General features: G+C 36.2%; 6 protein-coding genes and 3 long non-coding RNA genes across 12 annotated transcripts in view; 5 read left to right on the forward strand and 4 right to left on the reverse strand.

The window, feature by feature from the left end:
* Positions 1–4880: 4880 nt before the first annotated feature.
* On the reverse strand, positions 4881–53346 carry LOC127848235 (histone-lysine N-methyltransferase SETD1B-like). The gene is made up of 18 exons (XM_052380606.1): positions 53040–53346; positions 52789–52913; positions 40582–40677; positions 39727–39897; positions 39241–39340; positions 33219–35041; positions 32504–32746; positions 26589–26751; positions 25009–25095; positions 22380–22614; positions 21472–21500; positions 18425–18589; positions 17928–18101; positions 17375–17630; positions 16548–16662; positions 15779–15910; positions 12112–12369; positions 4881–10449 (listed from the first exon to the last, which is right to left on the reverse strand). Exons 1-18 carry the CDS (start codon positions 53044–53046, stop codon positions 10276–10278), a joined length of 4353 nt encoding a protein of 1450 aa, XP_052236566.1. The 5' UTR covers positions 53047–53346; the 3' UTR covers positions 4881–10275.
* Positions 17685–18609, reverse strand: LOC127848087 (uncharacterized). Its single transcript, XM_052380387.1, has 2 exons — positions 18417–18609; positions 17685–18108 (listed from the first exon to the last, which is right to left on the reverse strand). The coding sequence occupies exons 1-2, from the start codon at positions 18428–18430 to the stop codon at positions 17730–17732; spliced, it is 393 nt and encodes a 130-aa protein (XP_052236347.1). The 5' UTR covers positions 18431–18609; the 3' UTR covers positions 17685–17729.
* Positions 53347–53507: 161 nt separating the features above from the next.
* On the forward strand, positions 53508–131940 carry LOC127848104 (serine/arginine repetitive matrix protein 2-like). The gene is made up of 16 exons (XM_052380408.1): positions 53508–53672; positions 56380–56509; positions 65775–65916; positions 75583–75664; positions 79996–80093; positions 80692–80861; positions 81983–82058; positions 95263–95342; positions 99792–99941; positions 102188–102311; positions 105983–106150; positions 108248–108412; positions 112076–115840; positions 128886–128914; positions 129424–129482; positions 129958–131940. Exons 1-16 carry the CDS (start codon positions 53627–53629, stop codon positions 129978–129980), a joined length of 5307 nt encoding a protein of 1768 aa, XP_052236368.1. The 5' UTR covers positions 53508–53626; the 3' UTR covers positions 129981–131940.
* A 17708-nt stretch (positions 131941–149648) lies between these two features.
* LOC127848156 (uncharacterized) lies at positions 149649–152338 on the reverse strand. The gene is made up of 3 exons (XR_008034391.1): positions 151810–152338; positions 151256–151356; positions 149649–149751 (listed from the first exon to the last, which is right to left on the reverse strand). It is a non-coding gene; the product is annotated as an uncharacterized LOC127848156 (long non-coding RNA).
* Positions 152339–159315: 6977 nt separating this feature from the next.
* LOC127848131 (putative nuclease HARBI1) lies at positions 159316–163573 on the forward strand. The gene is made up of 4 exons (XM_052380433.1): positions 159316–161176; positions 161826–161969; positions 162472–162699; positions 163439–163573. Exons 1-4 carry the CDS (start codon positions 161028–161030, stop codon positions 163440–163442), a joined length of 525 nt encoding a protein of 174 aa, XP_052236393.1. The 5' UTR covers positions 159316–161027; the 3' UTR covers positions 163443–163573.
* LOC127848137 (uncharacterized) lies at positions 162789–174446 on the reverse strand. The gene is made up of 6 exons (XR_008034375.1): positions 173950–174446; positions 173057–173125; positions 167660–167760; positions 167431–167508; positions 164109–164189; positions 162789–163632 (listed from the first exon to the last, which is right to left on the reverse strand). It is a non-coding gene; the product is annotated as an uncharacterized LOC127848137 (long non-coding RNA).
* On the forward strand, positions 168893–174446 carry LOC127848143 (uncharacterized). Of its 3 annotated transcripts, none has more exons than XR_008034383.1 (3): positions 168893–171928; positions 172494–172539; positions 174319–174446. It is a non-coding gene; the product is annotated as an uncharacterized LOC127848143 (long non-coding RNA). The 3 variants fall into 3 exon arrangements; XR_008034384.1 differs by lacking the exon at positions 174319–174446 and having other exon boundaries at positions 168893–169621; positions 170619–171928; positions 172494–173324; XR_008034387.1 differs by lacking the exon at positions 174319–174446 and having other exon boundaries at positions 168893–169621; positions 170622–171928; positions 172494–173324.
* An 18733-nt stretch (positions 174447–193179) lies between these two features.
* On the forward strand, positions 193180–256765 carry LOC127848116 (MLX-interacting protein-like). Of its 2 annotated transcripts, XM_052380416.1 has the most exons (19): positions 193180–193695; positions 197407–197513; positions 197857–197930; positions 198965–199099; positions 201412–201607; positions 205333–205431; positions 206545–206600; positions 207748–208641; positions 214981–215101; positions 226371–226495; positions 229461–229560; positions 231886–232043; positions 233137–233232; positions 239326–239346; positions 241709–241796; positions 244619–244718; positions 245425–245548; positions 250717–250846; positions 252056–256765. In XM_052380416.1, exons 1-19 carry the CDS (start codon positions 193340–193342, stop codon positions 252184–252186), a joined length of 3111 nt encoding a protein of 1036 aa, XP_052236376.1. In that variant the 5' UTR covers positions 193180–193339; the 3' UTR covers positions 252187–256765. The 2 variants fall into 2 exon arrangements, with proteins under 2 accessions (XP_052236376.1, XP_052236382.1); XM_052380422.1 differs by lacking the exon at positions 239326–239346.
* Positions 256766–268506: 11741 nt separating this feature from the next.
* Positions 268507–288358, forward strand: part of LOC127848378 (uncharacterized) — a 31147-nt gene continuing 11295 nt past the window's right edge. The window contains exons 1-14 of the mRNA XM_052380847.1: positions 268507–268678; positions 269681–269874; positions 270394–270474; positions 271065–271187; positions 271824–271990; positions 272525–272773; positions 273120–273352; positions 274584–274845; positions 275737–275871; positions 276609–278075; positions 279159–280240; positions 283777–284095; positions 286740–286794; positions 287317–288358. The exon at positions 287317–288358 is cut by the window's right edge and continues 271 nt beyond it. Of these exons, the coding sequence (XP_052236807.1) occupies positions 268650–268678; positions 269681–269874; positions 270394–270474; positions 271065–271187; positions 271824–271990; positions 272525–272773; positions 273120–273352; positions 274584–274845; positions 275737–275871; positions 276609–278075; positions 279159–280240; positions 283777–284095; positions 286740–286794; positions 287317–288358 (5438 nt within the window). The 5' untranslated portion in view covers positions 268507–268649. The remainder of the gene's footprint in view (positions 268679–269680; positions 269875–270393; positions 270475–271064; positions 271188–271823; positions 271991–272524; positions 272774–273119; positions 273353–274583; positions 274846–275736; positions 275872–276608; positions 278076–279158; positions 280241–283776; positions 284096–286739; positions 286795–287316) is intronic.

Here is a 288358-nt window from a genome sequence, read left to right on the forward strand (position 1 = left end):
CTTCCAAGATGAGAAAACAAACATTAACGAAATAGTATAGTGTCACGATAAGAGGAAAATCTTTTAATTATCCAACCACAATGTTTGCCGTACTCGATCACGTCTGGAAATCGTTCCTGAACGCCTTGATATGCTGCCCTTATTTACAAGTTTGCTATTTTGAATTCAATTATGTAGAGAAAAGCATTGTTAGCTACTAATTACTATTATGTTGTTAGCACCCGTAAATACAAAAGATCGCCGCTATCTGTTGAGAACAAAAGAACGTTTCCCAGAAATATCAAATTTAACCCCGCTGTAGAAGCATCAACGAGATTACGAAAGAGATAATTATTGTTATATTTATTTGTTTTTTATATTCGGTTTAAGCGATTATGAAGTATTTTTGTTGTTGTCTATCGTATCCCTGAAGTTATTGTTGAACTCCTGTTGAACGCTTTATAAATTGAGAATTTAAACAAGCGTAACCTTATACTATTCCGTTGTTTTCCCGAATCTATTAATAGCCTCGGTTTGCGAATGACTACGTCATTAAGACGCAGCAGATAGTGGACTATTTAATCATTCAAAAATAATTTCTTCCGCGACACGTAAATACAAAAATTGTTTATTGATTCGTTTCTATATAAGCTTCGTTCAAAAATATTCCATTTAACACGATAATCACATAATATTTCCGTTTGTGAATGAATTAAGTTGGAGATCTCAAACCTCTTGCATAAATTATACAACTCCTTTTCGCGCGGAATACGGCAGGTGTGGCGGGTAGCAGGCTTTCCATAGATGAGCCGAACTGATTTGAAATTTTCAGTAACGGGGTAAATTTGACCTACTCTGACTCAAAATTAACCTTTATCCCCTGAAAGGTCACAGGGGCGGATCAATCCAAAATGACCCCGTGAAGGGGCTCGTATGGACCTGTAAATAAACTCTGAACAACACCAACAACAATTTTCAGTAACAACATAAGCTGTTCGCTACGCGAACAACTAACAAGGAACGAAATTGTCACAAAACCAGGTTTTCCATTTTAAAAAAGTCTGAAAAAGGGAGACAACTCAAACTGAACTGATTTTTCATAGTTACCACCTTGTTTTAAAATAAATCTATTTTTAGTTGTGGCGACCTTGACCTTTGAGATATTGACGTAATTCTTTTGTGCGACACACCGTCCAATGATGGTGAACAAATGTGCCAAATGATTTTAAAATATCACAATGAATGACATAGTTATAGCCAAGGCAAGCTCATTTATGGCCATTTTTGACCTTTGAACTCAAAGTGTGACCTTGGAGATATCGACGTAATTCTTTCGCGCGACACACCGTCTAATGATGGTGAACAAATGTGCAAAATGATTTTAAAATCTCACAATGAACGACAAAGTTATGGCCCGGACAAGCTTGTTCCCCCTGCCCGCCAGCCGACATTCGCCAATCTAATAACCATTTTTTTCCTTCGGAAAACCTGGTTAAAAATGGATTTTTACGCATTACAAGTAAAAATCTTCCCAATGCAAGATATCAAAGATGTTTACATTTGATTTTATACAAATACTGAGTACAGTCATATATCAAGAAACAAAATTTAACTGTGACAATTCTATAAAAATTAACGTTAAATAAGGGATGTTTTGTTTCAAGAAATGACTTTTTTCACAAATTGTTCTTCGGCTTTTGATATCACGAGATAAGCTTCTCAACATGTTTGGATGTTGTAAGATATGAATAGTTACAAATAGTTTCCATCAGAACAGCAATATGAGAAATTGTTATAATATATAAAAGTTGGTTGTAAAGAAGAAAATGATCTAGTAGAAATTTAACATTGGTCTTATTTGAAGGTACCAAACATCTGGTGATCAATCTCACAGTGTAAACAAGAGGGCCTGAAAGGCTCAAGTCCCTCACCTGAGATGACAAGATATTATTGGGACAAATTTTCTGGCCAAGTTTCATGAAGATTGGAAAACACATGTGGCCTTTAGAGTGTTAACAAGGTTTTACTATAGCCATATAAGGAAAAATGCCCCGCCCCTGGCAGCCATGTTTTCCAACCAACCAGCATCATTTTTAAGCTCGTCCAAGATATTAAATGGATGAATCTTCTGACCCACTTTCATGAAGATCGGACAATTAATGTGACCCTTAGAGTGTTAACAATATTTTACTATAGCCATATCAGGAAAAATGCCCCGCCCCTTGGAAGCCATGTTTTTCAAGCAAACATAAATATTTATTAACTCATATAAGATATAATTTAGACCAATCTTCTGACCAAATTTCATGAAGATTGGACAATAAATGTGGCTTCTAGAGTGTTAACAAGCAAATGTTTTGAATTGATATCCCCCGCTAATATGTCCCTGGAGACAAAAGTGTTATATTTGACTCAAAAAAGCATTTTTTCATGATACAAAGGGCCATGACTCCATTATTAACAGATGGTGTACAATGCCATTTGGCGTGCATCATCCTCTTATCCATATATATATACTCATACCAAGTTTCAATGAAATTGGCCAGAGCACTTTCAAGATATGGCTCCGGACACACAAAAAAAGCCTTTTTTTCAAGATACAAAGGGCCATAACTCTGTTATTAACAGGTTGTGTACAATGCCATTTGGCGTGCATCATCCTCTTATTCATATATATACATATACCAAGTTTCAATGTAATCCGTCAAAGCATTTCAAAGATATGGCTCTGGACGGACGGAAAGACGGAAGGACGGAAGGATGGACAACGCCAAAACAATATCCCTCCGCTGCTCCGCCCCTGGTGGCCATGCTTTTAAAGCAACCAAAACCATTTTCTTACTCATCCAAGATATCATGGGACAAATTTTCTGACAAAGTTTCCAGATGATCGGAACATAAATGTGACCTCTAGAGTGTTAACAAGGTTTAACTGTAACCATATAAGGAAAAATTCCCCCCCCCCCTGTGGTGGCCATATTTTTCAACCAACCGGCATCATTTTTGAACTCGTCCAAGATATTATTGGGATAAATCTTCTGACCGAGTTTCATGAAGATCCGACTACAAATGTGGCCTCTAGAGTTTTAACAAGATTTTACTATAGCCATATAAGGAAAAATGCCCCGCCCCTTGGCAGCCATGTTTTTCAAGCAAACGTAACCATTTTTGAACTCATCTAAGATATCAATAAGACAAATCTTCTGACCATATTTCATGAAGATCGGATAATAAATGTGGCCTCTTAGAGTGTTAACAAGGTTTCACTATAGCCATATAAGGAAAAATTCCCCGCCCCCTGGCGGCCATGTTTTTCAACCAACCAGCATCATTTTCGAACTCGTCCAAGATATTATTGGGATACATCTTCTGACCAAGTTTCATGAAGATTGGACAATAAATGTGGCCTCTAAAGTGTTAACAATATTTTACTATAGCCATAAAAGGAAAAATGCCCCACCCCTTGGCAGCCATGTTTTTCAAGCAAAGGTTTCCATTTTTGATCTCATCCAAGATATCATTGGGACAAATCTTCTGAGCATGTTTCATGAAGATTGGAAAATAAATGTGGCCTCTAGTGTTAACAAGGTTTTACTATAGTCATATAAGGAAAAATGCCCCGCCCCCTGGCGGCCATGTTTTTCAACCAACGGGCATCATTTTCGATCTCGTCCAAGATATTATTGGGAAGAATCTTCTGACCAAGTTTCATGAAGATCAGACAATAAATGTGGCCTCTAGTGTTAACAAGATTTTAATTTAGCCATATATAGACATATAAGGAAAAATGCCCTGCCCCTTGGCTGTTTTTTAAGCTAACGTAACCATTTTCGAACTCATCCAAGATATCATTGAGACCAATCTTCTGACCAAATTGCATGAAGATTGGACAATAAATGTGGCCTCCAGAGAGTTAACAAGGCAAATGTTGACGTCGCACAACGGACAAAAGGCGATCATAATAGTTACCATGAGCACATTGTGCTTAGGGGAGCTAAAAATTGGCACATGTTCAAATATAGTGGTAAACATACACACACAAGTGGAACAAGAGCTGTCTCCGTAGGATGACAAATGCCCCAGAAAAACGCTTTGATAGAAGTTATGAGCATTTTTCGAACCCTAAACGCAGATTTTGAAACCCAAACGCAGACCCCAAGTTCAAGGTCAAGGTCACAAGGGTCAACATTTGTGTGCGTATGGAAAGGCCTTGTCCATATACACATGCATACCAAATATGAAGCAACATCTGAAGCAACATAGAAGTTATGAGCATTTTTCGAAACCTAAACACAAAGTGTGACTGACAGACAGACGGATTATCAGACAGACTGATGGACAGTGCGATCACTATATGCCCTCCTTCGGGGGCATACAAATTATTACACCAGAACAAAGGTCAAGTTATTTGTTACTTGAATGCATATACAAAATCTATAGCAAAAGGATCTTTTTTAGGGACAAAAACTGCCATAACAACTTTCCTGTTCAACAGTTTTTGAGCCTATTAATTTTATTCTTTAAATGGGATAAATTATTGATAAATTGTTTTCGTTACAATCATCATCATCATCAAAAAATGTTCTGATCAATTTGCATGAAGATTGGACCATATATGTGACTTCTAGAGTGTTAACAAGGTTTTATCATAATCATTTAAGGAAAACTGCACCGTCCCTGGTGGCCATTTTTTTTTCTTAGAACTGGAATTATTTTCTAACACAGCACAGATATCATAAGAACAGATCTTCTGACCAAGTTTCATGAAGAATTGGACTATTAATGTGACTTCAAGATATTTAAAGAAGTTTTCCGAAAGCAATAAAAGCACGCTGTGCTCAGCTGAGCTAAAACCAAACAACTCTTGTATTCAAAAACAAAAAAACACACACAAGTCTTGGTAATTTACCCATTTTTATTTTTTTTGGTTTCATATTTTGTATTTATTTCATTTATAGATGTCCTTCAAAAAATTGAAGTATGAAACACAATTTCAACAATTCATTTAGCTTGTGGTACACACTTTTACTTAGCACATGGTGTAAAAATTTCATGATTTACATTTACATACATGATAAAAATGTACACATGAAAATAATATTCATACATGAAAAATACTAAAACCACAAAGGATTTTTTTAAACCCATATTTAAACAAGAGGGCCAAGATGGCCCTAGTTTGCTCACCTGAGAGGAGTCGGTTCATTCAATCTTTACCTAATGTCAAACTTGACCTAGATATTGTCCAAACAAACATCCTGGTCAAGTTTCATTATTATTTCATCTGCGAGTCATGATCAATGTACCTATGAAGTTTCATGATCCTAGGCATAAGCATTCTAGAGTTATCATCCGGAAACCATTTTACAAAGTTGAGTCACTGTGACCTTGACAGCCATTGTGTGAATACGTTTTTTGGCACTGTGACCTTGACCTTTGATCTAGTGACCTGATAATCAATAGGGGTCATCTGCGAGTCATGATCAATATACCTATGAAGTTTCATGAACCTAGGCATAAGCATTCTTGAGTTATCATCCAGAAACCATTTCACTATTTCAGGTCACCGTGACCTTGACCTAGTGACCTGAAAATCAATAAGGGTCATCTGCGAGTCATGATCAATGTACCTATGAAGTTTCATGATCCTTGGCATAAGGGCTCTTGAGTTATCATCCAGAAACCATCTGGTGGAGGGACGGACCGACATGAGCAAAACAACATACCACTTCTTTTTCGAAGGGGGGGGGGGGGGGGGGGGGCATAATTAGAAAACTGCCCCCCTCCCAGCAGCCATGTTATTCAACTGACCAGACCCATTTTTGAACTCAAACTTTCGTATCAAGGAAACAAATGTTCTGAGCAAATTTAATGAAAATTGGGCCAAGAATGTGACTTCTACTGTGTTCTCATGTTTTCACTATATACATATAGAGAAAAATGCCCCGCCCACTGGCGGCCATATTTTTTACCGATCCTGACCATTTTCAAACTCATCCGAGATATCAATAAAACCAATGTTTTGACCAACTTTCATGATGATTGGGCAAAAATTGTGACTTCTAGTGTTTACAAGGTTTTCTATAGCCAAATAAGGAAAACTGCCCCGCCCACTGGCGGCCATGTTTTTCAACGGATCAGAACCACTTTTGAACTCAACCAAGATATCATTAAGACAGACATTTTGACAAAGTTACATGAAGATTGGGCATGAAATGTGACTTCCACAGTGTTTACAAGGTTTTTCTTTTTTTTGACCTAGTGACCTAGTTTTTGACCCGGCACAACCCAGTTTTGAACTCAGCCGAGATTTCATTGGGACAAAGCTTCTGACCAAGTTTCATGAAGATGGGACAAGAAATGTGGCCTCTAGAATGTTTAGAAGCAAATGTTAACGGACAGACGGACGGACATACGACGGACAAAGACCGGACACAAAAGCTCACCTGAGCAATCAGGTGAGCTTAAAAAAAATTCAAGCTACAGAACATAATACATGTATTCCCAAGAATCTTCTCTCTTTTCAATTTACAAAGTCAATAATACATATTAATTTATGAGGATAAATGCTGTAAATTAAGTCTGAAGAATATTTGCTTGCAGATAGATATTACATCATCACCAATACCTGTTTCCTGCAATAAAACATTTCAAGTATATCAGGCATAACATTTTATGTATATATGTATTTGCATATATTTAAACTTCTTTATTATATTTCAATTTGCCCTAAACTTTTTTAACACTAAACCATAAAAAAATTATTCCAAAAAATATGGTTTTCCAATTGTCAATCCCAAAGTCATAGTAAAGCATAACTTTCTTAAACTGCAACAAGTTTTAACAAAGAACATTTCAACTCATTTGTTGTACATTTACTGGAATACATAAAATATATACAGCTTAAGTAACTAAAAACAAGTATTGAACGCTGTACATATACATGATTATACTGAAAATGAAAGTAAAAAATAATGCAAGACATTCATGCTCCAGTTACCTATTTTTTCATTATCAGTTCCTACAACTACACTTGACATTAATGTAAAATCAAATGAAAATTGTTGTAACTTCTACAGACTAAAATGACCATTGGTGTATTTTCATTGATGGTTTATATTTTACATTGGTGTGTTGTCATATTTAATTTTCAAAATTCACATGTACAAAACCATGTGTTCATACCATTAGAAGACATAAGTAACAAGGGCTGTTTGTAAAACATGCATGCCCCCATATGGGCTGTCAGTTGTAGTGGCAGCCATTGTGTGAATATGTTTTTTGTCACTGTGACCTTGACCTTTGACCTAGTGACCTGAAAATCAATAAGGGTCATCTGCGAGTCATGATCAATGTACCTATGAAGTTTAATGATCCTTGGCCTAATTATTATTGAGTTATCATCCGGAAACCATTTTACTATTTTGGGTCACCGTGACCTTTGACCTAGTGACCTCAAAATCAATAGGGGTCATCTGCTAGTCATGATCAATGTACCTATGAAGTTTCATGATCCTAGGCCTAAGCGTTCTTGAGTTATCATCCGGAAACCATTTTAATATTTCAGCTCACTGTGACCTTGACCTTTAACCTAGTGACCTGAAAATCAATAGGGGTCATCTGCCAGTCATGATCAATGTACCTGTGAAGTTTCATGATCCTAGGCCTAAGCGTTCTTGAGTTATCATCCAGAAACCATCTGGTGGACGGACATACGGACATACAGGCATACGGACGGACCGACATGAGCAAAACAATATACCCCCTCTTCTTCAAAGGGGGGCATAAATATAATTCAATTTTTGCACTTCTGAAACATATATTTGTATGCAAAATATGAACTACAGAAAACCAACTTCTTAGAAAACTGGGTTTAAAATTGTGTGTGTCTATGCTGTCCACACAGTGTAATAAGTGGCAACACTTTCAGACTGGATGGATTTTCTTTTAGAAGGGATTTCCGTTAAATTAAAAAACTTCATTAAAGACACATTAAAGGGACCACACTTTCCGCACATGCTTTAAGCCCAGTTTTCCCAGAATGCGGCTCAAGTGTACAAGAGTCTTATGAGGGGCTATAACTTTGTCTAGTGTGAACTATACCACATGTGGGCAGATGGCAGTATTGTTGGAATGCATATGGGCTGTGCTCCGTGAAAAAGGGGTTTTATGCAAGTAAGTAAAGTGTTGTCCCAGATTAGCCTGTGCAGTTTGCACAGGCTAATCAGGGACTACATTTTCCGCTTTTATAGAATTTTTCTTTTGAAGAAAGTCTCTTCTTAGCAAAAATCCCGTTTAGGTGGTGAGTGTTGTCCCTGATTACCCTGTGTGGACTGCACAGGCAAATCTGGGACAACACTCAACGTGCATGCATTAAACCCCATTTTCACAGAGCCCATATAGAAGAAAATATTTACATCTGCAAGTTTGAATGTCTATGTATTATGATTTAGGGAATACCAACAAAACTTCAGTAAGTAAAAACTATCGACATTAAAAATGGAAAGCAACACAATCAACTGCATGGTTGTTATGGTCTCAAATTTACAGGATAATGACCATCAGAAAAACACTGCATTGGAATTGCTGCCACAGGAATTGGTTTGAAATTTAATATACACATGTACTGTTTTGGAACAGCTGCCACAATAATTAGTTTGAAATTTAACATACTATTTGGGAACTTCTGACATGAAAATTGGGTTTAAAATTTAACATACAGGTACTGTTTTCAAACTGGTTTTAGGAGCTAGTAGCACTATATGCAGATTAACAAAAATGTCAAGCTTGGAACACTGTACAAATTAATGCATGATCTCTCTTTAAATAAATCCATTACTGAACAATGATGAGTGTATTTTTCTTCTGCAAAGGGAACAATAATAGTTAGGATTTAGGGAAGAGCAAACATATGGTCACTAACAGAGAAGTGACTGATTGTTTTCTTTCATAGCCAGGCATAATCAAATACATTTCTGACAATGTTCACTGAATACGGTCGTTTTAAAGAGTCCAGACAAACAATAACATTACAATTTCTGAATGGCTAAAGTTCATCAAATATTGTCAATCAGCCAACATTTTGCTGAATGCTGTTCTAATATACATGACTTGAACATTGTTTTATATTTGCGGACTAACAAATAAGCAGAGATAATGTACAGCTTCGATTCATGTAACCATATTTGTGCCTCGCTGATGCATGTATAAAAGTGTCGTCAACATTTATTTGGGCGACACTATACACATGTATAGTAATTTTGGTTAACACAAATCTTTTTAAAGCGAAAATACTGTTGCAACTTATAGAAGTTCATGTGTGTTCTGCACAGGCTAATCTGGGATGACACCTAATGCATTAAATCAATTTTCCCAGATTAAGGCAAATTTTTATTTATCTTTAATATGCATGATAATATTCTTAACAATGAAGTATTACCCACCAAAGCAGAACTTAATCGTGTAAATGTCTTGCCTTCTACACATCTACTTATGTGCAAAATCTATACCAAAACATGTGTATAAATAACATAAAAGCTTTAAATTAACACATAAATCTACTTGAGGTTGTGGTTTTCACACTGTAAACATCATAATACATAAAATCAATACAAACTTCTATCATCAACAATGTTATCTTTTTGCAATAAAAATGCATGCATTCTCCATACTTGAAACTTGCTACCCAATGGTTTAGTACACCAGCATTTTGAATGCCTTTGAAGAAATGATTCAATACATGTTAGCTGCATAAGTATGCAAGTCACTAAATGAAAGTCTTCAATTATTTTAAACCTATTTTTTTAGCTCGATGGCAATGTAATACTGTTATAATAATTAAGGACAAATTATTTAAGTAAGACCAGGATGTGTTGACCTGACATGGAAGTATCTTGGTGGCATTTCTAGCAAAATATTGTATACATGCTCAGGGTTGGTCAGGTAAGAGCCAATACTTGAACAACAAGCTTTGAACTTACAACGTTCTTAACCACTCTGGCTCAACCATAAATTAACGTGTGCCCCAGCTGTGGAATACATGCACATGAAAGATTACCTTGGTGTTCTAGATAGCGAGCATGAGCTCAGAAAGGGCAACCAGAGTTCTCGGTACATGTATATGCCTTTGATAAGTAACTAGCCCCAATTGGCCCAAGGCAGCACTTTAATGAGCCTGACCTTGGAATAGGTAACCCAAGTGCAAAAGCTGTAAAATACAGTCCTTTATTTGGCAAGCCAAGCTCAATTAAGTCGCAGGTAAGGATAAAGGCCCACAGAATAAGTCTGCAAGGCGCCCTAGTTGAGTGTCCCTCTACATGTTGATGCACCACACAGACACGGTATCTTCTCATCCTCTATGGGGAACTTGTAGTCATAAGTTATCTCCTCATTGACGTTAATGTCCCGTCGAGAATATATCACAATTTTCTTTTGGCCATCTACTGTGATCACCTTTGCATAACAGTTAGGCTGAAAAGTGAACATAATAATAATTATTCAAACTGGATAGAAAGTTATAATCTGATAATTTGAACAAATTTATTGTAGTTAACATAATCATAAAGAGCACAAAAAGTAGCCACAAACCTGAACAAAAAGAGTAAAATATAGTTCTCATTTCCAATGCAACATACAGTAAGAGTATAATTCTGAATCTGATGTTAATTTTAATTTATTTTATAGATGAGGTCATGTTTGTCTTTAGACAAAATTTGCTGTTCACATTTGATGCCCAAGTTTACTCATTTGTGAATCTGTTCCATGAAGATTCTCAGTTTGAATGAACCATGCCGATTTTAAGTGCCTCAAGATGATTAGGGTTACAACACAAATTTGCTAAAATAAATCTAAACAGACATAAACTATTTTTAAACAAGAGCTCTGCAGTCACAGACAGACACCATCCCTATACAGGGCCTAGACACAAGATTTTTTGCAACAAAACTGACCATAGGAGTTAATAAGTGTGACTGAGCCACTGAAATAAGTTTCTAGTTCAGTTGACACAGATTCGTGCACTTCTGTTAAATCATTGTAATAGTAAATTGTTTATGAATATCATAGTAATATGAAAAATGATGTCATGATGATCAAATAAAATAGATTAATCGTTGTTGGATGAGAAAATCAGCAATAATCAATTCTCTTTCCGGTATCATGCCGCTGATTTAGTAGATAATAATTGATACGACTGAAATTGTGATAAACTCACTCGACAGTCAGTGGTTAGCCAGTGTTCGTTTATTACACAGTTTAAAACACTTCTCTATGTTTATATTGTTTTACATATCACCTGTTTATTGTGATATAAAACCAATTCAACACTTATTGTCACAGTAACCTTGGCCTTGAACTTGTGACCTTACTTTTAATAGGAGTCATCTACTGTCCAAGGCCAATGGACATAAGACGTATCAAGCCAATCAGTCAATTTGTTGACAAGTTATTGATCGGAAATGATTTTCACTCTTATTGTGACAGTGACCTTTGACATAGTGACCTAAATTTCAATAAGGGTCATCTACTGTCCAAGGTCAATGCACATGGGAAGTATCAAGCCACTTCGTAAATCAGTTGACCAGTTATTGATGAGAAACAATTTCTCACTTAGTGTGACAGTAAACTTGACCTTTGACCTAGTGACCCCATATCAATAGGGGCCATATACTGTCCAACACCAATGTACATGGTAACTATCAGTCCATCTGTTCAAAAGTTAATGATCAAAAACAATTTTCACTCTTAGTATGACAAGTGACCCCAATTTCAAATAGGGGTCATATACTGGCAAAGGCCAATGCACATGGAAAGTATCAAGGCAATTGGTCAATCTGTTCAGAACTTATTGATCAGACACAAACAAGTCTACCGACAGACCAACAAACATCCAGCAAAACAAAACAACTTCTTCTTTGAAGGGGGGCAAAATAAATAATGTTCTATGTTCATCAAGGCTCAATCGGCAATAACCAATTAAGCCAATGGCTACAGATACGCTCATAAAAAACTATTTGCCTACATGTGTTCCATCATGTCATTTAATTATGAGACAGGAAAATAATACCCATTTTGAATAACGGCTAAATTATAAAGTTGATTTTTTTAGAAGTATTCATGTAAGCATGTACTTACATTGCAGCTATGGTTAATGAAGCGGGCAAGATTTCCGGTCTTAGTGGCGTCGATAATTGTCTCTCCGTCAACACGGAACATGTAGCTGCTGCCGATACCACTCGCCTCATACTGTTTTTCCCGAAGGTCTGCCATTGACTGACGCAGGCTCGTACCAACGTATTCAATCACCATCTCGTCCTGGGAGATAGGCTCCAACGCAAATAGGCCCCAGTCATGTATACCACTGCGACCAAACTTAAGCGCTTTCTTACGGAACTGAAATAAGTTTTTTTTTGGATGCACTATTACAGCTGACTTACACAAAGCAGTTTTAGTTTTATTCAAGACAATGGCTAAAAATAAAATTATCATTCTTCATGCATACATTTTTTTTTTAAATTTAATTAAAATTTATTATCAGGCATAAATAGGCCATTAATTAACAGAATAACTGTACTAGTCTTTAGTTACAAAATCATGAGACATTAATGTATCAGATGCTAAAGCATTAAACAATCAAGCAGAACACGAGTTACCTTCAATCATGTGTACTGAAACTGTTTCATTTCGTATGTTTTACGATTAAAACAGAATCCAAAACTTGTTTTTAAATTTTATGGTCTTAAATTGTTTTTTTTACAGAAAATTAAACATGTTCTGTAAACAAGAGGGCCATGATGGCCCTGAATCACTCACCAGAATAACCACATACAATCCCAACCCAGATTTTATCAAGATAAACATTCTGACCAAATTTCCTAAAGATTGGATGAAAACTGTGACCTCTATTGTCTACACATGGTTTTTCTAATATTTGACCTAGTGACCTAGTTTTTGACCCCAGGTGACCCAAATACAATCCCAACCCAGATTTCATCAAGATAAACATTCTGATCAAATTTTATAAAGATTGGATGAAAACTGAGACCTCTATTGTCTAAACAAGGTTTGTCTATTATTTGACCTAGTGACCTAGTTTTTTAACCCCAGATGACCAAAATACAATCCCAACCCAGATTTCATCAACACAAACATTCTGACCAAATTTCATAAAGATTGGATGAAAACTTTGACCTCTATTGTCTACACAAGGTTTTTCTATTATTTGACCTAGTGACCTAGTTTTTGACCCAAGATGACCCAAATACAATCCCAACCCAGATTTCATCAAGATAAACATTCTGACCAAATTTCATAAAGATTGGATGAAAACTGTGACCTCTATTGTCTACACAAAGTTTTTTTCTATTATTTGACCTAGTGACCTAGTTTTTGACCCAAAATGACCCAAATACAATCCAAACCCAGATTTCATCAAGATAAACATTCTGACCAAATTTCATAAAGATTGGACGAAAACTTTGACCTCTATTGCCTATACAAGGTATTTCTATTATTTTACCTAGTTTTTTACCTAGTGACCTAGTTTTTGACCCCAGATGACCCAAATACAATCCCAACCCAGATTTCATCAAGATAAACATTCTGACCAAATTCTATTAAGATTGGATGAAAACTGTGACCTTTACTCTCAACACAAACAAATTGTTGACGGTTTTTCTATTATTTGACCTAGTTTTTGAACTCAGATGACCCAAATACAATCCCAACCCAGATTTCATCACGATAAACATTCTGACCAAATTTCATAAAGATTGGATGAAAACTGCGACCTCTATTGTCTACACAAGGTTTTCCTATTATTTGACCTAGTTTTTGACCTAGTGACCTAGTTTTTGATCCCAGATGACCCAAATACAATCCCAACCCAGCTTTCATCAAGATAAACATTCTGAACAATTTCATAAAGATTGGATGAAAACTGCAATCTCTATTGTCTACACAATGTTTTCCTATTATTTGACCTAGGTTTTGACCTAATGACCTTGTTTTGACCCCAGATGACCCAAATACAATCCCAGCCAAGATTTTCATCAAGATAAAAATTCTGACCAAATTTCATAAAGATTGGATGAAAACTGTTACCCTCTATTGTCTACACAAGGTTTTTTCTATTATTTGACCTAGTTTTGAACTCAGATGACCCAAATACAATCCCAACCCAGATTTCATCAAGATAAACATTCTGACCAACTTTCATAAAGATTGGATGAAAACTGCGACCTCTATTGTCTACACAAGGTTTTCCTATTATTTGACCTAGTTTTTGACCTAGTTGACCTAGTTTTTGATCCCAGATGACCAAAATACAATCCCCAACCCAGATTTCATCAAGATAAACATTCTGAAACAAATTTCATAAAGATTGGATGAAAACTGCGACCTCTATTGTCTACACATGGTTTTCCTATTATTTGACCTAGTTTTTTGACCTAGTGACCTTGTTTTTGGCCCCAGATGACCCAAATACAATCCCAACCAAGATTTCATCAAGATAAAAATTCTGACCAAATTTCATAAAGATTGGATGAAAACTGTTACCTCTATTGTCTACACAAGGTTTTCTATTATTTGACCTAGTTTTTGACCCACAGATGACCCAAATACAATCCCAACCCAGATTTCATCAAGATAAAAAATTCTGACCAAATTTCATAAAGGTTGGATGAAAACTGTGACCTCTACTGTCTATACAAACAAATTGTTGACGGTTTTTCTATTATTTGACCTAGTGACCTAGTTTTTTGACCCCCAGATGACCCAAATACAATCCCAACCCAGATTGTATCAGATAAACATTTTGACCAAATTTCATAAAGATTGGATGAAAACAGCGACCTCTATTGTCTTCACAAGGTTTTTCTATTATTTGACCTATTATGTGACCTACTTTTTGACCCCAGATGCCCCAAATACAATCCCAACCCAGATTTCATCAAGATAAACATTCTGAACAAATTTCATAAAGATTGGATGAAAACTGTGACCTCTATTGTCTACACAGGTTTTCCTATTATTTGACCTAGTTTTTGACCTAGTGACCTTGTTTTTGGCCCCAGATGACCCAAATACAATCCAATAAGATTTCATCAAGATAAAAAATTCTGACCAAATTTCATAAAGATTGGATGAAAACTGTTACCTCTATTGTCTTAAACAAGGTTTTTTCTATATTTGACCTAGTTTTTGGACCCCAGATGACCCAAATACAATCCCAACCCAGATTTCATCAAGATAAAAATTCTGACCAAATTTTCATAAAGGTTGGATGAAAAACTGTGACCTCTACTGTCTATACAAACAAATTGTTGACGGCTTTTCTATTTTTGACCTAGTGACCTAGTTTTTGACCCCCAGATGACCCAAATACAATCCCAACCCAGATTGTATCAGATAAACATTTTGACCAAATTTCATAAAGATTGGATGAAAACAGCGACCTCTATGTCTACACAAGGTTTTTCTATTATTTGACCTATTATGTGACCAACTTTTTGACCCCAGAGCCCCAAATACAATCCCAACCCAGATTTCATAAAGTTAAACATTCTGGACTGAATTTCATAAAGATTGGTGATGAAAACTGTGACCTCTACTGTCTACACAAAACAAATTGTTGATGACGCACACACGCACGCACATATGGATGCCGGACATCACACGGTCACATTAGCTCACCATGTCACTTCGTGACAGGTGAGCTAAAATTTTATCTTCAAACAAAGCAATTTTATTCAAAGACCTTAACCCATTTATGGGACATACACAATTTCAGTTTTACTACCTTGAGTTGATTAAACTTGAAGAGATCACCAGAAAACTCAAATTCTGCCAACTGCACGTGCAGTCTACGATTTTCATGCCGCAAGTCCCTGACTGAGGACACTTGCTGCTTTGGCTTAGTGCCTGATTCCTCCTAAAATATAACACAAGTTTAATATAGTTGTCAAACAGTTCTAAAAAGTGAACATGGGTAAGTTATCAAGATTTATATATGATAACCGACTATAGTTATCATATACAACATTTAACAAATTTTGTATTATTAATTGAGAAAAACACCCTCAAAATAAAGATCAGGACAGGGGCTTATATTCACACCTGAAAGAAAAAAATATTGGTATCCAGATTTCTCTCTGCAAGTCTGGTAAATGCCCTGCAGACGTTTCTAAGTATTCATTTGAGGGAAATGCTATGCAGATGCCCCACCCCCATTTCAAGGATATAAAATATATTATTGAATTAGCTTCCTGGTATTATTAAGACAGACAATTTGAAGGAGTGAAAAGAGAGAAAAATGCTTTCATCAAAAAGCAGGAATCTGCTTTAACACACCCTTTCCCATCAGAAGCACATTGAAAATGGTTATATGCAACTAGCTCGCAGACAGTTAATGTCTTCTGCTTTGGCCGCTATAATAAGTCTTGGTTATTAACTTTAAAAAAATTGAATCTAGTAAGAAAGGTTCAAACTTAATAAGCTTATCTACCGGATCACAAATGTGTAACAGTGCCTATCTGAATAGTTAGGGGTTATAATTCCTGCAAGCATACATGCTTTGGCCCTCTCCACAGCTTTCTGTTGGTTGTAGGCGTGCTGGAGGTAGGAAGCTTTCTCTTCATGCTCAATTGTAGTACTCTGTGCGCGCACAATGAATTATGAGGCAACCTGAAACAGGGGAGACAATTACACAACCTGAAACAGGGAGACAATTAACCTGAAACTTTATTTAAAATTCTGCCAGGTCAACATATATAAGCTGTTATTCTTCTTAAGTTGCATTAATTACAAACAGTTCTTACATGTATTTGATACATTCAATTAACCCTGGCCCTATGACTACACACCCCCTTAACTTAAAGACACACAACTCAAAATACACACTGACCAATGAACATGCTTAAAATTAAGAGCGTTTATTTCATTTGGTAAATAGAATTAAGAAAAAATTTGTACATATGAACTTCGAAGTCGTAAGACCGGCTCTTTTGAAATGTTCCACTGCCGCAAATAAATTAAATTGACCTGACTGATAAATTACCTGTTCCTGTGTTTTGAGCTAGGCACTTCATGGTGGTCAATTTTCTACGTTTTCCTGCAAGGCACAGGGTCATCTAATATTAGTTAGAGGATGGTCCACCCATAAAATGTCATTCAACCAATAAACATGGGATCGCGTCGCGGACGACAAATGTTCACAATACTCGCTTCAAGAAACTAATGTCCTCAATGTCAACACCATCATTAATGTTATATTATAAAACACCTGTCTTTCTTCTTCATAAGTCCGAGATGAAAACTTCACTATCTCCTTAGGCTTTACAGGTTCTGAATAACAAACTAGCGAGTTCACGACTAACTTTATTCTCCTTTACTTTACCGCTGATTAGTGATATCCGCAAGAGCCTCCAAAGTATTCTTACGCTTTCGACCTTTTTTGACTTTTTCTGCAGATTTGGTGATCTCTTTTTGCTGCTCGACGGTTTTCTGCTCGATCTCCTGAATAAGTTTCTGAGTTTTCTCATACTCTCGAGTCCATTCTGCCAGCAAATTGGGAGGTGGCACTTGGCAGTAGTTGTGATCGATCCACACCAGACGGTGACCTTTGAGTTCATCATCGATTTCATTGTCCTCTTCTGCTGAAAGAGTTGCTGTAGAGTCTTGGTCATCCTCAACATTTGGCTCGCATAATAGGCATGCTCTGCTCTGACAAAAATGGAGGCCTGTTTTCCTCACTATCTTTGCGACGTCTGATCACAAGACACTTTTCTAGACTTATTTTTTTCTTCGAGTTCACGCAACGACAATGACGCAGCCTCCATAAGTAATGACAAACCACTCAACTCTGAAGGTCTCTGAATATTCGTTGGTCGCACAGGTTGTTTGGTCGTTTTCATCAGAGATGGCTTGCGTTTCTCTTGCACCTTCTCTACCTTGGTCATTCTGAGGCACAGATTTCTTTCTGCCACGTTTCTGAGGTTGTTTCGGTGTAGATTTTTCAATGGGTTGCGATGGTTGATCAGTCTCCATGCTGTCTTCATTAGATTGCACAGTTTCCACATCCACCGGAGTCTCTGATAGTCTGTCAGCAGGTTCTTTCCCACCACCTGAGCTCTGCAAAATATAAATATGCGTTCTAATGAATAAATCCATTTGAAGCAACAGACTTGCAACAACATTACAATTGTTATTTCCATATATAGAATTTTTAAATAGATGTATAAATTATGGAAAATGTTGTATACAGAATTATATTGAATTTGTCAACCATAACGGGTTAGATGGACAAATGACCCCCCCCCCCCACTTATACACCATACTTTTCCAGACCCACTTCAATTACCTTATGACGATAAATTAACCAAGGACACCTAATTTTAAATTCCATTTCCTTATGATGAAAGAATAACCAAAACATGTACTTTTCAACTTCCATTTTCCTCCTCCTCTGTTTGAGATCGCTCAGCCATGTCCTCAGCCTCTGACTGTGTGGTTACCTCCCCTGCATCTTTTTGGGCCTCCTCCTCTTCTGCCTCACTGGCTGAGGATGAAGACGTGGAGGAAGTCACCTTGACATCTTCTGACCTCACTGTCACTGAAATATGGTTAGTGATTGAATATAGCCTTATTCTGCAAAAACTGGGCTTAATGCATGTGTATTGGCATCCCAGAATAACCTGTGCAGTCTGCACAGGCTAATCAAGTACAAACACCCCCCTCCCTAAAACTGGATTTTCGTTAAGAAACTTTGCTTTAATGAAAAATTCTATAAAAGCACAAAGTGGCAAGCAGACTGTACAGGCTTTACTGAGATGGAACTTCAATGCATTAAGCCCAGTTTCCCAGACCTATCTTTCAATATTTCTAGTACTTTGGTTATTTCCCAGTTGTAATTGGTGATACTTGATATTTTATCTTACAGCCGTTAATACTTTTGTATAATTCTTCAAAATAAAGAATTGTATTTTATTTCAGTTTCAAAGAAATATAAATGTGTATCCCTGCTTCTTTAAAAAGGTGGTAGCCAAACATATTTCAAATTTACATACATTAATAGTGTCAAACAACAAAAGAGAAATGTGTTTTTTACTGCCAGTGGATTTCTTCAATATACCTAAGTTTTCGAAAGCTCTCAATTTTAGGACATGCTCCTTTTTTTGCCAAAATAGGTGTTTTTTTTTACACATTCTGAACATTCTGAACATACAATTTTCATAAATAATGAACGACTCTTCCTTAAAATGACAGTTTAATTCTATCACAAATAAAATCTGTTTGCGTTAATTTGTTGACACATTAAGCATGTGTTTTTACAACAGGATTTTGGTAACAAGGCTATTGTCAAGCAATATTGTCCCCTACCGACTCCACCATTGTCAGAAATTCCACCATTTTCAGATTAAAAAAAAAAATTTGGTTTGCCATAGCAACCACAATTTTTGACGTAGGAACGAAATGAAATGACGTGTATCATGTCCATATTGCCATCTATCCATGTTGCAAGTTTCATGAAAAAATATTAAGAAATTTTAAAGTTATCGCAGGATCCAGAAAACCACCATTTTCAGCTGTATTTCTAGTCTATTTGTTGCCATAGCAACCAGAATTTTCGACGTAGGAACAAAATGAAATGATGTGCATAATGTCCATATTGCCATCTATCCATGTTTAAGTTTCATGAAAAAATATTAAGAACTTAGAAAGTTTTGCAGGATCCAGAAAAGTGTGACGGACCGAGGACTGACGGACGGACTGACAGACGGAGCGCAAACCATAAGTCCCCTCCGGTTGAAACCGGTAAGGGACAATAATACCAGTGGACCCTTAACCGCATATATAAACAAGAATAGCCTTCAAGTAGCTAGCAGTCTGTTCAGGTTTTATTGCTGTTTGCTGCTCATCAGTATCTGAAGGTTGGAATTAAGCTTTTAAAGGGATCTTTTCACACTTTGGTTAAATTGACAAAATTGGAAAAAGTTGTTTCAGATTCGTAAGTTTCGTTTTAGTTATGATATTTGTGAGCTAGGTTGGCGCTAAGGAATAAATTAGTAGCCAAATTCAGCACTACGATCACGACCCCATTATAACCTTATTTGCTCAATGAACGACATAATCATTATCATGAATCTATAGGTATCAATAATGACTGTATTAAATTATCAATGAAGACACATTTAAATAAATTATTTGTTACGTGAAATCTAATTCATGTTTTTTTTAATTTCCATTTCATGCACTGGCATAAACGGTATACAATGTTAGAACTTTCAGATAATTGGGTGGGTCTTGCGTAACTCCTATCGCCCCCCCCCCCTTCTCCCAATTTTTGCCGTAGTCTGGTGCTTCTTGATTCTTGAAATACATTACTGCAAGTATTTTGAATTGACATATTTTTCCATAGTTGCAATATATAATTTATTTAAAGTACCGGTAGTTGCAATATATAATTATTCAAATGTACCGGTAAATTTTAAGTCTTAAATACTGCATGTACTGCTAGGCTATATTTAGTTACACTCGTCTGTTTTAAAAAAAAGCATGCTTTTGCATGCGTAGAACTTGGCATTGCAGACGACAAACAATATTTCGCGCTCTTTCTTATAACCGGTTCTACATGGCATACCGGTATTAATGCATAGTGAATAGTTATTATCACGTTTGTAGTAAAATAAATCAGTTCTACAAATAGCATGCACTGGATTTAATTTGTTACGCATCAAATTTTAACGTTTTTCACAACTACTCGCCGTAAGTAAATTTACCTGCTCACCAATTGCAATCAACTTCTCATATTTGATTGTTTACAGCGATGATGCCCAACTTTAATGCAGTTTTATAAAAAATATTAATGCTACAACTGTGATTGTAAATAAACCTGCGATAAATACTCTGTGACCGTTCAATCAAAAAAATAATCGTTAACTCCGCCTCCATAACCATTTCTAGCCGATTGTTATATCAGGAGGAAACAGTAATACTGAACATTAACCATGCTCTAATATAGCCATTATATGCATCTTTTGACGATTTTAAACCTAAAAATTATTAAAGCGTTGCAAACGCGAAACGATTGAATAATTTGGAGAGTTCTGTTTTTGTCGTTAATTTTGTGTGAAACTACGAAGATTGCTTATATAAGGTATAAAATACGTCAAAATGTGTACTTGCGGAATAGCTCATAGGCTAAAAGCGTTTTTTACTTCAGGACTCTGGCAGGACTCCAGGGCTCACTGGTTCGAAACCTGCTCCGGGCAATGTTCTTTTCCTTTTTTTAATTTTTTTCTTGATTTTTTTACTGGAGCTTTTATGATCCAATGTTTACATTTATCAATATAAAGCATTTAATGAATAAGTTAAAAAAATGCCAAATCTGTGAAAAGGCCCCTTTAAAACTTGAATCTAGTAAGAAAGATATTTAATAAAAATGTAACATTCTAAGGGACCACAAATGCCTTAAAATACGTTTCTAAGTGGTACAGGGTTTTAAAAGCGGTTTTGGGTAATAGCTAGGGAAAATAGACAACCTAATTGCAAATTGTAACATCGTAAATCAATAGCAATTTGATGAAAATTATTATCTTGAAAATTGCTTCACCTGTGTGCAGCTCCATGAGATACACACGCATGCCAAATATGAAGTTGCTATCTTCAATATTGCAAAAGTTATGGCAAATGTTTAAGTTTGACCAAACAAACAACGCAACAGACAGGGCAAAAACGATGTCCCCCACTATAGTGGCAGGGGACATAAAAATGTATGTATTTATTTGTTTTTGGAAACCTTCCATTGGGAATTTTTATAAACAAGGGCTGTTTGTAAAAAATGCATCCCCCCATATGGGCCGTCACTTGTAGTGGCAGCCATTGTGTGAATACGTTTTTTGTCACAGTGACCTTGACCTTTGACCTTGTGACCTGAAAATCAATAGGGGTCATCTGCCAGTCATGATCAATGTACCTATGAAGTTTTTATGATCCTAGGCCTAATTATTATTGAGTCATCATCAGGAAACCATTTTAATCTTTTAAGTCACTGTGACCTTGACCTTTGGCCTAGTGACCTGAAAATTGATAGGGGTCGTCTGCCAGTCATGATCAATGTACCTATGAAGTTTCATGATCCTAGGCCTAAGCGTTCTTGAGTTATCATCCGGAAACCATCTGGTGGACGGACCGACGGACTGACCGACTGACATGTGCAAAACAATATACCCCCTCTTCTTCGAAGGGGGGCATAAATATACATGTATACTTATTTTCTTGGGAATAAGTCCCCATACCAGACCCAAATTAGAAAGAAAGAAAAAAGTCTGAATTTGGTTACTCCCTTTTGTGGTCATATTTTCTGTATTTATTTACCAAACATAAAATGAAAAACAAAATACCTCTCCTTCCGTTTAGACTTGTTGGCCACCTTCATCTCCTTCTCGCTGCCTTCTTGGTCGGATGAAGATTCCCCGTCTGAACTGCCGACCTCCGCGTCAGACCCACTGCCACTCTCATCCTCATCATCTTCATCACTATCTTCCTCACTCGATGAGTCTCCTGACGACGATGACACAGCTGAGCTCTCCTCTTCACTTGAGTCACTTCCAGCATCACTAGACACTGCCTCTTCTTCTATATACAGAGAATAATGAATCCACATTATATTTTTGGGTTTTAAATGATTCACAAACATTTGAGTTCTCACTCCTGAGCTGCGTTCTCTGAAAACATGGCTTAACACATGTGCGTAAATTGTCATCCCATAATAGCCTGTGTCATGAGGTCCGCGCAGGCCAATCAAGGACAACACTTTCCACTTTCATGGAATATTTCATTAAAAAATGTCTCTTCTAAATGAAAATCTAGTTACAACGTAAAGTGTCATCCCTGATTAGCCTGTGTTGACTGAACAGGCTAATCTGAGACAACGCTTTATGACCATGCATTAAGACAAGTTTTTTTCAGAACCCGGCCCATTTTCAGCTAAAAAAATTCAGATATCAAATCAGCGTCATGGCTAAATATTTATTGAAACTTAAAAATATAACAAGAGGGCCTGAAAGGCCCAAAGTCGCTCACCTGAGATAACAAGATATTATTGGGACAAATCTTCTGACCAAGTTTCATGAAGATTGGAAAATAAATGTGGCCTCTAGAGTGTTAACAAGGTTTTACTATAGCCATATAAGGAAAAATGCCCCGCCCCCTGGCAGCCATGTTTTTCAACCAACCGGCATCATTTTTGAACTCGTCCAAGATATTATCGGGATGAATCTTCTAATTACAGGGTTTTTTTTATCTGATTTTGGGGAAAGGGCCTGGCCTTTTTTGAGGGGAAAAAAATCGCGCGAAACGCCAGATTTTGGGGAAAAAAATCACACGAAACGCGGGATTTTGGGGAAAATAAGGAAAGTCTTAAATAATCAATTAAGCATATTTTACTGTTTTTAAAACAAATTCAAGGAAACAGAAAATTTAATTATGCAATATTTTTCTTTTTTCTACACTGGATCAGGTTACCTTATATATTTAAAGGTTTAAAAAAAAAAAAAATATATATATATTTTTTTTTTTTTTTGGAGGGGAAAATGAAATCTAGGGGAAAATTTACCAGCTGAGGGGAACAAAAAATCGGAGGGGAAAGGGCCGATGATCGGCGGGTCACAAAGAAGGAAAAAAAAACTGGATTAAGTTTCATGAAGATCGGACAGAAAATGTGGCCTCTAGAGTTTTTACAAGATTTTACTATAGCCATATAAGGAAAATTGCCCCACCCCTTGGAAGCCATGTTTTTCAGCAAACATAATTATTTTCAAACTAATCCAAGATATCATTGAGACCAATCTTCTGACCAAATTTCATGAAGACTTGACAATAAATATGGCCTCTAGAGTTTTAACAAGGTTTTACTATAGCCATAAAAGGAAAAATGCCCCGCCCACTGGTGGGCATGTTTTTAAAGCAACCAAAACCATTTTCTAACTCATCCAAGATATCATTGGGACAAATCTTCTGACCAAGTTTCATGAAGATTGAACAATAAATGTGGTCTCTAGAGTGTTAACAATATTTTACTATAGCCATATATAGCCATATAAGGAAAAATGCCCCGCCCCTTGGCAGGCATGTTTTTCAAGCAAAGGTTACCATTTTTGAACTAATCCAAGATATCATTGGGACAAATCTTCTGAGCAAGTTTCATGAAGATCGGAAAATAAATGTGGCCTTTAGAGTGTTAACAAGGTTTTACTATAGCCTTTTATGGAAAAATGCCCCGCCCACTGGCGGCCATGTTTTTCAACCAACCAGCATCATTTTCATACTCATCCAAGATATTTTTGGGATGAATCTTCTGACAAAGTTTCATGAAGATCAGACAATAAATGTGGCCTCTAGAGTGTTAACAAGATTTTACTATAGCCATATAAGGAAAAATGCCCCGCCCCTTGGCAGCAATGTTTTTCAAGCAAACGTAACCATTTTCGAACTCATCCACGATATAAATGAGACCAATCTTCTGACCAAATTTCATGAAGATTGGACAATAAATGTGCCCTCTAGAGAGTTAACAAGGAAAATGTTGACGCCACACAATGCACAACAGACAAAAGGCCATCACAAAAGCTCACCATGAGCACGTTGTGCTCAGGTGAGCTAAAAATAATATAAATTAACATAAATTATAAAAATATAACTTGAAATTATGGAACAGATTATTATTAAGTACACAGGGCTTCCCTTGAAACTTTCTTAAGTTAAATTTTCCTTGATTTGGCTAAATTCTTTGCAATTTGGCCACTGTAGGGGTATCTGAAAAAAATGTAGCCATTTTGAAATTTTGTTAGCCAAAAAAGTAATTTTGTAGCCATTTGATAATTTAGGAAAATGGACACACTGAGAGAAATGGGGTAACACTTAATGAACCTTCATTTTTTTTGAAGTAGGCTAATAAAAACAGATCTGTTTGGCAAACTAAGCACCATATCACACACCATGTGGATGTTTCACAGATAATACCCCACCCACCTTCCGATTCTTCCTCTGAAGACCCACTGCTTTCACTGCTACTGAACACAGCCTTCTTCCTAGCCTTTGAACTGTCCTCATCTCGCTCTGCAAAAATTGTGTTCATTTAACCCTATACCACTTACATATGCATTTTCACGTATGTGTAGTCTTTTAGTCTCTTAAAAAGTTTCATTGAATTCAAGACCATTATTACAAGATTCAAGTTTTTAAAGCAAGATTATACGACTTTTTATATGTGTTAAATTGTAATATATTGATAAAATATGTTACAATAACACTAAATAGGCAAGAAAAATTATGCATTAAAGATAAATTTCATAAAATTCAGCAAAGACAAATTAGCTCCCCGAGCCGATTGTGACGAACATATTTTCCTACAATAACCGAAGCATTTGTCTTTTTATTAGGACCAGAGTTAGTGTTCGTGTGTCGTTTGAATATATATTGTTGCAGGAATTTAAAATGAACCGTTTAACTAAGTTTAGATTTACATTGTACATGAATGACATACATGCTGGCAAATTCGACTGTACAGCCGTTTTCGATTTCAGAATAAATATCTGGCTTATTTTGCATTTTTCTACACATGTTCTTCTGAACTTTTATTTAATTTTATATTGAAATATATAAATATTAAGTTTTTTACACATTTTACATAAATTTATTAATATTTGACAAAATCGTATAATCTCGCTTTAAGGCATTATCTCCAAAATTTAAATACTGTGTAGCAGTAAACAGCATTAAACCTGACCAGACTGATTTACTCACAGACTGTTCTGGTTTTATGCTGTTTGCACAAAGTCATTTTCACTTTGCTTCTAAGTGGGAAAGGTTTAAGTCAAAATTATTTGGAGATTGCGCTGTACTCTACTGTATTTCAGTCATCAGGGCAGTCAGTAAACCGACTCACACTTCTAATTGGTCAGCTGGTTAACAAGTATATGCACACACTTATGACAATAACTGACTATACTTGAATCAGAGGTAGGAAGTTATGATCCGCGTTTTGAGAAAACTGGGCATAATACATGTGACAGTGCGTGAAGTGTTGTCCCTGATTAGCCTGTGCAGTCTGCACAGGCTAATCAGGGACAACACTTTCCGCTTTTACAACATTTTTTCTTTTAAATCAAGTCTCTTCTTAGCAAAAATCAAATTTAGGCGAAAAGTGTACAAAATATCTATTTAAACTACTTGTATACATTTTACATAGCATTATCCAGCTTTCATTGAAGTTTTTATTTAATAAAATATACAACTACTACTACGCTTTTTGACTCCAGTTTCACATGGACATTAAATTCAAAATGTCTATTTAAACTACTTGTATACATTTTACATATCATTATCCAGCTTTCATTGAACAAAGTACCTGACACAGTGCGAGAGCCAAAATATGCTTTCAGACTTCCCAAGCTTATACACTGAACTGCACTTGCTTCAATGGAAATCTTTCATATTCCCTAAAAAACTTTAACTTCCCATAAAAGCCAGATTGTCCCACAAGGGTCAGAATATACAGTCAAGCTTTCCATGCTCTTAACTGAAAGCATTATCTGGTCTGCCTTTAGTACCTGACTCTTCCCTCTGACTCTCCTCTGTCTGACTTTCGCGTCCTTTCTGCTTCTCTTCTCGTTCCCGCCTCTTCTTCTCACGGCGTTCTTGGCGATCCTGCTCACGACGCGCTCGCCTCTCTTCTTTCTCTATCTCCTCTGGTGTCTTCTGAACCACTTTTTTCTGTAGAATCAATGAGACTTGATTGACATTTATTTTAGTTTGCATTTTTCCCCATTCAAATTTAAGTCATATTACAGCACTCAATAGCCCTCAATTAACCTATTTACACAATTCATGAGTTAACCTTTCCCAGCAAATATTCACATTTGACGTGTTTGTAGACTAGTCCCTTAAAAAATCATATTTATATTTAGAACTTTAGTACCAGATTCAAGTTTTAAAGGCATAATTTCTACCCAAAGGTACTAATAAGCAGAAAAATGCATCAAACCTGAATAGACTGTGATTTCCTGGAAGGATGTTCTAAGCTTATGCTGGTTGCATAAAGCAATTTTTCCTTTGCTTCTGACTGGGAAAGGGTAACTTAAATTTACTTTGCACACTTTCTGTGTTTTACGATTTACCAGCATTAATTGTGCATACTTATGTCAGTAACTGACAACAGCCCTAAGCAAGTCAAAGGTCGGGGGAGAATGGCTGTAGATTTAATTTCATGACCATTCACATCACAACTTTTGTGGCTTGGCCAGGAATCAAAGCCATGTTCCTCTAATTTGTAGTCAAGCACTACAAACTGAGCTAACCTGCCTACTTTAACTCTTTACCATAGCCATTTAAACTTTGCCTCTGAGTGGGAAAGGGTTAAACATCAAAGAATTATACAGGTTGGCATTTTAGCATATTTTGTTTAAATATGAAAAATACTAGAGTTGATCATAGCAGCGATCTATGCCATATGCACTAAAAATTCCTGCTTATGTTGAATTGTCCCAAAATGAATGCATTCTATAAGGAGTGTTAATAAGTTACTGTTATTGGTAAACAAAACTAGCCAAAAACATACTTTAACATGTCATCAAGATCCACTTATTACTCAGAAAACCTTAACAAGAGGGCCATGATGGCCCTGAATCACTCACCTGACTACCGTATACTTGCCCTTATAAAACACCCTGGCTTTTAAGACGCACCCCAACTTCGGACTTTATAATAGGTGGATTTAAGACTGACCCGCGTGTAAGACGCTGTCAAATTTTGCTGTTTTCATCGGCCGAAAAATGGCAGAATGTTAAAGAAAATCATCAATTAGTAAAACATTGAGAATTTTTAAAACTTGCACTGCATACAATTAGTAATTCACGCAAGTTTGAAAAATAAAACAATCAAACAACAAAGTAAATAATATTTGTTTATTTCATGATATATTAGTGGGTTTTAATTTATTTTCAAGTATTATTCATGCAATAAAGGTTATTTTCCTTTGACTTCCAGTCCCTAACCATTTTCTCGGTTACTTCAAATTCACGCTCGGTTGCACGATTCGAATGTGTTTTTGCATACTCGAGCACTTTCAACTTAAATGTCACATCATAAGAGTTACGTTTGTCTATCAACAATAGGTAAAGCCTACTTTCATAAAATTAGCCAATCGCGTGATAGAGTGATAGACTCTGAAGCGCAGATCGATATCGCGTGTCAAGAAGAAAGCCATATGCGGATAATTGCATGCGGTCGCTCTTTGCTCCTGCTGTTGTTGGCCCCTAATAAAAAAGGTGTCATCGGCATAAGGGGGTCGTCTGAATAAACGTGTTTATTTAACAATTGACAGTTGCAAACTGGTAACTAATTTCAGAGGATACCCTAATTGCCAATTATGTCTTAATTGACAATTAACGATGTCGAACAAAGACGATCAGGTGATACAAACTCGTCAAGTAGCACTTGTAATCTGCAGCGTGTTTTTATCTGCAGCGTGTTTATTTAACAATTGACAGTTTCAAACTGAGAATTGATTTTGCTGTTGTTTTAAGCATGTTGGCATCCTGTCACTGCTTACACACGTATACTATAATGGCCAATTTATATGACATTTAACGACGTCGCGCGCAGACAATCAGGTGATACAAACTTTTCAAGAATAATCACGGACAATATAACAAATAACAAAATTCAAATTAACTAGACATCATCTAGATACAACATCTGACCAAGTTTTGTAAAGATCTGATGAAAATAAATTGAACAAGGGCTGTTTGTAAAACATGCATGCCCCCCCATATAGGCTGTCAGTTGTAGTGGCAGCCATTGTGTGAATACATTTTTTGTCACTGTGACCTTAGTACATGTATATATAATTATTTCCAAACCAGTTTTCGCGCACAGAAAAACAAAAAACTGGTTGGCTTAAAGAAATTTTGGGACAGCACTAGCCCTGGTAGATAGACCCCACAACACCAGTACATAATATAATCCGCAAATGTGGTCCTAAACAGCATCCAAGAATGAGTCACTGTGACCTTGACCTTTGACCTAGTGACCTCAAAATCAATAGGGGTCATCTGCCAGTCATGATCAATGTACCTATGAAGTTTCATGATCCTAGGCGTAAGCCTTCTTGAGTTATCATCTGGAAACCATCTGGTGGACGGACGGAGACCCCAACACAACAGTCCATAATATAATCTGCAAATGTGGTCCTAAACTGCATCCAAGAACGAGTCACTGTGACCTTGACCTTTGACCTAGTGACCTCAAAATCAATAGGGGTCATCTGCCATGCATTATCAATGTACCTATGAAGTTTCATGATCCTAGGCGTAAGCGTTCCTGAGTTATCATCCTGAAACCATCTGGTGCACGGACCGACGGACTGACATATGCAAAACAATATACCCCCTCTTCTTCCAAGGGGGGCATGAAAATAATAGACAACAAAATCATTAACGATACATTTTATTACAAGTAAATCAGTAACTGAACATAGCGTTCCGATACATGGTACGGGCCAATACAGACTTTAGAGCAAATGCAAGTGTCCAACTTGGCTAGCGTAAGCCTAGTAAACTAGATATTTTGAAATTTTTTGTTTATTTTCACCAGTATCTCGCTTATAAGACGCGACCCCCACTGTAACTTATTAATTTGAGTCTTAAAAATGCGTCTTACAAGCGAAAGCATACGGTAACCTTGCTACACCAAATTAAATTCTATCAGACCCATATACAATTCAAAGCAAGATTTCATGAATTAATACATTCTGACAAAATTTTATTAAGACGTGATGAAAACTGTGACCTCTTTTATCTACACAAGGTTTTACTAGAATTGGCCAGGTGACCTAATTTTTGACCCCAGATGACCAATAAACGATCCAAAATCAGATATTATCAAGATAAACATTCTGACCATATTTCATTAAGATCAGATGAAAGCTATGACCTCTAGTGTCTACAAAAGGTTTTTCTATGATTTGACCTAGTGACCTAGTTTTTGACCCCAGATGACCCAAATACAATCCCAACCCAGATATCATCAAGATTAACATTCTGACCAAATTTCATAAAGATTGGATGAAAACTGTGACCTCTATTGTTTACACAAGTTGTTCTTTTAACTTTGACCTAGTGACCTACTTTTTTACCCTAGATGACCCAAATTCGATACCAACCCAGATTTTAACAAGACAAACATTCTGACTAAATTTCATAAAGATTGGATGAAAATTGTGACCTCTATTTTCCACACAAGGTTTTTCTATTAATTGACCTAGTCAACTAGTTTTTGACCCCAGATGACCCAAATACAATCCCAACCCAGATTTCATCAAGATAAACATTCTGACCCGATTTCATAACGATTGGATGAAAACTGTGACCTCTATTGTCTACACAAGGTTTTTCTATTATTTGACATAGTGACCTAGTTTTTGACCCCAGATGACCCAAATACAATCCCAACCCAGATTTCATCAAGATAAACATTCTGACTCAATTTCATAAAGATTGGATGAAAACTGTGACCTCTATTGTCTACACAAGGTTTTTCTATTATTTGACCTAGTGACTTAGTTTTTTGACCTAGTGACCTAATTTTTACCCCAGATGACCCAAATACAATCCCAACCCAGATTTCATCAAGATAAACATTCTGACCAAATTTCATAAAGATCGGATGAAAACTGTGACCTCTACTGTCTACACAAACAAAACAAACTTCGTGACAGGGGAGCTAAAAAACAAAAGCACACAAATAACAAATATGCTCATGATTTTGGCCTGTTATAGACAAGGTTGCACGCTTAATTGGTTGAATCAAACCTAATGCACTGAGCCATAAGGAAGTTAAATCACAAAACAGATCTTATAAGCCTTGTTCTGAGAAAACCGAGCTTAATGCACATGTGTCAAGTTTCGTCCCAGATTAGCCTGAGCAGTCCACATCAGGGACAACATTCTCCGCCTCTACTGTACTAATTGAAGGGATTTCCTTAAAATGCAAAATATCATCAAAGTGTTAAGTGTTAAGTCACACTTAAAGGGGGCCTTTTCACATTTTGGTAAATTGACAAAATTCAAAAAAGTTGTTTCAGATTCGCAAATTTTCGTTTTAGTTATGATACTTGTGAGGAAACAGTAATACTGAACATTTACAATGCTCTAAAATATCCATTATATGCATCTTTTGACAATTTGAAAACCTGAAAATTATAAAGTGTTGCAACGCCAGGGGTGTGATTGAGGCAAAGTCAGAGGGGAGGAAAATTCTGTCGACTGATTTTGACTACCCAAATGGCGCGCATAACCCAATGACAAACCTTAAAACAGATATTAAAATAAACAACTTCTTGAACACCATAACAATATTTCTTTAAAAAACCTGTTAAACTTCACATATAACATTCTAAGGATGCAAAGTAAACAGCATTAATTGTGATCAACTGTTAACTGAACAGCGTGACAAACATAATAAAGCAGAATATGCATATGAATCTGATTATACACAGATCCACTAACATATCAATCAAATCATGTTTGTCTATTTTCATGTTCGAACGATACTCTTCTAAATTGTTTTACTACCTGAGTTGACTGAACTCCAATTTGCAAACACTGGTTTCCGTGACACAAATTCACTGTGCACATTTCTAAACAAATTAAGTGTTGCTTGTATCTAAAACGTAGTCTTTTTGGTTGACAAACACATTTCATTATTTCTGTCAAACTATATGATGTCAGTCGTTAATTCGATTGCTATTTGTCGATTTAATAATCTTAAATTTCGCTTCACAACGGCGCCATTTGCAAGCAAATCAGCTTGGAAATACCAAACACATTTTTAGAAACAGATTTTAATTGGAAGATTGGGAAACGACAGCCAATTATATTGCTCGTTTTAAAAATGCTTAGGCAGAATCTACCAGTGTAAAATGCGGAGAGATTTCACGGCCCGCGGATATTTCGGTCCTGCTAATAAAATTCGTCCGCGGAATCGGTGGTAACCCCTCCCCCCCACATTTTTTTAATACAAATTTACGCGAATCTCAGAAGTGACCCCCGGAACAACCAGATCCGGGGAATTTCACGGAAAAATCACACCCCTGAACGCGAAACGATTGAATAATTTGGAAAGTTCTGTTCTTGTTGTTTTCTTTTGTGAAACTACGAGGAGTGCTTATATTATGAGCACGAATGGTCGAGTGGTCTAACAGGAGACTTTAACATCCAGGACTCCAGGGGTCAGTGTTTTGAGTCCAGTTGAATGTTACTTTTTTTCTGTTTTTAATTGTGTTATAGTTTTTTTTTTACTGGAGATTTTTAGGTCAAATGTTTACATTTATCAATATAAAGAATTTAATGACACACTTCAATACATGCCAAAAGCTGTGAAAAAGCCCCTTTAACGCTCACTCATTTATCCATGTTTTCCCATGAATGAGTTTCAAATAAATGCCCCATCCAGAAGGACCGTATACCTTAAATGATGGCAGCCGAGGCATTCCCGACCGGATACCCAAGAAGCCTCCCATACCGCCCATTGGCCCGGAGCCCATATTGCTGTTGACGTAGGTGGCAGCGATGTTGAACTCCCCCTCCTTGCTCCATGGGTGTCGCACACGGTCAGTCTGCGCAAAAAGGCCTTGGAGGGACGGGGTGACCTCTGTCGTGACCGCTGGTTTTTCCTCTGGCTTAAACTTTTCTACACTGGGCTTCTGAATCTGTTTCCGACATGTACACTTTTTATTAAAAGATGGTTACAGAAACAGAAGGTGGATCATGAAACTATTACCATATCTGATACAGAAGTGTTCACAGTCACAAAATAATAAATTACTGACCGTGTGTTTCCTCACAACTTTAGTAGTGGTGCAAGTACCAGTCAAATAGGAAAAAGTAAAGATGTCTTTAACACAATAAGACTTTATTAACTTAAAATACTTTTTTTTATCCGTATATGACTTCTACTTGTGGAATACTGGCACATATATAAGAAATTATGGGGATTTTTTTGCTATATTTTTTTCTAGATAATTTAGGATTATTTTTTTCAATTTGAATATTGGATTAAGTTCAAATTAAGTCAATATCCATTCGTACGTGAAACCACATTTTGATGACAAACATTTATCAAAATTATAATTAATTTATCAAAGCCATAACATTTTAAAGCAATAAGCCTCCCATACAGACCTTAGTTTTTTCTTCTTCCTTATCCCACCAAGACTCATAGCATTTGAAAGCTGATGCTTCCACCATCTTCTTACACAAGTCCTTGGTCATTATCTCCTTAAGTTCCTTCACAAAGTTTTCAAGAACATCACTGAATGTAACTTCGTGTTTATCAGCCTCTTCTTTCGGATCTACTGGCTGGTACATTTTGTTGTTAATATCATTATTAAACTGATTCACAAAATTCTGATTGAAATTCCCATTTGGAACATTATTCATGAAGCCAGGAGGCATACCTGTGTTAAATTTCCCGAGATCGTTTTGCTGTTGCCAGCTTGTAACTTGAGCATTAGAGTTTGGAAAGTCTGTGGGTAAAGGTGGTGGCAGTGACGTGTTAACAGCGTGGACCTCTATTGCACCAGGCTCACCCGCACTTCCAGTTGAATCAAGACTCATTCTATCATCGTCATCCGGAGACCCAACCGCTTGTGGAATGCCTTGGTTGTACAGAGAAATAGCTGCATCCATGGAAGAGTGATTTGGGGCCACCTGCTTTGCGAAGGGCGGTGTTTTTGGGACAGCAGGCTCCGGACTCTTGAAACCAGACAGGAGACTCTGAATTCGAGAATCCAGACTCATGCTGCGGGTATCTTCTTCCTCTACAGGAGCTAAGGCAGCCTGGATTAGTGTAGATGGCTGGACTGGTTCTAAAAGTACCTGTGGTGGTGGAATTATTAGGGTTGGTGGATTAGGAGGTTTCGGGGGCGGTGCAGCAAACATCTGTGTAGTGATAGGGGCCATAAGTTCTTCCTCTTGAGGGGGTGGGGGTGGGTACACAGCCGGTGTGTCTAGGGGAGTGTTACGAGCTGGTAGAGATCCCTCACTTTCACTGTAACTACGTCCATTGCTCCTTTCAGTTCTATTTCTATCTCTCTCTCTATCATTGTACCGGTTATTTTTTTGGTCTTTATTCCATTCCTCCCTATTACTTTTCCAGTCTCGTTGATTTCTGTCGCCTCGGTCCTCCCTACCACCATAGCGATCATTTCTCCATTCACTGTTTCTAGTTTTGTTATATTCATTGTCTTTGTTATTTCTATCTCTACTATTATAACTATTAAAGTTATCACGCTTGTTATAGCTATTATCCCTATTACCTGTATCCCTTTTGTTATTATAACTGTTTTTTCCTTCCCTACTATTAAAACTGTCTTTCCTATCCCGTCGGTTCTTTCCCCGTCTACCTTCATGATTTACATCAAAGTCATTCTGCTGCATATGATCGTGGGGCGTTTGCGGCGTTATTGGAGTTCTAGGAACACCGCTATCAAAACTATGTGGGGTATTCCCTATAGACGTCCCTGGGGTATTCCCATAACTGCTACCAACACTTGGTGTATTACCGAACCCATGATTCCTGGAGTTCCCTATTGCCCCAGCCCTTCTAGGATCATTGACTGGTGGACCCCCTGGTGGCGGGCCACCAAACCCAAACTGATTATTACTGCTATTAAAATGACCTGATCCAGGTGTAGTTATGTACCCTTGGTCAGAGTGATTAGTGCTGAAGCTATAGTCTGACGGTGTCTGTTCGAATGGAATCTGTGGTGGTTTAGAAAGGGGCAGGTTTAGCCCCAGGGGGTCAACAATGCCAGCATTGAACACTGGGGGAGGTGGCTGTGGGTGTAACGGAATGACAGGAGTCTCGTGATCAATATGGAGCGCCGATGAAATGTCTAGGGGAAGACCTGTTCGTGGATCAATCTTTGGCGATGGTGGCTTCATGGAAGTGACTTTCGGTTTGTCCTCAAGAAGGCTGTCAATGATTTTCTGCCTCTCAGTCCCTGCGAAAGAAATAAGCAATGAACTTAATGAATAATTCTTGGGAATTATTTGTTGAAGCATTATAATGTGTGACTTCATTATTTGTATGAGCCCCTAGCAATTCTTATTTTGCTAATGGCTCAGTTGGTCAGTATGGTATGGATTTCATTGAAAGGAAAACCAGTTACCAAGGGGGATGCAAAACAGTTTAAGGGGCCTTTTCACATTTGGGTAAATTGACAAAATTAAAAAAAATTGTTTCAGATTCACAAATTTTCATTTTAGGTATGATATTTGTGAGGAAACAGTAATACTGAACATTTACCATGCTCTAAAATAGCCATTATATGCATCTTTTGACGATTTAAAAACCCGAAAATTATAAAGTGTTGCAATGCGAAACGAATTAATAAGTTGGAGAGTTCTGTTGTTGTCGTTATATTTTGTGAAACAACCAGGATTGGTTATATGAAGTATAAAATACACCTGTCATTGTATCCGGAAGGATGGCCGAGTTGTCTAAGCGGGAGACTTAACTCCAGGACTCCAGGGGTCAGTGGTTCGAGCCCTGCTGAGGGTTACCTTTTTTCTTTTTTTAAATTTTATTCTTGATTTTTTTACTGGAGCTTTTTATATCCAATATAAACATTTATCAATATATAGCATTCAATGAAAAATTTCAAGACATGCCAAAATCTGTGAAAAGGCCCCATTAAAAGATGATGGTAAAATAAGTTTTTCTGTTTGAATGGGCAGTGATCATTTTTAATTCTACAAGTGAGCGAGGATGGTGCTCATGTGCTCACCTAAGCTAACTGTCCACCAATCGACCCTATTTGACCCAGATTTCAACAAGGCTTTCATATTGTCAAGATAAACATTCTAACCAAGTTTCATCAAGGTAAGTCATAAATATGCCCTTAAGACTGAAAGAAACATTCATGAGCAAAGTCGAAATGCCCCAGTTGTTTTTTCATTCATAGTGATACCCAGAAAATTGGTAAATACAAATGTCATATGTTGTTATGCTTCTTTCAAATTTATGAAATCATCAACTAAAAAATTAAAACTTTTATAGCTTTTTAATCTTTTATTACACTTCTATGTTTTGCTTCTGTTTTATTTCTAGTATGTTCTGGCTCATAAAAACTTATTTGTGGAAAGTAACACTTACCAAACCAGACAGGTTAGTAGTTTCAAACAAGAATGTTTTAAGATTATGAGAAAACAGCTTACCAAATAACTTTAACCTGCCTATAAAGTTAATATATAAACAAGAGCTGTCAGAGGACAGCGCGCTCAACGATTCAAGTGCATGACAGTATAACGTAAGCCATCATGTAGAGGGGGGTATAATGTGGGTTTGTGGTCATTTAATAGGTGATCTTTAAAAAAAAAAGAAAAAAAAAGAAAGAACAAAATTATTTTTTTTTTGGGGGGGGGAGGGGGATTCTGGGGTGGGGCATGGGGGATGGTTTGGGTGGAGTCCATTGTAGTATGTCAGGTAAGTGTTGTTTTGTCAAAGTATGAATCAAATGTGATCATAAATAAAAAAAGTTAAGGCAATTTAAGCACAATTTATTAATTTGACCTTGAGATTCAAGGGCATTCAAAGGTCAAGGTCAAATTCAACTTGCCAGGTACAGTACCATCATCATAGTAAGAAAGTATTTGAAGTTTGAAAGCAATAGCCTTGATACTGCAGAAGTAAAGTGGATCTAAACACAAAATTTAACAAAATATTCAAAGTTACTAAGACAAAAAAGGGCCATAATTCTGTTAAAAAGCCAACCAGAGTTAGTCAACTTGCCCTGTACAGTCCCCTTACAATAGATAGCAAGATTTTCAAGTCTGAAAGCAATAGCTATGATACTTTAGGAGTAAAATGGACCAAAACACAAAACTAAACCAAATGTTCAATTATCTAAGTATAAAAAGGGCCATAACTCTGTCCAAATGCTTGATACAGTTGTCTGCTCTTGTTTATAGATTGGGGTCATGTCGGTTAAGAAGTATGGAAAATATAAAAGCAATATGTCAAAGGACATTGGAAATATTTGGCTGGTACGCAGACTTAAATATTTGCACGCGCACACTCATGCAGACGCCGAGGTGATTAGGGTAGCTCAACTATATATAATTCATATATAATAGTCCAGCTAAAAAGTAAGTGAAAAATAGCCCCTAACTTCAACAAAATTTCAAACTACAGCTACCAAACTTAGCCTTAAGGGTCATTTTAACATGGGGAATACAAGTTTAAAGTGAATGAATTCCCTCAAGCCATTCCTGAAACAAGGGACAAAAATGTCACAAAACCAGGTTTTTTAATATAAAAAAAGTCTGATAGAGGGAGACAACTGCAACTAAAAATGTGCATTGCTACTGATTGTTAATCACAATTACCACCCTTGTTTCAAAATCAATCTGTTTTTCGACCCCATGACCTAGTTTCTGACCCGGCATAACCCATATTCGAACTTGACCTAGATACAACTTCTGACCAAGTTTTGTAAAGATCGGATGAAAACTATTTGAATTAGAGAGCCGACAACATGCTAAATGTTTAAAACGCACTCAGTGACCCCGTGACCTAGTTTTTAACCCGGCATTACCCATATTCGAACTTGCCCTAGATATTGTCTAGATACAACTTCTGACCAAGTTTCGTAAAGATTAGATGAAAACTATGTGAACATGAGAGCGGACAACATGCTCAATATTTAAAACGCACAAAGTTACCCTATGACCTAGTTTTTAACCCGGCATGACCCATATTCGAACTTGACCTAGATATTGTCTAGATACAACTTCTGACCAAGTTTCGTAAAGATTGGATGAACACTATTTGAATTAGAGAGCGGACAAGCTTGTTACGCACGCCCGCCAGCCAGCCCGCCCGCATTCGCCAATCTAATAACCAGTTCTTTCCTTTGGAAAAACCTGGTTAAAAATAGCTAAACGAAAATCAGCTTGGAGGAAACGCCAATGCTGGGGTATAAAAGTATCTAGCCTTTTATTTTAAAGAAAAATTTAGTTAAAAATACAATGAATGGCAAGCTTTTGTCAGATACTAAATATCTACTGAGCTGTAAGTCCTTTGCGGAACTGCAATTTAAAATATTGCTACTAGAACTTAATACAAATTCTCTGAGTCTTATGCAGCTGCATAAGTAAAGCATACGAGTTGCCTTCTGGGAAAAAGAGGCATATAAATAAGGAAAAGTGTCATCCCATATTAGCCTGCCCAATCTGCACAGGCTAATTATTGACAACATTTTCTACCTACATTGGATATTTCCTAAAAAGAGACTTCCTTAAAACAAATGTTATACACACCGGAAAGTACCGTCCCTGAAAGACATCTGCATACTGTACAGGCTTATCTGGGAAGACACTTGAGGCAAATGCATTTAACTCTTTCAGTGCGGGAACCGAATTTTGAAGGCCTTTGCAAACAGTTTGGATCCAGATGAGACGCCACAGAATGTGGCGTCTCATCTGGATCCAAACTGTTTGCTATTCTGATAGTATTCTTTGAAAAAAAATCAAAGACAAGGGACAAAATTGTCACAAAACCAGGTTTTCATTGTGAAAAAAAAATCTGATAAAGGGAGAAAACTCAAACTGAACTTTTGAAATGAACAAACAAAATTAACCCCCTTTGTAAGTTTGTTTAAAAAACAAATCTATTTTTAGTCGTGGTGACCTTGACATTGGAGATATTGACGTGTATCTTTCGTGCGACACACCATCCCATGATGGTGAACAAATGTGCCAAATGATTTTAAAATCTCACAATGAATGACATAGTTATGGCCAGGACAAGCTCATTTATGGCCATTTTTGACCTTTGAACTCAAAGTGTGACCTTGACCTTGGAGATATCGACGTAATTATTTCGCGCGACACACCGTCCAATGATGGTGAACAAATGTGCCAAATGATTTTAAAATCTGACAATGAACGACATAGTTATGGCCCGGACAAGCTTGTTCCGCCCGCCCGCCAGCCAGCCAGCCCGCCCGCATTCGCCAATCTAATAACCAGTTTTTTCCTTCGGAAAACCTGGTTAAAAATGCTAATTTTAGAAATTCAGCAGATGACATTTTAGCAGACGACAAATTTCCCAGCATGCAAATGGTTAACTCAGTTTTCCAAGAACGAGGCTCTGTCCAGTGTCATTCAAGTATTACTCTGACAATCACAACCTGCATACCTAGTTGGTCAACAAACACCTCCATAATGTTGCCCATTTTGGAAGTGTTATGCAGCTTGGCAGCACATGCCTTGGCAGCTTTGGAGCTTGTAAAAACAACCTAAAACATTTCAGAAACACACACTATATCCATAGTAGTAGGAGACGTAATTTATTCAATAATGTAGGGAAAGAGTTAAAATAAGAGGGTGTCATGCACTGCTTCTTTTTGTTTCCCTTTTGGCCAATAGAGGTTGGTAAAAAACAAAAAAGTGAAAATCTATTGCAATGTCATACATTTTAGCTTATATTCAATTACCAATCTAAAGAATATGCTTCAAAACAACAACTCATTTAAAAGTGTTAGTCAAAAAGATTTTGTACATTAATCAAAATGTAAGTCAATGTCACAAACTTGACAGGCTTTCCGCCCTGCCCCTTAGGAGCACCATCTCGTAACTTTTGTAATCCTTTATTCTTTAGTTTGAATAAAACTAGGAGACCAACCTTTCCGATGCCCATGTGTTTCTTGTTTTTGGGATTGTAATAAATTTTGGCCTCCTCCAACTTGCCAAACGGTTCGCACATTTTCTCTAGGAACTCTTTGTTGATGTTGTCATTGAGATTGATAAATGTCACTTCATTTGGGGGTGGAATACCTATGTAGTGTTCGTCAAACTGCAATGCAGAAGTATGACTGAAGATGGATTAAAAACTAAATTTTTATTTTCTTAACATCTTTTTTTCATGTTTGGCTTTGTTTCAAGGGCGCTATTAATTCCATTTGAACATGTTATTAATTAACCATGTATAGATTTATGACAGTTGAAGTCATAAACAGGAAATAATTATTATGAGGCAGAATTATTGTTCTCAATACATTTTAAGCGAAGCCTATGTAACTTATTTTGTTAACTAACAACAAACAATGCATTAGCATGTATTAAACTCAGTAAAAATCATTAGAATACCTGAGTAGTTTCATGGCTAATATCCTAATTAGCACCCCTCTGTATATACAGCTATCAATTTTTATAAAAACTGAAAATTTCCATTTTATATAGGCAGGTAAAACTCTTTTAGAAGTGTTAAAGGTTAAAATATCTAATGTTCCGCTCTGAGAAAACAGGGACTGGGCTTTATGTCTGTGTGTAAAGTGTCATCCCATTTTAGTCTAGTCAGTCAGCAAAGGCTAATCCCCGATGTAATTTTCCACTTTTATGGTATCTTTCTTTTAAAGAAAATCCCTTTTTAGCAAAAATCAATTTAAGGCAGACTGCATAGGCTAATGAGGGACATAACTTAACACACATACCTCAAGCCCAACATTCCAACAATGAGACTCTTAATATATTTGCTTACCTTAAATTTAGGAACTGGAAGGTCTGCAGGATATTTCTTTGACCAAAACCTCAAATATCTTGGCCTCGGGTCTTTGACTGATATCATGGTGTTGTCCTGGAAAAAGAAAACAACAAACAATCAGGTGATTTTGTGATAAATTATAATTGATTACATTTTTTAGCAATAATACTTGAACATATTTTAAAGGCACCCATCTCGTCTTCAGGCTTACTTTACTCAAATTAAATACATACATGTAGCAGAAGAAACTATGCATCATATACCTGTTTCATTACATCAACAAGACAAATATGGCCCAATCTGCGAACTGTAATGGCTAAGTTTATGGCAGATTAAAAATCAAAGTAGGAAATAATTAATTTAGGTGACCTGCAAGTCTTTATTGGTACCGTAGATTATTGTAGCAAATCTTTCTAGGGCACTTGAATTTTTATAAGTTCAAGCATATATTTAACAAGGGACAAAATTGTCACAAAACCAGGTTTTCATTGTGAAAAAAAAATCTGATAAAGGGAGAAAACTCAAACTGAACTTTTGAAATGAACAAACAAAATTAACCCCCTTTGTAAGTTTGTTTTTTAAAAAAAAATTTTTTTAGTCGTGGCGACCTTGACATTGGAGATATTGATGTGATTCTTTCGTGCGACACACCGTCCCATGATGGTGAACAAATGTGCCAAATGATTTTAAAATCTCACAATGAATGACATAGTTATGGCCAGGACAAGCTCATTTATGGCCATTTTTTACCTTTGAACTCAAAGTGTGACCTTGACCTTGGAGATATCGACGTAATTATTTCGCGCGACACACCGTCCAATGATGGTGAACAAATGTGCCAAATGATTTTAAAATCTGACAATGAACGACATAGTTATGGCCCGGACAAGCTTGTTCCGCCCGCCCGCCAGCCAGCCAGCCAGCCCGCCCGCATTCGCCAATCTAATAACCAGTTTTTTCCTTCGGAAAACCTGGTTAAAAATCAGTGAAAGAAACTTGTTACAGTAAGTTGCACAGACAGGCAACTTTCTTCTGTACATGTACTTTGGTCATAAGTTTAAAGACCCCAAAACCAAGTACACAACGGAAGTGTCTAATAAAAGTGATTTTTGTATCAAGTGTTCAAAAACAAAAAAAAATCCAGAAATGAAGGAAAGTTTTGTTCAATCATGTCAACATATACATATGTTGTCATAACCAGAGTATCTTTCTAGATTGAATCAGGTTAAATACAACATAGCGGTCAATCAATCATGCCATTTCTGTTTTCTCATTAATTCTGCCAGTGAGGTTATTATTTTGTAACATAAAAGGAATGCATTCCTGTAAAAAGTCAAGAAAGTTGGTAACAAACAAACAATTCAAACAGGGTCATCAGCCTGTGTCTTTTTAGTCAAATTAAGGATAGAAATCCAGACCAACTGACGAAAGCTCAAAACTAAGTGTTATTCCCAAATGACTGGCTAAAATTCCCATTTGAAGGATTTAAAACAAGAGCACCGCCTTGCGGGTGCAGACCGCTCATCTATTTTCTTTTTAAAGGTGAACGGACTCTCATTTTCAATCACAAAGGAGGGAGGGGTGGAGTGAAGAGGGGTGTATAGTGTGGGGGTGTGGACATTTATTATTTATTACATTATCTTCCAAAAATGCGAAAAAAATTGCAAAAAAAATCGGGGGGGGGGGGGGGGGGGGGGGGGGGGCGGGGGAAGGGGAATCTTGGGTGCGATGGTTGGACGGTATTTCAAACATAAAATAATAAAAATAAATATTTGTGTTTTTTAACCATTTCAACAAAAAAAAATTGGGGGGTGGGGGGGGTGAGGTGGGGGTATAGTGTGAGGGTGTGGTGGTAAAAAAAAAAAAATTGGGGGGGTGATTCGGGTTCGGAAAGGGGGGGTGGGGGGGATTCTTGGGTGCGATGGTTGGACGGTATTTCAAACATAAAATAATAAAAATAAATAGTTGTGTTTTTTAACCGTTAGAAAAAAAAATTGGGGGGGGGGGTGGGTATAGTGTGAGGGTGTGGTGGTCATTTGTGAGATGATCTTAAAAAAAAAAAAAAAAATAGGGGGGGGGGATTCGGGGGGGGGGGGGGGGGCACGGGGGATGGTTTGGGTGGAGTCTATTGTGGTATGTCAGGTAAGAGTAGTTTTGTCAAAGTATCAATCAAATCTAATCATAAATAAAGAAGTTATGGCAATTTTAGCAAAATTTAATAATTTGACCTTGAGAGTCAAGGTCATTCAAAGGTCAAGGTAAAATTCAACTTGCCAGGTAAAGTAACCTCATGATAGCATGAAAGTATTTGAAGTTTGAAAGCAACAGCCTTGATACTGTGAAATAAAGTGGACCTAAACACAAAACTTAACCAAATTTTCAATTTTCTAAGTATAAAAAGGGCACATTATTCTGTCAAAATGCCAGTCAGAGTTACATTACTTTGCCTGCTCAGTCCCCTTATGATAGTTAGTAAGTGTTGCAAGTATGAAAGCAATAGCTTTGATACTTAAGGAATAAAATGGACCTAAACACCAAACTTAACCAAAATTTTCAATTTTCTAAGTATAAAAAGGGCACATAATTCTGTCAGAATGAACGCCAGAGTTATCTAACTTTGCCTGCCCAGTCCCCTCATGATAGTAAGTAAGTGTACCAAGTTTGAATGCAATAGCATTGATACTTTCTGAAAAAAGTGGACCTAAACGCTAAACTTAACCAAAACTTTCAATTTTCTAAGTATAAAAAGGGCACATAATTCAGTCAAAATGCACGCCAGAGTTATTTAACTTTGCCTGCCCAGTCCCCTCATGATAGTAAGTAAGTGTACCAAGTTTGAATGCAATAGCATTGATACTTTCTGAGAAAAGTGGACCTAAACGCAAAACTTAACCGGACGCCGACGCCAAGGTGATGACAATTGCTCATAATTTTTTTTCAAAAAATAGATGAGCTAAAAATGAATTGAATTTATAAATACATCACAACTTTTAGTTCATATGCTTCTTCAGCTTGTTTACATTAAACTTACTTGAAACAAATAAGCTAGAATTTGATGACATCGTATTAAAATTATAATGAACAAGCAAATTCGTTGAATTGATATCTCCCGCAAATTTGCTTCTGGACACTCATACCAGGTTTCAATGAAATCCACCAAAGCACTTGCAAGAAATGGCTCCGGACACAAAAGTGGCATATTTTCAAGATACGAAGGACCATAACTCCGTTATTAACAGATGGTGTACAATGCCATTTGGCGTGCATCATCCTATAATCCATATATATACTCATGCCAAGTTTCAATGAAATCCGCCAAAGCACTTCCAAGATATGGCTCTGGACACAAAAGAGCCCGACAGACGGACGGTCGGAAGGACGGACAACGCCAAAACAATATCCCTTAGCCTATGGCGGGAATAACAAGTGATGTCTTTGTGACACACTATGTCCTCATATATTTGACCTTGAACTTTCACCACTCAAAATGTGCAGCTCCATGAGATACACATGCATGCCGAATGTGAAGTTGCTATCTTCAATATTGCAAAAGTTATGGCAAATGTTAAAGTTTGCAAAAACAAACAAACAAAAAAAACAACAGACAGGGCAAAAACAATACACGTATGTCCCCCACTATAGTGGTGGGGGGACATAAAAAGTCTGTTTTAAATGACAAATATAATTTTGGTCATTTGAGAATGCAACACGACCTTTCGTTTTTGGTAATTAATTAAATAACAAGGGCTGTTTGTAAAACATGCATGCCCCCCATATGGGCTGTCCGTTGTACTGGCAGCCATTGTGTGAATACAAGTTTGTCACTGTGACCTTGACCTTTGACCTAGTGACCTTGAAATCAATAGGGGTCATCTGCAAGTCACGATCAATGTACCTATGAAGTGTCATGATACTAGGCAAAAGCGTTCTTGAGTTATCATCCGAAAATCATTTTACTATTTCGGGTCACCGTGACCTTGACCTTTGACCTTGTGACCTCAAAATCAATAGGGGTCATCTGCGAGTCATGATCAATCTACCTATGAAGTTTCATGATCCTAGGCATATGCGTTCTTGAGTTATCATCCGAAAATCATTTTACTATTTCAGGTCACCGTGAACTTGACCTTTGACCTAGTGACCTCAAAATCAATGCGAGTCATGATCAATCTACCCATGAAGTTTCATGATCCTAGGCGTATGCGTTCTTGAGTTATCATCCGAAAATCATTTTACTATTTCAGGTCACCGTGATCTTGACCTTTGACCTAGTGACCTTAAAATCAATAGGGGTCATCTGCGAGTCATGATCAATCTACCTATGAAGTTTCATGATCCTAGGCGTATGCGTTCTTGAGTTATCATCCGGAAACCATTTTACTATTCCAGGTCACCGTGACCTTGACCTTTGACCTAGTGACCTCAAAATCAATAGGAGTCATCTGCGAGTCATGATCAATCTACCCATGAAGTTTCATGATCCTAGGCGTATGCGTTCTTGAGTTATCATCCGGAAACCATTTTACTATTTCGGGTCACCGTGACCTTGACCTTTGACCTAGTGACCTCAAAATCAATAGGGTTCATCTGCGAGTCATGATCAATGTACCTATGAAGTTTCATGATCCTAGCCCCAAGCGTTCTTGAGTTATCATCCGAAAACCACCTGGTGGACGGACCGACCGACCTACCGACCTACCGACATGAGCAAAGCAATATACCCCATCTTCTTCGAAGGGGGGCATAATAAGTTGTTTACATGATTTGTGTCAAAATAATAGCTTTGAATTTATTAAGCATGAAATGAACATTATTCACGAGGATAACAACAGAGGTTGCCATCAAAAGTCTCCTTAGTAACTCAGCTGCCACAATTTTTTCATGGAGTGGTACACCAAATGGGGATTATGTAACAAATTTTGAGTCCAGTGCATAGTTGTCAGATGTTGATTATAACAACATTTCATCTATTGCCGAGTCTATTGAGGCAAACCTGGGTCAGTCAGAGGCAGATTTTCTAAGGAACATGAGGCTAGGAGTCCCGATTTAGACAGTTGATACCATTAAGCATGGCTTCAGTTAAAGGAGTTTAGTATTAATACAAAGTGGATTTTGCAGGAAATTACACACCGATTTGATGTTAATATGCAAATTATTATGTATATATGTTTTATAAAGTTTTCAGCTTCATTTATAAATGCCCCAATTTGGATGAAAACGCCACTAATTTCCCTAGCACCAGCATCATTCCCAAAGTGGTGAGGAAAAAGGCAGCCAGATCATAACTTTGTTCATATTCCTTGTTTCTTTTTCATTTTAAACCAAAACACATGCTTACATATTTTTTTATCAGTTTCTGGAATAATACGGGACCTCATCAAATTTAATCGGAAATGTTTGAGGTCGATGTCTTTCGCATGGGTTGTGGTGAGTAAATGTTTCTGCTTGTTCTTTGCCGCCACTTTTTAATACCGGTACTTAACAAGGGACAAAATTGTCACAAAACCAGTTTTTTCAATGTGAAAAAAAAGTCTGATAAAGGAAGACAACTCAAACTGAACTGTCTATAATTAACCCCCTTTGTTTCAAAATAAATCTATTTTTAGTTGGGCAACCTTGACCTTGGAGATATTGACGTAATTCTTTGTGCGACACACCGTCCCATGATGGTGAACAAATATGTCAAATGATTTTAAAATCTCACAATGAATGACATAGTTATGACCAGGACAAGCTCATTTATGGCCCTTTTTTAGCCTTTGAACTTAAAGTGTGACCTTGGAGATATCAACGTAATTCTTTCACGCGACACACCGTCTAATGATGGTGAACACATGTGCCAAATGATTTTAAAATCTCACTATGAACGACAAAGTTACGCAGGTTTTAGTTTGGCCCAATTTTTTAGCCGAAATTCGGCTTTGTTCCCAATCCCAATACACTTTTTTCCCAAAATGTGGCAAAAAATTTCCAATTTCCAAAAAAAATAAAAAATTATTTATTTTTTAGAAAGAAGTGTCTAATGCGTATTTTATCTCAATTTTAGTTCAATTACATCTAAAAAAAGTATTATATGATTTTGTTCTTTTAATTTGAATGATTATAAAGAGTTATGTAAAATTTATTAGTTCCCTAATCAGTGGACTTTTCGTGTGGAAAAAAGGCTAATGAATTAATTTTCCCTATTTCATGAAATTGCCGTTAAAATTCCCAATTTCAAAGCCATGGGCTATCTTCCCAAAAAGTGGAAAAAACCCTGTTTAAGTTCCGCCCGCCCGCCGACATTCGCCAATCTAATAAACAGTTTTTTCCTTCAGAAAAACCTGGTTAAAAAAATTATGAGCAACAAACAAATATGGTGTCAATGGATGATCACACAGTTTGACAGCGTTCTTTACAAACACTCATGCAGATTAAATTAATTTTATGATGCATTTCTTTTATCATTGCACCAATCAACATTTAAATGAAAGGTTTTTAGTTAATTATTTAGTTAAAAGTAAAATGTGTGGTGATTGATAATTTATACAAAGCAGGGAGAGCCCTGGTAATACCACAAATGATTTTAATTTTACAACATGCTACATGTAGTTCTAAAACAAGCCAGGAATTTTCCGGGCGATTTTGGGAAAAATGCAAAGATGCGCCAAAAGTCAACTGATTTGAGAAAAAATAATTTAATACAACTATAATGATTAAAATAAGAAGAGAACAAGAGATGTGTTTGTCAGAAACACAATGCCCCCTATTGCGCTGCTTTGAAATAAAATTTCAATACATCATTTGGCAGGTTTAGAAATTATCTCCCTTTTAAATCTTATTACTTCCCTTGGATTGTATTTTATTACTTTTGACCCTGAAGGATGACCTTGACCTTTCACCACTCAAAATGTGCAGCTTCATGAGATACACATGCATGCCAAATATAAAGTTGCTATCTTCAATATTGCAAAAGTTATGGCCAATGTTAAAGTTTTCGGACGGACGCACAGACTGACGGACAGTTCAACTGCTATATGCCACCCTACCGGGGGCATAAAAATCATATAAATGAAAACAACTTGAATTAGACAGCGGACACTTAATACAGACCGACAAACAAGCTCACTCCTATATACCCCTCTAAACTTTGTGGGGGTATAATTATAGCTATATACAATGTTGATGTACAAATGCCATTGAAATAAAGTTGAGATATAACAATCATTTGACGAAATAAAAAAAAAGAAGCCTTATCGGGAATTTTCATCAAAGTTTGATTTTTTTTACCATTTTGTTTTTGAAATGGGTATGTTTAACAGACTATTAAATACCCCTGGAAGAGGCATGCAAGCATGCACAAGTGAGTTTGTTGTCAAATTATAATCTCACTTTCATTAATATTATTATTTTTAAAAATATTTGAATTTCTGCAAGATTAACATCCTCTCTAACTATATTTACCGTATTTGATCATTTACATGTATAGCACCCAGTTTTATTATTTGTTAGTTTCAAGTCTAAAGGGTTGATGCATGTTATACAGATACAATGTTATCCTGGCTGCTAACTTGAAAGCAGTAAGGGCTGTTGTCGGAACACTAAAAGCAGGTCATGGTAGTTTTTTTGCGAAATGTTTGATTAAAATATGTAAATAAAAGTCTTTGTCTTTTTTGTGAACATCTCCATTTACAGCTTACGTTGGACTGTTGTCCACATAAAGGATAGCTGGTAAAGGTAGGTTAGAACGAGGTCTGTTTTGTGTATAACAGCAGTTGTGAACGGGGACTTCTTGGCGTTATCCTGTTTGGTACAGATTTTGTGCACCTTCATTGCACACCACATTAATGCCTGTGTAGTGCAACAAGCAATATTCCGACTTGTCCAAAATAAAAAATGAACATTTTCACTTCAATACTGACAAACTAAAAATATAGTGCTATGCAACCCATGCTACTTATCATAATAACGCTTCCTTTTTTGAATACAAAATCAAGCTTCCTCTGTTGAATACAAAATTTAACTTTCCAATGAACAAGAATATTTGCTTGCGCAATAGTTAAATGGCAGCTTTTGCATTGTTTTTTTCATCATTTTGGAATTGGGGCCAGGTCCCTTTGGATTGGGAAAATTCACGGTGTTTGACTAAAATTGGGAAATTATAGCGTTGTTGTTGTTTTGCCTAAACAATGCTTTAAAATTGAAAAAATTTATGTAAGTGTTTTCAGTTTTATATGTACTAAGGTTGAACTTATATGGATGGGAGATAACAAAATATTGAGATCTAAAAAATTTTTTATATTTTTTGGGGAAACCTTCCATTGGGAATGTTTAACTCACATTTAAGATCAAGGGCTGTTTGTAAAACATGCATGCCCCCCGTATGGGTTGTCAGTTGTAGTGGCAGCCATTGTGTGAATACGTTTTTTGTCACTGTGACCTTGACCTTTGACCTAGTGACCTGAAAATCAATAGGGGTCATCTGCAAATCATGAACAATGTACCTATGAAGTTTCATGATCCTAGGCGTTAGCTTTCTTGAGTGATCATCCGGGAACCATTTTACTGTGTCAAGTCACCGTGACCTTTGACATAGTGAACTCAAAATCAATAGGGGTCATCTGCGAGTCATGATCAATGTACCTATGAAGTTTCATGATCTAAGGCGTAGGCGTTCCCGAGTTATCATCCAGAAACCATTTTACTGGTTCGAGTCACCGTGACCTTGACCTTTGACCTAATGACCTGAAAATCAATAGGGGTCATCTGTGAGTCATGATCAATGTACCTATGAAGTAACACTATCCTAGGCATAAGCGTTCTTGAGTAATCATCCGGAAACCATTTTACTGGTTCAATCACCGTGACCTTGACCTTTGACCTAGTGACCTTTGACCTAGTGACCTGAAAATCAATAGGGGTCATCTGCGAGTCATGATCAATGTACCTATGAAGTTTCGTTGTCCCAGACGTAAGCGTTCTTGAGTTATCATCCAGAAACCATTTTTCTGGTTCGAGTCACCGTGACCTTGACCTTTGACCTAATGACCTGAAAATCAATAGGGGTCATCTGTGAGTCATGATCAATGTACCTATGAAGTAACACTATCCTAGGCATAAGCGTTCTTGAGTAATCATCCGGAAACCATTTTACTGGTTCAATCACCGTGACCTTGACCTTTGACCTAGTGACCTGAAAATCAATAGGGGTCATCTGCGAGTCATGATCAATGTACCTATGAAGTTTCGTGTCCCAGACGTAAGCGTTCTTGAGTTATCATCCGGAAACCATTTTACTGCTTCGAGTCATCGTGACCTTGACCTTTGACCTAGTGACGTGAGAATCAATATGAATGAAGTTTCATGATCCTAGGCATAAGCGTTCTTGAGTAATCATCCGGAAACCATTTTCTGTGTCGAGTCACCGTGATCTTTGACCTAGTGACCTGAGAATCAATAGGGGTCATCTGGAATTCATGATCAATGTACCTATGAAGTTTCATGATCCTAAGCGCAAGTGTTCTTGAGTTATCATCCGGAAACCATTTTACTGGTTCGAGTCACCGTGACGTTGATCTCTGACCTAGTGACCTGAGAATCAAAAGGGGTCATCTGCTAGTCATGATCAATGTACCTATGAAGTTTCATGATCCTAGGCATAGGCGTTTTTTAGTTATCATCCGGACACTATTTATCTGTGTACAGTCACCGTGACCTTTGACCTAGTGATCTGAAAATCAATAGGGGTCATCTGCAATTCATGATTAATGTACCTATGAAGTTTCATGATCCTATGCACAAGCCTTCAGCGCCCTCACACTACTTTGGGGGAAGGGGTAAGCAGCCCTTAGGAGGGGGATTTTTTTGTAAATGGGGGAATTTTTATATATATAACAACAAGTTTAACAACTGTGTTTTACTGTTATAAACATATATTTCTATATATGGGAATATCTATAGGACAAAAGAGTGGATTTTAACTTAATCTATATAACAGTAATCTTATTTAAATGTGTGAAAGTAGGTAGGCTTTTTTTTCTTACCACAACACTTAATTGAATATTTAACTCAATGAGAATGTCATTATTTTCAGGTATCAGCAGTGTGAAATGCATGACGACATAGTACTAACTTTCAGATATAGTTCTTAACAAGATATTTGATCCAGATTGTCTTTAACTGTAAATTATTGTACAAATAAATATTCTTTGAAAACTAAAGACTGCATTTTGAAAAAAAGCATTTATTGACTAGAATAAATGTAAATGAAACAAAACATAAACAAAAATAACAGTTCTGAACGATTCAGACGCTTTCCGCAGTTGCGTAAATTTCGGACATAAAATTTGGATGCGGATTTTGTAACAGAAAAAGCTATTGTCTTTATCTGTAAATTACTGTTCAAATAAATATTCTTTAAAAACCAAAGACTGCATTTTGAATAAAGCATTTATTGATTAGAATAAATGTAAATGAAACAAAGCATTAACAAAAATAACAGTTCTGAACGATTCAGACGCTTTCCGCAGTTGCGTAAATTTCGTACATTAAATTCGGATGCGGATTTCATAACAGAAAAAACTTTGAGTCGGCGGTTAAAAAACAGGGTCGGTTGGGTAAACGGAAACAAGACTTCTTTTTTGTTAGCCTATATTGGACAAAGCGATATGACGGACCATGATATATTGGAGTCAATTTGCAACTGTAAATCTGCGATTTTTTGATTTTTTTTTACATTTTCTGAGGGGGGAAAAATCAGTTATTGGGGGAAAAAATATACTTTTCAGGTGGGGGACTGCAGGCGAAATTCGGCGGCAGATTTGATAGATTGAGGGCCCTGGCGTTCTTGAGTTATCATCCGGAAACCATTTTGCTGGTTCTAGGCACCATGACCTTGACCTTTGACCTAGTGACCTGAAAATCAATAGGGGTCATCTGCGAGTCATGATCAATGTACCTATGAAGTTTCATGATCCTGGGCGTAAGTGTTCTTTAGTCATCATTCGGAAACCATTAGGTGGACGAACGGACTTACCGACATGAGCAAAACAATATACCCCCATTTCTTCGAAGGGGGGCATAAAAATATATACTTATTTCTATATGGGGAATGGGGCTGATTACCAGACTTGATTTTGAATATAAAAAAAACACTGCTTTTCTTTAAGATTTGCTTGTTTTCTTGGCTTAAAATCTTTTTATCTTCATTTTGGTATTACAAACATGGATGCCCGCTATACATCGTATAATTTGGTAGTTTTCTTACACAAAATTAAAGTATCTGAATGATTAATCTTTAGTGATATGTTTGTTAACAATATTTAATACTACAATACATGAAAACAAGTGACAATTAAAATATTTATCTTTACCACTAAATACTAACATTCTTCCCTTATTTGACTCATGTATAAACCTCATATTTTTTTATAAAGATCAAAATGATACACCTCAAAACCTTTTTATTTTTGCACATTTAACAAAATGATTACAGCAATGAAAGTGTAATTTAAGTCTTAATTAACTGCTCTTAGTTCTCTTTTGCACTTGCGGACAACTAGATTATAAAATAACTGGCCCGGACCCAACTTTCACTTGCCAGGGGCAATAGGACAACTGTTAATGTTGAGCCCTGTATATAACACGATTAAATACTTTTAGTCATTTTTGTTCAGATGGACAGATGTAAGGACGAGAATTAAACCAACAGATAGGAAAGCAATATATGCTTCAAACCATCTAAAGATGCAGGGGCATGAAAACACCAGCCATGTGTCACAGAATATGATGAAAAAATGTCCTTAACTTTTGAAAACGAAACAAATTTCTTTTTGAACTTGTTGTTCCTAGTTGCTATTAAACTGTATCCTTTACTTCTATAAATTAGAAAGTGCTAATAGCTGTGTAAGTTATTACTGTTTACTTTTTAACTAATTACTGAAATGAGCTATGATCTTCAACACAATGAATTCCAGTGCACCTAAAAATAAGTGAGTTTAGAACTGTAACAAAACATGTCTTGCCTCCTCAAATTCAAGCAGAAAGAGTGAGACTAGTGGCTCATAAACATGCGATATTACCCACCCTCAATGTTTCAATCTAGTAAATGCCTATATCACAACAAACTGACGTTGGTAGTGTGTCCATGTAAAACTGAACATCAGGTTAACTAAGAGCAATGTGCCAGTGTAAATATGGATTGAAAAAATATATAAACTATTATACAGCAGGATCAACTCCATCAAATCTGTATATCTTCTGGCCGCCTCGATGGATCATCGGATCAATTATTAGCTTGTAGTTATGCTTCTTCTGTGAAGGATCCTGCTTCAGCAGTTCACCGTTAAGGCCTGAAGTAGAAAACCAAACACAGTATCTATCAGACACATGTTGTTAAACAAAAACAAGCGTACATAATCAAAGAAGCACTGAATAAAACGTGTTTCATAAAATCATATGTAAACAAAGTGACTTACCATCCATTTTTTGCTGATTTTTCGTTTAACTGTGAGACGAGACACCGGTTTTCCTATTTAGCCGGATATTTTAACAATTGAACTAATATTCTGTCAACATACAGGTGACAATCGTCAACCAGTTGAACAGTTAATTCAATATAAGAGCGTCGAATTTTGTGACCATTTTCCTGTGCAAACTAAATTTCATTGAGTCCCACAATGCATCTGTGACGCTGCAGAGCCATGAGAAGAACTCCTGCTTAGATGCGAATTTCATATTTTTAACATTAATAAAACTTATTGCCAATATCTTTAATGAAACAAATTTGCTATTTTACTATTATGTTGCAAGACTGTGAAAATACACCAAAGAATACAGCATATTTCTGCGTGTTTAATAAACTTAGCGGTAGCGATGTTTGACTATAAACGATTGGATAACATCGGGATTTCCCCAATATTTAAACCAATCAGATTTGGGTTCACAACAGTAAACATAGGTGAAAATGAATTGTGCACGTGCTTTTCTTATAGTTTAATTAATTTGTCATTTCATTTCCCGCCGAATGTCCAGAAAGTGAGCAAGCTGCAAGCAGTTAAGAAGAATGGCAAAGTCCTTTATAAAGAGTCTTAGTAAACACATCTTTGAAGGTATGTATTCACGGACAACACGTGAATATCAAGATTAACAGAACCTACTTATAGATTTTTTTCTAAACCTGAAAATTCAAAATTTGACAACAACACAGCAACTCTTCATCTAGACTTGCAGCAGAAAACCATGATACAGCCAACATCAATTAGCTAATATGTTTGGTATAACATAAAATACCAGTTCACTGACGACACTAGTCCATGCTAAAAAAACATGGAATTCCAAAGCCAACAGGACAGAAGCAAGATGAATCTACTTTCATGACTGTTAAAAGTGCCAGCCTTACCTTGTCATGACATTTTTACACCATCAAGAATTAAACGCAATGTTAAACCAACATTTTTCAGTGAGTTTCAAGCTTCCATCCAAGACGATCGAATAACTATACTAAGTGCATACATGCCAGAATTTGTCGGGTTCGAATCGGGACATTCCTGTCTATAATAACCGCAAGGGGAGTTAGAAAGTATAGATAGATAGATAGATGTCGGGACATTTGACCAAAAAGCTGGGACAACTAAAAGGCCTAATCATGCTACCTTTACTGAAGTCAGAAATCAGTTTTATTAATTAGAAAAACTGTAATGTGTTTACTGTTTCTTCGGGATATATACAATGGCAACAAACACCAGTGGTAATTTTTCAACATAAGGAATTTCCTTGGACTTTCCTAAGCAGTTTGATTAGATACTCAATTTCCACAATTTTTACTGAAATCAATGAATATTTACACTATTAATGATTTACAATTATTGTATTATTCGATGATGAATGTTTTATCACTCTACAAGTCAGTTTCATATGCCATGTGGGTCGACATGGGTTGACTTGGGTCGACTCTGGTGACTTGGGTCACCACGGGTGTCTTACACCTATAGCAACGAGTCTGCAGTGTCCCCTGTTTGCGTTTTGCAAGGAAGACAATCGGTCAGTGTAGTACAAGCGACACTAAGTAGCTTGACTCGGGCTGACCTACGAGACCTGACACTTATATTTCCGATGGAAACCTGTGACAGGGACTAGTATATGAGTCTTTAGGCTACCCAGCAAGCTATGGTATGTTATGTGCAAAGTTGCCTGGGTCACCCCCACTCAAAAGGCATACAAAGTCACAGAAATGTCCCTGGCTTAGGCTGACCTATTAAAGAGACCAAAAACATGCACTGTCTGTGACTTAAATTACCAAAGGAGACCTGTGACCCAGACTAATATAGGAGTCTCAAGCTTACCCAGCAAGCTATGGTATGTTATGCACAAAGTTGCCTGGGTCATCCCCACTCAAAAAGCCTCCAAAGTCACAGATACTTCCAATGGTATATGGTCTCTAATTACTGCAACGTATTAAACGTCGTGATCTGTTCAGCAAACGAACGCAGACTGCCTGCTCCCATAAGAGCAGCGCTTTATTTACTGATAGTTCACGTGACCTGCTTGCTAAAGACATCACTCTACTATTTCATTTTATGAAAACACAACCCTACAGTTTCAAACTATAATTGTAGAATACTTTGACTATATTCTGTAATACATATTGTGCGTCTTTATAACCGACTTGTATTATTAAATCATTAAATTAGGTACATGCAATTACAATGATAATTCCAAAATGCACGCGCTATTTGTGTGGAATTTACCGAAAAGTCAAATGCTGACACACAGGAAACGTACTTTTCGTTTTAATGTAAACACTAGGAATGAACTCGCAGAATAATGAACATTAAGGATTAAGTACCGGCCAAAAATCGTCACAAAACTTGCAATTTCTGGCCTTTATTGATGATAAATGTCATAAGAAATTCATGGACACAAACATTCTCCAGTGACTGTCAAGCTTCCATCCAAGACAATCAAATGAGTAACAATGCTTAGTGCATACATGCCAGAATTTGTCAGGTCCAAATTAGGATATTCTATAAAGATGTCAGGACATTTGACCAAAAAGCTGGGACAACTAAAAGATCAATCATGCCACCTTAACTGAAGTCAGTAATTTGTTTTACTAATTAGAAAAACTTAAAATTTCTGGCCTTTATTGATGATAAATGTCATGAAAATTTCATGAACACAAATGCTCTCCATTTTCTGGTAGTTAATGCACATGTGCACCAGGCAGTTGACTTCACAAAGTGAAATGTGGGGCATGCCTCTATTTGACATCCAATCAGGACAGAGGCACCAATTTAACATGTGTAAATTGTTTAACGCGCATCCAGCAGTTTTTTTTCAACCAATTCACAATTAACTCTAAATTTTGAAGATTGGTGCAATATTTACTACTTATTTTCTGAAAATCAGTGGAAAACTAAACTAAATGTATGTCAAACATCAATATTTATCGATCAGTTATCAATTTGTTTGATATACAAAATCTGTGTTTTGACAGGTTTTTCAGCCACAGGTGCTATAATACGCAGATTACAATATACCCATTCAGATTCACTGCAGTAAAATCAAGGCATATACTTAAAATAAAAAAAGTAAAATTCCTAAATTGTTGCATGTATTATATCTGCAAAATTACCCATGTTGAAATCTCCTCTCAATCAAAAGATTTTTTTTTTATGAATTGCCCAATTTTCTTTTTTTTCTTTTAATGGTCAGAAAAAGGCCTTTGAACACTCTGTAGAATGTAAGATACATGTAATAGAAACTACAATGGATCAATCTTGAATTTCGAAATTGTTATTATAAAATTTCTTCCAGAACTTAAAGGACCAGTGACTGCGGATGAGCTGAGGTCTTCCTTCAAGGAGGCCATTGAAACTTTGACCAAGAAAAAATTAAAGAATGAACTGGAAGAAAACTTTGACAGTTATCTTAATACAATTGAAAGGTTAGTGGTAAGAAATTTAGACTCTTAAAGGGAAAATGAGTGTGAAAACCATGCAAATGTTATCGTTCAAGTAAATACCTATCTTTTTTAATGTTGCTGTTTTCCCAATTGGGCTAAAAATCGCTTGTTTGTTGAATGTGACTTGTCATTTTGGATTTTTGCTCCATTGTAAATTGAATTATTTGAGGGCAGGGCCCTCGTTTTGCACTTTTTACCGTGGAATATTGGCGGCTTCCCCCATGAACAAAGTATACTTTTTTCCGCTTTTTCAGCTAAAATTATATTTTTTTACTTTTATACCCAGGTTGCCAGCTGGTATCGTGCTACTAACTTTTGATTTAAAGTATATTAATGTATATCACATTAAAATATTGCAATTATAGGTGTTGAATGGTTGGTGAAAAGATCTTCTAAAATTCCCCTTTTAGCCCAAAACGACGCGAAACTCCCCCTCATGCGAGATGTGGGTGGCTTCCCCTGGCGACAAGAGAGGGCCCTGGAGGGCCCATTCAAATGTTTGGGTGGGATCGTTTTGTGCATGGGGAATATTTTTTTTGCTCACCTGTCACGAAGTGACATGGTGAGCTTATGTGACCGTGAGATGTCAGGCGTCCGTTGTGTGTGCGTGCATGTGTCCGTCCGTCAACAATTTGCAGGTTTTTTTTTCCACTTTTTGGGAGGATAGCCCATGGCTTTGGAATTGGGAATTTTATCAGCATTTTCATGAAATTGGGAAAATAAATTAATTAGCCTTTTTTTCCACATGAAAAGTCCACTGATTAGGGAAATACTAAATTTGATATAACTCTTTATAATCACTTAAATTAAAATAACAAAATCATATAATACTTTGTTAGATGTAATTGAATTGAAATTGAGATAAAATACGCATTAGACTTCTTTAAAAAAAAAATAAAAAAAAAATGGGTTTTTTTTTTGGAAATTGGGAATTTTTTGCCACATTTTGGGAAAAAAGTATACTTTTTGGGATTGGGAACGTAGCCGAATTTCGGCTATAAAATCGGGCCCAAAAAAACCCTGATTTATTTGTGTAGACAGTAGAGGTCACACAGTGATTTTTTTTGCCAGAAATTACAGCCGATATTCGACTGCTTCCCAATTGCAAAAAATGACGTTTTTTCCCAAAAATGTGATTAAAAGTTCCCCAAAAAAGACAAAATTTTCCCAATAAAGCCAATAAGATTACAATGTAATTTAGCAATACTTTCGAACGAGTGCCGATCGAGCTTGCCGAATCGTCGCCGAACAACACCTGACTTGCGTATTGTTCGCGAATTTAGCCGAATACCATTTTACGTTGCTATCCACATCCCTCTCTATATTGCCGAGGATACAGATGATAGTCGATGTATCCCGATTGTAAACGCCTGTTTTTACACACGTCCATGATGGCGGCAAGCAGACGAGAAATTTGCGATGAGCGGCGAAAATGATAAATAACATTCAAATTAACAACGGATATCATATGGTTATTACGGAATAATTTAATGCGTGTGTCAATTAACGCAAGATACAACGTTTGAGATAAAAACAACAAATATTTATTACAAATCTTCACAGTGAATGTGCATCACGGAAATCAGTGTTGGGAAATTGGGAGTTAGGCTTCCGGTACTCACAAAGTTAATGCATTTAAGATGAGTATCGTTCGAAAATGGAAAGAGACAAACATGATATGATTTATATGTTAGTGGATCTGTGTAAAATCAGATTCATATGCATATTCTGCTTTATTATGTTTGTCACGCTTTACAGTTTACTGAAATAGCATTGAAGTGCAAGATGTTGAAAGGTAAAGAAATGAAATAAATTATTTTAACTCCATTTAATACATCATTGACATAGCAAGATTACTAAAGCGTTTTTTTTAATAAATATTTGTTAATGTTTTCACCATATGATATTTAATTTAAAAAAATACTGAATTAAACTCTTACTGTTAAAGAGGTTATGATTAAATGGTATATTTAAGAATCTATATAGATTATTGCAAGTTCAATATGAATGTGGAAGATTATTAACTTAACATTGTCTTAATTGTAAGAACACATTAAATTAGCACTTTATAATATAAAAATGCTGTCAAACATACTTTTATAATTTTAATTCTGTTCTTATAATCATATTTATAATGTTTCCCAATTTCATGGTTTATCGCGCTATTTTTCCCAATTTCATGGTTTATCGCGCTAATTTTCCCAATCCAAATGGCACAGGCTGTAACAAAAAAAATTTAAAAAAATCACTGTCACAGTTTTCATCCAATCTTTATGAAATTTGGTCAGAATGTTTATCTTGATGAAATCTGGGTTGGGATTGTATTTGGGTCAACTGGAGTCAAAAACTAGGTCACTAGGTCAAAAACTAGGTCACATAATATGTCAAATAATAGAAAAAACTTGTGTAGATAATAGAGGTCGCAGTTTTCATCCAATCTTTATGAAATTTGGTCAGAATGTTTATCTTGATGAAATCTGGGTTGGGATCGATTTGGGTCATCTGGGGTCAAAAACTAGGTCAAATCATTGAAAATTCATCAACAATTTGTTTGTGTAGACAGTAGAGGTCACAGTTTTCATCCAATGTTTATGAATTTTGGTCAGAATGTTTATCTTGATGAAATCTGGGTTAGGATTGTATTTGGGTAATCTGAGGTCAAAAACTAGGTCACTAGGTCACAAACTAGGTCAAATAATAGAAAAACCTTGTGTAGACAATAGAGGATGCAGTTTTCATCCAATCTTTATGAAATTTGGTCATAATGTTTGTCTTGATGAAATCTGGGTTGGGATTGTATTTGGGTCATCTGAGATCAAAAACTAGGTCACTAGGTCAAATAATAGAAAAAATGTCAACAATTTGTTTGTGTGGACAGTAGAGGTCACAGTTTTCATCCAATCTTTATGAAATTTGGTCAGAATGTTTATCTTGATGAAATCTGGGTTGGAATTGTATTTGGGTCATCTGGGGTCAAAAACTAGGTCACTAGGTCAAAAACTATGTCACTAGGTGAAATAATAGAAAAACCTTGTATAGACAATAGAGGTCGCAGTTTTCATCCAATCTTTATGAAATTTGGTCAGAATGTTTATCTTGATGAAATTGGGTTGGGATTGTATTTGGGTCATCTTGGGTCAAAAACTAGGTCACAAGGTTAAATAATAGAAAAACCTTGTGTAGACAATAGAGGTCACAGTTTTCATCAAATCCTCATGAAATTTGGTCAGAATGTTTGTTTTGATGAAATCTGGGTTGGGATTGTATTTGGGTCACCTGGGGTTAAAAACTAGGTCAATAGGTCAAATATTAGAAAAACCTTGTGTTGACAATAGAGGTCACAGTTTTCATCCATCCTTTATGAAATTTGGTCAGAATGTTTATCTTGATGAAAACTGGGTTGGGATTGTATTTGGTTAGTCAGGTGAGCGATTCAGGGCCATCATGGCCCTCTTGTTTCCTTTTATACCTATGTTGCCAGCTGGTATCGTGCTACTAACCTTTGATTTAAAGTATATTTATGTAAATCACATTAAAATATTGCAATTTTAGGTGTTGAATGGTTGGTGAAAAGATCTTCTAAAATTCCTCTTTTCTCCCAAAACGATGCGAAATTTTCCCTCATGAGGGATGTGGGTGGCTTCCCCTGAAGGCAAGAGAGGGCCCTGGAGGGCCCATTCAAATGTTGGGGGGGGGGGATTGTTTTTTGCATGGGGAAATATGAACTTGAAAAATACCATAATACAAAGGGGGGGAATTGTTTTGTGCATGGGAAATTATGAACTTGAAAAATATCATGATACAAATCCAAGACATCGTTCAAATGACAAAAATATGTCTTCAAAAGCATTTGAGCTCAAATGTATGGAACGCCATAAGATAAACCCGAGGGAAAGTACAATAAACGCACAACATAACATGATAAACACACAGCATACCATGACAAACACAGCATCCCATGACAAAAACCTAGCATACCATAACAAAACACAGCATACCATCACAAACACACAGCATACCATCACATACACACACCATACTATGGTAAGCATACAGTATACTATTATAAGCACATATTATATGATTTGAACCCACATCATTTCAATGAAACTCACAGCATACCTTCACAAAAACAGAGTGTAACACCACAAACTCACAGCATACCATCACAACACACACAGCATATCATCGCAAGCACTCAACATACCATCATAAACACACATCATACCATCACAAACACACACCATACTATGGCAAACACACAGCATACTATTATAAACACATATCATATGATTTAAACCCACATTTCAATGAAACCTTTGATATATCAATAGTTAACAGGAGACAGATAAGGCGTTCCATACATATGAACATAATTTTCTAATGGTGAGCTTTTGTCGTCATATTTTGCCGGTCGTGCATCATCATTCTAGATTAACCTAGTGAATATTTGTGAAACCACATCTTATGCTCGATCTGCAAGCAGGGCTTTTTTCATGATTGTGAAGCGTTGCTGGCAACCGCATTTTGTGAAAAATGGGTCGCAAACTGTTCAAAATTGTGAAAAAGTCGGGAAGTTTTCTAAAATTGTGAAAATTTGAGTTGCAAACTTCTTGAAATTGTGAAAATTTAGTCACAAACTTCGCAAATTTCCCAAAATTTTGAAAATAGGCCATTCTAATAGAAAAAAAAAGCCCTGGCATGAAACTTTGTCAGAACAAATTTCACAATCATCCCGCCCGACTTAAAGGATTGGTAATGTGTGGTCATTAATTAAGTTTCTAAGTGGAATTTATAAAAAGCCCTTGAGCATTCATGATGCTCAATATTCATTAAACTGGGTCTGTACAATGTTGTATTGATTAAGAGAGAGATATCATTATAGTCTATTGAAAAACATGGTTACTATGAGCCTGCAGGACAGTTACTGATGTGGCTATAGTTAAACCATTAAACGATCTAGATATCATGTCTATGGGCCAGTAATTATAAAAACTTGCTTAGAAACTAAAAAAAATTATGATGTTCAGTTTGGAGAGATAAAAATGATGGTGGTTTGTTAAAAGTGTTTTAGCTCACCTGATTGCTCAGGTGAGCTTTCAGGGGTTTTTTTACTAAGAAAGTGACGCCGATATTCGGCGTCTTCCCCTACCAGAATTGTTCCCCTTAAAATACAATTTCCCCCACCAAAAATATCATTTTTCACCAAAATATAATATTTTCTCTCAAAGAAATGTTTATTTTTCCTTGGGGCATTCGACAATTATCCAATTTGCACCATGTACAACGAATTCGCGCTCTCTCTTTCCAGACGAACACACAACATCTGGGAATCCCAGTTATTCTAAATATAGCTCTTAAATAACGTCATGTAAACTGGGCAACTAATCGTAATAATCATGTGACTATTTTACTGGATACCGGTCTTGCGCGAGAAGGGTGTTTCGTCAATTAATTACCGGAAACCAGTCGAATTTTCATCCGGGCTATGTGCAAGTCGAGGTATAAACGTGAAAACAGAAAAAAATGTCTCACAATTAGCGTTCTTACACAAACAAAATAAAACATTCGAACTCGGAAGATACTGAACGCATCAAGGCATTTTTTAAGAAAGAATCATCGAAAAACCGTTATAACCCAGCAGGATTCCGAGGTAATCAACATCGAACATTGTGAAAGTGAAAGTAGACAATCGGCAGCTGCCGCTCCTTTCCCTTCCAATACTGTAGCAAATCAAGATCGTCAACCCATTCATCATGAAATTGAAATCACAAAATTGACATCGTCCCCCGGCCCAAGTACAAAAATATAGTTGAAAACATTTCCAATTATTAGATCTACACCTGCAACTTTATTACGGACTTTGACTTTAATACCTGTTAAATGTGTTTAAGAACAAAAAGGACAGAGACAAGTCTCTTTTGATGAGTTATAGACATTGAAATGAACAGTTTTTATTTTTTCCCCTAATATCTCTCTTTCGCACTCTTTTTTTCCCCTTTCACCCAGCGTCCAGCGTCTTCCCCTTTCTCTAAAAAACCCCTGGCTTTTGTGACCAGTCTTTGTCCGTCATATGTCTGTCCGTCCGTCGTATGTCCGTATGTCCGTTAACATTTGCTTGTAAGCACTCTAGAGGCCACATTTCTTGTCCCATCTTCATGAAACTTGGTCAGAAGCTTTGTCCCAATGAAATCTCGGCCGAGTTTGAAGCTGGGTTGTTCCAGGTCAAAGACTAGGTCAAAAAAAAGAAAAACCTTGAAAGCACTATAGAAGTCACATTTCATGCCCAATCTTCATGTAACTTTGTCAAAATGTTTGTCTTAATGATATCTTGGTTGATTTCAATAGTGGTTTCGATCTGTTGAAAAACATGGCCGCCAGTGGGCGGGGCAGTTTTCCTTATTTTCGAAAATGGTCGAGATCGGTGAAAAAACATGGCCACAAGTGGGCGGGGCATTTTTCTCTTTTTGTAAATAGTGGTAGTTTTCCCTATTAGGCTATAGAGAAACCTTGTAAACGCTCTAGAAGTCACAATTTGTGCCCAATCATCATGAAAGTTGGTCAAAACATTGGTTTTATTGATATCTCGAACGAGTTTGAAAATGGTCGTGATCGGTGAAAAAACATGGCTGCCGGTGGGCGGGGCATATTTCTCTATATGTATATAGTGAAAACATGTGAACACAGTAGAAGAGGGGTATATTGTTCATGACTCGCAGATGACCTATTGATTTTCAGGTCACTAGGTCAAAGGTCAAGGTCACGATGCCCTGAAATAGTAAAATGGTTTCTGGATGATAACTCAAGAATGCTTATGCCTAGGATCATGAAACTTCATAGATACATTGATCATGACTCATAGATAACCCCTATTGATTTTCAGGTCACTAGGTCAAAGGTCAAGATCACGATGACCCGAAAAAGTAAAATGGTTTCGGGATGATAACTCAAGAACGCTTAGGCCTAGGATCATGAAACTTCATAGGTACATTGATCATAACTCGTAGATGACCCCTATTGATTTTCAGGTCACTAGGTCAAAGGTCAAGGTCTTGATGACCCGAAATAGTTAAATGGTTTCTGGATGACAACTCAAGAACGCTTTGGCCTTGGATCATGAAACTTCAAAGGTACATTGATCATGACTTGTAGATGACCGCTATTGATATTCAGGTCACTAGGTCAAAGGTTAAGGTCACGGTGACCCGAAATAGTAAAATGGTTTCCAGATGATAACTCAAGAACGCTTATGCCTAGGATCATGAAACTTCATAGGTACATTGATCATGACTCGAAGATGACCCCTAAGGATTTTCAGGTCACTAGGTCAAGGGTCAAGGTCACGGTGACCTGAAATAGTAAAATGGTTTCTGGATGATAACTCAAGAACACTTATGCCTAGGATCATGAAACTTCATAGGTGCAATAATCATGACTTGCATATGACCCCAGCGATTTTCCTCCTTCTTTATAAAGTACCGGTAAACGGTACTTTCCCAATCGAACGAAAATTCCCAAATTCCCAAAACGGTACTTTCCCAATCGAGCGAAAATTCCCAAATTCCCAATCGGCATCTGGAAAAATCCCAATCAGCGTCCGAATTTTTTCTCAAAACGATAGAAAGTTTCGTAAAAAAACCAACTTTCGGCGAGCGAACAAAGAAAATCGTATAGTTGTGTGTAACCACGCGCTCGATTAATTTCGGGTTTTATTATTCAGCGCATTCAATCAATAGAGTTGTTACTGTTTCCGGTTCTTTTGCCAGGCAGCCAGCGTACTGTTTTACGTCGGTTTGTAACCTTATCGTAGTTTGAAATGAGTCATAATAGCAAATATTATGCCAAAAAACCAATCGGAACCATCAATCACAGGACACATTGACAGCAATAATGATGCTGTGCAGGGAGGGATGCAAGCAACTGAGTGATGATTAAACATCAAAGATTGTTGAAATTTCACAAAAATGAAAGAGAGAGACATTGCTTTAAAAGAGATTAAAAACAACTAGTAATTGATTTGGTGTGTTCTTTATAATATTTTGTTATTTATATAAACTTTATAACTTAATGGTCATTAAGGCATGCCTGCAAATGATTATTTAAATGGGTATGTTCAATTAAGTATGAACTGTATGATGTATTCAATAAGACCCAAACTTCACGACGCGATTTTCCCAATTTCAGGATTTCACGACTCGATTTTTCCCAATTTTGAGGTTTTCACGACTCAATTTTTCCCAATCGGACCGGTACGGGTACTTTTCCCAATTGGACAAGGAAAATCGCTGGACCCCTATTGATTTTCAGGTCACTAGGTAAAAGGTCAAGGTCACGGTGACCTGAAATAGTAAAATGGTTTCTGGATGATAACTCAAGAAAGCTTATGCCTAGGTTCATGAAACTTCATAGGTATATTGATCATGACTCGCAGATGACCCTTATTGATTATCAAGTCAATAGGTCAAAGGTCAAGGTCACAGTGCCAAAAAACGTATTCACACAATGGCTGTCAAAGTCACGGTGACTCAACTTCAAAAAATGGTTTCCGGATGATAACTCAAGAATGCTTACGCCTAGGATCATGAAACTTCATAGGTACATTAATCATGACTCACAGATGAAATAATAATGAAACTTGACCAGGATGTTTGTCTGGACAATATCTAGGTCAAGTTTGACATTTGGTAAAGATTGAATGAACCGACTCCTCTCAGGTGAGCGAACTAGGGCCTTCTTGGCCCTCTTGTTTTTGTTAAAAATCAGGTCTGGTCTTCAGCTATATTCCTAATGGAAAAAAGTATAAATTTTTCTGAAATGTTACCTACTATTTCCCAATTTAAGTTTTCAATTTTTATGCCCCCGGATCGAATGATGGAGGGGTATATTGGTTTTTAGCCTGTCTGTCATTCTGTCCCAAAACATTAACCTTGGTCATTACTTTTGCAATATTGAAGATAGCAACTTGATATTTGGCATGCATGTGTATCTCATGGAGCTTCACATTTTGAGTGATGAAAGGTCAAGGTTATCCTTCAAGGTCAAAGGTCAAATATATGGCTTCAAAGCGGCGCAGTAGGGGGCATTGTTTTTCTGACAAACACATTTCTTGTTCGGAAACATTCAATTGGCAATTTGTTGGTCTGATTTGGGAAAAATATATACTTTTTTCCATTGGGAATGGGTCCCCATTACAGATCCAAATTTGAACGAAAAAAACACACTTGCTTCGATTGTTAAATTGTTGTAGGCTGGTGCTGGAGTTGTGCCACACTCAAGTGCCCGAGCCTGCAGTTAGTGTGGAAGACAGTCTAGAGGTGCTGACCCAGTCTGACCTTGACCTTGAGGCTAGAAAGGATGTCGCTGAACCGGGAAAGCAATATCATCACTTAGTAAGTATTGTGTTTTGTAAAAAAAACTGTCTTTAAGTCCAGTGAAGTTAAGTTAATAATAAAAAACGCCGTTGATTTAAAGTGCTCTGCAAAAGAGAATGGAATGAACAAAAATTATTTTATAATGTAAAAAACAATTGTTATTTTAGTCACAACTTAATTTGTATGTGCAATTATTTTCTGTGAATTATTATATTATTATATTATAGATACATGGTTAAAACAAAAGAAACTAGAAATGGCGCGGCAGAGGCCGACGCGTATCCCCACACCGCATGTTTGACCCAAGGGCGCCCCAGGGTTGGTAATGGGGCCATGCATAGTTGAGATTGACCGTATTGTCATAGAAGAAGTTCAGTATCAATTAGAAGTATATCGGTGTAGAAATGAAAAAATTATAGTGAAAGGCAATTTTGGGTGGGCGAGGCCTATGTGGGCGGAGTGCCCCAGGGTTGGTAATGGGGCCATGCATAGTTGAGATTGACCGTATTGTCATAAGAGAGGTTCAGTATCAATTTGAAGTAAAGTGGTGTAGAAATGAAGAAGTTAATGTAAAATAACCTGAAAAAATGAGTGAAAATCTCTTTCCCGGCCCTACCCCAACCCCCATAACTCAAAATTCCAAATAATGCACGGTCCCACATATGCTAATAGCTACCATATGTGTACGTTTCAAGGTTCTAGTGCTAATAGTGTAGGAGGAGATAGTGGCCAGGACGGACGGACAGACAGACAGACAGCGGAGATAACCACAATATCCCCACGCTTTTCAAAATTCGTGGGGATAAAAATTGTTTTTGATTATCCAAAATAAAAGTTAGATATTTTTTAATCCTGTTCTGCTTCATGATAAAATAAGTGATGGTACAGCCATATCATTCTTCATACCTTTATATGTAAATTAATACAAACACTAGAATAGTAATATATTTATTATTTCATTACACAAAATGAGGAACAGCATACAATTGGTGAAGTCATCAAATGCACTAAAGTTTACAATTAATAAGTATAGTATATATAGGATCTGGCATGAGTTGTCATATCGTGCCATATTTTATTAAACGAGTTCAGGAATTTTGTTAGTAAGCGAGCCTATGGCGAGTTTACTAATGAATTTCCTGGACGAGTTTAATAAAATATGGTATGATATGACAAGTGTCAGATCTTTTTTATCACATGCTTTAAATGAGCAAATTAAATAAATATTTACGCAAACATAATGATAAATCCCGAATGTTGTTTACATTTCGTTATGTCATTTGACGTTGCAATGTCATTTCAGCAAAATAACAAAATGCGATTGGTCAATAAAAGAAAACTAAGCCAATGAAAACGTTTAAAAATGTGTTACACATGTGTAATATAAAAAAATATGTAATGGTTATATTACATGGGAAACAGGGTATGGCATATGATAAATAGAGTATATGGAGTAGTTTAACCAAAGTATATTTTTTTTAAATGCCCTACTTTTCAAAACTAAGCGTGAAATGTGCCCTTTTTGGGGAAGCTCGCCTCTATTGTGAAAAGCTGGCTGGAGCACGTCAAGGTCACAATTTGAAATCAAAGGTAAAAAATGGCCATTAATTATCTTGTCCAGGCCATAACTATGTCATTCATTGTGAAAATTTAAAATTACTCCGTATGTTTGTTCACAATCATTGGACGGTGTGTCATGCGAAAGAATTATGTCAATATCTCCAAGGTCAAGGTCACACTTGGAATTCAAAGGTAAAAAATTGCCATAAATGATCTTGTCCGGGCCATAACTATGTCATTCATGTTGATATTTTAAAATTGTCGGTACATTTGTTCACAATACACTGTAACTCCAATATAGTGCGGTCCGTTATAACGCTGTGTCCAATATAACGCTGGAGGTGCTTGGATCCCGTTTTTTCTCCAACCTTCCATTTCTGATTCAAATCCATGTTATGCAACTACTTGTATTTTCAGAAAATTCAAAGAAGCCGGCGATCACAGCTTGATTGCTTTATCCGTTCGTTTAACTGATTTTAATCGATTAGAGGTTTAACGACACTCGACAGCTAATTGGTGTTAATCTGTTGTGTAATGTCAATAAAGGTGTGAAAACTGGCGAGTTCGTGTTTATTACATGTATTCCCTATCAGAGCGGTTGGTGCGCTAATTTCAATAAGGTAAGTGCAAGGGTAATTAAATTAAATCAAATTAAAATTAAATCAAATTAAAGTTATTTAAAACGATTACCTGTTTATGTTTTATATTTATCGTGTATTGTATTTTATTGTATAAACTATGGCTGTGTGTGTAATCGTTTATTTTATGCTATACAAGCTTGATACATAAAAAGATCTTTGTGTATGTTTAATGTTTCAGTACGTATACGAAAAGTAAATAAAAAAATCCTGACGATTTATTTACAAGCTAACGCAGTGTAATTGTTAACAGAGATTCACTTAAATTTTTGCCCGTTATCAGAAAGTCCACGGAAAGCACGTTTGTTACATGCTGCGTATGACACAATAAAACATTACTTTGTACATGTATCGTATTGCATTCAATCTAAATTTAAATTCGCTCGTCCAATGAAATATGTGTCCCATAATGCACTGTACTATTTTTCTGAAAAATGGCGTAGGCATATGAATTTGTTTACGAAATTCGTAAACATATTTCTTGTAATAAATGTTACACATTTTTTTTCGTAAGTGATGTTGTAATTATATTGGATTATAGGACAAATGTGCACATTAGAAAAGCGGTATATATACTGTTATCGTTCGATTCGATTTATATGCATGTATTTGCGGATGACAACACAGCATGACAATATAAATAAATAAGCTCAAAACTTATAACGCTGTCCGTTTATAACGCTGTTGCGTGGCTTGGACCCCGTCATCCGCGTTATATTGGAGTTACAGTGTAATTAGACCGTGTGTCATGGGATTACCATCATTAATGGGGGCTATATAGTGGTCACTTTGTCTATTGGTAGGTCTGTCCCAAAAGTTTGTCCGGAACATGACTATGTCATTAATCATTTGATTTTAAAATGACTTGATTCATTTGTTCACCATCATGGGACGGTGTGTCATGCGAAAGAAGTATGTTGATATCTCCAAGGTCAGGGTCACACTTTGAGTTCAAAGGTCAAAATACCCATACATGAGCTTGTCCGGGCCATAACTTTGTCATTTTTTGTGAGATTTTAAAATCATTTGGCACATTTGTTCACGGTCATTGAACAGTGTGTCATGCAATAAAAGTAGGTCAATATCTGCAACGTCAAGGTCACATGTTTGAATTCAAAGGTCAAAAATGGCCATAAATGATCTAGTCTGGGCAATAACTATGTCATTTATTGTGAGATTTTAAAATTACTAGGCACATTAGTTCACAATCATTGGACGGTGTGTCATGCGAAAGAATTACATCAATATCTCCAAGGTCACACTTCGAGTTCAAAGGTCATAAATGGTCATAAATGATCTTGTCCGGGCCATAACTATATCACTCATTGTGAGATTTTAAAATAACTGGGTACATTTGTTCACAATCATTGGACGAAGTGTCATGCGAAAGAATTACGTCGATATCTCCAAGGTCAAGGTCACACTTGGAGTTCAAAAGTAAAAAAATGGCCATAAATGAGCTTGTCCGTGCCATAAGTATGTCATTGATTGTGAGATTATAAAATGACTCTGTACATTATTTTTTTTCACAGTCATTGGATGGCGTGTCATGCAATAAAATTCAAGAGTTCAATGGTCAAAATGGCTATAAATGATAATGGCATAATAATTCTTAAAAATATCGCCATAAATTAGCTTCTCTTGTTTTGTGAAGACAGTATGCAAAATATTCTCTGTCAATGCAGATATGGGGGTATACGTCTTGTCTGTGACAAAGCTCTAGTTATATTCAATTATTTTTCCCCAAATTAGTGGACTTTAAGCGCAAGTTGCATGTTTTTCCCCAGAAATGTCTAGAAAGTAGTGTGTGTTAATATTTGTTGATGAAAAAAATCCCAATTAAAGGTCATTTTGTCAATAAAAAATTCCCAAATTTGCAATTTTATCATTAAAAAAAATCCCAATTTTCGCCAGCCTTTTTTTAGCTCACCTGATTGCTCAGGTGAGCTTTTGTGACCGGTCTTTGTCCGTTGTATGTCCGTCCGTCCGTCTGTTAATATTTGCTCGTAAACACTCTAGAGGCCACATTTCTTGTCCCATCTTCATGAAACTTGGTCAGAAGCTTTGTCCCAATGAAATCTCAGCCGAGTTCGAAACTGGGTTGTGCCAGGTCAATAACTAGGTCACTAGGTCAAAAAAAAGGAAAACCTTGTAAACACTGTAGAAGTCACATTTCATGCCCAATCTTCATTTTATTTTGTCAAAATGTTTGTCTTAATGATACCTTGGTTGAGTTTAAAAGTGGTTCCGATCTGTTGAAAAATATGGCTGCCAGTGGGCGGGGCAGTTTTTCTTATTTGGCTATAGAGAAACCTTGTAAACACTCTAGAAGTCACAATTTTTGTCCAATCATCATGAAAGTTGGTCAAAACATTGGTTCAATTGATGTCTCGGACGAGTTTGAAAATGGTCGAGATCGGTGAAAAAACATGGCCGCCAGTGGGCGGGGCATTTTTCTCTACATGTATGTAGTGGTAGTTTTCCCTATTTGGCTATAGAGAAACCTTGTAAACACTCTAGAAGTGCCCAATCATCATGAAAGTTGGTCAAAACATTGGTTTTATTAGCTCATCTATTTTTTGAAAAAAAATTATGAGCTATTGTCATCACCTTGGCGTCGGCGTCGGCGTCCGGTTAAGTTTTGCGTTTAGGTCCACTTTTCTCAGAAAGTATCAATGCTATTGCATTCAAACTTGGTACACTTACTTACTATCATGAGGGGACTGGGGAGGCAAAGTTAGATAACTCTGGCGTGCATTTTGACTGAATTATGTGCCCTTTTTATACTTAGAAAATTGAAAATTTTGGTTAAGTTTTGCGTTTAGGTCCACTTTTTTCAGAAAGTATCAATGCTATTGCATTCAAACTTGGTACACTTACTTACTATCATGAGGGGACTGGGCACGCAAAGTAAGATAACTCTGGCTTTCATTTTGACAGAATTATGTGCCCTTTTTATACTTAGAAAATTGAAAATTTTGGTTAAGTTTTGTGTTAAGGTCCATTTTATTCCTTAAGTATCAAAGCTATTGCTTTCATACTTGCAACACTTACTAACTACTGTAAGGGGACTGTGCAGGCAAAGTTATGTAACTCTGACTGGCATTTGGACGGAATTATGGGCCCTTTATACTTAGAAAATTGAAAGTTTGGTTAAGTTTTGTGTTTTGGTCCACTTTACCCCTAAAGTATCATAGATATTGCTATCATACTTGGAACACTCGCAAACTATCATAAGGGTACAGTAAAAGGACAAGTTGCATAACTCTGGATGTCATTTTTACGGAATTATGGCCCTTTTTTGACTTAGTAACTTTGAATATATGGTTAAATTTTGTGTTTCGATCCACTTTACTTCTTAAGTATCAAGGCTATTGCTTTCAAACTTCAAATACTTTCATGCTATCATGAGGTTACTGTACCTGGCAAGTTGAATTTTACCTTGACCTTTGAATGACCTTGACTCTCAAGGTCAAATTATTAAATTTCTCTAAAATTGCCATAACTTCTTTATTTATGATTAGATTTGATTGATACTTTGACAAAACTACTCTTACCTGACATACCACAATAGACTCCACCCAAACCATCGCCCGTGCCCCCCCCCCCCACAACCCCCCCCCCCTATTTTTTTTTTTTTTAAGATCATCTCACAAATGACCACCACACCCTCACACTATACTGCCCCCCCCACCCCACAACCTCCCCCAATTTTTTTTTTAAAACGGATGAAAAAACAAAACTATTTATTTTATTATTTAATTTTAAATAACAAAATACCGTCCAACCCAAAATCCCCCCCACCCCCCCCCCCCCACCCAATCCCCCCCCCCCCCCCCCAACCCCCCCACCCACCATCCCCCCCCCAAAACACCCCACCTAAACTTTTTTTTTTTTTTTTTTTTTAAGATCATCCACAAATTACACCACACCCCACACCATACCCCCCACCTCGCCCAACCCCCCCCCCCATTTTTTTTTATGAAACGGTTAAAAAACACAAATATTTATTTTTATTATTTATGTTTGAAATTCCGTCCAACCATCAACCAAAAAACCACCCCCCCCCCCACCCCCCCCCCCCCCCCCCCCCCCCCCCCCCCCCCCCCCCGATTTTTTTTTTCCTTTTTTTCGCATTTTTGGAAGAAAATGTAATAAATGTCCACACCCCCACACAATGCACCGCTCTTCACTCCACCCCTCCCTCCTTTGTGATTGAAAATGAGAGTCCCTTCACCTTTAAAAAGAAAATAGATGAGCGGTCTGCACCCGCAAGGCGGTGCTCTTGTTGATATCTGGGAAGAGTTTGAAAATGGTTGTGATCGGTGAAAAAACATGGCCGCCAGTGGGAGGGGCATTTTTCTCTATACACTGTAACTCCAATATAAAGCGCTCCGTTATAACGCTGAATCCAATATAACGCGGAGGGTGCTTGGATCCCATTTTTTCTCCAACCTTCCATTTTATTTCTGATTCAAATCCGTATAATGCAACTTCATGTATTTTCAGACAATTCAAAGATGGCGGCAATCACAGTTATGTTGATTGTTTTATTCAACCGTCCGTTGAACCGATTATAATCCCCTCGAGGTTAAACAACACCGACAGCTAATTGGTTTTAATCTGTTGTGTAATGTCAATAAAGGTGTGAAAAACTCGCGTGTCAGTGTTTATTACATGTATTCCTCATCAGAGCGGTTCAGTGCGATAATTTCCATAAGTTAAGTGCAAGCAGGATAGTTATACAATTCAAGTAATTCAAAACGATTGAAACATTCTTTCTTTGATATGGTTGCAGTTTGACTATATTAAATGAGCAGCTGTGAAATATACTGCCTACTGTATAAAACAACTTTTTCTTTCATTTTATTATCATTCTAGTATTATGTCATTTAATCTCTTTCAGTTCGTGTATAAGAAATTAAATAATGCAGACGATTTATTTACATGCGAACGCAGTGTACCGGCAATTGTTAACAGAGTTTCACTTTCATTTTCGCGCGGTATCAGAAAGTCCCCGGGAAACACGTTTTTTGCATGCGTATGACGCAATATAACAATTTTTTGTACATGAGTCGTATTGCATTCAATTTAAATTTAAAGTTGCTCGTCCAATGAAAGCTCTGCCCCATAATGCACTGTAATCTTAACACTTCTGAAAATGGCATATATGCGTACGGTTGTATTTACGAATTTCCTTGAACATATATCGTCATTAATGTTCAAGATTATTATTTTTAAGTGATGTTGCAATTTTATTGGATTATCAGATAAATGTGCACATAAGAAAAGCGGTATGTATACTGTTATCGATACGATTCGGTTTATATGCATGTATTTGCGTCAACACAGCATGGCAATATACATGACCTATATTATAGGCTATTCTATACCTGTTTTGTTTATAGCGCCCTGCAGTAAATGAGCTCAAAACCTATAACGCGGATCCGTTATAACGCTGTTTCGCGGCTTGGACCCCATTGACCGCGCTATATTGGAGTTACAGTGTATGTATTTAGTGAAAACATGTGAACACAGTAGAAGTCACATTTTTGGCCCAATTTTCATGAAATTTGCTCAGAACATTTGTTTCTTTGATGTGAGAGTTGAGTTCAAAAATGGTTCCGATCAGTTGAAATACGTGGCTGCTGGGAGGGGGGCAGTTTTCTCATTATGGCCCCCCCCCCCCCCTTTCGAAGAAGAGGGGGTGGGTATATTGTTTTGCTCATGTCGGTCTGTCTGTCCACCAGATGGTTTCCTGATGATAACTCAAGAGTGCTTATGCCAAGGAACATGAAACTTCATAGGTACATTAAACATGACTCGCAGATGACCCTTATTGATTTTCAGGTCACTAGGTCAAAGGTCAAGGTCACGATGACCCGAAATAGTACAATGGTTTCCGGATGATTACTCAAGAACACTTACGCCTAGGATCATGAAACTTCATAGATACATTGATCATGACTCGCAGATGACCCCTATTGATTTTCAGGTCACTAGGTCAAAGGTCAAGGTCACGGTGACCCAAAGCAGTAAAATGGTTTCTGGATGATAACTCAAGAACGCTTATGCCTAGGATCATGAAACTTCATAGAAACATTGATCAAAACTCGCAAATAACCCCTATTGATTTTCAGGTCACTATGCCAAAGGTCAAGGTCACGATGACCCGAAATAGTAAAATGGTTTCCGGATGATAATTCAAGAACGCTTCGGCCTAGGATCATGAAACTTCATAGGTACATTGATCATAACTCGTAGATGACCCCTATTGATTTTCAGGTCACTATGTCAAAGGTCAAGGTCATGACTTGAAACAGTAAAATGGTTTCCAGATGATAACTCAAGAACGCTTAGGCCTAGGATCATGAAACTTCATAGGTACATTGATCATGCCTCTTAGATAACCCCTATTGATTTTCAGGTCACTAGGTCAAAGGTCAAGGTCATGACGACCCGAAATAGAAAAATGGTTTTCAGATTATAACTCAAGAACACTTATGCCTAGTATCATGAAACTTCATAGGTACATTGATCCTGACTCGAAGATGACCCCTATTGATTTTCAGGTCACTTGGTCAAAGGTCAAGGTCACAGTGACCTGAAATAGTAAATTGGTTTCTGGATGATAACTCAAGAATGCTGATGCCTAGGATTAAGAAACTTCATAGGTACAATGATCATGACTTGCAGATGACCCCTATTGATTTTCAGGTCACTAGGTCAAAGGTCATGGTCACGGTGACCTGAAATAGTAAAATGGTTTCTGGATGATAACTCAAGAACACTTATGCCTAGGATCATGAACTTCATAGGTACATTGATTATGACTCGAAGATGACCCCTATTGATTTTCAGGCCACTGGGTCAAAGGTCAAGGTCACGGTGACCTGAAATAGTAAAATGGTTTCTGAATGATAACTCAAAAACGCTTATGCCTAGGATCATGAAACTTCATAGGTACAATGATCATGACTCGCAGATGACCTCTAAAGATTTTCAGGTCACTAGGTCAAAGGTCAAGGTCACGGTGACCTGAAATAGTAAAATGGTTTCTGGATAACTCAAGAACGCTTATGCCTAGGTTCATGAAACTTCATAGGTATATTAATTATGACTCGCTTATGACCCCTATTGATTATCAGGTCACTAGGTCAAAGGTCAAGGTCACAGTTCCAAAAAAGGTATTCACACAATGGCTGTCAAGGTCACGGTGACTCAACTTTGAAAAATGGTTTCCGGATGATAACTCAAGAATGCTTACGCTTAGGATCATGAAATTTCATAGGTACATTGATCATGACTCGCAGATGAAATAATGATTAAACTTGACCAGGATGTTTGTCTGGACAATATCTAGATCAAGTTTGACATTTGGTAAAGATTGAATGAACTGACTCCTCTCAGGTGAACGAACTAGGGCCATCTTGGCCCTCTTGTTTTGGAAATGGATTTGAAAAACCCTGACATTTAATGATTTCAGATATACAACCTTACTAAACCCATTGCACTTCCAAAGAAAGAAGTCATTGAAGCCCTCGGTACGGAAAAGCGATTGGTGATATGTAAGTGGATGACAATAAATACAGATGAGCATCGCTTTGTGAAAATGGGGCTTAATGCATGTAGACGTAGTGTTGGCCAAGATTAGCTGGCTGTGCAGAACTGCAGAGGCTAATTAAGGATTACACTTTCCACCTTAACTAGATCTAGATACTTGCATAGCAGAGACTTTCTTTTAATAAAAAATACATTAAAAGTGGAAAGTGTTGACCTGATAAGCCTTTGCAGACTGTGCAGGCTAATAATTGATGACATTTTACACTCATGAATTAAGCATGTTCGTCCCAGAGCTAGTTTTTTTGCATAATAAAAATACATTAAGACTTAGAAACAATTTTAATTCCAGTCCATTAACCTAAAAATAAAATTGAATATGTATATTACATAAATATTTTCTAAATGACCAATGACCACCCAAAATACAAAATTACTCGTTTAAATTTGACTAATAATACAGATATGTTATTATTAATTGAACTGTTTCTGTAAGGTTGTAGTGTGTGATGTAGCAGGTATATGCCTATTTGTTGTTAACAATTATAATTATTATTCATTATACATATGTTCACAAATAATTCTAATATTAGATCAAGGGTGTTGGAAGGATGTTGAAAACCATGTTTCTGTAAAGCATATAACATAAATATTTGATGAAGCTTGTTGATAAGTTTATTTTTCTATGTTCCAAGAAAGTGGGAGGGAGTGGATAGTTACCAAGTTGTCCGATTTCTTTTGATGCATCTGGGGCTAAACCTATTTCAGTGGAATATTTTGAGGCAGCTTCCCTAGTTAAACATCATAAAAGCAGTATCATGTTAAGATGGTTTTTGTGCCATATGCTTCAGCCACACTGTCTGATCAGAAGCTACACTGTCAGCCATAAAGTCACACAAGGTTTTGCCTGCTCATTAGCGGACAGCTTACAGTGATTTTATGCCCCTGGTAGGGTGGCATATAGCAGTTGAACTGTCCGTCAGTCAGTATGTCAGTCAGTCTGTCCGTCCGTCCGAAAACTTTAATATTTGCCACTACTTTTGCAATATTGATGATAGCAACTTCATATTTGGCATGCATGTGTATCTCATGGAGCAGCACATTTTAAGTGGTAAAATTTCAAGGTCAAGATAATCCTTTAAGGTCTAGGGTCGAAAATACAAATCTAAGGGAAGTAATAAGCTTTAATGGAGATAATTATCTGACCTGCCAAATTATTTATTTAAAAAAAAAAAAATCGAAGCTGTGCAGTAGGGGGCATTATGTTTCTGATAAACACATCATGGTAAAAGGTCAAGGTCATCCTTCAATGTCTAAGGTCGAAAATACAAATCCAAGGGAAGTAATAAGCTTTAGAGGGAGATAATTATTAATTATAACAATATGAAACCATACAACTGAAGCATAATCAAAATGACATTTTATGGTCAAGCCAAGCACACAATGATACTTTTGGGCATACAAGTTTCTTTGGTACTTTAAGGTTACCTGTGAATCTACAGTCACGGTAGTGGCTTATAATTTTTTGCTACTAAAAAAAGAGATTTTTAGAGACAATTATTTTCAAGGGAAGTAATTTAAATAATTATAAATCTCAGATATATTTCCTTACTAAGAATTTAAGTTCTTTTCATGGTTACTGTACAGATTTTGTTTTTTGTTTATTTATAACTTAAATGATTGATTTGTCAAAGGTTTTGTTTTAATGATATAACTATCATTTCTTATCTTAACTAATTTGTGATTGGTAGGTTTCGTTACTTACCTGTGTACTTACAGATTCATGATGAACTGTGGCTATGATCTTTTTGATAAACCTCAGGCCTTGGTAGTCAGCAATGTCTGACTTGGTCATTTTTTACTGTCTACAGACCCCGTCCCCCCCTCCCCTCTCCGCGGTAGGGTGGCATATAGCACTTGAACTGTCAGTCGTCGGTCCGAAAACTTTAACATTGGCCATAACTTTTGCAATATTGAAGATAGCAACTTGATATTTGGCATGCATGTGTATCTCATGAAGCTGCACATTTTTAGTGGTGAAAGGTCAAGGTCATCCTTTAATGTAAAAGGTAAAAACATAAAATCCAAGGGAAGTAATAAGCTTTAAATGGAGATGTTTCTATACCTGCCAAAGGATAAATATAAATTTTATTTCAAAGCGGCGCAGTGGGGGACATTGTGTTTCTGACGAACGCATCTCTTGTTGTTTATTTTTTCATGACAATTCCAAGTCCGGTAGGGGGACCCTTTCCAAATTGAAAAAAGTAAACATTTGTATATGCCCGTTTTTTCCGCCCGTTTTGAAAAAAACGGGACGTATTATAGTTTCACCCTTGGCGGGTGGGTGGTGGGCGGTGGCGTCCACAGCAGTGTCCGCTCTCTTATTCAAATAGTTTTCATCCGATCTTCACCAAAATTGGTCAGAAGTTGTAACTAGACAATATCTAGGTCAAGTTTGAATATGGGTCATGCCGGGTCAAAAACTAGGTCACGGGGTCACTAAGTGCATTTGAAGGATTAAGCATAGTGTCCGCTATCTTATTGAAGTAGTTTTCATCCGATCTTCACCAAATTTGGTCAGAAGTTGTGTCTAAATGATATCTAGGTCAAGGCTAAATATGGGTCATGCCGGCTCAAAAACTTGGCCACTAGGTCACTTAGTGCATTTTAAGCATTTAGCATTGTGTCCGCTCTCTAATTGAAATAGTTTTCATCCGATCTTCACCAAATATGGTCAGAAGTTTTATCTAGACAATATCTAGGTCAAGTTCATATAAGGGTCATGCCAGGTCAAAAAATAGGTCATGGGGTCACTTAGTGCATTTAAAGGATAAAGCATGGTGTCCGCTCTCTAATTAAATTAGTTTTCATCCGATCTTCACCAAATTTGGTCAGAAGTTGTGTCTAAATGATATCAAGGTAAAAGTCAAGTATAGGTCATGCCGGGGCAAAAACTAGGTCACTAGATCACTTAGTGCATTTCAAGCATTTAGCATGGTGTCCAAAACCTTCAAACGGGCGTATCTTGTGACATTTTGGCACTCCTATTTCCCAAATGAGACCGTACAATTCCCAATGAAGATTAAATAAAATATATTTTTTTAAAGTTTCATCATTTACTTCTTTTCATAACCTGCTCAAATAGTTTAATCTTAGTAAATATAATATTAAAATCACTTCTATTCACAATTTTAAAGTATTTGCAGTGGGTTTTTTCATTCAAAATCTGGTGATCTGCCCCATTCCCAATGGAAAAAAGGTATATTTGTTCCCAAATTGGAGCTAAAAATTCCTAATGGAAGATTAAAAAAAAAAAAAAAAAATTTTAGATCTCAATATTTTGTACATTTCCCTACATTAGTTCAACCTTAGTAAATATAATACTGAAAACACAAAGAAACCCAGCCCCATTCCCATTCCCAAAATATTGACAAAACACTGATTTGTAAGAAAAAAATCAACAGCACTAATTTCTAAATTTTAGTCAAAACAACGTGATTTTTCCGAATCCAGCCCAGCCCCATTCCCAAAATGATGAAAAAAACAACTGGCTTATCTTCTTACCAGCCTGTGCAGGATGGTCTGTAGCTGCACTGGCTGCATATCGCATAAGACCAATTTTGCATGATGATGGTCATTACCCTTTTGTCAGTTGTTAACGGTCATGGATTTCTCAAGCAGTTATCCCTGTTTCATTATTGTCCCCTAACAGTGAAACCAGATGGGACTTACGGTTTGCGCTCTGTCAGTGCCTCACACTTTTCTGGATCCTGCGATAACTTTAAAAGTTCTTCGTATTTTTTTTTCAGAAAACTTGAAACATGGATAGATGGCAATATTGAGATTATGCACGTCATTTCATTTTGTTCCTACATCAAAAATTCTGATTGCTATGGCAACAAAAAATAAATAAATAATATTCTGACAATGGTGGAGTTTCACCAGTAGGGGACCATATTGCTTGGCAATCTCTTGTTAACTTACTCATATCCTTTTTCCATGCCAACTATCAACCCATCCATCGATAAAGGCATTACCACGTAGCATCCATCAGTACCCCTGAAAGTTTTACTTTGAACCCCTCCTGCTCAGAAGCAAAGTTAAAATGACTTTTTGCAACTCCAATGAATACAGAACACACTGCCATTATCTTAGTGAGTTCAGGTTTTATGCTTTTTGCTGCTCATCAGTATCTTGGAGTTCGAAATAAAGACTTTAAAACTTGAACCTAGTAAGAAATTTCTTATATTTAATGAGATTTTAAAAGGATAACAAATGCATCAAAAAGCGTATCTGAAATGTAAAGGTTTAAAGGATTTGTTTACCTTTGTTGTGACAGACTGTGGATTCCTGAAGAATGCCTTGGACAAAAATGATGTATCCGATAAGAAAATTCAACATGTTGTGAAGCAACTAGCCACTGCTATGTACCGCAACGTAAGAGTAATTATTATTTTTGTTTTATATGATGGTTTCTGAATTGTGTCTTTGATTATTAGGCATTGAAATAAGCAGTTACCCCAAGGAGTTACCCCCCCCCCCCCCCCTTTGTTAAAAAATTGAGATTTAAGCAAGATAGGTTAAAAATTCTGTCGAAAGGCTTCCTTGCTTGTGCTTATTTCATTCTTTGGTTTAGAAATCTCCAACAGTAGTGTCGTGTGTTTTTTTAAAGTACATTGTTGGCATTTAAGATTTTACTATAAGCAAACATATCTTAGGTGTGTGTTACAATTTTATGATGTCTTAATCATATTACAATTCTTTTTTTACCAAATTTACGTATTAAAAACGCCTCATTACTTATCAATTAATTATCTCTTGTGTAAATTTTACCCACACTTAATAAGACCATTTAATTGTTGCTCAGTAACATTTGTATGCCCATATTGTTAAAGGACGATTAATAAATAAATTGCACGAAGACCTCACAAGCTTTCTATATATTTGTTGCAAGTCTGTTGACCTAGCAAAGGTCTATATCATAAGATTTTAATTTACTTTTCCTTAGTTTAATTTGCTCTTCATTTTGCATCAGGAAAGTCGAGAACAACCATCTAAAGGCTTTGACTGGCTGCCATTGATCAGTCTTCTTTGGGAGCTTACTATTGGAAGTAAACCATTGGCTGTTGTCCGACTCCTTAAGATGCTTTACATGAACTGTGAAAGTGATGTAAATAAGTGTTTGGAGAAGGCCACACCAAACAGGTTAGTAGTAATTTTGCCCCATAATTCCTGCTCTAAAAGTGTATTGATTCTTATGCCCCCGGATCAAATAATCAGGGGTATATTGTTTTTGGCCTGTCTGTCTTTCTGTCTGTCATTCTGTTGAAAACTTTAACCTTGGTTAAAGGTTTGCAATATTGAATATCTTTTGCAATATTGAAGATAGCAACTTGATAGTTGGCATGCATGTGTATCTCATGGAGCTGCACATTTTGAGTGGTGAAAGTTTAAGGTCATCCTTCAAGGTCAAAGGTCAAATATATGGCATCAAAGCGCCGTCTAAACTTTAACCTTGGTCATAACTTTGCAATATTGAAGATAGCAATTTTATATTTGACACGCATGTGTATCTCATGGAGCTGCACATTTTGAGTGATGGAAAGTCAAGGTCATCCTTGAAGGTCAAAGGTCAAATTTATGGCTTTAAGCAGCATTAGGGGGCATTGTGTTTCTTAAAAACACATCTCTTGTTTTTTTTCCTGAAATGACTTGAACATTCACCTCAATGTAAGTTTTATTGTGGTAAAAATGACTAAATTTTGACAAACATTGACAGAAGTGAAAGGCATTTTTGATATGTCCCTAGCTATTTTCAAGGTACATGGTCAAATAGCTTGTGAGCACTCTAGAAGCCACATGTACTATTTTCACCAGCATTTGGTAGAAATTTGCCCACATAACATCTCTGATAAGTTGGAGACCAGGTCATGTGGGTAAAAAGTGGGTCTTAATCACAATAAATAAAAGGCCTCTTTATACTCTTAAGGCCTGTTAATACTCTAGCGGCTACATTTATTGCCCAATCTTTATGAAACTTGATGAGAATATTTATCCCAATCCTGCACAAGTTTGATACAGAGTCACTGTGGGTCAAATGACAAGAAAGTCACATTTGTGAGATATGGTTTCGGTCCATTGAGAAAGATGACACCATAAAGCTAGGCAGTTTTCCTTATGTGGCTGTATTAAAACTATATGAATTCTCAACAAGTCATATTTTTGACCTGCATAGAAACTTGCTCAGAATATTTAACAATTGACATCTAGGATGTTTACTTTTGTTATTGCAACCTATTCCAGGTAATGGCTTATATGTTTTTCAGGGCAGGAAAGTTAAGTGAAGTATTGAAGAACATCATTAGTCGCTGCAGCTGCATGATCCGTGGTAAAAAAATGACGGTAAGGCCTAAAATAAAATAGTTTTTTGCAATTCAACTAGGGATATCAACGAATATTAAGATATAAAAATATATGGCTACAGGGTTACTATTCTAATAGTAATTCAATATCCCAACATACATATTAAAACACTACAAGAAACTATAGTCCTTGTTTATAAGCATACAAGTAAATGTCTTTAGTTCACATTTCTTGATCGAATCTAAACAGGCTTTAGGCCTCTGCAGACAGTCTCCACTCATACCCAATGGCAGTCTCCACCAAACATGGCAGGACCGCCGGACATGTTCTGTAAAGTTGTGTATGGTTCAGGCAGTCATTCTATTTTACAATGCCAATTGTCTGGTAAAGAAGTCGAAAACAAATGCGTTGGTTTGCCTGTTTTTTTTATGGCTCTGAAAGTTTTACGAGTTGTAAAAAATATTTGTGGAGATGGGTTTTGCTCGGATATATTGGTTACTCTCAGCTCTTATTTGGCTTTTATCTTGATAATTAGTTACTTTGCAGATTTGCATATTTTGGAATTGCTTTACATTGCGAAACTTTTCGGATTTGGATAACATTGCGATTAACGTTGTGGATGTGCTCACTATTGCTTATAATAATTTTGTGTTGACTGTGAGTTACTGAAAATTAGGAAGGCCATTTGGGCTAATCATTCCTGATTTATATTTTTTCTTTATTTTATGTTGTGGCTCAATTTCTCTTACTAAAATATTGTTCTTATTTAACATTTAACGTAGTCTATATCTCCAGGAAAGGAAAAGGAAAGAAATTATAACTTTGTTTTGCATTATTTGAAATTCATATACTAAAATAATGTTGGTAAAATTACAAAAAATACAAAAAACACAAAAAACGACTGCTAAATTACTAAATGTTGCATTTTTAGATCTTTACAATATACAATTTCTGTTGATTGCTACCATCAGCATTTGAATATATTAATGCAGCCTTTATTTACACGGTCACTTTCATATCTATTTCTAAGTGCCTGTGCATACAGTGTCATTATGTTTATACAGTAGACTCTGCCAATACCGGACTCTCTGAATACCAGAACTCTCCCGATTCCGGACGGTCGGGCCAGTCCCGTATTTTCTCCTATTTCTTTGTTAAAAAATGTTGAATAAACCGAACTCTCTGAAAACCGGGAACCAGACGGGTATCTCCGTAAATTTGGTAATTTTCAACGTAAAATACATTGAGATTACCGGACGGTCTAAATTCTCAAGATGCCCGAGGCGTGAAAATAACAATACCTAGTCAGCACAGCGAGTGCGGTGTCACACATTTTGCTCGCGCAATTATCGATAATCGGATTAAACATACCATAAAGGTGTCAAGTCGTTATCGCGCTATGGGAGTCCGATTAAGTAATGTTAAACAAACTGTGAATGTCTATAATAGACATGCAGTAACACCAAAAAGTGATTGACTCGATCGTTTTATTATTTATTTATTATCGCCTATGATAAAGGACTTTGTCCTCCGTATGCAGCGGTATGGACATGAAAAGGAGGGCGACTTCCTGGCAACGGCAGACACCCTCCTTAACATGGCAGAAAATAAGATCGTAAAGGAGAAATGTGCTTTCAAGCAGAGAGTGATCTTGGACTTTTTTGTGAAATCGTAAACTTCAAGAATTAGTAGGTTTTGAGATTATGAATATCTTAAAAAATAATTATGACGCTTTTTTTTGCTTGTGTGTATGTCTTATGAAATGAGGTACATGTATGTATTGAATAATAGATCGTGTATCTACAACAATCTTATTTGTGTCGTGACTCGCCTATATGACAAATGCCACGTACGTACATGTATAAAGCACCATGCTCACTTTGGGATTAATCAAAACAAGTCGGTATGGAATTGTTTTTGCTTTTAATCGATTAAAAACACATTTTTTAAGAATGCAATTAACATCATCAGTACCTGCGTACAGTTATCACATGGTACATGTAAATGTATATGGTTTGTTTTATTTTAATGTCATAAATACTGACCTGTTATCGTATGCTTGTACTTTCCAGGGGGAAATAACTCATCCGGAATTTTAACTGGGAATCCGCCACCTCAATACCGTAATACAGGCCAGGTTAAACATAGTGCAATGCAACCTAGCCAAAAATCGGTAACCAACCCTCAATATTCTTTCCGGATCAACCAGGTGTATACGTGTCGTTTACGGCTCTGAATTAAAATATTGTTTTTCACTTGGTTGATTGGGGTTTTGAATAGATAAATTGTGTTATTTATCTTTTTATTTCTCATTCGGATTAATTTGTGTGGATTTAATGGATTTTGTATCATTTGTAAAAGGTAAGCCATGCTTGTTTTTATCGAACAATGGTTTATTTCTACCATGCTGGGTGTTTTCAGGCGCGAACGACCACGTGCAAAACGTGCTCTTCTAATAGATTGCTAGAACGTGCAAAGCATGTTCTTCTTATGTGTTACGAGATCGTGCAAAGCGTGTTCTTCTATTGACAGATTGTTTATCATTTGCCATTGTGTGCAATAATGATTTTAACGTTCTGTATGACAATCTAATTGATCGTCATTTTATTTTTCATCTGTTTTGAATTAAACTTTTGTTTAATTTATGATCTACGGCAGTATTATTATAATTTTCATTATGGTCAAATAATGATTTTATGTGCCGTATGATAATCTGGTCTGTGACCAGTTTATGGTTGAATATGCTTTGCTCTTGTTTTTCATATATTCGACTACATGATGGTCGCAGAAACAAGAGTGGATAAATACCCGGTGACTTCGCAGATCATGGATGATAGTTGCAGTATCAGTCACCGGGTATCGGGCACGATCGCGACCGTACTATGCTAAGTCTCTTAGACAGTCGGTCAACATCAGACCATATGGCGACACCCGTCAGCCGGTCTTTGCCCGATGGCATTGGTCAAGGACATCGACCAATGCCGGACCATTTGGCATCCGCCATACGGTCATTATCCGGTGACAACACTGGTCATGATATGACCGGTACGTCACCGGGGACGTTGATCACGGACCATTGATCGACGTCTGACCGTCCGGTCCGGTCATTGATCACCGGTCCGGTCATGTCACCGGTCATGTCACCGGTCCGGTCCGGTCATTGATCACCGGTCATGTCACCGGTCCGGTCATGTCACCGGTCCGGTCATTGATCACCGCTCCGGTCACCGGTCAACAGTCATCAGTTAGGCATGCCACTGATAACACCAGTCACCGGTCAAGAAGAAGAACTCGGTCTTCTTCATTGAATTATTCTCCTATTCTTCGTTGAATACATCGTCTTCATCAAGGATTAGACATCGGACACGCTCTTCATCGTCGCGGCTCTCGTAAGCGATCACGTCGTCACTCACGGAGACGTTATTCTAGAAGATCTCGGTCTCATCGCAGCCGATCCACATCTCGGCCGATCCAGATCTCGACATCGCAGGAAACGAGGACGTCGTCAACCTTCACGTAGACATCAGCGGACTGCATTGAGCACCACTGGATAGTTATCGAACATACCTCTCCTTCATTGAGCAGTTCTCGGCGTTGATGCGCTCGTAAGCGATCATGTCAATGCTCACGGAGACAATATTGTAGAAGACAATATTTCCAGCGTAGCCGAACAATATTTCGGCATCGAAGTTATATGGATGTCGCCACTTCTCACGTAGGCGTTAATGAACCTACTGGTCATATCGACGTTCTCCATTTTATTCCTTTAGGAATATCATGTCTCCATTCCACGTGTGATGGTTCTTCTTATGGCATCCACACATGTTGCAGTCACCGAGCCGTAGTTGTATACGAACACTAGTTCGTTTAACATTCAGGCTTCAGGATAAGCTGTTCTTTTCTCCACTACGACTACAAGGACACTTATGCCTATTAATACTGATAATCTACCGTTGTTTTCCGGTTAACATTATCAGATGACTTCGTGGATGGTCATTCTTCTGCACCAGATATTTCCATTCTGACGCAGTTATATTATACCAGTCCCGATCACCGGACATCGGTCACCATTCATCGGTCATATCACCGATCACTGATCACCGGTCAGAATAAGTGATGTCTCATCGCCATCGGATTGGATTTTTTGGCATGATCTTCTTTTCCGAGCAGTGCTTGACATTGATAACAGACCATATGGATTCCACCATTTTTCGGTCTTTAACTGGTAACGTCACCGGTCATATTATGACTGGTCCGTTCACCGGGCTACAGTTACCGGTCATTGACCGGTCCGGTTCGGTCACCACTTACCAATTACCGGTATTCCACTGTGTTTTCATCGGTCAATTTTTAGTATCACGGGTATCGTCTACATTACATAGTTGTATACCCCTGGCTATGATTGTATTGAATACTATATTTTATGGATTCAACAATCTACATGACTTTTTATACGCCCGTATAAAATACGGGACGTATTATGTGAAACCCCTTGGCGGGCGGGCGGGCGGCGGGCGGAAGGCATCACTTTGTCCGGACTCTAATTCAAATTGTATTCATCCGATCTTCACCAAACTTGGTCAGCAGTTGCATCTAGTTGATATCTAGGCCAAGTTCGAATATGGGTCATGCCGGGTCAAAAACTAGGTCATAGGGTCAATAAGTGCATTTTCAAAGGGGCCACTTTGTCCGGACTCTATTTCAAATTGTATTCATCCGATCTTCACCAAACTTGGTCAGCAGTTGCATCTAGTTGATATATAGGCCAAGTTCGAATATGGGTCATGCCGGGTCAAAAACTAGGTCATAGGGTCAATTAGTGCATTTTCAACGGCGCCACTTTGTCCGGACTCTAATTCAAATTGTATTCATCCGATCTTCACCAAACTTGGTCAGTAGTTGCATCTAGTTGATATCTAGGTCAAGTCCGAATATGGGTCATGCTGGGTCAAAAACTAGGTCAAAGGGTCAATTAGTGCATTTTACTTTGTCCGGACTCTAATTCAAATTGTATAAATCTTATCTTCACCAAACTTGGTGGCATCCCAGTAGAAGAGTATTCTGTTCAGTCGCTAATGCATGTGTGTGAAGTGGCATCCCAGTAGAAGAGTATTCTGTTCAGTCGGCACATGTTTTGTGTGAAGTGGCATCCTAGTAGAAGAGTATTCTGTTCAGTCGCTAATGCATGTGTGTGAAGTGGCATCCCAGTAGAAGAGTATTCTGTTCAGTGGCTAATGCATGTGTGTGAAGTGGCATCCCAGTAGAAGAGTATTCTGTTCAGTCGCTAATGCATGTGTGTGAAGTGGCATCTCAGTAGAAGAGTATTCTGTTCAGTCGGCACATGTTGTGTGTGAAGTGGCATCCAAGTAGAAGAGTTTTCTGTTCAGTCGCTAATGCATGTGTGTGAAGTGTTATCCCAGTAGAAGAGCATTCTGTTCAGTCGCTAATGCATGTGTGTGAAGTGGCATCCCAGTAGAAGAGTATTCTGTTCAGTCTGCACATGTTGTGTGTGAAGTGGCATCCCAGTAGAAGAGTAATCTGTTCAGTCGGCACATGTTGTGTGTGAAGTGGCATCCCAGTAGAAGAGTATTCTGTTCAGTCGCTAATGCATGTGTGTGAAGTGGCATCCCAGTAGAAGAGTATTCTGTTCAGTCGGCACATGTTGTGTGTGAAAAGGCATCCCAGTAGAAGAGTATTCTGTTCAGTCGCTAATGCATGTGTGTGAAGTGGCATCCCAGTAGAAGAGTATTCTGTTCAGTCTCTAATGCATGTGTACAAAGTGGCATCCCAGTAGAAGAGTATTCTGTTCAGTTGGCACATGTTGTGTGTGAAGTGGTATCCCAGTAGAAGAGTATTCTGTTCAGTCGCTAATGCATGTGTGTGAAGTGGCATCCCAGTAGAAGAGTATTCTGTTCAGTCGCTAATGCATGTGTGTGAAGTGGCATCCCAGTAGAAGAGTATTCTGTTCAGTCTGCACATGTTGTGTGTGAAGTGGCATCCCAGTAGAAGAGTATTCTGTTCAGTTGGCACATGTTGTGTGTGAAGTGGCATCCCAGTAGAAGAGTATTCTGTTCAGTCGCTAATGCATGTGTGTGAAGTGGCATCCCAGTAGAAGAGTATTCTGTTCAGTCGCTAATGCATGTGTGTGAAGTGGCATCCCAGTAGAAGAGTATTCTGTTCAGTCGGCACATGTTTTGTGTGAAGTGGCATCCCAGTAGAAGAGTATTCTGTTCAGTCGCTAATGCATGTGTGTGAAGTGGCATCCCAGTAGAAGAGTATTCTGTTCAGTCGCTAATGCATGTGTGTGAAGTGGCATCCCGGTAGAAGAGTATTCTGTTCAGTCGGCACATGTTGTGTGTGAAGTGGCATCCCAGTAGAAGAATATTCTGTTCAGTCGCTAATGCATGTGTGTGAAGTGGCATCCCAGTAGAAGAGTATTCTGTTCAGTCGCTAATGCATGTGTGTGAAGTGGCTTCCCAGTAGAAGAGTATTCTGTTCAGTCGGCAAATGTTGTGTGTGAAGTGGCATCCCAGTAGAAGAGTATTCTGTTCAGTCGCTAATGCATGTGTGTAAAGTGGCATCCCAGTAGAAGAGTATTCTGTTCAGTCGCTAATGCATGTGTGTGAAGTGGCATCCCAGTAGAAGAGTATTCTGTTCAGTCGCTAATGCATGTGTGTGAAGTTGCATCCCAGTAGAAGAGTATTCTGTTCAGTCGCTAATGCATGTGTGTGAAGTGGCATCCCAGTAGAAGAGTATTCTGTTCAGTCGCTAATGTGTGTGTGTGAAGTGGTATCCCAGTAGAAGAGTATTCTGTTCAGTCGCTAATGTGTGTGTGTGAAGTGGCATCCCAGTAGAAGAGTATTCTGTTCAGTCGCTAATGCATTTGTGTGAAGTGGCATCCCAGTAGAAGAGTATTCTGTTCAGTCGCTAATGCATGTGTGTGAAGTGGCATCCCAGTAGAAGAGTATTCTGTTCAGTCGGCACATGTTGTGTGTGAAGTGGCATCCCAGTAGAAGAGTATTCTGTTCAGTCGCTCATGCATGTGTGTGAAGTGGCATCCCAGTAGAAGAGTATTCTGTTCAGTCGGCACATGTTAATCAGAGTTATCAATTTCTGCCTAGACTGGAATTTGTTTGAAGAGACTTTTCTTCAAGCAAAAAATTTTATAGAAAAGGACATTGCCTTCCCTGATAAGCCTGTGCAGTCTGCACGTACCAGAGAATCCTTTCCGGAAATGCATTAAGCCCTATTTTCCCAGCACGCAGCTCTAATGTGATTCCTGTAAGAGTTCAGATTTGTTATGTTTGTACAGGATATCATGTGATGAATGTGTAACTGAATATAAGACTAAATTGTCAGTGAAGGTAATCAAATTTTTCATTTAGTTTCCTGCAACAAGTCCTGTTAAATTATTATACTTCAGTTTGAAAAATTAGACCATATAATGTGAACACCAATCTGGTGGGCGAGACAGTATGGGTGCTTGGCATTATTTGTCAGAGCATATTTTTGTTCAGAATGGATGAATTGTAAAATAACTTTCCATAAGTGATACACATAAGGAGATACAGTGTCCAGAGTAAATGTGACAATCATCATTATGAAAATACTAGAATTGTGACACCTGAAGTGTTTCACAGGATGGAATGAGCAGGGAGATCGAATTAAATTAAGAACTGATCCTCTCTGTGCATATGATGATGGTCACCATAGTTGGCGCAGAGATTTTAATATGCATGTCACTATTTCAACGTATGTTATTTTAACATGTTTTTTTACAATAAAAATGTTGTATAATATTGATAGACTAAAAATTAAATCAAATAAAAAATAAATTATTGTATTACATGTAAGTTTAAACCTATTTAATTCAGCTTGATGAAACATTGAGCTTATTGAAACGCTAAACATCAATTGCAATTATGTGGCTAGGTGAGGATTTTTGACGTCCTATTTAGCTCTGACTTGTGTTATTGTCCCCTACCGGTTTCTCCAGAGGGGACTTATGGTTTACGCTCTGTGTGTCTGTCAGTCTGTCTGTCAGTCCGTCAGTCTGTCACACTTTTCTGGATCCTGCGATAACTTTGAAAGTTCTTCATATTTTTTCATGAAACTTGAAACGTGGATAGATTGCAATATGGGCATTATGCACGTCATTTCATTTTGTTCCTACGTAAAAAATTCTGGTTGCTATGGCAACAAATAAAATAATAAAAAATCAAAAAAATCTGACAATGGTGGAGCCAGTATGGGACATATATTGCTTTGCAATAGTCTTGTTGTTTATATTACATATTATCTTATTGTGTTTGTTCTTTAAAATGTATCACCAAACCAGCATTCCGTATTATTATTTTTATACCCCCGTTTTCAAAACAGGACGTATTATATGATCCCTTGGCAGGCGGCGGCGGTGGGCGGGCGACGGCCTCCACAGCAGTGTCCGCTCTCTAATTCCAATAGTTTCAATCCGATCTTCACCAAACTTGGTCAGAAGTTGTATCTAGACAATATCTAGGTCAAGTTTAAATATGGGTCATGCCGGGTCAAAAACTAGGTCATAGGGTCACTTAGTGCATTTCAAGGATTTAGCATGGTGTCTGCTCTCTAATTGAAGTAGTTTTCATCCGATCTTCACCAAATTTGGTCAGAAGTTGTGTCTAAATGATATCTAGGTCAAGTTTTAAAATATGGATCATGCCGGGTCAAAACCTAGGTCACGAGGTCACTTAGTGCAATTCAAGCATTTAGCATGGTGTCCGCTTTCTTATTGAAGTAGTTTTTATCCGCTCTTCACCAAATTTGGTCAGAAGTTGTGTCTAGATGATATGTAGGTCAAGTTCAAATATGGGTCATGCCGGGTCAAAAACTAGGACATGAGGTCACTTAGTGTATTTCAAGCATGGTGTCTGCTCTCTAATTGAAGTAGTTTTCATCCCATCTTCACCAAATTTGGTCAGAAGTTGTATCTAGATGATATATAGGTAAAGTTCAAATATGGGTCATGCTGGGTCAAATACTAGTAATATGTCACACAGTCACTTAGTGGGTTTAAAACAATCACCATTGTGTCTTTTAGCCTAGTCCATTAGTTGTCCAAAGCCTTCAAACGGGCGTATCTTGTGACAGTTTGGCACTCTTGTTGTGTTTTTCAATACTGATGTTCTACTGGCGACGGTTACCAAATCATGCTATATCTGTTATTTGTACTTCTATCTCAACCGGCTACATGCAGACTACTGGTCTTGCAGATAGATCGGCTGAAGTGGGCTCGGAGACTAGCATTGAGGTCGAACATTACTATTTGACCTCTATTAATTTATGTTCGAGACCCGAAGGATGAATTGTTTTAACCGCCTTTACCTGTCGGCTACAGACTTTGCAGTCAGTGTCACGGAACAGTTGGGACACATTAATGACGCTAGCAGGATTAGCAAGACGACATTTGTATCGACTTCTGCTTTTCTATTGCTCCTACGGCAGTGCATATTTTCAAGCTACTGGAATCAACAAGAGTTCTGATACATAGGATTGCCTATCAGATTGACCGCATAGCGACTACAGTCTTGTAGATGGCTTAGGACCTATTGAACTCAGATCTTAGATCCTAGGATCTGGAGGGACCTCATCTTAAAGTTATTCTTCTATTACACTTCTGGCCATAACAGGCCGTCTTCCTATAACTGGTCGTATTCCTTTCGGAATTCGTCCCGGTTAGAAGTCTTGAAGTAAATGGATTAATCAAGTCAGAATTTAAGACTTCCATGCATTCTACCGGCAAGCGTGGACCCGCTTAAGGTTACCCCTAGGGTTTTCACCTTTTTCTGCCATCACACCTCCGATTCCGGAGGTACCACTATCAATCATATTTCCGTACTTCGCAAATCGATGACTTCGCGACCTGTATTATCCAGGATTTTAAAGGCGCCTGTTATTGGTTCAAGAAGAGGCTATATTCTGTAGATAGGTCATAAACTTATAAGTGTTAAACACTGTCCTTTTGTACCAATTTTCAAGTGTGTTTGGAGTGGGAAAGTTGGCTTGCCGTTGTTTCTTTGCCCACCCATCCTTGACAAATGGTTCCGGTCACCGGTCGGTATTTACCGGTCCGGTCACCGGTCCTTCTGCTGAGACGTCTTTTCTTACGTCCGTTTCAGCTTTATTTTTAAGATAATTGTATTAATCTCGGGATTATTTAATGACACAGATTTCCATCTTTTTGTCATTATTTACCACTATTCAGTGGTGTCTAGACTAGAAGATTATCTTGGCAAGAATATAGTTTATTCTACCACAACCTTCCTTACATCTTATACAGATGTGAGCAGATAAGGTTATGGACGATCACATAGAACAACGTATCTTGAGTTTCTCAATTATGTGGTATCCTAACGAATATCACCTGCACATCTACATCTTGAAAAGCGAAAATTCTTTTTAGCTGTTTTTCATTTACAACACATTTTCACGATTCCTTTGTGATGGTTTCAACTATCACACATCGGTCGTGGTTTACTTACAGACACGGAGGTGATCATATTATCACTCCTTGTAACTGGAAATCAGGAACTTATTCGTTCTTTGCAAGAACAACAAATTTTCTCTATCGTCTTTCTCATACCAGTTCGTCTCAACGCCCTGTTGGACCTTTTGTCCTGCAGTTCTTTCTTTCGAATTATTTTTCCGTTGGGTTCAATAATGTAATTGCGCATGCGCGGCAGTGAAGTTGCAGACGAGTTGCATGGTGTACATAGTATATCAAAGAATGTTGTTTATCATCAAACGCTAGTTATTAGCGTTATGCGATCGTATATCGCAGTGTATACCGGTATGCTGAACAACGTCAACAATGCAGTTCACAGAAATCGATCCAGCAGGGTGTGCGATTGTTATACATTCGTCCATTGACATAAACTGGAATATCTTGCCTTCTTGGTGAGTTTTTGCAATAATTGAGTTTTTGCCATAATTTCATGAAATATACTTAATGAACCATGGGATTATGGTTCTACGACCTTTTAAGTCTCCTGTACAATTATTTTCAGGAAACTTTTTCACAGGTCAAATATCATATCTCACTGAGACATATTTTACTGATCCAAACATGTGCCACTTCATGTCTGGCCATTAATAACTTTTAGTTATCTCTACAGAAGAACGTTTTTCTGTTAGAGTTTCAATCCTTGTTACTTGTGCAAGGATAATTCCATCAGAACTGTATAAAGGTTCTATGGAAATTCATTTTTTACTGGGTAATTGAGAGCATAGTTATTACCTTAATCACTCTGCTAGATACATAGAGGTTTTTCTCATCTTTTTCTTGATGATAAGAAATTTGTTCTTTTCTTCATCAAAGGATAGAGATTATGCTTTCGTATACCTTGTTTTGTGTAAGTCATCGCAACTCTGTGCTGTCTTACCTATTTTGGAACTGATCCAAACTATGGAACGTCAACACTATGTTTTTCGTTCCTTTACCTTCTTAAGCGGTTTTGACTTGTGTAACATGTTGGGATGCTTAATGAGCTCCCTATGAACCTTTTTCATCAGGCTTATTAACAGTTCCAATATAATTTTAAGACGGTTTTCCTTCTTATTATGGCTTTTACCATACGGAGAAGTGAAATTCATGCTTTTTCTGTTGAATACGACCAATTCCAGTTGGATCTATTGTCGTTTTCACTTTGTTGTGTCAGCCAGGATTCCTTGCTTAATATCAAGTCCTCTATATGGCTTCTACCTTCAAGTTTCCAAGTTTTCTTAAACTGGTAGTCATGAAGATGAGGATAAACTTCTTTGGGCAATCAGGGCTTTGAAGTTCTATCTCAGCAGTGTTAGTCAGAAGTCCATTCGAGGTTCTCAAAGAAACTTTTCATTTCCCCAAAAAAGGGCTGCGGCTTCTATTTCTCGGGGTTAGACCTCGACTAAGGAAAGTTAATCTTATCCTATCTAAGGATTCATTCCTTTTTAGGATCTGACCGCATGAATTAAGAGCTCTGTCTGTTTTGTGGGCATATATTAATCACACCCCACTTTTTGACGTGCTCTAAGCTGTTTACTGGAGGAATCCGACCACCTTGTCATCTATTTATCTTCGTTTTCTGAAGTGCAACAATACAATTTGTATACGTTTGGGCTTGTTGTGGTTTCACTAACAGTAGTGTCTTCTTTACGACATAGACATATTACTCTGTCCGAGAAGTCATAATTAATACCGTTTTAACGAAGATTACTTGATATCATTAGCTGCTAACCCTGTTTATGGGTTCTACTGTGTTGGGAAAATATATACGAACCTTCCCACCGCAGCTGCAAAATCAGCATACGATAACAGGTCAGTATTTATGACATTAAAACAAATTTTTTAAATAAAATTCATTTTAATTATTAAATACTTACCTGTTATCGGTAAGTCCCACCTCCCACCCCGCTATTCGATTAATATTTTTGTATATATATTGAAAGAATATTGAGGGTTGGTGACCGATTTTTGGCTAGGTTGCATTGCACTATGTTTAACCTGGCCTGTATTACGGTATTGAGGTGGCGGATTCCCAGTTAAAATTTCGGATGAGTTATTTCCCCTTGGAAAGTATAAGCATACGATAACAGGTAAGTATTTAATAATTAAAATGAATTTTATTTAAAAAATTTGATTTTATGTGATTCTGTACACAATGTATACCATGTATATTTCGACAATATGAAAACTCTTGGTAAACCGGAACTCTCTGAAAACCGGACGATCAGGCCGGTCCCGAGACTGTCCGGTTTACAGAGAGTCTACTGTATATTAAATTATATCTGATGTTCAGTTGTTTTTGCCATTAAATAAGTGGGTAAAAGAGACATGACTTTAAACTTAAAAGTAAAGTGACATTGAACTGATGCGTAAAAACACTCCTCAAACCAAAGTATGGACGACAATCAGAACCTACTAAATTATTATAAGCTTACAGTCGATGTATACTTGTTGGATCATGCACAATATCATTATGTTCAAAAAGCTATACATTTATCAAATACATTTTTAGCTGGCCTTTTCACAAAATAGTCCAAGCTATTGTACATCCTCCAATGTCTGCTTTAAATCTCTGGTTAAGGTAAAGGTGTAAAATGTTTCTTCTACAGAAGTTCAATTGAATACTGCACAAGCTATTCTGGGACAATACTTGATCGACTTGCATTAAACCCCATTCTCCCAGAGCAAGGCTCTTTATAATGAGAATGTTTTATCTTACAGCCCTATCAGAATAGCCGATACTGTCACACTGTGGCTGCACTTTGTTCCTACTATGTGGACCTATGCTGTGTTTACTCCAGGTGAGTATTAGCAAACAAGGGTAACTTCTAGATTTCAAATTCTTTATTTTTAGCTCACCTGTCACGAAGTCATGCATAGTTGAGATTGACTGTATTGTCATAAAAGAGGTTCAGTATCAACTTGAAGTGAATCGGTGTAGAAATGAAGATATTATAGTAAAAGGAAATTTTGGGTGGGCGTGGCCTATGTGGGAGGGGCGCCCCAGGGTTGTTTATGGGGCCATGCATAGATGAGATTAATTGTATTGTCATAAGAGAGGTTCAGTATCAATTTGAAGTGAATCAGTGTAGAAATGAAGAAATTATAGTAAAAGGCAATTTTGGGTGGGCATGGCCTATTATGGGCGGGGCGCCCCAGGGTTGGTAATAGGGCCATGCATAGCTGAGATTGACCGTATTGTCATAAGAGAGGCTCAGTATCAATTTGAAGTGAATTGCTGTAGAAATGAAGAAATTATAGTAAAAGGCAATTTTGTGTGGGCTTGGCCTATGTGGCCGGGGCGCCCCAGGGTTGGTAATGGGGCCATGCATAGTTGAGATTGACCTAAGTGTCATAAGAGAGGCTCAGTATCAATTTGAAGTAAATCGGTGCAGAAATGGAGAAGTTAATGTAAAATAACATAAAAAAATGAGTGAAAATCTCTGACCCAGCCCCGCCCCAACCCCCATAACATAAAATACAATTTAACCTCTCTTGTTTTTCGTGTATCCCTTGAATTAAAATACACTGCTGTCGTTAAGGATAGTTTGGGAGTAAAAAAAAAAAATTAATTAATTATCCCCGTTCAATTCAATTCGGCAATCGGCAGTGATGTGTAATATTATCGCCATATAACTTATTAATTAATTATCACTCTTTAATTCAGATCGGTAAATATTTGGTAGAAAGATAAAAAGTGGAAATCCGGAGTGTTTTTTTTTAACTATTTTTCTCTTTGTTTCCATGAACAATTTGAAGCGCATATGGTAGCGGGCCAATCAACATTGAGTTCGCTATCGGGTAATATTGGGTCATTCATGCGCAGATAAAGGAATACACAGTTGATATTGTTGTCTGCCTACAATATAACGGCTGATGGCAAAAGTGGTATAAAAAATAAGTAAATGAAAAGAAGCTCTTTATAGAAAAAATAGACTTACAAATACACGTGCGGTGATACGGACGGTGCAGAAAAATCTTTACCAATTTCCTTTCATGAGGCAGAAGACTTGGAGCTTTTTTTTATAATTACCTTTCAGTTTGGTATATGTCTGAGTTCAATGTCAGAAAAAAAAAACTAAAAAAAAATAAAATCCCTACCTACCGACCCACCCAAATTTACCTGGGGTTATGCCAAACAAACAATGTTTAGCTCATCTATTTTTTGAAAAAAATTATGAGCTATTGTCATCACCTTTGCGTCTGCGTCGGTGCCGGTTAAGTTTTGCATTTAGGTCCACTTTTCTCAGAAAGTATCAATGCTATTGCATTCAAACTTGGTACACTTACTTACTATCATGAGGGGACTGGGCAGGCAAAGTTAGATAACTCTGGTGTGCATTTTGACAGAATTATGTGCCCTTTTTATACTTAGAAAATTGAAAATTTTGGTTAAGTTTTGTGTTTAGGTCCATTTTATTCCTTTAGTATCAAAGCTATTGCTTTCATACTTGCAACACTTACTAACTATCATAAGGGGACTGTGCAGGCAAAGTAATGTAACTCTGACTGGCATTTTGACAGAATTATGTGCCCTTTTTATACTTAGAAAATTGAAAATTTGGTTAAGTTTTGTGTTTAGGTCCACTTTATTCCTACAGTATCAAAGCTATTGCTTTCATACTTGCAACACTTATTAACTATCATAAAGGGACTGTGCAGGCAAAGTTATGTAACTCTGACTGGCATTTGGATGGAATTATGGGCCCTTTATACTTACAAAATTGAAAATTTGGTTAAGTTTTGTGTTTTGGTCCACTTTACCCCTAAAGTATCATAGATATTTATTTTATACTTGGAACACTCCCAAACTATCATAAGGGTACAGTAAAAGGACAAGTTGCATAACTCTGGTTGTCATTTTTACGGAATTATGGCCCTTTTTTGACTGTAACTTTGAATATATGGTTAAATTTTGTGTTTCGATCCACTTTACTTCTAAAGTATCAAGGCTATTGCTTTCAAACTTCAAATACTTTCATGCTATCATGAGGTTACTGTACCTGGCAAGTTGAATTTTACCTTGGCCTTTGAATGACCTTGACTCTCAAGGTCAAATTATTAAATTTTGCTAAAATTGCCATAACTTCTTTATTTATGATTAGATTTAATACTTTGACAAAACTACTCTTATACTCTTACCTGACATACCACAATAGACTCCACCCAAACCATCCCCATGTGCCCTCCCCCCTCTCCACTCCCCCTCCCCCCCTATTTTTTTTTATTTTTTTTTTAAGATCATCTCACAAATGACCACCACACCCTCACACTATACCCCCCCCCCCCCCCCCACCTCACCCCCCAATTTTTTTTAATTTTTTTTGAAACGGTTAAAAAACACAAATATTTATTTTTATTATTTTATGTTTGAAATACCGTCCAACCATCGCACCCAAAAATCCCCCCCCCCCCACAATCCACCCCCTCCCCCAAAAAAAATGTAGGCATTTTTTTCCGCATTTTTAACCAGGTTTTCCGAAGGAAAAAACTGGTTATTAGATTGGCGAATGCGGGCGGGCTGGCTGGCTGGCTGGCTGGCTGGCTGGCGGGTGGGCGGGCGGGCGGAACAAGCTTGTCCGGGCCATTACTATGTTGTTCATTGTCAGATTTTAAAATCATTTGGCACATTTGTTCACCATCATTGGACGGTGTGTCGCGCGAAATAATTACGTCGATATCTCCAAGGTCAAGGTCTCACTTTGAGTTCAAAGGTCAAAAATGGCCATAAATGAGCTTGTCCTGGCCATAACTATGTCATTCATTGTGAGATTTTAAAACCATTTGGCACATTTGTTCACCATCATGGGACGGTGTGTTGCACGAAAGAATCACGTCAATATCTCCAATGTCAAGGTCGCCATGACTAAAAATACATTTTTTTTAAAAACAAACTTACAAAGGGGGTTAATTTTGTTTGTTCATTTCAAAAGTTTAGTTTGAGTTTTCTCCCTTTATCAGATTTTTTTTTCACAATGAAAACCTGGTTTTGTGACAATTTTGTCCCTTGTTGGAAGATAATGTAATAAATGTCCACACCCCACACTATACACCCCTCTTCACTCTACCCCTCCCTCCTTTGTGATTGAAAATGAGAGTCCCTTCACCTTTTAAAAGAAAAAAGATGAGCGGTCTGCACCCACAAGGCGGTGCTCTTGTTTAAGGATGGCCTTACTTACTTCCGTCACACTTTTCCTACCGTTTCTCATAGCGCCTTCAATACTTAAGCAATCGCTTTCATATTTGGCATGTAGGTACCTTGCATGGACCTCTACCTTTTTATGAGGTTTGAGGTCACTGGGGTCAAGGTCAAGGTCACCAATGCTAAAAATAGACTTCATTCCGTCACACTTTTGTTACCGTTTCTCATAGCGCCTTCAATACTTTACCAATCGCTTTCATACTTGGCATGTAGGTACCTTGCATGGACCTCTACCTTTTGATGAGGTTTGAGGTCACTGGGGTCAAGGTCATCGAGGCTAATAATAGACTTTCTTCCGTCACACTTTTGCTACCGTTTCTCATAGCGCCTTCAATACTTTACCAATCGCTTTCATAATTGGCATGTAGGTTCCTCGCATGGACCTTTACCTTTTAATGAGATTTGAGGTCACTGGGATCAAGGTCAAGGTCACAGAGGATAATAATAGACTTCCTTCCGTCACACTTTTGCTACAGTTTCTCATAGCGCCTTCAATACTTTACCAATCGCTTTCATATTTGGCATGTAGGTACCTTTCATGGACCTCTACCTTTTGATGAGGTTTGAGGTCACTGGGTCAAGGTTACCGAGGCTAATAATAGATCTTTTAGGTGTTTATTAACACATACATTGACAAAGCGCATCATCGGGGAGCATCCATCAGTTTCACTGATATTCTTGTTTAAAACTATTTTGAAATGAAAGTGTCTCAAGTTTTTACAATTCTGAGAAGTTTGCAACTCATTTTTTTATAATTTAAAAAAACGTTTTGACATAATTGTTATCAATTCCAAAACGTGTATGACTCATTTTTTTCACAATTTTGAAAAGTTGCTACATGTACTCAATGTTTACAAATTAAGCTGGCCAAAAAAGCCTTTTCACAAAGAGGGTAAAAAAAGCCTTAATTGACTATTCAAGTTGCTCTGGACTATGTTCTTGATGCCCTTTACTATGTTCATGATGCCTTTGACTCTGTTCACTTCATCTTTGACTATGTTCACTATGCCATTGACTTTGTTCATAATGCCCTTGACTTTCTTCACAGCAAGGTGTTGAAGAAGAAGCAGTATGGTCGGGACGTGTGTGGCTTTGTGAGCTACGTATTGCGTGACTGGCCCCAACACCTGATCGAGGTGCCATTGCAGCTGTCCAAGATAGGGCCATCCACCAGAGCTGTTGTCCTGCCTCTAGCCATGTGAGTATACCCTTGAGGTCATATGAGAAGGATGAATGTTGGGCTTATACCTTCGGATTAATTTGGCCATAATGAGGTTCAACCATGTGTGACATTTTGAGGGTTGAACATTGTGTGTATCCTCTTGCATACACAGGATTACTTTTTAGTTGAAGGCTACATGTTTTATATTAGGGTTTTTCACCCTGCATATATAGGGACATAATGAGGGTTGAACCATTTGTGTATCCCCTTGTTGATGTCTCAAACTCAACGTATTGTCCTTTTTGACGATGCTGCGAAACAGCTCGTCTAAGTTATCAACCATGAACAAATTCTTCACAATGGCGACCTATGTAAAAGACCGAGCCAGTCCAATTGAGATTTTTCTAATCGGCATACCTCGCTGATTATCATTGATAAAGGTATAGGAAGCTCAGCTATAAATAGGACAGCAATTTCTGGGGAAAAGATTTAATAATAGTTTGAAAACCTTAATTTTAAATCTTTTTATATTCAATCCATTATATAATTATAGATCAATGAAACAACTATGCATTTTCTGTATTGTATTTGACATTTGTCGTGATTCAGTAAATACATTGCGAATTAAAACGTGTATAATCAACTTTCAACGCGATCATGAGTGTAAAGAAAACGAATTATTTCGAACCTGCCATTTGTAAACGTTATAGCGAATATGGTATATAAACAACATACGCTTTTATGCGTGCTTTCTCATTTTGCATATTTAATAAACTTTTCAAACAGAAATTACATAGCCATATCAGTGCACATACTATGTTTGATAATTCATTCGTTTGTTGGATATTGTTTGCTGTTTTAAACACATATTAGGTCATATCGCGGAGATTTAGTTAACCTTACCATGTGTTCATGGGCGAACTCACGTATTCAAGGGCTTATAGGACTATGTGCTCATACCTTCTTTCGGGAATCATCATGAAATTATTGCCTTACTTAACGAACAAACATGCCTAAGCTTATTGAATTAGAGAAAGAAAAAAAAAATCAAAAGAGAAAAATTATATGTTCATGCACATGGGCATGTGAAATCACGTCCGTACACATAGCATCATTAACTTAGGAAAGGAAACAACGAAATATAAAGTTTGGTATGATATACATGTGAAATTAAAGAGCATGGTGTAATTAAAGAGCATGTCAAGTTTTGAATTTATATGCTGAAACGAAATGTTATAACCCACAAACGTTTTACTGTAACAGAACGTTTTTTTTAAGATAAGTGGTACAGAAATTACACGTCGCATATCTTTTTAAAGATATTTCTTGTTATATTTGATCGAGAATGTAACCCGCCTCCCAGTTTCGCTGAATGGATCAAGTTCCCCACGGGTACTACTTCCCCGTACCCCCAATTTTTTTTTCATACCCTACATTTTTCGTACCCAAATTTTTGCTTGTAACCAAATCTTTTTTCGTACCTAACTTTTTTGGGGCATAATTTTTGTACCCAAAATTTTCGTACCATTGTTTTTCCTACCCAAAATTTTCGTACCCACATACACAATTGTGGTGATGTAGATAAACTTAAACAGATGCTTTTATATAAATCCTCTTCAAAAGCATCGTCACACCAGTACTGTCAGTACTTTGATTTTGTGTGTGTAGTCAATGTGATTTGAGTGATCCATTTCTTGTTTCTAGGAAATGTCGTTTAAACTAAACTAAATCTGCATTATTTTCTCTTGTTTCTAGTAAATGTCTTGGAAACTTCAACAACAGTGCAGGATTTCCTTGGTTGTTTGTAATAAATGTCTTGAAAACTCAAATGACTGTGAATTATTTCTTTATATTTTATGCTTTCCTGTGGTTTATAGAGAAATATCAGTGAATTAGAACTGATAATTTCACTGTTTCAAACAGTGAAAATTATCAGTGAAAATTATCGATAATTTTCACTGTTTACTGTGAAATGACGTAATTTTTTTAACGAAATGACGTCATTATCCCAGCGAAATTTTAGTTAAACTCTTCAATAATGCATATAAACTGTGAAAAAAAGCATAAAATAAAAAAAAAATGTTGGATTTGGTGGAATATTGATTTTAATTCACTCATGATCATAGAAAAAATATATTTTATCTCGTGGCTGCGCCACTCATGAAAATATTATTTTCTATGATCACTCTTGAATTAAAATCAATAATCCACCGAATCTAACAAATATCCTCTATGTTTCCAATAAATGTCTAAAAAAAAACTCTTTCCTTTCTTGTTTCTAGAAAATGTCTGGAATCCAAACCAAGTATGAACGATCATGAGCATTACCTGAAGTACCTGCTTCTTGCAAGAAAGCTCAATGAAAACATTGGTCAAGATGACGAGAGGTTACAAGAGTGCTGGATGGTATGTTCTAGAATGTAGTGTTGTGTGAAGGAAGTTGAATGTTAGCAACTATGATTTTTGCATGGTTTTATTCCAAAATAGCGGGGTAAATACTTTGGAAAAATGAAAGAAATTCTGTGGAACCCCAGAAATTCTTTTATATAAATATTACTGATTTTCATGATGGAGTTTTATATTTTATTTTTCAATTCAGGAAATGACATGTGTATGTATTTATTATTTATAAATTACAACAAATACTATTTATACAGTTTACTTTTCTAACTGAGCTGCATATTTTAAAACAAGGTGCTTGCAAATAGATCTTAATCCATAAAGATATTAGGGCCAAAAAAACCTTCGCAAGGTGCCTCTTTTTCTTCCCCTTAACCAAAGAGGCCCTCTTACCTGCAAAAATTTCTTAAAAATCATGCATTTTTCTCTAAATTTCCAATCTTCCTCAGTATTTTACAACTAATGACTGGAATTCAATGAAACGTTATGGGAAGCTTCACTACCAATAGAAGATGTGCATATTATCAGCCGGTTCTCGTCGGATGATTTTTCACAGAGTTATGGCCCTTTGAAATTTTCCATTGTACGTATAGTGCAATTCTTTTCCAAGCTATTTCTCTGCAACTTATTATGGGAATTCAATGAAACTTTATGGGAAGCTTCACTACCAACAGGAGATGTGCATATTATCAGCCGGTTATGGTCGGATGATTTTTCACAGGGTTATGGCCCTTTGAAATATTCTATAAAGTGTACATATTGTGATGTAACAAGTTAAATAATATATTAAATATTAGTATACAAAATATTATATGCATTAGAAAATTGTAAACAACAAAAATTCAATTGGCTTAAATTCCTACTATAAGCAATATCTTACATACAAAGAGACCCGCTAATTAATGAATTAGGGAATACATGCTTCAGAACGATATCAGATGACCAACACTGATGGTAATTATAAATAACGTCAAAACCGACCAGAATAACACACCAAATTAATTAATCATTGCTTATCACGTTAATTAAACATGTATGCGGTATGCAACCTGCAGATTGAATGTTGTATGATTTCATATAAATAGCGGACCAACTTCCGTATTTGTCTTTCACATATCATGTTACTTCGCTACATTTTAGCATGTATTTGTGCACAAGATCCCGTCGGAAATCGCCACGTCAGCATTGGGTGTTCCAATCTAAATTAATACACTGTTCGTCAGTAGAAAAAAGTTAGTTAGAGAGCAAGGGACGGCCGGTCAGTTCGGTCACACAAGTTATTATTGTCATGGGGCCAAAAGGCCATTACATTGAACTTACAGTTTAGATTATTTTGCGAACATTGGAAAACTTGTGTTGTGTTAATAAGCAGAAATAATTACAATGAAATCAGAAATGGACTTTGTCTACGTTTAAGTTTGTGTTATGGTACAATATAGTGCAATTCTTGTCCGGGCTATTTCTCCCCAACTACTGACTGGGATACAATGAAGCTTTATGGGAACCTTAACTACCTTGAGGAGATCCGCATGTTATTGGTGGGCTCTGGTTAGATGATTTGTTTAGAGAGTTATGGCCCTTTGAAAATTTTAAGTTGCTAAACCATCCATCGTATTATTTTGTCCAAAGTTATGCCCCTCAAGACGTTTCCTTTTATCTGAATATATAGTGCAATATTGTGACAAAAAAAAACTTTGGGGAGCACCACCCGTCTCCGACGGTTTCTTGTTTTCCTTCTTTCTAAAGTGCGGGAAAACTGCACTAATCCAATTATGAAAAAATTACAAATTTTCCAATTGCTGTCCAAAAAAATCCATTGGAAGGTTTCCCCCCCCAAAAAAGATTTTTTTATAGGAATAAAATGCAACATTTTGTAAGTTTCCAAATGCAGCTCTATGGCTTGAACCATAGTAAATTTAATATTGGCAGCTTGAAAACACTTAGTTATCAATTTTATAGTATTTGGGAGCAAGAAAATCAAATACACCTATTTCTCAATTTGAAACAAAATTTTCCCAATGTCAGGGGTTTTCGCGCATATTTTTAGTGTGAGCTTTAGCTCACTCTAATGTTACAGACCATATTTTGCAAATCCGTATTCTCCTAGCAGAGTTGTCATTCGTGCCTCAAATACATGTGAATGTGATGAACTGCTGTGTATTAGTACACTGCAGAGGGTTTTTATGACTAATAGTGTTTAACAGCTTGTAAAACAAGATTGGCCAGTCTGGTGTTTATCATTGAAATCTGTACATATTGGCTGCTTTCAGGGAAAATGTATAATGCATGTCAAATAAGATTAGCCTGTGCATACAAATTAGCCTGTGCAATGCGCTGGTACCGGTACTTTTTCCAATATGGCAAAAAAATCGCTGTACTCTGTTTGTTGGGTCAGTGTTTTTTTTATGCCCCCGGATCGAATGATCAGGGGTAAATTGTTTTTGGCCTGACTGTCTGTCTGTCTGTCATTGTATCTGTATGTATGTCCCAAAACTTTAACCTTGGTCATTACTTTTGCAATATTGAAGATAGCAACTTGATATTTGGCATAAATGTGTATCTCATCGAGCTGCACATTTTTAGTGGTGAAATTTCAGGGTCAAGGTCATCCTTCAAAGTGGCGCAGTAGGGGTGATTTTTTTTCACAAACACAGCTATTGTTTTGTTGAAAATCGAGGCCAGTATCTGACCCCATTCCCAATGGAAAGAGAATATATTTTTTACTCCAATGGGACCTATAAAAAAGTCCAAATGGAATTAATTTTTTCATAATCCCCGGTAGGGTGGCATTTGCATTTGAACTGTCTGTCCATCAGTCCGTCTGAAAACTTTAACATTGGCCATAACTTTTGCAATATTGAAGTAGCAACTTTATATTTAGCATGCAATTGCATGTATATCTCATGGAGCTGCACATTGTGTGTGGTGAAAGGTCAAGGTCATCTTTCAAGGTTAAAAGTAAAAAATACAATCCAAAGGAATTAATAAGCTTTAAAAGGAGATAATTTCTAAACCTGCCAAATGATATATTGAAATTTTATTTCAAAGGGGCGCAATAGTGTTTCTGACAAATACATCTCTTGTTAAGATCAATGTTTAGATAATCTCCCATCCAGCTCTCAAGTCTGTATTATATTAAATTATTTAATATTTAAAACACTTTCATTCTCATTTGTGAACAACAACACTAATTTCTCAATTTTGGTCAAAACACTGCGATTTTCCCAATCCAAAGAAACCCGGCCCCATTCCCAAAATTGTGGAAGAGAACACTGTGGTTGGTGGGTTGGTTTTTGTATAAAAAAATTTAGATTGAGGGGTCAACACCATGATGTCTGGATGTGAAAAACATTTTTTTCCCCTTTTATCTACAAGTTTCTGAGTAATTTGCCCTTTGAAAATTGCTGACAAAGCATATCAGTGTGAGGATGTTCAAGTCAGGTTTTTGACAATAATGGTTTTATTTGTTATCAGATGCTGTTTTTAAGTGTTTAAATCATGTAAACATAAAGACTTGTAAAATAAAGAGCCATACAATACTCAAAATTAACAAAGGTAAAAAATTCATTTCTCGGGATCATCTTTTGTATGCATACATTTCAATTTATTAATTTTATAACAAGCAAGGCACACTTTCATGGTTCCTGTCCTTCTTTTGATCTTAATGTTCCTTCTAGGAAGTAAAGAAGGTACCAGCTAGTCAACAATTCTTGTCCTGGCTGGAGGAACAGTGTCCGGACACAATGGGTCACCTGCCTAAAGAGGACAGGAAGTTCAAGGGATTGGCAGTCACTCATTTCCTGTTGGCTGATGCAGACGAAGAGTTGATCTCACTACTGTATCAAGTAGGTCTTGTTGTGTTTTCTTTCTAGATTTGTAATCCAATTGTATTAAACTGTTCCACATTGAGATAAGAATTTTTTGGTGTAGTTTATAAATTGTGTTTTGAAATATCAGTGATTAGTCCATGAATATAGAGATGTGAACTCAGCTGAGAACAGTTTGTTCAGAGATAATAAAGTATAACTTCTAAGTTCTTTAACTTGAGCATCAATAATTTGAAAACTTATCAAAAGGAATATTGATATCCTGTTATAACTGTTTTATTATCTGCATGATATAACATCCTTCAACTCCAGTATAAACAACTTGGGGACGTCTTTTTGTCTCTTATCATATGTGTCACTGATTTTTACCCACAATAAGTCTATGAATGTTATCACAACTCATGCAGTCATAACTGTGCTGGTTTTGACGGGTGCGAACAAACTAGAATATTCTTAAACAGAGCTCCAGATGTTTTGTGAAATTCTTAAATTACTACCAGATTTTCAAAAAGAATTCTTAACTCTGAAATTTTATTCTTAACGTTACTACTAAGTTTTGGAAAATAATTCTTATTTTTTCTAAATGACCTAAAAATAAATAATAATGGTTATTTTCATGCAAAAAAATCAAAATAAACATACTAGCAACTTTATTTATACGAGTTCAACAGTGTCTTTTCAGTATTATACAATTTTATTTTTCCAATACCTTCATATGCCCAAACTGTGTTTAGATTGCATGCCTTAGATGAATTTTTACATATTTCACATTTAAAACGGGTCTCCCCATCAATCTTTTCAACGATTAGCCACGGGACTTGTCCCTTCCACTCGTTCATTTTTTTTTGTGTGTTTAAGTTTGGACCCGTTGTGTCGCGTTTTTGTTTAGCTTTTTCGACTGTGTCGGCAACTGAACATACAACATCGTATAAGATCTTTTCTATAATGTCTTTCTTAACATTTAACTTCGGCTCACTTTGCCTACAATATGTTAAAAGCGTGTTTTTGGACGCTTTGCAGTTTTTAAGGACGCTCTCTGGGCGCCGCCATTGTTTTTTGACAGATAGACTGTATACGCCGCTTTTATTGGAAAAAATGCGCTTTGTTAAACAAACCCGATAACCATTCTATATAAGCACCGCAAAGATCTTTAATACGCGAAAAGAACTCAATAAAAATCGATACGAACCGATGTAAAAATAATATTCGTTACTTGATTTTGTAATTCTTAATGGTACGACAAGATTTAAAAATAAATACGTTACGGACTTGAAAATAATTCGTAATTATGAAAATACGACCCTTATCTGGAGATTTGTTAAAAATTGCAAGCTGTTTGGCAGTTTTTTCAGTTTTCAAACTGAAACAAATATTTTATGAAAAAAATCTAGATAGTTTATCAACTAAAGTAGTTCACTCATATTGCTTGGATAAAACCAAAGAAAACCTAATAATTGAATGATGTTTCTATTGTCAATCTTGTTTGTAACATGGAACAGACAGAATTTAAATGTTGTTGACGTATAATGAGGTATTGGACATGACATGTATGTACATGCATGTCAGGATTGATTTGAATGTTGAGAGATCTATATTTATACTCCTTGCAATACTGTAAGGGGCGGCTGCACTGGATTCACCAAGTTTGTCTGTCCATAGATGAGTCAAACTGGAATGCATTGTTCCTTATTAAATGCTGTTAAACATCTGCAAATTTCTTATCCTATAATTATTTTAAATTTTGCTCAAGTAATGTCTGTCATAAGTTAGAACTATGTTGACAAGTGCTCAGTTTCATGAACAGTTTTTGAGCTCAACTCAGAAGATGAAAGTTTCCACTCAGCTGAGAAATAGGAATATGAGTTTTCGCACAAACTAAAATCTCAGCCAATAAAATATTCCCACATTCCTGCTCAAACTCTGGGTTGAGTCAGACTCGGAACTAAAAGAACTTCAGTGAACACCATTGAGAATGATAGTCAAACTCATCTAAACAATTCAGAGGAAAAAAAAATAAACGAAATATTGACGATTTATTATCATGAAAATAGGCCCTGCCCTGGTTATCAGGAGTATTTAGTGGATGCTACAATTGTATTTGTTTGCTTTTTGCAGCTGTTGAGTGGTGCTGATCATCCACAGGATGATGATAATGGTGAAACTGAAGGCAATATAGAAGCATTGGAAGTCACAGAGGATGCTGACCTGGTACCTGCAAGTGAAGGTGTTCCAACAGAAAGCTTGTTCTTCATTGATAAAGCAGGCACCTCAGCAATGAAGGTACTGATGTGTTTTGTCATGATGTTGTTATAAGAAATGACACATGTTTAGGGATGGCTAAGATAGGCAACATTGGTATTGGACTATTTAGCCATGGATCATTGAAATACATGTATTTGAGCCTGGTTGTGGGAAAAGCGGGCTTCATGCTTGTCTCTATGACAGCACTTAACTGTTAAATTGTAGTTTTCATTCAAAGGAAGTCTTTTCTGTGCAAAAAAATCCAGTTCAGTTGGAAAGTTTATTGGGGACAGTTTACATGCATGCATAAAGCCAAGTTGTCCCAGAACAAGGCTCATTTGATTGATTAATATATGAACATTGTTCTGTGACAAAAATGGTTTAATGCATGTTTGTAAAGTGCCGCGGTCCCAGATTAGCTTGGGCAGTCTGACAGGCTAATCAGGGACGAAACTTTCCGCCTAAACTGGATTTTTGCAGAGACTGTCAATGAAAAATACCATAACGGCGGAAATTGTCGTCAAAATTGTCGTTTCTGATTAGCGTGTGCGGACTGCACAGGCTAATTTGGGATGACACTTTACGCACATGCATTAAACCCCTTTTTGACAGAGCAGGGCTCATTAATTTCAATACAATAGAAAGCAGGTTATGTGAAACAAGAGTTGTCACCATAGGATGACATATGCCCCCCGAAAAACGCTTTTTCAAAACCTTAACACAGATTTCGCAAAACCTAACTGCGGACCCCAAGTTCAAGGTCAAGGTCGAATGGGTCATAACTTGTGTGGGTATGGAAAGCCTTGTCAATATACACATGCATACCAAATATGAAAATTACATCTGAAGCGACATAAAAGTAATGACCATTGTTTTAAACCTAAACGCAAAGTGTGAGGGAAAGACAGACAGACAGACAGTGCGATCACTATATGCCCACCTTTGGGGGCATAAAAATTCAACACAACTCACCAACACCCACAGACAAACCAAGAATATTTTCCTTTCATAGTTAATTTTTGAATAAACATCTGGAAACAGTTTAGATGTATAGGATCATCAGAGAAAAGCAAAAGTTTATTTGATAGCTAGTATTTAATCAATCCATTTAGCGCAATGACTATTTGCTATAAGTTAACTTTGAGGCTTTGAGCTTTGACCTTTATTCAAATTGGACTGGATAATGCAATCTGAGCTGAATGCAAGTCTTCACAATGGGATTAGCAGTAACAATAAACTAACATCAAGATGACAAAAGGTTGAAAGATTGCTTTTGACACCCTATTTTGTCTAAAGAAGCACCTGTTACATGGACTATCGATAATGAGGGGCAGAAGAAAAACAACAACAATTAAGCCGTGCTTTAGAAAACTGGCTCAATGCATGTGTGTAAAGTGTTGTCTCAGATTGGCCCCAGGCAAATCATGAACAACACTTTCGTCCAGACTGGATTTTTAGCTCACCTGGGCAATGACCGGTCTTTGTCCGTCGTCCGTCCTTTCCGTCTGTCCGTGAAAACATGTAAACACTCTAGAAGTCACATTTTTGGCCTAATTTTCATGAAATTTTGTCAGAACTTTTGTTTCCTAGATACGTGAGTTAAGTATGAAAATGGTTCCGGTCCGTTGAAAAACATGGTTGCCAGGGGGACGGGGCAGTTTTCCATATATTTATATTGTAAAAAGGCTTGTAAACAATCATGAATTAAGGTCATGTAACATGTGAGACAACTCTTCTAAATATTGCATATAAGTTTACAGTAGTTACTCCCCTTTGATTATTAATGTTTTCATAAAAATACAGTGTAGTTGTTTGTATCATTTATGTGTTAATTGTTATTCGAGGTTGGATGTGTTTTTTAGCTCACCTGATTGCTCAGGTGAGCTTTTGTGACCGGTCTTTGTCCGTCGTCTGTCCACATTTGTAAACACTCTAGAGGCCACATTTATTGTCCGATCTGCATGAAACTTGGGTCAGAAGATTTGTCCCAATGATATCTTGATTGAGTTCGAAACTGGGTCATGCTGGGTCAAAAACTAGGTCACTAGGTCAAAAAAAAAAAGCTTGTAAACACTGTAGAAGTCACATTTAATGCCCAATCTTCATGAAACTTTGTCTAAATGTCTGTCTTAATGATATGTTGGTTGAGTTCAAAAGTGGTTTCGGACCGTTGAAAAACATGGCCGCCAGCGGGCGGGGCAGTTTTCCTTATATGGCTTAAGAGAATCCTTGTAAACACTCTAAAAGTCACAATTTTTGCCCAATCATCATGAAAGTTAATCAAAACATTGGTTTTATTGATATGTCTGACAAGTTCGAAAATGGTCCAGATCGGTGAAAAAACATGGCCACCAGTGGGCGGGGCATTTTTCTCTATATGTATATAGTGAAAACATGTGAACACTCTAGAAGTCACATTTTTGGCCCAATTTTCATGAAATTTGCTCAGATACGAGAGTTGAGTTGGAAAATGGTTCCAGTCAGTTGAATAACATGGCTGCCGGGGGGGGGGGGCAGTTTTCTTATATTTATATAGTAAAAAAAAAGCTTGTGAACACTCTAAAAGTCACATTTTTTGCCCAATCATCACAATCATCATGAAACTTGGTGAAAAGATTGGTTTTATATATATCTCAGATGAGTTTGCAAATGGTCCCGATGGGTCAATAAACATGGCTGCCAGGGGGGTGGGCAGTTTTCCTTATGTGACTATATAGAGAAAGCTTGTGATCGAACACTATAGAAGTCACATATTTTGCCTAATCATCGTGAAACTTAGTCAATACATTGGTTTTATTGATTTCTTGGACAAGTTGGAAAATGGCTCAGATCAGTGAAACACACTTTTTAGCTCACCTGGTTGCTCAGGTGAGGTTTTAGGATTGGTCTTTGTCCGCTGTCCGTCCGTCCACATTTGGTTTGTAAACACTCTAGCATTCACATATCTCGAGCATTCTTTATCAAAGTTGCTGAAATATCTCAGTCAAGTTTGATGATGAGCAAAATCACATAATTAATGCCATAATCATTGCCCTTAGATTGTCCAAATTTTCATTATATTATACAAAATCCTTGTAAGCAAAGTTTGATGTTTGGTAAGGGGGTCAACTCAAAATATAGGTCACCATTTCAAATCTTACAAAAACAAAAACACTCCTTACGCCAGAGTTTTGGTTCAATAATGATGAAACTTGACCAGGATGTTTGTCTGGTTAATATCTAGGTCAAGTTTGACATTAGGTAAAGATTGAATGAACCGACTCCTCCATCTTGGCCCTCTTGTTGTTTAGAAAGGACATCATTCAAATGAAAATTTTCCTACAAATTGAAAGTATGATCCTGGCTCCTCTGTGAGTGTATCTAATGCACATGCAGTATGTCCAGTTTTCCCAGAGCACGGCTAAAATATACTTGAATACGTTTATTGGAATATATGGATAATAAGGCAAGAAGTAAAAAAAGCAAATCCTGAATAGACAAGATTTTAGTTTATCAGAGACATCCATGAAAGCGTTGAGTATTGTCCTTGATAAGCCTGTGCAAACTGCACAGGCTTATCAGGGATGATGCTTAACACTTCTGCATTCAGTCCAGTTTTCCCAAAGTGCGGCTTAAATATATAGGACCTTGGTTTAATGAAAGGCAGTTATGTCGTCAGATTTCATTAGAGTTAATTATAATCCTTTTCATTATTAATTTCAGTCTGCAGGACCTTGTGTATCTCCCAAGAAGCCCATTGTATTGAAGTCCCTTGATGAGCTGGGAACACTCCTTGATGCTGGGGTTATAGGGGATGGTTCACAATCACCACAGACTTTTGTTCTAGATCCTCAACTCATTCAGGAAAGGGTTGGTGACCCAGAATCACAGAGGTTCTTCCAATCAGAAATTGTTTCAATAACTTCCATTGAATCTGTGGGCAGTAACCTAAAAGATGAGTTTGGAGAATTTTATGTCAGTGATGACCCAAGCAGTGAGATTGAAAGTGATGTTGAATGTCTGGAAGAAACCAAACGTGATAAGAAGCTGAATGGTGAGAATGATTCTGGTCTAATACATGAAGTGAAAGATCTGGTTCAACAAGGGAAAGAGATTCTTGAAAATTATGCTTTTGATGAGTCTGATATTAGAAATAGCTCTGCTGCTAGTTCTTTGACCCTGGAAGATCTTCATCAAGTTAAGAGTGTTGTGCACAAAGTAAGTCCAAAGAAAGAGAAGCAGGAAAGAAAAATGACCCCCCAAAAAAAGAAGCAGGAAAGAGAAATGAGCCCAAATAAAAAAGCAAGTCGGCTGAAAAATAAAAAAGGTCAAGAATCTGACAGTGAAAGTGTAGCCAGCAGCTCTGTCATTCTGTGTGATGACTCTGAAGATGACTTATGTCAACTTCAAGTGGAAGACAATGATCTACCAAGTGAATCTTTCCATGAGAACAGTGTTAAACACTCAGATGTGGAAAGAGTTGACACTCAATCTCCGAGTACAGTTAACCAGAGTATGACCGATGAAGAAACAAGTTCTAGAAGGTCACCTGGAAAAAAACCAGGATCAAGTGTAAGCCCATCTGTAAGAAGTACTTGCAAAGATGACATGGAAAGCTCCTTAGCTTCAACTTCATCTTATATCAGGAAATCTCCAAGAAAGGCGAAGAAATTGGACACAAGCTCTTCTTTAGCTGATACAACTGCTGATGCTACTGAGTTTGGTATTGCTTCTGAAACTGGGGATGAAACGTTTGTTGTCCTTGATATTGACTCAGAGTCCATGACTGAGGTAAATGAAACCCAAATGCTGAGTTCAACTGTTGCTGTTTCTCATAACAACTTATTAGATAAGGCAGATAAATATGAGGATAAACATGAAGATGATATCATTGAAGATACGCCAATAGCAAATGAAAAGGGAAGAGGACCTTGCAAAAGTGCCTTACCCAATCAAATATTACTGCAAGTGGGCACTAACAGAAATATTACAGTACAGTCTTCAGTACAGGAACTTCATGAGGACTATAATAGCACTGATGAAGTCTTTCAATCTCCTCGCTCTGCTAAGAAGATGCAAGTTCTTAAGTCTCCAAAACAAAACAAATCAGAGGAGAAGATTGGAAGAAAACCCAGCAAAGAGGAAAGTCAGCCAAAAGATGAAGCAAATCTGAGATCCGCATCTACAGAGGAAATATTTGAAATAGTTTGCGAGATAAAAGAAAAACTGAAATCTCCAAAACGGAAATCGGAATTGCATGGCGCATCGAAAGAGGAGTCTATGTTTACTGATGAGTCTATTGAATCTGTGAAAACAGATGAGGTGATGGACACGAAAAAAGTCAGTGAGGATGAGGAAAATGAAGAAGCAAGAAGAAAATCTGACAGAAAAACACCAAATAAAACAGGCAGTAAAACATTTGAGAACATGGACATTAAGAAATCAGAAAGTCAAACTCTAAAGAAGTTTGAAAGGAAAACCCCAAAGAAATCTGATAGCAAAAAGTCTGATAGTGACGCTGAAAAATCTGATGTCATAATTTCCAAAAAATGTGAAAGCAAAACACCCAATAAATCTGACAGCAAAACTCCCAACAAATCTGACAGAAAAACTCCCAACAAATCTGACAACAAAACTCCCCATAAATCTGAAAGCAAAACTCCCAACAGATCAGACAGCAAATCTCTCAACAAGTCTGACAGCAAAACTCCCAACAAATCAGACAGCAAATCTCTCAACAAGTCTGACAGCAAAACTCCCAACAAATCCCACAGCAAAACTTCTAGCATATCTGACAGCAAAACTCCCAACAAATCTTGCAGCAAAACTCCCAACAAATCTGACAGCAAAACTCCCAGCAAATCTGACAGCAAAACTTCAAAAACATCTGACTCGATTTCTCAAAGATCGGAAGTTCTGAAAGAGGAGAAGAACAAATCGTCTGAAAACAAGTTTTCTGAAAGCGATGAAGATTTTGTATTAGAGAAGACACATTCATCCAGAAAAACTAAGAACAATCTTTCTGAAAATTCTGCATCTGGAAGCTATTCCCCTGTGACATCTGTACGAAAAACACCTAGACAGTCAGACATTGATGTCCCTAAAACGGTGTCTGACAGAGAAACGCCGAGAAAATCTGATGCCAATTTAAATGAAAATACTACCACACAAGGGATATCAGAAATGGAGAATGCTTATTGTGACAAAAATGAAGATTCAATGAAAACAGATGAATTTGTAATGAAGAAAATAATTGTCAGTGATAAATCAAACACTTCCAATCATGAGAGTACACCAGTGAAGTCCAATAGCAAGGTTCAGGAAGTTGAATATGTGCCATCCAGTCAGAAGAAATTGAAAGGAATTCAAATAACAGAAGTAATTTCTGACTCAGATTCTGAACATGAATCCCTACCAGACTTGTCAAAGTATGTGAAATCCCCAACCACAAATTTAGGCAGTCCTCAGAAACATCCTCAAACTGAGATAACTCCTTCAAAAGTCATGTCTCCGGTAAGATCTCCAAAATTACAATCCCAGCGAACAGGTAAAGAGAAAATTTCTGATACAAACACAAAATTGGTTGCAAAGCGTGGAAAAGGAGATGAAGAGAAAATGAAAGAAGTTGAAGGTAAACACAAACAGATCGTTCCAGAAGAAGAAAAGGAATCCCCTCCAAAAAGGCCACGAAGAAGTTTAAGGCCAAAGGCAAAGGAATCAGATAATGAATCTGATGTGCAGACGGCTAGACAGCCATCATTTGCTAGGACAGACACAAAGCTAAAAGCTAAGTTAAGAGATAAGAATCAAAAGAAAACTGAGATTGCAGCAGAAATAGAATCTGAAACAACTGATCAGTCTGACTTAGAGGAAAAAGTCAAAGTGAGGACAGATGTACCAACTGCTAGACAGACACCAGTTGCTAGAACTGACACAAAGCTTACACCAGCAAAGTACAGAGGTAAGACACAAAAGAAATCTGAGACTGCAGCAGGAATAGAATCCGAAACAACTGATCAGTCTGACTTAGATGGAAAAGTCAAAGTAAGGACAGATGTGCCAACTGCGAGACAGACACCGGTCACTAGGAGTGACACAAAGCAAACACCAGCTAAATCAAGAGGTATGACTCCAAAGAAAACTGAGAGTGCTGTGGTGATAGAATCAGACACAACCGATCAGTCTGATATGGAGGGACAAGTCAGCACAAGAGTGAGCTCAAGACGCAGGTCAGTGGCTCCCACCAAAATGACGGCCATCAAAGAAAAGCCTTCAGAAGAAACCATTGTAGATGAAGTGGCACCTCTGCCAAGTATGAGCACCCCTGAAAGGCGTCCGGCAACAAGAAAGCTGTCAGCTTCCACGTCCAAGAAGATGGTTACTAAGGTTGAAGCTCTCCAAGGTACAAGGAAGAGGCGACTGTCAGGAGAGATGTCAGACCAGGCAAATTCTACAGATTCTGAAGTTTCTTTCCCCAAAGCAAAAAAGGTCAGTACTGTTTGACTGGAACTAGTGGATAGACATAAAAACATATATAATTACAAACAGACAGACATACATACATACTCTACATGGTATTTATTGTCCCCTACCGATGAAACTGGAGGTGACTTATGGTTTGCGATCTTTGTGTCGGTTTAGTCAGTCTGTCTGTCACACTTTTCTGGATCCTGGGATAAATTTAAAAGTTCTTCATATTTTTTAATGAAACTTGAAACATGGACAGATGGCGATACCAAGATTATGCACCTCATTTCATTTTGTTCCGTCAAGAATTGTGGTTGCTATGGCAAAAATAGACTAGAAATATTGCTGAAAATGGTGGATCCTGCGATAACTTTAATAAAAGTTCTTCATATTTGTTCATGACACTTGAAACCTGGATAGATTGCAGTATGGAGATTATGCACGTTGTTTTATTTGTTCCTACATCAAGAATTCTGGTTACTATGGCAACAAATAGACTAGAAATATTGCTGAAAACGGTGGAGTTTCACCGGTAGATACATGTACCATATTGCTGAACAATAGTCTTGTTATATATTTGTCACATAAGGTAAACTGAAGAAGCATAGTATTTTGTTCTTCATATTAGATGAAGCTTTTTGTATACAGCCCTCTTTCATAAATATTTTCTCATTCATGTATTTTTTATAATCTCAAGATTATTAATATTAAAACTAATCTACACATTTTGAGCTCGCCTAAGCACAAAGTGCTCATGGTGAGCTTTCACAATAACGTGTCGTCTGTCAGTGAGTGATGAAATCAATGTTTTTTTTCTTACCACTTCTCCTAAAGTGAATGGAAGATTTAAATGAAACTTCACAAAAATGATCTTTTTTATGCCCCCGGATTGAATGATCGGGGGTATATTGTTTTTGGCCTGTCTGTCATTCTGTCCCAAAACTTAAACCTTGGTTTAAGTTTGATAACTTTTGCAATATTGAAGATAGCAACTTCATATTTGGCATGCATGTGTATATCATAGAGCTGCACATTTGGAGTGTATAAAAGTCAAGGTCAAGGTCATCCTTCAAGGTCAAAGATCATTGTATTTTTCTTTCCTAAAACTTTAACCTTCGTTAATGTTTTGTCATAACTTTTTGAATATTGAAGATAGCATTTTGATATTTGGCATGCATGTGTATCTAATAAAGCTGCATATTTTGAGTGGTGAAAGGTCATGGTCATCCTTTAAGGTCAAAAAATACAATCCAAGGGAAGTAATAAGCTTTAAAAGGGAGATAACTTCTAAACCTGCTAAATGATATATTAAAAATTTATTTAAACTAGGGGCAATAGGGGGCATTGTGTTTCTGACATCTCTTGTTTATTAAAGTTCTGCAAAATCGTTCCTGACTATTGCATATGTGGGTCACTGGAGCTAAAACTAACATTAAAAACATCAGCAACAAAAATCTCCTTAACCAAAAAAATCAACATAAGTTTTAATATCATGAATACATACCTGCTATCCATAGCTGTACCTTTCAATTGGGTTAGCTTCTGCGGAAATCTTCAAGTGCCGGATTTCGGCCACCTATCTAACTGATAACAGATCAGGTTAAACATAGTACAATGTAACCTAACCGGAAATCAAGAACCGTAACTCATCTTACTTCTGGAGAATGCCGTGCAGTTTGCCATTTTTCATCGGCTCTGAAATTTTGTTGTTTTAATTATATTCTGCGTGGTATATGGGTTTGAAATTGATGAATTAGATAATTTATCGTTTCTGCTTCATTTTGTTATTATTTAATTGATTTTCGACACTTTGCCGGGTTTTTACATGTGCTCATGAATTGAGCATTTCGTTGCCTTTTTTTTCAACAAGTATTGACTTTATTGTACAGTATTTCTGCTTTGCTTTACTGTTTATTTCAATTATTTTGTTCAATTTAACTGTTCTCTTACATAGTTTTTTTTTTCTTTTGTGACTGGTCTTTGTCTGTCGTATGTCCGTCCGTAAACATTTGCTCGTAAACACTCTATAGGCCACATTTCTTGTCCCATCTTCATGAAACTTGGTCAGAAGCTTTGTCCGAATAAAATCTCGGCCGAGTTCGAAACTGGGTTGTGCAGGGTCAAAAACTAGGTCATTAGGTCAAAAAAAAGAAAAACCTTGTAAACACTGTAGAAGTCACATTTCATGCCCAATATTCATGTAACTTTGTCAAAATGTTTGTCTTAATGATATCTTGGTTGAGTTTAAAAGTGGTTCTCATCCGTTAAAAAACATGGCCGCCAGTGGGCGGGGCAGTTTTCCTTATTTGGCTATGGAGAAACCTTGTAAACACTCTAGAAGTCACAATTTTTTCCCAATTATCATGAAAATTGGTCAAAAAATTGGTTCAATTGATGTCTCGGACGAGTTCGAAAATGGTCGAGATCGGTGAAAAAACATGGCTGCCAGGGGGCGGGGCATTTTTCTCTATATGTATATAGTGGTAGTTTTCCCTATTTGGCTATAGAGAAACCTTGTAAACACTCTAGAAGTCACAATTTTTGCCAAATCATCATAAAAGTTGGTCAAAACATTGGTTATATTGATATCTCGGAAGAGTTTGAAAATGGTCTGGAATCGGTGAAAAAACATGGCCGCCAGTGGGCGGGGCATTTTTCTCTATATGTGAACACAGTAAAAGTCACATTTTTGGCCCAATTTTCATGAAATATACTCAGAACATTTGTTTCCTTGATACGAGAGTTGAGTTCACAAATGGTTCCGGTCAGTTGAATAACATGGCTGCTGGGAGGGGGGCAGTTTTCATTATGCCCCGCCTCCCCTTTCGAAAAAAACACAGGTACTTGAAAAAAAAATTGGTCCTTATATATATACAGTAGATTCCACTTAATTGATTATCGGATAATCGAATAATCGGTTAATTGAATAGAAATTGAAAACACCAAACCATTTGCATCTCTTCCCGTTGAAAAAACTCCACATATTCTGATAGCAAATATGGCGTATTTCCCAATGATGATCCCAATGATGACACTGATCAATATTTGTCATCAATTAATCAGATCTATGAACTGATATTTCAAACTCTTGGTGATGATTATTGCCCAAGACCTGCGGAGATGTCTACTAATTCGACGATCTCTATCACGGAAAAATTAGTTCGTACATTTGATCCCAACCGGCTTTCTAAGGCTACGTCTCGCCTTGATACACGCCTTCCTATTGGTTCTACTGTATTATCAGTTTTTCAGTCGTTGGAATCAGCTAATAAGACCATTCCAAAACGAGGAGAACTGTGGAAGGTGCCTATTTATCTGATCCTAAGCATAATGAACGTACTAGAAGCTACAAGCCTTCTGTACCAGATCCAACCTCCGAATTGGATTTTGCTAAATTGCCGGTTTAGGATCCTGACATCAATAAGCTGTTGCTTAATATGCCTACTTCAACGTCTGTTTCTGTTCCTTATTCAATGTTGGAACATTAGGAAGTGAGAGAAAGCAGATCTCTAGGTCTTACCAACCAGATAGATCTCATGCTAGCAACTTTTTTGCAGTTGGTGTGTGATTGGTCAGACTCGGTTCCTGAAGAACTTCGTGATTTGTTAATTTATCTTTCACGAACGACATTGTCTCTTTCACATAATGCTGCCTCTTCAATGTCGGATATGCTAAGGATTTGTAGAGATCGTATCCTTTCTTCTTAACCTAAAGATTTTCTATTAGAACCGGGTATGAATGCTCTCAGAACGGCACCTCTCATCAGGATTTCTTTTCGGTGGAAGGATACAAGAAGCAATTTCAGCGGACAAAGATGATCAACTTCATGCTTCTTTAGCTAGAAACAACTCTGGACAACGCGAAGGGGCCTTTTAGCGACCTGCTTCTAGACCAATGACAAATCCAGTAGTTAAGAAGGATAAGAGGAATAACCTTTTCTCTAAAAGGCCTTCCTTGAATCCTCGGTCAGTTACTAACAAACAGTCTTCATTTAACAGACCTTCTGTTTCTCAGAAATCTTCTGTTAAGAAACCTGGTAGGAAGAACAAGTCTCAGCCGGATAAGAGTTATTCCAGACCTTTAACCGGCAAGGGTCGACCGCCTGCTTATCAGCCCTAGGTACTTACCCTTTCTACCACCTTCTCCTCCGATGCCGGAAATACAAGTCGGGGCCAGACTTCTTCATTTTTCAAATCGTTGGCTTCGTATAACTTTGGACGCTTGGGTTCATTCGCTAGTTACAGAAGGCCTGACTTTTCCATTCGAAAACAGACCTCCACTTTCTCGCGTCCCTGTAGAGCTGGTATCTCCGCATCCACAGAGTCGATTCTCGGTCTCTTGGAAAAACAGGCGGTAGAAAGGGTAACAAAAATGGTTTCTGGAGACCAGTAATAGACTTAAAAGTTTTCAACACATATCTACTCAAACCAACTTTCAAGATGGAGACTCCTTCCTTCATAAGGAATTCCATCAAACCTCTTCACTGGGGGGTGTCCTTGGATCTGGAAGATGCATACTTCCATGTTCCTATACATCCCAACATCCCAACTACCGGAAGTACCTTCGTATTGCATTTCGAGGCCAGGTATACCAGTTCCGAGCGATGCCTTTTGGGTTGACAACAGCCCCTCTAGTCTTTACTAAGCTAATGGCTGCAGTAGGAGCACATCTCCGATATCACGGTTTTCTGCTTCTTCAGTACTTTGACGACTGGCTGTTACACCAGCTCGATTGTCAATTGCTTCTGCAACATCTGGAATTTACTTGGAAGGAACTGCTATCATTAGGGCTCCTTTTAAATGCAGACAAATCAGACCTCATTCCATCTCAAGATTTCACTTTTGTGGGAATGAGTGTCTCGTCAACGTATATCAGACCTTCTGGTGAAGGTCAATTGGGTTTTGTCCCAATCTCATATAATAGCTTAAGAGTTCCTATCTCTCAACGGTAACCTGAGCTCAGTAGCAGACTTTATGCAATTAGGACGTCTGTTCCTTCGTTCTCTTCAGCATTACCTCTCAGATTGTTGGAAATGGTCTCCAGACAATATGTTATTGCAGATTCCTAGTCTTCCGGAGTTAATACCACATCTTCAGTGGTGGGTAGACGAGGATACTCTCTTGGCAGGAGTGCCCCTTCTTCCTCTGCAACGGTCTTTGTATTTTATGACGGACGCGAGCAAGGAAGGGTGGGGTGCATCATCTGGAACCACTCAGTCTGACAGTTTCGGGGTTGTGGTCTCATCAGGAGTCACATCTGCATATCAACAATCTAGAAATGCGAGCGGTATTTCTAGCTGTATCTCATTTCCAGTCACATCTTTGAGGCTCTTGTGTGATGGTGTCAACAGACAACACATCAGTTGTGACTTACATTCAGGCACAGTGGGGAACACATTTTCACTCCCTGTATCTCGAAACCAAGGAATTACTTGTTATTTGCAAGACGCTCAACAATTTTCTTCTGGCCAAATATATTCCAGGTCGTCTCAACGCCCTGGCAGATGCGTTTTCTCGCAAACAACAATTACTTCCATCGGAGTGGACACTTCATCAGGAAGTGATCAATCAGATTTTTCTCATGTTCGGTTATCCTCTAGTCGACCTATTTGCAACCAGACACAATCACAGACTTCCTCTGTATGTGAGTCCGGTTTAGGATCCAGCAGCGTGGGCAGTAGACGGGCTTTCGTTCGATTGGTACCAACTGGACGCTTACGCTTATACCCCACCCATTCTGATTTCCCAAATATTGGCGAAAATCAGGGTGAGTTTGTGTAGCATACTCCTGATCGCCCCTTGGTGGCCCAGGAGATCGTAGTTCAAGATCTTCTCAGTCTCCTGTACGATTATCCCATGACACTTACTCACAGATCAGATCTTCTGTCTCAATGAGGCAGACTTCATTGGGATCAGCAATGTTCCACTTACACGTCTGGCCGTTATCAGGCAATCTCTGCAGAAGAAACGTTTTTCTGTCAGGGCTTCAAACCTCTTAGCTTCTGCAAGGATAAAATCCACCAGAGCAGTCTATGATGCTCGATGGAAACTCTTCTCTAATTGGTGTATTCGAGGGAAAATTGATCCCCTCAATCCCTCTGCTAGACGCATAACGGATTTTCTCATCGATCTTTTTGATGATAAGAAACTTTCTCTTAGCTCCATCAAAGGATATAGATCTATGATTTCGCATACATTGGCTTTTACTTAATCATCACAAGTCTGTGCTGATCCAGCGATTTCTGAACTGATTCGATCAATGGAACTTAAACGTCCTGTTTCTCGTACACTGGCGCCTAAATGGGATTTGGCTTGTGTTATTGATTCTCTTACTAGGGCTCCATATGAACCTCTAGATCAAGCTTCTTTACAGTTCCTAACTTGGAAGACCGTTTTCCTTCTTACTATGGCTTCAGCCAAAAGGAGAAGTGAAACTCATGATCTTTCTATCGAGGATGGTCATCTTCATTTTGATTCCATAGATGGATCTGTAATGTTGTTATGTCAGCCAGGATTGCTTGCTAAAAAATCAATTCCCCTATATGGCTACTAAACCCTTCAAAGTTCCAAGTCTTTCTAATACTTGTGGACATGAAGATGATGATAGACTTCTTTGCCCGGTCAGGGCACTGAAATTCTATCTTAAAAGAGTAAAGTCTATTCGAGGTTCTGCAAAGACTTTTCATTCCGTTAAAAGGGGGGGGATATGTCTGCGGCATCTATTTCTCGTTGGGTAGCCTCAACTATTAAGAAAGCTTATTCATCTCTCTCATCTAGGGCTTTATCCATGTTTAAGATTAGACCGCATGAATTAAGAGCTTTGGCTTCGTGGGCATATATTAATAATTTTCCTCTCTCTGAAATGCTATAAGCTGCTTTCTGGAGGAATCCGACCACCTTTTCCTCTTTCTATCTTCGTTCTCTTGAGTGTCAACAAGACAATTTATATATGTTGGGTTCGCTTGTGGTTGCTCAAACAGTAGTTTCTTCCATAGCGTAAATGTGCTGGCGCTATCCAGAAACTAAAGTACAATACTGTACTAACGAAGATTATCTGAGGACATATCTACTATCTCTGGCTGAAAAACCTTAATATGGGTTTTTGCTGTGATGGGAAAATAAAACCAGAACCTCCCGCCACAGCTACAAAATCAGCTAGGGATAGCAGGTATGTATTTATGACATTAAAACTAATTTTCTTAAAATAAATTCATTTTAATTATTAAATACTTACCTGCTATCGGAAAGTCCCATCTCCCACCCCGCTCATTGTTTAATATTTTCATAATTGCATGAAAAGTTAGATGAGTTACGGTTCTTGATTTCCGGTTAGGTTACATTGTACTATGTTTAACCTGATCTGTTTTCAGTTAGAGAGGTGGCCGAATTCTGGCACTTGATGATTGCTGGAGAAGCTAACTCAATAGAAAGGTATAGCTAGGGATAGCAGGTAAGTATTTAATAATTAAAATGAATGTTATTAAAGAAAATTTGTTTAACCTACATGTCTGAGGTGAAGGACTTTGGACACTCTTGTTTATGCCTCTTGATAGAGGAGGCAAAAAGTAATTGTCCTGTCTTTCCATCCATCTTTCTGTCCATGATAGGTGCAGTTGAAGTTAAAGTTCTACATTACACAAACACCAATCCCTTAGGCTTTGGCGCTTGAACATGTGTTGCTAAATACTATTCCACACCCAACAATTTCCTCCTACAACACTTTGACATTGCCCTGGTTTTTTGTTTTGTATTTTAGTGCATGCAACAAACCGTGCATAATAACTCAGTTGTTGCTTATTACCAATACACATTTATCATTCAGCGTCACTTCTAACTTGCTCATTTTGAAGTTTGGAAATATTACAATAGTATATTTTTTAACGGTTTTATGGATATCTGTTAATTCAATGGTTGATATAACCATAACCTATTATTCTATGAACTTCCCTGTATTTGACATATAATAGAAATTGGCTATAGCAACATTTAGTGGCATGCATTTGTCAAATGCAGATTCTTGTATTGTTAGGTTATACAACCAATCGTGATACATCGGCTATCTCGGATTCCTCCGTAAGATAGGCCTCGTGGCTAACGGTCGCCATATTGCCTTGTATTACTACTTTACTACCCAAAAGGTTGTCAGTCTATTGTTATGAGGCTGTATACGATGCGCGTTGAACTAGCGCCAAGCTTTTTACCGAAACTTTGATATTAAGAGCACTATTAACGTTCATTTGTGTTGCATTTTGACCTATTATCCAAGGGATTTACTTTTCCATTATTATTTAATCACCCTATCATCCAATTTTTAAGATGAAATTACGGTGTTTACAAAACCAACCAAACCGAAAGTGAAACTAGATGCATTACGTTTCGCGATGTAAACATTAAATATTTGTTCAGTTTGAGGAAGCGAATCGATAATAGACGGTGGAATATGTATGCAATACAGACTATCATTGCCGATTGTAGTACTGGCTAAAAAATACCTTTTATGACAGGTCATGTATAGAACGTAAATCAAAATAGTGACCATATAATCACTACAAATGTCTGGGTTGATCATTAATATAATTAATGCACGTTTCTGATCTAATTGCCTGTATCTAGTTGTAATTACCATGATATTGATAAAATTAAAACGTTTTTTTGATAAATTAACATTACATGTTTTATTTTTATCATTTAGGTAATATATAATTGTATCATTATCATCATTAAATATTCTGAAAATAATCTAAATTATCATGATTACTTTAAAGTAGAATTTTATTTTTTTTTTCATTATTTTTAATGAATTTCCACATTTGCTTGATTCAAAATTAAATGTATTAATAAGGGTTTCAGTTTTTAATTTTTATCCAATTTTAGTTCGATTAAATTTAAAGTACTAACTACATACATGTATGTGAAATGCTCTTGAGTTCGTTTCCTGGGCCTAGAACCAGTACTTGGGTGTCTCTTGGAGATTTCTTATTAAGGCTCCCACACTGGGGATCAAACCAGTGACCTCCAGATCATTAGAGGGCACCACATCCATTACACATCAGAGACCTTTAATTAGTAAATTACTTTAGTATTGCAGCATTATATAATATAATGTTGCTACATAATTTTGGAAAATGATTAATGTGCAGTACTAAATAAATCTAAATGCATACAATTTTAATTGTGTATATTATGTGCTTATTAGTTACAAATTCACTTTTTACAGGTATACTGAATTATGAAAGACTTTTTACATAAAATTGACAACTCATCTCCCCAACGATACTTTGTGATGCTCATTCTCAGAACAAACCCATAGTCAGTGAGAAAACTACAGTGTAAAAAGACCACTTGATTGTGACAATTATGGCTGACCAAGCAAATGTTATCATTTAAAATAAAGAAAACTTCCAGTTCAATATACATTTTATACCAATTATGACATTGACCAACACAGAAAATAATTATAAGGTTGATTTTCCCAAAATTGACTGTTACAATTGGATACTGTTTTAAGCTTCACTCTACTTTGTCTGAAAATAAAAGTCCTAAATGATGTAATAGAAACATACATATTTAATTTTTAGTTTTACAAGGATATATATATATATATATATATATATATATATATATATATATATATATATATATATATATATATATATATATATATATTAATATATCTTTTTATTGATGGTCAATCAATTTAAGTTTAACTAATATATACATACACATTATATACATGTGTATGCTTTGATTTTTTTCTATTGAAGCCAAATTAATATCCCATTAGATAGATAGATAATATCACAGCAGTATTCCTAGTTTGTCTGCAAGTACTGCAGAAATCATGGATTATTATTTTACTGAGTCAGCTTTAATCTTTATATTATAATTGTTAAAACAGATTAAGATGTGCATAATACAATTGAGGATGCATCAAGATTAAAAAATGGTACATGTATAAATTGATAAAGAATCAATAACAATCAGAAACTGTGCATTTTTTTCAGTATTGTGTGAAAGGATTTGAAGTAATTATGTGTTTTTGAAATATGATTTGTGTAAATTTTAATAAATATATAAAATTTAGTGATTTTCTCAGACAAAACTGTTAATTACATACTAAAGTATTCAGAATGTATTATTGTAATATTCATTCGAATTTTTTAGTACAAAAAGCACTTTTCCCTGGCATTTGTATTTATAGTAATTGCATATTTTATAATTCTGACAGCATTTATAAACTGTGTTCATGCAAGCATGAACACGGTTTTATTTTTTGAGTATTTAAACAAGAGGGCTATGATGGCCCTGTATCGCTCCACTGCTGAAAAAAAAGGCTGAAACAAATTTCTCTGCATGTGCAAATACTTAAATATAGGCCCTATTTAAGCACATGTACACTTTTGTGACCTTCTGGGCTGGGTCAAATTTAACCCCAGGGGCATAATTTGAGCAAACTTTGTAGAGGACTACTATATCTCACTACATACAAAATGTGGTAGCCCTATGTCCTAGAGTTAAGGACAAGAATATTTTTATAGTTTTCACAAAATAAGCAAGATATAAGCGGAAATTTAATGGCTAAGGGAAAATTAATGTGAAGATTTGACAAATAAGTCTTAACTGGGATCCAATAGGCAGACTTTCATATTACTTGTATTTAATTTAAATAATGATCTGAATTGCTCTTTGGCAAATCTTCGTTGGTCACAGTATTCAACTGAATTTTGTTCACTTTGTAGTGATTATATTTTCTATATTTATCAGACAACATCTTTCTTCAAAAGTTTAACATGATTGCTTGGTTAATTTAGAAACAAGATCAATGCATCATAACATAAAATGAAAAAATGTGTAATAGTAAAAATGGCAGCAAAAAAGCACCAGATTATCTGCTTTAAATCTGAGTCGATATGTTGATGTATTGGAATTTCTCATAAATAATGTGTCCCATAGTTGTATAATTGTATAGTCGCATGCATGAGTGGTGTCAATGTCACAATACCAATTAAAGCCTATAATTTACTAAAACAATTTGAAGTTTGATGTGTGTTTTTTTCAAGATCTGTTATATATATTATATATATATATATATATATATATATATATATATATATATATATATATATATATATTGTTGAAAAGTTAACATGCAATAAGTTTACTGTAATTAAGTGACAAATAGATTTACTGATTTGGTTGGATGCATATATGCAGATATATCATGGTTTGTGCAAAGGACAGTAGCAAAAACAAGAGCTGTCTCCGTAGGATGACACACGCCCCCGATAAACGCTTTAATAGAAGTTATGAGCATTTTTCAAAACCTAAACTCTGACCCTAAGTTCAAGGTCAAAGGGGTCAAAATTTGTGTGTGTATGGAAAGGCCTTGTCCATATACATTTGCATATCAAATATGAATGTTACATCTGAAGCGACATAGAAGTTATGAGCATTTTTTCGAAACCTAAATGCCAAGTGTGACGGATAGACAGACGGACAGTGTGATCACTATATGCCCTCCTTTGGGGGCATAAAAATGTGTTTCACATTGTTTTGGTAAGTTAGTAATGTACAAACATGTAGTTAAAAGAACAGAATCATCAATTATAAAGTTATTGATTATAAAGTGTTGCTGGCATATTTGATGCATTCATCTAGCTATAAGAAGGTCCCTGTTTTATCCCCACTGGCACCGAGTGAGGGTTCTCAAAATCTTTAAACAATATGAATAACTACATATAGGGTCGAGAGCCTTTTTGATATGGGGGCTAAACACCTGAAATCAAAGCGACCCAGGTTAAAGGCCGAGGCAAAATAAATAAACCAGAGGCCGCATGAGCCTGCTATACTCTGAACAAGTATTGTTTCTTCTCAGAAAACTGGCTTAAGTGTCTTACTAAGCTTTAGACTTTGAGTTTCAGTGCAATCTATCTAAAATAAATTGGTCAAATAAAATAATAATTTGTAAAAAATAAACATTCTGCACAAATTCAATTATTTACTTTACCTGTGTGCATGAATCATTTCAGTCTTGATGGTTAGTGAACTATGTCAAAAGCACCATAGCTATGAAACACTTGTATTATGAATATTGCAATGTTCCACAGAAATGATGCTGATGATAATTCTACACGATGATGAGTTACTAGATATATGATATTTATAAATTCCATTTCCACCAACAATTCGGTTATTCCACTACCAGTTCAAATGCTTCGTACACAGTTGAAAATAACACTACTCCACTCAACAACCGTGACACATGTACTCAATTTTTGAACTTTTCGCATTTAAAATTGTCTCCTACTGTTATTGTTGTTGTTGTACTTTTGAAAGTAGTTCAAAAGATGGCGACCATTAACCCAGAGATTGATTTATGAAATAAATCGTCTGCTGATCCAGAGTGGTTATACAACTTGATTTTGTCTGAACAGAAACGGTTTGGTAAAAAATGCTCTGAATTTGTTTTGCACTTGGTGAATATTCCAGATAAAAAGTGAACTTTTTCTGAAACAGCAACTGTTAGTTCCTCAATGTGTTAGTTGTAATAGATCAAAATTATGTATTACAGATGTCCAGTGTTCTAAAAAAATAGACTTAAATAAATTATAGAAAACACCTTAAATTGCTGTTCAAGAGTTTCCCTCAGATGCCACTTTTAACCAATGGTGTTTCAAAAGTTCCTCTCAAAGGCCAATTTAACAAATGGTGTTTCAAAAGTTCCTCTAAAATGCCACTTTCAATCGATGGTGTTCCAAACGTTCCTCTAAAATGCCACTTTCAATCGATGGTGTTCCAAAAGTTCCTCTAAAATGCTACTTTCAAGCAATGGTGTTCCAAACGTTCCTCTCAAAATGCCACTTTCAATCGATGGTGTTTCAAAAGTTCCTTTAAAATGCCACTTTCAATTGATGGTGTTCCAAAAGTTCCTCTCAAATGGTGTTTCAAAGTTCATCTCAAATGCCACTTCTAACCCATGCTGTTTTTACTCTCAATTTTCATGTTTTTATCCATGCTGTTTCTATTATCATATGACGTTTTTAACAGAAGCTGTTTGTGCTTTTCAGGTTCAAGAATCAAAGACCACTATAAAAAGGTATCCTTTATTTTCATCTTAAGCATAAATCAAACTAGAATAACATTCAAAGTATTCATACGTGTATTTATGTGATGGTATGTGAGAAATGCTCAGGCAGTTCTAAGGATATGTTAAATGATATAATTAAAAAAATATGATTAAAATAGATCAGCCCTCCAAATTTGGGAGTTCATTTGTGGGAAAAACAATGAACAAAATTACTTGGAAATGGCAGGTGCACAAGTGCCAATCAAGATTTATTAAGAACAGGGAAAGAAACTTTTTGATATGCATCAATATATTAAGGTTGATTCAAACGTGTGGATATGCATAACATTGGCATTGGCCCACAATGTTGAACTGAAGCTTCTAAGTATTGTAAATCATTGAAGAGTTATCTGCCCTTGATATAATGTTAATGTTTCATAAACCACAGAGAAGTACCCACTTATCAATTTTTGCATATTTGAAAGTATTGTTCACACATTAGAGACTGTGCAATTTAATAATGTGCATCATATTTGCAGACTGTCCACTCCTGCAGGATCATCTAGCCTGAACCAGTCTACTGAGAGTACTACCACAAGTAGGTTGACAGTTAACCCTTTCAGTGCTGGAACCGAATTTTGAAGGCCTTTGCAAACAGTTTGGATCCAGATGAGACGCCACAGAACGTGGCGTCTCATCAGGATCCAAACTGTTTGCTATTCTGATAGTATTCTTTGAAAAAAATCGAAAAAAAATGCTAATTTTTAAAATTAAGCAGACAACATTTTAGCAGACGACAAATTTCCCAGCATGCAAAGGGTTAATTTAGCTGCATTCTGGGAAAACTGGGATTTACGTATTTCAGTAGAATGTTATCTCAGATTAGCCTGTGTAGTTTGCACCAGCTAAATAGGGTTGGCACTTTCTGCTTTTATAGAAGTTTTTGTTGATAGTTAGTCTCTTCTTGATGAAAATCCAATTTATGCCGAAAGTATGTTCCATCGATGCAAAAATAATAGGTAGAACTAAAAACTAACATAACCCTGTTCACTTTGTGTTGCTTGTTGTTGCAGGATACTCTCTGAGGAAGAAGTGAGCGGTTGTGCATGACTTCAATAACAATCCAGCAGCCACACTCTCATTTTAGTAAAGCTTAATAAGTGAATTAGTGTACAACAAATGTTAGTTGTTCAGGCATTTAAGGAAATTTTTTGTCATTGGGTTGTTGAGTAATTATCCTGCACAAGAATGTGTAGCACTTGTTATTAGACCACTTCTTGTTTGAATCAATTATTTTCATAGTGCAATTGCAAGTTACCAACTACATTTGAATTAAATTTGTTATTCATTAGACAACAATTATATGTTCTTATTTGAACAACACTAACCATCAAAATAACACGTGGTGTTCAATGTAATTTTGTTAGCGAGGCTGTTTTGGGAGAAAACCCGAGCTATTATCATAGCCTGCTCGTCCGCCGTAGGCGTAGTGCTAAAACCTTAACATTGGCTCTAAAATCAAAGTGCTTCCACCTACAACTTTGAAACTTCATATGTAGATGCGCCTTGATGAGTTCTACACACCACACCCATTTTGGGTCACTAAGTCAAAGGTCAAGGTCACTGTGACCTCATAAAAAAATAAAATCTTACAAGCTTTCGCAGCCGAGCATGGCACCCGTTAAGCGGTGCTCTTGTTACCTCATTCAGGCAAATTATCATTACAGTTGTTTTAAATGTAACTATACATATAAATGTGCTTGTTTAGAAAAAAAGTTCAAGTACGCATTACACACGTTTACTGTTGCAAAACATGCATAGGTGTATTATATGTTATTTGATCTCTTATCAATAAAGTGAGGCTTGCAATAAATTTAGTTTTCTTTGCATGTTCATGTTTCTTGTTGTTTTTCTGTGAAATAAGTCACCTGTTTAGATGTATTATTACATTGATCCCTATAAAATATATGTGTTTTGTATACTGGTATGCTGATGTTAATTAGATTCTATGTATTAATTTCTGATGACTTGATATTCTCTTGATTTTTAGCTCACCCGGTGACCTTTTGTGATCGCCTTTTGTCCGTCGTCTGTTGTGCGGTGTCAACATTTGCCTTGTTAACACTCTAGAGGCCCCCTTTTATTGTCCAACTTTCATGAAATTTGGTCTAAAGATTGGTCTCAATGATATCTTGGTTGAGTTCGAAAGTGGTTAAGTTTGCTTGAAAAACATTGCTGCCAAGGGGCGGGGCATTTTTCCTAATATGGTTATAGTAAAATCTTGTTAACACTCTAGAGGCCACATTTACTGTCCAATCTTAATGGAACTTGGTCAGATGATTCATCCCAATAATATCTTGGACGAGTTTAGAAATTTTGCCGGCTGGTTGAAAAACATGGCTGCCAGGGGGTGGGGCATTTTTCCTTATATGGCTATAGTAAAACCTTGTTACCCGGTAACAGTCTAGAGGCCACATATATTTTCCGATCTTCATGAAACTTGGCCTGAAGATTTGTCCCAATAATATCTTGTAATCTCAGATGAGCGACTTTGGGCCTTTTAGGCCCCCTTGTTTTTGAACTCTGTTAACCCATTTATGCCTAGCGTCTAGAAAAAGGCCATGGCAAACATCGTAGACCCAGATGAGAAGCCGCATGATGCGGGGTCTCACCAGGGTCTGCGCTGTTTGCTTTAAGGAATTTCTGTAAGAAATATTCTAAATGTAAAAATAAATATTCTAGACATCCCTAATTTTGGAAATATATTGATCCAATTTAGAAGGATGAGAGAGTCCACTAGGCATAAATATTAAAGTACATGTAAAAATCTTTCAAAAGAAAAGAAAATGCATATGCATATTATTAATTTGTGATCAAACATTCTCTATATTGTGCAAAGAATTTTAAAATATTTACTAAAATCTCTATATCACAAGTTGCTTCAGTTAGCTTTACATGTTTGATGTTTCATGTTTGTCACATAAATGAAAAGAATATAAATGTTCACTGTTTACACAAATGCTTGTAAAATTATGCAAATACAAGTTTATGTTAAATTTCTCCTTTTGAATTTGTCATGATGAAACTCTTTCATCAGTTTCTTTTGCCTTTTAATTTCTTTACAAAGAAGATACTTTAATTATAATTAATTATAATTCACAGGCGACAAGAAAAAAACAATTGGTGGCTCCATAATTTAAAATTATTGTTTGATATTATCAAAACTGTCAACTTTGTTTGTTTTGCTATAAACTTCAGGAAAACATAAAATACACTATAGCATAATATTGCCCATGGGTGCAAAAAAGGTACCATGTGACATTGAAATTGGTGCAAACAAATACCATGTGACATTAAAATAAGAAGGTACATAGAACTTTGTGCACCAATGTGGCGATATAAAAAAGTAAAGGACAAGTTGCATAACTCTGGTTGTCATTTTACAGAATTATGGCCCTTTTTTGACTTGGTAACTTTTAATATATGGTTACATTTTGAGTTTAGATCCACTTCGCTTCAAAAGTATCGAGGCTATAGGAGGTTTTTGTGTGACTTCACAAGAGGGGTTTTCCGTTACTAAAAATAGATTGGCCGTCAACTTCTCGATCGCGGCCTATTATATTGTATCAGAGTAAAGGTCGTCGGAAGACTTAATACTTACAATTTCACAAAACAAAACTATAAATACCCGTATTCTTTTTTAAGTAAGACTTTAATTAATGATATTTCAAAAATTATAAAACATATAATAATTTGAATATTATTATAAGTGGTGTGGACGCGATAGTGTTATTTTTCATCAGAGATTGAAATTAAGTGTAAGGGGTGTATTGAATCAGTCATAAAACAAAGCCCTTAAATAGCTCAATAAATTTCAATTTTGAAATGCAGTTTTAATTTTCTTTTACATTGAATGATTTTCGTTTCGTTTACATTGAATGAAAAAATTCATAATTTAAGCATTCCAATTGAAAAAAACACCTGCATATTTTGCAAATTGAACTGTCTTTGCATGTACATGTATATTGAAAACTCTTCTCTAGTGATAATGAGCGATACAAATCTAGCATTTTATGATACCATAAATCTACACATTTAATTTATTTTCCGCAAGTATTTTATATCCGTATATAATGACCAAACGCGATTGCTTGTTTTCATGATGAACACTGCTGCAGTAACGCACGATCTTTACACATTATAGCAGAGTTTACATTTGCAGGTACCCGTTAAATACGTTAATTGTGTAGCAATAAATTTGTAAAATATTTTAAATGTATAGTTATTAAACACTTTATTGTTATGTTTAAACTGGCTAATATATATAGTTAATAGTTCCTAGCTGTTAATCCATTTCGGACAAATGTCTATTTTTTAAATATGTTCAAATATTTTGGTAAAGCAACTGTTAAGTTTTTTACTGAATATGCTAAGAGATGACATGGAGGTATCATAAATTGTGTTTAATGACCAGACACATGTGGTTTATGCAGAGACCCCATACAGAGTCATACAAGTATAGGTCCCTGGGTTTATTAAACTGTTTTCTTAGTAATTGTCTGGACAGTATCCGATCATATCGAGATAATCGGTTTTTGATAAACAAAGGGGCAATTAAACACTGGGTTAAAAATGCTGAAACAAAGAGTGTCAAAACTGGTGTGAACAATTAAATAAAAGCATTTACATTTATCAAGAGGATTTATTTAATCTGTAACAAGGTAAGTTTTTACAGACAAATAGGTTAAAATCAGTTTCTATATGTTGATTACATAAATTCAATCAATTTGTTGTTTGTTTTCGTCCTTATTTGTGTTCGTTCATTGGATTCAATTTAATCTGAAATAATTTCAAGTTCTGAGTATTTTTTGTTCTTCAAAAGGGTCGCGAATAAGATTGTAACCTTATCACGATGCGGTTCATCACATGCAAACAATAGCAGAATGGCCGCAGTTTTGACGGCCAAAATTTGAGCATGCGCAAACGTGACGTCATTATCGGAATCCCCAAAACCTCATTGCTTTCAAAGATCAAATACTTTCATGCTTTCATGAGGGTACTGTACCTGGCAAGTTGAATTTTACCTCGACCTTTGAATGACCTTGACTCTCGTGGTCAAATTTTTAAATTTTGCTAAAATTGGCATTACTTCTTTATTTATGATTATATTTGAGTGATACTTTGACAAAAAAACTCTTACCTTACATACCACAATGGACTCCACCCAAACCATTCCCCACGCCCCCCGACCCCGAATCCCCCCCCCCACCCCCCCAATTTTTTTTTAAAGATCATCTAATAAATGACCACCACATTTTTGAAACATGGTTAAAAAACACAAATATTTATTTTTATCATTTTATTTTTGAAATACCGTCACACCATCCCACCCAAGAATCCCCCCCCCCCCCCCCCCCCGAAAAAAATTTAAAAAATTGCATTTTTGTTTTCATTTTTGGAAGATAATGTAATAAATGACCACACCCCACACTATACACCCCTCTCCACTCCACCCCTCCCTCCTTTGTGATTGAAATTGAGATAGGTCACTTCACCTTTAAAAAGAAAAATAGATGAGCGGTCTGCACTAGCAAGGCGGTGCTCTTGTTTAAATAAGCATCATCGAATTATGATCAAATGTTAGTAGTAACAATACTATGTGGATCAAGGCAGTAATAGTCAGTAATAGCTAGTTAATGCTTGTTCTTCACAACTAATGCGTTCCGCATGTAAATCATTCCGTTTAAGTGTTCTTACCTAAACAAATCATTTAATTTTATTTAAAATGCCCAAGTTATTCCAGACTTGGAAATGCGTATCCGATTATTAGTTTTAAATGACGAAAACACAATGAACAGTTACAAGTAAACTACTCATGTTAATCTTATGTTCTCAAAAAGCGCGAAATTCGTTCTGACCTGTATGACGTCACACAATTTGCATGGCAAGCGTCGCAGTGTTCATCGAAATATAAAAAAAATGTTGAAGCGCATATTAATAAAAGTTTGAACTATATAGTTAGTAGCTGCACCTTGATCAATTTAAAAAAAATCTGACAAGCTTTCATGTATTCAAAACTGCACCCGCAGCCGAGTGTGGCACCCGTTATGCGGTGCTCTTGTTTATTTTTATGCCCCCTTCGAAGAAGAGTGGGAATATTGTTTTGCACATGTCTGTCGGTCGGTCCGTCCACCAAATGGTTTCCGGATGATAACTCAAGAACGCTTAGGCCTAGGATAATGAAACTTCATAGGTACATTGATCATGACTGGCAGATGACCCTATTGATTTTAAGGTCACTAGGTCAAAGGTCAAGGTCACAATGACTCGAAGCAGTTAAATGTATATTTCCAAATCGAAATGTTCATAATCTTGACAGCTAAATGTTTTCCACAGTACCGGTATTTCATGTCAATTCAGCCGAATGGATATGGCTATAATATGTCTTTTATGACTCTTCTTGTTCTTTTCTTCTGTGATAAAATAAATTTAGTACTTATTTAACATAAACCAATTCGTTTTAGTATTACGGTCAGGTGGAGGTCCTTACATTTTTTTCACATAGTGCCGAAGATAAATAACTAGGGATAATATTAATTTATATTCTTTTTGCATCGAGTTCAATATCGTGTCTTCTTAAATAGATATGCAAACATACACCATATGTTAACGTCAAACTAGACGAGAAGAACTAAATGGACAGATGACAGGTGTTATTTTGATTGGCATCCGGATGTGGATACGATGAGAAAACCCGTCGTGGTATGTATTCGTTCGAAATGAATGGATGGGTACATGGCTTGGAGCGGTGTCAGTGTTGAATTAATACCGATAATCGCAATTAAGAGATAATTTGACATGAAAGGCTAAAAGTCCGATAGCTACCAAGTAATAGCCTAATTTAAAATATGTACCTTCCAATGAAATTATAACGCCGCTAAAAAAATTTGGCTTTAAACGTTACGTTACATTTAGAAGGTGAATATCATGCGTCACGACTATGTAAATTAGTTGCACGCGATGAAGTGTTCCGTTTAAGACCCTGATTGTCTCCTAAAATTTAACTCTCAAGGAAATTGTTCACCATACTAATTGAATTTATATGGTTAGCAAAAATGTGTTTTTTTCATTTGTCAAACATATATGAATGCAATGTAGTAAATAATTCGATTGTTTTAATTACTAATTGAAGAGAAAAGCTTCACTGAACAAAGATATTTTATTGTGCCATGATTATCGAAATGCATGTTATACATGTACTCAAATCAAATGATTATAAAAACAAAGGCAGATATTTGTTTCATTATTTAATGTTTTAGATCTATTAATTTTCCCATTATACCAGCCAACAATGTTCTAAGACTCAACAGTTCTTATTCAATAATTGTGTACATTAATGTATTAAAAATAATATCTGAGGGAGAAAACTGCGAAAAAAATCAATCATGACTTATCTCCCGAAAAAAGCAGCGGAGCGCCAGTCGTTCTTCGTTTTACCAAACCAAGAACGGAAAACGGGACCAAATACTTCGTTTCAATTTTCAAATATTGCTTGTCGTAAAATTGAAACGAAACATGAATAGGGAAATACGTTTCGTGTTTTGTTTTATAATTTGTACAAGAAAAAAAGATACAGTCAAATAGTTTTTCATATTTTGTTTCTATTTCGGTTAAAAGGAAATCTAAATATGAACAAATATGCGTTGATTTTCGTTTTTGTTTAGTCGAATGCAAAACGAAAAGACGGTATATACAAGGACCCTTGAAGCAGTTTTTATCGACGCAACTATAATTAAAGCCTACGTATAAGCATGAAAAGCTCTGGGGACTATTACTAACAATAAAAATGATTATACTAAACGCGAATATTAATGATCATGAGTCTTACGATATTCGATTTGATATTCAACGATGTTAGATATTGCCTGCAGTCGTATATTCTTTATTGCATATATATTATTATATATATTTTATTATGTGCATACTATTATTTAAGTTCAGTTGAGATGGCTTTTTTTAAAAATTAACATGCATTTTAAATTTTCAATTACATATTAATACCGTATCCTTTGATATATAGTTAACAATATTAATTTACTATATATATTTTATTATTCGCATGTTTTGTTAATTTGATATTAAATAAGTATATTTCTAATTTTTAATATGTTGGTAAATGATACTTACAAAACACAATCAAGAGAATGTTCATAAATTTCAACATATACTAGTAAACATACATATGTAAAACATGCAAACGTTCGTATGTATGTACTAACGCATGCTTGCAAACAAACGCACACACGCACGCACGCGCGCGCACATGTTTGTAGAAAAACTCGTGCATCTACCAAGAAGTTTAGAGAAAAACGGTGTATCGTTTAATGCAAGATTTACTATAATGACAGTCGGGTATGTCGAATTCCAAGGGGTTATTCTCTACTCAGTGATTATATACAGGATAACGAGAGTATCTTTAATGATGTATTTAATATACAACTCGCGCAAAGAAAAACAACAACAACAGATTGTACGAAAACATTATATTATGATGTAGAATTTAAATGAACCGTCAAGAAAGTAATAAAGCCCGCCGTTTACCAATAGAAAAATGAATGGTTCTTTAACATATTAATGCGAATATACTTTCACTATTAAATATGCTATTCAAAAAGGCCTAGATGGGTAACCAATACATGGGGTTTATGATATATCATACATATAATCGAAGGTAGAACATATGGAATGTTTAACATAATACAGCATGTTGTAAAAATATATTAAACGTTTCCTCTTAATCGATGACAAATACGCAGCAATCAATGTATATTAATTTTGTTATATATAAATACAATGCAATAATATCAGACATAATTAATGCAGGTAAAATGGCATACATACTTTTTATAGATTACCAACTATGCTATGACAAACTCATCTCAACAGTATTACTATGGTACACAGTCATGTCAAAAAGAGGTCTTCAAGAATGAAAGAGGCCTTTAAAGGGGTCTTTTCACAGTTTTTGGCATGTTTTGAAATACGTCATTACATGCTTTATATTGATAAATGTAAACATTGGATCTTAAAAGCTCCTGTAAAAAAATCAAGAATAAAATTTAAAATAGGGAAAAAAAAGTAGCCGCAGCTGGACTCGAACCAGTGACCCCCGGAGTCCAGGAGTCAAAACGCATTAGCCCGCTCGGCTCTTCTGCCAAGCATACTTGGTTGAAGTATTTTATGCATTATATCAGCAATCTTCGTAGTTTCACAAAATTTAACGACAACAACAGAACTCTCCAAATTATTCAATCGTTTCGCGTTGCAACGCTTTATAATTTTTAAATTTTTAATTTTTAAATCGTCAAAAGATGCATATATTGGCTATATTAGACCATGGTAAATGTTCAGTAATACTGTTTCCTCACAAATATTAAAACTAAAACGAAAATGTGCGTATCTGAAACAACTTTTTTTCAATTTTGTCAATTTACCAAACCGTAAAAAGATCCCTTTAAGGGCGATGCAAGCGTTGTTAAATCCATAATTACAGTTTACCCATTTATGCCTAGTGGACTCTCTCATCCTTCTAAATTGGATCAATTTATTTTCAAATTAGGAATGTCTAGTATGTTTATTTCTATATTTAGAATATTTCTAACAATAATTCCTTTAAGCAAACAGCGCAGACCCTGATGAGACGCCGCATCACTGGCGTCTCATCTGGTCTACGCTGTTTGCCTAGGTCTTTTTCTAGACGCTAGGCATAAATGGGTTTATCACACACACATATAAACTACCTTTTTTTTACTTTTGACGAAATCAAGCTTTTTACTTATAGTATAGGCTGACAGCCAGATTATTTTGAAACCTGTTCAAAAGTTCTACAGAGTAACCATTGTTAAAGATGCATGGAAATTTTGAAACATGTGAGAAACTCAAAATCAATAATTGCAAAAAAGCACAGTTTTAATTCCCGCAAAGTACCCACTTGTTTAATTAATAATATAAATTTAGCACACAAAAAACTCAAACATGTATAACTTTGTGGCCACCGTATTTAACTTATCATTCAAAATATGAAGAACATCTCGAACACACGATATAAAGAAGAAAAATACAATGCATTTAACGAGAGCCGATCCACTTTTATTGTTGCACAATATTGAATATAAATAAGTTATCCTGATGATAATGGTAAAATTGAAACATAAACATGCTAGGAATGTGTACCTTGTGTTTTTTCCATCATTTGCAAAAATTAAATTAATGCTCATTTTTAAATGTGAGGGCTATGAACCTGTATAAGCTTTATAGATAAATAAATGTATGTTGCTGTTGTTGTATACTCACATATAAATAATAAATGCTAATTTTCATATGTGAGGGCTATAAACCTGCATAGGCTTTATTGATGAATACATGTTGTTGCTGTCTTCTTGCATATATTAAATAAAATAAATAATAAATGCTCATTTTCATATGTGAGGGCTATGAACTCGTATTAGCTTAATTGATGAATTGATGTTGTTGTTGTATATATCTCATAACATACACACAAAAAGAATTGTATTGTAATATGACGAAACAGTTCATCACGTAATTTACTTAAATGTTTAAAGTAATTTATTTAAAATATTCCACGTAGATAAGATTGTTAACATTGTTATTTCAGACACACCTACATATTACATTCGTATTCACAAATGTTTATTTCTCCAAATAATAGTTAAAATTCTTCCAATCTTATGTCTTGTAAGTAATTAGTAAATATAAGATGTGCAGTTGCAATATGAGATGCAATTATGTATTCACTTCATAACTAACCATGTTAACCATTTCATAACACTATCGTCCAATTTCTATGTTCTACCATTACTTATTAATTGTATAATGAATATATAATTTAGGCTATGACCTTGAATAAGCTTTAGTGCTGAATAAATGTTGTTGTTGTTGTTGAATAAAACATCGAAGTATGCTGTTTCTAGTCCACCAAAGCAAATTGAAAATGTATAAAAAATAATATCGATAAAAATATATCTTTAAACTGTTATCTTTACGTGAATATTCTTAACAAACGGGTTTTTAAGATCAATTAAATTATATTTATGAAGCCCGTACCCATAATCATATTTTCTTTATACCTATCATATCCGCATCTATATTTTAGTCAGTGCCGAGGAGGCGTTACAGATTTACGGAGTAGATAATAGCCTACATGTTGAACTTGATTTTAAACAAATTGTTCGGCGTGTAAAACTCTTGCGCTATTTAATACCGCTGGATAAAACCCACATTATTTATGTATGAACAGAGATGTCAGAAATTAGTGTACTATTTCAGCTTTTCCAAAAAGACGCCGATGCGCGGGACTTAATCAGAGACCAATCGTATTACAAAATGATCGCGACATAAACTTAGCATAAACTTATTTACGGAGTTCAGAAAAGGTTGAGATTGTGTTTTAAAGTTAATGTTTGTATTGTGTATATCATCCTTACCAGTCACTTCATTAAGAGCGTTCTTTTGATCTCCCTTATAGACAAAGTACTGGGTCTTAGCCCAGGAGACATACTCGAGAGCGTTTCAATAAGACTAAGATTTACGATATAATCCAACCAAAATAAATAGGTTTAAAACTATTGGAACGTGTCAATGTTAGGTCTTTAATCATCTGGGTTTTTTTTAAATAAAGCAGGCAGGCCCGTAGCCAGGGTTTTGAAAAGGGGAGGGGGGGGGCGAATTTTTGCCATCAACGATTGTTATTGAGCAACGAAGTGGCGAAGGGGGTATGTGCGGGAAGGGATGTGCATCAATACTAAACAGAAATCAAAATGGTATAACTGGTAACTTTTTAAAAACTATTTTTAACAAATTAGTTATCTTTTTTCAACGAATTACAGAAACATATAACACTTTAGGCTTCATTAAGACCCTATAACCACAAACTTATGGCTCTATGGTCCCAAAGTCCTTAACAATGTACACTAGGACGTTGAAGAAAAAAGATGCACAATTATAACGTTTTAAAGTCATTATAACAACTGTTAAAGAGTAGGACATTCATAATTAAATTATTGTAGAAAATTATGTATGTGGAGCAGACCAGATGCCATTAAGTGTTGCTAAAAAACTAAAAAAGCTACATTGCTTCGTAACAATGATTTGTTTTCTTATCATGCACACATTTTTTTTTTATCATGACTTGAGCATAGTTGATATTTTTTTTTTGCTGGAAAACCCTTAAGGGGATCCGAAAATGGTTGTACGGGTATATAACAAAAAGTCGAAAATGCTGTGCACAATGTGTTATTGTGATTAATCGTGGTATAATGCAAAGTTATAAACCAGTGACTCATTAGTTTTCGACAATAGTCGAAGGGTGTCATTTGATTTCAGTCATAATAATTTTGCATTACACAACATCTATACAGAAAAATATATATTTGTAACAAAGATTCCAATTCAATTTTTCGATGACCGGCTTCTTAGATCACCTCAAATTTTGCTGTCACAATTTCTGTTGATTTCATCAGTTCTGCGGTTAAATCTTTTAAATAAAATCACACGCTATCTTGGAAATGATTTAATCGAGAAATTAATTATATGGTGACCTGTCGATTGCATATTGAATACAACATTATTTTAACGCTTAAATACGAAGACTCACTGGGTTCCTGGAAAAAATAAACATGTTTGCGTCCAATAAAGTCGGGTTCAAGTTAAAGTACAATGTTTTTACTTGTCCAAAAAGATTGGGTGCGAACGCTTACAACGCACCCCCCTGGCTACGGGTATGGCAGGAGCTATTTCCCGAGGATTCTTTTAATTAACCTATGAATTTTAGAAGCGCTAGTTGTAATGCACGTGACGGTGCCTTCCCCATTTGGGCATCTTCTTCCGCATTCGAAATAAAAGCGGTCTTTGCCTTTCTTTCCATAGCGTCGCATCCACTGCATTTCGAACACGTACTTGTTCTTCCGAGTTCTAGGGTTGTCGAATGTAATGCACTGATTGGTCACCCACATTGTCATAGCACCCTCGATATCACATAGCTTCGCCAAAGCACCAGGCTCCAAAATAACCATAAACCGTTCCGCTGTTAAGCAACAACATGTTCATATAGAAAACATACGTATGTTTTGATGGTTGAAAACAGTAACATACCAACTACAGCGTCTTTAAATAACAGGTGATGTGATTCTTTACAAACGCCATTTTATAAATAAAGAGATTGTCAATAATTTCTCTTCATTCAATTATTAACCGTGTGAGATACTATAACATGCACATTTTAAGATAAAAAATGATCTTAATATAACCCATTATTGCGATTTCAATACATATTTCTTACACGGTATGCAATATTGTAATAAAAAATCAAACCAAAACGCTAAGTACACATTCGTTTTTTTCTTGGATAAATAGGTTAGCCGCCACTATTAAACTAGGGTCTTGTTAAAAAAAAATTGACAATTTAAAGTGAGGATGTTGGCGATATGACCATGCGATGTTATTTTACGACTACCATGTGATGTTATTTTACGACATTGACGAACGAGGAAGGGAACACGCGGTATTACACGCGCATTATTTTCTTCTTATGGTGGACTTATGTGGGACACTATTTAATCAAAGTACGTACTGACAGTACTGGTGTGACGATGCTTTTGAGAGGATGGATATAAAAGCATCAAGTTAAGTTGATCTACATCACCACAATCACCACAATTGTGTATGTTGGTACGAAAAAAAAAATTTGGTACAAACATTTTGCGAAAAAAATTTGGGTATGAAAACAAATTTGGGTACGAAAAAATATTTGGGAACAAAAAAATTGGGACCGAATTTTTTTTAGGTACGAACAAAAAATTAGGTACGAAAAATGTTAGGTACAGAAAAAATTGGGGGAACGGGAAAGTAGTACCTGTGGGGAACTTGACCCACACTCGCACATTTTCGGCCCTTTCCGTCAAACATCAGATAAGTTCCTCGAAGGCAATAGTATGAATACACATTTCAGAAGCGGTAATGCGGTCCTACCTACGCGCGTCAAATGTAAGCGAAATATGTACACAAGTCTGTCAGGAATGATTGAATTAACGAAGAAAATCGTGTATTGATGTAAGTTTTTTGAAGAAATGTGCAGAAAATATATTAAACAATAGCTGTGTTTGTGAAACACAATGCCCCCTGCTGCGCAGCTTTGAAGCCATATATTTTACCTTTGACCTTGAAGGATGACCTTGACCTATCACCACTCAAAATGTGCAGCTCCATGACATACCCATGCATGCCGACTATGGATTTGCTCAATATTGCAAAATTTGACCTTTGACCTTGACCTTGAAGGATGACCTTGACCTTTCACCAATCAATATGTGCAGCTCTATGAGATACGCATGCACGCCAATATTGAAAAAGTTATGGCCAATGTTAAAGTTTTCGGACAGACAGACGCTTTATATTTGACGTTTGACCTTGAAGGATGACCTTCACCTTCACCTTTCACAACTGAAAATGTGCAGCTCCATGAGATGCACATGTATGCCAAATATCAAGTTGCTATGTTCAATATTAAAAAAGTTATGGCCATTAAAGTTTTCGGACAGACGGACAGACTGACACACTGACTGACTGACAGTTCAACTGATATAGGCCACCCTACCGGGGGCATAAAAATCAATGGCGATATTTTTCTCAGCCACATAATTGTTAAAAGTTTGATATCACAAAATGAAAGTGAAAGTAGAACTGTCAAAAATGACAACCTGTCAACGTGTTGTTTTTGCTGGCACGAGAGGGCGATTACACTCAATGTGTTAACATTTTGACCATAGGCTTTGTCAATGACCTTTATAGTATGGGTAGCTTTGATATTATTTATTGCTATCATGTAACTGCATGATTGTGTATATGTTTACAATACACAAAGCATAAATAATGATATAAATATACTGATTGCGCTTATAATAATCTGAGAACTATAGCCAGGTAAAATACAATTTTGTGTCCTGATTTCATGAAGAAATGACCATGCATGTCCTAGATTTCAAATTCAAGGCCATTGTGTGACACATTGGTAGCATTACCGTTAAACTGTTACCAGGCTTATGAAATTAGTTTTTATTGAACTATCTAAGGAAATCTAAATCAGGCACTGATTTTTCTTGTTTTAATACAGTCATAGATCAGTTGTGGCCTCTGGGTAATGACCATTTTGCTTACTTGTCACACCCTTAAAACTTTCCACACGTCTATAATAGCAAATCTGGATTTAGGTGCTCTTCAATGGTAAATTAAAACTTTAGCTCTGTTACAAGAGTGCTGGTAAAGTCCAGTCACATATTTAAATCTAGGCCATGTCAAAATCAAAGTGTCAAAGACAAATGAAAGATGCGTTCATTAATTATTGTCCAGTTGTTTACTACTGCTGTAAGTTTTTATATAATATGACCGATGAACATCATGTGAGAGAAAATTCACATTATCATTGTATATCAGGTTTAGCAGCCTTTTAGATAACAAAGTATGCTAGTTTTCAATGTCGCTTCTTGGGATCAAACCCGTAGGGCTTTTAGGAAGATTCTGAAATTTTCGATCCCTCGAGAGCAACCAAACCAAAAATTAAGTCAAATATTGCCGACTCGGTTTTTTTGAGTCGGTTCATGAGAGATAATGGAGCTTGATTGGTCATTGTCGGCTCTGGTACTACTTACATGTACCATGGGTACTCTTAAGTATACTTACATGTACCCTGGGTACTCTAAATATACTTACATGTACCCCAGGTACGGTAAATAAACATAATTGTACTCGGTCCATATTAGACTGTACCCGAGTTGTATTCGCGCCCAAAATCCGATGTCGTAAAACGCGCAACCGATTATCTTAAACACACTTCTCTTCAAAAAACACATCAACATGCTTTTTGAGTATGTGTTCCGATAATAAATAGGCCATTCTACAGAAAATTGACTTAAATGTGTATATATAATTATTACAAGAAAATAGTTGACAACGACTGATTTAGGGTTAAATTTCCCGGGTACATTTTAGTATATTTACCGTACCCGGGATAAATGTAAGTATACTTAAGAGTACCCGGGGTACATGTACGTAGTACCCGAGCCGACAATGAACAATCGAGCGATACTGGAAAGTGCAACATCTCTCACGCCCCCTAGCATCGCCTTTAGCAGTATTCAATTCTCAACAGGAAAGTGCTGGAGTCATTGATCCCGAGGGACAAGAAAAACAATTGATAAATGTTCGAAATAAATAATTTGATTAATGACAATTCTATTATTTGAGCCAGGTCACAGGAAAAGCGAAGTCAAATCAGTATCCAATTAAATTATTTGTTATTGTCAGATAACGCTTTTAAGCAAACAGCTTTCAAGCGACTGCAGGCTGATCTAGATCCAAACTGGCCACAATCGCCTTAATGTCTCTTTTACTGTGACACAGTTCATTTAACTTTAAAATGATTAAAAGTACTAACACTAAGAAATAGTACAAACCAGTAAAGAGTTTGAAATCAATGTTGAATTTCAGGAACGCTTGGTGATCTGCAAATCCCCGATGAAATGTTGATATCGGGTATCATAGTCATTCAATAAGTCGCAATATGCTCGAATACAATTTATAAAGCACAATGTGACTTATATTGATAACTAAAAATACCAGTATGCCAGTTTTGCCGTGTCAAGCTGTTACGATCGCGAAAGTCCTTCATTCACATCGAGTATATATCCTTCGAATTCCAACTATTGCTGTCATAAGCGGACATTTAGTGAATAAATAATTCATATATCCTAAATGACAGCTTCTAAATAGCGAAACAAGCCAATTTATGCAGTAAGAAAGTTTTGAATCGAGACTCTCACGGGGGCGGCCATTGTTGAATGTTGAAACACGAACGACAACTCTGCTAGGAGAATGTTTATCAATGACGAGCAATCTCCTACGCAGTGGCGAATGCAAAAGGGAAATAACCTAAAAAATCGAGTTATCTCAATCGGACTGGCTCGGTCTTTTACATAGGTCGCCATTGTGAATTTTTTTAGATGGTTATCAAACCTTGGACGATGCTGTTGCAGCATCGTCAAAAATGGAACGATGAATGATGCAATAACAGTCCGGGAAAGCAATTTTACGGCAGTATATGACATTTTACCTCTAAGTGTTGCATTGATCATTAAGGCAGACAGACGGGTTTCACATGTTACATGACATCTCCGCGAAGTGATTATTTCTGGTAAGTTTGTGTTTTACAATTGTGTGTTCCATACATCTTTGAGGTATTGACTCAATGAATGACAACGTTTAAGATGTCATGTTATGGCTAACATTGTAGTTTACTGCATTTTGAATGAAAAATTAAGGTTTTAGGGAGGCTTGCACATAATCACCCACACATACACGGACTAGCGAAAAAACGTGCACTCGACCATTCTGACTGTTATATGCAGCTTTCTACCAGCGAACTGGACTTACATCAAAGAGCACATATACCTCATCGTTTCGATTGTATAGTACATATGATGTTGCGCAAATCTGACAATTTCTATCGTAATATCAGTTTTCTGTAAATGAATTGTTCCGAAATACTTGTTGGGTAAATGAAGAGTATTGATATTCCTATTCATCCAGTTGATCTATGTTGGATTAGTAACGCCATCTTTAGTAATCAAAGCGCTGAAGGCACTGAAGATGTTCGCTATTGCATAATTTAAAACGCAATTCTTTTTTCAAAATCAATCGCAAGTTTGAAATGAACACACGCCATTCAACTTTATGAAGTGTGTGTCATAGCGCACGGGTCGAGTTTTGTGTGCACTTTTTATCATCCTTATTATTTCATAGAAATAACTAAGACAAAATAAAAACAACATGCTTTTTGGAAGATCTGAAAGCATAGAAAGTATGATGAAAATGGTAATGAGACTTAATATAAAGAAAATTTGCAGTCACTTTCATATTAAAGGAATATTTTTTCTAATATCAAATGACTATCTCACCAAGAATATAAATTCATAATGAAAGTTCCGTGTACAAAACTTTTGATTTTTGACACCATATACAAATTCAAAATATACAATAATCTTCGTATCTTGTATATGGAGGAATAAAAGTATATAAACATTGCTGTTTATGCTTTACTTGTTACCCGAGCAGTTCACACGGTGTCAACAATGCTGACATAAACATAGGTATAGAGCACTAATGCGCTTTTAGGCGTAGCTGTTTTACTCAGTTTTCATCTTAGTGACTTTTACATAACGCCAACAGACACGCATGAATATTTTCGAATATTTAATAAGCTGATTCGAGATACAATCTCTGAATTTTTTCTACATCACTGCGTATGTGCTCAATTCAAAGGATGTCGCACTGTTCAGTGTAAGGAATTCCGGACTACTCTCTGTACGCTCAAACGACACAAATTGTGGCCCTGTTACAATTACGCGTTACAATCCATCTCGCAGAATTTCACTTTCGCCTCCAAGATGAGAAAACAATCATTAGCGAAATAGTATAGTGTCACGGTAAGAGAAAATCGTTTAATTATCATACCACAATGTTTGCCGAACTTGGTCAGCACGTCTAGAAATCATTCCTTAATGTGTGGATAGGCTGCCATTATTAACAAGTTTGCTATTTTGAATTCAATTTTGATTTAAAAAGCATTGTTCTTAAATGTGGCATTTTCAATTCGCAATGAGATTTGTAATGACCCTTGTCATGCGAAAATGGGTCTTATTCCATATGCGCCCATCATATAAATAGCCCACTCAGCTATCTCTCCTTCTGGTAAGGAGAAACATAACATATTGAGTGATTTTAAAGCGAACCGCATCGCCTATGGCCTGACTGCGCAAAAGCACATGTTGGGTTAAACAAACGCTTGCCGAAACGCATAAGACCCATTTTCGCATGACGGCGCTATTTACGTGTGATTTAAATGTGTCGAAAGAAAACTGCGTTTAAATCAAATATAAACATACGATATATTTCGATAGTGAAGAAAGATACTCATAACAAGGCGAATGAGGACACATATGAAGTGCTCTCCCGTAGTATATATTTTATCTACTCACACTAATTAATGTGTGGTTTGACAATGCTAACACACATTTCATGCGGTGAATATGCAGTTTACAAGTGAAAAACACAATAGTTTAACTTTTGTTTAATTGTATTTATTTATTTAGAAAAGTAAATTTCTAACTTTATTTCAAAGTCAGCGTATACGCCGACTACATTTTTAAAAGATATTTATTGTTATAAATATATTTAATATAATATATTTAGTTGTTTTCGGTTTTAGCGATTATAAAGCATTTTCGAGGTTGCCTATAGTATGCCTGTAGTAATTGATGAACTCATATCCAACTGTCTATGTATTGAGAACTGTGAATATAAACAAGCTAAACCTTCTATTGACCTTCTACTATTGCGTTGCTAGCACCCGTAAATTCAAAAGATCGGCGCTATCTGTTGAGAACCAAAGAACGTTTTCCAGAAATACCCGCTATGGTAGCATGAACGAGGTTACGAAACAGGTCATTTGTATTATTATTATAAATTGTTTGTTATATTCGGGTTTAGCGATTATGAAACATTTTTATTTTTTTTTTGTCTATCGTATCGCTGAAGTTATTGTTGAACTTATTTTCAACGTTTTATGAATTGAGAATATAAATAAGCGTCAACTTTTTCCCGAAATTATTAACAGCCTCAATTTACGACCTATACTACATCATTGAGTTGTATGTGAGAGCGTTACCTATTGCGTTGTTATCGCCCGTGGACTTTCCTTTGTTTATCGACAGGCGCATCTATTAATAGCCTCATATCAATGAATGCCAAAACACCCGCGAAAAAGAACCACGTGACGAAATAGGACGCTAAACGCAAATACCATGCGACTACGACTTTAATTATGTAAGAACGCTCCGCAATTCCTTTGAAACCGGGCCTTGTGATTGTTATTACGTAAAGAATTGACCTCTAACTGAAGTAAGCAAAGGAAACGCAGCACTTAATTGACCCATTCCTTCTATGTGCGAAGCCAGATTGAATTTTACTGATGTATGGTTTGCCTATTATAACACACATTATAATGCGGTAAATATGCGACTAACAAGTAAAAAAAACCACTATAATTAAACTTTTGTTTTGAATTAAGTTATTAAGAAACCAAAATTCTAAACCTTATTTCAAAACAGCAAAACTACATTTTTTAGAGAATATTCTTGTTATATTGAAATGTTTTTTAATATTCAGTTTCAGCGATAATGAAACATTTTTTATGTTGTCTATCGTATCCCTGTTATAATTGTTAAACTCATGGTCAACGTTTTATTAATTGAGACCTGTGAATATAAACAAGCGTAGCCTTATACTAGTGCGTTATTCTCACCCGGACTCCCCTTTGTTTATCGCCAGCCTCATATTTATGAATGAGATGAGCGAAAATACTACGTCACGCAGACGCAGCAGAAAGTGGACTATTTTAATCATTCATAAACAATCTCCTCCGCGACACGTACAATGCGATCATTGTTTTTTTATTCTTTTCTATAAAACACCATTCGAAACTAATGCATTTAACACGATATTAGTATAATGTTTCCATTTGTGAATAAACATTATTGGAGAACTCAAACCTCTTGCATAAATTATACAACTCTTTCTTGCGCGGATACGCGTTGTAAGCGGGAATTGGGCTCCTCGTACCTAGGCCGTACCGACCTGAATTTTACACTAAGGTGGCACACTACAGTTTTTTTAGTCTCGGCCAATCTCGTACACAAGCAGGAGCGAACCAATGTCTGGAAACTGGTCACCTCGCAAATCTGAAAAAAAAACAAGCACATTTCCAGAATGGTTGAGGCTGTGCCTTCTGAAAAATCAGTAACATTCAAATCAAATGAGTTGGGGCAAAATGTTTTAGTATTGATGATTTCAAATCAAAACATGAGAATTGTGTGTGTTTCCGAGCCTTTTTTAGCCAGTTTCAACAACAAACTGCCACTTTCCTGCAGAAGCACGGTGCCTGGAAACCATGTTTTTACATTGGTAACTTACCAAGTACTAAACAGCAATGGAGAAAATTGGGGGTCAAAGGATTAGATTTTTTGTAAAAGTTCAATGTCTGTACGCCCTTTCAAATTTCCAACAGAAATACTGACCGGAGCCAGCATTACACCTGTTTTCGAATTGCATTAATTCTACTTCCTGTATGCAGCTATAGTTAAAATACCAATGTTTTGGTAACTTACAAACATCCAAGAAAAATCACCACAACTCAAACCTGACATTCATTATTATTTAGACACTCAAAATGGTGCTTACTGGAGCAATGTTCTCTTTATTTAGAAATTTGACCGGGGCCAATTCGCATTGGTGGTTAAAAAGTGTGGTGTGCAGCCTTAAGGGCCAGCAAAGTCTTAGAACTGCAGAATATGGACTTGTTTTCTTGAAATTTGGACAAAAACAAGCAAATATAATACATTCTTGACCAAGTCTGAAGGCTTGTTTGTTATTTATAAAGCGTTTAATCCGACCCCTGTTTTCCCTATTTTTTCTATGCCATTTTCAGGGTCATTGTAGAAGTCATGGTAGTGAAAAGCTACCTCACAGAAACATATTGCAACAATTAAATGAAGTCTTAATCACATTGAGATGACAAATGGTAGTGCAGGTGACTTGGTCAGCCTTTAAATAATAACTTTATCAAAGAAGCAACACAAAAACACACAGTTTTGGGCCAATAAATACTTGGCGTTGCTTAGATTTTTACAGCTCTCACAACAAATGCACATGTTTTTGCTTAAAGTAATAAAAATATAAATAAATTGCATGCTTAGCATGATCTTGAAAGGCAAGTTAAGCATTTGTACCTTTAATCTGTTGTAAAAACACAACATTTAAGGCCCCTGTGTAGTAATCCCTTAAACAGGCCCATGCAAGGGAGATAACCCAATCATAGCATAAATAATTGGGGCTGACATATTGAGGAAATACCCCTGATATGACACTAATGATTGCCTAAAAATTGACATCTGAGATAAATATTAATCCATATTTCTTGGAAACAGAAAAAGTAAAACTTCTAGTAAGCTCAGATCATTGTTAAAAGGCATACAACAATGTGAGGCACTTGCAAGAGTCACTTCTTCACAATAACTTTTTATTTGCTTATAAATAACATCAGTTGAATTGCGCATAATGGCGAAAAGTAAGTTATGGCGCTGTTATAGATTAAACAAAGCACGCAGGACATTTTGGTATAGACCAGGAAACACATTCCGACAAACATGCCAACATTTACCTAGCCCACGGAAGATGTCGTTTTACCTTCAGTAACTGCAACGGAGTGTCTTTCCGCTGACAAGGCTGTTGACGTACTTTAGTTCTTCTCCAGGGACTATCTTGCCTTACAAGCCAATGACTAAAACCTGAAATAAACAACATTCCACACTGATTTCAATGCGAAAGCATGCACATTGTTAACATGGAAACAATTTTAACAAGATTGTTACCAGGCCATAGGTCCTTAACAGTACTAAATTCTGCCCAAACGGCCATTTTGAATCATCGTTTTGACTGGATTCTTATATTGTTTGCTATAATTTTTGACATTATATGAAAATAAAGCCCTTCTTCACCACAGAGTAGTAAGTTGTCCATCCCGGCTACGTATTGAACACATTCTTCATACATAACTGTTTGAGAATTGCAGAAACCAGTAAACATGATTCCGAATTACCTCCCTTGATTTACGAACAGTATTGGTCATACAATAGTGTTAAGGGCAAACACTCTGTTAAAAAACAAAACCTTAGGAATATATAAGTAAGCAAAACCATGTTTCATGGGTGTTTGATCATTTTGGAAATTTGTCGTTTTACCTTAAGGTGGCACACTACAGTTTTTTTAGTCTCGGCCAATCTCGTACACAAGCAGGAGCGAACCAATGTCTGGAAACTGGTCACCTCGCAAATCTGAAAATAAACCAAGCACATTTCCAGAATGGTTGAGGCTGTGCCTTCTGAAAAATCAGTAACATTCAAATCAAATGAGTTGGGGCAAAATGTTTTAGTATTGATGATTTCAAATCAAAACATGAGAATTCTGTGTGTTTCCGAGCCTTTTTAAGCCAGTTTCAACAACAAACTGCCACTTTCCTGCAGAAGCAAGGTGCCTGGAAACCATGTTTTTACATTGGTAACTTACCAAGTACTAAACAGCAATGGAGAAAATTGGGGGTCAAAGGATTAGATTTTTTGTAAAAGTTCAATGTCTGTACGCCCTTTCAAATTTCCAACAGAAATACTGACCGGAGCCAGCATTACACCTGTTTTCGAATTGCATTAATTCTACTTCCTGTATGCAGCTATAGTTAAAATACCAATGTTTTGGAAACTTACAAACATCCAAGAAAAATCACCACAACTCAAACCTGACATTCATTATTATTTAGACACTCAAAATGGTGCTTACTGGAGCAATGTTCTCTTTATTTAGAAATTTGACCGGGGCCAATTCGCATTGGTGGCTAAAAAGTGTGGTGTGCAGCCTTAGCACTTTAGACGGTCGCTAAAGCGACCATCTAAAAATGGCGTTAAGCGGTGCAGTATACCTATTGGTCAATCTAACTTATCGTGCGTAAGATTTATACACAATTGAAATACAATTTTAACATGAAAATTATTTTATTTAATGCTTTCCGGTGGTTTATAGAGAAATATGAGTGAATTCAAACTGATAATCTCACTGTTAAAACAGTGAAAATTATCAGTGAAAATTATCGATAATTTTCACGGTCTTAGCGGAACTATTTTTTTACCCCATTGTGACCCCACGCATTCTTCCACCAAGAGCGAGAACTCTTCAATGAATATTTATATCAACATACGGAGTAACTTCCCTTGAACATACATGTACACACTGTCGTCTGCTTTTTAAGCCTTTATCCTGAAACTTTACAATGAATGAAATGGAAAACGATGAAATTAATTTAATGTTCTCGGATATTTTTGATTTTGAAGATTATTTTAATGAAAATACAGAAAATCTTGATGAGACATCAAGTTTAGCAGAAAAAACAACAGCAACAGTATCAGCAGCAACAAAAGTATCAGCAACACTGTTATCCATAACAGAAACAAACCAAACATATGGAAGGGCTTCAGAAACAATTTCTGCTGGGATACAGTCATCAACAGCCACTGCAGCAATAACGGCCACAGCAACAACCACGAAACGGCAGTTCCGAGATGTCAATATTGACAATTTCCTGAATGAAAATGAAAATATGAACACCAAAAAGAAAACAGTAAGTGACATAAAACTCTTCAACCAATTTCTTCTTTACAAACAAGACTCAAGAAATGTTGAAAACATTCTTGCGCATGAGTTGAACAATCTCATTTGTGAATTCTTGTTGGGTGTCACCAAAAAAGATGGACTTGAGTACGAGCCCACAACACTGCGAGGCATCATCGGCTCAATTGACCGCTATTTAAAACACAATAACAGTTACTTATCACTCATGAATGACAAAGACTTTTCCAAAGTCTGGGAAGTGATGAAAAGTAAACAAAAGGCATTTAAAAAAGGCTATGGGAACCCAGAGAGGCTGGGGCACTTACAAAAGAGCACACCGAGGCAATGTATTCAACCCAAACACTAGGAGATTCTACTCCCAGAGCCTTGATTTATTCGTTGTGGATGATCTGCACAACCCATTTCGGCATGAGGACGGTAATTGAAATACATAAACTCTGCTGGGGGGACGGTACACTTGGTGTTGATTTTGAGTCAGGAGAGGAGTACATCACACTCGATACCGAGCGCCAGACCAAGATCAGAACAGGGGAAAATCCAAGAAATACCAGGTAAATTTCTATGTCTGAAACATTAAACTAAATTCATAAAATCATGTATTGCTTTTTAATTAAAGTATTTAATTTAATAGTAATAATTTTGAGTGGCTTATAAAATTGGCAAAATTAATGTAAATGTAACATGCTTATATTTATAAATTATTTCAAATCAACAAAATGGTTAACTTATTAATGATAAAATAATTGTTTATGTATTAAAAAAATTATGGCTTACTCATAAGTAACAGAAGATCAATAAATTAATGATTAATATATGAACTTAATGATTAATTGCCAAACAAAAGCCATTGATATCAGGCTTTTATATGGTTTAAAGCAACTTAGTGGAAACTTTTGAATTCAGTATTACTATTTAATACAGAAATAAAGTTTAATTTTGTTAGGTCAGTCAAACAAAGGGCTTATGCAGTCCCCGAAGAGCCCAACAGAGACCCAGTTCATCTGTTTAAGCTGTATGCAGACAAACGGCCGGTGGAAATGAGAGGAGATGACAGTCCGTTCTTCCTTACACTATGCAACAGCACACATCTTGGCTGGTTCAGGAGGTCAGCAATTGGTATAAACAAGCTGTACGGCATCATGGCAGAGATGAAGGCGGATGCTGGGATAACAGAGCCCAGAATCACCCCATACAGATAGAATTAATTAACATTTAACTCATTTGCGTATGTATGGTGGCACTAAGGTGACATCAAAGCTAAAAAAAATAACTCGTGAAAACAGACTTATTTTGTGTTTATCCGACTTAATCGTTTTGGAGCGCTGATGTCACCTTAGTGCCACTGTACATATCTCAAATAAAAAGAAAATGATCACTTACCTTTAAATTAGCAATTATCACCAATTGTTCAAGATTTCTTATTTTTTCAGCAGGATGCCTTTCTCCGATTTTCCAGATCCATGCACTGTATTCTTTTTTGGATGAAGTTTTTCAAAGGGACACAGAGCAAATACAAAAGCTTTATTTAGATTGTAATATGCAATGTTTCCTTTTGATATTTATCCACATTTATAGCCAAGACTATCAATAAAATCACTTTTTGTTACAGTGGAAGAAAACACTTAATCCAGACATTAAATGATGAGAACATCCCAGCTCACCAGATCGTATAAATTTCAGGCCACACAAATGTCAAAAGTCTAAATAACTGAAGTGGGATAAACAAGGATCAATCAAAAAAGATTTCAAAGATTCTCTCACATTCAAACCAAACTGCTGTAGCAAAGCAGAATCTTCCTCCATCTGCAACTGCAACCACGTCAATGAGTTATTTACCGATGGAAAGAGGATTCTTTGTAAACTCAAATTTCCATGGCAACGTTACTTTCAATTTTCACAGCTCTGAAATGGGTCTGTCACAGAAAAATGTGTTGAACCAACAAGTGAAATCACCAACACCGGATGTTTCGCTTGGTTTTCCTGATCAACCACGCTACAAGCGTATTCGCATGATTCCAGACAGTGATAGCGATTAACTAGTTTGTGATAAAATTGGCACGAACACTTACTGTTGATTTTTTTCAGTTAGTTCCATTTAATTGTTAACACTCCTTTCATGTGCATTTTGTTAAAAATGGCGAAGACATTGTTAGCGTTATTTACGCTACAAATAGTCTCCGCATATTAATACGCCAACATGACATAAACAAATAGTGTCATCATATGATTATTTATTTTTTAAATGATGTTATCGGTGGGTTTTTTCTTTTCACTTGATATGTGTTGCATGGTAAATACAAAAAAGTTATTGTTTAACGTTTGTTTTCTTGTGAACTATTTGCAACGCTTATTGTAAAAGCGGTAATGATATTTTGGGGCGCCCAATGGGAAATTGGTTTAAACGGATTGGCAACCGTATACAAATATTAATTTGTGAGCATAAAATAAAAAGAAAAATTGTTTGATTGGGTGGAATATCGATTTTAATTCACGCGTGATCATAGAAAAAATATATTTTCACTCGTGGCTGCGCCACTCGTGAAAATATAAATTTCTTTGATCACTCGTGAATTAAAATCGATATTCCACCCAATCCAACAAATATCCTCAATTTATTAACTCATAAAAATAGAAAAAGAAACAAAACAGAAATGTTTTTCAATTAACTATTACAATATTAGTACAGAGCGAACAGACCGTTTTGTTTGGTGTTTATAGTTAAAAACTTAAAACATTAATTTTTACATTATTTTTATTTTATTTTATTTTGTTGTAAACGAATTACAACGAAATATTTGTGGTACAGTTATCGGTATTCTATCGTCAATATGTAAAACATTTGATTGATGATTCTTCTAAAAAGACACATGCTTACATTATTGCGCTTGATCTCCCGATACGTCCTTCAGCCAAGTACCAAAAAATTGAGGTGGGGTGTACCAGTAAGGGGGTGGGCAAAACTACACCTATATATCTTGGAAGATGCATGCCAGTACCATATGAAAATGGTTGATAACAGTCTGGTACTGGCAGCTTTTGGTATTTTTTTCTCGTTTGTCTCCCTCAATCAGCTTAATTTTCAAAAATTACTGGTAAGTTTGTGTTTTACAATTGTGTGTTCCATACATCTTTGAGGTATTGACTCAATGAATGACAACGTTTAAGATGTCTTGATATGGTTAACATTGTAGTTTACTGCATTTTGAATGAAAAATTAAGGTTCATGGCTGCTTAGACTTAATCACGCACACATACACGGACTAGCGAACTAACGTGCACTCGACTATTCTGACTGTTATATAGAGCTTTCTACAAGCGAACTGGACTTACATCAACGAGCACATATACCTCATCGTTTCGATTGTATAGTACATATGATGTTGCACAAATCTGGAAATTTCTATCGTAATATCAGTTTTCTGTAAATGAATTGTTCCGAAATACGTGTTGGGTAAATGAAGAGTATTGATATTCCTATTCATCCAGTTGATCTATGTTGGATTAGTAACGCCATCTTTAGTAAAAATGGCGTTAAGCGGTGCAGTGTACCTATTGGTTAATCTAACTTATCGTGCGTAAGATTTATACAAAATTGAAATAAAATTTTAACATGAAAATAATTTTATTTAACTCATAAAAATAGAAAAAGAAACAAAGCAGTTATGTTTTTTCCATTAACTATTACAATATTAGTACAGAGCGAACAGGCCGTTTGTTTGGTGTTTATAGTTAAAAACTCGAGACATTATTTTTAACATTATTTTTATTTTATTTTATTTCGTTGTAAACGAATGACAACGAAATATTTGTGGTACAATTATCGGTATGCTATCGTCAATATGTAAAACATTTAATGATTCTTCTTGAAAGACGCATGCTTACATTATTGCACTTGATCTCCCGATACGTCCTTCAGCCAAGTACCAAAAAATTGAGGTGGGGTGTACCAGTAAGGGGAAAAACTACACCTATATATCTTGGAGGATGCATGCCAGTAGCTTATAAAAATGTTTAATAACAGTCTGGTACTGGCAGCTTTTGGTATTTTTTCTCCTTTGTCTCCCTCAATCAGCTTAATTTTCATAAATTTCTGGTAAGTTTGTGTTTTACAATTGTGTGTTCCATACATCTTTGAGGTATTGACTCAATGAATGACAACGTTTAAGATGTCTTGTTATGGTTAACATTGTAGTTTACTGCATTTTGAATGAAAAATTAAGGTTCAGGGAGGCTTGGACATAATCACGCACACATACACGGACTAGCGAACTAACGTGCACTCGACAATTCTGACTGTTATATAGAGCTTTCTACCAGCGAACTGGACTTAAATCAACGAGCACATATACCTCATCGTTTCGATTGTATAGTACATATGATGTTGCACAAATCTGGAAATTTCTATCGTAATATCAGTTTTCTGTAAATGAATTGTTCCGAAATACGTGTTGGGTAAATGAAGAGTATTGATATTCCTATTCATCCAGTTGATCTATGTTGGATTAGTAACGCCATCTTTAGTAAAAATGGCGTTAAGCGGTGCAGTGTACCTATTGGTTAATCTAACTTATCGTGCGTAAGATTTATACAAAATTGAAATAAAATTTTAACATGAAAATTATTTTATTTAACTCATACAAATAAAAAAAGAAACAAAGCAGTTATGTTTTTTCCATTAACTATTACAATATTAGTACAGAGCGAACAGGCCGTTTGTTTGGTGTTTATAGTTAAAAACTCGAGACATTATTTTTAACATTATTTTTATTTTATTTTATTTCGTTGTAAACGAATGACAACGAAATATTTGTGGTACAATTATCGGTATGCTATCGTCAATATGTAAAACATTTAATGATTCTTCTTGAAAGACGCATGCTTACATTATTGCACTTGATCTCCCGATACGTCCTTCAGCCAAGTACCAAAAAATTGAGGTGGGGTGTACCAGAAAGGGGGGCAAAAGTACACCTATATATCTTGGAAGATGCATGCCAGTAGCATATGAAAATGGTTGATAACAGTCTGGTACTGGCAGCTTTTGGTATTTTTTTCTCCTTTGTCTCCCTCAAATCAGCTTAATTTTCATAAATTTTTAAAGTTTTGGTGATGCAAAACCAAGAAAAAAGACATGGAAACCTAATAAATATTACTTGATTTGTTATCAAATGGTGCAATACACGTTGGTCTTCAATACATAATTAAAAACATAATTATATTAGCTAAATAACATTATTTTGCTAGTGGGAAGACTTAGTTCGAACCCTTGAAACTGATAGTTTCATATGTGTGTGTACATATTGAGAAAAAATATAGCTTTAATCAATGAACTGAAGCACACTGCCCTGATATATGTACACAGAATATCAATTTAGAACACAAAAAACACTATTATAATATTAGTATTATGTGATTCAACACAGTTTAGCCATTACTGAGACGTATTTCGTGTACTCAGTGACGAAAACAGGAAGTTAACAAAACAGTGCCATTAATTCCTTTAATGCCGGAAACATACTTAAGAACTTGACTCTGTTTATACCACATGAAGGCAATATTTGTGCAAATTACAATGATCTGAGCTTACTTTCAATTTACAAAATCAACACATTTTATTAAACTTGTATGTATTGTTCAAGTTTTAAAACAAGCCGGAAGAATGACGCGGGAGATGCCACATAAAATATTAATATCAACCCAAAATGCAGAAAAATGAAAATTAAAAAAAAAGGCACATTTTCTACGACAGAGCACGAGCGCTAAACAAGATAAACACCAATCGCCAAAAGGCAGCACCCCGACATAAAACAAGTGAAGGTGGGCGGACCGCCTTGAAACTGTCAGTAGCTTAAGTCACGATGTACTGCGTAGTATCTATATTAATCATCATTGTATACTTTAATGTCCATCTGTTATTACTGATCAGTTAAAGACTAACTTCAGCTTCACTATCTGAGTCATCAGTCTCAACACTTTCTTTGTCTGACGTATACAGTTCCTCATTGTCCTGCTGATTTGAACATGTTTTAGCTTACACACATTGTACATTTCAGTCTATATTTCAGACAGGGACACGTTTCCAATTTACATTCCCGAGAGCAACTGCACATTACCATTTCCAAAACAGCATCTGGTGTAGTTGGAACATCATTCCATTCAACAGCTAGGTATTTATTACCCCGGTCATCAGAATCATTGTTCAGACACCAACCGTTTCCTTTGGGAGACGGTACATAAGGATCTGGATCTATCTATTTTGACAATTTGAGTGACAAAGTTGTTCTGATTTCGGATGGTGTTCCGCTAAGGGGACGCATCTTAAGTGTCCTGAATACAAATCCGGACCGACCAGATGGCGAAAACACTACACGGGTAAAAAATATACCACTTTCTGTCGATGATGGTCTGATCACAAGAACATTAACGTTAAAGGGTCTTGACGTCATTTCAAACAGAAGGGACAAACTTCGCATAAATGGTAAATTGACCAACTGTTGCACAGGTGATCGAATTTGCATAGTCAAAACATCGTCCCTTAAGGAACCCCTGCCGAATACAATGCAGTTCGGTCAGTTTATCGGACGTGTCCTGCAAAATGGACAACCTAGTTTCTTGCCGATTAAATCGTCAAATTGCTCAAAATGCCTCCAAGAAGGGCACAGTTTCAAAACATGCCCAAATGACTGGGTTTGCAAAAAGTGTAAATTGCAGGGACATAAGCAATCTGACTGCGATATCGACACAGAAACCCTATGTGATACAAACACCACACATTCAAACAAAAACTGTGAAAACATGAAACCCGTGGACACCTCCATCATAAAACACGCACCGACTCTGCGAAGTCGATCCGCTAGCGCCACGAGATCCACGACCAGTTGCAGTCAACAGTCGATTATTCGTTTTACAGAAAGAATACATGCGCCTGCTACTTCGACGCCAAAACAAGGGCAGGCAAATGAACGCTACGACAAGATCGCCGCCTACACAAAAGTCCGGTTTAATGAGAGCAACCATGGTCGGGCGATTATGGTTGTACCAGCGAATAATCGTCGTTCAACGATAGCCGTGTTTAATGGAAAGCGACGGTCGTCAATCGACCGCGCGTTGTTTGACATATTGTCGAGCGACCGCAGTCTACCCCTCACACCACGACTGCTCGTCGCTTGAAGCTTTGTCGGCATTCAAAACCCGTGCAAAATGAACGCGGATAGTTTCCTAGTTTAATCATGGCGGCCTCCATGCGACTTGTTCATCGAATGCGAAGACATTTTTTAAGAGAGCGAGTTTTTAGAGATAGGTTGAATCCATTAGACATGTACAATGGTGATGAACTTTTCCGTCGATTTCGCTTACCAAGGAGAGAGCTATTGGAGCTCATAGACACCTTTGCTGTAGATCTAGAATACGTTTCCGAAAGGAAAGGGAGTCTGCCTGCAAGCATGCAAATGCTGATTGCTCTTCGTTTCTTTGCAACGGGGAGCTTCCAAGAAGTGATTGCTGATACTTATGGCGTATCAAAAGGAACCGTGTGCACGGTAATCCACAAAGTATCACAGGTACTGGTGGCATCTATTGAGCAATATGTTAAGTTCGACAAATAAGAACAAACAGAAGCAACAAAGAGGAATTTTTTCAACGTGAAGCAAGGTTTCACAGGTGTGATTGGGTGCATTGACTGTACACACGTTAAAATCATTGCCCCTCTAAATTTGAAGGCATATACGTTAACAGGAAAGGATTCTACAGTATTAATGTTCAACTAATCTGTGATGCTGATATGAAAATCCCGAACGTTGTCGCTTCGGATCCAGGAAGCTTCCATGATGCATTTATACTGCGACAGAGTGCAGTATTTCCTGCTTTCGAGGATCCTAATGGACCACCACTCACTGGCCATCTGCTTGGAGACAGCGGGTACATGCTGAGGTACACATTCTTACAACTGAATTGATTAGATGACAAATAATCTAAGCACCATATATTTGCCACATTAAATAAGCCAAACTTAGTGCGATGTTTTTTTTTGTTATAATTGTCATGTTTTGTTTTTTGTCTGAAAATCTCTTTAAGGCCTATGATGACGAAAATAAACATGTTTATGGGTTATGTAGCTGTATCAGTGTATTAAAAAGTGTTCTACAAACTGGTGCAATTCAGACTCGTGTACGTTCAGATAAATTTATAATTTAACATTCGATCAAAATATCGTCACATATACTGTATCTGAGTTTATTTTTAGAACATCTGATCAAAATAACCTCATAGTTAATTTTTGGAACAGTACTGTTCAAACAACGCGTTACCAATAACATCACGCGTTCTATAAAAACGACATAAGAACGCTGTTGACGACACAGCCTTTTGTTTACTACATGGATTTGTTTATGGACTGTCACATGGATGCGCGAATACTACAAACATTTTTTTCTATGTTGGAAGTCTGAAGCCAATCGTCACTAAATTGCTTTACCTAAACATGCGTTGATTTACTGATACAGTTATACATTAAGAATTATGTATTGATGCTTATCTTAAACTATGGTTTGAAAATATCAAAACACTCTAATTTTTTCAGGCCCTTGTTGTTGACACCTTACATCAACCCAAGAGGACGAACACAGGAAAGATTCAACTTTGCACACTCTTCAACCCGGGCTACGATTGAACGGTGCAATGGTGTATTGAAACGCAGATGGCACTGTCTGCATGGGGAGCTGAGGTACTTTTGGAGATTTATATGCATGATGCGTCTGTTTTTGTGATTGAATTGAAAAGGCTGCACAATGGGATTGAAATAAGTGTATACATTTGTACTTTAGTCAACGCAGCAGAACTTGCTAGTATTAATTGACTAATGGTGCTTAATGGGTTGTGGTGGTGGGAGGTTATGGTTCTTGAAATGTTTACAGTGAGATGAACAAAGCACATAAAACAATGGCACATTGAAGATAAAATACCTTTTATGCCCATGAAGGATGGCATATATTTTTTGTACTGTCCGTCAGTCAGTCCGTCAGTCAGTCTGTCCGAAAACTTTGACATTGGTCATAAGTTGTGCTATAGTGAAGGTAACAACTTGATATTTGGCATGCATGTGTATCTCGTGGAGCTGCATATTTTGAGTAGTGAAAGGTCAAGGTCATCCTTCAATGTCATAGTTAAAATAGTTAAAAATGACTTCTAAGCGGCGAATAAGTGGACATACACATCTCTTGTTACAGATATTCTCCTGGCAAAGCCTGCAAGATCATCGGAGCCTGCGCTGTCCTGCATAACATCTGCCTGACACTACCAGTTTCTCAGAATTGCTGCAACGTAGGCTGTGTCCATTATAATGACAGCATATCAGACCGTGCTTGTCAGGAAGAACAGCCACAACACCGTCGTCTTATCCAAGAGGGCAATGCAGCTGCTGTGCGTAATACATTTGCAGACGCATACTTTGGAAGGTGAGAGGAAGCTTTTTATGTTCTATATACTGTGAACATATACATGTGAGTGTGTATGCGCAAAACCAATCCAATGCATGTCATTGGCAAATTCTTTCACCTTTATTCATGCTATAATGGCAGATTGGATGTTATCAAAACAATCTAACACATTAATTGAATATTATATAATACCCACAATAATTTAAAGGCAATTAATTCTATTTTGAAACGCTACCCACACATACATGTACAAAAACGTATGAAGAAATGGTTAAGCATAAAAAAAATGAAAATGAAAAAATAACATGTCACAAACAATGATCAGAAGCAACCATTACGATTGTTACAATATATCCTGTTTTCATTGGTTTGTGACATTGTTATTGTAATCGTCTAGTGTCATGACCACTGACTGCGTGCACTTTTCCTCCAGCATCTGCACCTCTAGCTGTGCTTTGCGAGCACTACAATTCTCAATCTTGAGTTTCTCCTTCAATAAATTTAACTCTGTCACTTCTTTTTCAATGTATGTCTGGTTAAGGGCTTTCTCCCTTTCGATTTGTAAATTAATAAGTGCCCTTTCTTTTTTGTGAGCCAGGCGTTCTCTTTGGAGAGCTACTTGGTCTCTCATTGCTTGCACCCGTTCTTTCTGCCCCTGTGCTTTTTGTTTTTGTTTTTCAATACATCAATTTCAGCCTTTGCTTTTTGTATTTCTAGAACAACTAGCCTGTCATAGTTTTCTTTCTTTTTTCGGCAGATAAGCGCCGCTGTAAGGGGAGGTTGACTCTGGCGAGTATTCACAAGCTGGCTGAAGAGTTTCATACGAGTCATCCCGTTGTGCAGACGTTGCTGATGCCTTCTTTTTTACTGTTGTAGTCCCCTGAGAAGCACAGCTAATCTTGATTGGCTTTGATTTGGACACAGGCTTTTGACATTCAGAGGCTCCTAGTTCTGCATAGAGGAATAAAACGATACAAACATCATAACAATGATATGTTTCCACAAATTAATGGCTGCAAACTTGCAATATGTACAGTTAAACATGTTTTATAAGGCCCATCTGTTAAAGAGCCACCTGATATCACACACATTGTTCTTGTTATCATTATTACCTATGTTATGTGGCCACTTTGGTCTGGTTCCCCCCCCCAGGTGGCTGTATAACACACGTTTTAATTATTATTTTCCTATAAGGAGGGTTGAGGGGAGCGGAGTGAGATGGATAGTGAATGTGATTCCTGTGCTAATGACATAGCTGCCGTAATAAAAAGTAGGGAAAAAATGATTATTTGAAATGTGTTGGCATTACCACATGTTATCGTCCTTTGGCAACTTAAAAATGTATGCAATATAACTGTTTGTGTGCTTTTAGGTTTTTCTTTACAAATATAACTATGGAAATAATCTAGCAAATGACTTTTCCTCACCTGTTGATATTCTTGTGCTCTTCAGTGAACTGTCTGCTGTGTTCGTACAAGAAATGCGTGATGTGCAGATACTGCCTGTGCCTGGAATAAAATATGGAATAATCGAATTGACATGTGTAAAACATTTGCACATACACACTGACAATCTATGCAAAACATAAAAATATACTTGTAGTGTTTAATGTGATAAATTGAAGGGACTAGATCTATAATGTTTTTTTTTATACATTGCAATCATAATGACAGTTCTTTAAGGTTCATGTAGAGGCTTCAATTTGAAAAATGTGGGACCCCTAGCATAAAACTCAAATTTGACTAAAGGAAGAGTGCCACATTGAAAATGTATACATATATGCTTTAAAGGATGTTTTTCCTTCAAACTGCTACCAATTTTGTACATCAAAGTATCATAACATCCACAAAATCAATCAAAATACAAAGCGATTTTAACAATAAAATATACATTATTTTCAAAAATCTGAATCATGTTTATTCCACGTATTTCGGCGGAAAATTATATAACTAGTGATTAATATCGACATTGACGAGGGCAAGTTACGCTTAAATAGTAAAAAAAGTTAACATATCTAGAAATATCAAAACTCGAACACATGTCATTTCATCACCATGGGGGCAGCCATTTTTAAATTAATAAAATAGAAAGAAACATGCTAAAAACTCACTCATCGCCTAATTGACATTCCAAACGGTTGACGATGACAAATGCATTGGATTGTACTCTTTCCGTTGATGTTTGCAAACTGCACGATCAGACCTCATAAACACTCAAAAGAATAACTATGTAAGAAGCATTTCACCAATGTTTACAATCGTTGTCGAATCACATTTCTTATATTATTGCGCATACAATAGTACGCTTACAGACTGACAGAAAGATCGATACGTAACTCCGTTCAATTCATCACGGTATACTATTATAATGATAATATATAATAATACATCGCTTTAACAATCTAAAAGTAGAAATAATTCTTTTAAAAGGAGTTTTTAATAACGAAAGTGAAAACAACGGAAGTTGGATGGATATTCTGTGAGATGCACTTCGGCTCCAGAAAAACAATACAAATAAACTAAAAAAAGACGTGTGGGGGACAATTTTCAGCTGGAAAATATTTGAAATAGGGTAAGTGATGATATCTCTACGTGGTCATTTTTGTTATTTAGTGCGATCTCTTGCTGATTAATGTTAATAGTTGTTTTACTAGTTGCCACCCAACTGTCAACATAAGATATGTGTTTTCTCAGGTATGTGTATACACATACCCGGTTTTCTCACCACTGCACGTGGTTTCGACCGATTTGTTTTGCACGTTTTTCTACGGAGCACAGCGATGGCCACGCTTTCAAAATGGGTAGAAGGAATCGAAATATAAAATCAATCGGTTTGCCAATTTCTTTATATTCCTTTACAATTTTATATGTCGTCTGCAATCTATTTCAATTTGAGATGGTTTAAAATTTGAAATTTGGTTGAGAGGTAAATAACAAAATTGTTAAGCCTTTGAAATAGAATTGTGACTCTTATTATCCACCATACCTGGATTTTTAAAAAGTAGTTACGTTTTAGTTATTTTTAGAACTTTGTTTAGGAAATTTATCCAAAAAAGGCAGTTGAATAAAAACTCATTTGTTATTAACCAGGTTTTCCGAAGGAAAAAACTGGTTATTAGATTGGCGAATGCGGGCGGGCTGGCTGGCTGGCGGGCTGGCGGGCTGGCTGGCGGGCTGGCGGGCTGGCGGAATAAGCTTGTCCGGGCCATAACTATGTCGTTCATTGTCAGATTTTAAAATCATTTGGCACATTTGTTCACCATCATTGGACGGTGTGTCGCGCGAAATAATTACGTCGATATCTCCAAGGTCAAGGTCACACTTTGAGTTCAAAGGTCAAAAATGGCCATAAATGAGCTTGTCCGAGCCATAACTATGTCGTTCATCGTCAGATTTTAAAATCATTTGGCACATTTGTTCACCATCATTGGACGGTGTGTCGCGCGAAATAATTACGTCGATATCTCCAAGGTCAAGGTCACACTTTGAGTTCAAAGGTCAAAAATGGCCATAAATGAGCTTGTCCTGGCCATAACTATGTCATTCATTGTGAGATTTTAAAATCATTTGGTACATTTGTTCACCATCATGGGACGGTGTGTCCCACGAAAGAATCACGTCAATATCTCCAATGTCAAGGTCGCCACGACTAAAAATAGATTTAAAAAAAAAAAAAACTTACAAAGGGGGTTAATTTTTTTTGGTCATTTCAAAAGTTCAGTTTGAGTTTTCTCCCTTTATCAGATTTTTTTTTCACAATGAAAACCTGGTTTTGTGACAATTTTGTCCCTTGTTTTATGACAATAATTTTCTGTGAAATGTTGCTAACTTGACCTTGTATATGTATATAGCTTTGTATTTATTCAACTTAAGGTAGTGCATATCCTTCCTAACTTTAGATTGAGATTTTGTAAATTAGTGTAAAAATGTATTGGTTTTAAACCAAAATATGAATAAAGCACACAAATATTAAATGTCAAAAATGTGTTTATGTTATTCTATCCGTCTTAAGCTTTAAAATGATATATAGTTTGACCATATTGTACCATATTGAATGAAGAAAAACCAAAGCGAAGTTTTAATGAATTTTATCCCCCTCATGAACCTTAAGTACCTATTCTTTTTAGAATATATTCGTCGCTTTAGGAATAAACAAAAGCTCTGTTCATAAAAGTATTTTTACCAAAACATGCATATTATTTGAACTAACATACCAATGTAGTAATATCATTGTCTTTTTTCCGATACATACACACATTTAAACAAAATCCACAACTGGTACCAGAACATGATTTATTATTGGACAGAACTTCATCAGTATTAACATTACCATAAGGCTCATGTATGGGGCTCAGACATGAACAAAATTTACAATACATGATTAATTTTTATTCAAGTTACTTAATGAATAATGGAACATTATGGGCTTTATATTCACTGTATGTACAGTCAATGTATTATTAGCTGTGGTATCGTATGTTGGTAAGTTACTGCAAACAGTAATACATTGTTAAAGGACATGTATTTATGTGTGCGCACCCACAAAACTCTGTCGGCTGTTGGCATTCAGAGAAGCTGCCTAAATCCATTATTTAATGCAAATAATACAACATTTCAAGAAAAATGATGTGCAAACCATTCAAGACAACATTAGAAAGTACGACAAAATTGTATTCTTATAAAGTTCTCAAAAGAAAACCCAGCAGCGGACATAATACCCTGAATGCCCACACTTAATAACTGTACTTACCTCCACGACTAGCAGCATCAACAGTTTTACAGACGTCTGTCTTCTGCAGCTGTGCAGGCTGGCCATTCTCAGCATCAACTAACGAAATTTAACATTTAAAAAATCTCTTAAACTTTGTATTTATTATTGCAATTCTTTCAGCATGAATGTAAATCAACATTAAGTTTTACACATTGAAGACATTTAATCCGAAAAGATATTTTAAATCAGTAAATAATTCAAAACTTACCATCATGGAGAACTTGGCTTTGGTGAACATAATTAACTTAATTGTGATTCTCCTCACTTTTTGCCTCTTGCACTTTTCATTCAGGGTGTCAATGCAGTCCCCTAAAAATATCAATATTATAACAAAAGGGCCTGAAAGGCCCAAAGTCGCTCACCTGAGATTACAGAATATTATTGGGACAAATCTCCTGACCAAGTTTCATGATGATCGGAAAATAAATGTGGCCTCTAGAGTGTGACCAAGGCAAATGTTGACTTCGCACAACGCACGACGGACGACGGACAAAAGGCGATCACAAAAGCTCACCATGAGCACGTTGTGCTCAGGTGAGCTTAAAACAAGGGCGGGTTGTAAATCATACATGGCCCCCATATGGCTGTCAGTTGTAATGGCAGCCATTGTGTGAATACGCTTTTTGTAAATGTGAACTTGACCTTTGACCTAGTGACCTTAAAATTAATTGTGGTAATCTGCCAGTCATTATCAATGTACCTATGAAGTTTCAAGATCCTAGGCGTAAGCATTATTGAGTTATCATCCGGATTCCATTTAACTGTTTCGAGTCACCGTGACTGCGACCTACTGACCTGAAAATTAATACGGGTCATTTGCCAGTCATGATCAATGTACCAATGAAGTTTCATCATACTATGCGTAAGCATTCTTGACTTATCATCTGGAAACCATTTTACTATTTCGAGTCATTAGGACATTGACCTTTGATCTAATGACCTGAAAATCTATAGGGGTCATCTGCCACTCATTATCTATCTAACTATGAAGTTTTATGATCCTAGGCCTAGGAATTATTGAGTTATCATCCGGAAACCATCTGGTGGACAGACCAACCGATGGACGGACCGACCGACATGTGCAAAAGAATGGGGGCATAAAAATCATTTGCTAAAATCAACTGCATTATGATGTTACGAATAACATATTTCGATTTACACTGATGATTCATGTTGCTGTACATGTACAGGTACAAAATACAAGATTAAAAGGTACATAGATAAACCTTTTTAGCACTGTACTGTGTACATGTTATGCAAATGTATGAAATTATTCTCGGTTTGATAAATACGGTATAGTATTGTTTAATACGTGTTATTAAGAAGAGAGATTATGGTAATGGTTTAGCGCGAATAATGCACGGGTTTTGTGTGCATGTTTTAGCGCGAAAGAGCACGAGTTTTTCGTTTTAGGGTATATATGATTTGCACATCTATTGAGTCACCATTCGAGGGTGTATTTGACAGGCAAACGTTATGGAACAAGAAAACGAAAGGGTGATAAAGTAGTTAAGGCGTTCATTTGCGAAAAACATAGTATTCGGAAGGAGAAGATTTTTGATGAGAGGACTTATTCTCTGCTAGAAGCGGAATGGTGAGCTGTTACTTCGAACAAAGGTCAGACTTGATGGTTCTGTTTATTGTAATAACACTGGCAACAACATTCCGATTGAAATTTACACAGGTTGTGTTCATTGTTAACTTTTATGAAAAGTATATTCATTAACATGCTCCAAATCTTTATTTATGCTGTTGTTTTTGTTTTGTTCCAACTATTCAGATACATCAATTGATTTGATTATTGGGTAAAAATGAAACTATTTAAGTTCCAAAAGAGGTCGCAAATGTAATGGTCTTGTAGGATTATATATAGGTAAGGCTACATAGTGTGTCACTCCAGGTTGTTTTGATAGCAGAGTTAGATCACTCTCCCTCATGCATTTACGAACACCTTGCTTTATATTGTTGTTTTTAAGATATAACCCCTTGTATGGTAATATATGTGTTACAAGTTTGTTTATTAGTTCAATACGTATGATTCAACAAACGATTAATAACAATTAACTGCCGTTTTTCCTTATAATTCAGCACGATGGTTGTGTGCGATATATGACGTTGTATGATAATGAGCGGATGAAAATTTATGCGAACATATCTTTCAACTATTCAGGTATTCCAATTGTGAATTCAGATATGTAACATCAAAATTCGATATATTACGGAAATTAGATATTCTATTTATATATATGAAACAGCTATAGAGACGTGTCTTGCAAACGTTTTCGAAACATGTTTGTGTTTTCATATATTACATCTCGTTCGCTGGATATTGAAAAAACAGTTTATATGTTATTGTTGTATACAATTAAAAATTTCTCTAAGTTGAATTTAAACATTCGATTTATTATATTTGTCTTAATAATTTAAGACGTTAATTTTTCCCTGAAAGGTTGGTGTCAATAACGGTGCATGCATATGTGATAATTAATTTACGATATGTTGGATATACTGGGGTATAAATTTGGTTTGAAAAGAGCATTGACAGTAAGACTGCTGTTTTAAAACTAAGATGAAAGGCAATTATCGGTTTTGTTAAATTTAGTTTCGTCATAGTAAAATGCATTTTTAAAGATTAGGTACTGTAATGATAACAAAAGTAGACTGGATTTATTTGCATGATAAGTCATTTTGTTTTCGTGAATAGTTTTTTGTTCTTGTTTGGTGGCATGTTGGCTTGATGTGTAAAGACATTTTGCTTTTATGGTATTTGGCCGTTTTTTGATTGCCAGTTAACATGTGTAATTTGCTTATCGTTTGGTGAAAGCCAGTTGACCAGATGTGGATAAACCCAGTTGGCGCGTGTAGTTTTTTAACCAAACTTGTTAAAACGTGCGTTTATATTTACATTTTTTGTATTTAATGTTTTTAAGATTGTACTGTTCGAAGGGTATTATATATAATGGAGAACATTAAATGTATGTTATTAAAGACCAGATTGGCTGATGTGAATTAACCGGTTGGCTAGTTTTGTCCGTTGACAGTTTGTTGAAGGCAGATTTTTTCAGATGCGTATAAGCCACTTTGCTTGCGTGTCAGTTTCACTAAAATGTCTCAAACACATGTTGAAATTGCATTAACAAATGTTTACAAAGTTTGTTTTTTTTCAGTAGCTGGACAGTTCGAAGGATAAATAATGAATAGTGTAACATTATAGTAAGAGGGCAGCTCGAAAGGTATGATTTGTTTTTGTGTAATTATGTATTAGAAAATAACTTGTTAAGATTAATAATGATGATTGTATTGATGATGATGATGTTATTAACGTTGATGATGATGCTAACGTTATTGGTGATGAGGAGGTATTTTTGACAGTATTTTGTGAATGGATAATACTACATTTACGAACTTTGAGTGAATGAAATTATTTTAGGTTTGATAAATACCGAATGATGTTGGTCTATACATATTATTCAGAAGAGAAAGAGAGTATGGTTATGGTTTAGCACGAAACAATGAATGTGTTTCTAGGTTTTGCGTTTAATTGAACAAAAACAAGTAACGGTTTAGCAACAGGGATTATTCTCAGAAGGTACATGTATTCCTTTTAGAGTCACAGAAATTAAACTTTGCATCAATACCGGATTTCTTTGAGATTTGTTTGATTGGTTAAAATTCCATAATTTGACGAATTTTCCAGCCGACCAAGTACCTACAGCTTTGTATTTGAGTGTATTAAGCATTTGGTTATTTTCACATTTGTTAATAAAAAATTAATAAGGTGTTCTATTATATAAATTTGGCTCATACTATTTCCATGGAAAGTAACCCTTGTTTTGATCATAGGCTTAAATTATGTCTTTCTGGATGCATTCGGAGAATTGCAAAGCCGGTAGTTAAAAAAGAGCCTATTACATCAGATATATTAAAGAAATTTTATCACACTTTTGTTTCTGAGGGCGATTGTTCTTTGGGGGATTTAAGAGACGTTACAATCTTTTTCTTATCTTATGCTGGTTTTTTTCAGGATAAGTGAAATTTTGTCTGTTAAAAGATCAGATGTTGTGTTTTTAGATACGCATTGTGAAATTAAAGTTGAAAAGTCAAAAACGGACATTTTAAGAGAAGGTAATACTGTTCTGATTGCAAAAACTAATACAGACACATGTCTTGTGAAATTGTTTGAAAAGTATTTGTGTGTTGCAGATATTGCATGTTCATCTACTGATTATGTGTTTAGACCAGTTTATTTGTGTAATGTTAAACACTGTTTCAAATTGATTTCTAATAATAAGCATATTCGTTATTCTACTATAAATGATAGTTTTAAGAAGAAGTTAAGTCTATTGGGTTATGTTTCTTCTAAATATGGACTTCATTCTTTTAGTGCTGGTGGAGCATCTATAAGTGCCAATAATAAGACTGTGGATAGACTTTGGCAAAGACATGGTAGATGGAAAAGTGTTTCCACTAAGAACCGGTATGTTAAAGATTCTTTGAAAGACAGATTATCGGTGTCGCTAAATTTAGATTTGTGAAAAGTCAATATTAATGTATGTGTGATTTGAAATGTATGATGTGTTGTCCGAAGCACATGTATATTAAGTATATTGGAGAACATAAAGGTATTGTTTATGAAGTATGTTATTATTATTATAAAGATTATGATTATGATATTTGTTATTTCCGTTTTAATATTTATCATTAATTTTGTAAATATTGTTTTATTATATCTGTTTTATTCTCTTGTGCATTATTCGAGTGGTCATTTGACCGTTTGTGAAGGCCAGAGTGTGCCTGATGTTGATAAGCCGTTTGGCTTGTGTGGTCATTTGACCGTTTGTGAAGGCCAGAGTGTGCCTGATGTTGATTAGCCAGTTGGCTTGTGTGGTCATTTGACCGTTTGTGAAGGCCAGAGTGTGCCTGATGTTGATAAGCCAGTTGGCTTGTGTGGTCAGTTGACCGTTGTTGAAGGCCATAGTGTGCCTATTTTGATTTAATTATTTTTATTGCTTTTACAAATGTTTGTAATTGTATCTTTTCAGTTAAAACCCAGTTCGAGACGTATATAACGTGGTGGAGAATATTTAGGTATTCATTGTATGTTTTATATTATTTGTATTCTCTCTTTGTTTTATTCGAAAGTCCTGTCAAATACAAGCACTCACTCCTATTTTGTCTTTGAATTATTATTTGTATGATAATGATAATGATGCTGATATGGGTTATAAAGATGATGAGATTTTAATAGTATTATGAGAATAGAGAATAATAAATTTACTCATAACTATGAGTAAGTATGATTATGTTATGTGAGAATGTATATTGTATGGTTGTCCATCAATGTTCACGTGGCTATGCACATAGAGTGCTTGTGTGTAAGCAGACAGAACAATGTGCATGTGTGTATATGAATGCAATTATGATTATTTGTGTGTGCGTGTGTATTTTGACTTAAAATAATGCCACTTTAAAATGCTGGGCAGTTATTTAAATAAATTTGTTTTGCATATAGTTGCAAACAATCAATACACAAGTTCACAAATAAATATTGACATAATGAAAAAATCTTTACAGTCCGATTTGCATAAAATAAATTTACCCTTACCAATTGTTTCGTTTTTTCTCTTGTGCTCTTCGCTCCCAAACAGACCATTTCTCCCTGCTCTTACACCATCTGAAAAAATATTTGGCAAAAAGTGTCATAAAGAACATATACACACACATAATAAGAGACGATAACATGTATTACCCGTTAGATTTTATGATGGATCTTTTTTTTACTCACACTGCAATCTGCATCGAAATTCAATATGAAGAATCTGCAGACTTTCAAATAATTATATGCGTTTCACTTCATATAGTTACCTACTTATAAAATGGCAAGCTGAAAATGGTTAAAGGGGCCTTTTCACAGATTTTGGCATTTTTTAAACTTATTCATTAAATGCTTTATATTGATAAATGTAAACATTGGATCGTAAAAGCTCCAGTAAAAAATCAAGAAAAAAAATAAAAAAAGGAAAAAAACATTGCCCGGAGCAGGTTTCGAACCAGTGACCCCTGGAGTCCTGCCAGAGTCCTGAAGTAAAAACGCTTTAGCCTACTGAGCTATTCCGCCGAGTACACATTATAGATGTATTTTATACCTTATATAAGCAATCTTCGTAGTTTCACAAAATTTAACGACAAAAACAGAACTCTCCAAATTATTTTATCGTTTCGCGTTGCAACGCTTTATAATTTTTAGGTTTTAAAATCGTCAAAAGATGCATATAATGGCTATATTAGAGCATGGTTAATGTTCAGTATTACTGTTTCCTCACAAATATCATAACTAAAACGAAAACTTACGAATCTGAAACAACTTTTTTCAATTTTGTCAATTTACCAAAGCGTGAAAAGATCCCTTTAATAAAACATGTGTCCATATATTATTATTACATAGTGAACAATAAATATTTAAAGTAAATATGAAATGGTAACAAACTTGTTAATTACCTGCAACCCCATGTAGAAAGGGCGAATCTCTGCCAATGATGTGGTCTAACACAACATCATAATACCAAAGTTTTTTCTTTTCTTTTCCGCCTCCTGTCTTTGGCACTTTAAAACTGCTGTAGTAGTCTCGTGCATTCTTCTTTATGTCACGTAGCTTTTTCTTACACGTGTCAACTGTCCTCAACGCCACCCCACACGCGTTTATGGCTGACACAATCTCCTTCCACTTTTATCGCTTGTTTGCCTCGGTTACTGATAAATGACCATACAAAGCCTTTAGCAAAGAAGCTGTTTGGCAACCAGGAAGAGAGGTTAATTTTTGTTTTGGATTGTACATAAATCTGCATCAATAAATCAAACAACTTTCAGTTTCAGCGCCGTTCATTTAGTTTGCATAAGGGAAGGCCATTGGTGAAGCCCATGGTAGTTGTCACGACAACTGGACATTTTCTTACAATAGAAAGCCCGTACATGTCAGACGGCAAGAACAATGACGCAGCAATTTATAGTACTATCACACGATTTAAACTTGGCGTGGCATGTCTCAAGGAACAAAATTGATACACGGCCACCATACAATGTAACATGCAACACTTATTGTCCGGACCTTGCGGTTTTAGATAAGAATGTTTTAAGGTTTTCCCTAAATACATGTAACGAAATAAAGTAACTACCAGGGCGTGATCAATTTTGACCACATAAATATGCAATATTACATGCAACATATCAGGTTTCTGGTTTAAAGAGATGATTTTTATATGTTCATTATGTATCATGTATTATATTGAAAACACTTATATTACTCAATTTCAAGCATTTGTTTGCATAACAACAACACCAATTTCCCACTTTAAGTCCAAACTCCACAATTTTTCCCAATCCAAAGGGAACCGGCTCGATTTCCACAATTGCAAAATAAACCCCACTACTTTCAGAAGGGTAATGTGATACAACAAAAGCCCTAAATAAGCAAATCAAAATATCTTTGTCAATAACAAAACATCAGTCCCATACCGATTTGAATTTTTCAGAGTGAAACAGGATCTTCGAAAATTTGTATTATAATGTTTTAGTTATTGGAGAATACAGATTTTAGTTTTCTATTACTTCTGTTACCATTATAGCGACAGTCTGAAATAACATGCATATAAACCAATTCAAGCTATGAGGTAAATAAACCTAACAAAAGTACTTGTATATATTGCTGCATAATGCTGATTCTAACAACTGAGATCACATGCATATTCCGAATATGGCTGTATCCACATACAGAGTTTCATCAACTTTGCTTTCAGCACTTTTTAAGTTAAAAAGGGATCCAGATTTTTGTTTGCACAGACAGAGGGATCAATGGAGACAGACATAACTAAAATAATACACATATTCCCAAATTTGCCCTCTTTTCAAATATGCAGATTTATCAACCTTGCTTAAATACATTTAAAGTTGTTTGAGGAACCAATATTTAGATATTTTTTACTTATTCCTGTAACCATAGTAACCACAATATTTGTATGACTGAAACAACTATAATGTGCATAGTAACCACATCCTGAGTTAATACAATTTAGCTCAAGTATTTTTTTAGATATGGCAAGAGCCAGATGACTGACGGGATCAAAACTGGAACAGCGTGCATATTGCCAGTTGGATCTTTTCCCGTTTTAACAAAACCTTATGCATGTCTTGCAATTTTAAATATAGAGAACTATGTTAATAGGCTACTAAACAATGTTTGATTTTCTGACCAGAGTATCGCGGACCAAGATACTTAAAGCGAGTTAAAACCCCATACACAATGCATTTATATGTGGCTTAACATCCAAAAATAAATGATTGCTCACTTATAGAGAAATCTTGTAAAATGTTGGTAGTCGTATTGAATATAGTATTCGTCATTCTTTTGTTAATTACTCCGGTACCCATCGAGGTCGATATCTGTTTTATTCCTTCTTTTGTTTTTCTCTGGTAACTTTTCCAAATTGAAATCTCAAGCACCGTTTGAATAAGGTTCTTCTGATCGTGTCTCGAAATCATTGCACAAAACGAAATTTAGTTAATGTTTATGTTTTGTGCTGCTTGTGTTCATCCTTTGATATTTAGACCCAAGCTTTTCGTAGCTTCTAATAGTAGGTTCATTTCTTGAAAGCGTGTCCCATTTTAATCGTTATCTAAACTGAACATGTGGTTCACAAACTTGTTGTCTCTTTGAATGCACCTACTTTGTTTTTCGAAGATATGCGGTGCTCTTGTTTATTATCAGATGTCATCGGTAATCAATCATATTAATATCATATTGATGGCAAAACTTTGTTGTTGCTGTATGCTTTACAATCATTTTTTCTGAGTTTTTAGGTTTTTTACAAAGAAATTTTAGAACACAAACCATGGGGACAATACAAAATCATTTCATTTTGTTTTATATATGGTATATCAACATTCAAAACCTTTAATATTATTATTATAAATGCAGTTGCCATGAAGAAGAAGTGTCAAATTTTAACTAAGGTCATTGTTAATCTTACTGTCTGAATTATTTAATTACTAATTTTAAGATTATTTTTTTAGTTTCCTATAAACCATATGGACACATTAAATGCAGTTTCATTGATATGTTCAAATAAAATTGTTATGTCCTAAGAAGTTATTTAGAACCTTTTTCTTTATAGGTGATCACACAGATTGACAATCGGTTTTTTTACAATATCTTTGAACACATTTCTTTAAACTCTTTACTGTGTTTTTGTACATACTGTAATGTCCATTTATACCATTTAAATTTCTATAATAATGCTGTAAACATTGCAAAACCCACTTCATTTTATCTTATATTGTGAAAAGCAATGCTGCAAATTTTCTTTTTTTTTACATTCAGTTATTATATACCTTTTTTGTTGGGAAATATTAGAATAAGGTATACTGTCTTTGTTATAATAAGTAAATGTATTTTTTTAATGTTTTAAAACCATTAACTTGTACAAATAAATAAGAAACATAAAATAGACAATGTTTGTGTTGTGAAGAGCATTTACTACCATTGCAATCAAATAATTTAAATAATACCATTTTGTTTCTTCACTTTTAACACCATAGTTATGCATAATATTCACATTAAGTTATTTGTCAAAAACATAACTTATAAGACAATATAAATTCAAAAGAAGTTGTATGTTTTGCACTAAATAAAGCTATTTGCGGACATGTATGGTGTCAGTGTATGTGTTCAAAAATCAATTGAAAAAAAAAACCATTAAAGATTTGAACTGAATAAAACAACATATTTAACATATTCTCATAATTATGTATCTTTCCCAAACACATGAAAAAACATTTAAATAGCAAAATTTTTACTGATTAAAAAAAAATGTGATAGAAATTTAATATCAAGTATATGGACACATATTTTTTAATAGCATAATTATTAGGAACTTGCAAGAATAAATTTTGTCATCCTGACATGATTCAACCAGTAAAATTTAACTTCATAAAAATAGGAATATTTAAAAATGGTTTGCTTTCTCCCTGTGTTTTGTTCATATGTACATTAAGCCAGATGTGTAAAACTTGTCCATGAATTTAAATTGATGCATTAGTTTCCATTAGTGAATGGCATTATGTTTATATGGAAGATCTGTCAGCTGGATCCATCCCAGATATATGGAAGACTGCTACAGTGTCTGCAATATTCAAAAAGGGAGACAGGTACAAAGCAAGCAACTATCGCCCAGTATCACTCACCTGCATATGCTGTAAAATGCTGGAGCATATCATTGTCAGCAATGTCATGGGACACCTGGACAGGAACAACATCCTTACTGATGGTCAGCATGGATTCAGAAGGAGGCGGAGCTGTGAAACGCAACTCCTAACTCTGTCGGACGAACTCCTGAAGTCACTAGACAAAGGGAAACAACATGACCTTGCCATTCTGGACTTCAGCAAAGCGTTCGACAAAGTTCCACACCAGCGTCTGCTGACCAAGCTGCACCACTACGGCATACGCGGCCAGACCTTGGAATGGATCCGAGCCTTCCTTACAGACAGAACACAGAAAGTTGCTGTCGACGGAGCAATCTCAGATCCCGCCCCAGTAGTCAGCGGAGTGCCCCAGGGAAGCGTTCTGGGACCGATCCTCTTCCTTGTTTACATTAACGACCTACCCCTTACAGTCTCCTCCAAGACCAGGCTTTTCGCAGATGACTGTGTCGTATACAGAGAAATATCCTCGGAGCAGGAAAGTGAAGTGCTTCAGGAAGACCTCCGTCGCCTGTGGGACTGGGAGAAGCTCTGGGGAATGTCTTTTAACCCAGAGAAGTGCTGCATTTTGCGAGTGTGCAGAAAGCGATCACCACTCCTGTACAGTTACACCCTCAAAGGCCACACGCTTGCATGTGAAGACGCATCCAAATACCTTGGGGTGGAGCTAACAAAGGATATGTCCTGGAAGCCACATATCCAACAAGTGATCAAGAAAGGCAACAGTTCCCTTGGCTTCCTACGCAGGAACTTACGGATAGGCAACGAAGAGGTAAAAAGTGCAGCATACTTTTCCCTCGTTCGCCCCAATCTAGAGTACTGCGGCACTGTGTGGAGCCCATACCATAAGGAGCAGATCCACGACCTGGAGATGGTCCAAAGACGAGCAGCCCGCTATGTGACGAACAGATATCACAATACTAGTAGCGTCACATCAATGCTCGAACACCTACAGTGGGAAACTCTAGAGTCCAGAAGAACCAAAGCCAAGCTGACAATGGTCTACAAGATAACCAACGACCTCGTGGACATACCAGTCTCGAAATACCTTTCCCCTGGCTCAAGCCGGACACGAGCAAACCACTCCATGAAGTTCCTGCCATTATCGACATCCACTTCATACTATCGCCACAGCTTTTTTCCAAGTATAATTGCCACCTGGAACAACCTACCAGCCTCCATTGCTGAATCCCCCGACTTGGTATCCTTCAAGCGGGGGCTAGCAACAACCAGATTCTGAATAAGTTGTCAGCGCCAGCTACAAAGTAACTCCTAATGACCCCCCGTGGCTGTGCCGGTTGAGGTTCAATCCTCTCAGCGGCCACCGTAGCCGGAGAGGCATGAGGGAGAAGGGCGAAACGTAGCTGGTGTTCTGCTTTACTTTCCTTCTGTCTTTTAACTATCAAGCTCTTCTTACTTTACTGTCCCTCATTCTTTATTCTTATTCTTTCACCACCCGTCGCATAATAATCATGCGTGATTGCAGCGATGTACAATGTAGATGTAGATGTAGAGAACTCCTTGATTATGTTTCTGTAAATTCAGATGTGTAAGCTTCAATACACATGCCTGTCTTCTCAGTATTATCCATCCATTTTTTTCCAGTGTGCTCCAGCGATTTCAGTTTGAAATATATCTGACTAACCTTCGTAAAAGATTTGCTTCAGTAAGAATCATCACTTCTGTTTTAACAAAGAGCATATCAAGCACAACAAAGAATGGCCACACTTAATTTTAAAAGAATCAACAGATTGAACTTTTTTTACAGTTGACCCCTTTTTTCGTCGCAATTTCGCAAACAAGGGAAAGAATTTTGCTCTTTATAATGTATTTCTTAATGATAAATGTATAAATATTTAGTCTACCGAAAGTTTGTTCGAGAAAGCATATTAAATCTACTTTATGAATTTCTTCAAATGTTCTCTATAAGGTCCGCGCAATCACCAGACTTCTGTTTAGAGATTATTCAAACATAGCAACTAAGTTTTACGCTACGTTCGGTTTATAGAAACGCACTTACGCATTCAGAAAAGCGTACGTAACTTTATACGTACGTACATTTTCGTCCGTAAAGTTACGCATTGTACCAGAAACGGCCCCTAGAAGACTGATTGTTTACATTTACAATGCTTCCCGGCCCGTAAGCGAGGCATTGGTTCCTGGCTAAGACGAAAAATAATTGTGTCGCTCCCACTGCGTGTAGATTTCATGCAGACTTTCCAACTGTGTAGATTTCAACTTGTAGCATTGCAAGATGTAAAGATACGCGATGACTAATCTAGACTTGTTTACATGGTCACAGTGGAAATTGGCAGTTCGTTAAGTTGCAAATTTGTATACTTTAGCATTCACCTTTGTAAAGAAGCGTTAGAGTTGTGACACAGTTTTGTGCGTTGTGTATGCGATTTAAAAAAAATAAAAGTTAATGTATATTTTACATTTTGAACATTTAATTTTGTATTCATTGAACAGTTTGTCAAATAATGATGAAAAATTGGGTGAAATATTTGGGTTTTCTTTATGTACGAAATATTGACAAGTATATCAGTAGCGAGTATGCATGACGGTCAAAAGATTAAATATTTGGATCTGGTGTGTGTTTAACAACAAAGGGGTTACAATGCTGTTGACACAAGCCTTAGGCTGTATTTGCATTATTTATTATTTGTACCACAACGCTCATTAACGTGTGCATACTTGAATAGTGACTACTCCAGTAGGTTGAAATTCAACCAATCAGGAACAAGCACGTATAGAACACTGACCAATGGGATTCATAACTGAGTTTCACGGGCCAGATGTTAGAGGGAAACAGGACAGTTAGCGTTTAGACTTGGAGACGTACGGATCGAGAAAGACACAATCATGTAGCAATCACAACGTATTTGTATAACTGAAAATATTAAGTATGTTAGACATTAAATTGGACTAGAAACTGATATGTGGTGTTGTTGAATATTTTATCTTATATTATGCAGAAAAATTAACATAAATAGAGAGGGACCGACTTGTCCCATGCGCGGCACGAGAAAATGGTAGTTAATGCAAAAAATCGTCATCTTGGCATTATGCGCATGACGAGATATCGAATGATAGGCTACATACTGGTAATTTAAGAGTATTGAACATTGTTAGTAACTATGTGTCGTCCATGAACTATGAACGATTACGTGACACAGGACATTTATGGTGCTCGTGAACCAAGGATTCGAACAAAGAAATACTTCCACTTACGATTACGAAGCCATGAAAAACAACGCGAAGAAACTCCGTTTCGGCAACTTCTGTAACCAGTAACAACGACCGTGAGCCGGGATCAACGACATCAGACCGCACACATTCTGCAACTTCCGGTGAGTGACTGTTTTATTTCCTAACGCTTGTATCAAAATGGCAAATCAAATAATCCCTGAATTATTTCAAAATTTAAATGAACAAATTAAAGATGTTAAAACGGCCATAAGCACTCAGACTATTTCACAGGTTGTGCAATCATTTGATGGAAATTCAAAAGAATTTAAAAATTGGATTAAAAATGTAGAAAAATATGGAACGCTTACCAATTTAGATGAAAATAAATTAAAATTTGTTGCTTACCAATCTAGTAAAGGGCTTGTTAGTGATTACATTCATCGTTTTTTGACTGATGATTCGACAGGGACGTGGACAGATTTAAAGGAACAGCTTAAATTAAGATTTGCAGAAATTCAAGACCCACAATACGCTTCCTCATTATTAAAGACGACTAAACAAAAGACCGACGAAAATGTTCAAATATACGCTGAGCGACTTTTATCTCTTGCGACTGACGCATACGAAAATATTGAAGGAAATTCAGACTATAAAGAAAAACAGTTAGTAGAAATTTTTATCGACGGATTATCGCACGATTATTTGAGACTTAAATTAATGCGCGAAAATCATGCAACCCTATCGAATGCTTTAAAAAGCGCTCTACATGAGCAAAGTGTCAGAGCTAGGTTTGAGTTACGATCACAAATAAATGGACTTGATAACAATACGACCGATAATATTCAGACAGATATCAATTATATTAGGTCATCTATTGTTTGCACATATTGCAAGAAACACGGTCATTCTATTGAAATCTGTCGCCGTAGGCAACACGAGATAAGAGCATATACGGGAGGGCGGAACGGTCATACGATAGATCAAAACGATAAAAGGCGCAAGAAAGAATATGACAAAAATTGGAAAGATAAAATTGATTGTTGGAACTGTGGTAAATTAGGACACTTTAGTAGAGAATGTACTCAAAGAAAAACGTACATTAATCGAAAAAACTAGGAAATTCTTACCAAAAAGGGGTCTATGGTAAGAATGAAAAAGTCGAGACATATAATATCGCTTTGTGTGGTAGTCCAAATTCTTGTGTTATTTCAACAGGTGGTTATCAATTTAGGAGCATAATAGATAGTGGAGCTGAAGTTTCCTTGATAAACAAACGTACTTATGATATGTTAAAACAAAAACCCGCACTTATAATTAAAAAAAGTAAATCTAAAGTCGGTAAACGAAAATTCATAATATGTCCACGGATGTGTAAAATTGAGATTCAAAATAGGGAGAATATATATAGAGCACATGTTTTTTGTAGTAAGTAACGTTAATAGAAATGTTATTTTAGGAAGAGACTTTTTACAAGATAATGGTGTCCGTTTATACTTTGATTTAGGATGCCTGAGGATTGATAACTGTTATGTACCTCTAGAAGAAGATGTACATCTTTCAACGATAGCAAGATTAACTAGACATACTGTGTTAAAACCACAAACTGCATATAGACTCTTTGCTCAAGCTAAAAGAAACTGCATACGTTCAAATACAAATTATGAATTCAATGGAATAAGCAATTCTTTCTTTGATAATGAACCTGGTTTAACAATTGTTAATTCAGTAGTCAAGACAACGCGTGATAGACATTTCCCATTTTAATTATAAACAATACACACAAAACAATAAGGCTTAGACGACACTGTGCCATAGGGCGAATACAATCGGTAAATGATAATGAAATATGCTCAGTACAAGAAGTTATCAAAAATAATCAGCCGAAATCAGGTTTATCTAAAGATGAAATCTTATCAGATTTACGTGTAGATGAAAATCAAAAAGAAAATATTCTACCGATACTCTTAAAACACAGAACTCTCTTCGCAAGAAATAATTTAGAATTAACACAAACTTCAGCGATAGAATTTACCATAGATACAGGGGATCATCCGCCCATTAAATTAAGGCCGTATCGAACACCATTAAACAATAAGGTATTCATAGATAAAGCCATCGACGAAATGCTAGACGCAAACATAATAAGTCCATCAAGAAGTCCGTGGAGCTTCCCTATTGTTTTAATAGATAAAAAGAAAAATAACAATGACTCAAACAAAGATAATAAAGATGAGAAAAGGTTTTGCGTTGATTTTAGACAATTAAACAAAATTACAAAACCAATTGCCTATCCATTACCATTAATAGATGATATATTGGCGTTATTAGGTAAAAGTAAATATTTCACCAGTTTAGATTTGATATCGGGATATTGGCAAATACCTATAAAAGAAGAGGACAGAGAAAAAACGGCTTTTGCTTCGGGATTCAGGGGTCTATTTCAATTTAATGTTATGCCCTTCGGTGCCTCCTCTGCAGGTGCTATATTTCAAGAATTAGCTAATAAAGTACTCAAAGGTTGTGAGAGCTTCGCTGTGGCGTATCTAGACGATATTCTAATATTTTCACCTGACTTGCAATCTCATTTATCACACGTAGATACAGTACTACAGAGTCTCAGTAAACATAACCTAAAGCTAAAACTATCAAAATGTCAATTCTTACAAAGAGAGACTAGATACCTAGGCTTCATCATAGATCAAAATGGTAAAAGGCCGGATCCGTTAAAAGTAGAAGCGATCCGACAATTCCCTAGACCAAAGTGCGTGCGCGATGTGCGATCTATCTTAGGCGCAGCGGGATTTTATAGGAGATTCTGTCCGTCGTATTCGGAAGTAGTCGAGCCTCTCATTAATCTCACGAGAAAGAATGTCCCATTTAAATGGTCAAAACAATGCGAAGATAGTTTCATACAGTTTAAAGACTCATTTACGCAAATCCCTTATCTTTCATACCCTGATCCGAAAAAAGGTTATATACTGTATACTGATGCATCCGATAAATGCATAGGATCTTGCTTAACTCAAAAATGCGACAATAATGAGACCGGGGATTATGTGGACGAAAAGCCGATATTTTTCATATCGCACAGATTAAGCCCCACGCAATGCAAATATAGTACCATTGAAAAAGAATGTTACAGCATATTTTACAGTCTAAGTAAATTACACCATTATTTACACAACGCCGAATTTGTTATCAAGACGGATCGTAGGCCGTTGAAATTTCTTTTGGAAAGTCCGATGCAAAACAAGAAAATACAATTATGGGCCTTAAGTATAGCGGGTTACAACTGCAAAATTGAATATATACCGGGAAAAAAGATTATTATTGCCGACTTTCTAAGCCGACCTCCAAAAACCAAAATACATAATAATCAATGCGATCAAACAGAACTAGAATTAGATATTAACGATAAACATTTTACGATCAATTCGCAAATAAATAAACAAGACCAAACACGCGAAATTAACGTAATCGACTCTACAAACATTGACCACAAGCAAATAATTGATAATATTATTACCCCGCAGCCACTCCCAGTCGACGTCACAGCGTCGAATGATAACATATCAGGGCTTAATATGCAAATAGAACAAGAAAAAGACCCTCATATATCTGAGATTAAAGCGAGATTAAGATTAGGGAAACAGAACAAGAGTGAAGATGATAGATATATAACGGTTGATGGGATATTGTACTACATATCAAACGTAGATGAGGAACCTACTCTCAGGCTTTTTGTACCTAAACACCTGACTGGTTCAGTTGTCAAGCAATATCATGATGAAAACGGGCATCCTGGGTCTCAAAGGCTTTTTCAGACACTAAAAGAGAAATATTACTGGCCTAAAATGTTCAAAGAATTGAATGATTATGTATCTAAGTGCATTATATGTCAAAGTAGAAACTTAAAAGCAATCAAAGCTCCCATATCGTCGGATACCTCAATACCGCCGTTTCCGTTTTCAGTTGTTTCCATAGATATATGCGGTCCATATCCGAAAACGCTTTCCGGAAATAGATATATAATATGTTTCGTAGATCAATTCTCAGGATACATAGAAGCGTTCGCATCGCCTGATAAATCTTCCGATAGCGTAATACACCTGTTAATGAACGAGATTTATTGCCGTCATAGTTGTCATATAAGAATTATAACTGATAACGGAAAAGAATTCACTAGCTCACGGAAACATTAAAATCAATGAACATTGACCACGTAAAAACGACAATATATCATCCCGCGTCTAATGGCATGAACGAGCGTTCACATGGGACTATGAACAATATACTATCAAAACGGGTTCAAGAAAATGTACAACAATGGGACGTACATTTAAACATGTCTTTAGCGGCAATGAGATTAAGTACATCCGAGACTTCGAAGCACACACCGTTCTTCTTACTTTTAAATAGAGACCCTATTCTTCCAATAGACAACTTGTTAAAGCCTAGACGTAAATATCACGGTGAAGATTATCATAAAATAATATTAGAAGAACAACACAAATCATTTAAAAAGGTATGTGCCCAAATTCAAAAATCGAAACGTAGACAAGCTGAATATGCGAATAAAAATACGAAAGATATTAAATTCGAAATCAATGACCCCGTTTACTACAAAAACTTTCAACGTACGAATAAATTAGACAGTAAATGGAGGCCATATTATCGTATAATCGAACAAAAGTCGCAAAATGCATACAAACAATTAGTAAGTACATTAAGTGAGAAAGAGCGACATTCCGATACGTTTTCCAGGTGTGAATACAAATTGGCTTGTCAAATTAAATGGAGACCCGCGAGTACAGAAGGCGTACAATCCGTAGGGATGGTCTGTCATCTGTCTATGAACGCCAAGATACACACGTTTGACGCCCATTACTTGATGACAGGCGTGGGTCACGAATTAGGCGAGTACGTAACGAAATTGGTATAAATAACCCTCAAAATAGGCGGACTCACTAAGTACGTTCGATTACGTGACAAGCTTATGACAACGCACTTGACAACGACATTAACCAACGCTAGCTTATGCCCTACAGCGCTCAGGTAAACACCATTTTAGGCATAAATAACATTTTAATACAGTTTGTAAATATCCTTAAAAGCAAAGTAGTGGACCTTTTATTAGTACAATGTAAAAGATACAACTATATTGCTATGATTCATTAACAATTTGATACTGATCGAATATGTAGTTTATTCTTTTTTGTTTCTTTATAAGAATAACTACATTAAGACAAGGGATTTTGTTTGTAAATTTGTGTTCTCAAAGTAAATAAAACATAATAAAGCACAATGCATTTCATTGAATAGACAAACGCGTATAGTTTTTCCTTTAGCACATTAATTTTATTAGGGTATATCTTATCATAGGTGTGAATAGTAATCTGAGTGCTTCTATAGCAAATTCCATTAATATGTAAATAAAAGGCCCGTTTATCATTTCATGTAATTGACCCTATAAGATTTGCCAATGCGATACAAGTTAAGGAGAAAAACAGTACTCCTGACATCGTTGGCGTGGTTTGCCTGCAGCAACATGCGTTCATAACGCATTTGAGATCGTGATCAGATCTTAACACCCCGACAAAGAAAAAGAATATGTCATCGACATACAGATATCTTCGACGACGATGTATCCGTCGAGAATCAGATGACGTAACAGACGACTTCAATTAGGATCAACATTGTCGACATTGATCCAAAATTGTGAACCAGCATCAGTAACATACAACGAGTGGACTGTTAATGGACATTTCACGCGTCGTCGAAAATGATTTTTAAAGATACGATGATATGAAAGGACTTGATGATGAAAATCGCGCGTACGTTGTACATATATTAGGTGAACATTTTATCGTCTACGAACTTATATATATATATATATATATATATATATATATATATATATATATATATATATATATATATATATATATATGTGTGTGTGTGTGTTACCTTAATTACGTGAACATAAACAATTAGTATAATACTACAGTCATGAGCGCAGTCATTCTGCAGAACTCTTTATAATAAACGTTTGAAGTATTCTAAATCGTGCAACAGCCGAGGACCAACAGCTTCTCCGACCGACCATCATCGTCTTCATTCGGAAGCCGACGTCTTCAATCGACTGCATGTTACCATCTACAACCAGATGTCAAATACTCTCCAACCGGACGTCTCATCTCTTCACCTAGACGCCACATCGCCTCCAGCAAAGATGTCAAAAATGGACACTATTCGTATTGGATTTCCCAAACCAGTGACACATTCCACTTCATTGTGATTGACATTGACTATTTAAATATTCCGACGTTTTATTATTTCAGCAGAAACATTCGATAAAAATTTCATTAATAATATGCAGATTTTCATCATATATATGTTTTAGTCACTGATGTTTTCATGTTTGCGTGTTTGATTTTCTACATCGTATGTATTAATATGTTTTCGTTTACTTCCATACTTACATTCTTAAAGGTTTTTCTGTATCCTAAAATACATAAAAATCAAATTGAGAGGATAAGTTGTGTCAAATAATGATGAAAAATTGGGTGAAATATTTGGGTTTTCTTTATGTACGAAATATTGACAAGTATATCAGTAGCGAGTATGCATGACGGTCAAAAGATTAAATATTTGGATCTGGTGTGTGTTTAACAACAAAGGGGTTACAATGCTGTTGACACAAGCCTTAGGCTGTATTTGCATTATTTATTATTTGTACCACAACGCTCATTAACGTGTGCATACTTGAATAGTGACTACTCCAGTAGGTTGAAATTCAACCAATCAGGAACAAGCACGTATAGAACACTGACCAATGGGATTCATAACTGAGTTTCACGGGCCAGATGTAGGAGGGAAACAGGACAGTTAGCGTTTAGACTTGGAGACGTACGGATCGAGAAAGACACAATCATGTAGCAATCACAACGTATTTGTATAACTGAAAATATTAAGTATGTTAGACATTAAATTGGACTAGAAACTGATATGTGGTGTTGTTGAATATTTTATCTTATATTATGCAGAGAAATTAACATAAATAGAGAGGGACCGACTTGTCCCATGCGCGGCACGAGAAAATGGTAGTTAATGCAAAAAATCGTCATCTTGGCATTATGCGCATGACGAGATATCGAATGATAGGCTACACACTGGTAATTTAAGAGTATTGAACATTGTTAGTAACTATGTGTCGTCCATGAACTATGAACGATTACGTGACAAGTTTAATTGGACAATGCACAATATGAACATTTGAGATGTTTCCACCTTAAAAATAAACATTGTTGAAAACTTGAACATTAATATCAAACATTGTTTATTTGAACGGATATTATTTGACATGTATGTATAAACTATAATTGCAACATGGAACATATCAGCTGAATACTCAACACGTGCAACATTTCTGTTGATAAATAATATTGGCGGTCTTTCCCTTCCATACCCTAAGACCAAAACGCCTCAAATAAAATCACAGCAAGTATAATATTCAGCATAACAATATAAACAACACTGAAAAATAACAGTCGCATAAACACCAATAGCATTTAAATTGCCCTGACCCAAAATGCACGATTATTCCACACGGCAACTGTGCAAACATTTCAGTCCAAATTAGGTCGAGGTAAAAAAACAAGAACAAAGTACACTCTAAATCAAGCGCGAACTCTAATGTAATAACAAAAGATTAACCTACTAACCCATTCGTACAAACTGCAATCAAAAAAAGGAGAAACTAATAAAACACAACGAACAATTCAAGAAAACAAAAGAACGGATCGTGCATGTCCATAATAAACAATATAATTAACGTACTCACCCAATTACGAACCACGAGAAAACAAACATCAGAAGCATTATTGGAGTAACACATGTACTAAAAATCAGTTGAAAGTCTCAAAATTGAAATAAAATCAACCATACAACAATTATATACATATTTTAGAGTCTTAAACACAACACAACACGAAAACACAAATAACCATGAGCTTTATAGCGTGCTACTTAATATAAAAATCCACAGAACAGAAACTACTCTTAATTCTTTCATCACCCCCGTGAAAATTTGCAAAAAATAACTTAAAAAACATTTAGCCATAAACTACTTTTTCATAATAGTAGTGCACACAGCTTATTTAGATGACAATATCATTTGTGCGCACCGATAATATTTTTTTACAAATCGTGAATAAAGATTCAATCAGACAACAAAGCAACACATATCATATTTATTTTTAACACATTTCAAAAACAACTGATGATAAACAGAAAGTCAATTTAGGAATCATTAATACCAAATAATGGGCAGTAAATATTGTATTTAATTGTTTGATCTATACAAGTTGTGTCCCTTTAAGTGAATACAAATTGAAGCCTTCTTGATGTAAGACTATAAACTATATTTGAAATGTGTCATAGTCGACTTGCAGTAATGAACAATTGTGTCATTTTAATAGCCATTTACTGTGGCCATAGTCTACTTGCAGTAATGAACGATGGTGTCATTTTAAGAGTCATTTACTGTGGCCATAGTCGACTTGCAGTAATGAGCAATGGAGGAATTTTAAGAGCCATTTACTGTGGCCATATTCGACTTACAGTAACGAACCTTGGTGCGATTTTAAGTGTTATTTACTATGGCCATATTCGACTTCTAGTAAAGACTATAGACTATTTATAGTCAAGAACAATAATTCGATTTTATAATAATATTCAGTGGTGAAAGATGAGGTGTACTAAGGAATGCAATTTGAATAATTATTTTCTCACGCCGTGGCTAGACTCCTAAGAGGAAACAACTAAAAAATTAGACGAACTGTTTTAAATGTATTAGTCCGTCGGTACCGTATATATTATATATATATATATATATATATATATATATATATATATATATATATATATATATATATATATATATATATATATATATATTTCAGACGGCATATAATCGGAAAGATGACGTGTATCATTTCTTGCACCATATCATGGCTTTTCAGTATCTGCAGGCAGAGCAATTTCTATCCCTGTTCGATGAATTGGGCGAGCGGGCCATCTGGACCATTTGGACGCTGTTATAGCATATGTCTTTAACAACTGGATCAACAGCAGCATCTTCCCAGTGGAGTGTTGGTCAATCTTTATGAAAAGTGTCCGAACGAACAACGATTGTGAAGGATAGCACTACCGTCTCAACACCAGGGTGGCAACACGAGGACCGGTGTCATTCTACTTACTTATCCTAGAGTAACTGTACAAGGAGGCATCCGACATCACACTCCACATCAGGCTGATGTCCGAACGAAAGCTGAAACGGAATCAACGGAAAGCCACCCGTTTCATCCGGGGGAAGCTGTTTTCTCTGTGGGACAGATATATTCAGAGAGAGAGAGAGAGCTCTCCGCCTGACGTCTTCTCGGAGAGTATGTCCACGTGTACGGGCGAGCTGCTGTTGGTGGACAGTGATGATGAATTATATTTGTTTGGTCATGTCCATTTGTTTCAATGTTTGATATGTATGTTGTTTAAAAAAAATCACAATAGAAAAATAAAACGAATTTAAATTCGATGAATTATAAACTTGTTTGGTAATTTTGTTTATAAGCTCGACTTTTCGAAGAAAAATGAGAGTTATACTATTCGCCACGGCGTCGCCGTCGCCGTTGGTTTAAGTTTTATATAAAGTCAAATAACTTTAACACTATCAAAGATAATTAACTCAAAGTTGAAATACTTCTGAATGACAACAAGACAATTGTGTACATCATGACGCATAACTCTGTCAGCATTATTTTTAGAGTTATGCCCCTTTTTATACTTAGAAAATTGAAAATTTTGTTAAGTTTTGTGTTTAGAACCACTTTATTCCTAAAGTATCAATGCTATTGCTTTCATAAGGGGACTGTACATGACATGTTGCATAACTCTTGTTGGCATTTTACGTCCCACCCCAGAATACCCACCCAAGCTATTGCTATCAAACTTGAAATATACCCTTATTAGTTTGTTTTATGTCTTTAAATGCAAATTTTCAATAGATTGTGGAAAATATACCTGAACTTATAATCGCCTATAATGTACCACTTCTTTAAACTATAAGGGATCAATATGTTTCAAGTATGGTCCTCTTCCAGTTAGACTATGACTATATTACCTTGACATTATTGATTATGAACAATTTCCCCATGATGGCCTACGTAATACTGTCAAGCACTCGAAAAGTCGAGTGCGGTGTCTTCTGACAGCTCTTGTTTTTATCGATATTTGCCATGTATGTTTTTTTAATAACTTTTTCAAAATAGAAAAATAAAACTGAAATTCGATGTGTCTGCCAATTTTTATGTTCCTAATTAATATTTATCACATATCATACCCTGTTTCCCATGTAATATAACCATGCTTTCCGGTGGTATATAGCGAAATATCAGTGAAATAAAACTGGTATTGCACTGTTTTAAACATTGAAAAATAACAGTGACAAATATCGATATTTTTCACTGTTTTACTGTGAAATGACGAAAGTTTTTCTATCTATCTGTATATATATATGTATACTGTCTCACTCCCCTTTCGGGTATTATCGACAGGGGCGCAGTCAGTGCAGGTAAAAGTGTTAAAAGTGAAAAAGTGAGAATGTTAAAAGAATGTTAGATTTATTAAAAGGTGAAGTGATTTAAGGTTAAAATCTGATAAAAACATGTCTCCAGAGTTCAAGGGGCAGAGGGGGAGGCAGGGACTGCATTAACCCTTCAAGATCAGGATGCAATAAGATCATTGTTTAAAGACATATACCAGTATAGACAACATCGCCTTGTAGCCAAACTTAAACTATATTTAATTACATTTATTATAGACATCCACGTACCCAGGCCTTGGGCCCAGGGGCCTAGGTCCCTCCCCCCAGCTGGCTGTCGAATTATGATTTTTTTTAAATAATAGGCCCACTGCAATTTTTTCTCTTGTGAAAGGGTCCGCAATACACTTTCCCTCAATACAAAACAACATCCCCAATCAGTCCCCCATTGTGGTCCTGAATGCTTAATCTATCGATGGCTGATGTAACATGTATTTTGATTAGTCAATGAAAGAATAGAAGCAAATGGAAGCAACTGCTACAGGAGGTCGTAGACTATGGTCTGATAATTGCTGATAGGTCTTTAAGAAGGCCCTATCCCTAGACGTATATGTCCCCTCTTAAAGTTTGAAATTTGTTCTTGGAAACCTTTAATTGGAAATGTTTAGGTCCCAATTGGGAATAATATATACTTCTTTTACATTGCGAATGGGGCCCTGAATTTGAACGGGAACAGAAACACTGACATAGGTATTAAAACTGAGTGTTTATAATTTTTGAAAGGGAATCACTGAAAAAGACTACGGATAGATAGTTAACATGTTTGTTGAAAAGAAAACAGATTCATAAATTTGTCGAGAAATAGATAAGAATTTGGCAGAATTCAGAATTATCTTGGGTACCGAGAATTGAGTAATGTCAACCTATTTATGGTTCATTGGTAAAAAAATATGTAAAATTGAAACAACAAATCCATCTAATTATAATAAGTTAACCTAATCCAGTGTAGAAAAATATTGTATTATTAAATTATCTGTTGCCTTTAATTTGTTTGAAAACAGTAAAATATTTTAAATTGATCATTAAGACTTTCATTATTTCCCCCAAAAATAAGGCGTTTCGCACAATTTTCCCCTAAAAAAGGCAAGGTCTTTCCCAAAAATCAGATTAAAAAACCTTTGACGTTATTGATTTGTGAAATAAAATTGTGGAAGCAATTAGAGAGCTGATAAGGATAATCTTCATTAGTTTAAACCTGTAAGTTACATAAGTCTAAAGCTTTTAATATTGCTGTGAATTCACACCAATGTTGAAAGCTTAGGAGGGGTCCCCCCCTCCCTATAATGCTATATATCCTCCTAAACCCTCCCCGGTTGGGCCCCCCAGTCAAAAAATCCTGCATATGGCCCTGATAGATCTATCTTTAAAAAATATCTAAAAATGCGCATTTTAAAGAAAAACACACGTTCCCCCCCCCCCCCCCCCCCCACACCCCGCCCTTCACACACACATTAACACCCTACACCCGTCGCTATATCCAAAAGAAGTTATTTTATATTTAAATCCCTACTAGATCTAGTTAGCTGCGTACAATATTTCTTTCGCTTAATTGTTTCCTGAGCTCTATTTCGCCATTGTGTACAACAGCAACCTTGACTTTCCTCGTGTCCTTCACTTCATGTTTTGTTTTCCGATATTTGATTGGTTAAATTGCAGTGGTCACGCTGTAAAATCATGATGTTTTTGTAATTACTGAAGATAACATGGCGGCCGATGCACAGTATGTTTACATTGCGTCGCTTTCTTGCAGAATGAGCTCTCCAAGCTCTTTTCTTATGTAAAGATATGGCTAGTGCGAACCGAACCATGGTGCGAACCTCTGGTAGCATGAAAGTCCCCATTAAACGACCCGCGGGGTCGAGGACTCTTCCTAAAGACCGTGGAGGTAGTCGCGAGAAGGAAGGGATACACAGTGGTCATTTTATGGTCAGCAGAGTGCATGGCAACACGTCTGGGGATTATCTTTCGGATGAGGAAAAGGAGCTGGATCAGAAGGAAGAGAATATCAAACTTGGCTACAATTTCTCTGATGCCAGCAAGAATACCTGCAAGGAGTACAAGTTTGGGAATCGGTCAACTCAAACCCTAGCCATTGATGAATCGCTTTCAAATCTGTTCCAGCACTTGACTTTAGCATACAGGTATATCACAAAAGAGTCTACATGTTTGTCCTTAATGAAATATAGATTCAAATTATGCTGCATGAACAAGTTAAATTTGTTTACATAAAATCATTGCATCATTGATTTAATTTTCAGTCAGAGAGAAAGTGAAAGTGCACATTATTCGCTTTTATGATTAGCTGTTACGATTTGAACGTGCTTTATTGTCATCTGAAAAACTATTTATGGTTGTTACTGGTTGATTGTGGGTTCTGTTTGATTCTTGGGTATAGAAATCGCGTGAAATCTCGCGATAGAACGTTCGCACATGATGCAGTTCGTTACGGAAAAATGTTTTGACACGGTCACCATTTTTTTCCGATCAAAAATGCGTCATAAACAAGTAAATAGTGTAATTCATCATAACTTGATAGGTCCTTATGAAGTATTTCCTCATTTATGTATTGTTCATATAGTGTTTCAAAGTAACACAAAATTGTTTATTTATGAGTATTTACCATGCTACATCGTCTGACTCTGTTGACATTTTTTTCACAAGAAATTAACCTGTCCTGCAAGGTCAGTTTAAAGGCTATTTATAGTGTGCAAATCTTGAAATTCTGGCAGCCAATCAGAACCCACGAATCAACCGGAAGCTTATTTTCATGATGGTAGTTTGACACTATCAACACAGTCGATTATTTTGATGTTTAAAGATGATAAACATTTGGAAAAAAGCATCTTAAAGAAGAAAGGTTAATAATTATTTTCATTATGATTCATGGTCATATATTTATAAAATATTTGTGATGTAACAACTTTATGAAAATTACCCACGGCTCAACCAGACTATAGCATATAGCAGTAAGAACAATTGATATGATGGCTAATTACATTCAGTGCTTTCAACAGGCCATTTAGGCCATCCTTAAAAATTGTTTCGTTTGGCATAACCCGACCAACCCACTAAAATCGGCCCGACTGAAATTTTTTTTGTTACTTTAAAAAAAAAATGTTTTGCTCGCGAAAATTCTTTCCGCTTAATTTTTCCTTTTCGCTTTTTATCCTTTTCGGTTATTTGCGTCAATTAATTGAAGGCTCTTTCAAGGGTATCTTGAATAGCAATAAACAAAAGGCTTACCGGTATTTATTTTATTCGCCTATTTATTTAACATATGCATATGCAATTAATTAGACTTTAAATACAATTAAACTGCTCCTGTTTTTCTCGTATACCTTTAATTTAAATACGCTGCTGTCCTTCAGGATAGTTTGGGAGTAAAAAAAAAATAATTATCACCGTTCAATTCAATTCGGCAATCGGCAGAGATGTGTAATATTATCGCCATATAACTAATTATTTAATTATCACTCTTAAATTCAGATCGGTTAATATTCGGTAGAAAGATAAAAAGTGGTCAGCTTAGAAATATTTATTGACAGGTATTGTCACGATATGCACAATTATTTCATGTGCAAAATGCGTACAATTTTTCGGACTGTCGTTTTCAGATAAAGTATTTTTTGTTGATTATATTATATTTTCAAAGTTCTTTATAGAAAAAATAGACTTACTAATACACATGCGGTGATATGGACAGTGCAGAAAAATCTTTACCAAAGGCAGAAGCCATGGAGCTTTATTTGATAATTACCCTTCAGTTTGGTATATGTCGGAGTTCGATGTCAGAAAAAAAATACTAAAAAAAATAAAATCCCTACCTACCTACCCTACCAAATTTACCTGGGTCGGGTTATGCCAAACTAACAATTTTTTAAGGATGGCCTTATAGGTCCCTCGCTAGGGCGCTTGAATTAACAAACTAGAGCCTTCTGAGTGCTTGAAACAAAATTATCAGTGTATTTCAGTTAGAGTACTGCAGCAAGCCATTCCTAAAAGCAAAGGGATATCGATTGCTGAACATTTTGAGAGCTGATTTATGATCTTCTGTCATTTTCATGTATCTCAAACCCAACTTATGCCCGCCTTTAGGTGGAGCTTTTTTGTATTGGAAAATGGTTTTGGCCAATCAGAGCGCAAGCTTTGAATGAGCATCAGCACTTGTAGACAGGCAATGACTAAATTGCCATATGTGTGTGGTTTTGGAGCAGTTTTTTTGCTTTGTAATACCTACCACACTTTTCAGTGAGGGGTGTTAACCTTCATGATGAAATTTTGACCAGTAACTTTACTAACTTAGGAGACTGATGATGGCAAACGGTTGTCATCCTCATGGAAATATTGCATTTCATGAATAATACTGTCAAAACATGTATTCAGCTAGCCAAGTGTTTTTATCAAATAATCATTGAATTTTTATAACACACAACTGTAAATGTTTTGTTCTATTCTCAAATGAGCAAAATTAAATTAAATCCAACTTTAATATTAATGCCATCATAAATCAAATTCTTGCTACAAAATAAACAGTAGTGACCAGTACCCATGTACATGTATTTTGTTTTGATCACAATGTTGTGTCATCTGCATAGAAAGCTTGCGTGTATTAATTTGTGTATATAGAAACACGCTAAGTGATTTACGCATGTTTAATGGGAATGCCCTCGTCCCAATGGGACATCTATTTCACTCAGTAATTCATAGTCAATGGCAAACATTTGTGTTTATGAAATTATTTAGCATTTTTATTGTAAATATTGACCAGAATTAGCTTTTATAAATGGAATATACAGGATAATTGCGTAATAACTAGAGACAGGAAAAGTAGTAAGTATGCAGTTGTAGATTAAGTTGGGTTGGTATGGATGTATTTAGGAATAGACAGAGTCATTATTTTATCAGGGCTATAGATAACAAGCGTATTTGCGTTATTACGCAATAAAAATAACCAAAAACTTAATTTAATTCAAAATAAAGCGTACACAAATGCAAATACAAATTTAATAACGACTGGTTATTTTCCGTACAAAAATGTACAGGATAGTTTATGTGCCGTCCTATGAAGAAAAGAAGGCAGTCTTTCCAGTGGTTATCAATCTTTGGGGTATTATTGTAATTATTCGTAGACCCGTACGATTTCTACTTTCATTTTCAAGGTATTTAACTCAAAATGACCCGAAAACAAGGGTGCATCGCTTTGAACAGCCATAACTTCATCAATTGTGTAGCTATTTTCATGAACTCGGTCATTTTCAATGCAAAAATGAATGATCAGAAATTGAGTAATTGTTTGTTGTTATGTTTGGTACTTTTTTGAATTCCATTTGTATAAATAAATAGTAACCTTAGTAGATCATATTATATATGCCATTCCCTAAATAACCCAATTGAGTTAAAAACAATCCGGGTTGAAAACCCCAATTAAGCGCAAAAACAGGGGGTGAAAATGTTTGCTAAAACTATAGAATTTACAAAAACACTTGTGGTCAAAAACAGGGGATGATTACCCAATATACCCCAAAAGTTATCTATAGCCCTGATTTTTTGTATCTACATGTACATGTATGTGGAAAGGGTTTAAACAGTTAAAAAATATATTGTTATCAATGATGTTATAGCTGTTAACTTTATTTGACTAAACGCATGTACAAAAATTAATGGTAGAAGGGGACAGCCCTATCTAACCTTCACGGCCCAGGGTGTTTGATATAATTCCTTTGGAAAGCACTGACATAAATAAATTGATGCATGGCTGACAAATGTTTTTCTTTACATTTTTTCATTGGCCTAGATACTTGATAATATCCAGGCTACTTAAATTTGTAAATATATTTTAATTTATATTTTAGTGGGAAAATCACATCACCAAAATGGAAGCAGTTTCGAGGGATGCATATGAATGTAAAGGACAAAATCCGTGTCAACAACATCATTTGGAGAGAATGGCACATGCAATGTAATCATAACTTGAATTTCATTCAAAATGAATTATGCGGCAGTTGGTGTTTTGCATCCATTCTATAAACCTTTTGTTGGTTTCTTTTGCTTAGTATTGCGGCATTGTGACATTAAAATGTCTTCAAGTATTAAACTATTACTTTTCTACATTTGATAATGCTGCTCTTTAGGTTAAAAGATTTGTATGCTTTATTAGCACAAAAAGTCACTATGGAGATATTGCTGAGTGATGAGTCTTTGAAGTGTATGCTATTCACTGTATTATTTATTTTGTATGTGCACATTACACTGCTATTTGAAAAGCAATATCTTAAATGATGGCACGAATGTTTGTATTTCAGATGTCTTTGGTCAAAGACCCAAAGTTTGCCATTTTGCAACCCCACTACAGGAGCTTACTCACAATAGGCCGGAAGTAAATGTTTTGTTTTATTTTTTCAAGTTATTCTATCATATAATATTGTGTGTTTGCTAGTGAAGATATCACTTAACCCTTTCCCCCACAAGAAGCAAAGTGAAAATGACTTTTGCAGCCAGCATAAAACCAGAATAGTCTGCAAGTAACTCGCAGTCTGTTCAGGTTTAATGCTGTTAGCTGATCATCAATACCGGTAACTAAGGGTTGGAAATGAAACCTTTAAAACTTGAATCTACTAAGAAGGGTCTTTACTTAAATTCAACTTTCTAAAGGACTACAAATGCGTCAAAATTCTTATCTAAGGGGTAAAGGGTTAAGCTATGACTTGCCCATAGCAATGTCCCAAAATGTGGTAGGATTGTTACATCCTCATTTGCATGGCAATTTTAAATGAGCTTTCTGTAAGGTACCTATCTCAAGGGATAAAATACGGCATAAGTGTATCTTGGCTAGACTGTGTGTTATCAGGCAATGTAAAAATAATTTTTCTGATAATATGTGTCGCGTTTTCAGAAAACTGGGCATAATGCCTGAGCGTAAAGTGTCATCCCAGATTAGCCTGTGTAGTCCACACAGGCTAATCAGGGAGGTCACTTTCCGCCTAAACAAGATTTTCAGTAAGAAAGGACTTCTTTAAACGAAAAATACCATGCAAGCGTCAAGTGTCGTCACTGATTAGCCTGTGCGGACTGCACAGGCTAATCTGGGATGACACTTGACGCACTGTAGGCATTATTCCCACTTTTCTCAGAATGCAACTCATATCATCATGTTTTTCCATTTTGTACCATTCTACTGTTTATCTCAATAAGGCAACCTGGCATAACAGTCTATTCATTTTGTGTAGTTACCACCAAGGTAATAGTCAAATGTATAACATGCAAAAATAATTAAATATGTGTTATGAAGTGTATTCATGATTTTGTTTAGATTAAGAAAAAACATAGTAAAGGTAGATTATAATATACAATGCACAAGTTCCATTTTAATGCAAATTGATTTGTATAAAATGACTTAATCCTATATTTTAGGCAGCTGTTGTGGAAGGATATTACTGGAAACGTCGCCTTGACACGATTGCCAATGAGTACAAGAGATGGAGGAAGTTTTACAGACACAAAAACTTCATTAAAGCAGTAAACCTGTCATCTGAACAGTATATGAATGTAAGTGTTTAGTTTATAAGAATTGTGTTTTTGCATTTTGTTTTATTAATATTAAAAAAAGTGAATGGGAAATGACTTATTTATGCTGTCATTGACTTTTTTTATTGTTCTGCTTCAGGGTTCATACAGACCTTGAAAAGTGCTTGAATTTCAATGTTCTCCATGACAAGTGCTTATAAAGGCTGTGGAGTGCTTGAAAAGTGCTTATTTGCATATACAAACTTAAAAATGCTTAAAAAGTGCTTATTTTGGGCTTTAAAAGTGCTTGAAAAACGTACTAATGGTAAAAATACATATTTTGATGTCTTTTCCATGAGTCCGAAGTCGTAGTTTTTTCAAGATTTATGACAGTTCCGATCTGTTTATACTGGCAGGTACTGGATCGGTACGGGTTTTATAATGTTAGGGAGGCAACTACTACTATCTGTCGCCAATTGGTCTACTTTGTTTTTTGTCCCCTACCAGTTTCACCGGAGGGGACTTATGGTTTGCGCTCTGTGTGTCTGTCTGTCTGTGAGTCTGTTTGTCACACTTTTCTGGATCCTGCGATAACTTTAAAAGTTCTTCATATTTTTTCATGAAACTTGAAACATGGACAGATGGCAGAGCTCCAGATAAGGTCTTGTGAAATTCTTAACGTACTACCAGATTTTCAAAAAGAATTCTAAACTCTGAAATTTTATTCTTAACGTTACTACTAAGTTTCGGAAAATAATTCTTAACTTTTCTTAATGACCAAAAAATAATTAATAATGGTTATTTTCATGCACCAAATCAAAATAAACATACTAGCAACTTTATTTATACGAGTTCAACAGTGTCTATTCAGTATTATACAATTTTATTTTTCAAATACCTTCATATGCCCAAACTGTGCTTAGATCGCTTGCCTTCGATTAATTTTTGCATATTTCACAAATAAAATGGGTGTCCCCTTCAATCTGTTCAACGATTAGCCACAGGAATTGTCCCTTCCACTCGTTCAATGTTTTTTTTTGTTTAAGTTTGGACCCGTCGTGTCGCGTTTTAGCTTTTCCAACTGTGTTGGCAACTGAACATACAACATCGTATAAGATCTTTTCTATGATGTCTTTCTTAACATTCAACTTCGGCTCACTTTGCGTACAATATGTTAAAGGCTTGTCTTTGCACGCTTTGCAGTTTTTTAGGACGCTCTCTGGGCGCCGCCATTGTTTTTTGACAGATAGACTGTACAAGCCGCTTTTATTGGAAAAAATGCGCTTTGTTAAACAAACACGAGAACCATTCTATATAAGCACCGAAAAGATCTTTAATGCCCGAAAAGAACTCAATAAAAATCGATACGAACCGATTCAAAAATAATATTCGTAACTTGATTTTGTAATTCTTAATGGTTTTAAGATTTTGAAATAAATACGTTAAAAAAATAAATATTTTTTCATGAAACTTTAAACATGGATAAATGGCAATATGGACATTATGCACATCATTTCATTTTGTTCCTACGTCAAAAATTCTGGTTGTTATGGCAACAAATAAAAAAATAATCCGACAATGGTGGTATTTCTGACAATAGTGGAGCCGGTAGGGGACATATATTGCTTGGCAATAGTCTTGTTTTGTATGCATTATGCCATTACAGTGCTGACAAGTTGAAATTTGCCAGTGAACAAGTGCATTTTTCAGAAAGGGTTGCTTTTGAAGTACCCTTGGGTTATTGACAATGCCAATTCTAAGTATGCAGAACAGATATAGAGATGGCTAGTATGGGGGAATCCGCGTTGTAAAGCCATCAGAAGAGTGAACATTTAGAATACATATTCAATACAAATAACGGGTTTTGTTTTGGTATGTGTAATGCCTTCGGTCAATTACGGTACTATATCATAATGAAATATCTTACTTTTGATTAAAACAGTTGTTACGGTATCAGGGTAGTGCAGACTGTTGTCAGTCACAAAGAATGTTAAGAAAGAAGGGACCAATTTAGCGAAAAATGTTGTCAGTATTGGACACTAAAATAATATACAATTTTTAGTATGTCGGACTGAAAAAGTGCTTGATTTTGGATTTTTTTTTCCTTGAAAAGTGCTTAAAAAGTGCTTGAATTTCATTCGAGAAAATCTGGATGAACCCTGTGCTGAGCCATTTCTAGTTAATATAATTGCGTCGGGTAATTTTAATGAAAATATAAGATAGTATCGTTATACTTTTCCTGTAAAACCATATTTTATGTTTAGAGACTACCTCCAACAACAACAAGTTATATTTTGCAACAAATCGCTTTCTCTATGCTTGAAGACTAACAATTAAATTCAATTCCTGTTCAGGAGACTTCAACAGAAGACCTACTGCTGCAGCGTGTAGGGGAGATGACTGACATTTCCTGTTTCCCACGGCAACAGCAGACGTCACACACCGACCTGCTGCTCAACACAAACGACTTGCAAGAGATGATGGATCTGTCTGAGTCACTCTTCTCCAATCTGAGGCAGCCATTCGATTTTCCAAATCCTAGAGAGCTGGGTATGCTTTGTTTTATGTGTGTGTCAAATATTGGGGAAAATACTTCTCTATATTAGTATTAAAAAAAATCCGTATGACTACTTAAAACTTCCAATTGAAGGTTAAAAAAATGAACATGCAATATTTTGTTTATTTGCCTGTGAAGCTTGATGGTTTGGACCCTAATCATTATTATATTGAATAACGCCTATTCTCAATTTAAAGTACAGTGACCCGCATTTATTCGGATCTCGATAGTCCAGAAATCTCGCGATCCAGACAAAAGTCAAGGGGAACAGATTTATTATGCAGTATTTTGCCTCGATAAGTCTGGAATCTTGCGTTCCGGATCCGGACGTAGATTTGGTAACACCGATCTGTTGATTTAGCTTTAATTATGTCTTGTTCATCCAGATGCTTCTCAACATGTGGTCTTAATTGCCCACCCGCCGTATAAACAAAAGCGCAATAACCAGGCGTGAAGTATTGTTGTTTTATGCTTAATCCCCAACCTGCCATTTTAACAAAAGCGCGATCACCGAGGCATGAAATATTTTTGTGTTTAGGCATGAAAGCTTATAGGCGTGATAAAACATGATTCGACTCTGACTTTAAACTTGAATTAATGTCGACATTACACAATGTATCTTAAATGACACACTTGGTTAGATGTTTGATATAATATAACCCTTTGCATGCTGGGAAATTTGTCGTCTGCTAAAATGTCGTCTGCTGAATTTCTAAAATTAGCATTTTCTTTGATTTTTTTTCAAAGAATACTATCAGCATAGCAAACAGTTTGGATCCTGATGAGACGCCACGTTCTGTGGCGTCTCATCTGGATCCAAACTGTTTGCAAAGGCCTTCAAAATTCGGTTCCCGCACTGAAAGGGTTAACAAGTACTATATTAACTTTCGAGTTAAAAAATGGTTGTTTGAAATCTTTTAGTGTTCCTGCCTTGATAATTTTTAGCTCACCTGATTGCTCAGGTGAGCTTTTCTTACCGGTCTTTGTCTGTCGTATGTCCGTCCGTCCGTACACATTTGCTCGTAAACACTCTAGAGGCCACATTTCATGTCGGATCTTCATGAAACTTGGTTAAAAGCTTTGCCCCAATAAAATCTCGGCTGAGTTCGAAACTGAGTTGTGCCGGGTCAAAAACTAGGTCACTAGGTCAAAAAAAAAGGAAAACCTTGTAAACACTGTAGAAGTCACATTTCTTGCCCAATCTTCATGTTACTTTGTCAAAATGTTTGCCTTAATGATATGGTGGTCGAGTTCAAAAGTGGTTCTGGTCCGTTGAAAAACATGGCCGCCAGTGGGCGGGGCAGTTTTCCTTATTTGGCTATAGAGAAACCTTGTAAACACTCTAGAAGTCACAATTTTTGCCCAATCATCATGAAAGTTGGTCAAAACTTTGGTTTAATTGATATCACGGACGAGTTCGAAAATGGTCCAGATCGGTAAAAAAGCATGGTCGCCAGTGGGCGGGGCATTTTTCTCTATATGTATATAGTGAAAACATGTGAACACTCTAGAAGTCACATTTTTGGCCCAATTTTCATGAAAATTCGGTCAGAACATTTGTTTCCTTGATATGAGAGTTGAGTTTGAAAATGGTTCCGGTCAGTTGAATAACATGGCTGCCGGGGGGGGGGCAGTTTTCCTTATTTGGCTATAGAGAAACCTTGTAAACACTCTAGAAGTCACAACTTTTGCCCAATCATCATGAAAGTTGGTCAAAACTTTGGTTTTATTGATATCTCAGACGAGTTCGGAAATGGTCCAGATCGGTGAAAAAACATGGCCGCCGTGGCATTTTTCTCTATCTGTATAAAGTGAAAACATGTGAACACTCTAGAAGTCACATTTTTGGCCCAATTTTCATGAATTTTGTCAGAACATTTGTTTCCATGATATGAGAGTTGAGTTCGAAAATGGTTCCGGTCAGTTAAAAAACATGGCTGCCGGGGGGGAGGGGGGGGCAGTTTTCCTTATTTGGCTATAGAGAAACCTTGATAACACTCTTGAAGTCACAATTTGTGCCAAATCATCATGAAAGTTGGTCAAAACATTGGTTTTATTGATATCTCGGACGAGTTCGAAAATGGTCCAGATCGGTGAAAAAACATGGCCACCAGTGGGCGGGGCATTTTTCTTTAAATGTATATAGTGAAAACATGTGAACACTCTTGAAGTCACATTTTTGGCCCAATTTTCATGAAATTTGGTCAGAACATTTGTTTTCTTGATATGAGAGTTGAGTTCGAAAATGGTTTCAGTCAGTTGAATAACATGGCTGCCGGGGGGGGGGGCAGTTTTCCTTATTTGGCTTTAGAGAAACTTTGTAAACAATCTATAAGTCACAATTTTTGCCCAATCATCATGAAAGTTGGTCAAAACATTGGTTTTATTGATATCTCGGACGAGTTCGAAAATGGTCCAGATCGGTGAAAAAACATGGCCGCCAGTGGGCGGGGCATTTTTCTCTATATGTATATAGAGAAACATGTGAACACTGTAGAAGTCACATTTTTGGCCCAATTTTAATGAAATTTGGTCAGAACATTTGTTTCCTTGATATGAGAGTTGAGTTTGAAAATGGTTCCGGTCAGTTGAATAACATGGCTGCTGGGGGGGGGGCAGTTTTCTTATATTTATATAGTAAAAAAAGCTTGTGAACACCCTAGAAATCACATTTTTTGCCCAATCATCATGAAACTTGGCACAAAGATTGGATTTATATCTATCACATAATTTATGCCATAATTATCGCCCTTAAATTGTCCAAATGTTCATTATCTTATACAAAAACCTTGTAAACACAATTTTGTTTCAGATTTTATGAATCTTGGTCATAATATTTAATTTTGTAAGCAAAGTTTGATGTTTGGTAAGGGGGGTCAACTCAAAATATAGGTCACCAGGTCAAATCTTACAAAAGCAAAAACACTCCATATGCCAGAGTTTTGGTTCAATAATGATGAAACTTGACCAGGATGTTTGTCTGGACAATATCTAGGTCAAGTTTGACGTTTGGTAAAGATTGAATGAACCGACTCCTCTCAGGTGAGCGAACTTGGGCCATCTTGGCCCTCTTGTTCAATTACCTCTCACGAAGTAGATATCTTAGAAACTCAATACATGTATATATGTATTAACATATTGTTCATCTGTTCCTGTTTTTCCAATCTGAATTTTGTTCCATTTGTTTTTAATGAAATGTTTGGCATATTTGTTCACGCACACTTGCAGAAAGCTTGATTTAGCAGTCACAATAGTCAAGTGTATATATTTGTGCTTGCATGTGCTGGAACTTTGCCAGACTGCAAATTTGCCATTCATTTTGGCATTTTAAATAAATTACCACAAATGTTCATCATCTTGAGACCACATGTTAGCTGTCTCAGACGACCTCAAACAGTGATCTCTGGAAGCACCGACAGAAGGCGTTTTCACCGGTTACATTCAATCTAGATGCTGGCTTCTTTTCCCCAAATATCAATTGAAATGATGCAAATGCACCCATTTTATTACGTAGTCACCGGCTACTTTGAAAATATAACTGGCTACTTTAATTTTTCTTGAGAACACTGCTCAAAGGTTAAGATCAGACTTAAAGGTCACTGGTCAAATTTGGCCAAAAACAGCTTGTCTAAAATAAATTGTGTTAATAATAATGCAATTTTTAATATAACTCACCAAAATTGTCTATGAGATTGAAGGTGTTCTTGATACATTTCAGCTGGCTATGGCTATGGTGACTTCATCCAACCAGGGCTACTGCAATTTCAACCATCCCAGACCAGTTTTGATGACTTTATGGACTTTGAATCATTTACAGGTATCAAAATTAAGGAATTTTTTATGCTTGAAGTTTTCCTATGGAATAATCTATATTATACAGTGTTTTTTATGTCAATTTCTGGGGCCGATATTCGGCCCCACTCCCCTCCAAAAATAGTATATATAGTATATATTTTCCCTAATTTTTTTTTTTTTAAATCCCCTCCAAAAGGTAATTTTTTTATTTTTTTTTTTTTTTTTTAGAAACAACTGCCAGATGATAGATATATCTCAAATTCATTTTATAAGCAACTAACAAGGTATATATCTATAATTAATATGATTTTTTATTATTATAAAGAGTTATATTAAATTAAGTTTTCCCAAATCAGTGGACTTCATGAATTAAAAAATTTTTCAAAATGGCCAAGAAAAGGCCTGATGTATCTATATAGTGTCAATATTTGTTGATAAAAAGATTCCAATTTGGCCCATTTTATTGATAAAAAATGCTCACATTTGCCATTTTATTGATTAAAAAAAAACAATTAGACTCTAATTGGCTTGAAAAACTGATACTGTGCATGATGGCTGAACTGACTGAAACTAATGTTGAACAAATCATTGATATATATTTAAGAAAAAGAACAGAGACATTCAGCTGTGAATATTACATTCATACAAACATGTGTATTCATATAATAAATATTATTACATATAAAAGAATGACTTATTAATTTTCTACTTTTCCTAAAAAACAACGCGTTTTTCGCCTTTGGACGGGCCCCGCCACCATTCCCCTATAGGTGAAAACAAAAAACACTGTTATATCAATCTACTTTTTGCTCTTTAATTGTGTAAAGATTCCATGTGGAAAAAATCGTGAAAGATGTGTTTTCTTTTAATTTACCAAAATATTTTCATTATAAGATTTTTGTTTAAATTTAAAGGTCCTTTTTCTTGTTATCTTTTTCTGAAAAACTTCACAATTTGTCTAATGTTATAGTGCGTATTACAGATATTTTTTTCATTGAATCTTTTTGCGAATTTACGCTGCTGTTGGTATACCGTATGAGCAGAAATGGACATAAGTCTAAAATTTATTTGTTATGAATGTTTCACTTCAGTTGTTACATACACTTGGAATATTGTAATTGTATGACTATTTCAGACTATTGGTCCTCCAAATCCTCAGCATCAGCAACTGCTACATCAACCGACTCACAGGTAGTTGGCTATTTTGTTTGTTAAGATTTTTTAGCGAGGCTGTTTTCGGAGAAAACCCGAGATATTGTCATAGCCTGCTTGTCGTCCGCCGTTTGCTGGCGTCGTACTCAAACCTTTACATTGGCTCTAAAATCAAAGTACTTCCACCTACAACTTTGAAACTTCATATGTAGATGCACCTTGATGAGTTCTACACGCCATACCCATTTTGGGTCACTAGGTCAAAGGTCAAGATCACTGTTACCTCTATAAAAAAACAACCTGACAAGCTTTCGCAGCCAAGCATGGCACCCCTTATGCCGTGCTCTTGTTTGCATATTCTGTTAATATAATGATGTTACCTAAGAGAAGACTATGTTATAGCTTTGTTAACAGTCTCAAGTCAAATATTGTTAAATCTTAATAATTGTCTACATGAAATTGTTGGTTTTTAGAAAGTGACTATTTTATTGACATTTTATCTTGTGGATTTCAGATTTTTTGTCAAAAAACTAAATTTGATAATGTCTTTTAATACTACATGTATAACCCCATCCAGTGACCTCATTTTGACATTAACAATGGCTCACTTTTGGACTTGGAACTTATTCAGGAGGTCCAAATTCTTGGTTTACCCCAAATGACCTTTTTTGTTTCACATCAACAATTCTTTCTGCAAAGCCTTGATAATGTGGATTTATTTAATTAAAAAAAAATAACAAAAGTTGTGGATTGGTAAATTTTAGCATATTTTGTTTATCTTAAAAGTCCAGGATTTTCGCAGTACAACTAATGAGAGATCAAAAACATCAGATGGTACCGTTTGTAGAGCATTTGAATATTCTTTTTGAATATTTACAGAATATGTATCAAATATAAATAATAATTTCTAATGCTTTTACAGATGGGAAAAAGCTGCATTTAAGTGAACTAATGGAGGTCACTTACACAAAATATAAATCATAAGATTAAAGCCACATAAATAGAATAAAAACTAGCAGTTTGGTACTCGCTAAATCTATTTTATCATACCACATCTATTGTTGACATTTTGGCTATTGCTATAAGGAACACTGAATATTCTATGGGTTAACATAAGTTTACGAATAATTTTAGGAAATATTTGTTGATGTTGAGTATTAATCCCCTTTAATGTGTTCATTTCCAGTCTGGCCCTATACTGCACGTCCCCAGCCTGGCCATGGATACTGCCAGCTCGCCTCAGTCCTCAAGCTTGATGCTGAACCCTCAGACCCCACCTTCCAACCACAGTGCCTTGTTCGACTTGCCAGCCAGCTCCCCCTCCCCCACCGTGTCCATCCCCTCCCCAGGGCCGCCATTGGCAGAGGTCAACATGGAGACAGACCTGATGATGTCACACCTGCAGCAGCTGCAGCAGAAGCAGCTGGAGAAGAAACTGGCGGAGCAGAAACACTTGGAGGAGCAGCAGAAGAAGAAGAATCAGCAGGAGCAGATATCAGTGCTCTTACAGCATCCAGAGGCTCTGAAGACGTTGTTGGTGAACTCTGGGAATGGTGCCATAGCGGACCAGGTGATACAGGAGCTGCAGACCCACATGCAGTTGCAACAACAGCAGTTGCAACTGCAGAAACAACAGATGGAGCAGCAAAAACAGTTGGAGCAGCAAAAACAGTTGGAGCAGCAGAAATTGATGGAGCAGAAAAAAGAGATTGAGAAGAGGTTACAGCAGCAACAACAACAACAACAGCAGCAGCAGCGTCAAATTCGTGCTCAGGTTCAAGCCCAGAAGCCCCAGCAGCCCACCCCGTTCCAGTCCAATTCGGTACTGCTGAAGCTGATCAGCAATAAAGTAGCGAGCGAGTCGCAATTCAAGCTGTTGCCAGCAACGACAGCCAGCCCACAGAAACAACAGTCACATGGTGCTAAGCCAAAGTCCAGCAACAGTATCGGCACCATCAGCATATTGGACGCTCTAAGCAGGGATGAGAGTTTGTCCAAAAAGCCCCCGTCTCAGACCATTCAAAAGACTCAGCTAAGACCAATGGTTAAAAAAGATCCAGGTGGATTTACTATTCCTCAGGTAAATATTGCTTATCTATGTTTTTCGTAGGATTTAAGGTTTTTTACCTCCGCAGAAGAAGATAGGAGTCACACAGTCGATAGAGGTTGGTCCTTTGTTTGGTACATTTTTTGTTGTGTGAGCTTAAAATGTTATTTTGGGGGGGGGGGGGCAAATTAGTTGTGCATTTCTCATGTGCTTGCATCCAAACTGGAAATATGCCTTCTCCATGAAGTGCATGACACCATTTTCGACACAAGTAATCCATCATGTGCCCTTGAACCTAGCCATTTTTATGGCAGGAGCTTTCTGTACACTTCTACATTTCTCAGGTGATTGAATTGAAACTTAACATATGTCATATCCTTGAAGAATAGATATGCAGGACACTTTTCCTTCCAATCAACATTTTTCTGAGTTATGTGCCCTTAAACAAAGCCTTCATTATGGCAAAAGCATGGACAGTTTTTAGTTTGTGAAACAAACAATTTCTACATTTGTGTCTTGTTCTGACTAAACTGGGCATAATGCATGTGCGTAAAGTGCCGTCCCAGATTAGCCTGTGCAGTCCGCACAGGCTAATCAGGGACGACACTTTCCGCTTTAACTTGATTTTCGGTAAGAAGGGACTTCCTTCAAACTAAAAATACCATAAGAGCGGAAAGTGTTGTCCCTGATTAGCCTGTGTGGACTGCACAGGCTAATCTGGGACGGCACTTTACACACAAGCATTAAGCCTAGTTTTCTCAGAACAAGACACATTTTACAAGTGATTGCATTGAAACTTGTTTAAGACATTTTTTCATGTCCGTCTATTACAAAACATTTTAGGACAATATCTGAAAAACTATAATATGATATCAACATGAAGCCTTATACATGTAGATATCAATGAGGACTGAGAAGTCCCATGCACAAGAACCATAACCCTACACTGTCTATAATAAGAGTTATTGCCATTTGTTATTTTATTTAATATATCTTTTCAGGGTTATATCTTAGATACCATGTAAGACTTCAACATGAAATGTCATAGGTGTATTGATATTTATAAGGAGAAGTGTCATGCTTAAGAACTATTGGCCGTCACTTTCTTAAATAAGAGTTATTTGCCCTTTGTTGTTTTGTTTGAACTTTTCTGGGCTATATTTCAGATCCAATACAACATTTCAACATGAAACTTCATGGACGTGTAGAAATCAAATGGATAAGTGCCATGCACAAGAACCATAACCCTACACTTTATTAACTAAGAGTTTTTGCTCTTTGTTGTTTTTGTGTGAATTATCTTTTCAATCTCAGATATGCTACAAGATTTCAACATGAAACTTCATGGGTGTATAGACATCACTGAGGAGAATTGCAATTCTCAAAAACAATTTCCCTACACTAATGTCTTCTTTTATGATTATATCGAATATCAAGGGCTTTGCACCCATCAATAAACACAATTTATTTTGCGGGGGATATCAATTTGACGTATTTGCTTGTTTATAAAGTCATGTACAGACATTGCATGAAAGACCATCACAATTTGCAGGTCAGACTGGCCTACGAGGAGAAAACATTCAGAGTCCTGTTGTACATCTCGCAGGCCTCAATTTTAAGTGTTTTACCCAGGTGGGCATAAACGCATGGCAAAAATTATTTAAAAAGCATATTAATTTCAATTTGGGGAACATATTTACGCCTAAAAACCTACATAATTGAGTCAGTGTTATTGTTGAATTTAACTAAGATGAATAATGCATTTAATGTTTATAGATATCCTCCAGTGCACTAGCATGCCACTACAATAAACTGAATCAAGGGAAAAATATAAGCAGAATTTGCACATGAATCTGATTATAACAAATCCACTAACATATAAATCAAACTATGTTTGCCTTTTTTGAACGACAATGTTTTGAGATGTATTTTCATGTGAGAGTAGAGTCCAATTTACAAACATTTGTTTGTGACATTAAATAAACAAGTTTCTAAATAAAATGAGTTATTTGTGTCAAATACCTATTCTCTGAGATGTTAATTCATTTGTTATTTGTCATTTTCTCTGATCTTCAGGCAAGCTCTTTATCTTGAAATAATGTTTGTTACAGGTGTGCAACACAACTTAAAATCTCCAACCCATTTCCTGAACCAATTGTTTAGTATGATGTGGTTCTGCAACAACATAAAACATTCTGTTAATATTTTTAATCATTTTTGTAATTATTTGATGCAAAGTGTTTTTCTGAAGGTTGTTACAAAATTTGATGAAAACAAACTGTAAGTATCCGGAATAATTTTTTTTGCTAAAAGTTACTGCTGATTTTTCGGCTGCTTCACAATCGCAAAAATCAACCTTTTTTCCCAAAAAGCTAACAAAAATTTCCCTAAAAAAGCTCAATTTCAAAAAAAATAAAAATAAGAAAGAAGTCTCTTATGACTAAGGATTTCTTAACTCTAGATTTCAACTTTTTATTAGCTCATCTATTTTTTGAAAAAAAATTATGAGCTATTGTCCTCACCTTGGCGTCGGGGTCCAGTTAAGTTTTGCGTTTAGGTCCACTTTTCTCATAAAGTATCAATGCTATTGCATTCAAACTTGGTACGCTTACTGACTATCATAAGGGGACTGGGCAGGCAAAGTAATTTAACTCTGGCGTGCATTTTGACAGAATTATGTGCCCTTTTTATACTTAGAAAATTGAAAATTTTGGTTAAGTTTTGTGTATAGGTCCATTTTATTCCATAAGTATCAAAGCTATTGCTTTCATACTTGCAACACTTACTAACTATCATAAGGGGACTGTGCAGGCAAAGTTATGTAACTCTGACTGGCATTTTGACAGAATTATATGCCCTTTTTATATTTAGAAAATTGAAAATTTGGTTAAGTTTTGTGTTTAGGTTCATTTTTTTCCTAAAGTATCAAAGCTATTGCTTTCATTCTTGCAACACTTACTAACTATCGTAAGGGGACTGTGCAGGCAAAGTTATGTAACTCTGACTGGCATTTTGATGGAATTATGGGCCCTTTATACTTGAAAATTTAGTTAAGTTTTGTGTTTTGGTCCACTTTACCCCTAAAGTATCATAGATATTGCTTTCATACTTGGAACACTCGCAAACTATCGTAAGGGATAGTAAAGGACAAGTTGCATAACTCTGGTTGTCATTTTTACGGAATTATGGCCCTATTTTGACTTAGTAACTTTGAATATATGGTTACATTTTGTGTTTAGATCCACTTTACTTCTAAAGTATCAAGGCTATTGCTTTTAAACTTCAAATACTTTCATGCTATCATGAGGGTACTTTACCTGGCGAGTTGAATTTTACTCTGACCTTTGAATGACCTTGACTCAAGCTCAAATTATTAAATTTTGCTAAAACTGCCATGACTTCTTTATTTATGATTAGATTCGATTGATACTTTGACAAAACAACTCTTACCTGACATACCACAATTGACTCCACCCAAACCATCCCCCACGCCCCCGAATCCCCCTCCCCTGAATCCCCCCTCAATCCCCCCAATTATTATTTTTATGCCCCCCCTTTGAAGAAGAGGGGGTATATTGCTTTGCTCATGTCGGTTCGGTCGGTCCGTCCACCAGGTGGTTGTCAGACGATAACTCAAGAACGCTTGGGCCTAGGATCATGAAACTTCATAGGTACATTGATCATGACTCGCAGATGACCCCTATTGATTTTGAGGTCACTAGGTCAAAGGTCAAGGTCAATGTGACCCGAAATAGTAAAATAGTTTCCGGATGATAACTCAAGAACGCATACGCCTAGGATCATGAAACTTCATGGGTAGATTGATCATGACTCGCAGATGACCCCTATTGATTTTCAGGTCACTAGGTCAAAGGTCAAGGTCACGGTGACCTGAAAAAGATAATTTGTTTTCGGATGATAACTCAAGAACGCATACCCCTAGGATCATGAAACTTCAAAGGTAGATTGATCATGACTCGCAGATGACCCCTATTGATTTTGAGGTCACAAGGTCAAAGGTCAAGGTCATGGTGACCTAAAATAGTAAAATGATTTTCGGATGATAACTCAAGAACGCTTTTGCCTAGGATCATGACACTTCATAGGTACATAGATCGTGACTGGCAGATGACCCCTATTGATTTTCATGTCACTAGGTCAAAGGTCAAGGTCACAGTGACAAAAAGCGTATTCACACAATGGCTGCCACTACAACAGACAGCCCATATGGGGGGCATGCATGTTTTACAAACAGCCCTTGTTTTAATTAAAGATCATCTAATAATTGACCACCACACCCTCACACTATACCCCCCCACCCCCACCCCAAATAAATAATTTTTATGCCCCCGGTAGGGTGGCAAATAGCAGTTGAACTGTCCGTCAGTATGTCAGTCAGTCTGTCTGTCCGTCCGAAAAAACTTTAACATTGGCCATAACTTTTTCACTTTTGAAGATAACAACTTGATATGTGGCATGCATGTGTACGTCTGCACATTTTGAGTGGTGAAAGGTTAAGGTCAAGGTCATCCTTCAAGGTCAAATGTAAAATTTATGGTGTCTGTCCGTCCCAAAACTTTAACATTTGCCATAACTTTTTCAATATTGAAGATAGCAACTTGATATTTGGCATGCATGTGTATCTCATGGACCTGAACATTTTGAGTGGTGAAAGGTAAAGGTGAAGGTCATCCTTCAAGGTCAAATGTCAAATATATGGCGTCTGTCTGTCCGAAAACTTTAACATTGGCTATAACTTTTATAATATTGAAGATAGCAACATGATATTTGGCATGCATGTGCATCTCATGAAGCTGCACATTTTGAGTAGTGGAAGTTCAAGGTCAAGGTCATCCTTCAAGGTAAAAAAATAAATAAAATTTCAAAGCGGCGTTCTCATGAAGCTGCACATTTTGAGTGGTGTAAGTTCAAGGGCATCCTTCATGGTCAAAGGTCAGAAAACAAATAAAAAATTTCAAAGCGGCGTTATCATGAAGCCGCACATTTTGAGTGGTGGAAGGTCAAGGTCATTCTTCAAGGTCATGGTCATCCTTCAAGGTCAAAGGTCAAAAAAAATAATTCAAAGCGGCATTATCATGAAGCTGCACATTTTTAGTGGTGGAAGTTCTAGGTCAAGGTCATCCTTCAAGATCAGAGGTATACAAAAAATAAAGCGGCGTTCTCATGAAGCTGCACATTTAGAGTTGTGGAAGTTCAAGGGAAAGGTCATCCTTCAAGGTCAAGGTCAGCCTTCAAGGTCAAAGGTCAAAAAAATATTATTTCAAAGCGGCGTTCTCTTAAAGCTGCACATTTTCTGTGATGGAAGTTCAAGGTCAAGGTCATCCTTCAAGGTCAAAGCAAAAAAAACAAAAAACTTTTTTTTCAAAGCGGCGCAATAGGGGGCATTGTGTTTCTGACAAACACATCTCTTGTTTTTTTCAAACATGGTTAAAAAACACAAATATTTATTTTTATTATTTTATTTTTGAAATACCGTCAAACCATCCCACCCAAAAATCCCCCCCACCCCCCAAAAAAATAATTTGTTTTTGCATTTTTTTGCATTGGAAGATAATGTAATAAATGACCACACCCCCACACTATATACCCCTCTCCACTCCACCACTCCCTCCTTTGTGATTGAAATTGAGATAGGTCCCTACACCTTTAAAAAGAAAATAAATGAGTGGTCTGCATACGCTAGGCGGTGCTCTTGTTTAAACATCCTACAAAATATATATAATATAGTCCTTTTGTCGATAAATAATTCCAAAATTTATCAATTAAAACAATCCAATTTGACCAGATTCCATTTCCCAAAATGGCTAGGGAAACCCCTTAACATGCACTTAAAAACAATTTTAATTTGTTACTTATAATCATATTTATAGTGCTAAATTTTTCCCTATTGCATCGTTTATCGCACTATTTCTCCCAATTTCTTGGTTTATTGTGCTAAATTTCCCAATTCAAATGGCACAGGCTGTAACAAATAAAAGCAAAAAAAATTCACTGATCCGTAACTACACAATAATGTTGTGAAACTGCATGAGGGTTACAATCTTTTGAAGCATACATGACTGGAAAGTAAGTCCGACGATCTTGCATTTTACCTTTTGAAATGTTTGTCAGGCGGGCCAACAGGCTTTCGCCCTGTCTGCAACATTGGCTAATCAGTGACATTACTTTCAGCTTCAACTGAATTTTTGCTAAGAAGAGAACTCCTTTGAATAAAAAACAAACAATAAAAGCAGAAAGTGTTGTCCCTGATTAGCTGTTGGACTGCACAGGCTAATCTAGGACAACACTGTACGCACATTTATTTAGGCCTGTTTTTCTAAATCATGGCTCCTATTCCTTGTTTATCTGCAGGGAGAGCCTGTCTCACGGACACGCGATAAGAACCGTCCACTGGCGCCCACCATTCAGGTGGCGATGGCTGTTTCTCAAGCATCAAGCAATAATTCGTTTCTTGCTCAACTTCTTACAACAGGTGCGTAGAGCTTAATAACTCCTTACTAAATGTTTCATAATGGTTTTTATGTGAAACAATATTGGAATGGCAGCATTTTTTTTTATCATTTTTATGCCCCCTTTGAAGAACAGGGGTATATTGTTTTGCTGGATGTCTGTCGGTCTGTCTGTTGGTAGACCAGTTTGTTTGAAATCAATAACTTGTGAACGGGTTGACCAACTATCTTGATACTTTCCATGTGCATTGGCCTTTGCCAGTAGATGACAATATTGAAATTGGGGTCACTAGATCAAAGGTCAGGGTCAATGTCACACTTGAGAGTGAAAATTGATTCAGATCAATAACTTGTGAACAGAGGGACCGATTGGCTTGTTACTTCCAAGGTGAATTGGTCTTGGAAAAAATATGGCACCTATTGAAATTGGGGTCACTAGGTAAAAGTCACTGTCACACTTACTGTGAAACCATTTCCAATCAATAACTCATCAACTGATTCACAGATAAGCTTGTTACTTCCCTTGGTATGTGCATTTGCCTTGGAAAAAGTTGACCCCTATTGAAATTGGGGTCACAAGGTCACTATTCAAATAATTGTAAAATCGTTATGGATCAATTACTTGTCAACAAATTGACTGGTTGGTTTGATACTTTACATGTGCATTTGCCTTGGACAATAGATGACCCTATTGAATTTGGGGTCATTAGTTCAAAGCCCTGTTTTGGGGTGTATATTTCTTCGACGGCGGAACTTGTTGCAAATAGCTGTAGACATTTACTCTCTCCTCTTCTGTATTCTGGTTGTAACACCTTTTTTATGCCCCCTTCTTCAAAGAAGAGGGGGTATATTGTTTTTGGCCTGTCTGTCATTCTGTCCCAAAACTTTAACCTTGGTTAAAGTTTGATAACTTTTGCACTATTAAAGATAGCAACTTCTTATTTGGCATGCATGTGTATCTCATGGAGCTGCACATTTTGAGTGGTGAAAAGTCAAGGTCATCCTTCAAGGTCACAGGTCAAATATCATTGTATTTTTCTTTCCTAAAACTTTACCGTTCGTTAAAGTTTGGTCATAACTTTTTGAATATTGAAGATAGCAACTTTATATTTTGCATTCACATTTTGCATGGTCAAAGGTCAAGGTCATCCTTTAAGGTCAAAAGTAAAAAAAATACAATCCAAGGAATAAGCTTTAAAAGGGAGATGATTTCTAAACCTGCTAAATGATATATTGAAATTTTATTTCAAAGCGGCGCAATAGGGGGCATTTTGTTTCTGACAAACACATCTCTTGTTTAATCCTATAAAAGTCAATACACAAAAAATGGATAAGAACGTTTTAGGAAAATATATGCAAACGAATTCATATGCTGAATGTTATTGATTTATTGTAATAAGCAACACAAAAAAAACGCCCAAACATCATGAAATACATATTTCTATGCCCCCTTTCGAAGAAAAGGGGGTATATAGTTTTCGCACTGTCCGTCAGTCAGTCTGTCACACTTTTCGTGTCCGCTCTCTAATTTAAATAGTTTTCATCCGATCTTTACGAAACTTGGTAAGAAGTTGTATCTAGACAATATCTAGGTCAAGTTCGAATATGGGTCATGCTGGGTCAAAAACTAGGTCACATGGTCGAAAAAACAAATCCAAGGGAAGTAATTGGCTTTAAATGGACATAATTATCTGACCTGCCAAATTATGTATTTTTGTTAAATAAATCAAAGCGGCGCAGTAAGCGGCATTGTGTTTCTGACAAACACATTGTGGTAAACGGTCAAGGTCATCCTTCAAGGTTTAAGGTCAAAAATACAAATCCAAGGGAAGTAATAAGCTTTAAAGGGAGATAATTATTCAATATTGAATATAGCAACTTGATATTTGGCTTGCATGTGTATCTCATGGAGCTGCACATTTTGAGTGGTGAATCTACAGTCACGGTAGTGGCTTTTAATTATTTGCTACTAAAAATAGAGATTTGTTAGAGACAATTATTTTCAAGGGAAGCAATTTATATAATTATAAATCTCTGATTGTATATTTCCTTACCAAGAATTTAAGTTCTTTTCACAGTTACTGTTCAGATTTTTTAGTTTGATTATTTATCATCAAATGTAAGTGATGCCTGACTTGGTCATTTTTGACTGTCTACAGTTTACAGTAGGGGGCATTGTGTTTCTGACGAACGCATCTCTTGTTAATTCAAACGTTGAATCATTAAATGCACCTTCCACAGGTAATATTGATGTTGAATATTATATGGTGAAGGGGTTATAAGTTAATGCAGTGCATTGCCATGATAATACAATCTTGCACTGAGATGAAAAGATTGTCTGTTTATTTCATTTTCTTTTGCAAAAAACAATATTAAATTTTTCAATGTGTTTCAAATGTAACATTTAGTGTACTTTTACATTGTAAGTATGTTGTAATGTGATTGAAAAAATGTCGCTCGCTGCTAAAGTTTTCCTTAGTTTGCGATTACTTTAATAAAATGTGATGTTTGACATGAGCTGCATATACACAATCTGACAGTTAAAGATTATATGCAAAATCAAAATTAAATTCATCTAGGAAACTCATTTGCTTATTGACTGACAGTTACAGTGGACTTTCAAAATAATTATCGGAATAAACAGATGTTGCAGTGTAATTTACTGACTGTATTTTATGAATTTTGAATAACATGTTTTGATTATGTTTGGAAAAATCAGCAACCGGTATAACCACAAAATAAAGTTTTTGTAAAAATTGCAAACAGATTACAATCTTTGAAAGCCCAGCAATCTTGCATTTCACCTCTGGTTTTGTGAAAATTTCAACAGTTATGTCAGATCGGACATTGCTCTTTCACCATGTTCTTTAAATTATTGATGATTTAAAAAAAGGAATAATGGCTTTAATGAGTTTTCGCATTATCTCCCATTTGGAGATTTCTGATTACACTATGGAATATGTTTCCCCAAATTTTGTGTTTTCAGTTACTCGAACTACTTGGCAAATTTTGATCAAAGTTTATTTGATCCTTAAAAGTCATTTTGGCTGAAACCAGTTTAAGCTGAATTATGCCCATTTGTCTTTTTGTCCATTGTAGATAATTATGGTAGATTTTCAATGTGTCCAAACCTGTTGTTCAGGTATCAGTGTTTGTGGCACAGTTTTGGCTCATTCACTCATGCTCATTTACGACATATTTTCTCTCATGGTGCTCTATAAGTAAAATATCAATTTATCTTATCCTTAGTGAATTAAAATTGACAACCTACTGAAGTCAACACGTATTCTTTATATGAGCATGTTTTTTTCTGTCGTCATTTGTGGATTCATCCTCCATAATTATCTGAATGCTAAAATATCTTATCTTGTGTGAACCATGTAATACAAAATGTGTTTGTCAAAGAAAGAATATTACTTGCCCTAATTATAAAACATCAAAACTTGTTTTTGTTGCATACCTAAAGCAAAAAAAAAAGATTGAAGTTGACATTTTGGACATTTTGTATGGCTTTTGAGGAAGAGGTGTTTAATTCATGTTCATTAAAATTAAATTTGAAACCTTAAGAAATGCATCAATCTTTAAGCATTTTTCCAAATGCTCACTTTTTAAACTGAGACTTCAAATTTGTCATTTTTAACTCTACTGGCCGAAGGCCTGATGAGCTTATGTCATGGCGTGGTTTCCGTCGTCCGTCCGTGCATGTGTGCTTGGACTTTTTCTTGTTTACGCGATAAAGTCCACAGTTTTCATCCGATTCATTTCAAACTTGTTCAGTGTCTTTATATTAATGAGGACTTGAACCCTATTGAAAATGGGTTACATCAGAGTAAAAAGTCCAGAATCATCTCCCCTTGAATTTGAGAAAAATTGTGAAATAAGGTTTGTTTACGCAATAAAGTCCACAGTTTTCATCCAATCATTTCCCAACTTGCACAGTGTCTTTATCTGAATGATGAGTCAAACCCTATTGAAAATGAGCAATATCGAAGTTATAAGTCCAGAATATTCTCCCCTTGAATTTGAGAAAAAAATGAAAATTCAGTTTTTTTATGTGATAAAGTCCATTTTCATCCAATTCTTGGCAAACTTGCACAGTGTCTTAACTTGCACAGTGTCTTTGTATCAATAAGAACACTTTTTAAAAAAGGGCAATATCCAAGCAATAAGTCAAGAATGACTTCCCCTTGAATATGAGGAAATTTTGAAATCCCACTTTTTTATGCAATTAATTCCACAGTTTTCATCCAATTATTTCCAAATTTGCACAGTATCTTTATATCAATGAGGACTTGAATCCTATTGAATATGAGCAGTATCGGAGAAATAAGTACACAATAATCCCTCCTTGAATTTCAGAAAGTTCTCCTTGTTTGCGCGATTTAGTACACAGTTTCCATCTTATTCTTTCCAAACTTGCACAGTGTTTAAAGCAGTAGAGCGATTCAGGCGTTCATGGGCCTCTTATTTACGTATTATTTCAAATAAAATACATTTTAAAAACTTTCTTGGTGATATAACTTTTCTAATTTAACCATCATGCATAGTGATTGATATAAACAAACTCAACACGGTTGAGGTAAGGAAGTGTGCAGTAAGTGGGGACAGGAAGATCAACATTTATGGAACCATTCATAAACAAACCTACTGTAGCACTGTGTTACTAGCTTCATCAGAGTAGCACAATAATTAATAAATTATTAAGTCAAATGTTGGAAAAACTAGGTGTAGTTCATTGTCCAGTTATATCACTTACATTTAAAGTACAGTATACCCCTTAATTTTGTGGTAATGAATGTTGTCTAGGTTTGTATTACAATAAAAGAAGGTTTGTGCTTAACATATGTATTTAAAGTGGAAAAGCAAAATTCTTTTGTAAACAACCATGTTTTCAGTGTGTCTTCCAGTGTTACATCACTAATATAATGTTAATATAAAAGTGCATGTTTTTTCCACTACTGTGAAGTGTTTCTTCTTCCTACCAAAAATGTATGTAATTGATGTGAGTTTGACAGTGCAGCAGACATTTATCAAATCAATGCGTGCGTTTTTATGCCCCCCTTTGAAGAAGAGGGTGTATATTGTATTGCACATGTCTGTCTGTCCGTCGGTCGGTCCGTTCACCAGATGGTTTCCGGCTGATTACTCAAGAATGCTTAAGCCTAGGATCATAAAACTTCAAAGGTACATTGATAGCGACTGGCAGATGACCCCTATTGATTTTCAGATCACTAAGTCAAAGGTCAAGGTCACAGTGACTTGAAATAGAAAAATGGTTTCCGGATGATAACTCAAGAATGCTTACGCCTAGGATCATGAAACTTTATAGGTACATTGATCATGACTGGCAGATGACTCCTATTGATTTTCAGGTCACTAGGTCAAAGGTTAAGGTCACAGTGACAAAAAACATATTCACACAATGGCTGCCACTACAACTGACAGCCCATATGGGGGGCATGCATGTTTTACAAACAGCTCTTGTTTTCAATAAAAGTTTGACATCAAGAGATTAGGGAAGAATAAAAAACAATGGCGGCGCCCAGAGAGTGTCCTAAAAAACTGCAAAGCGTCCAAAAACACGCTTTTAACATATTGTACGCAAAGTGAGCCGAAGTTAAATGTTTAGAAAGACATTATAGAAAAGATCTTATACGATGTTGTATGTTCAGTTGCCGACACAGTCGGAAAAGCTAAACAAAAACGCGACACGACGGGTCCAAACTTAAACACACAGAAAAAACATTGAACGAGTGGAAGGGACAAGTCCCGTGGCTAATCGTTGAAAAGATTGAAGGGGAGACCCGTTTTAATTGTGAAATATGTAAAAATTCATCTAAGGCATGCAATCTAAGCACAGTTTGGGCATATGAAGGTATTTGAAAAATAAAATTGTATAATTCTGAAAAGACACTGTTGAACTCGTATAAATAAAGTTGCCAGTATGTTTATTTTTATTATTTTGCATGAAAATAACCATTATTATTTATTTTTAGGTCATTTAGAAAAAATAAGAATTATTTTCCAAAACTTAGAAGTAACGTTAAGAATAAAATTTCAGAGTTAAGAATTCTTTTTGAAAATCTGGTAGTAATTTAAGAATTTCACAAAACCTTATCTGGAGCTCTAAATATGGTTGAAAATGTTTTGCAAGCTAGCTGAACTTTTTTGATACCTTGTGTTTGTCATCAGAACTGTTTGCCATTGAAATATAAACAGTGTTTGGCCAGTTTTGAGAGCAAGATAAGAACATCAATAATATTGTCAATGAGACAGCTATTTATAGTTAATTTTGCAACATTTATAGTTTTAAATAAAGGTTAAAATTGTCAAATTATACCAATTTTTATTTTATCAGACATATAATTTTATGTAAAATTGTATATCATATGTTTAAAAAAAAGTATTTGATTTTGTGTACACTGTTTAAATAATAACACTGTTCTTCTAGACTTCTTTGTAAACACTAGCCATGTTTATTACCTGATGCACTGAGTATCTTATTTTCATAATGTACTTTTAAGCCTCATGAAATGAACAAGTCACATTGAGGGCAATCAAAAAGTGCATGCATTATTTGAATACCGTATTTACTCAAGTTTTTGGATGCTAAAAAATATTCTTGTATTTTTTTTAATGTAGATACAAAAAAATTAGTCCCAAAGTTTAAAGTTTTAAATTTTAAAGTCACCATGAAAATATACCAATTTTGTTAACCTTAATAAGGTTGATGTTGTTTTACAGACTTATATGCAAATGTTGTAGTTTGACAAAGATCAGCATAAATGTACTGAAGTATTAACCTTGAATTAATAAAATCTAACTTGAAGTAAGCTTATTGTGATTACATTGTTTATTCTTTAACCATTGTCTTTTACCACCATATGTTGTGCAGTACAAGTGGAGCCTATTGGACACACTTTAGTTTTGGTCGAGGGGGTGGGGGGCGTGTAAGATAACTAAATTGATATTACTAATCAGGTGCAAACCTGAATGAAAGCAAACAATTGTTTGTTCTCAAAGTGATTCAAAACAAAATTTTAAGAATACATTGTTAATGTTTCGTAAAATGCTGTCTGGTAATGTGCCAAAATATGAAGAACAACATAACTTTGGTTAAGGTTTTTGTGAAAGTTGAACTGACATAGCCTCTTTTCAATCTGGATACACAGTCACATTGTTGTTTTAAACCTGAATTTACAAAATGTACATGGGGTTTTACCTTTAACCTCTATTGATGAAATGATTGCATCATGCCAGCCACTCAACCAGTAGTGACTACCGTATATCAACACTTAAATGCACCAGTAGTCAGGTGTGATAGGCGAGTGACTGGCCAGTGAACACTGTGCCCCAGTCAAGGTCAGGACAATTTAAACCAAGGCTGGGAGGATTGATCCATAATTGCTTGAACGCGAGCCAGGGTTGTTACAGTTTTTTGGAAGTCAAGGAATGGAGGAGTGGATATTGAGTCTTTTAGGGAATTTTTCTCCAGAAATTCATTGTAGAAGTTCTGAGTGCTGTGAGTATGATTATATGAATTCAGAATTTTGAATATGATTTTGTCATGTTAGGATATAGTGTTAACTTAATATGTTTTGCAATTATGTTTATAATTTTATTTATCTCAATTGGGACTTACTTGTTGCATTCAAAGTATTATTGCACTGAATAAATCTTAAATAAATTAAGGGGGAAAATTAAATCTAAAAAAATTGATACAAAATCTTGAAATGACCATTTTTAAGATATGCACAAACAATTATTTTTTCAACAAAGTGAACATTGAAACAAAATCTTTAAATGACCGTTTTTATGTAAATAGACTTATTTTTTACATTGCACTTTTAGGCAAGGAATGCAACATCTTCGGCATGTTACTAATTATTTAATTATCATCCTTTAATTCAGATCGATAGTCGGTAGAAATTTTTAAAGTTATCAGCTTACAAATAATTTATTGAGTGTAACGCTTCTTTTCATTTGCTTATTTTTTATACAACTTTTGTCATCGGCCGTTATACTGTAGGCAGACGACAATATCAACTGTGTATTCCATTATCGGCGCATGAATGACCCAATATTACCCGATAGCGAACTCAATGTTGATTGGCCAGCTACCATATGCGCTTCAAATTGTTCATGGAAACAAAGAGAAAAATAGTTTAAAAAAAACACTCCGGATTAAAATGGGGGATGTATTCAATGAAATTTAACGAGATTTAAGCATATTTGCAAATTGTATTTTTCTTGAGCCAAATTCGCTATACTTTCGCAAATGGCGAACGACAGCGCGAGCCCTGTAATAGTGAGCATTTATTCCAATAATAACACGTTCGCAGTGCTCGCGCTGTCGTTCGTTATTTGAGTCATTTGCGAAACTTTTTAGAATTTGGCTCAAGGAAAATCTAAATTGCGAAAATGTGAAAATCTAGTAAAATTTCGTTGAAAACATACACCATTTTAATCCGGACTGGTTTTTAACCAGGTTTTCCGAAGGGAAAAACTGGTTATTAGATTGGCGAATGCGGCTTTAATATTAAATAATTGTAAGCTGATCACTTTAAAAATTTCTACCGTCTATCGATCTGAATTAAAGGATGATGGCTGGCTGGCTGGCGGGCGGGCGGAACAAGCTTGTCCGGGCCATAACTATGTCGTTCATTGTCAGATTTTAAAATCATTTGGCACATTTGTTCACCATCATTGGACGGTGTGTCGCGCGAAATAATTACGTCGATATCTCCAAGGTCAAGGTCACACTTTGAGTTCAAAGGTCAAAAATGGCCATAAATGAGCTTGTCCTGGCCATAACTATGTCATTCATTGTGAGATTTTAAAATCATTTGGCACATTTGTTCACCATCATGGGACGGTGTGTCGCACGAAAGAATCACGTCAATATCTCCAATGTCAAGGTCGCCACGACTAAAAATAGATTTTTAAAAAAAAAAAACTTACAAAGGGGGTTTATTTTGTTTGTTCATTTCAAAAGTTCAGTTTGAGTTTTCTCCCTTTATCAGATTTTTTTTTCACAATGAAAACCTGGTTTTGTGACAATTTTGTCCCTTGTCTATATTTGTCTCTTTGTTTCAATGAAAGTGTTTGCAATTTGAACAATTAACGAAACACGGTCTGTACTCGATTAGACATTGCTTGACCTTGTTGTTAATGAAGTGCACTTTGTAGCTGGCCAATCAGCATTGAGCTCACTTACACATGACACGATGTTGTCGGATGAAACGTGAGAACGGGTGAAGCTATCGGATAATATTGGGTCATTCATGCGCAGATGTTGTATAATTTGAATACACATTGAATATCCCCGTCTGCCTCCAAAATAGCGACTGGTCGGAAAGTCGTATAAAGAGATAAGCAGATGAAACAAAAACGTGACAATACCCGTCATTTCTAAGCTGACCACTGTTTATCTTTATACCGAATATTTACCGATCTGAATTAAAGAGTGATAATTAAATAATTAGTTATATGGCGATAATATTACACATCTCTTCCGATTGCCGAATTGAATTGAACGGTGATAATTAATTAATTTGTTTTCTTACTCCTAAACTATCCTGAACGACAGCAGCGTATTTTAATTAAAGGGATACGAGAAAAACAGGAGCGGTTTAATTGTATTTAAAGTCTAATTAATCGCATATGCATTTGTCAAATAAATAGGCGACTCAAATAAATACCAGTAAGCGTTTTGTTCATTGCTTTCTCCTTGAAAGAGCATTCAATTAAATGGCAAATAATCGGAAAGGATAAAAAGCGAAAGGAAAAATTTAGCGGAAAGAAGTTTCGGCGAGCAAGAAAAAAATTTTGTGGAAAGTAAAAAAAATAAAATCAGTCGGGCCGATTTAAGTGGGTCGGTCGGGTTATGCCAAACATAAGAATTTTTAAGGATGGCCCTGCAGCATTATTGCATGTCACCACAGTCAAGGCTTTTTTTACTGTTTTTATGAAGCAGCCTTGGGTCAACTCCCCCCCCCCCTCCATTTTGTGAATAAGTCTTAAATTTTCTAAAATTGTGAAAATTTTAGTTGAAAACTTCTTAAAATTGTGAAAATTTGAGTAACTAATTTCCTACATTTGTGAAAAACAGCCATTCTCACAAAAGGAAAAAAAGACCTGACAGCTCAAAAGAGATTTTTAAGTCCAACAATTGAAATATTACCTATTAAATGGCAAGGCTTAGATGCATATTTGATTTACACATGTATAACATTCTATAGAGGTCCTCTAGTAAGTTTGTTCAAATCATGTCTAGGGTAAAAAATGAGTCATCCTCAATGGTCGCATAATTTATAAAGATTTGCATATTAAATAACTTGTTAAACAATCTTTGAAACCACACATCCCAGAGCTTTGAAACATCAGAGAGATGTCTTTTACAAAGTGTATTAAAATCGGGGGACCAAATAGGCTAAGCTCCATGGGTCACATAATTAATATATATTTACCCATATAGTCATTTATTGACCAATGCTCATTAAAGTTGCTCTGAACATTTGTTAAAATGATATATTGTATGAGTTGAAAAATGGTTCCTGACTGTTTAAACATGCATTCAAAGGGATGGGCTACAATTCCTTATATGGCAATAGTAAAACCTTGTGAACACTTTAGATATCACATGTTTTTGCACAATAAGCATAACAGATCATCAAAGACTTTTTGTTATCATATCTCATATAAAAAAATGGGTCAGGAAAAAATGAAAGGTCTGAAGCCACATTAATTATGTAAACAACACAAAACCTGCCTAGAACAGTTTAGTTTCATGGTTCCCAGGGGAGTGACCTTCGGCTGTTAGCCCTCTTTTAAATGAAAAATATCTTTATTTACTTGTGTTGCACAGTACTCAAAAAGTATTGCTGAAGAAGGTCTGAAACTTCACAAGCATAGCAACCAACATGTGAACTAGAGCACTTCCATACTTTAGTTTTTCAGAAGTTTTTAAACAGTGCCTTACAGACTCATTTGTAGTTCACGAACACTCCATAATTATGTTCTTTGTCAAAGATATGTTGCTAGAGAGAGGTGTAAATACAGAATTGATATCTATAAAGCATGTATTGGGAAATGCGACTATAAAATTGCATGTGATATCCTATGGTTATGTTCCTTTTGTAAATTCAGGACTGTACTTTTATTTGCTCTTGAATTGTGATTTTCAAGTCCTTAAAAATGCAATAACCATACACACGGGATGGACTACCTGGACAATATATTGATTATGTATGTTTATTTTCTGTTAAATCAATCAGCAATCATTGATTTCAGGTACCTACCCAGGGGCAGTTCCATTGAAAGATGAAGGAATTTCTACAGGGATTGCACAATTTAATGCCACGCCCCTTCGGGCTCTCACCACCAACCAGACACTGTCTCAGACTTCAACAATAAATGTAATTTGTTCTTGTGTGTTTGCTCAAGTTATTTATTACAAAAGAAATGATGCATTATCGCAATATCCATATCAGTTAAAGCATGTAGTTCATATGTGCCATGCTACTGTTAAATAATTAAGAAATATTATTTCAAGCTCAATGTTACAATACAATATTCCTTGTATATGAACAAACAATTTTGCTATATATTCTAGATACAATATTCCTTATTCATCTTATATTTTAGCATCAGTTAACATTTTTCATCAAAAAATTATTCCAAGGCTTTGCTTTTTGAATTATAGTTTGTTTTAATTCCATTGGAGTCCTCAGTCCATTTGAAGACCACATCTGTGTCTTCACCCCAAGAGTTTTCATTTGTGGTTTCCAAACATGCTTTTAAGCACAATGTTTACTCCATGCTAGATAATGCTCCATATCACCGTCAGAACTGTTGAGTTATGACCCTGAAATGAGCATCGTTCTTTGAAATATCTGATGAATGCATGTTAATAGAGTATTTTCCCAGATTAGCATGTGCAGTCCACACATGCTTATCAGGCACAACACATCCTGATCCACCAAGTCTTACTATTTGTATGCCCCCCTTCAAAGAAGAGGGGGTATATTGCTTTGCACATGTCGGTCGGTCTGTCGGTTGGTCCGTCCACCAGGTGGTTTCCGGATGATAATTCAAGAACGCTTGGGCCTAGGATCATGAAACTTCATAGGTGCATTGATCATGACTTGCAGATGACCCCTATTGATTTTGAGGTCAAAGGTCAAGGTCACGGTGACCCGAAATAGTAGAATGGTTTCCGGATGATAACTCAAGAACGCTTAGGCCTAGGATCATGAAACTTGATAGGTAGATTGATCATGACTCGCAGATGACCCCCATTGATTTTCAGGTCACTGGGTCAAAGGTCAAGGTCACACTGACCCGAAATAGTAAAATGGTTTCCGGATGATTACTCAAGAACGCTTTGGCCTAGGATCATGAAACTTAATAGGTAGATTGATCATGACTCGCAGATGACCCCTATTGATTTTCAGGTCACTAGGTCAAAGGTCAAGGTCACAGTGACCCGAAATAGTAAAATGGTTTCTGGATGATGACTCAAGAACGCTTATGCCTAGGATCACGAAACTTCGTAGGTAGATTGATATTGGCTGGCAGATAACCCATATTGATTTTCAGGTCACTAGGTCAAAGGTCAAGGTCACGGTGACCTGAAATAGTAAAATGGTTTCCGGATGATAACTCAAGAACGCTTATGCCTAGGATCATGAAACTTCATAGGTAGATTGATCATGACTCGCAGTTGACCCCTATTGATTTTGAGGTCACTAGGTCAAGGTCATGGTGACCCGAAATAGTAAAATGGTTTCCGGATGATAACTCAAGAACGCTTATGCCTAGGATCAGGAAACTTCATTGGTACATTGATCATGACTTGCAGATGACCCCTATTGATTTTGAGGTCACTAGGTCAAGGTCATGGTGACCCGAAATAGTAAAATGGTTTCCGGATGATAACTCAAGAACGCTTATGCCTAGGATCATGAAACTTAATAGGTACATTGATCATGACTTGCAGATGACCCCTATCGATTTTGAGGTCACTAGGTCAAAGGTCAAGTTCACGGTGACCCGAAATAGTAAAATGGTTTACCGATGATAACTGAAGAACACTTATTCCTAGGATCATGAAACTTGATAAGTAGATTGATCATGACTCGCAGTTGACCCCTATTGATTTTCAGGTCACTATATCAAAGGTCAAGGTCACGGTGACCTAAAATAGTAAAATGGTTTCCGGATGATAACTCAAGAACGCTAATGGCTATGATCATGAAACTTCATAGGTGCATTGATCATGACTTGCAGATGACCCCTATTGTTTTTGAGGTCACTAGGTCAAAGGTCAAGGTCATGGTGACCCGAAATAGTAAAATGGTTTCCGGATGATAACTCAAGCACGCTTATGCCTAGGATCAGGAAACTTCATTGGTACATTGATCATGACTTGCAGATGACCCCTATTGATTTTGAGGTCACTAGGTCAAGGTCATGGTGACCCGAAATAGTAAAATGGTTTCCGGATGATAACTCAAGAACGCTTATGCCTAGGATCATGAAACTTAATAGGTACATTGATCATGACTTGCAGATGACCTCTATTGATTTTGAGGTCACTAGGTCAAAGGTCAAGTTCACGGTGACCCGAAATAGTAAAATGGTTTACCGATGATAACTGAAGAACACTTATTCCTAGGATCATGAAACTTGATAAGTAGATTGATCATGACTCGCAGATGACCCCTATTGATTTTCAGGTCACTGGGTCAAAGGTCAAGGTCACGGTGACCTGAAATAGTAAAATGGTTTCCGGATGATAACTCAAGAACGCTTATGGCTAGGATTATGAAACTTCATAGGTACATTGATCATGACTTGCAGATGACCCCTATTGATTTTCAGGTCACTAGGTCAAAGGTCAAGGTCACAGTAACAAAAAACATATTCACACAATGGCTGTCACTACAACGGAGAGCCCATATGGGGGGCATGCATGTTTTACAAACAGCCCTTGTTAGAAAATACTTTATTTCGGCCTCTCTATATGAAAATTGTGTTCAGTGCTTGTGCTTAAAGTGTCATCTTAGATACAGGCTAATCAGGGGTGACACTGCTTAAATTGTATCTTTGGTAAGAAGAGACTTTCTGCAACTGAAAAATATCTTAAAAGTGGAAAGTGTCGTCCCTGATTAGTCTGTGTGGACTGAACAGGCCATTTTGGGACGCCGCTTTAGGCATATGCATTAAATTCCCTTTCACAGAGCAGGATTATAGTGGAAAGTGTCATCCCTGATTAGCCTGTGTGGACTAGAATGACACTTTGCGCAAATTCATTAAGCCCAGTTTTCCCAGAACAAGATTCAAATTATCTAAAATAATACTTGATTGTTCACCCAACAGGTGTCCGACTTCCCCACCAGTCTGTTGCTGGCAGCAGTGAATGCGGTTGGGCCTAACCAGGTGTCTGCTACTCAGATTCTCCAGACCGCCAGTAAGCAAGGTAGGTGCACAATGATCAGGTTGTTCTCTTTATTGCTCTTTGTCAGCTGATCTCCCTTACAACTTAATCAGTATATTGGTATGTGCCATTGTAGTGGTAGGCATAACGTTCTTGCCTTTGTAAGTCAGATACACAAATCTTGTGTTCTCAAACTCAAAACTCAAACTTTCACATCTTAATGAGAAGATTATTGTATGGAAAGGAATTTTGGCTGTGACAAGGTTTGGCAGATATGGCCCCCTGTTTTTTAGCTCACCTGAGCACAACGTGCTCATGGTGAGCTATTGTGATCGCCTTTTGTCCGTCGTGCGTCGTCAACATTTACCTTGTTAACACTCTAACGGTCACATTTATTGTCCAATCTTCATGAAACTTGGTTAGAACATGTGTCTCAATAATATCTTGGACAATTTCAAAAATGTTTCCGGTTGGTTGAAAAACATGGCTACCAGGGGGCGTGGCAGTTTTCCTTGTATGGCTATAGTAAAACCTTGTTTACACTCTAGAAGTCACATTTTTAGTCCAATCTTCATGAAACTCTGTCAGAACATGTGTCCCAATAATATCTTGGATGAGTTTGAAAATGGTTTCGGTTGGTTGAAAAACATGGCCGCCAGGGGGCGTGGCAGTTTTCCTTATATGGCTATAGTAAAACCTTGTTAACACTCTAGAAGTCACATTTTGAGTCCAATATTCATGAAACTTTGTCAGAACATGTGTCCCAATAATATCTTGGACGAGTTCGAAAATGGTTCCGGTTGGTTGAAAAACATGGCCGCCAGGGAGCATGGCAGTTTTCCTAATATGGCTATAGTAAAACCTTGTTAACACTCTAGAAGTCACATTTTTAGTCCAATCTTCATGAAACTTGGTCAGAACATGTGTGCCAATAATATCTTGGACGAGTATGAAAATGGTTCCAGTTGAATGAAAAACATGGCCGCCATGGGGCGGGGCAGTTTTCCTTATATGGCTTTACTGTATGGTAAAACCTTGTTAACACTCTAGAAGTCACATTTGTGGTCCAATGCTCATGAAACTTGGTCAGAATATTTGAACTAATAATATCTGGGCTAAGTTTAAAAATGGTTGAGATCCGTTAAAAAACATGGCCGCAAGGGGGCGTGGCATTTTCCTTAAATGGCTATTTCCTACAAAACCTTGTTAACACTCTAGAAGTCACATTTATTATCCAATCTTTATGAAACTTGATCAGAACATTTGTTCTAACAATAGCTCAAGTGAGTTTGAAAATGGTTATGTTTCGTTGAAAAACATGGCTGCCAGGGGGGGGGGGGCAGTTGTTCTTATATGGCTTTAGTGAAAACTTGTTGACACTATATTAGCCACATTTATTGGCCAATCTTCGTGAAACTTGGTCAGAACATTTGTCCCAATGAAATTTTGCCAGAGATTGAAGCTGGGTCATATGAGCTCAAAAACTAGGTCACAAGGTCAAATATAAAAAAAACATGTTAAAAGTCACTTTTTTTGGTCCAAAATAATCTTCATGAATCAGCTTGCATTTTTTTCAGAATAGTCTAGTTCCTTTGGCTTTAAGTTGAGCGCCTTAGGGCCTGATGGCCCTCTTGTCTTGACTATTGTTTTAATAGTTCAAGCTATATTACTCATCAATTTGTTGTAGTGGTTGCATAATTGAGATAATCTCTCAACATCCCAATGGCACTGTTTCATCTACAAGTATTCAAATGAAATTTCTCCCATTTGTTTATGTTCATTCCCATTGTGTTAGGTCAATAACCAAATTCTATGACAGAGACATGCAATTTTAAACTATTTATGCCCCTTCTTTTACTAAAAAAGTTATTGTAATATCTTCGTATCTCTGTATCAGGATTATGTACCCTTTTGTACTTAAAAGTTTGTTTAAAGTCTTAGTTCAAGATGAAATGTAGGTTATGGTCTGCAAGAAGTGCAAATTGAAAGAATAGTCAAGTATGCTGTCTTTGGAGAGCTCTTGTTATTCTACAGGTTATCTGTTGGTCTGTTGGATCTCCAGTGAAACAATGTAAATAAATGATGCTAAGGTTACTTCCAAAGAAAATAATATGGTTGTGAGAGGTCAGATTTATAAAGGTGTGTATTTCTAGAAACCAAGAGGTCATGTGTTCAATGCCCACTGTGGGAGCATTCTTCAATCTCCCCCCCCCCCCCCCAAAAAAAAAAAAGATGCCAGACTACAGGTTCTACTCAGGACACAGACTTGAGAGCAGTTCAATAATTTGTATTCTTTCAATGCATTCAAGCTAAATAAGTATGTTTAAATTAATAAGACTGTAAGGCAACTAAGATGGGTTTTTTCAGGAATCAACATACAGGCGAGCATGCCCGTCGCAACCACTTCCATGAAGATGGAGACCAGCACATCTCCCATTTCGGTTTTCAGAAACACCGACAACTGCTGGTCCACGTCTCCCAGGCTGACCTGTGACGATACCTCATTGGACGACTCCTTTACAGTTGTTAGAGGAGTTAAAGCTTTGATTAATTGAGCCTCATTCTGAAAAAAGAGTGCTAAATGCATTTGAGTAAAGTGTCGTCCCAGATTAGCCTGTGCAGTCCGCACAGGCTAATCAGGGATGACACTTTCTGTTTTTATAACATTTTTTGTTTAAATGAAGTCTCTTCTTAGCAAAAATCCAATTAAGGCTGAAAGTGTCATCCCTTATTAGCCTGTGTGGACTTCACAGGCTAATCTGGGACGACACTTAACGCACATGCATAATGCCCAGTTTTCTCAGAACGCAACTTAAATGCATTCTACACAACCTAATCAGGGGCGACACTTTACACCTTAACTGGATTTTCTATTAGAAGAGACTTACTTTTTCAATAAAAGCGGAAAATGTCATCCCCTGTGAATACTGATTGGGCTGATCAAGGAAAACACTTCAAACGTGCATGAAGTCAAGTTATGCCAGTTATCCTTTTGTTAAACTGCATTATTTTAAGTAAATTTAGTTAGACTAAAATTGTGTAAACCACACAGTGAATATTAACAATACTTTGTTAAAACTATTCTTTCAGGTAGTCCCTATTTGTTAAAATAATATAAAAGATATTTGTTCTGGATCACCATTAAAAATCTCTGAGCATATTCTTAAAATTTGTCACTTGTTTGTATGATTCATTTATATATTTCTTGGGGTTAATATAAGGATTATACTTTGTTAAATCACATAAACACACACACACCCCACACTTGAACTGTGGCTAGTTACAGGCATGAATGTGTAAGTCTACTTAAATAAATATCCTTACACATGTATCACATGGAAGCTTTGAAAAGAATCTTTCAAATATGCGTGTTGCATTTATAAGAGTGCAATTACTAGGAATAACAGAAAATATATTTATGATCATGCATTATAACATGTTTCGTTACTTGGATAACTGCAAAACTGTGTGCTATCATTACGCAAGTAAGGGTTAATAAGATATTGCATGATCATAATTAGATTTCCTGTCATTTCTAATAACTTGTAAATTTACGTACCTATAAATAACATCTTCATTGTACATAGGAAACCAATATCATTTTCTTTGTGTTTGTAGAAGACAGCTGATACGCTTTTTGCAGAAATGGAGAAAAACGACCCACAGTCTGACAATCAACTCTCATCTGAGAAGAAACGAAGGAACAGCATTAAGGTGATAATGTTGTGTCATTGTATTACAAGATCTTTATATAAATATATATTTTTATTTATTTTGCTTTATATAAGAATTTTGTTATCACTTATTTGACACTATTTTCTGTTTTGCATGTTTTAGAAACAAACACTATACAATATAGTATTTCCTGACCTTTTCACATAAAGAATGCTGGCTTTTTAATGGTTAGCCTTTGTCACATGCTGACCATGTATAATTCCATATAGGGTCAGTTAGATGGAGTCAATAAAAATTCATATTACTTTAACTTTTTATACCCCCGGTAGGGTGGCATATAGCAGTTGAACTGTTTGTCAGTCCGTCTGTCTGTCTGACAGTATGTGCGTGCGTCCGAAAACTTTAAGATAGGCCATAACTTTTGCAATATTGAAGATAGCAACTTGATATTTGGCATGCATGTGTATCTCATGCAGCTGCACATTTTCAGTGGTAAAAGGTCAAGGTCATCTTTCAAGGTCAAAGGTAAAAAAAAAAATCAAAGCGGCGCAGTAGGGGGCATTGTGTTTCTGACAAACACATCTCTTGTTCTTCATGTGCTTCAGATAGCATTTCCACCATTTGCATGATACACAATATGGACATGTTGTTATTCTCTGCATGATTGTGTGTTTTTAAATCCTTGTCCTCTAACATTATAAAACAATTTAATTATGTAGTAATCCTTTTGGAAGAATATTAAACTGACCAAAAATACAAAAACCTCATTTAATTTAAATGAGACTAAAAATAATGATTATAAGACGTACTTCTTCTAAACATGCCATCGCGTGTGATGTGTATGGACTTCAGTATGCAATATATTTGCTACAAGAGCTTTCAATTTCAACAAATGTATTTTTTTACAAACAAAATAGCATATAGTGAAAAAAAACACCCTCATTTTCCTACACTAGAATATAAGATTTTTTGTTGAGCATGGACTTATACAAATGTAGTTTTTCTATGAATGCATTTACTATATATGTAAGATTATTTTTGGACTGCAATATTTGTTGAATAAATTCATTTCAATTTGGATACAACATAAGCTATTCAGTTTACTTTTAATAGGAAGTATTTATAAAGATATATACAAAAAAATAATATTTTATTGAGGTAGAACTAGTGATCCAAGCTGAATTTCTGTGTACAGTTATACAAATATTCAATATACAGGAACCAAGAATATCTCCATGTATTAGTATGATGTTAATAACACCTTGAATTGCTGGCCATAAAAATAATGCTTACTTTTAATCTCATCTATTTTTTGAAAAAAAATTATGAGCTATTGTCATCACTTTGGTGTCGGTTTTGCGTTTAGGTACACTTTTCTCATAAAGTATCAATGCTATTGCATTCAAACTTGGTACACTTACTAACTATCATGAGGGGACTGGGCAGGCAAAGTTAGATAATTCTGGCCTGCATTTTGACAGAATTATGTGCCCTTTTTATACTTAGAAAATTGAAAATTTTGGTTAAATTTTGTGTTTAGGTCCATTTTATTCCTTAAGTATCAAAGCTATTGCTTTCATACTTGCAACACTTACTAACTATTATAAGGGGACTGTGCAGGCAAAGTTATGTTACTCTGACTGGCATTTTGACAGAATTATGTGCCCTTTTTATACTTTGAAAATAGAAAATTTGGTTAAGTTTTGTGTTTAGGTCCACTTTTTTCCTAAAGTATCAAAGTCATTGATTTCATACTTGCAACACTTACTAACTATCGTAAGGGGACTGTGCAGGCAAAGTTATGTTACTCTGACTGGCATTTTGACGGAATTATGTGCCCTTTTTTTTACTTAGAAAATTGAAAATTTGGTTAAGTTTTGTGTTTAGGTCCACTTTTTTCCTAAAGTATCAAAGCCATTGCTTTTATACTTGCAACACTTACTAACTATCGTAAGGGGACTAAGCAGGCAAAGTTATGTAACTCTGACTGGCATTTTGACAGAATTATGTGCCCTTTTTATACTTAGAAAATTGAAAATTTGGTTAAGTTTTGTGTTTAGGTCCTTTTTTTTTCCTAAAGTATCAAAGCCATTGCTTTCATGCTTGCAACACTTACTAACTATCGTAAGGGGACTGTGCAGGCAAAGTTATGTAACTCTGACTGGCATTTTGACGGAATTATAGGCCCTTTATACTTGAAAATTTTGTTAAGTTTTGTGTTTTGGTCCACTTTACCCCTAAATTATTAATAGATATTGCTTTCATACTTGGAACACTCACAAACTATCATAAGGGGACAGTAAAGGACAAGTTGCATAACTCTGGTTGTCATTTTTACGGAATTATGGCCCTTTTTTGACTTAGTAACTTTGAATATATGGTTACATTTTGTGTTTAGATCCACTTTACTTCTAAAGTATCAAGGCTATTGCTTTAAAAATTTAAATACTTTCATGCTATCATGAGGGTACTGTACCTGGCAAGTTGAATTTTACCTTGACCTTTGAATGACCTTGACTCAAGGTCAAATGATTAAATTTTGCTTAACTGGCCATAACTTATTTATTTATGATTTGATTCGATTGATACTTTGACAAAACAACTCTTACAAGACATATCACAATTGACTCCGTCCAAACCATCCCCCCCGCCCCCCCCCCCCCCCCCCCCACCCCAAAAAAATATTTTTATGCCCCCCAGTAGGGTGGCATATAGCATTTGAACTGTCAGTCAGTGTCAGTCAGTCTGTCTGTCCGTCCGAAAAAAACTTGAACATTGGCCATACTTTTTAACTTTTTAAGATAGCAACTTGATATTTGGCATGCATGTGTATCTCATGGAGCTGCACATTTTGAGTGGTGAAAGGTCAAGGTCATCCTTCAAGGTAAAATGTCAAATTTATGGTGTCTGTCCGTCCGAAAACTTTAACATTGGCCATAACTTTTTCAATATTGAAGATAGCAACTTGATATTTGTCATGCATGTGAATCTCATGGAGCTGAACATTTGAGTGGTGAAAGGTGAAGATGAAGGTCATCCTTCAAGGTCAAATGTCAAATATATGGCGTCTGTCCATATAGTTTGAGTGGTGAAAGGTCAAGGTCATCCTTCAAGGTAAAATGTCAAATTAATGGTGTCTGTCCGTCCGAAAACTTTAACATTGGCCATAACTTTTTTAATATTGAAGATAGCAACTTGATGTTTGTCATGCATGTGTATCTCATGAAGCTGTACATTTTGAGTGGTGGAAGTGCAATGTCAAGGTCATCCTTCAAGGTAAAAAAATAATCAAAGCGCCGTTCTAATGAAGCTGCACATTTTGAGTGGTGGAAGTTCAAGGTCATCCTTCAAGGTCAAGGTCATCCTTCAAGGTCAAATGTCAAAAAACAAATAAAAAATTTCAAAGCGGCATTATCATGAAGCTGCATATTTTGAGTGGTGGAAGTTTAAGGTCAATGTCATCAGGGCTAGCGCTGGCCCAAAATTTCTTTGAGCCAACCAGATTTCGTTTTTTAGGCGTGCGAAAAGTGATTTTGAAATAATATTATATACTATCAACTTGTTCATATTTCTTTTTATGACAACAAGGGCATATCACATATAATATAACATGCAGTTTTCAATATAGAAATAATTATTATGGTACTTTTCAAAGTACAAACATAAGTTAATTGTACATGTACACTTAACAGTGGAATAAGTTGTCCCAAATTTGAAATCCTGAAAATTAGGCCAGGGGTCTTAGAACCAGGAACCCTACAGGAATAAAGGGCAAAACCCCCAACCCCACCCAGAGACTTACAAATTGTTCTTTGTTATAGTCTTTCCAATTGCAATTTCAAGTGAATACAATTCGAAATAATATAAACCACATCATCTGTATTACCGCATGTGTATTAGGCATTCTATTTCTTCTATAAAGAACTCCGAAAATAAATTTCAGCAAAAAATAATGTATCCGAAAACGACGGTTCAAAAAATTGTACGCGTTCTGCACTTGAAATAAAATTTGCATATCGTTTGATTGCAGAAAATGAAAATTGGTAGCCTAGCAAATACGTAATAAATATACCATTTGGTTGACATTTTTCTTAACAATAGCATAGCTTGTGGGTAAAACAACTTAATTACATTTGTATCACCTTTTATTTCGAACGATAACGTCGATAATCGTCAAGCGATGTCTCTTGTGCTGGTGCAGACCGGTTTTCGTTTATTGTTCAATTTGCGAACACTTTTAATGAAACAAAGAGAAAACTAATAAAAACTAGTCTGGATTTAAATGGCGGATAATTTCAATGAAGATTTGCGAGATTTTAGCATTTTCGAAAATCAGAATTTTCTTGAGCCAATTTCTCAATATTTTCGCAAATGGCTCAAATGGCGCAAGCCCTGGTCATTCTTCAAGGTCAAGGTCATCCTTCAAGGTCAAAGGTAAAAAAAAATCAAAGCTGCGTTATCATGAAGCTGCACATTTCGAGTGGTGTAGGTTCAAGGTTAAGGTCATCCTTCAAGGTCAAGGTCATCCTTCAAGGTCAAAGGTCAAACAAAAAAATTAACATTCAAAGCGGCGTTATCATGAAGCTGCACAATTTGAGTGGTAGAAGTTCAAGGGTAAGGTCATCCTTCAAGGTCTAACAAAAAAAAAATTCAAAGCGGCATTCTAATGATCGAAGCTGCACATTTTGAGTGGTGGAAGTTCAAGGTCAAGGTCGTCTTTCAAGGTCAAGGTCATCCTTCAAGGTCAAAGGTCAAAAAGATAATTTTTTCAAAGCGGCCTTCTCATGCAGCTGCACATTTTGAGTGGTGGAAGTTCAAGGTCAAGGTCATCCTTCAAGGTCAAAGGTAAAAAAAAATCAAAGCAGCGCAATAGGGGGCATTGTGTTTCTGACAAACACATCTCTTGTTTTTTTCAAACATGGTTAAAAAACACAAATATTTATTTTTATTATTTTATTTTTGAAATACCGTCCAACCATCCCACCCAAAAATCCCCCCCCCCCCCAAAAAAAATAAATATATATATATATATATATTTTTGGCATTTTTGGAAGATAATGTAATAAATGACCACAACCCCACACTATACACCCCTCTCCACTCCACACCTCCCTCCTTTGTGATTGAAATTGAGATAGGTCCCTACACCTTTAAAAAGAAAAATAGATTGACGGTCTGCACCTGCAAGGCGGTGCTCTTGTTTAAGTATGTGCTCTCAGGACAGGGATATTTTTAAGAGCAACACAGCTTGCACTTTATAATAGTGAGTTGTTTTTTTTTAACTCTGTGATATGACTGCAACGTGTTTGCTACGTAAATTTGCTTTAGGTTTGAGTTAGAGGTGGCAAATAATTTAAGCTTTTGTGCATCTTTTATTCTTTTAACTCAACTTAATATCAGCTAGTATTGGCATTTTAATGCCTCTTTTAAAGGGATCTTTTCACGGTTTGGTAAATTGACAAAATTGAAAAAAGTTGTTTCAGATTCGCAAATTTTCGTTTTAGTTATGATATTTGTGAGGAAACAGTATGACTGAACATTTACCATAGTCCAACATAGCCATTATATGTATCTTTTGACGATTTGAAAACCTAAAAATTATAAAGCGTTGCAACGCGAAACGATTGAATAATTTTGACAGTTCTGTTGTTGTCGTTTAAATTTATGAAACTACAAAGATTGCTTATATAAGGTATAAAATACTTAAACAGTATATACCCGGCAGAATAGCCGAGAGGGCTAATGCGTTTTTACTTCTGACTAACTCCAGGACTCCGGGGGTCACTGGTTCGAGCCCTGGTACTGGCTACTTTTTTTTCCTTTTTTAAATTTTATTCTTGATTTTTTACTGGAGCTTTTAAGATCCAATGTTAACATTTATCAATATAAAGCATTTTATGACAAACTTCAAAATATGCCAAAATCTGTGAAAAGGCCCCTTTAATGTACCTGTGGAAAAGCTTTCTTAGATTTCGATTTATTCTTTATTATAGTCTCAATTACATACAATACAACAATACAAACATTCACTTATATATATACAATAGACAATTGTTCAGCATCTAAAGGACATTAGATCACACCTTCTTGAAAGCAAATTAGATTATTGATGTAAAGTTTCCTTTATTTTAGAGTCCTGGCCAAATACAGAAGGTATGTTTTAATTTCTGTGCTTGTTTTCCACGTCTTTTCTGGGTGGCATGTGTTGCTAGATCTGTGTGATATTACTGTTGATTTACACACACTTTCATGACTTTCCTATAGGGGGGAATTACTAAATATCTTTGTGTATGTTCGGTTCCATACAAACAATTATTCAATGTGATTTCACTATATGCCCTGCCTGTACCAGAAGCCATTGAAAATCAGGGTCATGTTCAGGTTACCTTTTTATGCCCCCAAAGGAGGGCATATAGTGATCGGACTGTCCGTCCGTCATACTTTGCGTTTAGGTTTCGAAAAATGCCCATAACTTCTATGTCGCTTCAGATAGCAATTTCATATTTGGCATGCATGTGTATATGGACAAGGCCTTTCCATACGCACACAAATTTTTACCCCTGTGATCTTGACCTTGAACTTGGTGTCCGCATTAAGGTTTCGAAATCTTTGTTTAGGTTTCGAAAAAAGCTCATAACTTCTATCATAACTCTTGTTTGTAGGCCAATCGAATAGCTGCTTTGAAATGATTGTGGCATGTGTCTAACCTTAACCACTCAATGCAGTTAATTACTGTTTAAATTTTAGAAATCACTACTATAGTTATTGTTGTTCATGTGCTATTAACAGGCTTTTTATGACCCGTTTAGTAAAAGTCTGTACTTACAAATCACAATGTCTGTCTGTGTCCAGCTGCGTGACAGTTTTTGTCTCAGGCATAGTTTTGCCATATATTGATGGATTAAAAAAATGTTTGGCACAATTATTAACCATAATTGATGGCATGTTACGCGTAGCACCTGTTTTCCAACTACAAAGGTCAATGTCACAATAAGAGGTCAAATTTAAAATATTGCATCAGCACAACTTGTCCAGATTGAAAGTCAAATGACCACCATCAGGACCCAGCATGTTGTGTGTAAAATGCGTCTCCTTACATTTTAGTTCAAGATCAAAAGTTAAATCTGACCATGAAACAGCTTGAACATTTCTTGTATAAGTCATCACTCTGCCATAACAGTCTTCATAACAGGTGTAACAACCATTTCTTCAACTCAACACAGTATTATGTGAAGTTGGAATAAGACATCTATTTGGGAATAAATTGTGATTTTTCAGAAGTGCATAATATGCAGTTTTATATGTTGTATTTATTAAGTTTGACAAATTATAACTAAAACAAATACTTGCATATATAATAGCATCATTTAAATAAATTTTACTGCAAAACTGGATTGTTTATTGACTTTTAAAAAAATCCTCATGAAATGAAACTGTGTCCATGTGGCGCATGGACACAGTTTTAAAAAAAAAGTAAAAATGATGAAAATACAATCACTGTTAATGTAAAGTTGCTTACAAAGCTTGTGGTATAGACCGTCCACATCATGCTAAAACCTTAACATTGGCTCTAAAATCAAAGTTCTTCCACCTACAACTTTCAAACTTCATATGTAGCTGCACCTTGATGAGTTCTACACGCCACACCCATTTTTGGGTCACTAGGTCAAGGTTACTGTGACCTCTAAAAAAAAAAAAAATTTTAACTGCACCCACAGCCGAGCGTTGGCACCCGCTATGCGGTGCTTTTGTTTGTAAATATCAATTTTAAATGAATGATTTATTTCTCAGAATTTGCTGACTTTTTTAAAAGCCAAGTTGAGTACCTTTTAAGACTGTAATAAATGTCAGGATTGAGGTTTTTATGTCCCCCACTATAGTAGTGGGGGACATATTGTTTTTGCCCTGTCTGTTGGTTGGTTGGTTGGTTGGTCTGTCTGTCTGTTTGCGCCAACTTTAACATTTTGCAATAACTTTTGCTATATTGAAGATAGCAACTTCATATTTGGCATGCATGTGTATCTCATGAAGCTGCACATTTTGAGTGGTGAAAGGTCAAGGTCATCCTTCAAGGTCAGAGGTCAAATATAGGTGGCCAAAATCGCTCATTTTATGAATACTTTTGCAATATTGAAGATAGCAACTTGATATTTGGCATGCATGTGTATCTCATGGAGCTGCACATTTTGAGTGGTGAAAGGTCAAGGTCATCCTTCAAGGTCAAGTATATGGGTCAAAATTGCGCATGTATGTCACTTCTGCAATATTGAAGCTAGCAATTTTATATTTGAAATGCGTGTGTATCTCAAGGAGCTGCACATTTTGAGTGGTGAAGGGTCAAGGTAAAGGTCATCCTACAAGGTCAACATCATATAGGGGGACATTGTGTTTCTCAAACACATCTTGTTTAAACTTTATTTTAATACTGAAAAGACAGCAACAACATGAGTCTAATTTTATTCATTTTCAGATTCTGGATTGACTTCTTTTATCGACATTTTTTCTTAAATTTCAGTCTGGCTTTGATGTTCTTCACACACTCATTCCATCTCTGAGACAGAGTCCAAATGCAAAAGTGAGCAAGGCAGCCATGTTGCAGAAAAGTAAGAGACTTAATCATATGTCTTCCTTTATTTCATGAAAGATGGCATTGTTTTAATTTACACTTTTTATGCTCCCCCAAAATTTTTGGGGGGCAGCATATAGTCGCCGCTTCGTCTGTCCGTGCGTGTGTCTGTGTGTCCGTCCGTCCGTGCAAAATTTTTGTCTGGTCTATCTCTCAGCAACTAATGACAGGAATTCAATGAAACTTTATGGGAAGCTTCACTAACAAGAGGAGATGTGCATATTATCAGCCGGTTCTGGTCGGATGATTTTTCACAGAGTTATGCCCCTTTGAAATTTTCCATTAAATGTACATTAAGTGCAATTCTTGTCCGGGCTATTTCTCAGCAATTAATGACTGGAATTCAATGAAACTTTATGGGAAGCTTCACTTCCAAGAGGAGATGTGCATATTATCCGCCGGTTCTGGTCGGATGATTTTTCACAGAGTTATGGTTCTTTGAAATTTTCCATTTACTGTACATATAGTGCAATTCTTGTCCGGGCTATTTCTCAGCAACTAATGACTGGAATTCAATGAAACTTTATGGGAAGCTTCACTACCAAAAGGAGATGTGCATATTATCAGCCGGTTCTTGTCGGTTGATTTTTCACAGAGTTATGGTCCTTTGAAATTTTCCATTGTACATATAGTGCAATTCTTGTCCAAGCTATTTCTCAGCAACTTATTATGGGAATTCAATGAAACTTTGTGGGAAGCTTCACTACCAACAGGAGATGTGCATATTATCAGCTAGTTATGGTCAGATGACTTTTCACAGAGTTATGGCCCTTTGAAATTTTCTATAAACTGTACATGTAGCGAATTCTTGTCCGGGCTATTTCTCCCAAACTACTGACTGGAATTCAATGAAGCTTTATGGGAAGCTTAACAACCTTGTGGAGATGCGCATGTTATATGTGGGTTCTGGTTAGATGATTTATTTAGAGAATTATGGCCCTTTGAAATTTTTAAGTTGCTAAACCATCCATCGTATTATTGTGTCCAAAGTTATGCCCCTCAAGATGTTTCCTTTTATCTGAATATATAGTGCAATATTGTGACAAAAAAACTTTGGGGAGCATCACCTGTCTCTGACGGTTTCTTGTTGTTAACTGCTTGTGATTCATGATTATTGTCACTCTAGCATATATGATTTAATCTTTATAGTTTAGTAAAAGTACTTATTGGATCTACATTTTGTTAGTTGTCCTTACTGACCCAGTTGGTAGAGCTCTGTATTGCAAATGCCATGTAACTGGAAGGATTTTGTGAAGGGAAAATACATTATTTCTCTAGAAATTGCCCCCGTATGACTTTTTCAAGTTGGTCTGTTGTTTATGCTCTTTGTACTTGTAAACCAAATTAGCCAGGACAAATGACAGTAGGTTAAAGTAACATAAATACTAAAAATTTACGAATAATTCGTAAAATATTATGTAAAATAAAGTTAACCCATAAAAAGTGTTCCTTATAGCAATAGCCTACATTTTACTGCTAGATGTGGCATGGTAACATAGATTTAACGAGATGCAAAATGCGCGTTTTTATTTTTTTGTGGCACATTATATTCCAATTTAATTTCACTCAATATCTATTCATACAACACAGGAACACTAACTTGGTTCAGAACATGTGTTAAATATATTGTCCCGCAAAAAACAAAAAATACCATTTTGTATTTTGTAAATCTATGTTACCAGACCACATCTATTGTCTAAATTTTGGCTATTGCTTTAAGGAACATTTTTTATGTGTTAATTTTATTGTCCCCTACCGGTTTCACCGGAGGGGACCTATAGTTTGCGCTCTGTGCGTCTGTGTGTCTGTCACACTTTTCTGGATCCTGCGATAACTTTAAAAGTTCTTAATATTTTTTCATGAAACTTGGAACATGGATAGATGGCAATATGGACATTATGCACGTCATTTCATTTTGTTCCTACGTCAAAAATTCTGGTTGATTTGGCAACAAATAGACTAGAAATACTGCTGAAAATGGTGGTTTTCTTGATCTTGCGATAACTTTAAAAGTTCTTAATATTTTTTCATGAAACTTGTAACATGGATAGATGGCTTTATGGACATTATGCACGTCATTTCATTTTATTCCTACATCAAAAATTGTGGTTGCTATGGTAACCAAAAAAATAATTCTGAAAATGGTGGAATTTCTGACAACGTTGGTGGAGCCCATAGGGGACCATATTGCTTGACAATAGCTTTGTTTTTCGAAATATTAATCCAAATTTTCGATGATTTTGAGGGTTAATGGGCTTTTAACTGTTCACTCAATCTATAAATACAAACAAGCAAACACTATTTCTTAACAATTTTCAGAATTGTGTAAATAAGCATGAGCTTCTAAAATAAGTTTGTTCATACTAGGATAAAGTATTGTATAAAAAGGCAACAAGTGTCCGATGTTTAAAGCAAGACACTGAGTCGACAAATAATATGAGCCATGCTCTGGGAATACGTGTGCTCAGGCTAATTAGCTTTGACACTTTCCCCTAAACGTGTGCGCAGGCTAATTAGCTTTGACACTTTCCCCTGTATGTGTGCGCAGGCTAATTAGCTTTGACACTTTCCCCTGTATGTGTGCGCAGGCTAATTAGCTTTGACACTTTCCCCTGTTATGGTATTTATTTTTCATTTAATAGAAGTCTCATCTTAGAGAAAATCCTTAATAGGCGGAAAGTGTCCTCCCTGATTACTATTGTAGTATTTCACAGGGACAACACTTCATATGAATTAGAAATAAAGTTTAATGCTGAAATATCTGATGCATGCATTATTCATGCCTTTATGGGTTTTCAGCTGCTGAGTACTGCAAGAAGTTGAAGGCAGAGCGCAGTCACATGCAGAAGGAGGCAGACATCTTGAAAACAGAGATCAGCGCACTGAATCAGGCTATAAGGTAGCATGACTTTGCTTCAACTTTTCATGTGATATTACTTATATTCTGTCACAAGCTTGAACAGTTAGATGCCACAGTTTGATCCCCAGGGTGCATGCTCAGTATAGTATAAACTTACATAATATTTGACAAAATGCACAAAAAACTAGTTCTTTCCAGCAAACAGACTCGGATGCATGGAACATTCTGAGGTGTTTGATGTTATAATAAAATTGTTTAACCTCAGACTATACAATCAAATCAAACTTGACAGCCATGGTCTTGTAAATTTTTAATATGTTCTAAAAAAAACACATCCCTATTAAGTTCTTAACTACTGAGGAAAGCTCATCCATTTAGTTCAGTTGCATAATTATTTGAGACTACTAGATTAAATAATAATATGAACAGTTGGCTTATTGCAGCCAATGTCAGTCCTAGCACAGACTTGTTCTGTTAAAACTGGGCTTAATGCATGTACGTATAATATCGTCCCAGGCTAGCCTGTGTTCAGGCTTATCAGGGAGGATACTTTCCATTTTTATGGAATTTTATTTTTTAAAAACTGTCTTCTTCACAAAAAGTCTAATGTAGGCAGAAAGTGTTGTCCTTGATAAGCCTGTGTGGATTTCACAGGCTAATCTTTCGCAACACTTAAAACACAGCCTAATTTTCCCTGAACATGGCGCATGTTCAAGTTATACCATGAAAACGTTGCTCATTGCAGCCAATGTCAGTCCCAGCTGCCTGCCACTGGGGTGCCAGTTACTCGGCAACGGGCGGACCAGATGAGGGAGATGTTTGAAGACTATGTTAAGCAGCGCACCCTGAATAACTGGAAGTTCTGGATTGTATCCTTTTCATATTATTTATATCTGAGCCAATTTTTTTTCCCAAATTTTAACATTGGTAACTTAGAAAACAAAGCTCTCCTTTTCTTGAGAGGCATTAAATGTGCTGTACTGGCATAATTCTTCAGATATGTTTTAGCGATTTTTTTCACCTGCCTGTATAAAGTATCGGAAAACAGGACCTTCCCAATGGGGAAAAAACAAAAAATTTCCCAATGTCTGTCCCAAAGATTTATAATCGAAGGTTTAAAAAACAACAACAACAATTTATACAAGTAAAATGCAACTTTTAGTAGGTTTTCCTATGCAGCTCTATGGCTTTTACCTAAGTTAATATAATATTTACAACTTGAAAACACTATGTGATCAATTGTTAAGTTTTTGTGAGCAAAAAATAAAAAACACCAATTTCCCAATATGAACACTTCACGACCAAAATGTTCCCAATTTCAGGGGTTTTGGCGCACATTTTTCCCAATTTGGCAAACAAATCGTTGTGTTTAACACTTAATTCTGTATATGGACAGATTTTTAGCTGCACTGGCCAAAGGCCAGCGGGGGCTTATGTCATGGTCCTGTGTCAGTTGTGTGTGCGTCAGTGCGTTAACTTTTTCTTTAAACATCTTTTTCTCCCAAACTACTTTTCCAATTCTGATGAAATTTCTCAGGAATGTTCATGTGGTGAACCTCTTTCAAATTTGTTCAAATTATGCCTCTTGGGTCAAATTTGACCCTGCCCTGGGGGGTCAAAAAATTGAAAATTTGCTTATATAAGGCCTATTTTGTGCAAACTTTAAAAATCTTCTTGTCCATAACCATTGGGCCTAGGGCTACCAAAATTGCTATGTAGTGACATCTAATTGTCCTCTAGCAAGTTTGTTCAAATTATGCCCCTGGGGGTAAATTTGACCCTGCCCCGGGGGGTAAAAAAAAATTGAAAATTTGCTTATATAAGGCCTATTTTGTGCAAACTTTAAAAATCTTCTTGTCAATAACCATTCGGCCTAGGGCTACCAAATTTGCTATGTAGTGACATCTTATAGTCCTCTACCATGTTTGTTCAAATTATGCCCCTGGGGTCAAATTTGACCCTGCCCAGGGTGGTTAAAAAATTGAAAATTTGCTTATATAAGGCCTATTCTGTGAAAACTTTAAAAATCTTTACTTCCATAACCATTGGGCCAAGGGCTACCAAATTTGGTATGTAGTGACATCTTATAGTCCTCTTCCAAGTTTGTTCAAATTATGCCCCTGGGGTCAAATTTTACCCTGCCCTAGGGGGTCAAAAAAACGAAAATTTGCTTATATAAGGCCTTTTTTGTGCAAACTTAAAAAATCTTCTTGTCCATAACCGTATGGCATAGGGCTACCAAATTTGGTATGTAATGACATCTTATAGTCCTCTACCAAGTTTGTTCAAATTAAGCCCATGGGATCAAATTTGACCGTTCCCCAGGGGTCACAAAATTGAACATATGCTTATATTGGGCCCATTTTGGTCAAACTATAAAAATCTTCTTGTCCATAACTATTGGGCCTATTTCTACCAAATTAGGTAGGTAGTGACATATAATAGTTCTCTACTTAGTTTGTTCAAATTATTCCCCTGGGAACAAATTGACCTTGCCCCAGGGGTCACAAAAATGAGCATATGCTTAAATAAGGCCTATTGTGTGCAAACTTTAAAAAAACATATGACGTTTACCAGTGGAGATTACTGCGGCCGTTTGGCTGTGACCAACAACAACATCAACATCTTGTAAACATGAGATAAAACCCTGTCATTTAGTGCCATTTAAGGTTAGATGGTGACTGCTTACAAAGGCATTGAAGTAAGAACATGTGTTATGAATGTTTTTCTTACAAACTGAAAAAAGTCGGGTTTTATTTAAATATGTCAAAAGTGACCATATATTCGGAAGAAAATATTTTGGATGACATGTTAATTTCATGTCTTTTTTGTAGTGTTTAAACCAGTTTAATAATATATTATTGATTTTAAAAACACAAATTCCATGAACATAATTCTTTCAAGAGAAGTCAATATACATGTATGATACTGCACGATAAACTCAAACTTTGTTTCCAAGAGAAGGTGTTGAAATTAATGAAGTGCAATGTTCTTAACTATCGTATATGCTGGTTTTTAATAACTAATGATTCATTGTTCCATTTGTGAATCCTGACTCATGAATTGTGGTTATGATTGTCAATGCTCAACAATCCATATATATTTCTGACCATTTTATAATTTTCTTAATGTAAGTTATGAATTGATCTTAGAAGTCAAATGTATTACTTAATTAAATACATTTATAAATATAAAGAAATAATCTTTTGATTATCATAATATTCTCAGGCCTGTTGGTCTTAGGGATGTGTGGGTTGATGAGCAATTTCTCCTTTAATCACAATTATTTCTACCCTACCTGATCATTTCCTTCATATTCCATTTTAATTAAATTGACGTCTGCAACCTCTTTCAAATTGGGAAAGTCCAAAATGTGTCGTTTGGTAAAGGGTTAAGGCATTTTGATTCCTATGGGTCTTGAGAATCTGTTTCAAATCAAATGCGTAGATTTGATCTTCAGCATCTAAAAATATGTGAAATAGAAAGAACAACAATATCTTTTGGAGAGATAAATGTACCTACATTATAAGCAAAGGACCTCTGCAACAATTCCCGGGCTTTGAAGTCTGTTTAGTTAACACGGAAGTAATTTTTTCCATATATAAAAATGCTCACCCTTCCAACTTTAAACCCCCAATGGGACGAGGGATAGAAAGAGAAAGTCACATGCTTGAGTACATTTCAACCCATGCGCATTGCACGTTTTTTTCGCAAAGAAAAAACAGTGGAGCGATACAGGGCCATCATGGCCCTCTTGTTTTGATTTGCATTTGCATAGTCATGAAGAAATTATTTGATACTCAGTGCTCAGTCTTTTGTTTATAGTTGTCCTGAGGATGTGGATCTTTTGTGATCGCCTTTTGTCTATTGGTCTGCCTGTGCCATGAACATTTGTCCTGTGAACACTCTACTGGCCACATTAATTGTTCAATATTCATGAGACTTGGTCAGAAGATTTATCCCAAGTTATATCTTGGCTTAGTTCCAAACTGGGTCATGTGAGGTCAAAAACTAGGTCAAGAGGTCTCAGAAATAGCTTTGTGTGTAAACTCTTTATGTCACATTTTAATGATATCTTAATGAAACTTGCTTGGAACATATAAATGGTTCTGTTCCCTTTAAAAAAATATTACCGCCAGGGGGTGGGACAGTTTTCCTTTTATGGCTATTGTTACACTTTGTTATGCCCCCCTTCAATGGTAGACCATTTCGTTTCCGATAACAACTTGCCAACGAATTGACCGATTGACCTGATACTTCCTATGTGCATTGGCCACAATAAGTGTGAAAATCGTTTCCGATCAATAACTTCTCAACAAATTGACCCACAGGCAGCAGAATCATAAATTTGCCCCCCCCCCCCCCAAGTTTACCCCAGTGGGTTCCAAATTGTTAAATGTACACCTATTGTGTATGGGTTGACTTTTCAACAACGAATATTGACAAAAATACGTAGATTGAAAAAATAACCCTCGTATAGGTATTATATATACACAAGGTATGAAATGCAATATATGCCTATTGCTGAAAGATTGTGGAACACTGGACGTGACCTTTTTCATCGAAAACACACATGTTCCCATGCAGTTGCCGACAAAATGCAACTGGATTCGTTAAAAGACAGTAAAAGCAACGTGATTACACAACTAACCAATCTCCTGTTCGGCTAATAACTTTAATATTCGATTAAATTTGACTTTCTCGCTATATGGCACTCGGTGTTTCATCTACACATGTTCACCATTTAAATTTTATAATGCTTCATCTGGTTGGTTGTTCTGATTGTGTTGGCCAATGATATGGCGTTTTAGAACCGAGCATTCGATTGACAAAATATGACAGCAAAACACAGACATGTAACGGGGGGGGGGGGGGGGGGGGGGGCAAATTATGATACTGCTTGGTATGATTGACCGATTGGCTTGATACTTCATATTTGAATTGGCCTTTGACAGTAGATGACCCCTAATGAAAGTGGAGTCACTAGGTCAAAGGTCAAGGTCACTTTCACAATAAGTGTAAAAATTGTTTCTAATCAATAACTTGTAAAGAAATTAACCGATTGGCTTGATATTTCCCATGTAGATTGGACTTGGACAGTAGATTACCTCTTTTGAAATTGGGTCACTAGGTCAAAGGTAAAGGTCACTGTCACAATAGGTTGATAACAAAATTCTGATCAATAACTCGTCAACGAATCAACCAATTGGTTTGATACTTCCCATGTGCATTGGTCTTGGACCGTTGATAACCCTATTAAAATTGGGGTCATTAGATCAAAGGTCAAGGACACTGGCACCATAAGTGTGAAAATTGTTTCCGATAAATAGCTCGTCAATGAATTGACTGATTGGCTTCATACTTCACATATGCATTGGCCTTTGACAGTTGATGGCCCCTATTGAAATTGGGGTTACTAGTTCAAAGCCCTGTTTGGGGGGCATATGTCTCCGATCTCTGACCGCGGATTTCTTGTTAACATTGTTCAGCTCACATTGTTGGTCAGATCATTATAAAAACTTTCTCTGAACAATTGCATTTATGATATCTAAGCAGAGTTTGAAAATGGTTCTCTCTATAAAAAATATGGCTGCAAGGGGAAAGTCAATTGAACATGGAGTACATCCTCTTAATGCAGTGAGCTGTATATAAATTGAGCCTATAAAATATAAATCAACATTGTTAAAAAACATTTTAGATGTTGGTTCATTTAGAAGATGATAACTGTTTAAATGATTCAAGTTAAGATGTTGTATTTGATGATGATGATGATGATGATGATAATATGATGATAAAGATGATGATGATATTTTTTAGATGAATTTGAATTTGAAGAAGATTTATTTCTTACATGTTGTTTTTTAACAACTCTGACAAGCTCTTGTATTGTGTGTTATGATGACTTTAAAGCAAAATCATTTATATGGAGCCATATTTGGAGCAATTGGTTTACATGGTCGAATTGAAAAACTGTTTCATTACGACTATTGGATCGTATGTAAATGCCATAACTGAAATATCCTTAACATCTGGCCAGTTTTCGCTGATAATAGACAAGCTGTTTGAGAGGTACAACACGATGGTGTCCACCGCAAGCATAGACGAGCTCTGTAGAACTGTACTGGCCTGGCTGGACCAGCACTGCTCATTGCCCTCTCTCAGACCCAGTAAGGCCATGAATTGATGTCTGGTCTCTAGGAAAACCAGACTTAATGCATGCGTGTCAAGCATCGTCACAGATTAGCCTGGGAAGTCCACAAGGGCTAATCGGGGATTACACTTGTAGCTTTCATATAATTTCGACGTTTTTAGGAGGTATTTTCAAAATGAAAATACATTCTAGGCAGAAAGTGTCCTCTTGGATTAGCCTTTGCAATTTTCACAGGCTAATCTGGGTTTACTTGCATTAAGCCAGATTTTCTGATGGTCAGGCAAAATTTATTTTCTACTTTGTTTTAACTCTATACGCATTTAAAAATAGCTAATTATTAAGATAAATCAATTTTTTTTAAGTCTGTACATTTGTAACAAAGAAACATTAGCTGTGAATAGCTATTAACCCAGATGTTAAGATGACATGTACTTTTAACGCCCCAGTCATTGACAAAGGATGAAGGGATCTTATAATTTGTCCATGTGTGAGTATGGTGTAAAAAAGAATTCTTACGCGTGTCCAGTCTTCTTAATCAGTATTGTTGTGGTATGTCTGTTGTTCTATTGTCCAATGTAAAGTCACCAGTCTGTTTTTATGTCCCTGATAGGGTGGCATACAGCAGTTGAACTGTCAGTCCGTTTGTCTGTCTGTCAGTCTGTGCGTCCGTCCGAAAACGTTAACATTGGCCATTACTTTTGCAATATTGAAGATAGCAACTTGATATTTAGCATGCATGTGTATCTCGTGGAGCTGCACTTTTTGAGTGGTGAAAGGTCAAGGTCATCCTTCAAGGTCAAAGGTCAAAAACAAAATCCAAGGGAAGTAACAAGCTTTAAAGGGAGTTAATTTCTATTTTATATCATTTGGCAGGTACAGATCATTTTCACAAGGGAAGTAATATTTTTTAAAGGGATATAATCAAAAAAAAATTTTAATTCAAAGCAGCGCAATAGAGGGCATTGTGTTTCTGACAAACACATCTCTTGTTACATTTAAATTATTATTGAAATGTATAATCTTAGCAGTCTGCTCGGCTCATCAGAGACAACACCTTCTTGTATGGTAGTTTAATTTCAAAGGGAGTCTTTTCTAAAAGAAAATCCAATTAAGTTGGAAAGTGTCAGCCCGGATAAGCCTGTGCCAATCTGGGACAACACTTTACGCTCATGCATTAAGCCCGCTTTTTCTAGTTCAAGGCTTAATATTCCATTTTCGGTTTCAGTTGTGTCAGAGGCGATGCGGCATCTCAGCACCACGACGAGTATTTTGTCTGATCCGGCCCGCGTACCGGAACAGGCTGCACAGGCTGTGATAAAACGGCAGAAACACATGAGCGGTGACGGCGGAACATGAGGGCAGCAGCGTAGCTTAAGTTGTTGGAACGATGGTTAGCATGTAAATCGTGCTGCAAATATCCTAAGGGATATGGGACTTAATAGGATGATTGTCTTCGAGTTGATTGTTGGAATGTAAATAAAGGTGGGTTTGAGCCAAGTGGAAATTGGCAAAATGTGATGTTGAAATGAATGGTGTATTTGATTTGATGCAAAGACTCGAGTGTAGAGACGTTTGTGGGATAATAGTTTGTACTTAATGCAGTGTTCACCGATTGTAAGAGATGGCGTTAGATGCAAAGAAATTGGTCTTTATGCTTGTGTTCAGAGATATTCAATGACAGTAATACAGTATTGATCTTCATTGTGCTTTTATATGAATGCAAGTTGAACACTGAAGGGAGAATGGGGCTTTCAACATAGGATGCAGGGTCTTTATCAACAAAGTGACTTTGAGCTAGGAAAAAGTGGCAGAAATGCTGTTCAGCATGTGCGCGTGAATACTTTTTTGGTATAATTATGCGTTAATGTGTTTAAAGGAGCCAAATATGTTACAGCTTTTCTAAAGGGCTGTTCTGTTGTTATATTGCTTAATGCATGTTTTGGTATTTTCATGGAAACATCTGTTTGTGTTGATAATTATCATAAGATGTTGTATGTACATTCCTCTGTGACTATATTTGCTATTTGTAAAGTGATAAAATGTAAATACAAAAGTACTGGGTTTTATTTTTACTCAATTAAATTGCTTTAAGCTTTAAGATTTTTTTAATTAAACAACTTACAATAGAGAACAAGCAAACTTAATTGGTATTGTTTTTCCTTCCTTTTGAAATATTAATTTCAGGCAAACTTGTGTTCTTTAGACAGTGTGAATGTTGCTTATTTTCTGCCTTATGTTTTTAGGTGATCTTTGGTGTTGTACATTTTTGCATTCAAGCATCAGCATTTGTTAAATAAACTCCATGCCAATGTTAAAACTATTTTCAGTGAATATGCTTGTTCTTGTCGCACAGCGCACAGTGACACATTCCTTTTAATAGCCTTACAGGAAGAGTTTTCTGTTGTTTTGTTTTGTGGGGAGAGAGAAAGGGGGCTGTTAATGGAGTAAGTTGAGTGTTTTTTGCTTGTTTGTGTTTTTTTGTGAAGAAAACTCTTAAGGTCAAGAATGAGGTCTCGTGTTCCAAACATTTGTGGTACACATACAAATATGTTATCCTAATATAATACATGTCATGTTTGATGTTTACAAACCTCTAACATTGATAATATTATTGCCATTTCGTCTCTTTTATTCTCCAAAAGCATATATTAGACAGTATCTTGTGAAAGGCTGCACATTACGAAATTTCTTTAAGTACTTATATGTATGACTTCTGCAACATAATAAAATAAAGAAATATGTTAATGTTAATTTCCATCAAATAGTCTTTGTTAAAGAGGCTTTATTGTGAAGATGTTAGATACTTCTCACTGTTTAATTGTTGTTTGTTTCTGTACCATAAAAAAGCTTTTTGTGTCAAAAGCTCAGTGTAGTGGGAGGAATTCAAGAAAGTAGATGTGTAAGGGAGGTATATCAACAGTATAAATGTAAGGGATGTTACTCCAATTGAATATATGTAAGGGAGGTAACACCAAAATTTAATATGTGTACAGATGGTACCTCAAACATTAAAGGTGAAAGGGAAGTTACTCTTACCTTATATTTATCAGGGTGGTTTCTCCAACAACATAGGTGCACGGAAGGTTACTTTTCAATGGCATATGTTTCATGGTTGTAACTTACAGCATCAGTGTATAGGAGGAGACAACATACATATAGGTGCATCAGTTTATTTGATAGGTGGAAGGAAGAGGATTCCAACAGATTGTTTGTAAGGGTGGTAATTTTAACAGCACAAATATGATGGAGGTTACTGAACTTAATAGCTGTAAGGGATGTACATCCAACCGCATTGTAATAAACACAATTGCCATTTTCTTTCCTATAATTACTGTTTATAATTTTCTCTTCTGTTATTTGATAATTAAGTAGATTATAAAAACATAATAAACAAGAAAGCTTTTTTATTTGACTTTGTAATTTTAATAATTGTTTAGTATGTACCGGTATATCTGATAATAATTACCCAAAGATGAGCTTTTGTTTTCTTTATTGCCAAGGCTGATATCTTAATATATAAACATTGTCTTGCCAAGGGAAATAATAAAAGTTTTGCTATATGTAGCAACCCTTAGAAGTTATCATATTTGATTGAATAACTTGTTTAAGTTTTAAAGATAAGAATTTTGTTAAATATACATCACGAAGACAAACTCGTATTGTAATTGAATGACAATTTAATTACATATACATAATGCCATATCCCCAACATATGCACAATTCCCGAGTAACCATATCTATACGACCTATTTAATCTATTACATTCACTATAAATTCCCTAAATATTTTACAAGTTGAGAACGAGGTGGTGACATCACATACGTATGACGTCACAACAGGCAATACAACCTGGTTTGTCACGTGACTACTATCATGTTTGTAATTTATAAAACTTCTTGGGGATATAATGATAACTTAATTAGAAAATGTCTTCTAGTCTTTTTTGAATTTCTATGTTTATGCTCAAAAGACACTTATTAGGGCATTTTGTTTCACTGTGTTAGTAACAGAAGTGCGTATACATGGTTGTATTGTATAAAAAGAAGTAAAGACCCTACTGTGATTGCTAGAATATTATACTTTGTTTTTAAAATGTTATTATTACAGCTGACTTGTTAATTTGCTAGTTAAAGCAATTTCTGTTACTGTTTAAGGTAAAATTGCATATCAATTATACAAAAATGTTAAAATCTATAATGTTTCTTGATAATAAATGTGATATACACAAAGTTAAAATGATAACTTCTTTTTTTAATATTAATACATTTTTGTTTAGCAATCCTTTTTGTTGAAAGTAAGGACAATCGTGTCTTCAATCGTGTCTAGTTTTTATACCTTTGTCAGTCATGGATGTTTTTTTCTTAGGATTGGCTGCTATAGAACCAAGTGCCTTTAAGTTGTTATGCTATTAAGAATAATGAGACTAATTTTGATCACTTTATCTCAGGTATGTTGTGTTTTTGTATGCTTTTAAATATAGTGCCCAAACTGATAACGGAAGGTGTGTAATAGTACATTTTATACAACTGCTAAGAAGAAAGGAGATGTTTTAATACCTAACCCCACAAACAAAGTTAGAAAAGTGGTTTATTGGAGTCATTCTGTTGGTCTGTCAGCAAGTCTGCATACAGTTTTAGGATTAAGTGGAGTAAACTATTGCTCCGTTCTTCAAAGGTCAGAATTAAAACTACAATTATTTCATCATCATGAAGATTTGCATGATGATGAAATAATTATAGTTTTTATTATTTTTCCTTATTGCCAAAATATTTTTCTTTGCACTGATCTACACAATCCTCGGTTATTTGCCTTGAACTGCTTGCAAAGAGGTGACGGGGTATTAGTCGTGGTTTGAGAAGTCCAGTTATGTTGACAATATCTATTTCAGTAACCTTTTTAAAGTTTTGAAATCTTGCATCTTCCAGGTTTGGAAGGATATTACTTCTGTTCATGTAAGTTGTTGCTTGAAGGTGATATCTGGCTCATTCAGTTCATATTTTACATAATCGTTGCACAGGTTTCAAGCACATGAGGCTCCTTCTAGGAAAATTGGTCTTAATGAATGAACTTAAAGTTTCACCCCAGATAAGCCTGTGCAGGGACGACACTTTAAACCTTAACCAATAAGAATTGTATTTGTATGCACTTTTAGTCCCTTAGAAAGGTAAATTAAATTAAAACCTTTCTTACAAGATTCAAGTTTTGAAGGCCTTATTTCCAACCCTTAGATATTGATGAACAGCATACAGCATAAAACCTGAACAGACTGCGAGTTACTCACATATTTTGCAAGAAAGAAAAACTGAGATTAATTTGACACATGCCACTGGACCATGAACCCATAAAATAAATTTATCTAGTTGTGCTTAGTGAAAAACGGTTATTTATGTTAAGTAAAAATACTTTCTACTAACTGAAATTGTTGTGTTGTAAAAAGAATACAACAAAATGGTAAATTTTTAAATACCACTTTAATCCTTTTAATGGACATCATTCAATTGAATATTCAAGTAAGTGTCACATCCCAAGTTAAAATCTATATCAGTCACTTTCATTGCAAGTATATTGTACCTTGTTCAGTGTATACTGTGCTATATATTTGTAATCACTAAACTTTTTGTGCATTGGCCAATATGTATTATATGTGTAAGTGTACAGTTAAAATACAGTTTTTAAGTATCAACACATTTTCATGAAAAATGCGTTTGTGAGGTAGAAGGGGTAAGTTAAGTGTATTTTAAAATTGTTATGTAAACATTACTCGGAAAGTTTGAGGCATGTATACAATTAAGATATGATCTCATTAATAAATGTTGTGTATTTGTTAAAAAAGTTATTTGTAGATTTCTTAGTCGAAAATTTGTATATTTAACAATAGCTGTGGAATTGAGATGTACTTCTATAACAAAAACATGTATAAAATGAACAAAAATTATATTTTTTGTCGTATCTTTTGACCACGGCTCAGTAAAAGCATGTTGGGATCTTTTGCAAATAACTGGCTGTATAGTAAGCCTAACGGTTCGTACGCAAGTTTCTCACCCGGTTTCAATGCTCACACCTTGCGTGTGATTTTAATTTCTGGTCAAAATGCCAGACAAGTGGGGTTTTTGTCTAGCACTCTGGTTTCCTAACCACATCACCGTATCATAGAATAAGCCATTTTCAGTTAAAGAACAGATTTAGAATTCAGATATTAACTGCCAGTCTTGTCAGTTCATCATGTAGGAATGCTGGAACACATCACAAATCTCACTTCCTGCAGTCCAGGAAAGTACCTCAAAACTTCAAGTAAACTAGCTCAGATTATTTGTTTAAGTGAACTAACTCAGATTATTTGTTCAAGTAAACTATCTCAGATTATTTGTCCAAGTAAACTATCTCAGATTATTTGTCCAAGTAAACTATCTCAGATTGTTTGTCCAAGTAAACTATCTCAGATTATTTGTCCAAGTAAACTGTCTCAGATTATTTGTCCAAGTAAACTATCTCAGATTATTTGTCCAAGTAAACTATCTCAGATTATTTGTCCAAGTAAACTAGCTCAGACTGTTTGTTCAAGTAAATTTGCTCAGATTATGTGTTTATAAGTAAATTAGCTCAGATTGTTCAAAGTTAAAAAAACACACATGCAAATTTCGTTTCGACCTTTTCAATATGATAAATTGTTTTTTATGTCCTGCCATGTGTTTGCCAATCATGACTTCATGTTTTACACGTGGATAAGTGTAAATTAATACATATATACAACTGTGAACATGTAATTTCATGTTTATTATGTTTACCAACGCCCAACCAATACCTCCATGTTCGTGTTTAATTCAGGCATGACTAAAGTGCGATTCCTGAACCGAAAGAACCCTCCAGTGGCTGACGTCTGCGCCTGGGAGACGTGCTGGAGTATGGACTAATTTTGCATATTGTAGATAATTAAAGCAATCTGTCTAGAGGCGCATGTTCTGTGGCTTATAACCTACCTAATAGTTTCACATTATGTAAGAATTAACATTAAGGATACACAAAATCACGTACGAAATATGCCAACATTAATTACATAGTAGCCCAAAACGAACACATGCTAAACTTTTGTGAAGGACAGGATGCTACTTGTATGGATTTATTGTTGTGTTACCTGAGTGTCTACTCCGAAATATTTTCAAATGGGACGATAACGTGATCGTCAAATAAACCATTTAATGATAAACAATCAATTTAGAAATTGTACTTTATAGTAATATATAATGTTTAAAATGTATCTGAATAGCGTACACCATTCTGCTATAAGGAAATTGAAAGGTTTTTTTTTTGCCAACTATCATATAATGTTTATACAGAATTTTGTAGAGCTTGCACATCCTTTGTATAACTCAACAGGCAAGAATTTGTTAAGGTGATCAGAGAAGGAACTATAGGCATTTCAAAAATGTCGGCCATTTTATCTAAGTTACCTTTAGGTTACTTGTATTTACCCAGCTAGAGAACCAGGTTATGTTGTTTTAGGGATTTTTACTGGTAGTTATACTTAACAAAATTTTATGCAAACCTTACCGACCAGTTACCGAACAAGTTATCAAATTTTAACCGCCGTTGTGTGGTAACCGCCGGTTAAATTATTTATACAATCAGGTGCTGGAGTTCGGGATAGAGAGTTCGAGCGAGTAAAAATTAACGTATTGCCAGGAATGGGGCATGTCATTATTCTTAATCTTTTGAGGACACCTATCACATGGGGTAATCACGTGATAGTCAATTTGGCGACGTCCATGCCGAGACAAGTTGTTGTTGTTTTTTCCGCCGTTTTTTACCGAGTATTTCTTGTATTAATGTGTTCAATGACGCTCACTTTCCAGCCATATCAGCAAGAAAGTTACGAGCGTTTATTTCGTTATAATATTCGCTCTTTATCTCGACTTTTCCCGCTGCGACCGAAAGAATTTTGGAAAAGATTTAAATCGCGGAAACAATCGGCCGCCGGAGATGATATTTCAAATGAAGAATTTAAAGAATATTTTAATACACTCATGTCCGGTGGCGACACACAAATTAAAGATGATTATTCAAACTTTATTAGCCAGTTTGATAATGACCAAGACATTGGATCGACATTTGAATGCCTAGATAGCCCAATCTCGGACACTGAAGTTTTAAAAGCTATTAAGAAACTTGGTGTAAATAAATCACCATCAATTGACAATGTTCTATATGAATATTTTAAGGTATGTGCACCAAAAATAGTCCGCCCGCTAAACACATTTTTGAATCACATACTGAAATCAAAGTCATTTCCCCGTGCTTGGGCCTCGGGCATGATTATCCCCATTCATAAAAAAGGTGACCAATCCGACCCAAATAATTATAGGGGGATTACACTAACAAGCTGTTTTTCTAAATTGTTCACAATAGTATTGAACGAGCGACTAAAATTATGAACAGATGAACACTCGGTTTTAACGGATGCTCAATTTGGATTTAAAAACAATTATGGATGTATAGACCCAGTGTTTATTTTACACTCGTTGATACAGAGACAAATAAGTAATAAGAAAAAAATGTTTTGCTGTTTTGTGGATTATCGTACAGCAAATGACTGCATAGATAGGAATAGACTGTGGTACAACCTAATACATTTAGGAATCAACGGAAAATTACTATCCGTGCTCCGATCTATGTACAGTGAAGTTAAACTTTGCGTAAAACATTTAGGAACATTGTCAAAAAAAATAGCAACATCGGACTATTCCAGGGGGAGATCACCTCTCCGATCTGCTTTTCACTCTTTCTAAATGATATTGAGATGCACTTACAAGAAAATATAGATGCAGGTAAAAATATTGACCAAATCGCTATTTATTTATTACTATTCGATGACGACGCAGTGCTCGTATCTGAATCTTAAGATGGACTGCAAAATTCTATCAATAGTCTTCATTCATATTGTCAAAAATGGAATTTAACAGTTAATATCGAAAAGACTAAAGTAATGATCTTTCGAAAAGGAGGGAAGGGTAGGTAATAACGATAAATGGTTTTATAATAATCAAGTGGTAGAAATCGTTAACTCCTTCAATTACTTAGAGGTTGTGTTTCCAGCGGCGGGTCATTCGCTCTAGCAATGAAAACACTTGCGGGGAAAGGATTGCGATCTTTTCATGCGCTTATGTCTTTAATTAGGAATAACAAAGTACCAATAAATATAATGTTTAACCTATTTGAGAATATAATTTATATAGTTTACGTTACTGGACGAACTTGACCGGGCCTTTCAAATGTGGAACAATCACCACATTAGACGTGCGTCTAATAGTAACGTGCCATTTGGTCGACCAGAACAAATGTACCGCTTTCCGTCATTGTGGAATGCAGAGAATCACATTGAAGCAGTTACGGAGATTAATATGGCAGCATGTTGCAGAGAATCAGAATTCAGATCAGTAATTCCTTGCGATGAAGATGTATATAAAGTGTGCGTGGCTCTCATGAAAGAACACAATCTTTCACCCGCAAAGACATGCGTTGAGGCTACATACTTATATTTGTTTATGAGACGAGAAATTCTGTCGATACTGTGAGAGCCACGCACACTTTATACTTATACATCGAACATCGCAAGGGACACCGTTGTTACATCATTTCCTCTGAAAATGATTGGTTGACTTCAAACAAACTAGGCAAACGCGTGCGACAAATTCCTTAGTTGACTCTGGCTGAAAATCAGGTCCAGTGCGTCTAGTTCAATATCAAAATGATCCATACATAATTGTGCAAATATTGACCTCATACAAACGTTTGTGTACATACGTGACCGCGTCCTATCACATCAACTTGAGGGTACTATGTAAAAGGTCATGGCAACCCTGACCAGTATTCTTGTAGATAACATTTACTTTTCCCTTTAAACATAAGTGCTTCTACCAAAAACCTCAAATTTTGACATGTTCATGTATCTAGATGGCCTCTACACCACTTTGAGGTCACCATTTCAAAGGTCAGCATTAACCATTGTCATAAAACGAGTGCTTCCGCCAAACCGCCTCAAAAGTTCACATGTACATGTATATGTACATTGCTTCTGTATTCACATTGGCATAAAACGAAAGTATTTGAGTAGTGTATTACGTATTTTGCAAACGTTTCTTGTTTATTTATGTACCATCTGTGTTGTATTTCACATAAAATATGTGAACGTAATCATGATGCCACGAAAAGAAGTTTATCCACCAGACATTCATATTTTTCGATACATCGACTATACACGTCCTAAGCAAAATAGGGCAGTTCTGATAATTTCGGATCCTATATTGTTATCACATTTCATTTAGTGAATTCTTTCACGATATACTTTACTTTTTACCAAAGCAATTTTCATGGACAGACTATTATTCATTTGAGGTAACAGTAAAATGCGATGTGCTGTACGATTGGCATAAAACGGAAGCTTTTACCAAATATCAGCAATTTTTTACGAATGCATTGCGGTGACTTTTCCAAAATATGAAACTTGGAAATCGAACTCTAATGCCCGTAAGATATGAATGTGATCATCTTAAATTGTCTAAACATAAGAACTTACGTACTTTGAAAAAAAGTTTCATCCATACTCAATAAAGTGATGTATTTGCACAAAGTCCTCCCAAAAATAAGTATGAATATAGTTGTTGGAAAGGTCAGTTTTACTTTCAAATCGTGCTTCATTAACTTGAAAATTTAATTTGACCCATGATCAACTGGTATTGTGTTGTTAACAAGACTTTTACAAACAGAATTAACAAACGTCATTTATTCTTAACCAAATAGGCGTTGATTGGATAACTTTAATAGTCACTCAAGTCCCAAACTGGCCATATGTATTATATAAATAATTTTATGCATTACATCATATGTTGCATTGACGAGTCTAGATGGCCACGATTTACGACCTCCTTTACAAAATTGAAAACAAGATATGTATTTGTCAGAAACACTATGTCCCCTTCTGCGCCGCTTTGAAGCTATATATTTGACCTTTGACCTGGAAGGATGACCTTGACCTATCACCACTCAAAATGTGCAGCTCCATGAGATACACATGCATGCGAAATATCAAGTTGCTATCTAAAATATTGCAAAATTTATTACAAAATGTTTAAGTTGGAGCAAACAAACAAACCAACCAACTAACCAACCAACAGACAAGGCAAAAACAATATGTCCCCCACTATAGTGGTGGGGGACATAAAAAGATTAAGCTTAGATTTTCTAAATGGGTACTTGCTTGGTTTATAAAAAAAACGCATACTCCTTTAATGAATTAAACAATGTGTAAAATTATGGGAAAACGGTCAATATAATAATAGCCATGTGAATGAATAAATATGTGTCTTTCGTTATTAAAACTAAAGTTTAGTTTCGGAAAATACATTTAAATTGCAAACTTAACAATTTCATCTTTAAAACGTTTACGCGCCTGATTATGCCCATTCATCTATCTGAACATTTCTATCAATAAAATCAGACAAATTTAATTAACGTGAACAATGGCTGTTTGATCGCCTAAGGTACCGCTGTACATCCATTGTCATCCACCTAAAATTTACTGTACATGATTTATTATCAAAGATCTGTTTGAAAACTATCTCCTTACCAAAAAATCGCTAAACTTGCTTCTGAAAAAAGCAATTTCAGTAGTGTAACTCGGCAAGACTGATAACTGTATTGTTGATGTCCTTTGGACGTAAACTATCATACGATATCTTCCGATCGTAACGTCGATACGGTTTGATTCAAGTCATGAGTTCGATACCCGTTTGGGGTTTTATTTTTTCTGACATACTGCTTTTTTGTTTCAATCAAATTTCTCATATTTTAATATTGCATCTGATTAATGTAATGAATGTGTTTAAGTAAAGTGCATTTGTGTAAAAAATATCATCTACCTCGCAGTAACGGAATCCTTTCATTCACACAATATTCTGTTACTAAGGGATGGAAATTAAAAAATTGCCCAATAGGTCACGTCGCACGTGTAGCGCGAGCGTTTTGATGTTTTCTCAATTCTTAACATAACAGTATCACCATGCATCCGTACAAATATATCAAAGCACTATTAATTGATGCTAATTTCTTCAAATTTAAGTCGTTACGCTTCCATGTTTAACAAAATGTTGCACAATTATGCGTGTTAAGATGTACTAAACATTATTGGATTGTCCGGTACACGCGCTTCTCAACTAACCCGTTCAATCCCCGTTCCCGGAAGCATGTGAGTTTGGTTGGTGGTCACCATACCGGACAGGTGGGGTTTATTCCGGGCACTCCGGCTTCCCCCACCCCAATACAAAACCACATCAAAAATTGAAAATCTTTCAGTAACCACTAAATAGCAGTACATTGCAGCTATAATTCAAAAACTCGTCCCAACTTTCTTGCGTCTATTGAGCAAAGTAAGTAGGAGTGCTGGGACAAACTCCGGGTCCTCATATAATGCTGCCTCAGGCGCGGGAGGACCTCATAAACTTCGAAATACACACATAATTAGGAGGCTGCTAAGAGCTTCGCCGATATTGGTTGCTATTATTTACGAGGTTACAAAGGAGTCATGCAAGTGAATACGCTAATCAAGAGTCAGTGGCTTCAGATGAGACACTTCGGGATCTACCAAACTCTTGTTTTCAATTAAAGATGTTATAATATTAAAATGAACAAACCATTGCCAACACTGAATTCCAGCAAAGAACATTAAGAAGCATGACAACAGATATGTAGAAATTTCAGTATACACATTCTAAGTTCATTGGCAAGTGATAGTTTAAGACTATTTGCATTTTTAAAAAGATTTTTATTTTTTATAACAATAAATCACAGACTGAATCACATACTTAAACATGAACTAAATAACTAATTTTATCCAATTAAATTTAAGTACAAACATAAACCAACTTAACATTAATGCTGTAACAATTATAGGGTCAGAGCGCAGTCATGTACTTGAATCACTGCGATAGGTGTTTTTCAGAGAACTTATTTGTTGACTGAAAACAGCAACAATTAAAACGTACATTATCAAAGCCAAAAGGGACTTGGCCATCTGGCAGATTAGGAACAACAAAATTTGTAATTTAAAAAATCTGTGTCTTTGAAAAAACTAGAGATTTATTTTTCTTTATTTTGCAAGGGGAATAACTGAATCATTTGTTAGTCAAGGATTATAACTTATATCAATTAATTTTATGGAGGTGACAAACTATTCCTAATTTGATTGTTACATCTTTAAGAGTGCTGAAGTTATTGACTTTGATAAAAAACACAAACTATACATAGCAAGAACAAAATTGTCACAATAAAAACTAAATTAATGTAAAAGCTTTTGCAAGACCTTGGCTGTGATAATATCTCATGTTTTTTTTTCCTTAAACAGGAAAAGTATTGTTGTTTTTATGATTTTCTGTATGCACTCACATTAAAGAAAGCCTGCCCTTCATTGTCATCGAGTAAATAACCAATAATTTATCAATTGAACATGCATGCCCCCAACACACAAGTTTGGACAAATCCACCAGAATTGTCTCACTTTAGTGAGAATCTTAAAACATACATACATATATGTGCATGTGTGCATTAAAATGTAAATAATAATAACACAAGAAATATGTCCCCACGACACGGATCTTTGCCACTGCATAAAAGCATAACTGTAAAGGTGACCCCATGACCTAGTTCTTGGCCCAGCATGGCCTAGAAATCATCTAGACACAACTTCTGACGAAGTTTGGTGAAGATCGGATGAAAACTACTTGAATTAGAGAGCGGACACCATGCTAAATATGTAAAATGCACAAGTAACACTGTGACCTAGTTTTTGGCCCGGCACGGCCCATGTTCAAACTTGTCCTAGAGATCATCTAGATACAACTTCTCACCAAGTTTGGTGAAGATTGCATGAAAACTACTTGAATTAGAGAGCGGACACCATCCTGAATGTTTAAAACGCACTAAGTGACGCCGTGACTTAGTTTTAAAAACCGGCATGACCCATGTTCGAGTTGGCCTAGAGATCATCTAGATACAACTTCTGACCAAATTTGGTGAAGATCGATTGAAAACTACTTGAATTACCTAGCGGATACCATGCTGAATGTTTAAAATTGCCCTAAGTGACCCTGTGACTAGTTTTTGACCCGGTATGACCCATGTTTCAACTTGGCCTAGAGATCATCTAGATACAACTTCTGACCACGTTTGGTAAAGATCGGATGAAAACTACTCAACTTTTTGAGCAGAAACCATGTTGAATGTTTAAAACTCACTAAGTGACCCCGTGACCTTGTTTTTGACCCGGCATGACCCATGTTTTAACTTGGCCTAGAGATCATCTAGATACAACTTCTGACCACGTTTGGTAAAGATCGGATGAAAACTATCTGAATTAGAGAGCGGACACTGCTGTCGACGCTGCCGCCCGCCCGCCAAGGGTGAAACTATAATACGCCCCGTTTTGAAAAAAAAACAGGCATATAAAAAGGGATGGTCGGACGGTATTTCAAAAATAAAATAGAAAAATAAATATTTGTTGTTTTGTTTATACCATGTTTAAAAAAAATCTTTTTAGGTGGGGGGGTTGTGGTGGAGAGGGGGTATAATGTGGGGTGTGGTAATTTATTTGGGGGATCCTTGGCTTAGACGCGGGTGATGGTTTGGGTGGAGTCCATTGTGGTATGTCAGGTAAGTGTTGTTTTGTCAAAGTATGAATCAAATCTGATCATAAATAAAGAAGTTATGGCAATTTCAGCAAATTTAATAATTTGCATTGAGAGTCAATGTAATTCAAAGGACAAGTTCAAATTCAACTTGCCAGGTACAGTACCCTCATGATAATAAGAAAGTATTTGAGGTTTGAAAGCAATAGTTACTAAGTCAACAAATGGCCATAATTTCAACCAGAGTTATGCAAATTTTCCTGTACAGTCCCCTTATGATAATTAGCGAGTGTTCCAATTCTGAAAGCAATAGCTATGATAGTTTAGGAGTAAAATGGACCAAAACACAAAACTTAACCAAATTTTCAATTTTCTAAATATAAAACGGGCCATTATTCTGTCAAAATGCCAGTCAGAGTTACATAACTTTTCCTGCACAGAATGAATGCAATAGCTTTGATACTTTAGAAATAAAGTGGACCTAACCACAAAACTTGACCGAAGTTTCAATTTTCTAAGCATAAAAAGGTACCATGATTCTTACAAAATGCTTGATACAGTTGTCTGCTCTTGTTTATAGACCATAATTTTAATAATCGGATATCAAATAAGTCTGCCTAATTGCCCTATATTAATTAGGCTTAAATGAATAATCAGAAAGATAGCTTACCTATCTTGAAATCTTGAAAGGTTGCAAGTGATTACTATATATACTGTATAATTCGTTATAAAAACGCACCATGTGCTCTGTGTCGCTAGCTACAAAATGGCTGACTTTGCGACAAGTTTCATTGGTCGCACGAGTCACCTTTTGTGATCTGATACCTTTTCTGATGGGTCAGCTATGACGTGCGCACGTCATACTTATGACGTGCGCACGTCAAAGCTATGACGTGGGCACGCCATAGTTATGACGTGCGCACGCCTTGACTTTCGCACGTCATAACTATGACGTGCGCACGTCATAGAAATAGTTAAATAAAATATTTCCTGTGTCCCCTTTATGCCGCTGTACTATCTCGATTCATTGTTAACTTTTGTTAAAAAGCGATACATTGGCGTGTTCTTTTAAATCTTTATATTTTTTTCTGTGTTATTATCATAAGGTGTTGAACGATGGTCGATACTGTCTTTCCATTGACAATTTACTAGCCGATTACTGACTATGAAATTCTCCGAGATGGAATTTAATGTGTAATTATGACTAGACAAAAATATGTACACGTTAATCGTCCTCCGACTTTTTTTCCAATTTTCATAGCATATATCTTTATACTCAAGATCTGTTAAGCATATGAGAAATACTATTTCTTAATAACCTGTGAAAATTCATGTATCCTTAAATAAGGGTCGTTTGAATGCAGTAAGGTAATGAAATCTCACAACGTGGCCCTGATTCAAAAGGAAACTAAGTTCATTTAGAAAAACATTCAAGTTTCTGAACCCTGTCTTCGCCACTGCGATGTTTAGTGTGTTACTAGTCTCGGACCAGCTTCAATAGGAAAGAGTTAAAGGGAAACATACAATCTAAAATATCGCCTGTGTGAATCGAGTATTGTACATTCGGATACTTTTTCTCGGTAACGGCTTTTATCGTTATATAGAGAATACTAGCAATGCGCATGTACTAACATTTTCACAACACCCAATCAAATTGCGTTGCGTTAACAGAGAGTTAGTTCTGCGGCGTAGACAGAAGTGCTCCGAAGTTTGCAGTAATATGCAAATTAGGCTGAAGATTGGCTACTGTGTATTATTGCCGCTTTGCGTCAATAATCCAAAAACTTGACCACGATCAGATGTTAACCGATGTAATAGGCTGTAGTAGTAAGATACTATACAAACGACAATTTGTCGTTATCAGCGCTATCAATCCGAACACGGTATATTGGGAAAGAAAGAATTGTGTCTGCATAGAAGATTAAGAATCAACATGTATTAGTCCGGATTCCCTTTCATGGGACATTGTAACATCATATGCGCAACCTCATTTGTATACACAAGAACGCAGCGATGTTCTATGGGATGTATCTCAAATCAGCCAATGAAATATTCAGATGTATTCCTTCGGATCTACCGGATGAAAAGGTCCACAACATTCCATGAGCTGTTGATAAAGGTCATTTAAAGGGGCCTTTTCACGTTTTGGTAAATTGACAAAATTGAAAAAAAAAGTTGTTACAGATTCGCAAATTTTCGTTTTAGTTATGATATTTGTTAGGAAACAGTAAAACTTAACATTTACCATGCTCTAAAATATCCGTTATATGCAATTTTTGGCGATTTAAAAACCTGAAAATTAAACAGCGTTGCAACGCGAAACGGTTGCATACTTTGGAAAGTTCTGTTGCTGTCGTTATATTTTGTGAAACTACGAGGATTGCTTACATAAAGTAAAAAATACATTCCTTAAATAATGAGCACGGGTGGCCGAGTCAAAGACCTATAGATAACATTGTTATCTATAGGTCTTTGGCCGAGTGAAAGACTTTTAATCCTGGACTCCAGGGGTCAGTGGTTCGAGCCCAGTTGAGGTTACTTTTTTTCTTTATTTAAATTGTATTCCTGTTTTTACTTGGGATTTTAGAGGTCCAATGTTTACATTTATCAATATAAAGCATTTGTTGATAAACTTCAATACATGCCAAAATATGTGAAAAGGCCCCTGCTTTGAGCTGAAAAGCTAAGTTAGACGGCTACGCCAAAAAAACGTTGAAGACGTGAGTCCTTAAACATGTAACAATTGACGAAGAGCTTCTCGTTGTTCACTTACAGCAGGGATCTATACAAACATATGTATAGGTTCCTTCTTTAATACAGATATAACCCTATCGCGCTGTTTACAAGTGTTGTTTATACTTACGGAATGTATTGCACGGTTACCTCCCTTTTCAAACAAACTAATGAGGCGCGGAATGCTATTTTTAGAATTCTCACTGGCAGAACTGGTTTTTACGCTTCGCTTATTGCTTCTGTATTCAGTGTATACCTATTCTATTTTTAGAAACCAGGTGTACATGTTTTGGTGTAAGGATAAACGCGGGGCAGGGCTTTGGAATCTTTCGTCAACAAACACCAGTGTTTATTTGGAATTTCAGTTCTTAATTGCAGAAAAATATATGTTTAGAGTGTATTAACCATGTTTTAATGCTACAAAAGCAATTTACCAAAATGAGGTAAGTTTTACTTACTATTTACGGGTGGGTCACTACAACTTAGACGAATCTTATAAACTATTTTGCCACTCATCTGTAATGATTTAATGTTTTTTAAAGATTTTTTACAATAATTTCTGCGGCAATTGATGAAATGATGTACATATATTTTGCAATGATTTTGTTTCCTAAATTATACAACATAATTTAACAGTTTAATTTGTTGCTACCATAATGATTCAACTCTATTTTTGCTGTCTCTAAATAAATAAAATATTTCAATTTTATTAAAAATGACCATAAACAAAAAACTTTTTTCACTTATTTCACATTAAAGGTGTGCATACAATTTCGATAACATCACATAGGTTTAATTATATTTATACATTCATTTAAACAATTATTTAAAAACAATTTAAACAATTTTTCTTAAATGTACTGAGAGCAGAAACAAAAAATGTCTTACATACTTCTTCGTGATTATATTAAGTTTTTCACCAACTTTCATGTTTTGACTGAGAACTTTTTCAAATTGCTTCAAAACTAAATTATATCAACTTACCAAACCCAAATAAAATCAGTAAGAAGACAACCTATATATGCTTATATATAATAATGTAAACTTCCTTTTTGTCCGTTGCATTAGTATTATTTAACAATTTACTTGTGTGTAAGAACTAATAAAAATAAATTACCAGAAATTTATACAAACCTACTTCTCATTTCCATCTCTTAAGTGCTTCATACTTTGCAATCATTTTTATTTGGTTTCTTTTTCATGGAAATTTACGAATCCATCAAATTTGGCACACATCGATGGCCTCTTTTTTTTACATTTTTAAAACATAATGTCTGATATTAGTCTTATTGGTTGAGGGGATCCTCAAGAATCCATAAAACTTGGTGTCTGACAATTAATATTGGTTTCAGACTAGTACCGAGAAAAAAACTTTATTAATCAATGTACCCTATATTGTACATGAATATCTGGCAAAATTTTACATTCATCTTGGGACATTTCAGACTACACTTCTTGTCACTATGGGCGCTGTCTGTGGCAGCAACATGCCAGGCTCAGACCCTAGAGCAGCAGACATGCAATGTGGATCGCATGTATGCAGACCACAACATGGCAGCGGCAGATGTTGCTCTGGGGTTCGTCGCCGAACTCCGAGACGCAAGCTCCACAGGGACCGGCTGTGGGGAAGTCGGCTATGGTAACAAACGACTCTAAACCTTTACCTCTTAACCAATTTATGCCTAGCGTCTAGAAAAAATACCTTGGCAAACAGCGTAGAACCAGATGAGACGCCGCATGATGCAGCGTCTCATCAGGGTCTGCGCTGTTTGCTTAAATGAATTTCTGTAAGAAATATTCTAAATATAGAAATAAATATAATAGACATCCCTAATCTTTACTAATTTCTGAACAGGAAAGGATAAATAATACATGTATTGAGTATGCTATCTTCTTTTATTTTTACAAGTACATGTACATGTATCTGCTGGTAGTCAAGTCAGTACATTAATTGGCCCAATATCATGCAAGACATAAACAATTTGATATGACACAGTGATTTTTGTGGTTATAAACCATGCTGAATGTGTATCGTGTAATAAAATTAAACTTAATATTGTATAAAAAATTGTATATGGGTAATTATAAAACCTAATACAATTAGCTGCGTGGGGGACAGTAATTTTAATTGTGTATGTACATGTATTATTGTTCACAGAGTATGTGATGTTATGGGAGGCCGCTAGATGGACTGTGAATCAGCTGAACAGCAACAACTATGTCAATGGAGTGAAATTTGGTAAGAGCAAAGTCTATGTAAATGGAGTTAAATTTGCTAAAAACAACTATGTAAATGAAGTTTAAGTTGGTAAGGACAAGTTACTATGTAAAGGGAGGTAATTTAGATAAGACTTCTCGAAGTGGTGAATTAGAACAAATAAGCCCCGTTTCCTGGAAAACTGGGCTTAAATACATGTGCATAAAATGTTGTCCCAAATTAGCCCGTGCTGTCTGCAGATACCAATCTGGGCAACACTTTCCCCTATTATGGAAACTTTAGTTTTTCTGTTCTAAATGAAAATTCCGTTAAGGTGGATACTGTCATTCCAGATTAGCCTGTAGTGAGACTCGAAAGTTAGGCATATTGTATGGATTTGAACGTATCATTGGTCATTTACTACAAAAAAGAAAATGAATGTTAAGTATTCTAAATTGATATATTGGTAAATAATTTAAAATGGTTTCATTTATTTAAAAACACAACACAAATGTTGATGATTTTAAATTTTTAAATAAGTTTTTCGTTGAAAATATTGATGCAATTAATTATGTGAAATAAGATATAATTTTTTTAACTATAAAAGATATTGTTTGCCTTGATTATTCTAGGTTTACGTGGCTATGACACATGTGGATCTGCACACAGGGCGATTGCCTCGATGAATCATTTCTACCAGCAGTTCTCAGCATCATCAATGTACTGCAATCAAACAAGCAGCAAGCTCAACCTTGGTAAATAATCCATGTACATGTATATAAACTGCAACCAAATAAGCAAGCTCAACCTTGGTAAATAATCCATGTACATGTATATAAACTGCAACCAAATAAGCAAGCTCAACCTTGGTAAATAATCCATGTACATGTATATAAACTGCAACCAAATAAGCAAGCTCAACCTTGGTAAATAATCCATGTACATAAACTGTAACCAAATAAACAAGCTCAACCTTGGTAAATAATCCATGTACATAAACTGCAACCAAATAAACAAGCTCAACCTTGGTAAATAATCCATGTACATAATCTGCAACCAAATAAACAAGCTCAACCTTGGTAAATAATCCATGTACATAAACTGTAACCAAATAAACAAGCTCAACCTTGGTCAATAATCCATGTATATAAACTGTAACCAAATAAACAAGCACAACCTTGGTAAATAATCCATGTACATAAACTGCAACCAAATAAACAAGCTCAACCTTGGTAATAAATACCAGTCCTTCTTCAGCAATCAAACAGCCCAATTCATCCTTTGAAAATCATGCATTGATATGGATCAATGTGCACTACAATTTTTAACCAATACATATCAGCCATTTTTTCTAGATTGTTCTATTTTCATCCCTGTTTCTATTTGCGCAGGTGTTGTCGGTACTATGAGCAGCACAACCACAAAGCCCATCGCAGCTTTGTCAACCAATTTTCCAACCTCGGTCATATCACCACTGGCTGTCTCACCCCAGCTGAGCGATAAATCAGAGTACCCATACTTTCTGAGGACAAGATTTTCTGCTGTTGACCAAATAAAAGTAAGTTGATTTTTTCAACCTATTAATTTCAGCTTGATTGCATCAAAAGTCTAAGGGTTTTTGAAATGCTCTCGAGTCCATTCCCTGGGTAGAACCTTTTTTGTTGTCTTTTGGGGAGATTAAAAAACACTGCTATTGTGGTAATCAAATCTGTGCACCCATATCACTAGGTGATCACATCATATCCCCTACACCATTGTGATCTATAAATATGTTGATTGATGGTGATTTAAATTCATTAAATAAATATTTGAAAAGGACAGTTTTTAGTTTGGATATGTCATTTTTGTGTGTTGGCCTGCATGGGCAGCATCACATTTTTCTTATAACTTCAGAAAATTTTAGAAATATAAATAAATGTTCATTAATAGAAACAATGTGTAAAGACCTTGCCCTGCTAAGGATCGCATAGCGGGTGGAAAGAGTCATTTTCAATGTGTCAATGGTAAGGTCACCATTTCTTTAAAAAAGGCTTTTGCTCCACAGCTCTAGAACAAATTTAGCATATTTAATAAAACTGCATACAACTTTTAGACGATGTTATCCACAATGGTGACCCTGAAGTGGGAGCGCATCATTATCATCTACACCGACAACGACTACGGGCGCGACTATTACAACGAGTTCATCAAGCTGTCACAGAACAACCAGGTGTGCGTCGTAGCAGCCATAAGTGTACCCGGAAGTCCCAATTTGCCTGCATACATGGAGAGATTAAAGGCAGTTGGCACTCTGGATGTGACGGCTGCTGCATTCTTTGGTGTCCACAGCGCAGCAACGATGGTGAGTGTCTTTAATTATTTCTTTAGCAATTCAATTGAAACTTGAATTTTGTCATCGTCATAAAGTGTGAATGGAAGACATTTTTTATTTTGCCAAACATTGATCATTCTTGATGTATATGCTTTTGAATTCTGTCTTTATTAATGCAGAAGCATAACATGCTTTGAGCAAACTTCATTTTTCAAGTGCTTGACTCAAAGCTTTAAATGCGTCATCACCATTATGTAAAGATTTGCAAGACACTTTTCATGCTTAGTGATCTGCTGATTTCAAAGTTATGGAAGTAAATATTGTGAAACTTCATTGACAAGTTCTTCAATTTTCTTATAAAAACGATCATTTTCAGATGCTATCAGCCATTGAGAACTTGAACAACAGTGCCCAAAACCTTCAGTTCATGCTGACTTCACTAAACTTGGGGTTGCCGATAACCGTAAACCGGGCACGAGGCTTGCTGGTCGTTCTCCCCTCGTACACTGAGGTCACAGAGTTCTATGACTACTGGACAGCATCGATTGACGCCAACAATCCCCCGCCTGAAAACCCCTGGTACAAGGACTGGTTCATGCGAACATTCCAGTAAGTAACTTCCTTCATATTGGAGCCTCGTTCCGAGAAAACTAGGCTTAACGCAAAAATTGTTGCTCAAGTCCTCAAAGGTTAATCAGGGACAAATCTTTCTGCTTTTATGGAATGTTTCATTTAAAGGAAATCTCTTTTAAATGAAAATCCAGTAAAGGTGTAAAGTGTCCTCACTCATAAGCCTATGCACACTGCCCTGGCTAATCAGAGACCTTTTCACACATGAGTTTTGGCCTTCTTTATTGATTCCTAGGGACATTCAATATCTCTGATTTAATAAGGTCATATGTATGTGCAATTAGTTACGTCTATTTGCCAAAATGTAAGTAAGTTGACTGAAATATATACTGTGAAATATAAATTAAATGAAACTTATAATGTCATGATTCTCTTAAAGTGTCTTGACACATGATTGAAAGGCATTATGTTGTTCATAGCATGTAGTTTTTAATGAATGACATGGTCATTTACAAGTGGAATGCAGACCTTTTACATGTTTGGGGATGTATTTGAATATCTGAAACACCACAACATTGTTTTTATGACATAAACATATAGTGTGTTGTTTTTATCATATGTACGGCATGTATAATTCATATCGTTAAAAAATGAAGCCAGATGACTTAACAAAAAACTTGTTTACAATTCTTCAAGGAAGCACAGAACCACATTATTATTATTACTGTGTGTATCACATTTATCCTGAATTAGACTGCTTAGCGCAGTGGTTGATACATGGGCTTCTCACCTAGGCAACCCAGGTTTAAGCCTCGTTCTAGGAAGCATGTTAGTTTGGTTGATGGTCTCCATGCTGTTCAGGTGGGCTTTCCTCCCGGTACTCTGGTTTAACATAATACAAGGTCACTACAAAATTGAAAATCTTTCAGTAACAAATAAATTGCAGCTAAATTCAGGATTCCTTAAGGCTAGAAAAAGTAAGCAAATAAGTTTGAGTTCTGAGACCCATTCTGGGTTTTCGCATAGTACTGCCTCTTGCACAGAAGGACCTTATAAACTGTGAAATACACGAAAGCATGCATTTGTGACATAAAAATATATTGCGTTATTTTATGATTAGTATGTCATTTGTTGTTCTTTTTGATGTAAAATGAAGCCAGACCAACAAACAGACCACCAAAAAGCTAAACATCTTTTGTTTAAAACATTTTAAACAAACACAGAACAAAATTAATATGACTATGTGTATAACAATGATCCCAAATCACAGATGTCGTCTACAAGGGGTGAACTACGAGCCATATGTCCGCTACTCCGACTGCGACCCCAAATCTCCGGCCCAGAAGCGTGCTGCAACCAACACCCGGATCCCCTACCTCGACACAACTGTCAAGGCAGTGCTTACTTACGCGAAAGCGCTGAAGACGGCTCACCAGCAGACTTGTGGCAACCAGCCTGGACTGTGCCTTGGTCTGAGACAGATGACTGCCGAACAGTTCCATAACAACTACTTGAAAGTTGTCGACTTTGATGTGAGTTATTTCATTCATTAAGTCATTTTTGTTAGCCTGACATGGTGTCAAAAAACCTGTTTTATTTTTACCGCCCTGTGTAAAAACAGAGCTAAGTGCATGTGTGTAAACTGTTGACTAATATTAGTTTGTGCAGTCTGCTAAGGCAACCCAGGGGGCGACACTTTCCACTTTATCTGGATTTCTATAAGAAGAGAATTCCTTTGAATGAAAAAAACATTAAAGCAAAAAGTGTGGTTCCTGATTATCGTTAACAGACTGCACAGGCTAATCTGGGAAGACACTAGCATTAAACCCAAGTTTTCCATCATAAGATTTTTTATGGAGGTTCAAATTGTAGCCCAGAGTTTTGTGGGTCAAGTGTTTTTATACTCATTCATTTGAAGTGCTATTAAAATGTGTAAACTTGAGTTTTCAATGAATTTTAATGAAAGATTTAAAATCTGTTAATGATTGACATAAATATTACATATTTTTTGTAAACTAATTAGTAATGAATGTTATATAGGACCACACACACAAACAAATATATATGATTGTCTCTTTCCATTATTGTCGTGTCGTCCGCCGTACGTGTTGTGCTAAAACATTTTTTTAACCTTTTGAACATTGGTTCTAAAAGGAAAGTGCTTCCACCTACAACATTGAAACTTCATATGTAGCTGCACCTTGATGAGTTATACATGCCAAACCTATTTTTGGGTCACTATGTCAAAGGTCAAGGTCACTGTGACCTCTTAAAAAAAGTATTCTGACAAGCTTTCATTTATTAAAACTGCACCCACAGCCGAGCGTTGGCACCCGTTTGGCAGTGCCCTTGTTAAACACAGTCTTAGGTAATTACGAGCGTTATGATTTGTTTTTGTCATTCAAAACTGTATTCAATTCCAGCTCAACGAATTTGGTATTACCAGTCTGAATGGCAAACGTGTGAAGTATGACATCACTGGAGATTTCTACATGGCGGGACATGATATCTTCAACGCCAATAATCAGCCTATCGGTGGCGCATTTACATTCAAAAAGGTAAACAAAATTAATTAAGTTCCCATAAAACCAGTCACAGTGGTGTAATGGATATGGTGTCCACCTAGCGACATCGAGGTCACGGGTTCGATCCCCACTGTTGGAGCAATCTTTAGATCTCCCCCAAAGACACCAAGTATTGGTTCGGCCCAGGAAACAGACTCTGCAGCGGTTATATAAGCCATAGGCTTTAGATGCAATTGAGCTAAAATAAATAGGTTTAAACTAAGTTCACATATTTGTAGAAGTAAAGGAACTTTAGCAAACAGACTTTGTAGTTCAGACAAGACCTTTATGTTGTGCTAGTAAGAAATTAAAACAGCAACATTTTAAGTTTTGACAGCCAGGACTATGTAGAAGTGGACTGTAACCCCAAGTCTGTATTTGAGTTTGCATATTTGGCATTCTGATAGTAGTCGAATATGATTAAATGTATACTTTGTTTCATGTAATATTGAAACATCATTTGGCGTTAATTATCATGCATTCTTAAATAATTGTATTTAGTTTCCATATTTAGTTCAAGATGAGCTCATTAAGTTTGTGCAAATTAAGTTTTCAATTTGTAAGTAAGTGCTTTCATTTGAAAGATATCGCAATATCATGCCCCTAGATTTAACAAACTAAATTAAGTTAGGTTCAAAGTTATTTTGCCAATGAATTGAAAATTCACCAATGTTTCACAGTTTTTATTGACAGCTGAAGCACTGATGCTTAACGTTTTTCGACCATTTTAGGTTGGAGATTTCATGGATGGCAAGTTGAATCTCAACACCTCTCTGATGTATTTCTACAACGACCCTCGCACCGCTCCACTCCCAAGCATACCGACTTCTCCATGTCCGCCCAGCGGATGCAAGAACTGCCTTGTGCCAAGGGAAATGGTCCATTTTAACTACAAGCCAGGGGACATCGTTCTTGCAGGGCTGTTTGACCTTCATTCCCAAGGATCTGAGGTTTTGACCTGTGGGTCCTTGAAGGCAGTTCATGCTCTCAATGCCGCTGCTTTCACATTTGCAGTGGAGAGAGTCAAACAACAATTTTCTATACTACCCGGGGTAAACCTTGGATCCCTGATCATTGACCTCTGCGATAATGCTGAAACTGGAAGAATATTGTTGAATGATTTATTAGCAGGGAGGACCATTGTGGCAGATGTCCATGGGACTGTTGTAGACCCGAATTTGATCTACACTGTTGTCGGAGAGCTTGATTCTACTGAAGCGATGTCCATGGCAACCATGTTAGGCTACTTCTCTAGGCCTTACATAGAGTCATCTGCAACAAGCGTGGAGCTTAGCAACAAGGACAAGTATGAGATGTTTAGCCGAGCTGTACCTTCTGATTATCATCAGATGATGGCCATTGTCTTGTTGTTGAAAAAAATGAACTGGAATTACGTTCAGGTTGTACATTCACCGAACGCGTACGGTCGCACTGGGTATAAAACGATTAGAGATGAGGGTGCCAAAAGGTCCATCTGTGTTGCCACGAGCCAAGAGATTGGAAAAGATGGCACACTTGCAACAATTGTAAGAAATTTGAATGAAAAGCCAGAGGCTCGTATCGTCATAGCAATCGTTGACAGTTATGATTACAGAACGATGCTCCAGGCATTGAAAGACCAGAACCTGGTTGGTCGCTTTATCTTGATTGGAACCGAGACTTGGGGAAAAAGAATGTCCATTGTGAGCGGACTGCAGAGTGCTGCAGAGGGCAGCATCACCCTTGACATTGATGGCCCTAATATCCAAGATTTTAGAACATGGCTGGACGGGAAGAACCCATCAGATATGACCATAGCTAGGGACATGCCGTTTTTAGTGGAGTGGTACCAGTACGCCTACAGTTGCTACCTCGACGCGCAGAACAAAGGGGTCTACACCAACCAATGTAACCCAAACCTTCCACTAACTCAGGCAACAAAGTACGAGGAGTCGGCCTATACTCCGTTTATGATCACTGCGACTTACGCCGCTGCTAGAGCAATCGATGCAACATTGAGAGTTTACTGTGGGGATGCCAACAGAAATTACAATGGAATATGTTGGCAATTTAGAAGCAACCGTATGGTACCGGTGAATATACAAGATTACCTGGAAAATTCCACGTTTAACCTAGATGCTTTTCCTTTCAAGATGGTGGACGGTGAAGGGAAAGCTAGTTATTCCATATACAGCTACAGCGGTGGGCTGTACACAAAGGTAACATAAACAATGAGTTATGTTCCTGGGGCAAATCTTCTTTTGCCACTAATATCCTAAATTACACTCCACTTATTGTAAATAAATACCCTACAGAATGGTTGCCATTCGTGAAATATCAGAGTGTTGTCCTAAATTGAATTTGTACGCCCCCTTCAATGAAGAGGGGGTATATTGTTTTGCTGGATGTCGGTCTTTCTGTCGGTAGACCAATTCGTTTCCGATCAATAACTTGTCAAATAATTGACAGATTGGGTTGATACTTCACATGTGCATAGGCCTTGGACAGAAGATGACCCCTATTAGAATTGGGGTCACTAGGTCAAAGGTCACTGTCAAATAAGTGTAAAAATCATTTTTGATCAATAACTCTTCAACGAATTGATCGATTGGCTTGATACTTCACATGTGAAGTAAATAACACCTATTGAAATTGGGGTCACTATTTCAAAGGTCAGGGTAACAGTGACATTAAGTGTTGATTGGTTTCCGTATGCTCTGTCATCAAAGGATTGAGTGATGGTTGTCAAGGTCCTGTTTGGGTGGAGGGGCTACTGTCTCTGACCGCTGAGCTCTTGTTTATATCGACATTGGTAGAAACAGCTATAATGTTATGAAGTTACATATTGGTACATTTGCGTTAGCTTTAAGATTTGGAAATGAAATTCAGAGATTTGTATATGTACCATAGCAATTTCATTAAAACATCAGACAATAATGTTAAATGTTGGTCATTTTGCAAAAAAAGGTATGACTTTGCTCCACATTTATTCAAGGATTGGTGATTTTGATAACATGAAATACAAATTCATATTAACATTGCTTGGCATGTAACAGTGCATCCCCTGGCTCTGAATTGTCAATAGCCAAACTTGCTTTGCTATGCAAAAGTCAACTCATTTTTGAAGGGAAGAACCTGTCTGATATGACCATAGCTTGAGACATCCAGTTAATAGTCGAGTGGTACCAGTAAGCGTAATTTTTGCTTTATTGGTCAATTTGTAGAATGGGAACCAGGAATTATCTCAGAATAAACATAATATTAGTAATCAGTACTAAAATTTTTCATTTTGTCACTTTCAGATTGGAACATACCTAACTGAAAGAAGCGAACTCTCCATGCCACAGAATCCAGCTTCCCTCCCTGCTGGGTTCACCTCCGTCTGCTCTGGCTCCTGTAGCGAATGTGTATATCTCGTGCAGACCGAGCCTTTCTGGTCGATCCCTTTCAAGGACCTAAACCTCGGTGTGAATTTCGCCGCTCACGATCCCGGGAGCGAACCGTTTCTGTGTTCCGGAATTCGCTTGACAAATGGCTTCCAATCCTACTTGGCTGTCAAGTACGCCATAGAACAGGTGAACAATAAGCTGGCACCTGTTGGCCTGAACAATGTCAGCCTCGGTGCTTTTATGCTGGATCACTGTAACAGCCCTGCAAGAGCTTATGGAATGCCAGCTGCTCTTTACTCTGGCATCTTCGATACCATGTTTGAGGGTGCACCAAACTTGAATACAATTCGAGGCTGGTTGACAGACAATAATTTGGTCACTGCAGAAATGAAGGACTTCTTCAGTGATTTCAATCTGCCTGTGATCAGTACCATGGGATCAGCAAACAAATTCCTCAATGACGAGGAATACCCAACATTTGCTCGTACATTCCAAGGGGATAGTACTATTGCATCAGCATTAGCAGTGTTTATTCAATCAATGGGCTTTCGGTATGTTAGCTTCGTGTATTCTGATGACGAGGATGGCCGAACTGGGCTGGAAACATTCAAGGATATTGCTGTTAAGGAAGGAATCTGCATCATTAAGGCAATACAAATGGGGAACATGACAGACGATGCTTTGGTTGCAGATCTTGTCGCCCTACCGTCTCACGTGGTTGTGACATACATTGGACAAGGTGATATGGACAAGTTGCTGACAGCGAGGGGAAAGAATTCAGTGGCAGACGGTCTTCTGATCATTTCACCTGAACCATACCCAATGCTACTGTATAGGCATGGTTTGGCGGCGAAAAACGTCCTCTCGCTGAGAATGAAAACAAATGTATTAGAAAAATACCAGAAATCACTGACAGACATTACTGATTTTAGCCAATCGATTATGAGAGAATATTATATGGCTCTTTTCAAATGTAACTTACCGGGAGAATACAGGTGGGTTGAACTTTAATATTTGCTTTTTTATGATCCTATATAAAATTTTACAATTATATGCCAATGCTCACAAAATTTAATCTAGTACAAAATATGATCAGAATATTGTGTCAAACAATATTTCTAATTCTGATAATCTTGACCATTTGGTACATGTGCTCTAATACAGTCACCTGATACTACAGTGCTCCAGCAAGGCCTAAATGGAAGGGTGCCCTTAACTGTCCTTCTGAAGCTCTGCCCTGCCCTCCGAGGCCCCGCCTTGCCCTGTTATTAATTTTTAGCGAGGCTGTTTTCAGAGAAAACCTGAGCTATTGTCATAGCCAGCTCGTCGTCCGCCGTCTGACGTCCGCTGTAGGCGTCGTGCTAAAACCTTAACATTGGCCATAACTTTTTGGAATATTGAAGATAGCACCTTGATATTTGGCATGCATGTGTATCTCATGGAGCTGCACATTTTGAGTGGTAAAATTTCAAGGTGAACATCATTCTTCAAGGTCTAGAGTCGAAGAAACAAAGTCAAGGGAAGTAATAAGCTTTAAATAGGCATAGTTATCTGACCTGCCCACGTATATATTTTTGTTAAATAAATCAAAGCGGCGCAGTGGGCGGCATTGTGTTTCTGACAAACACATTGTGGTAAAAGGTCAAGGTCATCCTTTACGGTCTATGGTAAAAAATACAGATTTAAGGGAAGTAATAAGCTTTAAAAAGGGAGAAAATTATTCAATATTGAACATAGCCACTTTATATATTTGGCATGCATGTGTATCTCATGGAGCTGCACATTTTGACTGGTGAATCTACAGTCGCAGTAATATAGTGGCTTTTAATTATTTGCTACTAAAAATAGAGCCCAAATGGTTGTTTTTTTTTTAGTTTTTTTTTAAATGATATAATTATAATTTCTTTGATGTTCATTACATACCTGATACATGATTAACTCTGGTTATGATCTCTTATAAACCACAGGTCTTGGTTGTCAGCGATGTCTGACATGGTCATAATTGACTGTGAGACCCCCCCCCCCCCTGGTTGGATTGGACAAAATTAAAGGGAAGTAATAAATTGGACAAAATTAAAGGGAGATGATTTCTATACCTGCCAAATAATAAATAGAAATTTTATTTCAATGCGGCGCAGTAGGGGGCATTGTGTTTCTGACAAACACATCTCTTGTTGGCTCACTAGGTCAAAGGTCAAGGTCACTGTGACCTCTAAAAAAAAAAAAAATCTGACAAGCTTTCGCAGCCGAGCGTGGCACCTGTTATGCGGTGCTCTTGTTAATGCCCCCGGTAGGGTGGCATAAAGCAGTTGAACTGTCAATTAGTTTGTCAGTCAAAAATCTGTCCATCTGTCCGAAAACTTTAACATTGCCCATAACTTGTGCAATATTGAAGATAGCAACTTGATAATTGGCATGATGTGTATCTAATGGAGCTGCACATTTTGAGTGGTGAAAGGTCAAGGTAATCCTTCAAGGTGAAAGGTCAAATATATGGCTTCAAAGCGGCGCAGTATGGGGCATTGTGTTTCTGACAAACACATCTCTTGTTTTTAAATTATTTTTTTTAGACATGTGATAATTTATAAATCTCTTATTACATTGTTAGTGATTTTAGCACATTTTAGACATTTTATTTGCATGGTTTAATAATAATGGGAAAAATATATTTTAACAATTATCAATAACATTAAAATTAATATGCAACAGCGAGCATTCCAGATACGACAGCGCACTTGAAAGTGCCCTTTTGACAAAATACTGCATGTCGAAAGTGCCCTTTTGACAAAATAGCCCCTCCTGCTCTTTTCAAATCCTAGCTGGTGCACTGTATAAGTGACCTTAAAGCTTGTTTCTAATATTCTTTATCGGTTTGTGTACGTGTCCATTACAAATACTTGTATAATTATTATGACAGTAATATATTCATTGATGATGGATTTCAATATACAATGTATTTTGAAAACAGGAGTCAAATGATCCTTGGTTTCAAATTATGATTTATCAAAATGAAATTTAAGGTCTCCCTTTAGCTGCAGTGAGAAATGTGCATGTTTGTTCATTGCTTTACAAATATTGATCTTTCTATCCCCGGCGAAATTTCGGAAGGTGATACAGTAATAGCCTCAGTCCGTCCGTTCGTCCTTCTGTCCTTTCGTCTGAAATTTTGTCCAGAGAATAACTCCAAATCTATTCAATGGATTTACGTTAAATTTCGAATATAAACAGATGGCAACTAGGAAAAGTGCAGTGACCAAGGACTATAACTCTATCTACCTTAGTTTTTTAATTATCTCCCTTTGTATAACTTCAAAGTAAATTTCTGTCCGGAGCATAACTCTTAATCTAATGAAGGGATTCCCTTGAAACTTGAAATATAAACAGATGGCAAGTAGGAGAAGTGCAATGACTATGAACCATAACTCTATCTACCTTAGTTTTTGAATTATCTTTCTTTATTTAATTTCAAAGTAAATCTTTGTCCGGAGCATAACTCTAAATCTACTGATTTACTTGAAACGACAAATATAAACAAATGGCAACTAGGAAAAGTGCAATGAACATGAACCATAACTCTATCAGCCGTAGTTTTTGAATTATCTCCCTGTATTTAATTTTGTAGTAAATTTGTATCCGTTTTGTCCGGAGAATAACTCTAAATCTACTGAAGGGATTAACTCTAAACTTACTGAAGGGATTAACTTGAAACTTCAAATATAAACAGATGACAACTAGAAAGAGTGCAGTGATCAAATACCATAACTCTATCTACCTTAGTTCTCATACAAGCAAACACATTTCGGCTGGGATGGCAAAGTTAACATGGCTCTTGTTTAATTTATGTTAAATACCAAAAGCAATGTTAAATTATATTATTCTATATATAAACTTTTAATGTTTCAAGGTTAAGTTTTGGTAACAATAACAATTGCATCAAAATGATGTAAATTGCGATAAGCAGGATTGGGGTATATTGAAATCACTGATGCTTGAAGGACAGGTTGGGGTATATTGAAATCACTGATGCTTAAAGATCAGGATTGGGGGTAAATTGAAATGACTGATGCTTGAAGGTCAGGGTCAGATTAATGTGTCCGAGTTCAAACAGAAACTCTGACACAAGAGGAATTCTATCACATCATACCAGATGCAAATAACTTTAACTTTTCTTTATGTGGAAAAAAACAATTAAACTTCTTCTTAGTTTCGAAAAACCCTTTTCCACTCAGAAGCAAAGGTAAAATACCTATATGCAATAAGCACAACAAAGAACTACCTGCAAGTAACTTGCATTCTGTTCCGGATTAATGCTGTTTGCTCATCAGTTTCTTAGGATTGAAAATAAAGGCTGCAAAACTTGAATCTAGTAAGAAAAGTCTTAAATTTAATTTGACTGTCTTAGGGATTGTATAATTAATACACACACATAGAAGTGCACATCTGAGTGGTGATGGGTTCATAAATTGTTTTCCATTATGATAACAACAGCTGTGAAATCATAACGCGTTTATTATGGGTTGATTCGTTACAGATACAGCACATCGTGTGGCCCGTTACAGAAGCTCACCTCAAGCCCAATCTTCTATCAAGACAACTACATTCTACCCATCATCAATGCAGTCTACTCGTTTGTGCAGGCAGCGCATCATACGCTCAGAGAACAGTGTGGCGACAATTATAATGGCATGTGCGCCCGTTTTTACACTGACGTCGATACTAACTCCATCCTTTATGACAAACTGAAGACAATAGGATTTTCCGATGACAGCCGGTCCACTTTCTCTTTCATTGGGCAGGAGGGAAACACACGACGGGAAATTGCACTCTTTGATGGCGCAAAAATGCGGACAGTAAGCTACAAACTTTATTCGTATCTCGACTATTCACCGAAAGGTCTGTGTTATACTACTCATCCAAATGTCTGCAATTGTGTCTGCTTAATAATCTGCTTTAAGTTAAAGTTCAATATTTTTTTCCCTTTTATTGTTTCCACAGGTTTTGAATCAAAACTTACATGTGCTCTTGACCATTTTGTTAGGTCCCTGACCAACGCTTACATGCACTTCTAACTTAAATATTCCCTCATTTTTACATAGAAATATTGTTAAGCTAAAAGTGCAACATCTACATATCAATGTTTTCAATTGGAACTTCAGACATTTTTTGAGGTCATTGTGTGAGGTCAATATATAGTTTCATACAATTAGGCAGAATTTTTAACCTTTTTTCAGCTATACTATTATACATGTATATGAAATATATATAGTGGAGCTATCCTACACACCCCGGCGTCGGCGTGAGCTTTGGAATGTTTAAGTTTACGTTCCACCTCAAATATTTTCTATGTCCCTTGACATTTTGCTTTTATATTTTGCATACTTCTTTATCAGCATGACCCCAATCTGTAAACAAGAGCAGACAGACAACTGTAACAAGCTTTTTGTAAGAATTATGGCCCTTTTCCACATAGAATATGACCTTGACATTGAATAACCTTGACTCTCAAGGTCAAATTATTAAATAAAGCTAAAATTGCCATAACTTTTTTATTTATGCTCAGATTTGATTCATACTTTGACAAAACAACACTTACCTGACATACCACTATGGACTCCACCCAAACCATCACCCATGCCCCACCCCAGAATCCCCCCATATTAATGACCACAGCCCCACTTTATATATTATTTGTTTTATGTCTTTACAAATGTTCAATAGATTGTAGAAAATATACGTCTATAAATGTACAACTTCTTTAAAACATAAGCAATCAATATGTTTCACTTATGGTCCTCTTCCAGTTAGAATATGACTATATTACTTTGACCTTATTGAATATGAACAATTTCCCCATGATGGCTCACATTATACTGTCAAGCACTTTGAATAGTCTTCTGACAGCTCTTGTGTTCTTTATAAATTCTGGTTAATGTTGGCTTGCAACTTCTTTAACCAGCCTTTAAGCCTGATAATACCGCCATTTTTGTAAACTTAACTTTATGTTAAGTTTTCATGCAACAAGTACATATATCTGTTACTACTACAGATAGTGACTTGAATTTACACATGTCTTAGGGATCTTCATAAGAGGTCCCCATGCAAGGGAAATAATTCTAACCTGCACTTTGGCAAAATTTTGCAACCTGATTGTACTTTTCGTATGTGGGAAATTTTTGTAAGTGTTTGTGGGAAACAACTCCAATGTGTAGCTGACATGCAGACCTAGCATGGGATTGCATTTGGGGCCAGTTGGGTCAAGGTCAAGGTTACTGCAGTTAAAAATAGATACAAAGTTAAAGCTCCGTAATGTTAGTTAGGATCTGTATATTGTGCTGAAATTTTGCATGTGTTTAGGTTACAGGCTGATCTTAAGATGTGTTGCATAATGAGCCGGGAGGTCAAGGTCACTGTTAGAAAAAATAAAGAAGTGGTTCCCCTCCATCACTTTAGTTTTGATGGAGGTAGTGTGCTGTAAATATGTGTGGGCATCTTGCATGCAGATCTTGCTTTCAAACTTATCTTAATTCAACTAAATTTAATGGTTAATAGTTTATAGGGGCAGTTAACCAGATTGACATTAAAAAAATCCAAAATACCTTCCTTAGATTTTTTTTATTGATACTTTTAAACATTGGATCTAAAAATCTCAATTAAAAACTCAAGAATAAAATGTAAAAAAAGTAACCCTGAACAGGGCTTGAACCGCTGACCCCTGGAGTCCTGGAGTAATAAGAGTAAAAAGTCTCCCATTTAGAGAAATCACCCATCCTTGCTCATACAATGAGCGTTGTATTTTATACTTTATATGAGCAATCCTCGTAGTTTCACAAAATATAACAACAACAACAGAACTCTCCAAATTACCTGGTAGACATACTCAGTAAAATTGCATTACCGAATATACTGAAAATATGAAAACTTAATAACATTTTTCAAGTAATGTAATATACCTAGTAGTGATATATATTAATCAATATAAACTTATAAATGTAAACAAATACGGAATTTTAGAACTTTTCATTTTTTCCTGACATATAGCAATCTGCAGGTTGTCCGCCCCTTTAAAATCATTTCTTCTTTTAATTTGTAAGTTTTGAGCTTTAAGTTTACATAAACTATTTTAACTAGCACAGATATTTAATTTTAAAAATGTCTTTGTGGTGATCATAATATTAGATGACTGACAAAAAAATGTATGCAATACTTTCAAAGGGAAAGAATAGTCGAGCATGCTGTCTTAAAACACATATTATTTTTAAATAAAATGTAAATCTCAGCCCAAATGATTCTTTGATATATTATTTATAAATTCTCTTTTACAATTTATTTCTTTACTTAATTAGAGAGTATTGTTATATCATCATTTGTGAATGCCGATTTTTTCTTGCACGTTTTTATGTTTTAGTTTGCCGATTTCACCGGTGCTACCATTGAAGGTGTTAACGTGAACACATTCAAAACGTGAGGTCCAGCTGCAATTCACCGTGCACACAGTGCCTCGCCAACAAAATGAAGATCACATTCATACCCGGAGAAATCCTTCTGGGAGGTAAACATCATTTAGGCTACATATCTTAACCCATTTATGCCTAGTGGACTCTCCCATCCTTCAAAATTGGATCAATTTATTTCCAAAATTAGGGATGTCTAGTATATTTATTTCTATATTAGGATATTTCTTACAGAAATTCCTTTAAGTAAACACCGTAGACCCTGATGAGACGCCGCATCATGTGGCGTCATCATCTGGGTCTACGCTGTTTGCCAAGGCCTTTTTTCTAGACGCTAGGCATAAATGGGTTAAGGGGTAAACAAGTACTTCAAAAGTTTGTGAACTCTGAAAAATATTTCATGAATACTCTTCTTTTTAGATGAAAAGCAATCTAGTACGTTTTATGATTTGTTGTAGCATAACTTTATTGCTAGTATATGGATATCAATTAATGTTACAGATTGTGTTACTGTTTACACACTGTATAGCGTTATATACATTCTACATTTATACATTATGGGAATAAATTATGTTTTGTGACTTTGAACCTACGTAAAGGATGAGTTGTTTTTCTTTCAGGAATATTTGACGTTCATAAAAGCTCCTTGGAGGCGTTTTCCTGTGGGGAAATCAACACACTTCATGGGTTCCAGTTGTTGGAGGCATTCCAATTTGCTCTAAACAAAGTTAACGACAAAACTGGCCAGTTTGGCAACATTTTGAAAAACGTCAAAATCGGGGGTGTTGGCCTTGATGCATGCCAAAGCGCAGTTCGCGGTGGCTTTCTCGTTTCAAACATCTTCAGTGGATTGACAAAGCTGTTACAAAATGACCAGTTTGTGGACCCAGACAAAATTGACACCATTGTTGGCACTTATTCGAGCGGCAGGTCAATCCATCTGGGACGCATTCTGAAAAGCCTTCAGCTGCCTCAGATCAGCTACGGATCCACCAGTGTCACCCTTGCTGACGCAGACAGGTATCCGTACTTCATCCGTACTGTTCCAGCAGACGACCGGCAGGTGACTGCCATGGTGAAATTCCTTCGCGAGTTTGATATCAGGTACGTCCAGATTGTTCATACAGCTGATAACTATGGTAAACAGGGAGCGGCAACTTTTAAGCGGATCGCAGCTGACAACAAAGTGTGTGTCGCACAAACAATCTCGTTCCTAGACAAAGCAGAAATCACTCTACAAAATGCTGATGACATTGTATCTACCCTTCTCCAAAAGCCAGTTGCAAACACTGTTGTTGTCTTTGCCGACAGTTCACACATAAATGAACTTCTGCAAGCTGTAAAGCGCTACCCCGAAGCCCATAAGAAATTCAAATTTATTGGTTCTGACACTTGGGCAAACAACGTTGAATCTACCCAGGGCGTAGAAAATTTTGCTGTAGGTGCAGTAACATTTGACCTTGATGTAAAAGATATACCCGAATTCGACCAATACTTGTCCACTAAAACACCTGCCAATTACCCGGAGAACCCATGGTTTGGTGAATATTACGAAGCCATTCACAACTGTTACTTGACCATTCCTAATGCCCGCTACCCAGAAAGATGCAGAGGAACACAAAATATTGTCACCTCACCACAATACAAGCAGGACACTGGTAT

Source organism: Dreissena polymorpha, chromosome 1 (assembly GCF_020536995.1).
Source record: "Dreissena polymorpha isolate Duluth1 chromosome 1, UMN_Dpol_1.0, whole genome shotgun sequence".
Classification (NCBI taxonomy): Eukaryota; Metazoa; Mollusca; class Bivalvia; order Myida; family Dreissenidae; genus Dreissena; species Dreissena polymorpha.

Excerpts from the sequence above, each read along its gene's own strand:
- LOC127848235 (XM_052380606.1), bottom strand. Across the intron at positions 17,631-17,927 it reads TGTGCCTCAGAATGACCAAG|AAGAGGACAATGAAATCGAT; the intron begins GTAGAGAAGGTG and ends CTCTTTCAGCAG. Across the intron at positions 10,450-12,111 it reads TCATTAACCATAGCTGCAAT|CCTAACTGTTATGCAAAGGT; the intron begins GTAAGTACATGC and ends TTCACTTTTCAG.
- LOC127848104 (XM_052380408.1), top strand. The coding sequence starts at position 53,627 with ATGGCAAAGTCCTTTATAAAGAGTCTTAGTAAACACATCTTTGAAG. Across the intron at positions 65,917-75,582 it reads GAAAGCAATATCATCACTTA|ATATACAACCTTACTAAACC; the intron begins GTAAGTATTGTG and ends TAATGATTTCAG. Across the intron at positions 129,483-129,957 it reads TACTGAGAGTACTACCACAA|GATACTCTCTGAGGAAGAAG; the intron begins GTAGGTTGACAG and ends TTGTTGTTGCAG.
- LOC127848131 (XM_052380433.1), top strand. The coding sequence starts at position 161,028 with ATGAAAATCCCGAACGTTGTCGCTTCGGATCCAGGAAGCTTCCATGAT. Across the intron at positions 161,177-161,825 it reads GACAGCGGGTACATGCTGAG|GCCCTTGTTGTTGACACCTT; the intron begins GTACACATTCTT and ends TAATTTTTTCAG. Across the intron at positions 161,970-162,471 it reads TGTCTGCATGGGGAGCTGAG|ATATTCTCCTGGCAAAGCCT; the intron begins GTACTTTTGGAG and ends CTCTTGTTACAG.
- LOC127848116 (XM_052380416.1), top strand. The coding sequence starts at position 193,340 with ATGGCTAGTGCGAACCGAACCATGGTGCGAACCTCTGGTAGCATGAAA. Across the intron at positions 205,432-206,544 it reads GGACTTTGAATCATTTACAG|ACTATTGGTCCTCCAAATCC; the intron begins GTATCAAAATTA and ends TGACTATTTCAG. Across the intron at positions 232,044-233,136 it reads TGGACGACTCCTTTACAGTT|AAGACAGCTGATACGCTTTT; the intron begins GTTAGAGGAGTT and ends TTGTGTTTGTAG.